The 288,358-nt window shown below is 39.7% G+C and overlaps 1 protein-coding gene across 3 annotated transcripts; it reads left to right on the forward strand.

Moving 5' to 3' along the window:
• The first annotated feature begins 26,861 nt into the window (after positions 1-26,861).
• On the forward strand, positions 26,862-228,773 carry LOC126248384 (uncharacterized protein DDB_G0271670-like). Of its 3 annotated transcripts, none has more exons than XM_049949325.1 (9): positions 26,862-27,388; positions 66,933-67,108; positions 67,186-67,358; positions 86,844-86,962; positions 101,889-102,033; positions 169,393-169,695; positions 182,213-182,661; positions 221,245-221,729; positions 227,545-228,773. In XM_049949325.1, exons 5-9 carry the CDS (start codon positions 102,022-102,024, stop codon positions 227,547-227,549), a joined length of 1,254 nt encoding a protein of 417 aa, XP_049805282.1. In that variant the 5' UTR covers positions 26,862-27,388; positions 66,933-67,108; positions 67,186-67,358; positions 86,844-86,962; positions 101,889-102,021; the 3' UTR covers positions 227,550-228,773. The 3 variants fall into 3 exon arrangements, 2 of the variants coding, with proteins under 2 accessions (XP_049805282.1, XP_049805281.1); XM_049949324.1 differs by having other exon boundaries at positions 67,200-67,358; XR_007545470.1 differs by lacking the exons at positions 169,393-169,695; positions 182,213-182,661; positions 221,245-221,729; positions 227,545-228,773 and adding an exon at positions 131,206-131,557 and having other exon boundaries at positions 26,873-27,388; positions 67,200-67,358.
• Positions 228,774-288,358: the final 59,585 nt, after the last annotated feature.

A 288,358-nucleotide genomic window follows, 5' to 3' on the forward strand; every position in this document is an offset into this window, starting at 1 on the left:
TACTTTCATCCACTTATGGTCTATGGAATAATATTCTGAGGAAATCAACTACTAGCATCCTAGGTACCCATGCAGAAATCTGTTTTGGGAGTTACAGATCTTTGCAACAACTGTTCAATATATTTTTACCTGATGTGCTTTGTTATTAAAAATTGGAATGACTTTCGCAACCAACGGTTGCTTCGTCAGGAAAGAGGGAAGGAGAGGGAAAGATGAAAGTTTGTGGGTTTTAAGGGAGAGGGTAAGGAGTCATTCCAATAGGGAAAAAAGGATAGGTATACACTCGCACACATACATGTGCGGATGGATAGCTAGAATTTTGTGTGTATGTTTGTGTTTGTTTGTGTGTCTGTCGACCTGCCAGCACTTTCATTTGATAAGTCACATCATCTTTGTTTTTAGATATATAAAATTGTTTAATAGATATACTGTGTTTGGTCAACATTCTCAGTCACAGGACATATCTATCTTCTACCTAGGAACAAATTGGAAACGAAGTCTACTTGACACTGGATATGTAGTACATACTCCATTTGTTTGTTCACAACTAACATTTCATCGTTACATGGTAAAAACCATGTCATCAGTAAACAGGCTATGGAAATCTCTCTACAATGTTATACAAAGAGATATTTTTTTACAAAACAATGTGTAACAGATCTTTTCAATGGTCGAAAACACAGTGGGAGAGTCCGCTGAATGGCGCTAGGTTAGATGAGGCAAACTGTATGTTAACAAACAATTCTTTTGACAACTTACAGTGTATAAATTACTAGCATCAGTAAAAGCTCACAGATACCGTTTCATAATAATTTACAAAGTAAAGAAGTACCAGTTGAGGATGTAGCACTCACCTATGAAGATCTTTTACCGATGCTGTTACTTTATACACTCTAAGTTGTAAAAAAAAAATATTTGTTAACAGACAGTTTACCTCATGTACCCCAGTATCACTCAGTGACCTCTTTCACTGTATTATTTGTGAACATTTAAAAGATCTGTTATGCATTGCTTTGTAAATATACTTTTTTATAAAACATTGTAAAGTGATTTTCAAGACTTATTTACTAATGATTTTTTTTACGATGTAATGATGAAACTGTGGTTGTGAACAAACGAATGTAGCAAGTACCACATATCCAGAGCTGACTTTACTGAGAATGTTGACAAGATACAATGTATCTGCTGAACAATTTTATATGATTGACATAACATTGTCAATTTTATATGATTGACATAACATAGTCAAGCTAGAAAATCACATTCTACTCGTTTCACCGTGTCTCTATCTAACTGTGAAATGTAATGTATTTTCCTATTGTTGATAGCAGATTTGTGTTGTGTTTAATAGCCTACGAAAATGCCAGAATGTCGAAACGTGTTGAGCGACTTTGGAAATAACTAAAAGTGTGGTCAAGACATCTGAAAGTTACTAAAGTGCATACAAACGACGACTTCATCCCATAGCATTTTCGTGTAAATTGCAGTTTATTCCAACTACTGAGTTTCTCTTTGTTGTTCTAAAACCACTGCTAAGATGTGACATCCAAGTGAAAATACATATTTGTTAAACATGTTATATCATCCCACAAGTTATGTTTGGCGACTTGGTCAAATCCTTTGAGCCATTTTGTTGCGGCCTCACCAGAGTCTCTGGCAAATACTGATGGCTGTCTGATGTGTACCAGGCTTACTGCTATATTTCAGTCCTTTGTCCTCCTGAATATATGGGTCATGGAAACGATTCTCTGCCCATATTCCAGTCCCTATCCATGTAGATGACGGCTTTTACATTGCCTAATTGAGACCATGTGATGCAGATGTTTGGAAGTACCTGGCATCTGCACTAAACAATGTTACATTGTAACTATAACTAAGTCTGAATCTGAAAGCTGGGACATCAGTGACGTACACTGAAAACAGGTTTAGTACTAACGCCAACGACAGCCGAAAAAGAACAGGATTGATCACATTGGTGGAGAATGCTGCTATTTGTACAAACACAGAACATTCCAGAAATTACAAACATAAGAAATTTCAAAAGCCTTCAGACACGCAGATACTAAGTAACTAGTAACTGCTGAGGATTGAATGTGAACTGACGACCTGCAGTATGTCAGCTAACGACACTAAATGCTACATTCCACACTGCATTGCTCATGGCAATATTTTAAACCAACATTATGTTGAAACAGTGGAAAAAGTTAGATATAGTGAGAATTAGTGAAGTTCGATGGCACGAGGAGCAAGACTTTTGGTCAGGTGAATACAGGGATATAAATACAAAGTCAAATAGGGGTAATGCAGGAGTAGGTTTAATAATGAATAAAAAGATAGGAGTTTGGGTAAGCTACCACAAACAGCATAGTGAATGCATTATTGTGGCCAAGATAGACACCAAGCCCACGCCTACTACAGTAGTACAAGTTTATATGCCAACTAGCTCTGCAGATGACGAATAAATTGATGAACTGTATGATGAGATAAAAGAAATTATTCAGATAGTGAAGGGAGAGGAAGATTTAATAGTCTTGGGTAACTGAAATTCGAGAGTAGCAAAAGGGAGAGAAGGAAACATAGTAGGTGAATATGGATTGGGGCTAAGAAATGAAAGAGGAAGCCACCTGGTAGAATTTTGCGCAGAGCATAACTTAATCATAGCTAACACTTGGTTCAAGAATCATGAAAGAAGGTTGTATACATGAAAAAACCCTGGAGATACTAGAAGATATCAGACAGATTATATAATGGTAAGACCGAGATTTAGGAACCAAGTTTTAAATTGTAAGACACTTCCAGGGGCAGATGTGGACTCTGGCCACAGTCTATTGGTTATGAACTGTAGATTAAAACTGAAGAAACTGCGAAAAGGTGGGAATTTAAGGAGATGGGACCTGGATAAACTGAATAAACCAGAGGTTGTAGAGAGTTTCAGTGAGAGCGTAAGGGAACAATTGACAGGAATGGGGGAAAGAAATACAGTAGAAGAAGAATGGGTTTGAGCGATGAAATGGTGAAGGCAGCAGAGGATCAAATAGGTAAAAAGACGAGGGCTAGTAGAAACCATTGGATAACAGAAGAAATATTGAATTTAATTGATGAAAGGAGAAAATATAAAAATGTAGTAAATGAAGCAGGCAAAAAGGAATACAAATGTCTCAAAAATGAGATCGACAGGAAGTGCCAAATGGCTAAGCAGGGATGGCTAGAGGACAAATATAAGGATGTAGAGGCTTATCTCATGAGGGGTAAGATAGATACTGCTTACAGGAAAATTAAAGAGACTTTTGGAGAAAGGAGAACCACTTGCATGAATATCAAGAGCTCAGATGGAAACCCAGTTCTAAGCAAAGAACGGAAAGCAGAAAGGTGGAAGGAGTATGTAGAGGGTCTATATAAGGGCGATGTTCTTGAGGACAATATTATGGAAATGGAAGAGGATGTAGATGAAGATGAAATGGGAGATATGATACTGCGTGAAGAGTTTTACAGAGCACTGAAAGATCTAAGTCGAAACAAGGCCCCCAGAGTAGACAACATTCCATTAGAACTACTGACAGCCTTTGGAGAGCCAGTCCTGACAAAACTCTACCATCTGTCGAGCAAGATGTATGAGACAGCCGAAATACCCTCAGACATCAAGAAAAATATAATAATTCCAATCCCAAAGGAAGCAGGTGTTTACAGATGTGAAAATTACCGAACTATCAGTTTAATAAGTCACAGCTGCAAAATACTTTACTGACGAATGGAAAAACTGATAGAAGCCGACCTCGGGGAACATTAGTTTGGATTCCGTAGAAATGTTGGAACACGTGAGACAATACTGACCTTACGACTTATCTTAGAAGAAAGATTAAGGAAAGGCAAACCTACGTTTCTAGCATTTGTAGACTTAGAGAAAGCTTTTGACAATGTTGATTGCCATACTCTCTTTCAAATTCTGAAGGTGGCAGGGGTAAAATACCGGGAGCGAGAGGCTATTTACAATTTGTACAGAAATCAGATGGCAGTTATAAGAGTCGAGGGATATGAAAGGGAAGCAGTGGTTGGGAAGGGAGTGAGACAGGGTTGTAGCCTATCCCAGATGTTATTCAATCTGTATATTGAGCAAGCAGTAAAGGAAACAAAAGAAAAGTTCGGAGTAGGTATTAAAATCCATGGAGAAGAAATAAAAACTTTGAGGTTCGCCGATGACATTGTAATTCTGTCAGAGACAGCTAAGGACTTGGAAGAGCAGTTGAACGGAATGGACAGTGTCTTCAAGGGAGGATATAAGATGAACATCAACAAAAGCAAAACGAGGATAATGGAAAGTAGTCGAATTAAGTCGGATGATGCTGAGGGACTTAGATTAGGAAATGAGACACTTAAAGTAGTAAAGGAGTTTTGCTATTTGGGGAGCAAAATAACTGATGATGGTCGAAGTAGAGAGGATATAAAATGTAGACTGGCAATGGCAAGGAAAGCGTTTCTGAAGAAGAGGAATTTGTTAACATTGAGTATAGATTTAAGTGTCAGGAAGTCATTTCTGAAAGTATTTGTATGGAGTGTAGCCATGTATGAAGTGAAACATGGACGATAAATAGTTTGGATATGAAGAGAATAGAAGCTTTTGAAATGTGGTGCTACAGAAGAATGCTGAAGATTAGATGGGTAGATCACATAACTAATGAGCAGGTATTGAATAGAACTGGGGAGGAGTTTGTGGCACAGCTTGACAAGAAGAAGGGATCGGTTGGTAGGACATCTTCTGTGACATCGAGGGATCACCAATTTAGTATTTGAGGGAAGCGTGGAGGGTAAAAATAGTAGAGGGAGGCCAAGACATGAATACACTAAGCAGATTCAGAAGGATGTAGGCTGCAGTAGGTACTGGTAGATGAAGAAGCTTGCACTGGATAGAGTAGCATGGAGAGCTGCATCAAGCCAGTCTCAGAACTGAAGACCACATCAACAACAACAGTAGACAAATTAATAAATCAATACTCTTCTGTCAAAAAATGCATATGTAGTATTCCTCATAAGACAAAATCTTTATTCCTTTCCCCAACAAGTAAATTTCAGTAAGTGCAAATAATGCTCAGTTTATAAACAAAAAATACTGAGGGCCTACATGGTACATCGACTAAAATAACTGAATGCTGCCTGCAGTGGGCACTAAGGCTTCTAACTCTTCTTATAAACTAGGTTTGGAAGAAGGAATGTTTACAAGGTGTTTAAAAAACGGTAAAGTGATCCCTATATACAGATGAGGCAGCAAGGAGTACCTAGGAAATTACAGACCAATAACTGTTTCATTAGTCTTATGTAAAATGGTAGGGAGTGTAATTAAAGACAATATTACATTTTAGTGGAAAATGCATAATTTCGAACAACGCAAAACATTGATTTAAAAATGAGCAATCTACCAAAACAGCAATAGTTTAGCTTTAGCGTTTGTAAGTAAGACACTAGATGAAAAGAAGTAAGTCTGTGGTACATTCCTTGACATTTTAATAGCCTTAGATTGTGTATGTCATAACATAACATTAGAAAAATTTCAGTGTTACAGTATAAGAGCAGAAGAACCTGATACCATGTAAACATTAATGGATAATTGACAACAGCGTGTAGAAATAAAACATAAAGCTAACAATATTATTACAAATGTCCATTTAAATTTTGAATTTGTTAAAATGGTGTACCTGGAGAAGCAGCATTTCATCCACTACTTTCCATTTATATACTTAAATGGTGTGCCCAAAATAGCAGGTCGAAATGCTGTCACATATGCAGATGGCATTACATTTGTAATCAGTAGTTCTTCAACAAGAGAGCCAAAAGAAAGCTTCTCAAAATGTAAAAAGATGGGAGGATTACTTTAGCGAAAATAATCGTTTTATGAACATCAACAAAAGCGCATATATGCAAATTATGCAAGAAAAAATGTAAATGTAACTTTGAACAAGATTACTGTCAAGCTTGAAGACTGATATAAAAGATGCAGAAAGTCTTAACTTCCTGCATGTGATGGTGGATAGATACTTGACATGTGAAACTCTTGTAAATAAAATTTGTCATAAAATAATACAAAAAAATCGAGAACAATAAATGCACAAAACCTACTTGACAATGTACTATGGGCTAATGCATTCACAAATATCATATAGTACCATGCTCTGGAGAAATGCTGCAAATGTACAGATACAGCAGAATTATCGCCTACAGATTTATGTAGAAACGAATTCAGAGAACTAAATATGTTAACAAAATCGTCACTATACGTATATGAAACACAAGGTTGGATGCTGGGGGTGGGGGAGGGGACGATTGAACTACTCCCCTGAGAGGTGAAACTAAATTAAAATTTTCTAATCTGTGTGAAAGTTAAATACACAAATTTAGGGCCCTGGTCAGTATACTTCCTGTATTCTATTGTATTTTACTGATCCAAGAAATCACAGTATTGTACAGTTTACACATATGATACTAAACAAGTCAACTGTACGTTTTACAAGCAATTTTTACAATTAATTTGTTACAGGTTTAATTTGTTACATGAAAGTCTGTGCAATATTACAAGTTGATAACAGACATCACATTGTATTATCACTTGTTAGGTGGGTTGCAACTTCTTTTTACAATCTTATTAAAAACAATGTTACATGGGGGGTGCAAAACAGGAATAAATACAGACCAATTCATTACATACTTTAAAGAAGTATGCACTATATATAAGTATTAGGCTAAGTGATCTTTTGTTACATTAGTTAGCATTTATAACCTTTTACCAAATTATGATTCACAATGTTAGAGTCTTTCTTCAAAAGATTTTTTTAAAATTTGTATGTGAACCACTTGGCATTTCTGTTCTTTTAATTTCATCTGGTAAATTATTTAACATCCATATCCCAACAAGTAGTACAGTCTCTTGTAACCAGTTGTTCTGGACTAAATCATGTATTGGTCAGATTGCTGTTGTTTCATAGCTATGAATGTGTTCATTTAATGTTATTATCTATTTTTGTTTAGTACATAGATCCTAACTAATGATATGATGCTATAAGTGGAAACAGATGGCAGTGTCATAATGGCAAATCACTTTACATGTTTTCTGCATGCTTCATTATGTGTTCGGATTGCAGTATTATATGCATTGTCTTTTTTTGCATTTTCAAGATATCTCTGCTGCAGGGTGATTTCAGCAAAAACATGATTCCATACAGTAATATGGAGTGAAACAATGAATAATATACCAGTAGAAGAATTAATTTTGTGACTGATTTGCTGAGTACCCTCAGAATATATCATACAGTTGACAGCTTATTTGAGATGTAACTGACATAAGTGTTCCATTTAAGACTTTTCTAGCCATATACCAGTAAACTTAACAGAGTTCACATTGGATGGATTTCAGCTGTTTGGTGCATGTCAGCGATTTCTAGCTTTTGAGATGAGAGGCTGAAAGTAATATAAGTTGTTTTTTGTACATTCATAATGAGATTGTTACCACTGAAGCATTTGCTCAGTGATGATGTAAGTGGTTCAATCTTTTGGTGATAGTAATCTTTGTCTATACTTGTTATCAGAATACTTGTGAAATCAGCAAATAGTGTTGTATGACCTGTAGTACGCTTCATGTGTATGTGATCAAGACATACCTAGTGAAAACAGCATGGGCCCCAGAATGGAGCCCTGTGGTTCACCACACCTAAGAGGCATCACCTCAGAGGAGTGCACAGTACACAGACGAGCATTATAATTTTTTTTCAAACTTCTTTTCAAGTTTTTGCTCTCTGACTAATGTGATTGTAACCACTGGTTTGCATTCCTTCTTGCATCTTGGATGGGGCCTACTGGCCAACAATGTCATACAATCGTTTCACTTCACTTCTGAATCCATGCTGATGCTTCGACATTAAAGATAATCTGTTAGGAAAACTTTCCAGTCTAGGGAAAAAGACTATGTCAAATATTTTTGAAAATGTGCTGTGTTGTACTACTGGCCTGTATTTAGCTACATCATTTTCAGGTCCCTTTCTATGGAGTGGAGTAACTTTAGCCATCTTAGGGGGGCAGGGAACTCTTCATTACTAAAGGATGCATTTATTGTATGAGTTAGTGGTTCTGCAATGTATTCTCCACACTTCTTTACAATTAGCACTGGAATGGAATGTTGTCATTGCCACTAAGGCATCTATTTTTCAGTCATGTCATAGCTGTGAGCACTTCAGTGTTTGAGGATTTGTGGAAAAACATTGATGCTTTTTGTGGTTTCTGCATGTGCTGGGTGTTAGTACCGGCTCTATGGCAGTTCTCCTTTAACAAATTTCCAGGTATTTTACTGACTTAGTCATTAAAGGCATTTACTATTTGATCTGGTTCTTCTGACAACTCATCATTTAGATTTAGTTTTAAAGTTTTGTTTATATCATGTTGTTTGTTGTTAGTTTCATTTTTCACAAGTTTCCAAATGTTTTTCATTTTATTATTAGATTCAATTTTTAATTCATTATTAAATAATTGTTTGCGTCTTGAATTACTTTTTATAGCTAGCACAGTAATACTACTAGTATGTTCTAAACTTAGATGTAATTCTTCAGGTAACCTTTTTTTTTGTTAGAGATTTTTATCCCTGTTATCACCAACGAATCTATGGATTTGTTTCCAATTCTCCTTGAATTCAGTGGAAATTCAGCATCGAAATAGTGGAGAACTGTTATATGAAAGTAATTAAACATGTTGTCAGTGTCATTGTCTTCTTGTAGCTCTGTCCACTTCTCAGTTAATTAATAATATTTAGCAACTCATCTTTGTTTTTTACAGGTTTATGGAAGCCAATATTAAACTCTCCACATATTAGCAAAGTTTTATTGAGTGCATAAAGTTTATTTAGTGGTGCATCAAGGGAATGAATGACAGTCTGGAGATTTCCAGTAGGAAATGTATACATGCAGTATCAGTATGTTAGAGTCCGTCAAGGCAGTTATAGCAAACTTTAAATCTTTTTCCATTAGCGTATCATTGTGTATTGTGACGGATTTGTAGTTCAGATTTTTTTACATAAATAGCTATAACATTTCCCTTACTTTGATTTCGACAACAATAACTTGCTAGATTATATTCTCCAACTGTTGTTTTTCAATTTTTCCTTTTGTTAGCCAGTGCTCAGTGATACAGGGAACAAGTAATTGCAAATTAGTTTTAAGGACTAGCTCTGTTTCTAATCATTTATTAAACATCACCTGTACATTACAGTGTTAATATTTTAAGAGGTACTAGTTTCTGTTTTCCATTAGTTCATATGGCTTTGTTATGTGCTTTAGACTGTAGATAAGTTTTGGGATGCTACTCACCAAGTTCTCCTCTCATTTTGGTTTAAGGAGTTTATTTTCTGCACCTGTTGTATTTTGGTGGGCTGCTATTTTGGAGCTGTTGTCGTTCCTGCCCACAGAAAATCCTGGTGATAGGCTGTAGGCCTGCATTTTCATGTGGAAGATCTTGTCACAGCGTCCAGTGATGCTGATCCAGATTTCAATTGCACATTTTTTATTGTTTTGTCTTGAGCATATCTTGACATAGAACCTGACTGAGTTTCTTTTGTTCGACTAGGTACTGGTATCTCTTCCTAGTTTAACTCTTGAGACTTTTGTTGTGCTTTGTCTTCTTTAAGTGCCGATGGTGTTCTATGGTTATTTCTCGTGGCTCCTCGTTTTTCTTTCATTACTGCCGACTTGGATAACTCTGTTTTCACGGTGAATTTTTCTTGTGTTTTCACTTTCATGTTTTCTGAATTGTATATTTGTAATGCTGGTATTTGCAAACTGGTCTCTACTGCTGTAAATGGCTACACAATTTCTTTTTGCCTTCCATTCGTATGTGAAATCCATACTTTGTATAACCGATTCTGCTGGGAAATGCATTGACGTCCATCACCGTTAGATGTTCGTAATTTTCGACAGTGCTGATTGAGAATTCGTTTGCAGCATGGATTTTATTGTTCAGTTTTTGTAATTCGTATCTGTGTGGAATTGTGCACAAGATTTCTTTTGTGTGGATGTCTTTTGAAGAGAATCTGTTAGGGAGCATTTGACATCCTTAAGTTTCTTGGTGATGTCGTTCGCCCGACCTAGAATGATGACACTGTCATTTTGCATATATTCTTGCGTCTTCCCGTCTATGTTACAGAAAACATCCTTTACCTCAGTGGTAGGTCTTATAGCATAAAGATGTAGTATTCTGAGTTATTAAAATTGTTCAGAATTTTAGCGTACTGACGTCTATGACTGTCAGAAAGAATTAATACATTCTGACTCTAGTTATGGCTGTGTATCTTTTTCGAGATTCTGGACATCCATTTTTTTTTTATAATTTCCACCTGTAGTAATACCGTTGTTTCTACCAGGGCACTTCATGACACAAACACTTGAGTCCATTGCTGTAGTATTTTTGCTTCTGACACCTATTATTCTCCGTTTCTTCCTCACTATTTAGGGTTTTTGTAGGTTTACATAACCGAACAGTTCAGCATTTTCATTTCGAAGTTTCATTGCATCACTCTTTGGAATACGAATCGCTGATTGTATAAGATACATTCTTTTGAATGTTCAGTATTAATTACACATTTAGTACCACATGTATTTTTACCTTCAATCGCTGTATTTTCATGCGGTAGAACATCGTGCACATCATACACATGAGTAATATCACCTCAGTTCATATACAGGGTTATTACAAATGAATGAAGCGATTTCACAGCTCTACAATAACTTTATTATTTGAGATATTTTCACAATGCTTTGCACACACATACAAAAACTCAAAAAGTTTTTTTAGGCATTCGCAAATGTTCGAATGTGCCCCTTTAGTGATTCGGCAGACATCAAGCCGATAATCAAGTTCCTCCCACACTCAGCGCAGCATGTCCCCATCAATGAGTTCGAAAGCATCGTTGATGCGAGCTCGCAGTTCTGGCATATTTCTTGGTAGAGGAGGTTTAAACACTGAATCTTTCACATAACCCCACAGAAAGAAATCGCATGGGGTTAAGTCGGGAGAGCGTGGAGGCCATGACATGAATTGCTGATCATGATCTCCACCACGACCAATCCATCGGTTTTCCAATCTCCTGTTTAAGAAATGCCGAACATCATGATGGAAGTGCGGTGGAGCACCATCCTGTTGAAAGATGAAGTCGGCGCTGTCGGTCTCCAGTTGCGGCATGAGCCAATTTTCCAGCATGTCCAGATACACGTGTCCTGTAACGTTTTTTTCGCAGAAGAAAAAGGGGCCATAAACTTTAAACTGTGAGATTGCACAAAACACATTAACTTTTGGTGAATTGCGAATTTGCTGCACGAATGCCTGAGGATTCTCTACCGCCCAGATTCGCAAATTGTATCTGTTCACTTCACCATTAAGAAAAAATGTTGCTTCATCACTGAAAACAAGTTTCGCACTGAACGCATCCTATTCCATGAGCTGTTGCAAGCGCGCCGAAAATTCAAAGCATTTGACTTTGTCATCGGGTGTCAGGGCTTGTAGCAATTGTAAACGGTAAGGCTTCTGCTTTAGCCTTTTCCGTAAGATGTTCCAAACCGTCGGCTGTGGTACGTTTAGCTCCCTGTTTGCTTCATTCGTCGACTTCCGCGGGCTACGCGTGAAACTTGCCCGCACGCGTTCAACCGTTTCTTCGCTCACTGCAGGCCGACCCGTTGATTTCCCCTTACAGAGGCATCCAGACGCTTTAAACTGCGCATACCATCGCCGAATGGAGTTAGCAGTTGGTGGATCTTTGTTGAACTTCGTCCTGTAGTGTCGTTGCACTGTTATGACTGACTGATGTGAGTGCATTTCAAGCACGACATACGCTTTCTCGGCTCCTGTCGCCATTTTGTCTCACTGCGCTCTCGAGCACTCTGGCGGCAGAAACCTGAAGTGCGGCTTCAGCCGAACAAAACTTTATGAGTTTTTCTACGTATCTGTAGTGTATCGTGACCATATGTCAATGAATGGAGCTACAGTGAATTTATGAAATCGCTTCAATCATTTGTAATAGCCCTGTACATACCAGTACTTCACTATTTCTGGACCTTTTTTTCCGACACTTGGGTTATAATGTTATACTCCCTGTGCCTAAAATCTCAATAAAAACTGATTTTTGCACATACACCACTGGCCATTAAAATTGCTACACCAAGAAGAAATGCAGATGATAAACGGGTATTCATTGGACAAATATATCATACTAGAACTGACATGTGATTACATTTTCACGCAATTTGGGTGCATAGATCCTGAGAAATCAGTACCCAGAACAACCACCTCTGGCCGTAATAACAGCCTTGATATGCCTGGGCATTGAGTCAAACAGAGCTTGGATGGCGTGTACAGGTACAGCTGCCCATGCACCTTCAACACGATACCACAGTTCATCAAGAGTAGTGACTGGCGAATTGTGACGAGCCAGTTGCTCGGCCACCACTGACCAGACGTTTTCAGTTGGTGAGAAATCTGGAGAATGTGCTGGCACGGGCAGCAGTCGTACATTATCTGTATCCAGAAAGGCCCCATACAGGACATGCTACATGCTGTTGTGCATTATCCTGCTGAAATGTAGGGTTTCGCAGGGATCAAATGAAGGGTAGAGCCACGGGTCGTAACACATCTGAAATGTAACGTCCACTGTTCAAAGTGCCATTAATGCGAACAAGAGGTGACCAAGATGTGTAACCAATGGCACCCCATACTATCATGCCGGGTGATACGCCAGTATGGCGATGACGAATACACGCTTCCAATGTGTGTTCACTACGATGTCGCCAAACACGGATGCGACCTTCATGATGCTGTAAACAGAAGCTGGATTCATCCGAAAAAATGACGTTTTGCCATTCGTGCACCCAGGTTCGTCGTTGAGTACACCATCACAGGAGCTCCTGTCTATGATGCAGCGTCAAGGGTAACCGCAACCATGGTCTCCGAGCTGATAGTCCATGCTGCTGCAAACGTCGTCGTACTGTTCGTGAAGATGGTTGTTGTCTTGCAAACGTCCCCATCTGTTGACTCAGGGATCGAAACGTGGCTGCGCGATCCGTTATAGCCATGTGGTTAAGATGCCTGTCATCTCGACTGCTAGTGATACGAGGCCGTTGGGATCCAGCACGGCGTTCCGAATTTCCCGAATGAACCCACCGATTCCATATTCTGCTAACAGTCATTGGATCTCGACCAACACGAGCAGCAATGTCGCGATACGATAAACTGCAATTGCGATAGGCTACAATCCGACCTTTATCAAAATCGCAAACGTGATAGTACGCATTTCTCCTCCTTACACGAGGCATCACAACGTTTCATCAGGCAACGCCTGTCAACTGCTCTTTGTGTATGAGAAATCGGTTGGAAACTTTTCTCATGTCAGCACGTTGTAGGTGTCGCCACCGGCGCCAACCTTGTGTGAGTGCTCTGAAAAGCTAATCATTTGCATATCACAGCATCTTCTTCCTGTCGGTTGAATTTCGCGTCTGTAGCACGTCATCTTCGTGGTGTAGCAATTTTTATGGCCAGTAATGTATAATAGATATTTTGCACAGTTTACGTCTATATTTGCTGAGCTAACACCCTCGAAATTTATACTGACGATTTAGTTATTTATTTCGGTATTCCCCAAGCCACCACACTTTGTGTGCCTGGGAGAATGTACTAACTGTACTGGTGTCATCTACTTCAATCAATTGTGTGTGCCAAAGTTCAGCAGCATTTCTCCATCTGTCATAGCAGTGCACTCTTAATGTCATCCTCACAGCTTTAACTGCTTTGCCCCACTATTGTCAGTGTTACTGTTGTTACAGAGCTCAACCAGAATTCAGTTCACTATCCAAACAGTTCGTCTTGATGGTATCGTGCTTTTCAGTTTTGTGCAACATGAAAAAGTTTCAAAAATAACAGTTTTCTTCTCTAAAAAACAGAAGACAACATCTAATTTTGTTACAACATAAGACTATTGTTCCTTACGTACTATGTGGACCAGTGTTTTTTGTTCCTGTTGTTGTTGTGGTCTTCAGTCCTGAGACTGGTTTGATGCAGCCCTCCATGCTACTCTATCCTGTGCAAGCTCCTTCATCTCCCAGTACCTACTGCAACCTACATCCTTCTGAATCTGCTTAGTGTATGCATCTATTGGTCTCCCCCTACGATTTTTACCCTCCACGCTGCCCTCCAATACTAAATTGGTGATCCCTTGATGCCTCAGAACATGTCCTACCAACCGATCCCTTCTTCTGGTAAAGTTCTGCCACAAACTCCTCTTCTCCCCAATCCTGTTCAGTACCTCCTCATTAGTTATGTGATCTACCCATCTAATCTTCTGCATTCTTCTGTAGCACCACATTTCGAAATCTTCTATTCTCTTCTTGTCCAAACTATTTATCGTCCATGTTTCACTTCCATACATGGCTACACTCCATACAAATACTTTCAGAAAAGACTTCCTGACACTTAAATCTATACTCGATGTTAACAAATTTCTCTTCTTCAGAAACGCTTTCCTTGCCATTGCCAGTCTACATTTTATATCCTCTCTACTTCGACCATCATCAGTTATTTTGCTCCCCAAATAGCAAAACTCCTTTACTACTTTAAGTGTCTCATTTCCTAATCTAATACCCTCTACATCACCCGACTTAATTCGACTACATTCCATTATCCTCGTTTTGCTTTTGTTGATGTTCATCTTATATCCTCCCTTCAAGACACCATCCATTCCATTCAACTGCTCTTCCAAGTCCTTTGCTGTCTCTGACAGAATTACAATGTCATCGGCGAACCTCAAAGTTTTTATTTCTTCTCCATGGATTTTAATACCTACTCCGAATTTTTCTTTTGTTTCCTTTACTGCTTGCTCAATATACAGATTGAATAACATCGGGGAGAGGCTACAACCCTGTCTTACTCCCTTCCCAACCACTGCTTCCCTTTCATGTCCCTCGACTCTTATAACTGCCATCTGGTTTCTGTACAAATTGTAAATAGCCTTTCGCTCCCTGTATTTTACCCCTGCCACCTTTAGAATTTGAAAGAGAGTACTCCAGTCAACATTGTCAAAAGCTTTCTCTAAGTCTACAAATGCTAGAAACGTAGGTTTGCCTTTCCTTAATCTTTCTTCTAAGATAAGTCGTAAGGTCAGTATTGCCTCACGTGTCCCAGTATTTCTACGGAATCCAAACTGATCTTCCCCGAGGTCTGCTTCTACTAGTTTTTCCATTCGTCTGTAAAGAATTCGTGTTAGTATTTTGCAGCTGTGGCTTATTAAACTGATTGTTCGGTAATTCTCACATCTGTCAACACCTGCTTTCTTTGGGATTGGAATTATTATATTCTTCTTGAAGTCTGAGGGTATTTCGCCTGTTTCATACATCTTGCTCACCAGATGGTAGAGTTTTGTCAGGACTGGCTCTCCCAAGGCCGTCAGTTGTTCCAATGGAATGTTGTCTACTCCGGGGGCCTTGTTTCGACTCAGGTCTTTCAGTGCCCTGTCAAACTCTTCACGCAGTATCGTATCCCCCATTTCATCTTCATCTACATCCTCTTTTTGTTCCTATATTGCTTAATTTCGGAAATTAGGTTGTTAAAGTAACATTATTTGAGATTACAAACCATTCTTAGATATTCTCATCCATAGTAGACTGTTTTTGACATGGCACCTGTAAAGCTAAATTAGAAACTAGAGAACATGTCTGCTTCAAGCACTTCACTTATAAAGCATAAAGTATTTTGATGGTCGTCATCTTTAGACAGTAAGTCGATCAGACTAACTGATGAAACTGAATTAATTTTATTTGCCTAGACAGCAAAATGTGAGCTTTCATTAGCAGACATACTTGTTCATGTAATGAGTCTTCTTGATCCAGTCACAGCATATCCTTCCTTCCATATTTCTGAACAAAGATTTGGCTGAGCATTGTTTAGTGTGCTGTGGGTATATGATTTTATTTAAGTAATCATCATAAATACAGCTGCATATAATTACTTAAAACAGGGGTATTTTTTAGATTTTTCTCTTTTTCTGATAATTTCCTTTTTTCCATATGTGTACAGAAGTTTTCTGGCACACTTGTATCAGATTCTCCTTACATCTAGGTATGTTCTGTCCATGTCACTCTATAACAGAGCAAGTCTCCCTTTACAATCATATTACTATTTTCTCTCTTTGTTTAATTCTGAGGTTTCATATACATAAGCACCATTTAAACAGTTAGCCTTGAGTAATCAGTCAAACCACAACTTTCATTCGAATTCAAAATGAAATTCTGTCCTCAAGCATTGGTATCTTAAACAGCAAAATTAAGTAGTCAACGACTTTTTTTGTACAGAAAGCATAATATTCTCAAAAGGTGGAAGGTGTAGAGTATAGTTTTTTAACCTTCTCCACATATTTGGTGTAGGATTGGTCATTCGTAGTAAACTGTGGGCATTCCTACAGGCCTGTGGGGCCTGAGGCTAACTGTTTATTTATGCCAATAGCTGTTTGGACATGCCAACTGCAATGTATACACTTCATAATCACTGGGACCCTCCTGCTGAATACAAATTACCGCATTCTACACACAACAAGGGAGGAATGCCTAAAAAACGATTTTTGTAAAAAGAGCATTTAGATAAAGACAAACCATAGTTAGCATTATCACCATTTAAACAAGGCCTATTTTACAACAGATATCCTTTTTTGTGCCTGCTCTTATGGGTGTTCATCACAGAGGAATGAAACTAAACCCATTAGTGATTGTACGACTAACAAAGTTCTGTAAGTTGCTAGGAAAAGATTTGACTTGGAATGCCACAAAAAACGATTTATTATCAGCAAGATTTAGAACATGCTAACTACTTTCTGATTTCTTACAAAAACCATGAGAAATACACTGGGAGTCAAGTGGATACATACAGAATGAAAACATCAAAAAGAAACTGAAAACATTTCTGCTTTTCTTTGCAAAACGTTAAATTTCCCGAGATGTGGAACATATATTTTGGAGGGCATTGTGATGATGGCTCTGTTCTCTCAAAAAGGTCCAAAGCATCAGTAAAAGTAACTTCAAAGAACTGATGAAATTTTGTGCTGCCAAAAGTGGGCAAACTGAATAAGTTGCAGAGTACAGCTCTAATAATAAAAGAGGTACATTACTTACTAAAACTGTGCAAAAGATTTGATTGAATGCTGTGCGAATGAAATAATTTCGCAAATATTACACAGAATCCAAGACAGTAGATTCTACGTTACTGGGTTTGATGAGGCTGCTAATACTGGTCAGAAAATTAATATGGCCAGTTATTTCAGATATATGTGCCAATAGATGGTCAGAGAAGATTTCATAGGTTTTATCAGTCCGTGGAATCCACAGAAAAATCTGTGGAAATAATCTCTCAAAATTCACTACAGATGTGAAATAAATGAATGTTTCTGATTCAGCTTCTGAAGGTGACAGTGATCAACAAGATTCTTTTGAAGATGACAGAGATACCAATATTGGCAACAGAAATAATGCAGATGAAGAGAATAAAAATCCATGAATCAATGGAAAAAATAGGTAAAATTGTGTTAAAGCTTGTGAGAAGTCTTATTCTCGATCTTAGTAAATACAATGGTATCGCAACAGATGCATGCTCTGTTACGAGTTCTAAGGCTGTGGGAGCTGGCACTAAAATAAGGAAAGAATGAACTAATTTTGAATGATCCCCTTGCTTTTATGATTTCTAAGTGCTCTTACATGCATTCAGTGTGTAATTCAGTTGGTATCATTCAAGAGGTTTTCTCTTTGTTACAGCTTCATGGAATAGAAAGCTGTACTTGTAAACATGTAGGGAATCAGCTAGTCTCCATATGTGGAACAAGTTGGGTAGAAAGACATCTGTCTCTGCCATCTTTTCTAAAAATAAAAATAAAAAGAAACACATTGAAAAAAGCTGTATCATTCCTTGAGGAAATTTCGCAATGGTCACATTTTTCAAAAGAACATACAGTGTAACAGCTTTTAGATGCACTCAGTAATGGAGAATTAATCATGACTCTTGTGGGCTTTGCTAGTGTATGCAGGCAAGCTAGACCTCTAAGTATGTTTTTCCAAAAAGGGACTATTAATATTATTAAATCAACTGAGATCTTGACTGATACTTTCTCAGTATTAAAAATAAAACGAGAAAATGTGGTTGCAGAATTCAGCCTGCTTTATAATCAAGCCAAAAAACACTGACATTTATTATAGAAAGCGCCATTCAAACATCCAGAATCACATCTCAACAAGTTAACATGACTATTGTGGTCAAAACTGCTTAACTGCACTTGCCTTGTTGTACGTCCATAGAGACATCATTATTAATGAAGAAAAAATTGTAGATAGCTATTTTGACAAGGAGAGAAAGAAAATGAAATATGTTATCTCGAGTACAAATAATATGAAGCTAGTTGTTCCTCTATGATGTGGAAAGAACCATTAATTAGGAGTCACACACTTAAATTACTCTTTACAATTTTATATAAAAACTGCAAAAAGTGCAAATCAGCTGCTAATATGCAGGATGCATGCAAAATATATACTGCATGAGTAGAGAACTAATATGAAAAATATAAACATGATAATTTTTTGTACAATGTCTTCTACACCTGATTTTAAGCTCTCTGCGCATTAAAAAATACAATATTATATTCAAAACTCAGTTTTTATGCATGATAAGTAAGTATATAAGTTGTTGTAATACTGTAATATCATTTTAATTGTTTACTTTACTAATATGAAAAATATAAACATGATAATTTTTTGTAAAATGTTTTCTACATCTGATTTTAAGCCCTCTGCGCATTAAAAAATACAATATTTTATTCAAAACTCAGTTTTTATGCATGTTAAGTAAGTATATAAGTTGTTGTAATACTGTAATATCATTTTAATTGTTTACTTTGTACTTCTTTGCAGATGTTTGTCTCAAATGCATTGTTTTTCCTAATAATATTTTCCTACTATATTTGTTTCAAAATTAGTATCATTGTAATTTCTAATGAAAGCAACTTAAAAAAAATATTTAAGAATCTTTTCAAGACTTAACAAATAGTATTTTACAAATATGTATGAACAAAACTGACAAAAATGTAACTTTCAACAAATTACAAATTGTTATTTTAAAAATATTATGTTCGAATCTCAGTTTAGTATCTTTTAATTTCCTTATCAGGACTGTTTTGACAAAAGTCTTTTAGAATTGGTGGTTTTCGTGTTAACGATTATATATATACGAAGATACTTGTGAATGGTATGTATTTCAATGTATTTGATTCATCTGTGTCAAAAATAAGGCACATTTTTGCACTTCTTTGTTATTGTAAAGTATCAGAACAGCTTAGAATAGCACTTTCTAGAGTTTTTTCTTTACCTTTTAAGGGAATGGCTTATAGTTTTTCTTCCTTTTCCATTAAAATGCACCCTCCCACAAAGTTTCATTAACCTGACACTTTAAACAAATATTTATATGAAAACAAACCATGCTGCATTGTTTAACAGACCTATACGATTATAGCACAAGGAGTAGAAATGCTTATCAAACTGAAGGAAATCACCTCAAATAAACTGACAAAGAGTTTGTAAATGTAGGATACTTTCTATTGAACAGTTTTTCTCATGATATGAAGATGATATGGAGTATGGTTGTTTTCAAAGCAAATTTAAATCTCACTTGGTTAAAATTTGGCCATGTAGTGTTCAAGAATATCTTCAAACGAAAATTAAAATAGTAGATTTAGATGTTACAGTAGATACATATGGAATTTTTTCACATTAAATGTGAGCTGTATGTATTGATTTTTAAGGTTGTTATTTTAAGATATATAAGCATTTCTTCTATTGATACGTAGTTGTGTAGCTCCATGCAACATACTAACAAAAATCTGTGCGTATATCAGTAATTTTAGATACTTACATTAAGATAATCAATCATTTTACTGAAATATTCAGGTAATTGTGTCATTTTTAAACTCCACATAAAGATGACACATCCAGTACTGTTGTACAGAATAGTTCACAAACATATTATATAGTCTACAGACGTGTTCACAATAGTAGCACTTAGTGAATCACTGAGTCTACACTTCGATTTTACATAGTGTAAATTATGACATTGCCAAAGTCGGTATATATAAGTTTTTTGCTATTAAGGTTCTCGAAATTCCAGAAGAATGCTTTTCAAATTTTATAATTTTTTGAATTACAGTTTCTTGATCTTATGCTAAAGTTAAGTACTAAGCATCGCTCTAAACAAAATATTATTATTATTATTATTATTATTATTATTTCTTTACTTTCTCAGACGTTAAGTCTGGTTGAGAATGGAAAGTGACGCGGACCTTGATCAAGCGTCACTTCCTATTAACTGTACGGTATGTGTTATATTGCATTTAGGAACTTTCGGGTAATTGAACATGTATCAATAATTACGGATTTCTGTAGGTGTATATATATGTTTGGATGTAGCTGTATTGCATTGATGTACTGGTGGATATTGTGTGGTATGACTCCTGTAGTTGATAGTATAATTGGTATGATGTCAACTTTATCCTGATGCCACATGTCTTTGACTTCCTCAGCCAGTTGGATGTATTTTTCAATTTTTTCTCCTGTTTTCTTTTGTATATTTGTTGTATTGGGTATGGATATTTCGATTAGTTGTGTTAATTTCTTCTTTTTATTGGTGAGTATGATGTCAGGTTTGTTATGTGGCGTTGTTTTATCTGTTATAATGGTTCTGTTCCAGTATAATTTGTATTCATCATTCTCCAGTACATTTTGTGGTGCATACTTGTATGTAGGAACTTGTTGTTTTAAAAGTTTATGTTGTAAGGCAAGCTGTTGATGTATTATTTTTGCGACATTGTCATGTCTTCTGGGGTATTCTGTATTTGCTAGTATTGTACATCCGCTTGTGATGTGATCTACTGTTTCTATTTGTTGTTTACAAAGTCTGCATTTATCTGTTGTGGTATTGGGATCTTTAATAATATACTTGCTGTAATACCTGGTGTTTATTGTTTGATCCTGTATTGCAATCATGAATCCTTCTGTCTCACTGTATATATTGCCTTTTCTTAGCCATGTGTTGGATGCGTCTTGATCGATGTGTGGCTGTGTTAGATGATACGGGTGCTTGCCATGAAGTGTTTTCTTTTTCCAATTTACTTTCTTCGTATCTGTTGATGTTATGTGGTCTAAAGGGTTGTAGAGGTGGTTATGAAATTGTAGTGGTGTAGCCGATGTATTTATATGAGTGATTGCTTTGTGTATTTTGCTAGTTTCTGCTCGTTCTATAAAGAATTTTCTTAAATTGTCTACCTGTCCATAATGTAGGTTTTTTATATCGATAAATCCCCTTCCTTTCTGCTTAATGTGAATCTTTCTGTTGCTGAATGTATGTGATGTATTCTATATTTGTGGCATTGTGAGCGTGTAAGTGTATTGAGTGCTTCTAGGTCTGTGTTACTCCATTTCACTACTCCAAATGAGTAGGTCAATATTGGTATGGCATAAGTATTTAGAGCTTTTGTCTTGTTTCTTGCTGTCAATTCTGTTTTCAGTATTTTTGTTAGTCTTTGTCTATATTTTTCTTTTAGTTCTTCTTTAATATTTGTATTATCTATTCCTATTTTTTGTCTGTATCCTAGATATTTATAGGCATCCGTTTTTTCCATCGCTTCTATGCAGTCGCTGTGGTTATCCAATATGTAATCTTCTTGTTTAGTGTGTTTTCCCTTGACTATGCTATTTTTCTTACATTTGTCTGTTCCAAAAGCCATACTTATATCATTGCTGAATACTTCTGTTATCTTTAGTAATTGGTTGAGTTGTTGATTTGTTGCTGCCAGTAGTTTTAGATCATCCATGTATAGCAAATGTGTGATTTTGTGTGGGTATGTTCCAGTAATATTGTATCCATAATTTGTATTATTTAGCATGTTGGATAGTGGGTTCAGAGCAAGGCAGAACCAGAAAGGACTTAATGAGTCTCCTTGGTATATTCCACGCTTAATCTGTATTGGCTGTGATGTGATATTATTTGAATTTATTTGGATATTAAGTGAGGTTTTCCAATTTTTCATTACTATGTTTAGGAACTGTCTCAATTTAGGATCTATTTTGTATATTTCCAATATTTGTAGTAACCATGAGTGGGGTACACTATCAAAAGCTTTTTGGTAATCAATGTATGCGTAGTGTAGCGACCTTTGTTTAGTTTTAGCTTGATATGTCACCTCTGCATCTATTATCAGTTGCTCTTTACATCCTCGTGCTCCTTTGCAACAGCCTTTTTGTTCTTCATTTATAATTTTGTTCTGTGTTGTATGTGTCATTAATTTCTGTTTAATGATTCAAGTTAATATTTTGTATATTGTTGGTAGGCATGTTATGGGGCGATATTTAGCTGGGTTCGCTGTGTCTGCTTGATCTTTAGGTTTCAGATAAGTTATTCCATGTGTAAGTGTATCAGGGAATGTGTATGGGTCTGCAATGTAACTGTTAAATAATTTAGTTAGATGTGAATGTGTTGAGGTGAACTTCTTTAACCAGAAATTTGCTATTTTATCATTTCCAGGGGCTTTCCAATTGTGAGTAGAATTAATTGCTTGGGTGACTTCATGTTGCAAAATTTTCACTTCAGGCATTTGTGGTATCATGTTGTATGTGTCTGTTTCTGCTTGTATCCACCGTGCATGCCTGTTATGTTGTACCGGGTTTGACCATATGTTGCTCCAGAAGTGTTCCATGTCTGTTATGTTTGGTGGATTGTTTATTTTAATGTGTGTGTTATCTATTGTCTGGTAAAATTTCTTTTGGTTTGTGTTGAATGTTTGGTTTTGTTTCCTTCTATTTTCACTTTTTTTGTATCTTCTGAGTCGTTTGGCTAATGCTCGTAATTTCTGCTTCTTTTCGTCTAATTGCTCTGTCGCTTCTTGTTGTGAGATTTTACCTAACCTTTTTCGTTTTTTTTCCGAGATTTCATTTCTTATAAATTGTGTTAGCTGTCCGATGTCTTTTCTCAGTTTTTCTATTCTGATCTGTAGCCTGTGTTGCCATGCTGGTTTTGTGGGTTTCTTCTGTGTCTTGGTTGGTTCTGATCTCTGTCTAGTGTGTATATTTAGTGTAGTGAGTGCTCCTATATAAACCAGTAGTTGTAACTCTTCCATAGTTGTGTTTTCATTTATTTTGTTGTGTATAATTGTGTTGATAGTTTTTATTTGATTATTATTATTATTATTATTATTATTATGTTAAAGTATTTAATATATTTCATTATTATTAAAATCGTAGGCTTATGGTGTATTCTAAAAGTGAGCATTGCAGCAAGTTATATTCTGTGAGGTCAGAGAGAAGAGAGAGAGAGAGAGAGGGAAAATGACATCCCATTCCTCCTACAGACCGCAGAACCAAACCCTGGATCCATATTTGCTGATGACTATTTAAATGGCGTCAGAAATCTCTGTTGTCCCCAGACATGGCACTGTCTCTCACTCTGCTTCTTGATTAAGTAGATTTTAGCAACTGCCTTGGAAGGGCAGTTAATATGAAGCATTCTGATAGCTCATCCACCCATCCTTTAGGAAATGTGGCTGTTACACTCCATTAATCATATAACGAAGTACATTAGTCATAAATTCTATTTGAAATATTGACAATTTTTTCATGACTAACTTAATCTGAGACCTGTACTTAGCAGTTTGACACATGGATTAATAGACTCATTCCATGAATAGCGTTAGTATTCATCCTATGGACAATGTTAGAACACCTGTGTTCTCAGCCAAGGTACACTGTTTCAACATCAGTAAGTCTGTAACATTTCAGCTTTGAGTTAGACATGACAATGGCGCTGATTTCGTCAGATTGAATCACAAATACTTCAGAAACAACAAGAACGGTGAACTAATTGGATAGTTTCATGTTTCATGGATCATTTTGCATGATACATCATAATAATGTAGAATGAGTCATTTTACTTTCACATGGCAAATTAATTTGTAAATATGCCTACATTCTGTACATTCATAAAGATTTTTTTCTTTTTTTCTTTTTTTAAACATATATGTGTGAGTTAGCAAGTCCTACCCACCACATTTTACACATTACAATAATAGAATTTCTTCTATGGAGTAGAAGGTGTTGCCATGAAGAAACTTTCACTGTTTTTTTTCAAATTTTATTTTGGTCTTTGTAAGAGATTTTATATCCTTGGATAAGTGATCAAAAATTTTAGTTGCAGCATTGCGCACCCATTTTTGTGCTTAATCCAATCTTAATGAAGATTAATGAATGTCATTTTTCCTTCTGATATTGTAATTATGGATATCATCGTTCCTTTTGAAGTACAGTACAGTGGATTATTTACAATAGACTTCATGAGTGAATAAATATAGTATGAAGCAGTAGTCCGAATGCCCAACTCCTCAAACAGATGTCTGCAAGATAATTGTGGGTGGGCACCACATATTATTCTTACAGCACGTTTTTGAACTATGGAGACATTCTTTCTTAAAGATGTGTTAGACCAAAACCTTATTCCACCATGACATTACTGAATGAAAATATGCAAAATATGTCACCTTACTGATTTGTCTATCCCCTAGATTTGCAATGATTCTAAAGCCAGGTTCACACACACAACTAATGTGGTGGCACAGCTTGTGACTTTCTATAGTGACATAGTGTGTTACCATTCACACAGGATGCCACAAATTCTATGTAGTTGCAGAGCTTTCAACACAGTGTCGGTTGAAATCATATGGATGAGTATGAATGTTATTGTGCAGGTTATGGCATTAAAGCTGTGACAAGAGTTAGATATAAGGAAGACAAAAACCAAATGTTTCATCTGAAAATAGATTTTGCATAGGGATAAATCAGGGGCCACAAAAACATTTATAAAAGAAATAACAGTTGGAGACGAAAATGCTGTCTGCAGTAGCAAGCCAACCAAGAGCTGGCATGTAAATATCATCTGAAGATATGTAACTCCTCCAAGATTTTAGAATCTTATTGTATTCGCCGATATAAGCATTTTGAATAACTAATTTTTAGTTTAACAGCTACCTCATCACACTTGAGGCGCTTCATGCATATAAGTAAATAATCCACAATTTATACAATGCTTGGACTTGCAAATCACGAAGTTTATGCAACTCGCTTTTTTGGTTACATATATTAAGTTTATTTGTTTATTCATCCAAAAATCTTTTGAGATTGTGGGATACGTCATTAGTTCGCAAACATTGCCGTCACACACACACACACATGCACACACTGCTTCAGGAAATCAAACATAAGATGCTGTTCTTGTGGTTCCAGATTCTGTGAAAGTGTAACTGCCAACCACTGTTTTCATTTTTTCGGTAATAAAATGAAAACGCATTGAAATCGAATGGAGTACAGCAGCAATTAATTCACAACTGTGACAGGATGCTCGTGTTTCGAAATATTGCCACCAGGGAGCAGTGGCGGAAGGGAAGTGCCGCAAGAAATTACAACCAAGCTGAACTTTTTGTGGCGTTGCGTCTATGAGGTTGCATCACTATAACCTGGGAGTTCACACAGGTAACTGCATCGCATGTTGTATGGCACTAGTTGTGGCGACACTTTTGTTGCGTGTGTGAACACGGCTTACGCGCAAATGCGGCAGGATTAAATTCTTTTAATCATTACTTCAGCATTCATGCTGACTGGGCCGCAATGGTAAATGTCAAACATCACGCAAAGAATGACTGTATTGCTCATATGGCGCATTTCGGACTTTATCGATCATGAGATTTCCAGGACAATTGTTGCACTTAGGTATAGCATTTCCAGTTGTGTGCGAAACAATCCTTCACAGACTCGTTTTTTAAAATTCAGAACCATGCACAGAAAACCAATCAATGATACGTTTAATAACATTGTTTACCATTTCCTCCGTTTCTGTGTGTGTGCTTCTGTGAATAGTTTGCAAATGTTTGTTTCACATACAACAGGAAACACTGTTTCTACATGAAGCAATCGCTCCTGGATATCTGATGATCGATAAATTCTCAAACTTGTCATATGAGGAATAAAGTTATTCCTTGCCTGATGTTTGACTTTTACCATTGTGACCCAGTCAACCTGAATGCAGAACCACTGATTAATATAATACTGGTTGTCTGCCGCGTGCATGGCACATTTACAATAAATTGTTTTAGAAGCTCCAAAGTGTGCATTTCCCAGTTTAAATTCTCATCTATGTGGACTCCTAAAAATTTGAAGTATCCGCCATATTTATTACTTCTACCATGTGTTACACTTAGCATCTGTATTACCCCAGACGGGCAGAACTGAATATATTGTATCTTTTCAAATTAAGAGGAAGACCATTCACAGGAAACCATTCAGTGATACTTATAAGAACATTGTTTAGCATTTCTTCTGCTTCTATGTGTGTGCTTGACTGCTTACTGCTAGTACCATCTGCAAAAAGAACTAGTTCTGTTTGTTGTATGTTAGAAAGAAGATCGTTTACATCCATGAGGAACAATAGTGGACATAAGATTGAGCCTTGGGGAACCGCATACATGATTTCTCTCCGGTCAGAGTAACGTCACCGGACTATATTGATTGAATTACTAAGTACAATTTCTATTACGTAGGTGGCTCTAAGAATGAAAATGATGTAGAAAGTGCATATTGGAACAGCTACAGAGAAATCAGCAAAAAATTAAATCTATCAAGGACAAAACGATTATGAGAGCTGAGTTCATCACATTACTAGATTGATATTCAAATATCGGATATAAATTGATCATCTGTCTACGCATTCTCTTTGCTACAGTATAACAGCCCTGATAAAATGAACCCGGAAACAGGATTAATGTGACTGTTCTATTCCGGCCTCCAACGGCATCAAATTTTTGATCGTCGAGCCTATGGAGGAGTTATTCCAATGTAATCTAAAAAGAAATCAATGTTGACCATACTGCGAAGGACAATTTTGGCAAGGCAGTCCGATCGCATAATATTGATCGCAAGTTTCATTGCGTGTAGTATCTTTCTTGCTTTGTTCGCTATGTGTTTTGTGTTTAGTCTTCCGGCGTAGAGTGGGATGTCATGGCCGGCGAATTTATTTGGTGTTTGAAGTATCGCGTTATATTTGTAATCGGTTTTTTCGGGTGCCCGTATGTGCCAACTTGAGATGCTTATGCATACTATGCAGGTCAGAAATATTGTGGACAGAAGAATTGGGCGACTTGTTTAGCGAGTGCACTTTTTCGCTACCACAGATCGTCAAGTGAATTTCGGATAAAGTGCTAAAAGCAGCTAAGCTCTTCAGTCAGTTGAAGTTTCATTAGTCCCTGGGGCCAAAATTTGAGGTAATTTCCATATATCCTTCTCGTAGGAACAGAATTACTATAAAAGTTTTCTAATTACCGGTTCAGCGGTGACATTTGTCATTAGACGAGAACTTTATTATTTGATTACGATCCATCACTCCCACCTTCGCTCTGACGATTTTGTTAATACTTTAAGAATGTTAATTTTTCGTTAGTGATTACCAGAACTTGTAAACGCATGTTTTGCCCCTCGATGACGTTTTAACATTTTCGTTCTGTGATGGCAGACATATGAACGCCTTGCAATTTTCCTTCCTTCCTTCGCTTACTTGGTCAACAAAATTTTACTCTCGGCTCATATGTCGTTGATAATGGTTATGTTTTCTTATGTGACGAAAGTAATAAGGAAGAAACGTAACTGTTCGTAGCTGTTACCGTTGTTAAATTACGTGTTTGCACTCAACCTTGTTTACATATAATTGGTGTGTTCCTCCGAATAGAGGAATGCACAGGCCTAGGAAACTAAATTAAACTGTCGATGGTAGAGATTGTGTCAATTATTCCAAATAGAAACAATAAATGAACAGACGTCATGTTTCCAGTTAATGTTGTTACGTATAATAGACAGTCGTCCGTGGAAGTTAAAGTAAATTGGACACTGCAACAAAGGTATTATTGAACAGGCCTGGTACATGCTTTGTGAGCAGTGGTTTGTAGTTGCACTCTTATGGCATGGTCACTGTACTTTTAGTTCCTCTCCTAACCCAACCATATTGTAGAAATTCGTTATATTAAAGTGAAGTTATACAAACAACTAGATCATCCCTGCAAAACAAGTCATATTAAATGGAGTCAGAAGTAAATCAGTGTTTTGAAAACTTGTGTATATGTTACTATCTGTGACAGTATTATATTGGAGAGAGTATGGAGAAACTGTTTTCCAAATAGTATGTTGGAAGTGACACGTGAGAGTAGACATCATAAACATTATCAGCCTCTTTAGTTCGGCAGAGAATGTATTCCTTACTGGAAAACTGGTTTAGTGAAACATTTTGTAATAGTTGAATTTATATGCAGTATTAAAATTCCACAAAAGCTCTAGTGTTATCACAATTTCTTAAAGACCCGTGTGATAGACTGATATGTAACATAGTTTTGAGTTCTAAGTTCGGTTGATAGGTGACAACTTGGTTGAGATTTAACAAATGCAGTGAATGCAAAATGAAGGTTGTAACAAAATAATCAGTGTCTCAATATTTAATGCAGTTTTTGTCAGAAAAACTAAAACTGCTTTTACCTTTGAATTATTTTGTAAATTAACATATTTGTAATATTCATTTTATTTAATGGTGGAGCATTAATTGGTACTTTCTCTAATTGTGGTCGATCACAAGCAGTTCTAAAAGAGAGATTCGGTTCCTATTCATGCTTTCTACTGTAAGACACATTCATGTGCTCTTTTCCATCCCTCTTCTTCTCACTACCTTGCAAATGGATAGGTGGATTGATTGACTAAGTTAAACAGATGGTGTCTAGGAAAAAGTTGTTGCAGGAGGGCACCAGATTGAAGATTAGTTTTTTTATGAAGACCTGCTAGAGAGATGTGAGCTGAAAATAGGGACTGGCTCTGCAGCAAACACCCAGGAGGGTCGGGGGCACATGCTGCCACACCCCCCCCCCCTCCCGAAATGTTTGGACTTATGCTAGATGCAGTGCAAATTTTCTAGTAACAAAATGCTTTCTTAATATTATTGATTCATGATTATGGCTGAAAGTAAAGTGAAAGAAGTTTCAGGTGTAAAGAGGTTGGTGAAAAACAGAGGAAGATTCACGAAACTATGAGAGGCTTCAACTGTTATAAAGCGGAGAAGGTGGTGAACATTTTCATAATGTCACAGTGTCTGTATTGTGTAAAAATTTCCATCTAGTTGAAAATAGATCATCCCAAGGACAAGATTGAGTTAATTAGCTTCCTTTGTCTCCTCAGCCATACAAGGAAAAAATTAAGTTCAACATGGCTGTGTCTGGGCTGTTTCTGGGCTGTTTCAGAACTAAACAGAATAGACTCAAGGTTAATATTTTTGTTCGAAACCTTGGGTAAAGCAAGTGGGTGCCTTTCATGGGGGGGGGGGGGGGGGGGAGATAGCGATTGATTTTGAAGTTATTTTTGTAACCTTCTGTTAGTTCATTTAAATTTTGCGAGGTATTTGCTTTTCTATATGAGATTGATACCTCAGTAACACTGCTGTAAATTAAATATTTATCTAGTGGTTTTGAGAAATTTGAGCTTTAACAAGTTTAAGGATCATTTAAGGTGAATGAAAACAGCAAATCAATTTTTGTCCACGTGTTTGGTGTATTAAAAGGTTTAATCAGAACTTTATTTAAAATTAGCTTTCCGATATCCCCCGCCCCCCCTCTGTCCAATAAATAGCCCTGTGTGTGGGCCTGTCAAGCACCAGCCCATTTATTTTGTAGCAGAGCATGTGTTTGACTCCAGAAAAATCATTGGTGTGTTGAATATTTATCAGGTTATTTCAGTTTTATGTCATGGTACCTATTGCTTTTGCCAAAACATTGTCAGATATGTAGATGAAAAGGTGGGAGTCTCAGTTTGACAGAAGCTCTGTAAGCGGTTGTGGGACTAAAATAGATACGTGAGATTAGTTTCACTCCACTGCCATTGTTAAAGATGGGTGCCATGAGAGAGCATAGACTGGTGGGTTAATGTGAGTTGACAGGGATGTTAGAGATTTGTATCTGGCTATCATCAGTATAATAATTGACACAAATTGATGTCTCTAATGTGTCATGACATTCTTACTGTTATTTCTAAAAATATAACTTGTTGTGTTAAACGTCTTTATCGTCAGAACAGTAGATTATATGTCAGAAAAAATTGCATACATAAGTTGAAGACTATGCATAAAATAAAAATTGTGACTACCCTCAAGCATTCGTCAACTATAAATTACACTTTGATTAATAATTATGTTTGTTGTCACATCTTTAGTGATGGTTCATTTACACTGTTGAAGGAATACTGAGGCTCAATCTGCCTTCCCTACAATGAGATTTATATTCGTTTTTATGCCCCCCTGAGACTGTGTCTTAGTGGTAAGTGCCAAACTATGAAGTCATCCGGTTTTATTTCTAGTCAATCCTAGGATTTTTCTGTCACTTATCACTTATTTCACTGCTGGCTTTATTTGTCAATGTGATAAATGCAGAGTTGCACCATGCTTATGAATTCACACTAAACTATAGGTTCCCTTATAGTGGCTGGGTAACTCAGTTTGGAGGCCAGGGGAAGGCAATGACATATGATATCTAACAGCATTGTGCATAGTAGAGCACTGTGTTGTTCAAACCAGCCTTTGGGTTGATGACAGCTTTACCTCCTTGTCACACCAAATGGATACTCCTAGGTAGTTGATACTATTGCTGATTGTACTTTAAAGTAGACTACAAACAACATTGCAGCTTAGTGTTTTTCACATCAACAAACACTGCCAAAGGTGAAAGAAGTAATAATTGATGGACAAAAGTCCTAGGACTGACCGGGAATTGAATCTGAGACTTTTGTATTTTAGCTTTAATGTTTAGATTGTTGTGTTGTAAATTACATGTTGTTGAGAAATGAATTAAGCAATAGTTTTAGTCTTGATATGTGGGCCATACAGTTTCTGTTCCTTAAAATAAATTAGCACCTAGAATGTGTATGGTTAATATTCTATCTGTTGACAATAATTAAAATTTGGATTTCCTAATACCTACAGTTTGACATGAATAGTTGTCATTTGATTAAGTTTAATCAAGGTACTTGAGAAACTATTATGTCTAGTGAAAAACATATTTGGTTTATTGTGAAGTATTAACAAAAAAGACTATTAAAATATCAGAATCTACTTCCAAGAGCCATTCCTCTGCTTCTTTCCCTGTGTACTGGTATTTTATGGTGCTGTTCACATTGCTTAAGAATGCATGCTCATTATTTGACATCAAAATTTGCTGGGTAAAGAGGTTTATTCGATACTAGTCGTCAGCTTTTGACCAGTGATGTATGGAACATGTGACAAATGTCTTAAACAACATAGTGATTGTAATGTAATATCAGCGGAGATTTTTTGATATGGCCGAAGTTATAGACCAGTGTCACCACAGCAAGGATTTTCGCTTTTACATTCATTGCCTTTGTCAACTAACAATCAGACAGTGAAAATATGCAACAAAATGCAATGTGACAGCTGCCATTAACGTTACATTACTTATCAAACCTGATGATGAGTATTGAATACTAATCCTTATCCTATTTGCTTAATGCTGACATATGTTCCTGCAGTGCATACTTATCATGTATGTGAAAGTTTAGGAGTGCTGATAGTTTTTACATTTGCTTATAAACTTTTCAGGAAATGGAAATTGTGGCAGCTCAAATACCGGATTTTGAATTAATCAGTCATATATAATGTATCACTTTTATAACATAAACAGGAATGACTGCAGACTGTTGTTTGGTAGCTGTTAGTGGGCAGTACTTGTTCAGCGAAAGGGCCATTATAGCACACTGCAAGGGAAGGAGTATGTGCTTAAAGATAACAACCATAATATAAGAGCTGAAAGTTGTTTCATAAATAGTATACTTTAGCCCACATATGCCTTTCCCGTGTTGCTAAAGGCCAAGAGTGGATGATGTATTAAATAAAGCAGACTGTATTCACATAGACATGACTGAGAAATTGCTTCCACACATAAGTACAAAGGCAGTTTTGCATCGAGTTTTATCTTATACAGAATACATAATTGTGAATGGTTCATCTGGAATTACAGACATTCAATTGTTTTGGCATTATCCAGGTGTGTTTTTCTCTGATTGGATGGTTTGTGTAATACCATATCTGTTCATAGTACCAAACTGGGCTCTCACACTGTTTTGAAAACTCAGTTGATCAGCTTGCCCTTTAGATGCAAAAGTTTGAGATCAGATCTCAACAGGAACTTTTCAAGAGTATATTGAATATTTCTACATGCCAAGTGTGTGTTTTTTTTGTCACCAGTTCCTGACTGGTTTGATGTACCCCACCACAATTTCCTTTTAGTTCACATTGTTTGTAAATTATGATTTTGATTGTTGATTCCTCAATTTTTGTTTCATCTTGTTGTGTAATATAACACAAGAAATCTTGTTTGCAAGTTGAAGAAGAAAAAGTATCGGGGTAAGAGTGTGTATATTTTCATGAAGAAAAATAAGACGTGTGTGTGTGTGTGTGTGTGTGTGTGTGTGTGTGTGTGTCAGTTGCCCTTCTCAGCTATCAGAAATTATTCATAAGATTAGTTCCATTTGCAAATGTGCGAGGAGGATACTATTGCAAGCTTTTGTCAGTAGATAAAAATATGTCTTGTTCAGGCTATAATTAAAACTAAATACTCTCCGTGTGACCTTCCAAAGAAAGGAGGACATTGCATCGGGTGGTGATAGGAAAAAAGAGTAGTCTGATCAAATCATCAAACCCTTTTGAAATCTGAGCACTGGTGATAGGGTGGATGTATGTGCCATAAAAATAGACATTTGGGTGAAGAAACTTGTACAATCCTCTTTTCTTCCCACACTTGCCTGGTTATTATGTAATCATGCGGAAAAATGTAGAATAAAGATTTCACTAACAAACTTTTTGTCTTCAGTGTAATCCAAGTGGGCCCAAGCAGCCATGTAGAACAATAGTTCAAAAGATAATATTAGTTTGCTACAGACTCTGCTGTTACTATGACCGCTGCACGTGCTTGCATATCCGTGGTATTGGATAAACCAAATGTGCCCACCTGAGTTGTGATGGGGTGAGCTCCTAAAGGAACTCAACTGTGTGTGTGTTTGGCAAATGTAGTGCTCTCAAGCTGCTTAGTGCTGTTATTTCTCTAAAACCATCACTGAACATGCTTCAGTGACCACCACTAGGTGGTGGACTGTTGAGTGTGATGGAGGAGGAATCTTGGCTTCACTGTCCTGATCAAGGGGACGCTACAAACCTCTGTTAAGGAAATTTCAATGTCAAGGTCTGCACGAGTTGAGTTGACGGGATTGATGATTGTTAAGCTGGATGGTATTTAGCTGTGCTTTTCCTGAAACTGTACTAATCTTAGAGAGAAGCTTACAGTTATTTCATAATATTTAAACATGCTCTAGGGCCCTGCAGCAAGTGAATGTTAGGGATATTGGTCTATAATTCTGCATTTTTTACCTTTTTATAAAGAGGAATAGCATTTGCTGTTTTCCCGTCCCCACAGGACTATTCTCTGCGCGATTAATAGTTCAACTTTGTCTTCATTGTTTAATTTCACAGTTTCCTCATCATGGCAGGAAGAGATGGATAAATACCAAATAAAACCTCATTTGTAAGGTGATTCCTATTTTAGAGTAGAGTGTAAATGGGTTCAGGTGGCATTTGGAGGAAGAGAGACATGTTTGTAACTGTGTGCTACAGGAGTGTTCCTTCATCAGGTGGGATTATCTTAGTGTGGTAACGGCTAAAGAATGGTTACGTCATTTTTTAATAGGTGTACAAACATCTTCCTCTCTCTTCCACCACTACCACATGCCACCAATCTGTGAACGGTTGTTGTAAAAATAAAGGTGCATTAGAAGATAGCAGTATATTCCCCTATCTAGCAATGCATGAAACAATTGACCAAGAAGTTCTCACTAAATACAACCTTTTTTATTCAGCCATGCACATTGTTGGCAAGTGTCAGCTTCAGATAAACAGTTCTATTAGTTTTATTAGCTGGCTTCAGCGGAAAAGCCCTGATGTAATGGTCTCACTTTTTACAAAAGTACCTTTGGTGGATTCTTCATCTCATCATGTACAGGTCTGAGGCTGACAAGCATTGTCTGAGCACACACTCTAGTATATGAGTTGTGTTTCTTCAAACGAGTGAGGTTTTTTTTATCTCCCCCCCCCCCCGCCTCTCTCTCTCTCTCTCTCTCTCTCTCTCTCTCTCTCTCTCTCTCTCTCTCTCTCTGTCTCTCTCTCTCTATCTATCTATCTCTATCTCCAACTTTTTGCGGGAGGATATTGAGGACTGGGCACTAGACTCAGCCATTTAAAACCTACAACAATCTGGCAGTACATTGAAGGTGCCTTTATACTTTGGTCTCATAATTTGGACAGCTCCTGCGAGTTTCTTTAACATCTTAACTCCACAAATCCTAACATTAGCTTACCATGGGATAGTGTAAAATGGGTGTTTGCCAGTTTTAGACATACGTAAATGAGGCGGTATTCCTGGACATTGAGTATATTGAAATCCCACCCATAATGATCTGTATTTGTAGCCAAGCATTTGCCACCACCTATTATGGACAGTGAGCATTATTAAGACCTGCAGATGGAATTGGAACATCTGCAAATTAGGTTTGTAGAAAATGGATGATCATCCTGTCAGATACACACAGTGCTACAGTTGTACAAATGCCAGCACAAAGCTCAGGATGAGGCGGTCAAGACATCTTACCTGCCATATGTCTGGAATGTTTGTGCAAAAATATGTAGTTTGCTGAGGAAACATCAGGTTAAATGGTATTTTGTCCACCAGCAAATATCTTACTACTTCTGTGATCAGTCAAAGGTGACTTAGTGCTAGGAAAAGTAGGGTTATACAGGATTCTTTGCTAGAGATGTAGAGCTTATATTGGGTCAACAACATAAACTATTCAGGATCAAACTGTAGAGCACTTCAAGCATACTCCTTTCGTACATGCCAGCCTGAAAATTACTTATTGCCAGATACTGTATTTCTGATTGTCATTTTAATGTACTATAATAGAATGAAAGTTTTCGCCTGTAAGTCAAATATGTGGGGTTCCATTAATAAAGAGTCAGTGAAAATATGACTGACTATGTGATCAGTTAGGATGGTTTGATTCTTGAGTTTCTCCCGGCGTATTTGATAATCAAAATATCCACGGGTGTACTGCCGGTCTACAGTGTCCAACGGGCACAATATTTCGGCGATAATACATGTCGCCATCATCAGGTGAACTGACGTCAGTTCACCTGATGATGGCGACATGTATGATCGCCGAAATATTGTGCCCGTTGGACACTGTAGACCGGCAGTACACCCGTGGATATTTTGAGTTAGGATGGTTGTTTTGAGCTTGACACTGCAAGGAATACTGCCACTGTGGAACTTTCTGCACTGTGTAACATAGTGATATACACAGCAGATAATTCTTTATTATAATTGAAAATATTTTAAAATGTCACGTGGCACCATGGGTTGAAATATTTGTGTAGATTGTGTACTGTTTTGTGTACACCACCACTTACTTCTGTTTGTTAGTTCGCAGGTGCGTCATCCTTGAGATAGAACAGGGTTCAGAATAATTGATTAAAGTTGTTGTCATATAGATTTTGTTTAATGTGACTTCTCCCTAAATATACTGCTTATCTGAATTTTGCACTCACATTCCAAGATAAGGTTCAACATGTTCCACTTTAACATACTTTGCAATTATTTTCAATTAAATGGACTAACTAGTTTTTATTCACATTCTTAGTAGTAGATTACTCAGTTCTGTAAAACAATTAATACTCAGTTTAAATATATTTCATCAGTCTGTTTCAAAACCAAAGATATCATTGTTTAGAACATTTTTCTCACTGCTTGGATGTCAAATTTGGTTTTGATGTCATTAGTTATTTGTAATCATAACTTACAATATATTACTTCAAAAAATATTGACAACTCTGAGAATTTGTTTTTTATTTTAGCAAACACTAAGCTGGTTTATTTATTACCACAGAGTACAAGTAATGGCGCACATTAAAAACCTTTTGGTACTTCTAAACATACAAGTGAACTGTACTGTGGCCACAACACACCAACATTAAAAATTTTTTAAGTACATTTTTGTTTCATTGCCAGTAATAATAGCTGCAAAAGATTTGACATGGCTTGAGGATTTTTGCGGTAGACAGCTGTCGACCCAGTGAAGATCCACTCCAGTGTCATGAAATTCCCGTGCTGCATTAAGAATAGCCCTCAGCACTTGTTGAATCTCTGTATCACTCATGCGACAAACAATGAAAAACAAAAACTTGGTCTCTACTATAAAAATCATTAACATTCATATGTAACACATTATATACCATACTTTACGCTTTATATCTAAAAACAAAGATGATGTGACTTACCAAACAAAAGTGCTGGCAGGTCGATAGACACACAAACATACACACAAAATTCAAGCTTTCGCAACCAACAGTTGCTTCATCAGGAAAGAGGGAAGGAGAGGCGAAGATGAAAGGATGTGGGTTTTAAGGGGGAGGGTAAGGAGTCATTCCAATCCCGGGAGCGGAAAGACTTACCTTAGGGGGGGAAAAAAGGACAGGTATGCGCGCGCGCGCGCACACACACACACACACACACACACACACACACACACACACACACATTTGTAAAGGCAAAGAGTTTGGGCAGAGATGTCAGTCGAGGCGGAAGTACAGAGGCAAAGATGTTGTTGAAAGACAGGTGAGGTATGAGCGGCGGCAAATTGAAATTAGCGGAGATTGAGGCCTGGCGGATAACGAGAAGAGAGGATATACTGAAGGGCAAGTTCCCATCTCCGGAGTTCTGACAGGTTGGTGTTAGTGGGAAGTATCCAGATAACCCGGACGGTGTAACACTGTGCCAAGATGTGCTGGCCGTGCACCAAGGCATGTTTAGCCACAGGGTGATCCTCATTACCAACAAACACTGTCTGCCTGTGTCCATTCATGCAAATGGACAGTTTGTTGCTGGTCATTCCCACATAGAAAGCTTCACAGTGTAGGCAGGTCAGTTGGTAAATCACGTTGGTGCTTTCACACGTGGCTCTGCCTTTGATCGTGTACACCTTCCGGGTTGCAGGACTGGAGTAGGTGGTGGTGGGAGGGTTGACGTTGACCTCCACCTGTCCAATGGCCAACTTCACACGTCCGTCCACATCAAACCCACCAACAAGCAACAGTACCTCCATTATGACAGCTGCCACCCATTCCACATCAAACGGTCCCTTCCCTACAGCCTAGGTCTTCGTGGCAAACGAACGTGCTCCAGTCCGGAATCCCTGAACCATTACACCAACAATCGGAAAACAGCTTTCACATCCCGCAACTACCCTCCCGACCTGGTACAGAAGCAAATAACCAGAGCCACTTCCTCATCTCCTCAAACATAGAACCTCCCACAGAAGAACCCCAAAAGTGCCCCACTTGTGACAGGATACTTTCCGGGACTGGATCAGACTCTGAATGTGGCTCTCCAGCAGGGATACGACTTCTGCATGAATGGACACAGGCAGACAGTGTTTGTTGGTAATGAGGATCACCCTGTGGCTAAACATGCCTTGGTGCATGGTCAGCACATCTTGGCACAGTGTTACACCGCCCGAGTTATCTGGATACTTCCCACTAACACCAACCTGTCAGAACTCCGGAGATGGGAACTTGCCCTTCAGTATATCCTCTCTTCTCGTTATCCGCCAGGCCTCAATCTCCGCTAATTTCAATTTGCCGCCGCTCATACCTCACCTGTCTTTCAACATCATCTTTGCCTCTGTACTTCCGCCTCGACTGACATCTCTGCCCAAACTCTTTGCCTTTACAAATGTCTGCTTGTGTCTGTGTATGTGCGGATGGATATTTGTGTGTGTGTGTGCGAGTGTATACCTGTCCTTTTTCCCCCCTAAGGTAAGTCTTTCCGCTCCCGGGATTGGAATGACTCCTTACCCTCTCCCTTAAAACCCACATCCTTTCATCTTCCCCTCTCCTTCCCTCTTTCCTGACGAAGCAATTGTTGGTTGCGAAAGCTTGAATTTTGTGTGTATGTTTGTGTTTGTGTGTCTATCGACCTGCCAGCACTTTCGTTTGGTAAGTCACATCATCTTTGTTTTTAGATATATTTTTCCTACGTGGAATGTTTCCCTCTATTATATTCATACTTTACTCTTTGTTGTAGAGGCGGAGTTCAGTCATACAATCCAAATTCCATATCACTACAGCAACCAACTTCCTTCTGTGATTTTACCAAATGAAGACAATATCATATCTATGGGCCAAGCATTTGCTGTTGAGTGTACTCAGATCCATGCACAGACTTGCAACAGAAGCACGTGCACTCAAGTATTGAATGCAAACTGACTGAAGAGTACACCATGCTTGTAATGGCTGGGTCTTAAATAGAGCAGCTTAATGTGTCTTTACAAATACATACCTAAACCTGACCAGAAAATGCTCCAAAATATCATGGCAGCGAGATATTGATGTCCGGCATTTCTCCCAGAATTACATAGAACAAAACAAAAATTCCTAGTCAAGATTGTAGCTGCAAGATATTATTGTACTTGCCTCCCATTTAAAAACGGAATTGAAGGGGGAATTAGGAAGAACTATGTTGTTGGACATATTCATTAGTGATAAGGAAACTAAAAAGTAAATTCCTCCCAAAGAGGCCATGAAGGCTCAATGGTACCGAACAGCCGCTGTGTCATCCTCAGCCCATAGGTGTCACTGGATGTGGATACGAAGGCGCATGTTGCAACACACCACTCTCCCAGCCATATATCAGTTTCTGAGACTGAAGTGCTAGCACAGCCTGACAGCGCTTAACTTTGGTGATCTGAAAGGAACCAGTGTTACCACTGTGGCAAGGCAATTGGCTTAGTAGTAAGAAGCTAACAGCTGAAACAAACTAGGAAGGCTAAATACAAAAAGTTCTGTAGCCGCCTGCATTGTACCACTGTGCAGTGTGACCTTTCGTGATGTTGAAGAGCGTGCCAGTGGAGGATGGGCTCTTGAATTTGAGAGACAGTGAATGCAAACTTGTGAAGTTGTTAATGTGACAAAGTGTATAATCACATGTCACTCAAAGTTGTTTTTGTCACAATGGTGTGCACTGGATGCGGATACAGAGGGGCATGTGGTCAGCACACTGCTCTCCCGTCCATATGTCAGTTACTGAGACTGGAGCTGCTACATCTTAATCCAGCACAGCTTTGACTGCTCCAGGAAAAGGCAGTACAGTCCTCATACCATTTTCAGTGTACCACCACCACCACCACCACCACCACCACCACCACCACATTTTATTAGTTTATTTTATGTAATGAACTTCACCACTCATTTTTGCCAATTCACATTCAACAGTTAGCATTTTAGCTGGCTTTGTACTGTCTTATTACTTCATCTCGGAATTTGATAAACACAGTATTTGGCTGAATTCTTCATACATCTGTTTAAGGACTGAGGAAGGTAAGAGACGATGAAAGTGCACAGATAGTGTAGAGGGATTTAACATGTGACAATGTGCTGTAAGAGGAAATGACACTGGATTCTGCATCTTGTGGGGCTTTTGCTACATATTCTGAAACTAGACAGAAGGTACTTTAGAAAGACATTGGAGTAAATGCACAGTTTCTGCTGATGAAATGAAGCTGCTAAAGAGAAGAAAAAAATTACAGGATGTGTGTGTGTGTGTGTGTGTGTGTGTGTGTGTGTGTGTGTGTGTGTGTGTGTGTGTGTGTGTGTGTGTGTGTGTGTACTTAGATTCAAGGGGAGCAGGGACTGAAAAAATACACACTATTAGACTAAAAAGGAACTTTACTGTGAAAAACAAAACTTAAACCAAAATAAAAGCAGTCTGCTCTTAAGCACAGACCTGTGAAATCAGAAGCTGCTGCTCAGTAACATCTAAGACTGAGCTGTTACTACACTGTGTGCATTGTAACACACTTGAATCCTTCTTAGAATGTTGTCTGAAAGGTAGAGATGTTGCTGCTCTAGCCTGTCCCACTCCACGACAACTGAGACCATTCTGTGTATGGGGTGGGTTTCTGTGAAGACACCTTTCTAATTTCAAGTGCTCCCAAACATACCAGTCATGTTGCTGTCAGTAGATACCACATGTTATTGTGCTCCTGCTTTCAGGAGGAAGATGTTAATGAGTCTCTTCATACTGCACAGCCTTCAGATTACCCTCGGTAGTGGTGAGAGGCGTCTGTCTCTGTGTGTGATACTGGCCCAAAACATTATAGACCCACATCCATGAAGAACCCATGGGTCTGCGTGCCTGAGATATCCATAGTTAGTTGGCAACGACGACACTCTTCTGTGCCAGTCATCAGCTGTCAGACAAATCCCACTCTTGTCAGTGAAGAGAACCCAACACCATTAATCCAGATTCCTTTTAAGACCATAACTTAGAGCACAATGTGGTAGTATGGTTTGTCCTGTGATAGATGTCTAGATCATGTGGAGATCATTGCAAGCATTCTGTCAGCAAAGACCTAATTGCCCCCAAATAGGCAGCAAGCACTCTGTCGACAAAGACCTGCTAGTTGCCCCCAAATAGGCAGCGAGCATACCCCTCGAGCTACCTGTAAGCCATAATTTGTAGGTAACGGTGGTGTGGTGTTGTTGACTGCAGGCCACCAACAATAGGCATGTCTTCATTGTTTAGTCCTTCATGATAGTAGTTGAATGTTCAAATGGTTAAACTGTGATGTATGCCATTTTGATGGGCAACATCTGGTGCTGACAACCCTTCTTGCTGTAAAGTGACATTATATGTATGTATGTAAATGAAGTGAGAATGTGCATTTAAACAGGGGCTGGCTCTGCTTAGCAATATGCTGTGGTCAAAAGCATATTTCGAAAGATGTTTCCAATATGGGGGGGGGAAAACTGCAAACTATGCAGGGGGTGGTGCAGAACTTTTATTAAGCAGTTTGTCTATAGTTATGTTACTTTGATTTTCATATTGAAGTCCATACCTTTAAGTTCCCATGAGTTTAGGAACTGTAACTGATTGTGGAACTATCTGAAGGTGTCTCTTTGTATCCTGGATGATTGTGGAACTAGCTGAAGGTGTCGTTTTTGTATCCTGGAGTTTTTAGCCTACAAAAATGTTTATTTTGGACAAATTATCTCTGTTTATTCCTTTGTACCCCCAGCAATGTTTCCAGTATTATGTGACTGCATTAAAAGAAAATCGTTTAAGTACTCATCACGTGGATTATGTTGACGGTACAGTACTGCTAATAATAATAATAATAATAATAATAATAATAATAATAATAATAATAATAATACCAGTATAATTGTAGTAGTAGTAGATCTGCATGAAGTGTTAGTACCTGAAGCACTGTGATACCATCCATCATGAGGGATGTAGGCTGACCAATGCTGCCTACAGGGCCAATCTCACTCACACCTAGCATCTGTGCTGAGGTCGGGGCACCACCTTTTGCAGTTTGACAGCAGCTCTTGTGTTTCATGAGATGTCCAGGTTCTTGACTGCTTACAAATCACGAGCATTCCAAACCTTGTGCATCGTACCGTGCAGTCGATTTTCATACATTGACTGAGATCCAGAAGGGCTTTTACTCTTGAATATGTTTTTGTCTTAATGTTTTGTGACATTTTAAATGAGCACCACCATTATATGATAGTCTTTGCACATGCTTCTCAGAAGGGGAAAACTCGTGGCCACTTGAGTTTTGCCTCTGACTCTGAGAGCCATTCCTAGTATAAAGTGCATGTACTCTAGATATGAACACATCCAAGACTTCCCTCTGTAACTACAAGGGCTGGACAGGTGTCATCTACTGGGTGCCAGAGTGCATATGGGAAATTGGGTAAACAAGCTGGCTGATGTGGGAACCAGTGAATCATGTATGGCAAATCAAGTAGGGTAAAAGACAAGACCTAGTAGAAAGCCTTAGGTAATACATGAGATATTGAATATAATAGAGAAAAAGAGAAAATATATAGATGCAGCAAATGAAGCAGAGAAAAGGGAACACAGATGTCTAAAAAATGTGATTGACAGGAAGAGCAAAATGGCAAAGGAGGAATGGCTAGATGTGAAATGCAAGGATGTAGAAGTATGCATAACAAGGGCAAAGATAAATACTGCCTACAGGAAAATTAGACACATCTTTGTGGAAAAGAGAAACACCTGTTTGAATATCAGGAATTTTATAGAATGAGAAGTATTTGAACGTGAGAGGGGAGATATGATGCTGTGAGAATTATTTTACAGAGCACTAAAAACCTAACTAGAAATTAGGACCCTGTAGTAGGTGACATTCTCTCAGAATTATGTACATCTGTACCTGTATGAGGATTACTGAACTATCAGTTTAATAAGTCATGTATGCAAAATACTTGCATGAATTACTTGCATAAAAATGGGAAAACTGGTAGAAACCAACCTCAGGAAGATCTGTTTGGGTTTCGGAGAAATGTAGAAACATGCAAGGCAATACTAACCCTATGAGAGAGGTTAATGTGTGTTTATTACATTTGCAGATTTAGAGAAAATTCTGAAGGGAGCAGGAAGAATGAAAGATTATTTACACCATGTACAGAAATCAGACTGCAGTTATGAGTTGAAGCACATGAAATGAAAAGGAAGCAATGGTTGTGAAAGGGGGGAGAGAGAGAGAGAGAGAGAGAGAGAGAGAGAGAGGGGTGGGGAGGGATTCGTAGCCTGTTCCTGATGATATTCTATCTGTACATTGAGTAAGGAATATATGAGAAATTTGGAGAGGGAATTAAAGTTCAGGGTGGAAAATAAAAACTCTGAGGTTTGCTAACAACATTGTAATTCTGTCAGAGACGGCAAAGGACTTTAAACAACAGTTGAACAGAGTGGATAATGTCTTGATAAGATGTAAATCAACAGAAATAAAACGAGTACTGAAATACAGTCAAATTAAAGCAGATGATACTAAGGGAATTTGATTAGGAAATGAGACACTGAAATTAGTAGAAGAGTATTGAAATAATCTGGCATTCCTCAAGGAAGTGTTATAGGCCCTCTGCTGGTCCTGATCTACATAAATGACTTGAGAGGCAAATCTGAGTAGCCCTCTTAGATTGTTTGCAGATGATGCTGTCATTTGCCCATCTTGTAAAGTCATCAGATGATCAAAACCAACTGCAAAATGATTTGGGCAAGATATCTGTGTGGTGTGGAAAGTGGCAGTTGTTCAAAACAGTGTAAAGTGTGAAGTTGTCCACATGAGTACTAAAAGGAATCCATTAAATTTTGGCAACACACTAAATCACACACATCTAAAGGCTGTAAATTCAACTAAATCCTTAGAGCCTATCATTACAAATAATTTAAATTGGAGTGACTACACAGATAATGTTGTGGAGAAGGCAAACCGAAGACTGTGATTTATTGTAAAACACTTAGAAAATGCAACAAGGCTACTAAAGAGACTGCCTACACTACGCTCATCTGCCGTCTTCTGGACTATGGTTGTGCAATGTGGAATCCGGATCAGATAGGATTGACAGATGCCATTGAAAAAGATCAGAGAAGGGCTGTTCATTTTCTATTATCACGAAATGGAGGAGATATGATACAAGAATCGGTGCAGCAATGATTAAGGCATTTTTTGGTGTGGCAGGAGCTTATGAAATTTCAGTCACCAACTTTTCCTCAGAGTGTGAAAGTATTTTGTTGGCGTCCACCTACATAGACAGAAATAAGAGAAATCAGAGCTCACATGGAAAGATTAAAGTGTTCATTTTACCTACACACCGGTAGTGTGTGGAACGGTAGAGAAAATAGCTTCAAGGTGTTTCGATGAACCCTGTGCCGTGCATTTAATTGTGAATTCCAGAATAATGTAGATGTAAATCATGACCAAAGTAGAGAGGGTATAAAATCAAGGCTGAGAATAGCAAGAAAATTGTTTATGAAAAATTCAAAATTTGTTAATATCCAGTATAAATTTTTTAATGTCTCTGTGTGGAGTGTATCCTTATATGACAGTAAAATGTGGCCGATAAGGAGTTCAAACAATAGGAGGATAGAAGCTCTTGAAAAATGGTGCTACAGGATAATTGTGAAGATTAGATTGGTAGATTGAATTACTGGTGAGGAGGTACTGAATCAATTTGGGGAAAAAAGATATGTATGGCAAAACTTGACTGAAAGAAGGGATCAGTTGATAGGACGCATCCTAAGGCATGGAGGAATCATCAGTTTTGTAGTAGAGGGAAGTGTGGAGTGTAAAAATTGTAGTGGGAGACCAAGGGATGAGTACAGTAACTAGGGTAAAATGGATGTAGGTTGCAGTAGTTTTTGAAGATGAGGCTTGCACAAGATAGAGTAGCATGAAGAGCTGCACCAAAATGTCTTCAGACTGAAGAAAACATCATCATATTTCCTTTGGGCTTAGTTACATTGCTTGTAAAGAAAGACATCTTTGTTCCGTTTGGAAAAATCATATTTACCAAGAGTGCTGATAATCTTGCCCTTGACTGTGCTGTAACCACCACCACCAACAACAACAACAACAACAACAACAACAACAACAAATGTAATTTTGACGTAGTTTGTATTTTTTGTGTAGTTTGTTTTGTGTGTTTCAACCACATTACAGATAAATTTTAACTTGGATACTAATACTTATCTCCCCCTCCCCCTCCTCTCTATCCCTCTCCCCCCTTCCCTCTCCCTCTTGTAATTCATGATAATAGACAGTGAATTTGGAAAGTTGAGCCTCACTGTATATTAAGCGTCATCCCACCACATGCAGACGACTGTGGAATAAGCAAATATAGACAGCTGGACCAAGTAATAGTCGTGAAGTTTCATTAAAAAGTTCTGAATTCCATTCCTTTTATGATGAATAAGATGCGAAATGAATGAGAATGTAAGGACAGTAGAAGAGAAGGTGAGTAGTTAACTTTGGCTTATTGGGATAATTTTAGGAAAGTGTTGCTCACCTGTAAATGAGACAGGGTACAGAACACTAGTATGATCCATTCTGGATTACCGCTGAAGTGTTTCGGAACCCAATCAGGACACATTAAAGGAAGACATTGAAGCATTTCAGAGTTGTGCTGCTAAATTTGGTAGATAGCTTCAGTCAGCTTCATGCACTTGAATGGGAATCCCTGGAGGGAAGACGATGTTCTTTTCATGAAACACTATTTGCAAAAATTTAGAGAACCTGCATTTACAGCTGCACACAGAAAAATTCTACTGCTGCCAACATACATTTCCTGTAAGGATCATGAAGATAAGAGAATTCAGGGACCATGCAGAGGTGTATAGGCAGTCATTTTTCCTTCACTCCTTTTGCGAGAGGAACAGGAAAGAAAATAACTTGTAGGGGTACAAGGTACTGTCCGCCATGCACCATATGGTGGCTTGTGAAGTATGAATGTAGATGTAAAAATCAACCTTGGATACACGCTCAAAGAGGAGGTTACCAAGAGAAAAGCGTTCAGTTTGTGCTCGAAAATGCATGGTTTGTCACTGACTGCCATCAATTCTCACAGAAGTCTGTTCAGGATGTATTCTGCAGACTAACACTACCCATTTTCTGAATGATAGATGAGGGAATGTTCCTTGTACACACGTCATCGCACTCTTATGTTCAGTGATTGGATACAGCTCTTCCTTTCAAGCAAACATATTTTATGAATAACAAATCAGATATACTTTGATGCCAGTGTGAAATTCCCAAGATTATTAAATAGTGTCCTACATAATATGCTTGTGAATTGACTTCACATTGTTTGATACTACACTTTGAAGCAAAAAGTTATTATATCTACACATATTTGCCTCTTAAACTTACCTCCAATACTGTCAAGTAATGAAAGTGTGCAAAGTGAACTTGAGTATACCACTGCTGTTCACTGTTGTGGACAATATGATGTCTTTAATTTCACGTGTCAAGTCAGTTTTATACAGGGCATAATATATCTTCCTAACAGAACTGCTTGAGAGAAAGTAAATGTATTAAGTTTTGTTAAGATTGATTCATTGTATCAGTTATGAACTGATTTCCTCCAATAAACTCTTTTATTATTTGGTTCCTGACATTAGCATTTCAACAGTTATACTTATATCAGTATGAAATAACAATGTTCAGTACTTCTACTGCAGTGTGTAGTAAATTATCAATAAAATAAGAAAAGACTGGTCCCAGAAAAGAATCTTTAGAAGCACCCCAAGTTACAATGCCACAGTCCAATGTTTCATTTCCTGTTTCGTGACATTGTAAAGAGACTTTGTGATTCCTTTTATACAAATAATTGAAAATAAAATGGTTTCAATAAAAAGCAGCTGTGCTGTCTACCCTGAACTATTTATGAAGTCAAACCATGGTTTTTCGTTAGTTCACTTTTTCAGCAAATTTTGAAAACGTTATTAACAATATTGGCATTTAGTTGCTACCATCAAATGTTTTCTTGTGGAAAGGCCTCACCACTGAATCTCTGGGAAACTGTTGTGCCTGCTGGGATGGTATGACACAAGTAAGAAGTGTTGCTCTTGCACAATGCATAAACCTTTATAGTCTACTTGATATCATGTCGTAACCATTACTGGCTGTATTTGATATTTCATCATTACGCAAGTCACTTAAATAGTTGACGTTCAAATTAATTAATTGGTGTTTTGCTTCTCATTGTGAACAGTTTTTTATGCTTCACTGCACTCCCCCCTTTTTCTCAATATGCTTCGGAAAGAAACATGAATTTCCACATCATTCTTCTCCTTATCATATAACTCTTTGTAGTTACTACCTTAATTTTTCCTGCTTAGACATCTGAGGTACCACCCTGTAGGGCATCACTTCTCTGTACATTCCAGCTTTTATATCCAAACATTTGACGTTTATGCATTCTGTGTTGATTAACTTGTCTTCATCTCTGCCATGATTATCACCTCATTGGTCTTGCACATAGTTGCAGATTGTATAATTGTGAATTAGCAGCACAGTCACAATTAGTATCCCACCGGAATTCAAAAGGGAATTCATGAATTTATAAAATAAAATTTCTTTCATATTCCCATGTATATTACCAGCTGGTCCAGCTTTTATGAATAATATGTATCTTAAATGTAATTTCTGTAGCTAGTGGGTTGTTGTTGATGAATTGATACTGCATTTTGTCACCAATGGGACTGGGCACCAGTATGAAATTGCTATGTGCACTGTGTGGTTTTATTATAATTACTTCCATGTTCTGTTTCTAAAACTTCTGTCCTTTGTGGTGCAGTATTTATTTAGTTGTATTAGATATAGGCATATAGTAATTTCATTTGTCTTGCAACGTGGTGAACAATTCTGTTGTCATTTTTAGGGTAGGTCTTGAATGGCTGTCAAAAGAATGTAATTCACCCAGAAAGGTCTCTTTTGATGAATGCTGTAGGTCAGCATTTCAGTTTAACACATCCCATCAAGCTTCCTCCTTAGGATCCAGGCCTTGGTTTATGGGTGGAAGTGTTGGTGTTTTGACAAAGATATGAGCAGCAGTTTTAAATTTTTTCATAGAATTATTAACTATTGCTTGATAGGCTTTCTAGTCATGGTGTGATGGTTGGATTAATGTCCTTGGGCAATTTTGAGACCATTGGAGATGGAGTTGTAGCTGGAATAAGAATTTAGAGGAAATGGTCTGTGGGCTTGTCTTAGATACAGTACTCAACTCATATGATTAAAGGAAACTGTAGAAACCTAAATCAGGATGGTTGGCTGGGGATTTGGGCATTACTTCTGAATAATAGTTTAATGTCTCAGTAGCCATGCCATTACACTCAGTTTTATGGCTTTTGAGACTAAAATAAGTATACTAAGACTAAACCTTGAAAAACTTGGTACCACCGTTTCTCATCTGCCACGTGTGATTGTGGGGACAGTGCATTCCACAATGTATGTGATTCAGCATTCCACATTACACTCTCCCAACTCTTCTAGAGTTCACTTGCAACTTGATTTGCGCCATTCTAATTGATAATGAGTTTCATTTCAGGATATACATATCATTTGTTGCAATGAACCCACTATAACAAATGCAAACTCCATGTAATCAGTGTTAAAAGTACACTAGTATCACATTCAGATGTCAGGGGTGTGCCTGCAGTTTGTAGCAACGCATCAGTATTTGATATGGCATTAATTATTATGGTCTGTCAATGGCCTTGGCTTTTCTAATTGGGGGCGTAATTTTGTAACACTCTGACATTTCTATTTCAGCACATTACTCAGTGTTGGATGTTCTGCCTAAATGTTTCCAGTGAAACCTAATAATAGAGTGAAAAAGTGTGTGGGCTGTCATTCACCTAAACTTAGATTTTATTGTGAATTGATCTTTAGGACTGTGGCTGACATGCATTATTCCAAACATATACATCATTATTGCTTGTGGTCACTGTATGCTTAGGAAATATATTGTAATTTTCGCATTCTTAACATATGTCACTAGTAATTTTTGAGAGCATATGTAAAACAGAGGCTCGAGCCTCAGTTTGCATTCTTCTCTGGTACACAATCTTAAGTGGCGACTAATATGAGTATCATATTAATGGATCTACAGCAACAAACCTCCTCTCCCCCCACCTTTTTTCCCACCATTACACATTTTGGAGGCTTAATTCACAAGGGAATATTCCCAGGAGTAAATAAAAGATCTTGATGAATTTTGGTGGATATTTGGAGGGTTCAGAATAATGCAATATGTATTCTTTTTTGCCCAGTTTCAATTTTAAGGAGTAAAATACACCCCTAAAGAGAATTTGAAATACTAGGTTTAGAGGGAATAACTTCAAAACCGTGATATATACAAAATGTGTTTCGTATGAAAGTTGAAATATACATGTAATTAATGTTCTTGAAATAACTTTTGTAATAATTTGAAATTTTTCAAAATAGCCCATCACAATTAATTATGAAAAATGAAAACTTTAGTTATAGTATTAATTGAAGCTGCTTTCATGGCTACATACATCCATGTGTAATGAAGTTGGTTTTTGGAGTAGTAGTAGAGGGGTTTTGGGTGGTTTTTGGAATACCATTTTTAGGAAATAAGCTGTAGGCCTACACAATGTGCTGTCAGAGTATTTTCAACATACCTAATTAAACTATCTGAATGTTAATGATGAGAAAAATTATTTATTTTACTATTTTTGTTTTGTGTTTTAACACTGTTACTGCTACAGACATGCTCTCTGCATTCCATGCTGAGAGTTGCTATACTGCTACCTTTGCTGAGAGATGGTGTTCAGATTGCTGTGAAATACATATCTTCTGGTTTTAGGAAAATTATTTGGTGAAAAAATTTGATTTTTGCTCATCACACAGTCTGATATCTTCACTCGATAAACTACTGAATTCCTTCTTCTCATTTGTCATAGTTAATGTGCTTCATCAAATTAAGTAAAGCATTGCACAAAATTGAGAGTTTACAGAGGTAAAAATACATTGCATAAACTTTGCATATGATTGATTTTAGCTCATATATTGCTGCATATGAAATGTAGCTAAGATATTTAAATTTTATTTAAAATTGAGAGCGGAACGATATCTCATTCTATTGTTGAGTTACGGGTTTTACCATCCCTGCGCATCGGGAATCATATTGTCATAGCAAATGTCATATTTCATAAACAGTTAAAGATACTGAAATGAGATTTTTTTGTGAATAACAGCAAGCAAAGAGGAATGTATGTTTTATGATAAATAGTTGCTAATTTTTTATTCACCAAGATATAGAAGTTACTCTTTCACAACAAGTGAGTTGGTTGCTGGAATGGGACACACAAACATGTCAATAGCACTTAAGGAAAACCCATTGGTTGCATTTAAACATGTCTTCGGTGCCTGGGGAACAGCAGAGTGTGAAGTGTTAACTCATCTACAGAAGCCAAAGTGTTATATTGCTATTTTACATTCATGTTTTTAGTTCACTGTTTCATATATGTATATTTTGTTAACTGGAAATAATAAGTAACTCATTATGATAATGATAATGACAATCTGTAAAGGAATACTTGAAACATAACTTTTTTTTACACCATGCACATAAAATGGACAAAACATCTTCACATAATACACATGACAGACAACACAATATAAAACAAAATTTAGCAGGATTCTCAAATTATGGTGGGTGATGCTCTAAATATCCTGGTTTGTTCCAGGCATATTTCAGTACATTGGAAGGCAAATAACATTTATTACATACTGGTGCCTGCAGCTTGATTATGTTGTTTTTCAAGTGAAGATTGACATCACAATGTTTCAGAAGAACTAGATTTAAAAGTCTGTTCAGAAAGTTCTTCCAATATCAAATGCCGTATAATGCCAATGGATGTACCTGTGCCATTGAGCCATTTGAAATCACTGGATGGACAAATGCCTTGTCCTTGGTTGCAATGCTCAAGATGGTTCTTTTACATTAAGCACCCCAGGAACCGAACAATAATACAGATTTTTCTCCCACACTGGAAAAAAAACTTCTTTCAGATGTCTTTTGTCCTGATCATATGTTAGTTTACCAGATTTTGATCCTGTCACAAGCATATAAAACAAAAATAAGTAAAATAAGTAATTAGAATAATAATGAACATTTAAATTTGAAAATACTCAGACAGTACATTGTGTAGGCCTGCAACTTATTTTCCAAAACTGGTGTTTCAGAAACTAACTTTTATCACATATGGATGTATGTGGTGTGAAAGTTTCATTATGTTGTAAGAAAGATTTAATTTTCAAAATTAATTGTGGTGGGGTATTATGCCAAATTGCCTTTCAGGGTAAAATCGAAGTTGGGCAAAAATGGGGGAAAAAATGTATTGTATTAATGTGACCCCTCTGCATACAGACCAAGTTTCATAAAGATACTTTATTTACAGTTGGAAATGTTCCCTTGTCAGTTGTGTTGCAGTTACTTTTTTTTTTACTTCACATTCAGGTTTTTGCTGTCTTTAGTCTTAAATCTGATGTTTGCTTTTCAAATTACAAGCACATTCTGTGCCTAATGACCTCATATTGTCCCCCCAGAAATGGGACTTTGCTGAGACCTCTTCCTCATACTAAGCAACATTACTTTGTAATGCCAAGTGTGTTGTGGAATGTGTAGGTGTGACCAAGCTGCACAGTATACTCATAATTAAAACAAAGGGACTGTGCCATGGAAGGATATTGTGGATATAGAATTATGTTAACAGGAGGAGGAATGTTGGAGAAATTGCAGACCTCAGGAACATTGTGAAGAGGGTTAATGGTGTGCTGCCGAAGACTCCAGCTTGTCCCTTCACTTTTAACATACTTGAGCTCCCAGAGTATATACGAGGGCAGTTCAATAAGTAATGCAACACATTTTTTTTCTGAAACAGGGGTTGTTTTATTCAGCATTGAAATACACCAGGTTATTCCCCAATCTTTTAGCTACACAACACTATTTTTCAACGTAATCTCCATTCAATGCTTCGGCCTTACGCCACCTTGAAATGAGGGCCTGTATGCCTGCACGGTACCATTCCACTGGTCGATGTCGGAGCCAACGTCGTACTGCATCAATAACTTCTTCTTCATCCGCGTAGTGCGTCCCACGGATTGCGTCCTTCATTGGGCCAAACATATGGAAATCCGACAGTGCGAGATCGGGGCTGTAGGGTGCATGAGGAAGAACAGTCCACTGAAGTTTTGTGAGCTCCTCTCGGGTGCGAAGACTTGTGTGAGGTCTTGCGTTGTCATGAAGAAGGAGAAGTTCGTTCTGATTTTTGTGCCTACGAACACGCTGAAGTCGTTTCTTCAATTTCTGAAGAGTAGCACAATACACTTCAGAGTTGATCGTTTGACCATGGGGAAGGACATTGAACAGAATAACCCCTTCAGCGTCCCAGAAGACTGTAACCATGACTTTACTGGCTGAGGGTATGGCTTTAAACTTTTTCTTGGTAGGGGAGTGGGTGTGGCGCCACTCCATTGATTGCCGTTTTGTTTCAGGTTCGAAGTGATGAACCCATGTTTCATCGCCTGTAACAATCTTTGACAAGAAATTGTCACCCTCAGCCACATGACGAGCAAGCAATTCCGCACAGATGGTTCTCCTTTGCTCTTTATGGTGTTCGGTTAGACAACGAGGGACCCAGCGGGAACAAACCTTTGAATATCCCAACTGGTGAACAATTGTGACAGCAGTACCAACAGAGATGTCAAGTTGAGCACTGAGTTGTTTGATGGTGGTCCGTCGATCATCTCGAACGAGTGTGTTCGCACGCTCCGCCATTGCAGGAGTCACAGCTGTGCATGGCCGGCCCGCACGCGTGAGATCAGACAGTCTTGCTTGACCTTGCGGCGATGATGACACACGCTTTGCCCAACGACTCACTGTGCTTTTGTCCACTGCCAGATCACCGTAGACATTCTGCAAGCGCCTATGAATATCTGAGATGCCCTGGTTTTCTGCCAAAAGAAACTCGATCACTGCCCGTTGTTTGCAACGCACATCCGTTACAGACGCCATTTTAACAGCTCTGTACAGCGCTGCCACCTGCCGGAAGTCAATGTAACTATACGAGACGAAGCGGGAATGTTTGAAAATATTCCACAAGAAATTTCCGGTTTTTTCAACCAAAATTGGCCGAGAAAAAAAATGTGTTGCATTACTTATTGAACTGCCCTTGTAGAAGCAGGTTTCGGATGTCTAAACACCCAATCCATTAATGTGCTTTAAGTGCCAGGAATTTGGACACCTCGTTCTGGCATGGAAGGCTCAGGTGAAGTGAAGTGTGGAAGTCGCGGTAAAGTAGTCCATGACAAAGGAGCCCATATATATTCATGCCATCCCGACTTAACCCTTGACATACCAACTATCTCCCAATTGTTCAGGCCATAGTAAGCAAGGAGGTCAGATGTGTATCGAGCTGTTGAGCTGTTTAGCCATGTGCTTGAACCTGCGCATAATGCATGCATTGTACAACATTTGTATTTTGGCACAAAATGAGGAATTGTGAAATAATAAACAATGTTTAAGCACAACGAATAATTATAAGATGTCCAGTGGCGTGCAGTCCGTATGTTAAGGATTGTTGGCTTATCTATGGTCGATAAAGGTCCTTTGTCTTTCATAAAGTAGTTATGGCACTGTTGTAATAATGCTTCTACTGTTTTAATTTTATGGTCAGTGTAATTCTGTTTCTTTTTCTTGTTTTTGTTGTAAAGAATGCATGAATATAAAGTGCCATATCAAATGTTTAAAAACAATTTTTTGGTACCCTTTCAATTATTTCCTCAGGGAAACCCACTAATATTTGATCTTGGTAGTCAATACCAATCATTCCCCTGTTGTAATCAATAAATTTTGGTCTGGAAGTAGAATTTCATTGACTTCCATTTTCTTCAGCCATTTTTACCATTTGTGCTTTGTAGAAATAATGTGGGTGTCCTGTTTATCCTTCCATTTCAATGCTATTATGCATTGCAACTTCTCATTATATACTCCCCCCCCCCCCCACATTTAAAAAAATGCCTTAACAAAATTTCCCAGCATGTTTTTTCTATTAAAATGTACTGTCCCTACATCATTTGTTCCATTTTCAACTCAAGTTACAAACAGTTTCGGCAAAGAATATCAGTTGCCCATATACAAAGTGTTTTCTTTATTTAGTATTAACTTGGTCACAATAGTTTTGGATGCATTCTAATCAAAATCTGTGTTGTTATTTCCTGAATATATTTTAAAATTGTAGCAATAGCCTGATGCTGACTCACACAGTTTATAAAATTTTATCCTATGCCATCCTCTTCAAGGTATTAAATTGTTTATAAGACATGCATCCCTTGAATTTCATTAATGATTTGTTGCAATACTATCTTAAATTACATATACTTCTTTTATTTTTTTATTAAAATAGTTCATCACAGTTGTGACTGTATGTATTGGTGTTTCTGTGATGGCTCTTTTAGATTGGTACATCTGCATTTTTTTTACTTGATCCATTATTATGCTCAGTGCAAAGTATATTTTTATTTAATTACAATGGGCAGAGATCCATGTTTCATTAGTTATTAGTTTTCTTTCGTGTATTTTGATAGATCATTGTTTTGCATACTGATTCATTTCCATGACAATATTGTCCCAAGACACATTGTCAAACATTGTATAAAAAATGTCTATATCTCTCTTGTTCTTCTACCTAACTGCTCCAAAATTGGTACTCTTATGCCAGGAGTCTGCATATATTCCCAGATTTTTTGCGTGTAATTTCCTTCTTTCCAAATCCATGGCTTCAGTGATTGATACTGTCTTCATCATATATGTCATCTTCAGATATTAATCTTCTTGGGCATTTTGTACAGGAAACACAGTATTGCTAGCATCACTATCATTATCAGCAGGATCTGCTAAATTGGTGTATGCAGTAATCACACACTTATCACTACTAGCGTCAATATTAGATATTCTTTTTATTGATACAATAGGTATATGGGTTGTTTCGTTCTTTTAGATAATTATAACCAACACGAGTGGACACAACAAAGGAGTTATCACAACTGAAGTAAGAGACTACAAGAACTGTTGAGCCATGAATTTGACTCTTGTCATTGTTCGTCCTGCATGATGTACCTCAAGCTAGGTTTGTGTTGTTTACATGTGGTCCACATAAAGTACTGCGAGACAGACTTGGGCTTATTGTTTATGGACCAACTTCCTTACCTCGAGTCTACTTTGGGGCTGTAGGCCAAGGGCTTAAATGTGGTGAAAATCATGCTGTCTGGAGTCAACACTGCCCTGGGTATTAGGAGGAAATAAAAATTCCAGTGATAAAGGGTAGCAAGTAGGTATTTTGTGCAAAAGCTTAGATGATGATCAAAGCAGAGCTTATACATGCACTTGCTACTTAGTTTGCATAAATAGTGAAGGAAGAAACAACCAATAAACATAACTGGAGTGACATAAATGCAGGCAACAGTTACTAACTTATTTACATGTTCATGTAAATGCAAATGTAGTTTCCAAAGCACTAGATAACTAAACAAAGAGATATCAGTGATGGACAGTCTTCCACCTCCTCTGAAAAGAAAGGCAGACAAAATAAAACTCCCAGTATACCCCAATCTATGAGGTAATCACAAATATGAATATTTGGAGTCCAGAAACTACAATAAAAGAGAGAAGGCACAAAACCTTAAAGCTTTTGTGAACTAGTCATGCTTGATGAATCAGATAAGGACATACAGTCTGAAGGTACAGAGGTTGAAGTTTGCCTGAAAGAACTCATGAGACCCTCTCCACCTCCACTTACTATCAAAAATTCCTCAGCCTTGCAAAGAGGGAAGAGGAAACACCAAGAAAAACCTCCTTGCTAACATGTTTTTCGTATGTGAATGGAACATCAGTATTTTCAGGACAACGGTGGAGGAGCTGACCCCTTGTTTGGGGAACACCTCATTCCCTGTGTCTAGAAGACTCACAATTTAAACATACTGATGATTCTGTATTTGTGGCTCTACCGTCCACAGAAAAGATGGGATTGCTGGTGACTGAACATAGGATGGAGTGGCAGTGTTTATCCAGAGCACACACCACTTTTCACTCTACACACTACAGCTATAATTCATCAGGCCACTGATGTGGTCCATCCTAAATTCAGCAGGAAAAGGCAGCTATACATAGTTTGATACATTGCCCTGTGGCCAAGAACCTGCTAACTTTTCAGATGACGAACTGAACTCTTATTTATAAATTGCTGGTGAACCTGGCAGTGCTTCAAGATTGCTAAATATGTATTGGAATTTTGGAGTTGGATATACACTCCTGGAAATTGAAATAAGAACACCGTGAATTCATTGTCCCAGGAAGGGGAAACTTTATTGACACATTCCTGGGGTCAGATACATCACATGATCACACTGACAGAACCACAGGCACATAGACACAGGCAACAGAGCATGCACAATGTCGGCACTAGTACAGTGTATATCCACCTTTCGCAGCAATGCAGGCTGCTATTCTCCCATGGAGACGATCGTAGAGATGCTGGATGTAGTCCTGTGGAACGGCTTGCCATGCCATTTCCACCTGGCGCCTCAGTTGGACCAGCGTTCGTGCTGGACGTGCAGACCGCGTGAGACGACACTTCTTCCAGTCCCAAACATGCTCAATGGGGGACAGATCCGGAGATCTTGCTGGCCAGGGTAGTTGACTTACACCTTCTAGAGCACATTGGGTGGCACGGGATACATGCGGACGTGCATTGTCCTGTTGGAACAGCAAGTTCCCTTGCCGGTCTAGGAATGGTAGAACGATGGGTTCGATGACGGTTTGGATGTACCGTGCACTATTCAGTGTCCCCTCGACGATCACCAGTGGTGTACGGCTAGTGTAGGAGATCGCTCCCCACACCATGATGCCGGGTGTTGGCCCTGTGTGCCTCGGTCGTATGCAGTCCTGATTGTGGCGCTCACCTGCACGGCGCCAAACAAGCATACGACCATCATTGGCACCAAGGCAGAAGCGACTCTCATCGCTGAAGACGACACGTCTCCATTCATCCCTCCATTCACGCCTGTCGCGACACCACTGGAGGCGGGCTGCACGATGTTGGGGCGTGAGCGGAAGACGGCCTAACGGTGTGCGGGACCGTAGTCCAGCTCCATGGAGACGGTTGCGAATGGTCCTCGCCGATACCCCAGGAGCAACAGTGTCCCTAATTTGCTGGGAAGTGGCGGTGCGGTCCCCTACGGCACTGCGTAGGATCCTACGGTCTTGGCGTGCATCCGTGCGTCGCTGCGGTCCGGTCCCAGGTCGACGGGCACGTGCACCTTCCGCCGACCACTGGCGACATCATCAATGTACTGTGGAGACCTCACGCCCCACGTGTTGAGCAATTCGGCGGTACGTCCACCCGGCCTCCCGCATGCCCACTATACGCCCTCGCTCAAAGTCCGTCAACTGCACATACGGGTCACGTCCACACTGTCGCGGCATGCTACCAGTGTTAAAGACTGCGATGGAGCTCCGTATGCCACGGCAAACTGGCTGACACTGACGGCGGCGGTGCACAAATGCTGCGCAGCTAGCGCCATTCGACGGCCAACACCGCGGTTCCTGGTGTGTCCGCTGTGCCGTGCGTGTGATCATTGCTTGTACAGCCCTCTCGCAGTGTCCGGAGCAAGTATGGTGGGTCTGACACACCAGTGTCAATGTGTTCTTTTTTCCATTTCCGGGAGTGTATATTCTAATCTCCTTTCACTCTCCCTCCTGTCCATCTCCTCCCCCCCCCCTCCCCTTTGTGTCTTGTCCTTCCCCTTCTATGTCCATTTCTTCTCCACCATCTCTGTCCATCCCCTCTTCCCACCTCTCTCAGGTTATGAGGCTTGTTTGTAATCATTTCAAACAAAATTTATTAAAAGAAGTGGGTATATTGCTTGGGATCATTGGTATAAATGGTATGAGGGAGATCTCTCAGCATGCTGGATCTGTGGTGATAGTTGCTTCTGTGGCACTATTTCACATAGTTTTAATCTGCAAATGGGTGGAATTACAAAGTTTTTGATGATTCAGATTCTGCAGTGGTATACTAATCATACACCGATAAGCCATAAGTGTGTGTGTGTGTTTTTACTGACGAAGGCTGTGACTGAAAGCTACAAGTGAGTGTCTTTTAATCTTGCTTGTCTGCAACTTGACGTGTGTTCTTTATGGTAAGTAGCAATCTGTCTTTCCCTATATTGTCGATATTCTTTAAAAAAAAGTGTCCACAGTATCAGTGGGTGATCAAAACACAAAATGATTAGTTTCTTCTCCATTTTAAGCCCTGTTAATAAATTAAATAGCTGATTTTTCAGTGTTTGTCTTCAGTTAATGTACCAAGTCATGTCTTCATTTAAAATTTTCCTTTTCTGATAAAAATACATGGTTCTTGACCCTTTGAAATAGTCCTACAGTAAGAGTCTGTCCTTTCATACAACAGTAATACAAGTTGGATTTTTGTGTGTCTGCACCCGTGCTCAGCAATACAAAATACTGTGCAGTTCAAAGATAGGAGCTCAATTTCAAATTGCTGTATTTTACATTATTTTGGTTGTGAAGACTGAAATGTCCCAGGTACTTTTTCCATTGATTTCTTTCTCTTTGACATGCAATGTGTGTGCCATTTGATGTATTAGAATCTACCTTGTGAGTAATTATTGCAAAACTCTTTAAACTGCTGGAGATACTCATTAGACAGGACGACTTGTTATCCGGGTTTACCTTAGAAAAGACTTACTTCTCCTATCAGTGACAAAGTGTTTGATCATTGTTGCCCGAGATCCAACCTCTATACTTTCGTGACTCAGCAGTACCAATCATCTCCTCCCAGTCATGTATAGGTGTAGTCCATGTCTAGTGAAATCCCACATATTGATGGTCATGCACAAAGTCAGCTGCCATCAGTGTCATTTCTAACCCAACATTAATCTGCCTCACAGTTCCATTAAGGCATGTTGAAATAATGTATGTTGATGTCACTCCTATACAGCATGGGAACAAACAGACAGAAATCTCTCCTACCTTCCAAGGAGAAGAGATAATGGAGGAAGTATAGCTATGAGGGCAGTTGTTAGATATGCTTGGATTACTTCGTTGGTAGAGTACTCGGTCATGTAAGGCAAATGTTCCAGTTTCAAGTTTCGGTCCATCTCACAATTTTAATCTGCCAGGAAGTTTGAAATTGGCACATACTGTGCTACAGAATGAAAATTCATTCTGGAAATAGTTTACTGGACTGTGGGCAAGCCATTTCTCAGCAATATCCTTTCTTCCATTAGTTCTAATCTGTCAGGTAGTTTCAAACCAGCACACATCCCACTGCAGAGTGAAAATTAATTAGCCGGCAGCTGTGGACGAGCGGTTCAAGGCGCTTCAGTCTGGAACCGCGCTGCTGCTATAGTCACAGGTTCGAATCCTGCCTTGGGCATGGATGTGTGTGATGTCCTTAGGTTAGTTAGGTAGTTCTAAGTCTAGGGGACTGATGACCTCAGATGTTAAGTCCCATAGGCCATTTGAACCATTTTTTTTGAAAATTAATTCTGGAATTGTTTGCTAGCATGAGGGCGCTTGAATAGTTGAGACAAGATCATAGCAAGAAATTCCTCATCTGCTCTTGATTCTTGAAGTACCCCTCTTGGTTTTGGAGAGAAATACCCAGCAGACGACAGGGTTCTGGATATCCAGGATGCTGTCCTACTCTTTGCAAATGCAGAAGGGTAGATAATTTGTTGCTAGGCACCAGCACACATGGAAATCCAGAATGAGAATGAACACACTGATGCAGCCACCAAGAAGTTTTGTTCTCTCTGATCTTCAATTTGCTCAGTCCTCCTTTGAGATGTCACCACATATGGGGCGAGGAGGGCTGTATGTTGGTAGGAGACTCAGTGGCTGGAAGTGAAGGGTAGTAAGTTATGGTCTGAAATCTATGGGGCAAGTGTGACTTACCTCCCTCTGGCCAAGAAAAGCTGAAGTAGTAGCCCTTACGTGATTAAGAGTGAGACATTGTTCCTTGACACATTGTTTCCTGCTACAATGAGAGAACCCATGAGTACGAGTATGCGAAATGTGTGGAACCCTCCTGTTAATACACCATATTTTAATGTGTGTGTGTGTGTGTGTGTGTGTGGTGTGTGTGTGTGTGTGTGTGTGTGTGTGTGTGTGTTATTTTCTGACCCGAGAGCTAATCTGTGTCTTCCACAGGACCTTCCCCCCCACCCTTATTTTAAATGACAGTGTGACTAGTGTAGTACAAGTTTTAATATTTTATTTGTTGTCTGTATGCTTTCCCAAAATATTGGAAGGGAAATAAAATCACATGACAAGAGTGGCCAGGTCACCCATTGCTTTTAATTGATCACCCAGTCACAATAATCTAGTCCTTTTCTAAATATATTTGTCCAGGATGTTCTACAGAGGCTTTTATCAAAAGTTTTTCTGTTATGTTTTTGTATGTATTTCATGTCATTGTGTTTGGTCAGCACCAGTAGACCAGTATTGTATTGTAAATCCTGCTTGATGTATTTGTGTTTTGTTTCTGTGTAGCTTTAGAGGTTTTTTAGCATCTTAGTACCTAAAAATCATAATCACCATTTTTATGTCCTTGCACGGCGGCAAGGATACAGCAAGTACACAGCATTCCCCAGTAACATGCGTGCAAGAGTTTATTGCACAGTAGTTAACAATATGTAACATCTAGTATGAAAATACCAGACGGCCTGGACCGAGTGTAGTGCTGTGTTGGGGGCACAGCTGGCACAGAGTGATGTGTGGCAGGCACTCAATGATTGACACTGTGGTGAGAGGGATACAGTGATGCCTGGTGAGACTGGCAGCATTAGTAGCCTTATGAGGGCAATGTTCCGATGGCAGTTGACAGACGTCGGGTGAATGATGCTGCGGCGGCAGAGGCGCAACTGGCACCCAGTGAGACTGGCAACATTTGTAGCCCAGTCGCCAGTGGCGGCAGGCATCTCCAGGCATCAGTGGTCTCAGAAAAGGAGCACTTAATTGGCAGCAATCAATTGGAATGCGGCGAGGCCAACACCCGCCAAGGGCATCTGTGGCAGCTGGGAGGAGATGCTCGACCAATGGGATCACCTGAATGCAAGGATGCCTATGGAATGAGAGAGCATGGAGCTGGTGAGCCAACGACAGTATCAGGAGGCATTGGGGACAGATGGGAGCGACTGCTCAAACAACACCAGCCCCCCCCCCCCCTCCCGAGTACCTGGGGACCTGGCAATATGGACGGGTTAGTGAGATGAGCGATGAGGCTCTGATCGGTTTGCCGCAAGCAGCCAGTGTACTGGACAATCGTCTCCCTACCAGTGGCCTCATCGTGGCAGGCGGATTTATGAGCATGTGATCAAATATCCCCTTCAATATTGACATATTACATATCTGACTAAATATTTGCATGTATGTGATGACTAGGATATTAGTAATTTACTTGAGATATTATCATTGTCTATTGAATTCTTCACATTACTTGATTGGGGGGCGCATAAATAAAGCTGAATACCTCCTCCTGTGCCACACTAATGCTAAGTGAAGGATAGTGTGACTCATATATCTCTTTAGTGTTGTATATATGAATGTTATTGTTGTTTTTGAGCTGAGGTTGATGGTTTACTGACAACTTAATAAGGGAGAAAATGTACTGTGAGGCTGTTGTCCGTATGCCCAGTTTTTAAAAAGAAAGAGCTATCTACAAGTGGATCTACGGTGGACTCGACATTTTATCTTCACTACATACTTCTCTGCAGCAACAAACACTTCATTACTCATTGCATAATACATTAGTGAATTAACATTGGAAATATAAGTGAACTTCATATATCATTTCACTCTCCAAACTACGATGGTATCTGTAACGTGACTTTCAGTTCAGCTTCTCATCAATATAAACAAATAAGAAATTTGAATATGGAGCACAGAGTCGTGTGTGTTATAATTATTATTATTATTATTATTATTTAAATACAGTAACAAATTCTTAACAGAAAATGTTTTTAATTTTCAAGAATAATTTTGTTGACATTTTCAAGAAAAATTTTGCTGACATTTTCAAGTGTGGAAGTTTTTCCATTAGGCTTGATTCTAATACTTACATGCCTTGTTGTGCGCACTCCCTTGTTTGTTGATGTCACACCTAACAGCCTTTTATTTAGACATGATGAAAACTAGTTACCAGCAAAAGGTCTGATATCAAAATCTTTTAGGTTCCTTAGGAGAATACTGTAAAGTAAGAAATCAGATGCTTTTGCAAGTCACAAAAAATACCAGTTGGCAATATTTTGTCATTTAAATTCAGTATACTCGTAATTTGTGAATTGAAAAATGTGATGTTTTATGAAGAGTCACTTCTGAAATCCTTATTTTGGGATAGATGTGTTATTGTTCTTGTGTTCATAATCCTTTTCCCAATAACTTCTGAAGGAGATAAGTAATAATATTAGATGGTAATAAATAATATCTATCTTACTACTTTTCTTGTAAGTGGCATATTTCAGGCTGTTGTAAAATATCCCCTGCAGTATTGATACACTATGCGATCAAAAGTATCCAGACACCACCAAAACATATGTTTTTTTTTATATTAGGTGGATTGTGCTGTCACCTACTGCTACGTACACCATATTTGCAACCTCAGTAGTCATTACACATTGTAAGAGAGCAGAAGGCGTGCTCCACAGAACTCACGGACTTCGAACGTGGTCAGGTGATTGGGTGTCACTTGTTTCATACCTCTGTACATGAGGTTTCCACACTCCTAAAAATCCCTAGGTTCACTGTTTCCGATGTGATAGTGAAGTAGAAACTTGAAGGGACACGTACAGCACAAAAGTGTACAGGCCTACCTCATGTGTTGACTGACAGAGACTGCCAACAGTTGAAGAGGGTCGTAATGTGTAATAGGCAGACATCTATCTAGACCATCACACAGGAATTCCAAACTGCATCAGGATCCACTGCAAGTACTATGACAGGCAGGCAGGAGGTGAGAAAGCTTGGATTTCATGGTCAAGCGGCTGCTCATAAGCCACACATTATGCCAGTAAATGCCAAACGACACCTCGCTTGGTGTAAGGAGCATAAACATTGGAGGATTGAACAGTGGAAAAACATTGTGTGGAGTGACGAATCACGGTACACAATGTGGTGATCCGATGGTAGGGTGTGGGTATGGCGAATGCCCGGTGAAAATCACGTTCCAGCATGTGTAGTGCCAACAGTGAAATTCGGAGGCGGTGGTGTTATGGTGTGGTTGTGTTTTTCATGGAAGGACTTGCACCCCTTGTTATTTTGCATGGCACTATCACAGCACAGGCCTAAATTGATGTTTTAAGCACCTTCTTGCTTCCCACTGTTAAAGAGCAATTTGGGTGTTTGCACTTGCATCTTTCAACACGATCAAGCACCTGCTCATAATGCACAGCCTGTGGCGGGGGGGGGGGGGGGGGGGGGGGGGTTACACGACAGTAACATCCCTGTAACGGACTGGCCTGTACGGAGTCCTGACTTGAATCCTATAGAACACCTTTGGGATGTTTTTGAATGCCGACTTCGTGCAAGGCCTCACCGACCGACATCGATACCTCTCCTCAATGCAGCACTCCATGAAGAATGGGATACCATTCCCCAAGAAACCTTCCAGTACCTAATTGAACATATGCCTGTGAGAGTGGAAGCTGTCATCAAGGCTAAGTATGTGGTGGGCCAACACCACATTGAATTCCAGCATTACTGATGGAGGGCACCACGAACTTGTAAGTCATTTTCAGCCAGGTGTCCAGATACTTTTGATCACATAGTGTATGCTGCATATCTGACTAAATATATTGCCTATAAGTGATGGACAGGATATTAGTAATTTACTTGAGATATTATCATTTTTGCGTCTGAGGCAGTTCATAATGTACTGAATAATCTCCTTGGAAGTCCATGAAGTAATTCTGATTCGCATATATGTACATTGTGTTTCTTCTTGCTTATATTCTATTGCTTTATCCGTTTAACTGTTCATGCTAATCTGCTGAGCTACTTCCAGGAAATAATTATTAAACGTATTGACTAATTTACTGCTATCGTTTGTTGTTAGGATTTTTTCCTTCACTATTTGTTGTAACCATTTCACACATTTTTCTTTCCATTTCTCTTGCACATAATATTTAGACTCGTCTTACAATCGAAGGAATTTTTTACATCGTATTAGTACAATACTTTGTTGTTTTCTTTGAAAGAACCTGTTAAGGATTCATGAAATCCATCTATAAATACATTAAATTAGGAATCTACATCTGTCACATTATACACATCCCCTCCACTCAGCTTCCTATGAGGCTGAGGCTGCCTTGAAAGTTACTATTGTGTGTTCATTAATTATGACAACTATGTGGGGAACTATACCATTTCCTTATTATCAAATAAGTTTGTAGATGTGGATAGGTACGATATTAACAGACCTTTTAAAAAAATTGCTAGACGACTTGAAGATGATCAGCATTGAGTATTAATCTTTTAACACCACTGATAGCTGCACAGTATGACCACATTTAGTCCAGAATCAACAATATGAGTGAGCTCTACTGTAGGCTACATGGTAATAATGTGTCAGTGAGCAGATGCATGATGTAAGAATACACAGTGGAATAATATATTATGTATTTCCCATAATTATTTTAGAGCTTTCCTTCAGTCTGGCTGTGATAATAGCAGTGGATGTTACAAATATGTATTTCTGTTGATTGTTTTTATTTATTTATTTGTAAATTATGTTTCTTCAATCCCCTTCTTGCCAGCTTCAGCTACAGTAATTCAGTTTTAAAGTAAAAAGGCAGTCTCACTTGCAGGTATTTATTACTTTCTGTATGAAATATAGAACTAATTTTATCTAACAAAAGCCGATGACATTTCTACGTGTGTGTTCTGAAAAGGAAAGTTCAGCTGCAAACAAAAAATGTTTTTCATATTATGTGATGGGTGGCTGAGTAACTACTTTTCCTGAGTTACCATTGACACTCAGTTTATTTTGTTACATTTCCTATTGACTGTGTAGAAATTGAGGAAAAATTAACAGAAGTATACCTAGAATTAATCATTCAATAAAAGTTTGGTTATTTATTACTTTGCTAAAAATGTATTTTTAGAAAATGAAGAAGAAAAGGAATAAAGATAGTAAGAGTATGGCTGTGTTACGTAACTTTGCATTGATAATACTGAATAGAATAAAAATTTGTGTGGTATTATTTCAAAGCAGGGCACAGTGCACAATCCTACGTTTTATATTTGCACATGATGCTAGCTAGTATCTTTATGTTCCTTCTGTTTCATATACACATTGCAGGATTAGGCATTGAACTGAGAAAGTGGTGCTGTGTTAACCAAAGAGGTGCTGCATGGTAGAAGGTTTATTGGATAGTTTTTGCAATATTTCTCTTAAGACTAAGGTGGAATTTAGCCATTGAATCATTTGCCCTGTTTCAAGTTTGTATATTCTATGTGTGTTTAAGATGGACATCTCCAAGCATGAAGAAATAGTTTCTTATACACTTAATGGTTTTCTGATAGATTTTGAACTTAGGAACATATCCAGGACATCCACTGCCCCCATTGACTCATTGTAGGCAAGCACACTTCAGTTTGTGGACCTTCTTGCCATTTTGTGGTCAGTTGTTTTTTTTTTTACCCACTCACTTTGTTATGCCAAAAGTTGACAGGATTCAAACTTCCCTCTCATCAAACATTTGACTGCTAGTAAAATTGTCAGGCGATCAGAACTGAACTACTCCTTTTTTCAGATATTCTTCCATATTTTGTCTACTGGGCCTGTTTTTGTGTACAATAGCGTGAGCACTTGTAATTATTTCATGCCACCACATAAATAATGCTGGACTTGAGTACTAATTGTCTACATAAATTGTATGCCCTTTTTCGGAGAGATATTTGTAGAAGTATTGACCACTATATCTTCTATTTTCTTCCGGCGATATTCTTGATGCCACTAGACTCTCCCATATGTACAGTGAAATGGACGAGGGCTGGCTGAAAAGTAATGCCTCCACCTTCGTAAACTCTTCAGCAGTTGGCAACATTGGTATGCGGCAGGTATTGACTTGTTCCATAGCCTCTTCTCTACAGCTCCAGTTGGCAGGAAACCGTAGTGTTGAATGGTTGTGTTGTTACAGTGCAAAGTATGGAACCCTGTGCAGAAGGTTGGTCAGTGCGATTTAAGGAACGTGCAGTGTTGAAAGTATACCAAATCATCTCTCTTAAGTTCCTTTTCAAATAAGATTGCATCCTGTCATCAAACAATTCATATGTAATGCCTATGTAAGTGAATTCTCTTTTACGATATGTTTTTTGTACTTCTTTCATTAGATTTTGTAATGAATATTTTGAGAGTTTTGCAATTTTAAGCGACTGTAACATATGGTTTTCAGTCACAAAGAAGTTTACAAGAGAAAATGTGATAAGTGTCCTAGAAATGTCAGAATGTGTGTGTGTGTGTGTGTGTGTGTGTGTGTGTGTGTGTGTGTGTGTGTGGTTCTCAGGTGTTATCCAACTTCTCTGTAAATATGGTGTCCCTTTTTAAAGACTTTACATTACATATACGAGGGCATGCTGAAAAGTTATGCCTCCGAATTTTTTATGTAAAAAGTTGGACAACTTGTTAAATAAAACAAATATTAACATTCTACATCTTTATTCTTCATGTCTACATACTAATTCCTTAAATTTTGGAAACAGAGTAAAATCGGATGGGACCAACTTGGTACTGTATTGAGGTTGATCAGTGACAGTGAGCCCAATTCGTCAGATTGTTGCAGATCTAGCAGCACTCGTATGTGTTCTGGAATTGTCATGCTAAAGGAGAGAGTGCTCCATGTTTGAATGAACTCTTTGAATTTGAAATTTGATTACAGCACACTGTTTCTCAAACATAGACATAGTTAAGTAAAAATTTGCGGGTATTACTTTTCTGCACAGCCTCGTACATTTGTGCTAAGTGGAAGTAAGTTGAATGAACTAACACAGCATTAATTCTGTACTTTGTGTTACTGCCAGTCACGGCTTCAGGCATGCTTTTGTCATAAGCAACTGGAAGCTCTTGGAAGTATTTAAATTGTGGAGTAGGTTGATTGTTCAAAGTTACGTAAAAAGTATAGATTTTAATGTGTGTGTGTTTTTTGAACTCACAGCTAAAATTTCGATTGTGTATTGTAGAAATTTTGTTTCAGGAGTTCATCAAATGGTTTTAACTACAAGATAATTGCTTTTCAACTGAATTGAGGAAATGTAAATTGTTGTCAATGTGGCTGGAGCACTGGCAATTACTGTTTCTCGAGGTAGATCTGTTCAAGAAAAAGTTACTCAAGTTAATTTTGTAATGGAAGTAACTGAGTGAATAATGTCGGTAAGTAATTTGATTAAATGTTTATTAGAAATTTGTTTTATTTTTAGTTGACAATCCATTCTGTGATTAGTTACTAGTAATCTTTTGACAGTGCACAATGGCTAACTGCAGTTTCTTAATAAATGGTAACATGAACATTGCTTAATTCGAATGTGTGACAAGATATTATTTGGGTACATGCCTGAAGAAGAATGTAATCTGATGACTGCCATTACCTGCATTGATGAAGCTCTTGCACCTGTCGTCTGCAGTGAGTATCAGTATTCACGATTCATCATGAGACATTAGTTTAATCAATGATAATTGTTAAAGTTATTAGATGTATTTGACAACTGGAAGTTTTTAAGGAGAAAGTTTTTTATTTTATAACCTCTGTAGTTGCATGGGTACAATCATGTGGACTTCGAGGTTTCATTTCATAAAATTAGAAAATGATTTTTACCAACTCAAGACCTTTAGTACACATTCATGTAGGTTGTGTAGATTCAATTTTAGCCACTAGATCACACTGTGAAATGGGTTCAAATGGTTCAAATGGCTCTGAGCACTATGGGACTCAACTGCTGAGGTCATTAGTCCCCTAGAACTTAGAACTAGTTAAACCTAACTAACCTAAGGACATCACAAACATCCATGCCCGAGGCAGGATTCGAACCTGCGACCGTAGCGGTCTTGCGGTTCCAGACTGCAGCGCCTTTAACCGCACGGCCACTTCGGCCGGCTGTGAAATGGGAAAGGATATTTATTAATGTTATGAAATGGAACCTTGAAGTCCACGTACATGTATCCATGGACTGAATAGGACAGATTATATGATTTTTTTAATGCCAGTCAAGAGTTTTGATTTGCTAAGAACATTAATGCAAAGGAGAATACTATTCCACTGAGATATTACAGAGCAGAGTCCATAAAATTTAACTGGAGATGAGGCACAGAGAGAATTCCTTTGCAGTCCAGCACATAGATGTAATTGATAATGAATATTTTGTTAATGCTAGTTTTTGTAGCTGCTGTGTGTTGTACAAATGACAAAATCATAAATACACTACAGAAAAATTGCAATGTATTTTGAGATAGTGCAGTCATAGTGTAACCCTGTGTTTGTGACAAGTACATATTGAGAAGTGACATTCATCAAGTGTCAAATTTCTTTGTGGAATAGTTTTCTGTATACAGCTTTCCAGAGTATTGGTTTTCTGTGTATTTTGTTCAAATAGTTATACTGGAATACCATATTACTACTACTACTCAGCTCTACAGCCCTTGAAGGGCCTTGACCTGCATCACAATATCCTGCCATTGTATCTGATCCATGGCTTTCCGTCTCCATCCTCTGACACCCAACTTTTTTGTGTCTTCTTCAACTGCATCCACCCATCTCTTTCTGGGGTGTCCCCTCTGCCGTCTGCCTCCAGCCTTGCCATCAAAAATCCTCTTACATGCTCTGTCTTCTTCCATTCTGACCATGTGCCCTGCCCACCGCAGTCTTATTATTTTAATGGTAGTGACAATATCAGGCTCTTCAAAAAGGTGTAGTAGTTATGCATGTGTGCAAATGTGCCAACCTTCTTGATCATATATTGGGCCATAAATTTTACGTAGCACCTTTCTCTCCCAAATGCTAAGGATCATTTCCTCATTTACAGTCATGGTCCACGTTTCAGCACCATACATAACAACTGGTTTTATAATTGTTTTGTAAATGAGGATTTTGGATTTTCTTGATAGAAGCAAACTCCTAAGCATGGGTAATGTGGCAAAGTAGCATACGTTACCTGCTGCTGTTCTGGCTTTCACCTCACTGCCAATGTCATTTGTCTCAGTGATAGTCGACCCACGGTACTTGAAGTCTCTCGCCCTTTCACACTCCCTGTAGGCTATTCTGAGATTTGGTAGGGTTTGTTGGTTGGTCATTGCCATATACTTGGTCTTTTCGACATTGACTGTCAGGCCAAGTTCCCTTGCACCTTTCTCCAGTTGTTGATAGGCTTCACCTAGCACAGCAGTGTTTCGTGTGAGTAAGCCACATTGTCGGCATAGGCTAGGTACTGCAGTGAACAATTTAAGAAGGTTCCTCCTTTATTTAACTGTATCTGACTTCTGACTTTTTCGAGGCAAAGGTTGAATAGCAATGAGGAGATATTGTCACCCTGTCTAAGTCCCTTCTTCACTTCCACTTCTCTGGAGATTTCGCCCTGTATTTTTACTTTACAGTTGGTTTCACTGAGGGTCATCTTAGAAAGTTTAATGAGCTGCTTAGGTATTCCAGCCTCTTCCATTACATTCCGTAATGCCACTCTTGAGATGCTATCATAGGCTTGTTTAAAGTCGAAATAAAGCTGGTGTATGTTAATTTGATGTTCATAACATTTTTCAAGTAGTATACGCAGTGTGAATATCTGGTCAGTTGTTGACCTATTTCTTCTAAAGCCACTCTGATAGTCTCCCACTCTCTCTTCCACATATGGAGTAAGCCTTTGGTTAGAATCTTGTAGAAAGCTTTATATGTAGTATTTAGTAGGGAGATTCCTCGATAGTTCTGTCAGTTTAATGTATCTCCATTTTTATGTATGGGGCACATTATAGCTGTTTTCCAATCCCTTGACATGCTCTCTTCTTGCCAGATATTCAATATTATTTTATGAATTGTTTTCCACAGCGTTTCCCACCCTATTTGAGAAGTTAGACCTGGATCTGATCTTCTCCAGGTGACTTATTGTTTTTTTAAGGTCTTAATGGCTTGCATCACTTCCCCCAGTGTAAGTTCCTGTGTTGAAACCTCTGGTCCATAGTTAGTTAGTTCCACCAGTTCCTCCCATTCTAATCCTTCTACTTTTGGGTTTAGTAACTGTTGGAAGTATTCTGCCCACCTGTGAAGTATTTTATTACTCTCCCCTATCAAATCCCCTTCTTTGTTCCTACACACATTTGTTCTGGCTTGGAACCTGGTCTTTCCTTCTTTAATCTTTTCGTACATTTCACGAATTCGCTTCTCTTCTGCTAGCTGTTCAATTTCTTCCAGTTTTTTCTTATCTAGTGCTCTTTTCTCCTGTCTGCAGACCCTCTTCGCTACACGGCACTTTTCATTATATTCATTCAGATTTTCTAGATTTCTTCTCTGCAATAACTTCATTCGTGCTATATTACGTTCCTCAATTCTTCTCATACATTCTTTGTCAAACCAATCTTCCTTCCTTTGAGCCCATTCATGACCCAAAACCTCTCCAGCTGCCTCAAGGATTGCAGTCTTACATTGTTTACACATTACTTCTATATGTTCATTTGACGCGTCGGTATCACTCTTAATCCCCTCTTCTAATTTCATCTGATATGCTCTCCATATTTCTTCTAACTTCAGTTTCTAAATGTCAAACCTCTTTTGTTTGTGGCCTTTTTGTTTACTCAATAGTTAGATGCTTTGTCTAAATTTAATTCCACATTGGCTCCTAACATCCATTATGTCCGATCCGTGTCTCCGATCAATCAATATATGGTCTATCTGATTTCTAGTTTGTCCATCTGGTGAAATCCGTGTTTCTTTGTGTATTTTTTGTGTGTGTGTGTGTGTGTGTGTGTGTGTGTGTGTGTGTGTGTGTGTGTGTGTGTTGGAAACGTGTACTGCCGACAGTCATGTTTTTGCTTATAGCAAAATCTACAGCCTCCTCTGTGGGTGCATGTACATTTATCATTGTAATGTTGAAAAATTTTCCCCTTAATCTTAATATAGACATCCATTCATTGATTGGTTGCAAGCACATCACCACATGTTTCAGTTCTTTAGCGACCATAAAACCTGTTCCAAAGGTATTCATCCTCCTGCCACTATAGAAGATAGTCTATTATGTCATTCCCCTTCCACCTAATTTCCTGGAGAGCCAATATTTTTATACTGTAGTTGTTAATTGCGTTAGCAGGTGACATAAGGCTCCAGCTTGGTATAGGCTCCGCACATTCCATGTTCCTATGTACATGTCTCTTATCCTTTTTTTGTTTGCTGGCGTCATCATCAAAATATCTGTCCGGCTTATTCCTTTGCTAGCATTCACAACAATTGATATTTTACAGGGGATGATTGTTAATCTTCCACCCAACCATTTGGGGGGGGGGGGGGCTGCCCCTTACAGCTCGCAGGGTAGCTGGCTCCATGTTCAGGGGAGCATCCTTAGCCTTTGTAGATACCTCTACTAACTGCAAGGCAGCAGGTGATTTGTATCGGGTTTACTCCCTTAGGGAGTCCAGTATGTGTGGCCCTGCTCGTAGCTACGCTACCGCCGGCATAGCCCTCTGGATCCAGAGCATGCAAACCTCCTCGCCCGCACGGACAGTGCTACGTTGAGGCGGTGTCTCCTGAGGAGGATACTGGAATACCATGCTGTCATTAAATTCTTCATTTTGACTGTTTTATTGACATTAGAAATGTATCCGAAGTTAGTGAAGGATTTTGACTGTTTTATTGACATTAGAAATGTATCCGAAGTTAGTGAAACAGTTTGTTCGTAATTTTCAACACTTAATATTTCTTCTTTTCTTGTATCATTTATTTGAGTTCACCACTAAATGCAACACAATATTCTATATTTGACATGTTTTTGAAATATTTCCATGGTTAGTACTTCTCGCTCACAACTTTTTTTTTTACCCTGGAGTTGTTATATTGTGGGTGTGTTGCCTTTATCGCTGTTAGATTAATTAATGCTTTGAAGCTTCCTGGCAGGTTAAAACTGCGCCGGACTGAGACTTGAACTCGGGACCTTTGCCTTTCGCAGGCAAGTGCTGTACTTACTGAGCTACCCAAGCACGACTCACAACCCGTCCTCACAATTTTACTTCCGCCAGTACCTCGTCTCCTACCTTCCAAACTTCACAGAAGTTCTCCTACAGAACTTGCATGACTAGCACTACTGGAAGAAAGGATATTGTGGAGTCATGGCTTAGCCACAGCCTGAGGGATGTTTCCAGAATGAAATTTTCACTCTACAGCAAAGTGTGCACTGATTTTGAAACTTCTTGGCAGATTAAAACTGTGTGCCAGACCGAGACTCAAACTTGGGACCTTTGCCTTTCGCGGGTAAGTGCACGTGCTCGTGAAAGGCTAAGGTCCCGAGTTCGAGTCTTGGTCCGGCACACAGTTTTAATCTGCAGGAAGTTTCAAAATTAGCACACACTCCTCTGCAGAGTGAAAATTTCATTCTAATTAATGCTTTGTTTTCCACAGCCCACTTGAAAACAGAAGATGTTCACTCTTTTCGAGTTCCATGGAACAATTCACTGCGTAAGAGATAAAAGATAAATACAATCTAGAAAAAGGGTTAATTCCACTATGTGAGATGTTATATTGGCATTCCATCAGAGCCAGATGCCTTGTTCACTGATTTTCAGTATTGCGGGAGCTAATATCAATACTTCTCATTGAATGGGCGTATGTCGCTGACTTCTGTTCCTTAAAAACAAAAAATCTGTTTGTAGTGCTGTGGACATCTGTTTCAGTCTTCTTCTTATTTCCTAACCTCTGATATGTGGATTTGGTTTAATTGCTGTGTAGTTCACAGTTAGTTCATATCAGAGAATAAAATCGGTGATGGTGTTTACCCAGACACATCACATAAAGGAAATGGTTGACAACCACCATTATGTAAAGTAAAAAAAGTAAAATCATCCTGACTTTCTACTCTTTCACAGGCACATGTTGATTTAAGAAAATACAACAATTATTCCCTGTGATAAGTCATAGTTTTTTTCTTGTGACCCTGGTTTTGGAATTGTCACCAAACATCTGAAACAAATTATGTAATCATTTCAGTCTATGAGATTACTCATCATATATTGAAAACAAATGATCGAATCTCTTCAGTCCATGAGGTTACTCATCATGTTATAAGAATGTTGTGTACCAGGAAAGATTCTACTGACAAAAGTGGCAAGGTAGTCTGGGATTTCAAAAGCTGGTGGAAACTGCACTACAAAGTAAGCTATCTCAGAAGAGACAAAAAGCAAATACAAAACCATAAATCTCCCCAAGAGGGCTTGCTGCTCTTTGACAGGTTCGTGCTTAGCTACAATGGAGCCCCAGCCTTTGCAGCGTCTTTTCCCTTCCATGCTGCAGGTCTGTCCTCTTGCTATTTTTTCCCCCTCCCTTGAGGAACATGTCCGTGATGTTTTCGAAAATGTATTCTGCATAATCAGTAGCTTATATCAGAACAGTCGCTCCACTGTTTTTCGTTCCTTTTTTGTTTCTTCATTCCCCTTCTCCTATCCTTCCTTCGCTTCGGCTTTTGAGGTTCCCCTTTTTCTTCTTCCTCTGTGTGCTCCTGAAGGCCAGCCCATGCATCTGACACGTAACAAGTGACTGAGGAATGCGTAATTCCCAGCCCAGTGTTGACAGGTAGGGTTCAGGGTTCATACGTACCCTCTGGTACAGGCTAACCCAGGAAGGGGTGATTTTCTGAGCTGTTACCTTCCCAAATTGCCGATTGGTTCCTCTGTCGGGTGTGACCTGAGGTGTGAACAATCACCTAAGGCAGGTGAGGCTTCTTCTGAGGGGGGGTTCCCCCGGTGAATGAACATGCCATCGGAGACACTGGCAATAATGGGGGATTTCTCGCAAGAGCCAATCGTCATCGTCACAGTCGACATCTACCAAATGTAAACGGAATGAGGCCAACAATTCAAAGACCATCCCAGTTGCATCACAGTTCCTCATTGTTCCATGTACTGAAGACGGTTAGGTCTTTACTACAGTAAATCTGTTTTTTATTCAGAAAAGTGTTGATGCAAGAGCTGGATCTGTGAAATCCTGCTCTTATTTACAAAATGGCACTTGGCTTTCGGTGACTACTTGCAACTTTGCTCCACCATGGCTATCCTGTTCATGCCGAGGCCCATCAAATGCTGAATTCTTTCCGTGTTGTTCTTTACACTAGGCTGCTTGATGGTCTGACTGAGGCAGAAATTCAAATGTGCGTCTCTGATCAGAATGTCATTGCAGTCCATTGGGTGACAAAAAAGGTAGATACATCCATAGTGCTTACATGCAGTATCTTTCTCACTTTTGATAGAGTGGTGCTTCCATCAAAGATCAGAGCAGGCTATGAAGTTATCACAGTCTGACCATACATTCCAAACCCAATGGGCTGCTAACAGTGTCATTGTTACAACCACACTAAAGAGTCCTGTTGACACCCAGCCAAATGTGTAACCTGTGATAGGGATGCTCATGAGGGGGATTGTCTGCCTTCTTCTCCCCACTGTATTGACTGCAATGGTGACCATGCTACCTCCTCCCAAGATTTTCCCATGTGTGTTGGTGAGTAGGCTGTCCAGGAGATCTGGGTGAAGGAAAAAGTGCCTTACCAGGTCCCTTGCAAGCTGTTGGCTAGTCAGAAACCCTGCGTTATACCATCCGGCACTTGCAGCACGGTCCTTGCTACATCTTGCTCCCCAAGGGACATGGCACGCAGACATGTGACCTCAAATTCAGTGCTGTGGTTGTGGAATTGCCCAGTGTCATGGTAGCATCCCCGTCTCCTCCTCCAGCTGTGCAACAAGCCACTAAACTTTTTACCTCACAGGGCAAAGTCACCTGCTACACAACTGGCAGGCCAGGAAGTACAGATGAAATACTCGCGTGAAGAGTTCCTACATCCCTCCTGCCAACAAATATCTTAGTCTTTCTCTGCCAACCGGAAAGGCTCCAAGAAGTCAAACAAAGTCAAACAGTCTTCTCCTTTGCCAACTCGGAGATCCTCTTTGACGTTGTCACCACATGATACCCTTACCTGGCCGACATCTGTGTCGCCGGTGTGCACCGCCAACTGTTTCTCCATACTGGACTTCGCAGATCGACAGAGGGAGAATGCCGATGCCTCTGTAGATCTTGTGGAGCAGGATTCTCCAGCCTCTGTGCTCTGTAGCAGAAGGTTGGCACTCGGCAGCTGCTTTGGTAACAGCCCTTCATTTTTTTCCTCTCCTCCCCTTTCCTCATCATGACTCTCGATCAGTGGAACATTCGAGGTCTTCAATCAAACAGAGAATTTATGGCTGCTCTTAGAATTGTAGCATCTGCTTGTTCTCTGCTTCCAGGAAACAAGATTGCGTCCTCACGACCACTTTGAGCTCTTGCATTTCTTCCCGGTCCGCTTCGACCTGACCTCTGAGGATGGCACTTCATCTCATGGGAGAGTCATGCTGCTCCTCTGGGATCACTTTCATTGTCAACACATGTCCCTGACTACCTGGCTTCAAGCTCTTGCAGTCTGCATTTTCCTTCCTCACTTGACCTTTTCCCTTTGTACTGTACACATCCCTCCGTCATTCGGTGTCACCAGGGCAGACTTCCTCCACCTCATTGGGCAACTCCCTCACCCCTTTTCTGCTACTCGGTGACTAATGCATACTATCCTCATTGGGGCTTGCTGAGAACCTGTAAGAGAGGTGCCCTCTTGGCTGACCTTTTCAATCACCTTAACCTCATCTGCCTAAACACAGGAGCACCCACATTCCTTTCAGACTCCACTCACATGTATTCCAATTTGTACGTCTTTTTCTGCAGTGCCCAGTTTTCCCATCATCTCGATTGGTCATTCTCTCTGACACCTACTCAAGCAACCATTTCCCATGTGCTATCCGTTTACTGACTCCTACCCCACCTACATGCACTCCCAAATGGCAGCTTTCTAAGGCCAACTGGAGACTTTACTCCTTCCTGGCAACCTTTGATGAACACCATTTTCCCAGTTGCGATGAACAGGTAGAATGTCTTTCAAACACTATCCTTAACACTGCAGAATGCTCCATTCCTTGCACTTCCTCTTTGCCGCACTGTATCCCGAACCCTTGGTGGACTGAGGCATCCCACGATGCAATTTGTGCACAGAAATGTCCTCTCTGCATTTTTAACCACCATCCTACGATGGCCAGCTGAATTTGTTACAAACAATTGCGTGCACAGTGTTGTCACATTCTTCAGGATAGCAGAAAAGCTAGCTGGATTTCCTTTACTAGTTCCTTTAACAGTTCCACACCATCTTCCTTTGTGTGGGCCAACCTCCGACGGCTGCCTGGGACCAAGGTCCATTCCCCAATTTCTGGCCTGATAGTAGCAGATTATGTCCTAATGAACCCTGCTGCTATCTCCAACACCTTGGGCTGCTAGTTTGCGGACATCTTGAGCTCCAGCCACAATCACCCTGCCTTCCTCCACTGGAAACGAGTGGAGGCGGCTCAGGTGATAACCTCCCCTTCTCAGAGTCGTGAGTGCTACAATGCCGCCTTTAGTATGAGGGAGCTAGATCATGCTCTAACTTCATCCTGATGCTCTGCCCCAGGACAGGATGATATTCACATTCAGTTGCTGCAGAACATTTCTCTTGCAGGCAAGCACTTTCTCCCTGGGAAGATGGCATGCTTCCTCGACACTGGTGTGAAGCGACTGTCATACCTGTACCTAAGCCCGACAAGGAAAAACACCTTCCATCTAGTTGCTATCGCCATTAATCCTATTATGGCCTGTCTCTTGCTGGGAATCTTCTCCTTGTTGCCATCTATTGCAGTTCTTCACAGACTTTTGTCTCTTTAACCAGTGTCATCAGCGATGTCTCAATCATCTTTACTCATGGAGCATCAACAATGGCTTTCGCTTTCCAACTGACGAAACCATTTGTATGAATTTCTGGCAGCATAATTGGTTTCTTCTGCTGTCTTTACATTGGGTCTGTTGCTCTTCCATTCATTGGAACTTTGAAATTCCTGGGGCTCATGCTAGATAGGAAACTTTCTTGGTCCTTCCACCTGGCTTACCTGGCTGCCTACTGTATGTGGTCCTCCAATGTCATATACCGAGCGAGGTGGCGCAGTGGTTAGACACTGGACTCGCATTCGTGAGGATGACGATTCAATCCCGCGTCCTGCCATCCTGATTTAGGTTTTCCGTGATTTCCGTAAATTACTCCAGGCAAATGCCGGGATGGTTCCTCTGAAAGGGCACGGCCGACTTCCTTCCCCATCCTTCCCTTATTCGATGAGACCGATGACCTCGCTGTCTGGTCTCCTTACCCCAAAGAACCCAACCCAACCCCCTCCAATGTCATACTTGTCCTCAGCAGTACTTCCTCGGGAGCATGTGGGACTACCCTTCTCTGTTTGTATCAGTCCCTTGTCTGTTCGAAACTAGACTGTGGGTGTTTAGTGCATTCCTCTTGCGCCATCTCAGTACTGTCTACCATCATGGCATCCATTTGGCCATTTGCACCTTTTACACTAGCACGGTTTAGAGAGTCTGTTTGCCAAAGCAGTGAAACTATCGCGGTCATACCACTGTGACTTTTTCCTGGTTAGATACGCATGCCGTTCGTCTGCCATGCTGGGCCACCCATCCTATGCCTCCTTCTTTGATGACTCCTTTGATCGTCTGTTACGTCCTGTAGTTTGCTTTAGGCTCTTGCTCCAGCAGCTTAACTTCATGCTATCTGCCACTTTCCTGATAGGTGTAAACCCTTCACAACTTTGGCTTTGTGTTCACCTTAGCCTTCATTCACTTCCTAAAGACACTACTCCAGCCTCGCTCTATTGCCTTAAGTTTCACAACCTTTGCACAGAAGTTCGCAGTAGTACCTTGTGTACACTGATGGCTCTCAGACTGACCGTGGTGTCAGGTGTGCCATCGTCATTGACATGAATGATTTTCAGTGTCAGCATCTGGAACAGTGCTCAGTATTTACAGCAGAGCTCTTCACCCTGTATCAGGCCACATGGTACATCTGGCAACATGGGCTTTTCAATTGCGTCATCTGCTCCGACTTTCTCATTGCCTTTCAGAGTTTGTGTGGTGTACACCATCCATCCCATAGTGAAATGGGTACAGGAAATCTGTCACTTGCTCACTCTTGATGCCGCTGCCTCTGCTGCCAAGGCTGCAGTCCTTGCACCTTGGCCAGCTAGTCCTTCCACTCCCTCCGATGATCTCTGTGTTGCCATCTGTCAGCAGGTGGTATCACTTTGGCATCACTATTGGTCCTCCCTTCAGGGGAACAAGCTCCGGGTAATTAATCCTCTCTCATCGGCTTGGATGACCTCCTCTCTGCACTCTAGTGCAAGGAGATCATTTTAGCTAGGTTGTATATTGGGCACTGTCTTTTTAGCATGTCTCCAATCACTATGTGCTCATTGTCCTCAACCTCTGACGGTTTGCCATTTCCTGACGGAATGCCCTTTTTTTTAACCACTTACATTCTGATTTATATTTGCCGTCTGAGTTATTGGCCATTTTAGCGAATGATGCACAGGCTGTTTATGGCATTTTACTTTTTATCCGTCGTAGCAATATGGTGAAGTACATTTAATTTTTAGTTCAGGAACTCATTTTCACTGTGGCATATTTTATGGACCATTCTCCGTATCCAGTTTTTTAGCTGTCTTTCCTTCTGTGGATTGGGCTTAACGTGTAGTCGTTTTTAACTATCTTTCTTTCTTTTTTAAGTATTCCACGATTCTGACATGGGCATGTATGACCCTCGTTGTTTTTGTGCCCTTAAAAAAACCAAACGACCATAATTGTAGACATGACTGAAAGTCATAGTGGAGGCGTGCGACCATTAAAATAACAATTATAAAAATGGCTTTAAAATAGCTTGTTGGTCACAAAGTATCAGTTGCATGATGTTTCAGGGCCCATTTATTATTATTTACATGTTTCAGGCCCTGCCCACCTTTATATGACATGCTGAAAAAATGGTAACAGATATAATTTTTTTTCTACAATCTTGCAAATTTACACAAGTGTCTTAAAAGAGGAACTCTGCTAAATCATGACTGAACAACAAAGACTATTAAAACTAAATATATACATTTTAGTACAGAATGAATACACAAATTTGACAAGCAAGTCAACAGAAACAAAGTTTACTTAGTCTACTTGGCAAATAACTTTATGACCAACATGTATGATGCTTACAGGCGAGTGATGCGGTTTACAGATAGTTCTCATATGTGAGCATGTTGATGGTAGGTGGAATAACTGCTGTGGCACTGCTATAAATGGCCAATAGATAATTGCAAGAGATAACAACATTATCTGCTACAAAATTTATACTTTTTGCGGCACAGTGTAACTACTTGCAGGTGGAAAAGGAGACACCATTTACTGTTGTTGCTTCGCCTCCCCCCCCCCCTTCCCCCCCAATATGGAGTGAAGTTCGTCCTCATTACTGACCACAGGCCCCAGGCTTCCTACTTTGGCCCTTGCTCTAAGCTACCAGATCAGACTGCCTGCTGTTTGCAGAGGTGGGCCCTCTTTCTCAGCAATTATTGCTATGCCATTTGTTAGCAGTTGGTGCTTCCCCCAGTATCCCCGCATATCCAAGAGAATGGGGTCCTGCAGGACTCTGTACACTCTCTCTCTCTCTCTCTCTCTCTCTCTCTCTGTCTCTCATAGCCATCAATGGTCTAGCAGCAGCTGTGGGGTCCTCAGTATCACCCTCCTTTTATAGTGAAGACTTTTGCTTCTACTATTGTGCCTCCAGTGTGTTTGTCTCTGAATGTCGATAGCAAGGCACCATACGAAAGGCGCAGGTATGGGCTGTTGTCCATGGCTTCTGTTTTCTGCCGCCAAGACTTGCATCATGCACTTTTGTTGATGACATACTGTTCACCCACAACCAGAAATTTACCTTGATGACCAACTACTCAGTGTAGTTTTAGGTTTTGGGACTGGTCTGTGATTCTCAGTTGACGTGGACTCCCCTTCTTCACCAACATAAATGAAAGTGCTGTCTGCACCGTAATACACTTCGCGGCCTGAGTGACATAAACTGGGGTGCAGATCGCTCTACCCTCCTGCAACTTTACAAAGCCCTGATGCAATCCCGTCTTGATTATGGGAGTCTGAGTTATGGTTCGGCATCGCCTTCAGCATGCAGATACTGGATCCAGTACATCACTGTGGGATTAAACTTGTGACAGGAGCCTTTCGAACTGGTTCTGTGAACAGCTTACTTGTGGAGGCTGGGGTTCCTCCATTGTGGATCAGGCACCAACAACAGCTAGTCAATTATGCTACCCATGTTCGCAGCTCACCTTAGCATCCAAACTACCATCTTCTCAATTATTTTATTTTTTTTTTTTCCTCCACCCCGTCAGTCTACTGACTGGTTTGATGTGGCCCGCCACGAATTCCTTTCCTGTGCTAACCTCTTCATCTCAGAGTAGTACTTTGCAACCTACGTCCTCAATTATTTGCTTGACGTATTCCAATCTCTGTCTTCCTCTACAGTTTTTGCCCTCTACAGCTCCCTCTAGTACCATGGAAGTCATTCCCTCATGTCTTAGCACATGTCCTATCATCCTGTCCCTTCTCCTTATCAGTGTTTTCCACATATTCCTTTCCTCTCCGATTCTGCGTAGAACCTCCTCATTCCTTACCTTATCAGTCCACCTAATTTTCAACATTCGTCTGTAGCACCACATCTCAAATGCTTCGATTCTCTTCTGTTCCGGTTTTCTCACAGTCCATGTTTCACTACCATACAATGCTGTACTCCAGACGTACATCCTCAGAAATTTCTTCCTCAAATTAAGGCCGGTATTTGATATTAGTAGACTTCTCTTGGCCAGAAATGCCTTTTTTGCCATAGCGAGTCTGCTTTTGATGTCCTCCTTGCTCCGTCCGTCATTGGTTATTTTACTGCCTAGGTAGCAGAATTCCTTAACGTCATTGACTTCGTGACCATCAATCCTGATGTTAAGTTTCTCGCTGTTCTCATTTCTACTACTTCTCATTACCTTCGTCTTTCTCCGATTTACTCTCAAACCATACTGTGTACTCATTAGACTGTTCATTCCGTTCAGCAGATCATTTAATTCTTCTTCACTTTCACTCAGGATAGCAATGTCATCAGCGAATCGTATTATTGATATCCTTTCACCTTGTATTTTAATTCCACTCCTGAACCTTTCTTTTATTTCCATCATTGCTTCCTCGATGAACAGATTGAAGAGTAGGGGGAAAGGCTACAGCCTTGTCTTACACCCTTCTTAATACGAGCACTTCGTTCTTGATCGTCCACTCTTATTATTCCCTCTTGGTTGTTGTACATATTGTATATGACCCGTCTCTCCCTATAGCTTACCCCTACTTTTTTCAGAATCTCGAACAGCTTGCACCATTTTATATTGTCGAACGCTTTTTCCAGGTCGACAAGTCCTATGAAAGTGTCTTGATTTTTCTTTAGCCTTGCTTCCATTATTAGCCGTAACGTCAGAATTGCCTCTCTCGTCCCTTTACTTTTCCTAAAGCCAAACTAACCGTCACCTAGCGCATTCTCAATTTTCTTTTCCATTCTTCTGTATATTATTCTTGTAAGCAGCTTCGATGCATGAGCTGTTAAGCTGATTGTGCGATAATTCTCGCACTTGTCAGCTCTTGCCGTCTTCGGAATTGTGTGGATGATGCTTTTCCGAAAGTCAGATGGTATGTCGCCAGACTCATATATTCTACACACCAACGTGAATAGTCGTTTTGTTGCCACTTCCCCCAATGATTTTAGAAATTCTGATGGAATGTTATCTATCCCTTCTGCCTTATTTGACCGTAAGTCCTCCAAAGCTCTTTTAAATTCCGATTCTAATACTGGATCCCCTATCTCTTCTAAATCGACTCCTGTTTCTTCTTCTATCACATCAGACAAATCTTCAGCCTCATAGAGGCTTTCAATGTATTCTTTCCACCTATCTGCTCTCTCCTCTGCATTTAACAGTGGAATTCCAGTTGCACTCTTAATGTTACCACCGTTGCTTTTAATGTCACCAAAGGTTGTTTTGACTTTCCTGTATGCTGAGTCTGTCCTTCCGACAATCATATCTTTTTCGATGTCTTCACATTTTTCCTGCAGCCATTTTGTCTTAGCTTCCCTGCACTTCCTATTTATTTCATTCCTCAGTGACTTGTATTTCTGTATTCCTGATTTTCCCGGAACATGTTTGTACTTCCTCCTTTCATCAATCAACTGAAGTATTTCTCCTGTTACCCATAGTTTCTTCGCAGCTACCTTCTTTGTACCTATGTTTGCCTTCCCAACTTCTGTGATGGCCCTTTTTAGAGATGTCCATTCCTCTTCAAGTGTACTCCCTACTGCGCTATTCCTTATTGCTGTATCTATAGCGTTAGAGAACTTCAAACGTATCTCGTCATTCCTTAGTACTTCTGTATCCCACTTCTTTGTGTATTGATTCTTCCTGACTAATGTCTTGAACTTCAGCCTACTCTTCATCACTACTATATTGTGATCTGAGTCTATATCTGCTCCTGGGTACGCCTTACAATCCAGTATCTGATTTCGGAATCTCTGTCTGACCATGATGTAATCTAATTGAAATCTTCCCGTATCTCCCGGCCTTTTCCAAGTGTACCTCCTCCTCTTGTGATTCTTGAACAGGGTATTCGCTATTACTAGCTGAAACTTGTTACAGAACTCAATTAATCTTTCTCCTCTTTCATTCCTTGTCCCAAGCCCATATTCTCCTGTAACCTTTTCTTCTTCTCTGTACAAACACAGAAATTCATCTCCCACACCGGTGGCCCAGGTCAGAGATTATGATCGCACTTTGTGTCTGGTCCCTCCTCTCTGAACTCCAGTTTTTTCCTCTTCCACCTCTCCTGTGGGCTAACTCACATACACCTCCGTGGTGTATCCCTGAGCTCCAGCTTAGTCGTGATCTGTCACAAGGTTTGAAAAACTTGGTCCCTCCCGAGGCCCTCTGCCACCAGTTTTTCTCCATCCTTGGCACATTCATGGGTTCAGAAGTAGTCTTTACTAATGGCTCCACGGTTGCCAGTGATGTGTGTTTTGCTTATACTCAGACGGGACGTACTGAACTGCATTCATTGCTGGATGGCTGTAGTGTTTACACTGCAGAGTTTGTAGCCCTCTCTCGTGGTCTTGAGCGTATCCGTTCCTGCACCAGTGGATCTTTCCTCATCTAAAGCAACTGCTTGAGCAGTTTGCAAGCTCTTGACCAGAGTTACCTTCACCATTCCTTGGTCATTGCTATCCAGCATTCCCTATATGCCCTCAATGCATGTGGACGCTCTGTGACCTTTGTCTGGACCCTGGGCCATGTCGGGATCCAGGGGAATGGACTTGCTGATAGGCTGGCCAAACTGGCTCTTAAGATCGGTATTCCGAAAGCAGACCTCCAATGGGTATTATGCTGTAAAGTTTTAGGAATCTGGAGTATGGAATGGGTCACTCTGACTTCATCAGAAACTATGAGTGATAAAGAAGACTACAAATCTGTGGAGGTTCTCCATGCAGGTCTCTCAAGGGGGACTGAATCATGGCCATCTCTTCTGTTGCGAGGACCTGCCCCACTGTCGTGCTTCCAGTTTGATGGTGGTCCACATTTTGCTGAACTGTCCCAACCTAGTCACCCTTTGGCGGACTCCTAATCTTCCTGACTTGCTGCCCCTAGTGTTAGGTGACAGTGCCTCAGTGGCTGACGTAGTTTTACATTTTGTTCATGAATGGGGCTTTTACAGCTCTCTTTAAGGGAGGGCCACTTCAACTTATCAGCCCATTGAGGTGTTGGCAGCCCACTCTGTTGCCTCCTCTGCCCAGAGACAGGGTTGCGGGCATCTGTTCTTGATGGTCCAGCCCGGTCCACACCCTATCTGCTCTTTTACTCTCCTCCCCCCTCTGGCATGATCTGTTAGACTTGTTCATCTTTTGTCTCTCTGTGCTTCTCTTGTCCTATCTGTGTTGCTAGTCTTTCCTTGGAAATCTCTGGATGATGTACCTCTGGTAAGTGGCAGGGGATGGGGGTTGTATGTCCCCTCATTGCACTCTGCTTTCAGGGGCTTATGGCCACCCCGTAGACATAGCACCTTACCTGCCTTTCTTCCTCTGTCTGCTTTTCTTCTTTTTATACCTTGTCTCTCATTTATTGACCTTTTGTAGACGGGGTTTTCTTCCACTGGGTTTTGCATAGTAGGCTACCTCTGTTGTACAGTCATGTAGACCTGATCACCTAGTAGTTTTGTCCCTTTTAACCCATAGTGTTTGGGAAGGTGAATGGAAGATTTAAATTTGGTAGAAGACTTCTGACAAAGTGCAGTACATCTTTAAAGGAAATCACATACAGAACACTAGAGCAACCAATTCTGTTATATTTCTCCAGTAATTGTGGTTCTCATCAAGTAGGCGTGACAGCATATATCAAACAAACCCAGAGATGTGCTTATCAGTATAACACATACTAAAATGTAAGGTAGAAGCTCAGGAAATTTAAATAGAAATGTGTGGAAGGAGGATAGTGTTGTTCTTGCAGTATCTTAGCAGTCAGGCTGCAGTGCTGGACAGTGTAACCACCCCACGCATGTCCTGTCAGCACTCCTACACATGCATCCCAATACACCTATATCCACTTATTTATCTACAATTACAGTGTCCCAGCACTACAGCCTGATTGGTCAGGGTTTTGAAAAAATAACATAGTTTTCTTCCAGATATTCCTGTTTAAGTTTCCTGAGCATATCCACTACATTTTAGTAGTACAGATTTACACAAGTAGCAGCACATCTCTGAATTTCTTTGATATCTATAGTCTTGCTTACTATACAAGAGTCCCAATCGCTGTAACAGTACTCTGGAAATTGTTACATCGCGCGCGCGCGCGTGTGTGTGTGTGTGTGTGTGTGTGTGTGTGTGTGTGTGTGTGTGTGTGTGTGTGTGTGTGTGTGTGTGAAATATGAGCACAAGCATGGCAAGCATAGGGCCCTCGGACATTATATCATATCTTATTATTTACCATTATACCATATCTTACCACCTCCATGCCACAGTCATTCCCCCCTCTGTCAGCCCTCCTCGTCTGACCCATAAACCATGATGAGTTCTTTGATGTAGACTTACCGTGCCCAGGGACTTTGACTTTGGTCATTCTTCCACTCCCTCATCCTGTATCTTAGTACTGTCTCTAGCTAACGAAGTACAACCACCGTTGTTGCAAGTTTGATCTTCCGGTTTTCAAATTTTTTTATTTGTAGTATTGGCTGTGTGGAGAGGTTGCACAACATGGCAGATGTCCTACCAGATAAGCAGTTATGCTGTATTTACATACTGTGTGTGATACATGCAACCTTTTGGGGGTGGGTGGGATGTCATAAAGTACCTGCATGGCTGTAGCCCCTTATCCATGCAGGGGTCGCACTGTTAATGCTTGTTCGTCAACTCCTTGTGAATCCCAAGGAGTGAGTGTTTCTCCTATCAGGGAAATCTGTGCAATATACCTGTTCTAGGTAGCTGTTGCTGCATAGGGTAACATCTATGTGAGGGACCCAGTTGGAGTGGATGACATAACATACACGCAAACAATACGCAATGAAGGAACGTACCTTAATTGTCAGAAAATTGTTGTCATAGAGCTCCATCACTCTCATGTGATATAGCAGCTCGATACAATATAGTGTGTTGCAATCCAAAGGCATTTTCTCCCTTAATTATGCCATGGCAGGAGAACTGATTTCAGAAACAGTTCCTAAACACAGGAAGACTGAGCGTATATTTCTGGACACCCAGCCTCATTGGAATTCCAGGAAAAAGACATGTAGCCAATATGGCCAAGGAGTTCCCAAAAGGATGCCTGAGAATTAAAGATACCAGGACCTGACTGACAGACAACCCTATACCAACAATTCCTAGTGTCCCAGAATAGTGATGTGTCAAGCTTGTTAGTGGCAGCTACATTTCACAACTCCACATTGGCCACAGTAGAATAATCCATGAATACAGTTTTAAACACTCCACTCTACCATATTGCAATTGCAGAGCTCCATTATTAGAGATATTCTACTTTTTCCATGATAAACTGAATTTGGAAGTTAGATGACTCATTATTCTTACATTTATCTGATTGCATATAAGCGGCAAACCTAGTTTTACATGTTATCTGGCAGTGCAGTTAATGTACGTTTAGGTCTGATAATGTTGCCTTGCATATCTTCTAGTGGTATCGATGGAGACAACTGGTTGCCTTCCAATGTAGGGTTAGCCCCGGAGGGTCTGTGGCCATTCGTAGCTGACCGGTAGGCCTGTCATCCTAACCTGTTAATTCATTTGTGTGTTTACATATCTTTATTATAATTAGTACAACTTCATTGACCTGACTATCTTCTGGTCTCTTACAGTGACTGGAGAGTTTGCCAGTCTGATCCCAAATGTGTGCCTCCTGCCGCATGGCAACGTCCAAAGGGTTTTCGACTGGCCTATCCCCCCCCCCCTTACCCTCCCCTCCCCTCTCACCGCGTATTATGGTACATAACTGTATTTTTTTTTTTTTTAAGCTAGGTTGAGTCCTTAAACCCATTAAACAATTAAGTTGATCAAATTTCTGTCTGTCAGCACCTCAAGGTGAGTGTTGGTGTTTTTTGAAGTGGTTTGCATTTCAGATTGTGCCGTATTTATGTTAGTTTCCTGCTATCGGAGAAGCCTGTGACCATTCATATATCTTTTTTTTCTGTAAAGTGTGTGTCTCCTGTCAATTGAACTGATAAGAATCGCACATACTAGAGGAGTATTCTAATATTTGGTGTAGAATGTTGGCATGTAGGATTTATAGTAATGCAAAAAGGATATAATGTACAGGAGTAATGTGTATTAGAATGCAGTAGTGTCCCTCTTAACTTTCAGAATACACATGCCTAATATAGAGATCATAAAAGTATGTATGTTTGTTTATTTTTCCCCAGGAATGGTGGAATTTTTTTCACAAAAATAACTGGTGGTGGAATATTGATGTACCATGATCCAAAGGAACTTCTAAGTAATTCCTAATATTGATACGGAGCAATGAAGGCAGTCATATCAAGTGAGTCCTTGTTCAAATTTTACTCCATCATGTCATAACTTGATTCTCTTCCTGTAACATCAGGTTAATACTAACTTTTCCTCTAAATTTAATGTGATGTTTATTTTTAAAATGTTATTTTTGAGAAAGTTTAAGTGGTTATTCATTTATTTCATTTTGTTAATAACATGCAAATTAATTAATTAATCGATCTTATTCGGTTGTTAGCTTATTGTTTCTCACAGGCACAAACTTGAGAGCCACGTTATGAAAACTTAGTCTGAAACATGCATCTGTTCATAGTAACAATTGCTTCTGGAAAAGGACTGGTAATTATTTAATATCAAGATGTTCTTGAAAGTAACCAGCTTCTTTTAACAATGTGTATGGGTATTGCTCTTATCACACATCCTTTGATCTTGCAGTCCTTACCTACTAGGTGCTGTTCCATACTTCACTCCTACACACACACACACACACACACACACACACACAATCCACCTCCTAATCCACTCCTCCATGTCTTTGAGTGCCACTTGCAGCTCTTTCTGCCTGCACCAAAGTTAGCTTACTTTTCTAACCATGCAGTTGGTGCCTCTTCCTCCCAGTCATCAGCAACGCTTCCCTCCCAACCTTCATCCCAATCCCCATCCCGTTGCTCCCCTCACCCACTCCACTTCGGTACAACTCTTCACCACAGTTGAGCTACAGTACTAGTGCAATGTACTCAGTTGGGACAATGTAGCTGTGCATGTGTGTGCGATTGTGTTTTGTCACTTGCAGCTTGACAGTTTGCACAAGGACATAAATTTTGCAATGTTGCTCTGTTTAGTGACATTGTATCAAGTGTTTGCTTTGACTTTTTTGGGTATATGGTTTGTATATCCATTAGTTTGTTATGTCTCTTTTATATAATTTCTACATCCTCCTTGATGGTTGAGTTACAGTAATTTGAAGTGTGTGAGTGAGTCCCTATCTACTCAAATGTGAAGACAACACTCCATAGAATGGAAGGTAAATAATGTTGTGTTAGTCATATGTTGGTTTTTCTGATAAGTCTTCATATAGCTTACTTTTGAGGTGTCATAGTCCTTTGCAAATATAGTTTTAGGACAGTTCAGCACAGCTGTCCTTATATTGGCATACACTGTATCTGTGATACACTGGCTGTGCCCAGGATCACAGTGCAAAAAAAGCACATCACATCTGATGTAGTGAATGATGTTTTATAATGATGAGCTTTGCAGTAGTGAAGAAGAGATGCAACACACAAGGTACAAATAAAATGTTAATGGCTACAGACCACATAATCCTAGGTTTTTGTAAAGGAAGTAGATCTTTCCTTACTACTCCCGTATTAGCTGTTCCTGCTGCTTCCAAAAGCAGGAAATTGTGCCCTACATTCTCTAGCAATTTCACCATTACATTCCTCATTAGGAAATAAAGTGTCAGATACACTGCATAGCGATCCACTATTTGTGAACTTATGGCAGCTCCCATAATTCTGACTTACTGAAGAATTAACAAAAATGAGAAACAAAAGAAATGTGAGGTGATTATGCCTATTTGATTTTACACAAAGATTGTACAATGAATTTGGAACTTGCATACAATGTGATCTACAAATATTTTTCAGGTTCATAAGTCGGATGCTACTGCACTTGGTACTAAATTATAATGGGAACTGGTTTACTGTCAACTCACCATTGTAAACACCACTGACAGATTACATTCAGTGCTTGAACCTTGGAACAAATGCTTGCACTAATAAACTTCTGACACACTGAACAGTTAACTAACTACAGAAAGTTTGTTCCTTCACATAGGAAACTGGATCTGGCAAACAAGTACAGTACTTATGACAAATTGTTGACAACTAAGAAGCTAGGATTGAATCTGAGTTTTAATGCAGTGCAGTGCGTAGGGGAGTTACGTAGGAATTTTATGGGGTAGGGTCAGATAGTGATAGTGGGTGGAGCAGGGAATAGTTTTGATAAGGATGGGGAATATGACATAGGTGGTGACCTGGTAAAGATAGCTACTCAAACTGGTGGCACTAATGTGCATTTCATGCAACTGTTTCAGCATCATGATCAGCCTCATCTTAATGTGGCTGTAAGGCGTGTTAACATGGGGCTGGAGAAGGCACTGATGGCAGAGGGCATGGGTCACATTGCTGTGGTGCCAGTTGAGTCCATCAGTAGATCGGGTTTGACTAGGTATGGATTGCACCTCAATAGGTATGGGAAGGGGAGACTGGTGAAGGTTATAGGTGACAGTGTAGTGGGTGGTGGTGGGATCACTCATGGAAAAATTCCTTTAGTAGTTGGTGTTTCAGCTGCACCTTTTTTAGATTGAAATCAGCTGATAGGTATACCTGCTTGAAGGAAGTCCCTCTAACTAATGAATCACCTTCATAGGATGTCATGTTCCCAAGTAGAGAAGGAATTAGCATATTTCATCAAAATATAAGAGGTATTAGAGATAAAGATAGTGAACTGCTAATACGTGCTGACTCAGAAATTATTGGTCTATTGGAGCACCACTTAAATAATTTGACAATTCAGAGACTTCTTTACAAGGATACAGATTAGCTGGCTGTTTTTCAAGGAGTTTCTTGCAGGGTGGGGCAGTGGCCATGTACGTAAAAAACAGTATTCCACTTGAGTCCATAGATGGCACTGCACTGAACAAATATTTGAATGTTCTGAAGGGACAGTTGAATTTAGTGAAGCTAAACTTCTAATGGTTGTTGTTTATTGGTCCCCTAACTCTGACTTCAGAGCATTTCTGCTCAAGCTAGAGAGGGTTCTTGATTCACTTTATAGGAAGTACCAAAAATTAGTTATATGTGGTGACTTCAATATTAATTTTGTATATGATCATGCAAGAAAGAGGATGTTGGTAGATAGCCTAGATTCATGTGATCTGATGCAGGCCATTTTTCTTCCAAATTGGGTGCAGGGGAACAGTAGCACAGCCACAGACAGTATTTTTATTCATTCTTCATTACTAGATGGGCATTCTGTTAGTAAAAGGGTGAAAGGCCTTTCAGATTATGATGCACAAATTATAATTACAAACTATGTAGGAAAGGTAATCCAATGGAAATAGAGTTTTTTAAACCTTGTAAAGGAACAAGAATAGCAGGATGTTTATAGTGCCGATAGCTTAGTGACAAATATAATGCTCTCCTTAACACATTTCTCATGCTCTTCGGGAGTTGCTTTCCATTAGAACATTCTAAATGGGGTACTAGCAGTAAACTCAGCTGTGCAGTCATCAGTGCCTGCCAGCAGTAAAAGGCAGCCTGGGTGGTTGACTAGTAGGATAAGGATATCATATAGAACAAAGCAGGAATAATATCCAAATGTTAGAAGTAGTCACAATCAAGCTACAGTAGCCCATTGCAAACAGTATTGTAAGGTGCTTAACAATGTTGTCAGGAAGGCAAAGACTATGTGGTACAGGAATAAAATAGCTAATTCACAGGATAAAACTAAAACCATGTGGTCAGTGTGAAGGAAGTGTCTGGTCAGCAACACGAGGTCGACGATATAGAGTCAGTTCGTAATAAAAATATTTCTGTTACTGATAAATCAGATATATGTGCAGTATTTAACAACCATTTTCTGAGCATTGCTGGTGAGTGAAATAGAAATTTAGTTTCAACAGGGAATTGCATAACTCTCTTGGAAAATGACTTTCCAAGATTGATGTCTGAAATACTCTGTCTGAAATACTCCTCTGTGATACAGACAAGGGGGAGATTGAATCAATAATTAAATCACTGAAGACTAAGGACTCTCATGGATATGATGGAGTGCCTAGCAGAATACTAAAGTACTGTGCTGCACATGTTAGCCCTGTAATTAGCCATATTTGTAATTTTTCCTTCAGTAATGGTCAGTTTCTTGAACGATTAAAGTACTCAGTAGTAAAGCCGCTTTATAAAAATGGAGAAAGGGATAATGTAGACAATTTTAGACCTATTTCTATGCCATCAGTGTTTGCTGAAGTCATCGAAAAGGCTGTGTATCTAAGGATAATTGGTCATTTTATATCACATTTGCTATCAAATGTACTGTTCGGCTTTAGAAGTCATTTAACAACTGAAAATGTTATATTCTCTTTTATGTGTTAGGTACTGGATGGGTCAAACAAAAGGTTTCGAATGCTAGGCATATTTTTTTGATTTAACTAAGGCGTTTGATTGTGTTGATCACAAAATATTGCTCCAGAATTTGGACCTTTACAGAACATGAGGAGTAGCTCACAATTGGTTCACCTCTTACTTTAACAACAGACAGCAAAAGTTCATTATTCACAGTGTTGAGAATGGCTGTGATGTGGGGTCTGAGTGGGGTACGATCAAATGGGGGTGCCCCAGGGATCAGTGTTGGGGCTACTCTAGTATTACGGTTAATTCTAAAATACTTCTGTTTGTTGATGACACTAGATTTGTGGTAAAGGATGTTGTGTGCAACATTGGCTCGGTTTCAAATAGTGCAGTTCATGACATAACTTCGTGACCTGTAGAAACTAAACTAACACTAAATCATAGTAAGACTCAGTTTTTGGGGATACGATTAGTGAAACTGAACAGTTCAGATTTCTAACTAATCAGATAGATATTAAACTGTTGTGGAAAGCCCACATTCAGGATCTTGTTCAAAGACTTATTGCTGTCATTTTGACTATTCGAGCAGTATCTGAAGTAAGGGATCATTAAAGAAACAGGCGGTTCAGGCAATAAGTGGTGGAAGTTAGCAAAACTCTTGTTGACTACTGTTCACTAGTCTGGGTATTTTGACATTAGCCTCTCAATATATATATTCTTTACTATCATCTTTTTATCAGTATCAGCTTATTCCCAAGAATTAGCAGCTTTCACTCAGTTAATAAGTGTCAGAAATCCAACCATTATTTGGATTGAACTTTGTGCAGAATGGAGTGCAGTATACTGCTGCATCCATTTTCAATAAGCTACCACAAGAATTCAAAAATCTGAGCAGTAATCCATGCACTTTCAAATCGTAACTGAAGAGTTTTCTCATGGGTCACTCCTTCTATTCTGTTGAGGAGGTGCTTGAAAAATTAAGCTGATTCTTATGTTATGTTGTTGATTGTGTTTACTTTAACTTATGCCTTGACTTTTTTTGGGTTCATAAACATTTTATTTTTATCTGTTCTTACTTTTATGTTGTAATTTCATGTACTGACACATTCCATGACCTTGGAAATTCGCTCCTCAATTTGGTCCTACAGAACATGACGTGTAAATAAAAAATAAAAAAGCACAGTAAGCCATGTATTGTACCACTTTGAAACCTAAAACTAATTACTATCAGTCAAAGATTTGGCATACAAAACTGATTATTAAATTATAAGACAATTACGAATAAAAATTCTCAATACAATGGAAAAACAGCCAAAGTTGCAAATTTCAATTTATTTTGTTGATGACAAGATTTGAATCAGGACCCATTTTCAAATCCTTCAGTTAGTCAAAATGGTATTTTCCAAACTGCAAGAACCATGTCAATATAACAGACATATACGTATAACAAAGTGCGAATGAGTAGTTAGAGCATACAGATAATTATACCAAAAAATGTATCTTAGGTAAGTGTGATAGTATGCAGAATCTCACTGAGTTCTTTTGAGCTGTTTGTTAGAAATTTAGCTATTTCTGATGTCAGCTCTAAAGAAACAGGTAATTGTTTTCAATGATAGGGATGTCAATTTCTTTAAGTGATTGGAATCAAAATGATTCAGAAGCATTATTGTGTTTCTACATTTTGATTGTGAAATTTTCCTGTTGTTTAGAGTAGGATTCTAATATCTTGACTGAAAACGCATCTACAGGGAATGCTAAAAGGTTTCTTATTCTTTCTCAGACATATACACTATGTGATCAAAAGTATCCGGACACCTGGCTGAAAATGACTTAAAAGTTTGGGTTGCCCTCCATCAGTAATGCTATAATTCAGTATGGTATTGGCTTGCCTTTAGCCTTGATGACAGCATCCACTCTTTTAGGCATATGTTTAATCAGGTGCTGGAAGGTGTTTTGGGGAATGGCAGCCTATTTGTCACGGAGTGCTGCACTGAGAAGAGGTATAGATGTAAGTCGGTGAGGCCTGACACAAAGTTGGTGTTTCAAAACATCCCAAAGGTGTTCTATAGGATTCAGGTCAGGACTCTGTGCAGGCCAGTCCATTACAGGGATGTTATTGTCGTGTAACCACTCCGCCACAGGCTGTGCATTATGAGCAGGTGCTTGATCATGTTGAAAGATGCAAGTGCAAACCCCCAAATTGCTCTTTAACAGTGGGAAGCAAGAAGGTGCTTAAAACATCAATTTAGGCCTGTGCTGTGATAGTGCCATGCAAAATAACAAGGGGTGCAAGTCCTTCCATGAAAAACATGACCACACCATAACACCACCGCCTCCGAATTTCACTGTTGGCACTACACATGCTGGCACGTGATGTTCACCGGGCATTCACCATACCCACACCCTACCATCGGATCACCACATTGTGTACCGTGATTCGTCACTCCACACAATGTTTTTCCACTGTTCAATCCTCCAATGTTTATGCTCCTTACACCAAGCGAGGTGTCGTTTGGCATTTACTGGCATAATGTGTGGCTTATGAGCAGCCGCTTGACCATGAAATCCAAGCTTTCTCACCTCCTGCCTGTCATAGTACTTGCAGTGGATCCTGATGCAGTTTGGAATTCCTGTGTGATGGTCTAGATAGATGTCTGCCTATTACACATTACGACCCTCTTCAACTGTCAGCTGTCTCTCTGTCAACAGATGAGGTCAGCCTGTACACTTTTGTGCTGTAAGTGTCCCTTGACGTTTCCACTTCACTATCACATTGGAAACAGTGGACCTAGTCATGTTTAGCAATCTGGAAATATTGCATACAGACATTATGACACAAGTGATGCCCAATCACCTTACCACGTTCGAAGTACGTGAGTTCCGCGGAGTGCCCCATTCTGCTCTCTCGTGATGTCTAATGACTACTGAGGTCGCTGATATGGAGTACCTGGCAGTAGGTGGCAGCACAATGCACCTAATATGAAAAATGTATGTTTCTAAGGGTGTCCAGATACTTCTGATCGCATAGCGTATGTCTAACTGGAACAGTGTGTATAATGAACCAAGTTTGTATCCATATTCATATCTGTATAAAATGAATAAGGAGTGCTATGTGAAATCAACACTATGTCACCTAAGGTACCACATTAAAACTTCTAGTAGCTAAACCTTATTAACTACAGATAACCCCTTTTGGACCAACATGTTTTGTCCTTTAGAAATTAATCTTCTTTTAGGTTCCTCGTCTTTGTGAACCAAAGACATTGTAGATAGTGCCATTTTCACCTACACCTTGATTCCCCAAGAAATCAAACCTGACTTTCTTTTCAGTTTTGGATATTTATACCTATAGTGTACAGTAAAAATACACACATGGCATTTAAGTTACTTTTTTGTCATTCGTACATGAAAGATTGACTAATAATTTATTAAAATGTCATAAGTAAAACTTTGTAGAAAGTAAAATTATTATTATTATTATTTTTATTTATTTTTTTTTCTCTTCTCCTCCCCCCCCCCCCTCCCCCCATCGATGTCAACATTATCCTTAAGACATTTCAAAGTTGATTTCTTTTTGTGTTGTCCACATCATGTCTGCCCCTCTGCTTTCGTCAAATAGTGTCTATGATTATGATGTGATATGGTATGATATCTTGCTTCTTATGGCATTTCCTTCTCTGAGGATCGGAGAGAGTTTGCAAGAGACCTTCTCATAAAATGTTTTTGCCAATACTTAGTAAGTTCGGCATAGTTACCCATTGTGTGAGTGCATCAGGATGTTGGCATTCTTTCATGGTTTTTGTATTTCACATAAAGAGTTGCCAAGCATTTACTGCTGATACATTTAAAGGGAATATTATGAGTTACCAGTACAATGTTTAACTTTTAATTTGTTTTCTATATTTGACAGCATTTTCTTCATATAAGTCTATTCCTTCCATAGGTTAGGTTATTTTTTATTCTGGGTAACATAGTACAATTGATTTTGATTTTTTTCTTAGCTGCTTGATCTATTGTTTGGTTTTCCCAACAGGCCTGTGTGAGTCAACAGTGAAATTGTCATTAACATTTTGCATAGACTAAAGTAATTATTGGATTCTGATCAGCTGAATGGCAAAAATAATCTCTCCCACTCTTAGGTATTTTCTTGTTGTCTCCCAAAGGAGTGGTCCCAACTCTTCGATCTTACAATCTTATTGTTATTATACCATGATCTCTTCATAGATCTGCCAGCACCTAGTATTGGGATAGTGTTACCTATTCTCTCTCGTTGATATGTAGCAGATTGCACCAAATTGTGAGGATGAGAGAAAAGGCATGAGGCCTTATAAACTGTATCTAATTGGATTACCATATGTATATTGTTTTGCTCCCTGTCTCCCATAAAATGGTATCATTGTCTTGATCAGCAACAAATTTGCATCCTCATGATAAAATTACATCAGTTTTTAATCAGTATTTCCACAGAGGCCATTCCGTAGAAAAATTTTGTTTTCTGAATTATGTTTGTCATGATTTTCATAAGTATGTTCCATGCCATAACAGAAATAGCCTTCTTCTGAAAGTAGTTAATTATTTCCCAGTATAACATTGACCTAACCTACAAAGCTGACAATAACCAGATACAAGTGAAATTGGGGGAAAAATACTTTCAGCCCATTAGCAAGTAACATCTAGCTGCATATTTGTAGCTATTTTTGGCATACTAGCTTGTGTTAGCAGCAGTCATGGAAAAGAAGGTCCTCACCAAAGAAAAGTTTAAACAATTTAACAGAATCGATACTTTTTCTGAAATTAAGAGAATTAGTTGGGAGTCCACTCCTTCCCTGTTAGATAATATCAATAAACCCCCGATTCTTTAAGAAACAAATTCCCATGTATAAAACATCTTCAAACAAATGGGTACTTTGCAAATGAATTAATTTTTTAAATATATACCTTTAAGCATGTAAGTGAGGAAAGGTCAAGGAAAAATTTGAAATTATGCTAATAGTTCATTGGAAATCACTGAGCGTGCTCATTATGAAATGCTGGGTGAATATAAATGGAGTAATTGGCTCAGCATTTTGGGCAAAATGTAGTTTTTCATGCATCTCAATGTTTATAACATTGTATCTCCTGAACTAGTATGTCATACAATGATAAGATTTTTCGGGTACATTAAGTGATACTTTGAGGATATTGTATGCAAAACGTGTTGTGAATAGGATTAGTAGTAAAGAAGTAATAAATTAAATTTTTGTGCCTAATGGATTCAAACTGTAATATTTGCCTCATTGTGTTAAACTGCTCACATAATATTGTAAGTCTTAATGAGTAGATTATGACAGCATTTTAAATTCAGCAATAATTACATGAAATATTGAAAATCAATTTTTCCCCCCTCACACTGCAACTGATACTGCATTCTGAGCTAGCTTTTTAGTAATATAGATAATTAAATGGTCCGTAGATCATTTGCACAATTTCTATCAAAACAGTGTGGAAAAAGTCACTTTACAGGCTATGTATACTTAATTGGTTTGCGAGTGTCATCACATCATCCTTTTTCTTTGGCCTTTGTCCCACGTCTATGTTGGGTAATTTAAAGGGTGGCAGGGTGCCCTTCCTGTCACCTGTCTCCTCACTGCTGTCAACTTCGGGTTTTAATCAGCTTTCTGTGGCTAGTATTATGTGAGCTGCACTGTTTGTAGGAGTTGTTCAAACTGTGGCACTTTCTTGCAAATGCTTAAACAGTTAATCACTAGGATTTTAATACTCTTACTTGCAGTGGTTATTTCTTTGTATCTTGTACTGACACTTCTGGGCCTCTTACAGCTATCGTTACCTGAACTGGCTGAAGACACACTTAATGTAAAAAGACTCACACAGTCAGCCACCTTGGTAGCAGCCTCTGGTGTGTAGTGCACATCTGACTCATTTAGTGGAACTCTACAGTTCTCTACCTTATGGCACAATTCTAAAAAGTTGCTACCATGCTTGTCCTAGAATCATCAGTCTCTGGTTAAAGTCTTCACTTGTCTCAGAATAAGGGGCCACAATCAGTTCTGGGGACAATGCCACAAATTGTCAGCTTCATTGCAACTCTGTGGTCAGAGCTGGTCTTCTTAATCTTCTTCTGCTAATCACTGGAATGATCAAAGTATTACTTCAGAACTCAGATGACAGGGATCATTTGTTCCAGTGTGCACCACAATTTGCAGTTAGTTCCACCCTGTTTCACTGGAATAACCTCTTCAACATGTTGAATGAGATCTTTAGGCATATGCACTGAGTGTATATGATGATCTTTCCCATCCCTTGCTGCCATTTTGTTAGGGGTACCATTATTTGTCATATGTTTGAATTGCCAATGATTAATAGGCTCTGACCCTTTTGCATTTGCTGCTTCTTGATACAGGACACAGCAGGTGAACTGAGTCTCACTAGTTCAATTTTGGTGTCATTAGAAGACAGGACCTTGAACTTGTTAGGAGGATGGGTATAACATCCTGAGTTTTCTTTGGTCCCTGTCTCCCCTGTACAAGGCACCTAGCCCTACCACTGCCACACTACTCACAGTCAAGTGGACAAATAGTGATAGATCCCGTATTTCTTGCAGAGGACAGTGCTGAGGTACCTTTGGTATCTGCTACACTGCTCTCAAGAGTCTTCCCAACACATTCATTTGCAGCAGCTTCCAGTCACTTGTCAGTAGTTTGAGCAATTTCCAGCTATGTACAAAAGTTAAAAAACTTGCTCTGTGTTTAAGAAGAGCATTTGCAGTGGGGCTGCATTGTGTCTGGTACTATGTTTTACAGAACACTGAACAAATAACCTTAAAATAAGCTTGCTGATTCTCTTTTAATTTCTGGATCCGTCAAGCTAAAAGTATTACTAATTCCCTTTAAATTAATGCACAAATGAAATTTCTGTTACAGCAATAGAAAAACGTAGGACAAAAGTTTACTTATTTCCCGAAACTTTTTTGGATTATACTCACTATTCAACCCGAAAATAGTGTTAATTTTTGATAAAAGCAGCCAGTATATACTCGTATTGAAAGAAAAAACTAAATGTGACATGATATGTCAATTATATGATGTGCTGCGCTAACTAAATCACAAATACTGATTTAGTATCAGATAATATGCATGATACAAGTGAGTGTTGTTATGAACAACCCAGATGTGTTTAAAAAACTATAAAAACAGAATATAGAACAAATATTACTGCAAATTTTGTGGAATAAAGTAATGATACTTGAGTGAAGGTAGTGAAGCCTAACGTGGGAGCCCAGTATGAAATTGCACAAAAGGTGGGACAAGTGAAATAACGTGGCTTGTTTCCAACTGTGGTGGGCTTTTTATCTATTTTTATTGGTTACAAGGCTGTGACATGGGTCAGCTTAAGTTGGGGCCAGTCTGGTGTCTTTACAGAAGTGACTGCACACTGCGGTATACTTACTCTCTAGATCAGGGTCGTCACAGTGTGCAAAACTGCACAAATACACAATGTGCAGACTGTGTGCGGTTGAAGGCTCAGTCTCTCAGCACTACTGTTTATGAAGGCTCAGTCTCTCAGCACTACTCTGTATGTCTCGGCTTTACTCGGTCCTTCTCGGTATACTATGACATTTCATTTAGCAGTGTGATGCAACACTTTTTTCCAGAATTTGGTGAAGCTTATTTTGGTCAACGTGACTTTGCTCAATTAGGCAGTCTAGTGATCTGTTGAATTCCTTTCAAAATGAATGGGAATCACAGAGGGGAAGGATGAGAATTCTCTATATCTATTTTGTAGTCCCATAATCGGTGGGTACTGCAAATTTGCTATGATACAGAAATTCAACAGCACAGAAAGAATTTAAATAATTGGTCGATGATGAAAGAGCTAAAAATTGTAACGATTGACAGATATGGGATTCATTGTTCCGTATATCAAGAAGCATTTTGTGTTAAATATGCAGGCATGGAACACATGATGGAATTGGTAATGAGAAAAGTAAATTTTGAGCAGTCGTATGCCTTAGTAAATCGTCAGTTGCAACAGTTTTTGATGGAATTGAACAGACAGTATGGAGACATGATATATTACTGCAAAGTATTTTGGTTAAGTCTAAGGACATGCCGGGAATGAGTTTGTAATTTAAGCCCTGCTGTTGTTGAATTGCTGAAGTAAAAAAGGAAAGCAAGAATGAAAGTTGGAGGTTACAGGATGGATTGCAGGCCTCAAATTTTAATCGGAGTAGACTGCAGACTGCTCTCAGTATGACACTGTTGGGAGAGAAGCAACTTATTTTTGATTAAGTTCAGTGGCTTAAAGAAAACATGAAATTTGAGCAAGCCATTGTGGCATTGAAAGAATTACAGCAATAGCTTTCTAAACATTTGAGGGCAGTGCCAATCTTATGTTTGTTTTTGAGCGGCTTTCAAGACAGTTTTCAATTTCAGTTGAAAGCACCCCTGTTTATCTACAGATGAAACTGGTCAATATGCATTGTAATTCCAGTTAAAAAGACAAATTATTTTACATTAAAGCTTTTGAGAAGTTCTACATTGTTTTCCTTAGGAAGAGTTTTCATGTCTCCATAACGAGGTCGCAAACACAATATTAGTGTTTTGGTCATCATAAGTCTGTGCATGTGCTGATCAAGTTTTGTGCCACATATAAATTTTGGTTATGTCTTCAGCACACTAAAAACATTTTGTTCGGAAAGCAGTGGAGAGTAATTGCATTTCTTTTGATCACATGACATTTAAAATTGTGATGGAGTGAATTTTTTACTTTTTACTAGCAGCAGCCTTTGGTGTAACATGGAAAATTTTTGACTGGCTTCATCTTTGTCTCAGTCGAATACCGTGGTCATGTGTTTCATACATAATGCACTACTTGTCTTGTGGCCTCAGCTAAGTGTTTGAATTTTCTTTTGTAGATTTGGATACACAACTAGAATAATCTTTTTATAAGAGAACACATTTCCTGCATAGGCTATATACTTTCATTGTATGTCTTGCACTTAGCTTATTTAAATGTCATTGGTAATTGTGCATCTCTCACCACCCAAACCTAATTATACAGCCTTTACTTGTAAAGCAATATCCAAGATCGTTTTACAGTGTGTGCTTCATAATACCAATGAGGTTGAAAGTAGTTAATTTCAGACTGTAATTACAGTTAAAGAATAAAGCCTAAAGCCTATGGAGAAAGAATGTTCTCTTTCAAATGTATGTTGATGATTACTAATTCACAGCTGCATTTTTTTTTCTTGGCTGCTTTAAATTATTTGTTTGCTCTCATGTTCATTCAAAGGGGACACTCTTTCATTGCAGAATTATTTAAAGTGTGTGTGATGTCTGCTGTTTGTAAATACAAACAATGTGAAGGATTCATATTTTCATGTGGTGATAACTTTGTGCATTTTGCCAGGGTACAGAACTTAATACTGTCAACTCCTATGACTGTTTAAACTGTTTATCTGCTGCTGGCAATATTTCAAATTCCTGAATAATAGCCAGGACTTCCCCCTCATGAGTGGACTAGGTGATGATATCATGTAGTAGGTAGAAAGTCAACATATGACTAACAGTGTAAAATGCCTGTGTATTTATAAGTTGGCACAAATGCCCAGGATAAATACCTGAGCAAATGCCCAGAATTCATAAATGACGGGTATTTATGCATTGTAAAGATTGATTAATAGGTGGCACTTACAAAAAAAATTTTAAGCTGATATTTTGTATTGGAAAAGGCAGTTTTTCAAAACTGCTTCTTTAGTGGTTGGGTAACAAAGTTAAAAAAGCTGCTTGAGAGTTGAGGAGAGTTGTCAGGGGAAATAGACTGGACTGTAAACATAACTTTTTACATCTCCAGTGAGGTCAACATGTTGTTGAGTTATGTGGAGGGCAGACATTACAGTTGAATGCTACCAAATATTACTGTTTACTGAGCAGTTTCATTTACTATTTCTTAACCACCTGTGATATTTGCAGTTTTAACTGGTGTTTCCGAATAAATTGCAGTACTTCGGACGCCATGCTGATTTACTGCTCAAACTAAAATGTAGTAACCACTTTGCCGACTTACTTTCTTTGTGTTTATCTAAATTAGACATGTTTCGTAGTAAGAATAAAAGTGAAAATTGTCTTGAGCAAGCCAAGCACAATTGAAAAATCACAGAATTTGGGAATATTAAACAAATATTAGTTCTTAATAAATGCAGCTATGTAATGAGAGAAATGCCACAAGTCCTGTAGAATTAAATGACGATATATACTTGCAGAGCATTTTAAAGTTCATAATTGTGGAACTTAAAAATGGAGTCTGATATGAGAGCATAGTTTCATGATGACAGTCAGTTCTCGGAGTAGTTCCCGAGACAAGACATGCAAAGTAACACAGCTGGTTTTAGCTACAATTGGCCTTTAATTAGCATTCCTCCATCATAAAGCTGTGATGTGGAATGGCAGAAGATGAAGGGTGGAGTTGGAGATTGTAGAGCAGATATGGCACACTCTGGTAGGCCCTCGGTGAGGTGAAGCTGGCTGGAACTTCCGTCATTATGTTGTTGTATTACTTGTGCTCCCAGATTTTAACTTGTTCCAGTTAGGTGTACTTTATGTTTGGATACTGATTTTACTTTATAGAAATAAAATAGGTGCAATATGTACTTTTTACATTGTAACAGAGTAATTGTGAAATTCTATATAAAGAAATGCATGAGAAAGAACCATGTATTAATGAAGTCCCCCTCACTGTGTAAAAGAGAAGGAAATGTTTGCAGGTGAATATTTGATGCAGCTATATCTGGCAATGTAGTAAAAAACTTAACACTTTGCTTGCTTGCAGGTATGAAGCAGAGACAACATAGTATGATGAAATAAGTGGTTTTTATTCAGAAAGCTGTATAATTTGAAGACTATCTGTATTTGCTAATTGCATTAATTACCGAAAGCACAAACTGCTCTGTAGCCCTGCATTCATGATGATGGCGGTATGTACCAGTGTTTTACAATTCAAGGAAACGTTATTTTTGTTGTTGTTTACTTTTTCTGTCATAAATGTTAACAAAAAACAGCTGATAAGGAAGGTCATAGCACTGTAGATAACTGTGGATGTGTGTCATGTTTGTGATAATGCTAGTAGTTTCAGATAGTAAAATAATAGTTGAAACTTTATCACTGGGAATAATAATAATAATAATAATAAGCATCTCATTTGTAGCAGTTTTCAGCTTCAAATTGAGGTTGTTGGTGTTTTTTTTTTTTTTTTTTTTTTTTTAAATCACAGATAACTGGAATTTTCAAAGACGGCTAAAAGTTGTTGTTACATATTTACTACTCTTGGGTGTGTAGAGTTGCTGAAATATGGACTTTTGTTACAGGGACATTACATAAGTTCTCAGATGAAATTTCTTGTTAGCACAACACAGAAACGTGAGAATAATTGATGAGCATGTGTGCCTGCAATGAAGTTATCGTATTTGTTTCTACATAATTTTGAGATTTTTTTTCATTTTCCAATCTATTACTCATATTTTTTTGTTTTGAATATCTGGCCTCTTGTTGTGTCCCATGTGTACTCTTTTTACTGTATGCTATCTGCCTGCAGTGATATATATATATATATATATATATATAGGGTCATTCTGTAGAAAAAGAATCTCTTCTGAGACTGTATCTTTCCAGAGTATAGTCTTCACAACATTCTCCTTCCTTCTTGACTGATCCTGGTTATAGACAGATAATTCGTAATGATGTATTTCAAGTTGATTTGTTCAGTGATTTCAAAGGACAGTCAGAAACTGATGTCATAAGTGCAGTTCTGTCTTGTTTATTCCCTGAGATATTAGTCAGTGCACATTTCAAGTATAACCTATTGTTAGTTTATCCTATAGATGAAACAGTGTGATTGAGAGTTGGATAGTTTGTTGCTCAAAGTAGGGGCAGTGTGCAGTTATCAAATGACTGCACACAAAAACTCCTCTAGTAGCAAAGATAAAAAATAAATGGCTTTTGTCCATTACTTGAATGAAAACCATCATCTCAATTGATTAAGTTGCCTAATCAATTTTTTTCCATAAGGTGGTCAGTGTAGTGCAGATGTTTGATGCACCATTTCTATACTGTGCATGTAGTTAGCCTTGTGGTACACTTATCACGTTACTGTGGAATTTTGTAATAGTGTGAAAGCAGATAATTCTTCACTGTGCTTAGAAGAGCTACAATTTTGATTGGTGGTTGGAAGATCACTCTTTGTTCATGATTCTGTCTATTTTGGAAGATAAAAACATTGATTTGATCACATTTTCATCTTCTTCCTGGGATTGATATTGGGTTCTCTTCTTTAGAGCCTCATTGATTTTATAAGGAAAATACCTATTCATTCTGAATAAAGGCTGTAAGTTACCATTTAATCATGGAGGCAACCATATTGTGGTACATGATCGTGGTAAAATAAGTTTCCAAGGGATCCTACACATGTACAGTATTTGAAAAATTGTGGCATCTCTGAAAACCTAAAGTTAAAATCTGTATGGGTGAGCATGTGGTAAATAAAATCCCATAGATTCCCCACATTTCTCCTGTCAATCTAGAACATCAATAAATGGTAGACATCTGTGTCTCTTCTTTTATGGTGATATTAATTACATGAATAGAATTGAAACACACACACACACACACACACACACACACACACACACACACACACAAACAGAACACTGAATTCTACTGTTTTGAAACAGTGAACAGTGTCTGCTGATGGGGACACAGTGACAACACTTTAATAGGATGGCCTCATAATGAAAGGTCCAACTACACTTGTCAAAATGTACTGGATATCTGCCACATGAAAACTATAATTTTATGCAGTATGACTTACAGCAAAAACCCGTGTCAATGAACCTACTTGTAAGGAACACCTGTTTTTAATAATTATTTTTGTTGGTCCTGGTGAAATTGTTATAAGAATGATGTGTTTGAAATTTGGTTTTTAACTTACCCCACTTAGAGAAAAGGTCCACTTTTAAAAAATAAATATTAAGCAATTTCCAAACTGAAACCTAGCTGTGATGAAATTCCTAAATATTTTTATCCCTACCATCGCTAGGTGGCTTACCACCATTTCTTGGATTCCTACCAAAATGAATTAGGTAGGTAGGTAGGTACGTAGGTAGGTAGTTCAAAAACGGTTCAAATGGCTCTAAGCACTATGGGACTTAACATCTGAGGTCATCAGTCCCCTAGACTTACAACTACTTAAACCTAACTAACCTAAGGACATCACATGCCCAAGGCAGGATTTGAACCTGCGACCGTAGCAACAGCGCGGTTCTAGACTGAAGCGCCTAGAACTGCTCGGCCACAGCGGCCGGCCAGTTAGTTAGTTAATTAGGTTCATATTCCATAGAGCATTTGAACAATTCTTTTATTGAAATGATGTGGAATGAGTCTGTTTACAGGCTATGGATACATGATTAGAGTTAACATTAATTAACGCTTTTCTTTGTCCTTCTCATGCAGCTACACTTAAAAACTAGATATTAAAACAGGAGTTGGTCTGTGGAATAGGAGGACTTGCCCAGGAGAAATGATTTTAGGTTAGATTTAAAACTTGCTTTGCTACCTGTCAAACATTCGATGTTATTGGGTAAATGGTCAAAAATTTTTGTTGCTGCATGTTGAACTCATTTCTCAGCCACTGACATCTTTATTAATGGGCAATAAATATATTTTTTTCCCTCTGGTGTTGTAGGTATAGACATCACTATTCTTCTCAAATTGTGATGGATTATTTATTGAAGAGGTACCTACTGCTGGTGAGCTCCACATATTATTCCCACACTGCTTACCTTTGTGCAATCAATACTTTCTTTCTGTGTGATGAGTTAGCACAGAAAATTGTTTCATAAGGCATTATTGAGTGGAAATATGGAAAAAAGTCAGGAGGTTGGTTATTTATTTCGCAAATTAGCAATTACACGAAGAGCGAAAGTGGCTGACCTTAACTGTTTGAGAAGCTCAGCAATATGCTTCTTCCAGTTCAAGTTTTCATCAGTATTGTACCCAAAAATTTGGAGAGCTATAAACTCCAGTCTGGTCACAAGCATCACCTATTCTATTAAAAGCAGGACTACCTGTGAAAGACACTGGACTCGCATTCGGGAGGACGACGGTTCAATCCCGCGTCCGGCCATCCTGATTTAGGTTTTCCGTGATTTCCCTAAATCACTCCAGGTAAATGCCGGGATGGTTCCTCTGAAAGGGCACGGCCGACTTCCTTCCCAATCCTTCCCTAATCCGATGAGACCGATGACCACGCTGTCTGGTCTCCTTCCCCAAACCAACCAACCAACCAACCTGTGAAAGCAGTTAAGTGATCTACAAACTAAGCTGCAACTGCTGTGCTGCATTCTATGTGGGCATGACAGCCAACAAGCTGTCTGTCCACGTGAATGGCCACTGACAAACTGTGGAAAAGAGGCAGCTCAGCCACTCAGTTGCTAGACAAGCTGCCCAATACAATGTGCTTCACTTCAATACTGCTTCACAGCCCATGCCATCTGGATCCTTCCTGCCAACACCAACATTTCTAAATTGTGCAGGTGGGAACTTCCCTGCAGTATATCCTATGTTCCCATAACTCTGTGGCCTCAGCTTTTACTAGACCCTTCCCTTCCCCCCACATATTCTCTTCTGTGCTCCCACTTCAGCAACACACCAACAACTAGCCCCCCCCTCACTTTCTCTCTCCCCCTCCCCCTCCAATTCTCTCCTTTTCACTCCCCTTCCTCTCTCCTCCTCAAACCTCTCGACTGCATCTACCAGCCCTACCCTGTTCCCAGTCCCCACTACATCCCTACATGCTTCCACATGCGACACTACACCCTCCCACACCCCAACCTGCTGTCTTTTTCCCCTCTCTGCCCCAGCTACCACCTTGCCCCTACCACTCAGGTTGTTACTCGCATCAGGCACACTTGCTCGTGTTCCAGCCCCTGTGGCCAGAGACTGTGTGTGTGTGTGTGTGTGTGTGTGTGTGTGTGTGTGTGTGTTTTTCTACATTAAAAGAAGGCCTTTCGACCTAAAGCGTACATGTATAGTAGTCTTTTTGATGTGCCTGTCTGCAACTCAACATCTACTCTATAGTGAGTAGCAATACTGTTGTGATTAAACTGATACAGATATGGCATTAAAAAAATTCCAAGTTCTGGTAATGTATCACTTTGTTAGCGTACTGGAGCTAAATTCTTGGTTAAGGAAAATTACCTTTTAAAGGAAACTTATTTTGATTCCCAGAGATTCTTTAAAAAGGTGTTTTACTGTATTCCTTATGAGCCACCATGAACAGTAATCCATAGGTGGTTTTTTTTCTTTTTCTGCAAGGCTACAATTTTTTTTCACCAATGTTCTGAAATAGTGTTCTTCCTATGTGATGTTATCCCAGTAATATTTGCTGTACATTTGTTTATAAAAGTTTTTATTTCTGTCACTTTGTATCCCCTGCAGGCTCCCTTCTGCTGTGTAGTCCCCCCCCCCCCCCTCATCCTATTCAAACTAGTTTCCTCTGAAACAGCCCTGTAGTAGATATAATATTCATGTTTTTTGCACTCAGTTTCTGTTATGAATCTGTCACATATATTGTAACTTCAAACGTTTTTTATAAACTTCATAAGTATGTTACCAGGCAGAATTGCTCAGTTTTGTCCAATAGCGGTAAGAAGTGTGTCCTTTTCAAGATTTTCCTGACATATACACCATTTGAATAATGTTTGGAAACACATCTGCAGAATTGTCCATATCATCTTATATTTTTGTGGGAACCTCCCCATCACTACAAGTGATAAAGATCGGAAGATAACTTGTCAAAATATTGGTGGATTGGACAATACTGCTTGACCACATTTTCGTAAGCTAGTTCAGTATATACGCTCAGGAAAGCTCAATTGAAATATTGATGTGCAAAAATAATTGGAAATGAATTGTGCTACTGTCACTGCAGTTTTCAGGGTTGTGAGGCTGATGACCAGTCACAACATTTTTCCTTAGTGTGAGGGTAGAGGTAAGGAGGAGTGACATGTGAAATGTGACACTGGAATGCTGGGATCAGTTTCAGCTAAATTTGGTACACAAAATACTGTGAGACTAGGACACCTGTGGGGGGGGGGGGGGGGCGAAAAGGTGTCACATGTAAGGATAACTCTGGAGTGCAGAGAAATTTCAACCAAACACCAAGAGTTGCTGATGGTGTTCATAGCATCGTTAGAAGGCCTTAACAGCCAAAAGCTAAAATTGTAAGAGTCTTTTTGTTGTGCCTATCTGCGACTCAGCATCTCCGCTATATGAGTAGCAACTTTCCTTCTCATAATACTGTTACTCTTCAAATGAGGTGGTTGTGGCCAGTCCTTGGTTGTAGGTATTTTGATGGAAAAATGATTTTTCCCCCTTTATATCGTCATCCAGGATTGACTGAAGAAGAAGATAAATCACTGGAAGAAACAGTTTGCATCAAGTAAAGAAAAAATAAAAAAAGTGTTGTGAATAATTTCTAGTGGCAAGTATAAGGAGCAAGTCAGAGTGTTTTGTTTCTGAATGGTGTCCTCATCAGTTTTTAATGGAAGATGGAAATTTTACTGAGGAATTAATTTCTCAAACTCTAAATAAGATTAATAATTATTGCAAACACATCTTCCAGTGTGTTCTTGTTATAAAGAATAGCAAATTATTTTTGAAGTACATATGGGCAGAAACTTATTACCCTGTTCCACATGATTCTCATTTTAAGGAGGTATCACCATATAAGAAAAAAAAGCAAAAATATTGTTAATACTGTGAGAAATGCAGTTTCCTTGTACTGTTCATTCATCTTGAAAGTGAAACCTTTTTGTTGGGATAAAAGGTTTTTTCCAGTAAGAAAAGGGGAGGGGGGGAACAACATTAAAAAAAAAAATAGACTGTGCCACTATGATTAGTGAATTTGGGAGACATACTGTACAGAATGGCAGATCAGTCAACCATAGCTACTGTGCACACAATGTACAAAAATGTTTCGCATTTCAGAAGTACAAATGTATTGTGGTAATAATATCACACATAGAATTGTTGACTTGCTTATAATATGGTAATGTCCACTCTAGTAGATTAGAAGTGTAACAAGAAATACTTAATCTTTGGATGCCTTAAATACCAATGTTCTTGACTTTCTTTTCTTGTTTGATATATTATGTATTAGCATCATATTCTTGGCTTTACATGGGATGACACTCTTACTTTCTTGCGTGCTTCTGAATAAAGGGAAATTGCATACCCAATAGTTATGAAGGTACATGTATGTGTAAGACTGTGTTTTCTAACCTATGTGGCATGGGTAGAAACTGTTTGTCACTTGCTCCGGTGGATACACCAAACCACAAGGAAATGAATATGCATTCCTATAAGTCTGCAATAGACAGTACACATATTGAGCAAAGCACTTAAAAGTCCGGGACATAATGAAGTCAGTATACTAATGCAACAGTTCCAAATCAGTAACCATTTGAAACTGGAAACAAACTTAGTCAACTTCACTGTGCAGTGGCACGATTTGAACACCTACAAAGTACAGCAAGGAATGAGCTGCGCCACGAGCCCTGGCCACAGGCTACGGCTGAGAAGCAAACAGTTGCCACGGTGTGGTGCCACGTGACATGCATATCTTTGCAGTGGCTCCCTTTATGACGACAGCACGCAGCAGCCGCTTGCAGTCTTAGTACCATTGACATATCCAGATCTGTGCTTGCCATGCAATCTAAATCACTGGTTGGATACAAATTGGCATGTAGGGACAGAAATGGCCTCACCTGCACAGACTGCATTGAGGACAAGGAGAAGGAAAATCGGGAATCCCCACCACTGGCTCGAGTAGCATACCCTCCATGGTCAGAGTGGGAGGTGGGACCATCTGCATGGATTGAAGCAAAGTAACGACCTCTGGGAAACAACTAGGGTCAGCCCACATGATCTGACAATCGTACAGAGTGGGCGGCACTGGTGTTAGGAACAGGAGTCGTGCACAGTGTGGTGTGAGGGAGAGGGTCAACCTCATTGGCTCCCATTGCTTGTCATTATGTAATTCCCATCAGTAGCGCCTTGCTCTGGAGTAGGGGCTGGAGAGGGAAGGAACAGACTCGGAGGCTGTTACAGATTTGCAAATAGTCCAGCAGTGCTTCCTTATCAGTGCCTGAGGAGGAGTCAGGGGTGTCACACCATGCTGTGGGCAGAGTTGATTGCAGTGACGGACCAGCCGCTCCTGGAGGACCGCCACCTCTAGCATCTATCACCCCCTATTATTAACCATGCCGCCATGGATCCACCTGAAATTTCTGCCAAACATGTGAGCCCACACATGAGAGCAGGTGCAGTAGTACAGCAAGGTATGGGAGTGTGGAGCTCATGCCGCCGAATACAGGTCAAAGAGGGTATGTGGTCAGCACCTGTGCAAAATCTCAGCTAGGCTACCCCTATTGACAGGCTTCGACTGGCATATGGCCAGAAGCTGGTGAGTGGATCGCTTGACTTTGCCAACATAAAGATTTTCTTCATCTGTGATGTGAATGTCCTGACCAAGTGCTCAGCTTCCGAATTGAATGCCGGGTGAAATGGGGTGATGGTCAGGTGCTCGACACCATTACGTCTACAAAAATCCTGAAATGCCGAAGCCGTAAATTGTGGGCTGTTATTGGAAACAAATCTAGCTTGGGCCCTTTCTGTAGCAAAGATAGTAGGTAAGGCCAGACCTTGGCCTCAGATGATGATGTAGAATTTTGCACTACATGCGGGAAATATGAAAGGGTGCCAGAGACCAAGATCCACACCACTCCCTGGAAAGGGCCAGCAAAATCTCAGTGTACTCTTTGCCATGGGTGGTCGGGGCGGGACCACAAATTAAAACATTGTGCTGGAGCCGATTGGTTATGCACACAGGCATAGCATTTGCAGACAGTATGTTCATCAGTGGCATTTATTGCCCAGCCAATACTCATGGCACTGTGTCATTACGTTTGTTCAGCACATTCCCCAATGTGCAATATGTAGGTGATGCAAAATGTGGAAGCGGGGTGCAGGAGGGACAACCACCTGTCATTCTGCATCATCCTTGGCTAACAAAATGACTCCTTCCATAACATTGTCTGTGCCTGATGGGTAAATAAATATGCCACTCTGAGTCCATGTCTTTAGGCAAATGTTCAGGTCAGGCCTGTCACACTGTGGACAACACCCTGAAAAGGAGTGGGTCCTGGCTCCTCTCTGCCCATATGTCACCCACCGTAATGGGAAACTCAAGAGTGTGCTGCTGGTTTGCGTCCATTGCAAAACACACCAATCAGTGTCTATCAGTACTGGCAAAAGGGCCACACGGCAAAGAAGACAGGGTATAAGTGTGGTCACTAAGAAGCAACGCCTACCTTTACAGTCATTGCGCTGTTTTGTCTGGAAGTTTTGCATAGGGTCCAAACAACAGCAGGGTCTTGTGGTTCATAATCAGACGAAACTCTGTACCAGAGACGTGGAACTCCCCAACACTTTAATGATGGCCAACATCTCTTTTTCAATCTGCAGATAATTTTACTGTGCTGAATTCAGTGTCTTAGATGCAGATGCAATAGGTTTTTCAGTGCTGTTGGCAAATTCATGTGACAGAAAGGCACTCATATGAGTTGCACGCCTCTGTGGCCATTGTTAACCATTAGCCCAGCTACAATGTCACCAAACAAGGGGCTGTCTAAGACACTTCTTAAGTTGCACAAACACCCCCTACATGCCTCTGACCCCACAAATGGAGCACCCCTTTTATGTAACTCGCTAAACAGAAGGAAATACGAGCAGCATTTGGAATGAATTTGGCATAGTAATTGATTTTGCCCAGAAAAGATTGCAATTCTTTCAGATTCTTAGGCACTGGTAAATTAATAATGGCAGTCACATGGTCTTGTGTTGGTGCAAGCCCATCTTTACTTAATACTTGACTCTCGGCTGGAAGAAACTGCACTTCATGAAACAACAATGCAGGACATTGGCTTACAACCACTCAAATAACAGTCATTGCACAAGTGCTACTCCCACGTGCCCCCCCCCCCCCTAACTAAGAAATAATCCAAGTAATTGACACAATTAGGAATTTCTTGGATGAGGTGTTCTAGATGCTGTTGAAAAACTGCAGAACCACTAGCAACCCCAAATATCAATCTGTTATGTGTGTACACATGGAATGGCATATAAATCACTAAAAACTGTTTTGTAGGCTCATTAACAGGTTACTGAAAATATTCATCAGCAAGATCAACTTTTGAAAAATACTGACCTGCAGCCAATTTAGCAAATAATTCCTCTTGCCTAGGGGTTGGGTACAAACATTTGCCTGGGCATTAACGGTAATCAGAAAATCACCACAGATCTGAAGTGACCCATCAGGCTTTTGTGCAATAACAGTAGATGTCGCCCACTGACTAGACAAGACTGAGATCCAGAGTCTGCAAACCGTCTAGTTCTGCCTTAACTTGTCCATGCATGGTGAACGGTATTGGACGAGTTCTAGAGATCTTTTGGCACTGCTGAGTGTCTCAAAGAGATGTGTGCCTGAAAATTTGTAGCACAACATAAAGTAGGTTCAAAAAACTGTTTGAAATTTTCACACTACACATCCAGTTCCGTGAATGAAATTGCAGTAGAAATTAAATTCACCTGATCTTGGATTTGGAACCCAAAAAGCGCAACAGTGTTGAGACCAAAAATGTTATTAGTCATTCAAGAATTAACTACAAGTGAGGTTAGTTGCCAAGCTATGTTTTTGTACTTAGCTTGCATCGTGATTTGATCCTGCAGCAGGATCTACTGGCCATTGTACAGCACTACTTTGCACTACAATGCATCCAGCAATGGGGAACCATTGTGCAAGTAACTATACCCATTAATAAGGGGCATGGCCATGTCTGTGTCCAACTGGAATTCCACCATCACCCCATCAATGTCCAGTTGCAGTATCACGTCTGCTGCTGTCCCTGGCAAATGCAGGATAACATGCAGCATGCTAGCAGCCGAAGTTGATGCCCACCAGCTGAGCCAGACATTCACAAGGTGTCCTGGCTTGCAGCAAGCAAAACAGACAATGCTGCGGCACATCAAGTGATGCATGTGATGATGAGGGCCGCATTCTGGACCTGATTTGATTGCACGACTTGTGCTGGGGTTCTCATATGACGACAGGGAGGAGAACTCTTCAGGAGCCACAGCTCCCTTTGGGACAAGTTGACGGCAAACTAACCACTTTCGTCAGTGCATATCTACTAATGTGGAGGATGAGGAAGCACTAACTGCTGAATCCCATAGCACTGGGCTACTGGAAGCATGAGTTGGTGAACCAGATTATGACCTTAACTGAGAGTCATCAGTTGATTTAAGAGTACAGAAATGACTAATACCACTATCAATGTTGAAACCGGAAGAATCATCGAACAGAGCTTGTAGTGAGGCAATCACTTCATAAGTCTTAGCAGTTTTTAATACGTCACCCAAAGTAGGATCTGAAATTTCTAAAGCCTTTGCACTAACCTCATGATGTGGAGCCAGGTGATTTATATTGTCTTGAGTTAAAAAATCTGGGTAAGTTGTGCCACACTTTTGACAGGCAAAATCACACTTTTGAGCTAAGCCTTGTAAATCAGCAGCTCCTGCTGCATATGATCATTTACTTTGTTTAACTTGCTGATTGAACTTGAGCCTAACTGCAATGACGTGTGTTTGGTGACCATAATGTTCTGTCATCAAACTGCAAACTTCAGAAAACTTCAAACTATTGGGGTACGGGAGTAGGCATAATTTTTGCACCACTTCGTTCAATTTACTACTAGGATGACATTAACAGTGTTCAACTGCATCCAGGATCGTCACTTTGACTTGCCATTCAGTGCAGATCGATATGTCATAAATAGACCTCCCAAATCTCTCTTGCCTTGTTGAAGGAAGCAACATAGAGGGGAGGATGGAAACGGCAACTGCCACCTGCTGTTGGTTTTGAAGAAACTTGCACAGCAATGTGTGCTGCTGCTGCTACTACTGCTGCTGCTGCAACTGCTGCTGCTGCAACTGCTGCTGCCACAAGTTGACAGACTCAGGATCCATGCTTCATTAAACTAAACGGCACAGTGAGAAAGTTCCTCATCACCAGTTTTCTATCTTGTGTGACATTAGTAAACTGTTTATCTTCATTAGCTCTGGTGGGCGCACTGAACCACAAGGAAATGAACACACATTTCTACAAGTCCACAAAAGACTTACTTCACATATTGAATGATGCACTAACAAGTCCAGGATGTAGTGAAGTCAGCATAGTAATAGAATAATTCCAAAACAGTAACCACTCAAGACTGGAAACAAACTAAATCAACTTGACTGTGCAATGGAGCAATACAAACACCTATGGAGTACAGCAAGGAATTAGCCATGCTGTGCAAGCCCAGGCCACAGGTTCAGTGGCAAACAATAACCACAGGGTGGCCTACGTGCTGCGCATATCTTGGTGTTGGCTCTCCTTACAATGATGGCCCGCAGCTGTCACTCACAGCCTTAGTACCTCTGACATGTCCATGTCTGTGCTAGGTGGGGAATCAGAATCACTGTCAGATACAAATTTTTGGGTATAGGCCAGTGTGATAAAAAGTGCTCTGCTCTCTCTGTGGTGTATGCAATGTCAGTCATAATTTGTTAGACCTGAGAAATAAATGTTACGTAACTGTCTCATGATGAACTATTACTGTAGACTGAAGACACAGAATTTTTTTAATTATGAAGAGAGACCACAGGCTGTTTTGGTGGAAAGAGATCATCAAAAGATATTTCAATTGAAAAGGCAGCTTATGTTGTATACAGTTGCATAGCCTCAAACAGTGGAAAGGCTGGGTTGAAATATCAACAATAGTGTGAAAAGGATAGATCTACTCACTGTATAAAGATCACACTCATTTGCAGAGAGGCCCAATGAAAAGACTTTCCACAAGCAGGCACACTTCATTTATACATGACCACTATTGCTAGTTGCTGCGGCCACAAGTTCAGCATTCTGGTTGCAGTGGCCTGAGATAGTGGTCATGTGTCCATGGGGTGTGCCCAGGGTTGTGTGTGTGTGTGTGTGTGTGTGTGTGTGTTTTCTTGTCTGAAGAATGCTTTGGTTGAAAGCTCAATATGTAACAGTCTTTTCGTTGTTGTGCCTGTCTGCAACCCAATGTGTGATCTTTACAGTGTGTAACAATTTATCCTTTTCATTACATAGCCTCACTTTGACACTGGATATTTTCTTAAATTGTTCCTATACCATGTGAACTAGCTGCTGGTTGTTGCTGAAGTTGTTCTTAATTTCCACTCATGTCATACAGTCTGGTGTATTTAGTAAATCAATCAAATCCCCTTGTTTACCGTATTTACTCGAATCTAAGCCGCACTTTTTTCCCGGTTTTTGTAATCCAAAAAACCGCCTGCGGCTTAGAATCGAGTGCAACGCAAGAAGAAGTTCTGAAAAATGTTTGTAGGTGCCGCCACAACTAACTTCTGCTGTAGAATATATGTAGCGCTACACAGGCATGCTTTGTAGTCACAAAGATAAATACTGGCGCCAAAACCTCTGCGTCAGTAAATAAATTAAAAAAAAAAAGATGGAAGACGAGCTTTTTTTCTCCGCCCCGAGTTTCGACCACTGCATTTTCATACATTATTCAACGAATTAAATACAAATTCCGTATTTTTCATCTTCGAATGTGGCAGAATTTCAATGTACTACGAAAATCTGACTGGCAAGACTGGGATGTTTGTCAATATGGCCAACTCTACATTCTGAATTTTTTCCTACCTGTGGGAAGAGATGGTTGCTAATAGGAACCTGATGAAATGTGAATCACATGCAGTATTCTCTTCACCATAAGAATAATACGAATGTAAACATTATGTCATGTATTCTTTCATGTTTGCTGCTATCTCATTTAAGTCCTGTCTGCCTAATAAACTACGAAACCAGAGTGAGACAACAGCAAACGCGGAAGAATATACGTATCGTGTCATGTTTATGTTCGTATTATTCTTATACCTAATAGTGATACAGTCAGAAATGAAGCACGGCAACTGACTAGATTTTTAAATCTAAGATGACTAATTTCTGTGCAGAATTTGATGTACTAAAGAAGCGGCCGCAAGGATTTTCAAACGGAGAAAAATTTTCGCCTAATTCTCATTCAGAACATGTTCTATCATACGCAGTCTATTATATGGTTCTTGTTGATCATTATCAAAGAAAGCAGCAGTGTAAGTAACAACAAATAGCAGTCTCTTGCCATTGTTTCGCTAATGAGACGATTCCCCCCCCCCCTCTCTCTCTCTGTTTTTTTTTAAAAAAAGTGGCGGTAGCGCGCACAAAAGCAAGGCGTGCCGTGATCGGCGACAGGCCGTAAACACGCACTATCAGAATGCGACAAACAATGCATGACACAGTACAGTAATGCATTTTCAGCTTAGAGTGACGTAAACACATATAACAAAGAAAATGGCACTTATCAGATCAAAGCAAAATAAGCAATCGATTCAAACTAGACGAAGCACGTGAAAAAGGAAGGGTACCCATATAAATACGGACGGAGCGCCTGATGCATAGCAATGGCTACCTGGTAAAGCTTAACTGCTAAGCTTACAACTCGAACCAAACTACTGTAGCTGTATCGTCATTCATTCGACCTAAATTGTGTCTCATATTACGATGGACCAACTTTGTTTAGATTTGGAGGTGCGGCCTAAACCTTTTCTCTCCCCTTGAATTTTGAGTCTCAAATTTCAGGTGCGGTTTAGATTTGGGAAATTTTTTTTTCCTTTATTTCGAGTCTCATTTTTCAGGTGTGGCTTACATTCGAGTGCGGCTTAGATTCGGGTAAATATGGTAGTTAAATACTGGCCAACTTATCTCAAAGAACAGTGATGGTTGTTTTACGTGCATCTGGGTTACCAATATTTTTGCATCCATATGTCTCTTTCGTAGGCATTTTGAGGAGCAATGTACAAATCGTGTTAGGGTTTCTGGTTGTGTAGGTGCTTGTTATTCCGTACTGTAACTGTAACCATTGTAGTATCAATTTTCTGTGGTATACAATGTGTACACCAAAATGTGGCAACTAGTTACTTGAATCTTGTAGCAAATGCTAGAGCAGGGATGTCATTGAAATTCAGCGTACAGTGTAAGAACACGTTAACTGTTGAATTTCACTAGATGGCACATTGATTGTGGCAATATTTTTGTATTACACATAATGTCTATTTTGTTCTGGCTGAAACTTATGAGTCAGTGTTTAGGGAGTTCACATTTGGCTAGACCTAGATTATTTAGAATTGTTTTCTGGGAGATTCTTATACATCATAACTGAGACAGTAAGTATTTTATGGAAACATTATTTGAGTTAGAGTTGCATGAACATATTTTTACATTGTAACTATTGTAGGCTGCAGTACTTGTGTTTAGAATGTCTTTAATTATGAACTTTGCAGTTTCTAGGTCACCTATGTTATCTACAGCAACAACCGCTACCACTACCACAATTTGACCTTCACTGCTGATTCCCTTTTGGAATCGAGCAAAGTAATTTCTTGAACCATCTACCACCACTCGATTGGCGATAAGTACTGCCCACCTCCATTTCACTGCAGTCATAATTAAGTGATATACTTAATTCTTCCTGTCTGTCTAGTGAATCCCAACTCATGTCTCTTGTTTTCTTGCTGGGAAACCCTCAGTTTTTGAATGGATTTTGCCTTTTAAGTCCATATGCCACTACTGTACATCAAAATAGCTAATACACATTCATTGTAAACTTTCCTGTTGAGACACGTTGAAAAGTTGGCTTTGAAAACTTATTTTCTTTTACCAGGCCATTTTAAATTTTCTATTTTCCTGTCTATCCATCCAGGTGTTATCTTTAGTTGCCCTAAATATGAAAATCTTGTCCAGTGGTTCTATGATTTCATTGTTGAGTTGCACAGTTTCCTTTTTGATGAGGTAATAATGTAAATTACTAACTGAATAATTATAAATAAATGTTTAAAAATTAAATGTAATAAGATTAATGCTTAAAAAACTGGTGATATAAGAGGGAGAATCTACTGAAGAGTTTGTGAAATTGGGAAAAGTGGAGTAGTGCTGGCAGAAAAACACATTCAGAAATGCAGTTTAATCTTGAGCTTCAGAGTTAATTTGAGAAACAAGGAATGGGCTGCTATTCCATAGTTAGTTACTTCCAATTTATTTCCTGTACCCTATGTCTTTGTTGATCTATGTTCAGAAGTGCCCCACTTCACATCAGTATCTGTGTTTACTTTTATACCATTAATTTTTTTATGCTCTGTTTCATAATTCTGCCACAGGAATTTTATATAGACTGTAGTTTCAAGTTTTGTTCCTATCTGCACTGCACCAGTCATTCTAAATTGACGCTTCTCTTCCACCACAAATATTTTAAAGCAATGTTTATAAAAGTTTGACATTTTATCCAGTGGGGAAACTTGTGACAACTGATTTTCTGTAATGCATTTTATTGCAGTTTAATGTTGCACAGTGAATCACTGAGAAAGAGAGAGGTGAACTTCAACATTTTGTGGTGCACATTTTCATAGCCAAATTTTCATGACATCAAAAAGGTTAGAGTTCTGTAACTCAATGATGAATGATAATTCTAATTATTTTGTTTTATCACCCCTGTATTTCTTTTCAGACACTAGGTACTATTATTATTATTGTTGTTATTATTATTATTATTATTATTATTATTATTATTAATTTTTTTTAAAGTGTTATCCAGCCAATTTCTAAAAGTGGTTGGTTGTGAGTCACTTTGCAGAAAAAGAGTACTCGCAACTGCTGTTTGTATTATCAGGGAGTGTTATGATTATAAATGCATAAAAACAGTTGTGTTGTGATTATTTAATTTTTTATCCAATTGCTGAATTGTTATCTTAGGTAGGAATGCCTCTAAATGTGGCTGTGTGTACACTTGCAGCCTTTGTATGAGATATATTATACAGATTTTCTAAAATTTGTATATTACCTCACTTGAATGCACAATTTTCAGCTGTGTGTGATTTTATTAAGAATACATTTACTTTTCACTGTCAAACTGTTGAGGTTGAATAGTTGTCTGATAAGTGCAGTGGGATTTTATTGATTCCATCAAATTGTCTAGTTCAATTTTTCTACTGGTTAGAGGTGTAATAATCTGCATAAATCATTGGGTACTATTACTAGTATTGTTAAAGAGATAAGAATGTCTTAATGTCAGTTTAAATAATGCAAGAAAACGAAGAAAAAAGTATTTCTCAGTGGTTGGATAGTTGTTTGGTCTGATTGTTCGCCAGATTAGGACCCGAAAGTGTCATTCATTGATAGGATGCAGTGCAACATCAGCAAATGAAGGCTAAGAAATCAGGCTCGTAAAGCAAGAGTTGCACCAAACCATCATCAAATGTACTGTGGTAATGTGTAATCATGTTACAGTGAAAATAATAAATTACTTAAACTATATTGATCAGTTAGTCATGTCAGAGACTGATCTGTCAAGAAGCTGTGTGAAGTCCTGTATACAGAGCTTTTTAAATTTTATCTTCAGATAAGTGTTCTGTATTTTTATGGTTGATAGTATTGACCAAAACTAAATAAACCTGTGTCTACAAACAAAATTCGTTGGTACATTGATCACTATGTTCAGTATTAGCCAACTGTATGTGAACACTACTAGAAGTTTTCTACCAATTCTGAACATTCCCTTTAGCCATTAAAAAGTAGTTGAGTCTCTCAAACAGGCTTAAATGCCCTCCAATTTATTCACATATTTGATTAATACACTTCTGTAGTGTATTGTGTAAATCTTGTGTGGATATGGCATAAACATTTTTAATATCCAGCGAGTTTAGATATCCAAAACCTGAAGATAAGGTGAACAGGAAGATGATGTTTCTGATGTCCCTATCAACTCATCACTAATTAAATGCTTGGATTGGGTGATGTAATAGAAGGTGTATAAAATGTGAAAGAGGCTCATTGAGCAAAAGTTACTTCCATTGTCTTTCAACACTCCTTTGTCTGCAGCGATACTTTCTCATGTTAATTTTTTGATTAATAAGTGCTATTAATGTGTCCAGTATAAAGAGCTCAGCCCTCCAAGTCTACATGTCATAGTTGCTGTGTGCACCTTTTTCAGCGCGGTAATTGAGTGCTTTACACCTGTTGGCATGTTGTAGCAATTTATTATTCCAATCTGAGTCAGTTCCACACCATCAGCAAGCAACTAGACTCGACAGGACTGTAAACTGGTGTATTGTTTCCCAATAGCTTGCACACACTGCAAGTGATACGGATAAAATGTTGCAACTGCTCATGCAGAGTTGACCACTTACATGGTTTATGTCTGGAGCACATGCTGTCCTTTGTACACTTTTGTTTGTTGCGATGTTCCATCTTCCACAGCCCCTGTGCAAAGTAGTAGGGCTTAATTTTGAGGTGATGTTTCTGTATGAAAGCTCTCTATTTCCATCTGTGTTTGATTTAACAATGAATATGTTTTTGAACTATTGCCTTGAATAAAACACAGTTTGCTGTTTTCTTCCTTACCCGTGCATACTTCATTAATATTTCAAACAATAAGTAAATATTAAATGAGGATACATAAAATTTGAATTCTGTTCATCATATTTGAAAGGCTTCAACAAACTATGTTCCTTAATACCACATGATGTTCATTTTGTTGCTGTCTGTTCTCCAGTACAGTCGATAATCAACACAACTTGGCATCAATAACTAATAAGGATTCCCCCAAATTACTATACCAGAAAGAAAATTGAAGCTTAGAATGAAACTACTGTTGTGTGGATTATTTTGCATGATGTTAATGTTATTTATCTTATTACTATTATTTATTTGTTGCCCCCCTGTTGTGATTAATTTCAGAATATCTGTCATTTTTTCCACGTGTGGTTCAGGAATGTCAATCTGTTCCCTTATGTGCTGTTTGTTGATGTTGACAGTTTGTGTTGTGGGGATATTGGTATCCATGTATGTTACATTTTCGATGCCATAGTGGCATTTGCGATATTTTAATGTGTGTAATCTTTTGTATCAGCTATTCAGTATTCTCTAAACTTCTGTTGCCTGTGAATATGTAATGTTTGTCTAATTATGTGTTTGTGTCTAGTTAGGAGTTGTGTATGTGCACTTTTAAAATTTATCACTGACTTGATGTTTATGTCATGTTTATGCGCAGAGAACTAAAGACAAAGAAAAGGGGGGAGGCAGTTAATGCTAACAAAGACAAGCATGCCTATTTATGTTGTCCAGAAATGAAGAAATTTTGCTGTTAGATACACCGAGCACATAAGGCCACTAAAAATTGCGGTTGACACTCCACTTTCACCAAATGTTCTACAGTTCTGGATCACAGATCAAGAGATATCAACACCGACTTAAAAATTCTCACTGCATTTACATCCCTCCACAGAAACTGGTAACTGTAGAAAGTTGTCATATTTCTAAAAAGTTGTATATCTAAAAAGAAATCTCTCTCTCTCTCTCTCTCTCTCTCTCTCTCTCTCTCTCTCTCTCTCTGACACGCACACGCAGCCCCAGGGGGCTAGCTGCAATTTGATGGGTTCGTGCTTGGCTGCCATAGAGCCCTAGCCTTTGCAGCATCTTTTACCTTCTATGTTGCATGTCTATCCTCTTGCTGTTCTACTTCCCTTCCCTTGGGGAACATGTCTGGGCTGTTTTCGGGAATGTGTTCTGAATTTTCGGTAACCACTACCAAAATACTCTCCACTATTTTTCGTTCCTTTTTTCTTTCTTCATTCACCGTCTCCTATCCTTCCACCACTTTGGCATTTGACGTTCCTCTTTTTCTTCTTCTTCCTCTCTGTGTACTCCTGAAGGCTGACCCATACGTCTGACATGTAACAGGTGACTGGGTAACATGTAATTCCCAGCTCCGTGTCGACAGGTAGGGTTTGCAAGTACCCCTGGTACAGCCTAGGTGCGGGGAGGGGTGATGGCCTGAGCTGCTAACTTCACAAATTTCCGATTGGTCCCTCTGTCAGGTGTTAGGGAGGTGTGGCCTATCACCTAAGGTGGGTGTGCCCCCTTCTGAAAAGGACCACAGTCGGAAGGAACACACCGTCGGAGACACTGGCAATTGAGGGGGATTTTCTCCCAATGAGACAATCATCTTCACAGTCAGCAGCTATGAAACATAAACGGAATGAGGCTAACAGTTCAATGACCCTACCAGCTGCACCACGGTTCCTTGTGGTTTCACATACTGAAGATGGTCAGTCCTTCGCTATGGTAAATCTATTTATTATTCAGAATGGTGTTGATGCAGTGGCTGTCCCTGTGAAATTCTGCTCTCATTTACGCAATGGCACATGGCTTTTGGAGACTACTTCCAATTCTCAAGCACAACTACTGCTTGCAGCTTTGCTCCTCCATTGCTATCCTGTTCGTGTCGAGGCTCGTTGAACACTGAATTCTTCCTGTGGTGTTATTTACACTAGGCTGCTCAGTGGTCTGACCGAAGCAGAAATCAAAATGTATGTCTCTGATCAGGCTGTCATTAGAGTCCATCGGGTGCTGAAAAAAGTAGATACCTCCTTACTGCTCACTCTTGCTCACTTTTGATAGAGTGGTTCTTCCATCAAAGATCAAAGCAGGTGTGAAGTTCTCACAGTCAGACCATATATTCTGAACCTAATGCACTGCTACCAGTGTCATTGTTACAAGCACACTCGAGTCCTGTTGACACCCAGCTAAATGTGTAACCTGTGTTAGGGGTGTTCACAAGGGCAATTGTTCACCATCTTCTCCCCGCTGCATCAACTGCAATGGTGACCATGCTGCCTCCTCCCATTATTTTCACACGTATCTTGATGAGCGAGCTGTCTAAGAGATCTGGGTGAAGAAGAAAGGCCGGCCGAAGTGGCCGTGCGGTTAAAGGCGCTGCAGTCTGGAACCGCAAGACCGCTACGGTCGCAGGTTCGAATCCTGCCTCGGGCTTGGATGTTTGTGATGTCCTTAGGTTAGTTAGGTTTAACTAGTTCTAAGTTCTAGGGGACTAATAACCTCAGCAGTTGAGTCCCATAGTGCTCAGAGCCATTTGAACCATTTGAAGAAGAAAGTGTCTTACCCGGTCACTCGCAACTTGTTGGCTACTCAGCAACCCTGTGTTCTACCACCTACAGTACTGTTATTGCTACATCTTGCTCCACGAAGGACATAGCCATGCAGACATGTGACCTGAAATTTAGCACCACAGTTGTGAAGTCTCACAGCATCATGGTAGCATCTCCATTTCCCCCTCCAGCTGTGCAACACACCACCAAACTTTTGCCTCATGGGACGAAGTCACCAGCTACACGAACGGCAGGCCAAATGGACAGAAGGAATACTCCCATGAAGACTTCCTATGTCCTTCCAGTCAGCCAACATCTGAGCCTTCCTCTGCAACCCGGAAAGGCTCCAAAAAGGCAAATGGTCTTCTCCTATGCCAACTCAAAGATCCTCTTCGACGGTGTTGCCACGTGACACCCTCACCTGGCTGATCTCCATGTCGCCGGTGCGGTGCACACCATCAACCATTTTTCCACCCTGGACTTCACAGGCTGAGAGGAAGAATACCTACTCTTCTGTATACCTCATGGAGCAGGATCCTACTGCATCTGTGCCCTGTAGCAGCAAGTCTTTGAAGGCTAGCACTCGGCAACCGCCGAGGTGTCACCCTTCATTTTTTCCTCGTCATGACTCTCCTCCAATGGAACATTCATGGCTTCGATCCAACAAAGATGATTTACAGATGCTCTTAGAATCTCAGCGTCCACTTGTTATCTCCTTCAGGAAACTAAATTACATCATCATGGCTGCTTTGAGTTCTCTCATTTCTTCTCAGTTCGTTTTGACCTTCCCCCTGAGGACAGCATTCCATCTCATGGGGGGAGTCGTCCTGCTCCTTCAAACTGTTGCAATTCACTTGTTCCTTCCTCAGTTGACCTTTTCCCTTTGTACTGTGTACATCCCTCCGTCATTTGATGTCACCAGGTCAGAATTCATCCAGCTTATTGGGCAGCTAACTCACCCCTTTCTGCTGCTTGATGATTTAATGTGCATCATCCCCTTTGAGGTTCTCCCAGAACATGTCTGAGAGGTACCCTCTTGGCTGACTTCTTCAGTCAACTTAACCTCCTCTGCCGTAACAGAGGAGCAACCACATTTCCTTTCAGACTCCATGCACACCTATTCCCATTTGGACCTATCCTTCTGCATTGCCCAGCTTGCCCATCATCTCAAGTGGTCATTCTCTCTGACACATACTTGAGTGACCATTTCCCATGCGCTATCTGTTTGCTGGCTCCCACCCCCCATACATGCACACCCAAATGGCAGCTTACTAAGGCCGACTGTAGGCTTTACTCCTCCCTGGCTACCTTCGACGAACATTTCCCCAGATATGATGATTAGTTAGAGTATCTTACAAACGTTATCCTTACCATCGCAGAATGTTCCATTCTTCACATTTCCTCTTACCACACCGTGTCCCGGTCCCTTGGCGTGCCATGACACAATTCGCACATGGAGACATGCTCTCCGCATTATTAACCATCATCCTACGGAGGCCAGCTGCATTCGTTACAGACAATTGCATGCACAGTGTTGTTATGCTCTTCGGGATAGCAGAAAAGCTAGCTGAATTTCCTATACTAGTTTCGTTAACAGTTCCACACAGGCTTCCTTCGTGTGGGCAATCCTCCGACATCTGCCTGGGACCAAGGTCCATTCCCCAATTTCTGGCCTGACAGTAGCAGATGATGTCATAATGGACCCAGTTGCTATCCCTAACACCTTGGACTATTTTTGGAGATTTTGATCTCCACTCCCTATCACCCTGCCTTCCTCCATTGTAAACAAGTGGAGGCGGCTCGGGTGATACTCTTCTCTTCTCAGAATCATGAGTGCTACAGTGCCACCTTTAGTATAAGGCAACTGGATCATGCTCTCTGTCAGACACCTTTATCCAGGAAAACCGTGTGCCTCAGGGTTCTGTCCTGAGCATCGTCCTCTTTGCTATTGCCATTAACCCTGTTACGGCCTGTTTCCCGCCAGGTGTCTCTGGCTCCCTTTTCGTTGACGATTTTGCCATCTATTGCAGTACTCCATGGACCAGTGCCACTGAGCGGCGTCTTCAGTGATGTCTCGATCATCTTTACTCATGGAGCATCAACAATGGCTTTCATTTTTCCACTTTCAAAATCGTTTGTATGAATTTCTGGCAGCACAATTGGTTTCTTCCACCATCTTTACATCTCAGGCATGTTGCTGTTCTGTTCATTGAAACTACAAAATTCCTGGGGCTCATGCTCGATAGGAAACTTTCTTGATCCTCCCACGTGTCATATCTTGGAGCCTGCTGCACATGGTCCCTCAATATCCTGTGTGTCCTCAGTGGTACTTCCTGGGGAGCAGATCGAGCCACCCTTCTCCATTTGTACCAGTCCCTTGTCTGTTCGACACTAGCATATAGGTATTTCGTTTATGCATCTTACGCCGTCTCAATACCATCCATTTGGCCACTGGCACCTTTTAAAGTATCCTTGCTCAGAGTCTGTATGCAGAAGCTGCCGAACTACCACTGTCCTACCACCATGACTTTCTCCTCAGCAGATATGCATGCCATTTGTGTGCCACATGTGGCCACCCATCCTATGTCGCCACCTTCGATGACTCCTTTGATCGCCAGTATGGGGAGCGTCCCTCTTCTGTTACCTCTTGGAGTTTGTTTTCGACTCTTGCTTTGGCAGCTTAACTACATGCTACCCCACAACTTTTCCAGGAGTGTAAACCCTTCACCACCTTGGCTTCTTGCAGTGGTGCATGTTCACCTTGGCCTTCACTCGCTTCCTAAGGACACTACTCCAGCCTCGCTCTATCGCCTTCAATTTCAAGACTGTCACATGGAACTTCGTGATAATACCTTTTTTGTACACTGATGGCTCTTGGACTGACTGTGGTGTCAGGTGTGCCTTCGTCATTGGCACAGACATTTTCCAGTATCGGCTTCCAGAAAACTGCTCAGTATTTACAGCAGAGATCTTCGCCCTGTATCAGGCCACACAGTGCATCCAATGACTCAGGCTCTTCAATTGTGTCATCTGCTCCCACTCTTTAAGTGCCCTTCAAATCCTCTTTGTGCTGTACACCATCCATCCCATAATGCAATGGCGCCAAGAAAGCTGTCACTTGCTCACTCTTGATGGAGCCTCTGTTGTTTATGTGGGTTCCTGGTCATGTCAGTCTGACATGAAACAAAGCTTCTGACGCTGCTGCCATGGCTGCCATCCTTGTACCTCAGCCCTCTAATTCTTACATTCCCTCCAATGATCTCTGTGTTACTGTCTGTCAGCAGGTGGTGTCACTTTGACATCACCACTGGCCCTACCTTCATGGGAAAAAGGTCCAGGTTATTAAGCCTCTCCCAGTGGCTTGGATGACCACCACGCTGCCCTCTTACTGCGAGGAAATCATTTTAGCTATGTTGCATATTGGCTACTGTCTTTTTTAGCCATCGCCATTTGTTAAGTGGTGCTGCCCCACCACGTTCTACTCATTGCGCTCAACCTTTGATGGTCTACCATTTCCTGACAGAAAGCCCTTTTTTTAACCACTTACATTCTCATTTTTGTTTGCCGTGTGTGTTATCAGCCGTTTTGGCGAACGACACGTGGGCTGTCAACCACGTTGTACATTGTATCTGTCGTAGCAATATGGTGAAGGCCATTTAAATTTTAGTTTGAGACCTCCATTTGTCTGTGGCATATTATATAGACCTTTCTTTATGTCCTTGTTTTTAGCTGTCTTCACTTCCGTCATTTGGGATTAACATGTAGTCATTTTTAACTCCCCTCATTGTCTTTGTGTTCTACAGTTCTGACGTAGACGCGTATGAGCCTAGTTGTTTTTGCATTGTAAAGCAAATCAGAGAGAGAGAGAGAGAGAGAGAGAGAAAGTTGAGAATACCTGTCCGGAACACACAAATCAGGATCTCGGATGACTTGTAGAGGGCATGCTGAAAATCTAAATCTACATGGTTACTCTGCAATTCACACTTAAGTGCGTGGCAGAGGATTCATCGAACCATTTTCGTACTACTTCTCTACCATTCCACTCTCGAATGGTGCGTGGGAAAAAGGAACACCTAAATCTTTCCATTCAAACTCTGATTTCTCTTATTTTATTATGATGATCATTTCTCCCTATGTAGGTGTGTGTCAACAAAAGGCCGGCCGAAGTGGCCGCGCGGTTCTGGCGCTGCAGTCTGGAGCCGCGAGACCGCTACGGTCGCAGGTTCGAATCCTGCCTCGGGCATGGATGTGTGTGATGTCCTTAGGTTAGTTAGGTTTAACTAGTTCTAAGTTCTAGGGGACTAATGACCTCAGCAGTTGAGTCCCATAGTGCTCAGAGCCATTTGAACCATTTTTTGTCAACAAAATATTTTTGCATTCGGAACAGAAAGTTGGTGATTGAAATTTCGTAAATAGATCTCACCACAAAGAAAAGCGCCTTTGTTTCAGTGACTGTCACCCCCAACTCACATATCATATCAGTGACACTCTCACTCCTATTGCATGATAACAAGAAACAGGCTGCCCTTCTTTGCACTTTGTTGATGTCCTCCGTCAATCCTACCTTGTAAGGATCCAATACCACGCAGCAATATTCCAGCAGAGGACGACAAGTGTAATGTAGGCTGTCTCTTTAGTGGGTTTGTCGCATCTTCTAAGTGTTCTGCCAACAAAGCGCAGTCTTTGTTTCGCCTTCCCCACAATATTATCTATGTGGTCTTTCCAATTTAAGTTGCTCGTAATTGTAATTCCTTGGTATTTAGTCAAATTGACAGCCCATAGATTTGTGCGATTTATCGTATACCCAAAATTTATCGGATTTCTTTTAGTACCTATGCGGATGACCTCACACTTTTCTTTGTTTAGTGCCAACTGCCACTTTTCGCACCATACAGACATTCTCTTTAGATCATTTTGTAATTGGAATTGATTGTCTGATGATTTTCCTAGACAGTAAATTACAGCGTCATCTGCAAACAATCTAAGGAGGCTGCTCAGATTATCACCTAGATCATTTATGTAAATCAGGAACAGCAGAGGGCCTATGACACTACCTTGCGGAATGCCAGATATCACTTCTGTTCTACTCAATGATTCACCGTCTTATCACTATGAACTGTGACCTCTCTGAGAGGAAATCACGAATCCAGTCACACAACTGAGACGATATTCCATATGCACGCAATTTGATTAATAGTCGCTTCTGAGGAAAGGTATCAAAAGCCTTCTGGAAATCTAGGAATATGGAATCGATCCGAGATCCCTTGTCAACAGCACTTCTTACTTCACAGGAATAAAGAGCTAGCTGTGTTGCACAAGAATGATATTTTCTGAATCCGTGTTGGTTATGTATCAATAAGTCATTTTCTTCAAGGTGATTCGTAACTTTGGAGTACAGTATATGCTCCAAAATCCAACTGCAAATTGAGGTGAGTGATATGGGCCTGTAATTCAGTGGGTTACCCCTATTTCCTTTCTTGAATATTGATGTGACCAGTGCTACTTTCCAGTCTTTAGGAGCAGACCTTTCGTCAAGTGAGCAGCTGTATATGATTGCTAAGAAAGGTGCTATTGTGTCTGCATACTCTGAAAGGAACCTGATAGGTATACCTTTCTTAAGTGATTTGAGTTGTTTCGCAACACCTAAGATATCTACTTTTATGTCACTCATGCTAACAGCTGTTCTGGTTTCGATTTCTGAAATATTTTCTCCGTCTTCTTTCATGAAGGAAGCACAGAAAACTGTATTTAATAACTCCGCATTAGTGGCACCATCATCGGTAACATTTCCATCCCTATCGCGCAGTGATGGTATGACTGTTTTTTTGCCACTGGTGTACTTTATATATGACCAGACTCTCTTTGGGTTTTCTACCATATTTTGAGACAATGTTTCATTGTGGAAACTATTAAAAGCATCTCACATTGATATCCGCACTAAATTTTGAGCTTCCATGAAACATAGCCAGTCTTGGGGATTATGCGTTTTTCTGAATTTGGCATGCTTTTTTTCATTGCTTCTGCAACAGGGTTCTGACGTGTTTTGTGTACCATGGTGGATCAGTCCCGTCTCTTAATAACTTATGCGGTATGAATCTATATATTGCTGTCGATACTGTATCTTTGAATTTGAGCCATATCTGGTCTACAGTTACATAATTAGCTGGGAAGGAATGGAGACTCTCTCTCTCTTAGGAAGGCATCAAGCGAATTTTTATCTGCTGTTTTAAATAGATATATATTGCGTTTATTTTTAGTGGTTTTGGTTGATATGGTTTTGAGCCTCACTACAATAACCTTGTGTTCACTAATCCCTGTATCCGTTATGACACTCTCTATTAGATCAGAATTATTTGTGGCTAAGAGGTCAAGTGTGTTTTCGCAACTATTTACAATTCGTGTAGGCTCATGAACTAATTGTTCAAAATAATTCTCAGAGAAAGCATTTAGTACAATTTTAGATGATGTTTTCTGTCTACTACCGGCTTTGAACATGTATTTTTGGCAGCAAATCGAGGGTAGATTGAAGTCTCCACCAATTATAACTGTATGCATCGGAATTTTTTGTGTGAAAACACTTAAAGCTTTTTAGATAAAACAATGTTGTTAAGATTTTACATCTGTATTCTTCACGTCTATGTGTTTGCAGCCCTCTGTCGCTATACCCCTGTATTACATGGCATTTTACAATGTTACTGTGTTGGTGCATAGGAAACAGCGTGCTGTAATAGAGCTTCGAATTTGAAGAGTTTGCCCACATATAGAGCACCTTCTTCAATATGACAATGCCAGACCACACACAGGTGCTGTGACATGTGCCGCCATCTAAAGCCTGGGGGGTCACTGTTATCAATCATACTCCATACAGTCCTGACTTGGCCCCATCTTGTTTTCATCTGTTTCCAAATCTTAAAGATCACAGAGTACTTCACTGTGATTCTGATGAAGTGGTGCAAGCAGAGGTGAGTTTGTGGCTGTGTCAACGAAGTCAAACATTCTACAGTAATCATATTGACAAGCTGGTCTCTTGTAGAAGTTTGTCCATCACCAGGGTGATGCTGTTGAGAAATAAATATGTAGACCTGAAGATTAAAGATGCAGAATGTTAATGTTTATTTTATTTAAAAGCTGTAGGAGTTTTCACATAAAAAAAATGCAGGCATTACTTTTCAGCATGCCCTCAGATGCATCACAGACAGAAAAATGTTGCATGTTATGAATAAAATTCATGAAATTTTGAAATATGGAAACTACAGCCACACCAAAATTAAGCTAAAACAAATTACAAACACCTCTCATTCTCACAAACATTACCAACTCCTATGCAAGTAAAATGCTTTCTCAACTAACTAGCTAGCAAAGATTTTTTTGTTCCCTGTGAACAGTTCCAGTAGCCTAGAAAACAAATTGTAAACATAATTAACACAGCAGTGTTTGACCGTAGCTGTAACAAATAAATAGTAGCAATAACATATGCAATAATACCAAAGTGCAGAATAGCCCTAACACCAGTAGTTTCATTTTAGGATATTTTTAAAATTTATTCCAAGCACTTTGTCAGAAAAATCCCTAGGAGCTGCTTCTGACAATCTTCTGACACAGCAATGTGAAGAACAACATGCACAATTAATATTTTTGTTGAAAAATTCTGAATATGATGACTGCAATTTTGAATTACATTTATTCCCATCTAACATTTACTTATTGTTTGACAGTAATAGAAAGGAAAACTCTCAGACGATAGTGAAACACATGTTGCAAAATTTGTATGGTTGAGGAAAAGAGAGAATCTGTTTCATTGAAGTTGGGTTCTTCAAAACGTGTATTGTGTTAAGACTACTGGAATCCCATGTCAGTGGTGCAAAGTGTCTGAATGTTTCTTAAGTAACGTAGATTTTTTTATTTATTTATATCTTCGTGTGTTGTGAGGCTTGCGGGTGTTGTTCAGTATACATGGCAAGGGCTTGTCGATTAATACCATTGACTGAGCCATAGCAGAATATGAGGCCTGCCATTTCCCATGTGGAGTAATAGAACTCCATTTCCATATTTATGTCATTCACATGGTACGGAATCTCTAATCTTATTTTGAAACCACCACAATCTCAATACGTAAATAAGGAATGTCTAATGCAGGAGACAGTTGTAACTTCTATGAGCCACATTAGCACAACAGTCAATAGAATAAATACAGAGACAAACACAACCAATAATAACTGAGCAACAAACTTTAACAGGATGATGGGCTACACTGTTGAATACTGAACATTTATAGCACATGTGAAAAGTATTCTGTCTCTACAGTGGCATTTGTTTCTGCACATATTTTGATAGGAACTTTTTTTTCTAATTTTGACCAATACAATCTTGGAAAAGAATATGTATTTCTTTTAAACTGCCTGAATGCACTATATCTAAAATAACAGGGAAACATGGAATACTATCATTTGCTAGTTCATAGATTTGTGTGTCCCAGTTTAATTGCTCCTCCTGATGGGGAGGGGAAGTGAGTGAATCTATATTGAAAATGTAAAGCATTTTTGACCAGTGACATGCAGTCTTAAGTTATAGTTCCTTCCACAGTTTTGAGTACTATTTGTCCAAAAAATCTTATACTTTTCTTCTCAACATTTATTCGACATAATCTGTTTTAATTTTGTCATGTAATCTACTTTAGTAACAACAATAGGTAGCAGGCTGTTCTTAGACTTGTAGTGAAGTACTTGAATTTATTTATTTTTTTCTATAGTTCAGTTCACTTTGTTAGTAGTTTCATTTTTACGTTATACATTTGGAGTAATCTTTCTGAATTCTGAATTCATTATTTTAGTTCATTCCTGTATCTTTTTCTTGTTGGCTACTGTTGTTCTTGATATTATTTTTTAATTTATATTTTTCTCTTTCTATCTCACCTAATTCTCTTTTATGGCTGAGGATATTTATTTCGCTTGCAGGAACTCTTTAAACATGCTTTATGAAAAAGAAAAACTGAAAAGTGATTGCTACAAAAGTGACATTTCATCAGTTAACCAAACGTAATAGAGGATGATGCTGTAGTGAAAGTTAGAATTTCACAGGACATGAAAATTAATAAATGTACAGATATATATATATAAAATTTTGACATTAGTATTTTATTTTGTAAAAAGCTATTTGAAGTGAGGGCTTTATTCAAGAGGGGTAAAATTATATGACATTTCCACCCCAGATTGATTTTTTTAAATTGTAATAGTTTGTCTTCAAATATTGTGTAAATTTAGTGAAGATTAGTGTTTGATGAAACTTCATCAAATCTGTTTTCATATTTGGCACAGAGCATTTTCTCAAACTGTTGATGTGTATACATTTAATTTGGTACACACATTGTGAGAAATTGTAAATGATACATATAGATTACAATGAATAAAGAATGAAAAAACTGAATAAAGACATTTTTATTAAAGTATTGAATATGTAAAAGCCCGAACTCTGCTAAACAATTTATAAGTTTTATTGTTTTCAGTCATTTTAATGAAAGACAGACATGGTGATTCTTCACATAATATTTTTTTTTTTTTTTTAATATTTTGAAACTTTTATGACTGCTTATATAATTTCAAATCTCTTTGTGTTGATGGAACTGCAGTATGTCAGTTCAGTTATAATGTTGTACACCTTGCTACACATGAAATGTTTTAGTGCTTTGACATGTGTAGTCACAGTCCATGTACATCTCTGCAGTTCGGTGTGTGATTGACATGAGCAGCATGTTTTGATCACTTTTGTTTCTAAGTAACAGGAAATAAAGATTTGATGATGTTATCATATTGTTTGTCAATGTTACAGGTATAGAAACTTATGCATGGAGGAGGAGATTAATTCTTGTAGTGTTGATCATCTTAAGATTCATATAAGCAATCAGCAATTTCTGTCAGGTGTAGGAAAAAAAGATGGAATACCTAACAGTAGAACGCATGATCAAAACACAGCTAACATTTTTGGGAAACACTGGCATGTTTGTATAATGTTTCAGTTTTACGTTTCCTTTTGATTTTGAACATTGTCATGCCTACTGAGTAAGCATTATGAACTATATAAGTAGCTATCTGTTTTGTTTTGTGTATCCTGATACAGTACTAATTTAAAGAAGTGAATAATGTTTAAAGTGTGTCGGAGATTTTCCCCTTTCGCTAGTGGCTTCAGTGCCACTGAGGAAGTGCTCTACTCTTTTAACAGTATAAATGAGTTAACATCTGCTAGTATGCTACTGATTTTAATATGTTAATAATATGATGCTCGAAAGGCAAACCACAGGAAACTTCACCTGTAAATGTAGCATCCTCACAGAAGGCAGGGAAAGACAGACAAAATATTGTATTATGTTGTGGCCATTGACATCTGCCTGAGGGAACTGGCAAGTCCCTCAAGTAACATCAGCATACCCCACACATTTTCCCTCCACAGCAAACTCGTCACCGCCAAGGAACAAGAGAACAAAAGAAAGAGGAAAAATGTACTGATAAGATTGCTGCTATACTTAAATGGAAGTTCAGTGGGTTCAGGGCATGTGGAGGAAATAAGGCTTCTAGGTCAGGGAAGACAGGTGTGTGTAATTTTGCTGGTGTCAGTTTGAACTCTCTGATGCCCTCACACTACATACATGGCTAAAGCCTCTGCAAAAACAATGAGCATAGTGGGGAGATAGCTAAAGTAAGAGTCTTTTCACACCACTTAGTGTTTTCCCCATCACCAACAGCCTACAAGCAGTCAATGTATCCGTGCATGTGCATCATAGATTAACAGTATGTTCCCTCTACTGGCCGCCACTTAAGACTTAGATGAATGAGCTATCATTAGATCATCAAGCAGATTGCCTTGTACACACACACACACACACACACACACACACACACACACACACACTCACTCACTCCTACTACTACTACTACTACTACTACTACTCAATGGGAAGTGGTTGTTGACTTTTACTCCAGTAACTGTGTCCATATCTTGATTCACCAGCCAGAAAACAGTGTCTGAAAGAAAGCCACAATAGTGGGTGTTCAGTAAGCCAAACTGGATGCTGTGCAGCCTATTCTAAGAGGCTGCTGTAATGTGAATCACTCTCCAGACCAATGTCCAAGGCATAGCCTAGACAATTACACTAGTATTACCACTAGTATCAGTCTGGGTCCATCTTATTATCTTTTTCATGCCACAGAATGTCCACTGCGAGAGGCAACTGGGACTTCATTTCCACCAATTGAGAAGAATATGGCTGTCCCTTCTTCATATGAAAGCTGGATTCTCTATTGTCTACAACTTGTGATTCATCTCTTGCTCATGATTTTTTTCTTCAACTTGCAACAAAAACAACATTTCAGTTACAGCTGAAAGCTAGCTTGAGGAATGAGCGAAAAAAAGTTTTAATTTTTCATTTGAATGGTTTGTGTGTGTCCTCTTTAACCATTCATGTTCTGTTTATTTCTTTGGTGAACTGAAGATGAGAGACCTATTGATATTTTTAAGGAATGAGTGAGGTTTCTGGTTCTCACCTTTGATTTTAAGCTTACCTGGTTTCCATACCTTGTGGGCCTGAAAACACTGTTTGTGAAAGCTCTAAATATTTTGGAATGCATTGATAACAGTTCATGGGGAACAAACGAAATCTGTTTACTCCAGGTTTATGAAGTCGCCGTACTGTCATGTCTCAGTTTTGTGTACACAGTGTATGAGTCTGCAAGAGCCTCTAATTTAAAAATGTTCGAAATGGTGCATAATGAGAGAATTCCCTTGTCCATAATGAGCCTTTAGGACCAGTCTTATTTGTAGCCTTCGTGCTGAGACTGGTTAGTAAACGCTTAGCTTGGCATTGCAACCTTATGAAATAATATCCACGCTACAGGCACCTGAATATCCCATTGCTACTTGACCACCAATGAAAAGACTTTTCAGTTATTGACTTCAAGCAACAATGACAAGTGGGATCTGCACAAAGCACTGCGTTTTAGAAAAGGATGTGCCTCATATTTAAGTTTTATGCCCAGGGTGGAGCAGATATCTATCTTGACTTTTAAAGACACCCAAAATTATTTTAGTTGGGACCAACTGTGTGAAGAAGTGCACTCAAGGTTAAATTTTTTATGTCCTCGTCTTACAACATTTTAAATGAGCTTCACAATTTTAATAATATAGACTGATGGCTGTTGTTTTACCTTCGCACCATGTGGTCAGGATCTTTCCTACCCAGTGATTATGCCCTATATTTAATGCAGAACCACATGCAATCCTGAAGTCATTGGATTGAGAGAGGCATAATCAAAGCAAAAAAGTTTCTCAAGTACTCCACTTACATATATTTTTGGATAGGGTCTGCCTTTAGCAAAACACAATTTTGTTTTTTAACCCATACATGTTTCACTGCAGTTGCAGCATCTTCGGTGGGCTTTTATTTTGTGGCTGTTAAAGATAATGAATGTTCTTTACTGTTTGTATACATGTAAATATTAGTTTTTAAAAATCATAATTACAGATATTTGAAGAAACACACAAAATTATGAGTTCATACCTTTTTACCTCATGGTATGGTTTTCCTGATGTGTAATGTTTCTACAGTGACTGTTATGTTTCACAGTTTATCATCTGCAATCACTTACACCTTAAAGTAGACAAATTATTTAAACAAAACTGTCACTGTAGAAACATAATATATCAGGAAAACCACACCATGTGGTAAAAAGGTATGAATTTATAATTTTGTGTGTTTCTTCAAATATCTGTAATTATGATTTTTAAAAACTAATATTTACATGTATGCAAACAGTAAAGAATATTCTTTATCTTTAACAGCCATAAAACAAAAGCCTACTGAAGATGCTGCAACTGCAGTGAAACATGTTTGGATTAAAAAAACAAAATTGTGTTTCGGTAAAGGCGGACCCTACCCAAAAACATACATACTGTTAAAGCAAACATGAGAAAAAAGAGATTCAACCCAAAGATGATTACTCCAACTACCTTAGTGATCTACAGGCATTGCAGTAAATTTAGCCAGCATAGAAAATGGGACAAAAAATAAAGGACAAAATGCTTCTCCTTCAGCAAAAGGGGAAATGCTTACCAAGCTACATGGAAGCTTGGGAAAATGAGCAAGCAGCAAAGAAGACCTGTAGGGACCACAATGTGCCATTCCCTTGAGGCTGTTATCTCATTGTTGAGTCAGTGTCATGCAGCTGTGACTGGCAGTGAGGGACAATAAGTTGCACTCGGTGACACCAAACATCTGACCTTCACATACCTCATATCAGTCACTCCAGTATAACCTTTACCCACCTCCAAATAGTGCACTATTCGTGTAACTCATGGTTTTATACTTACTGCAAGACTGCTACCCCCCACAGTATGTGATTGCTGTGGCACACAAATTGTGGTATGCCACATTCTAACTGAGCACATATTGTATTTCAGTGAGAGGGTGGAATCAAATTTAAGTGGGGATCTGCCCTCTATTTTAGCTAACAATGAGCAAGTATAGTAAAGCTTTTAAAAATTTGTGTTTTGAGGACTCAAACCTAAGCTTTTGGGCTGCATGTTTTAGTGTGTTGCAAAGTGACTGATACATCCTCTTTTTTTTAGCCCAGCTTTATTTTAATTCTCCTTGAAGTTTTTCTGTTTTACCACAGTTAAACAAAAAAAAATTGTTAGTTTTCTGAAGACCTAGCTGTCATGCACCCAAACATATTATCATTAGTCGGTCATCAGCTATGATAGTCAATGGTTATTGTAGATTGCAACAGTGGATTGAAAAGCGACAGTGTAGCAAATCACTTTCCTGGTCAGTATTGTATAACAACACTGGGTATACAGTCCTACTGTCGATGGTCATCACCTCACTATGAGTTACAGAAACCACTGCCCCACACATGTAGTTCTGCTCATCACATGTTGCAGGACACAGACAGAAACTCAGGAAGAGTAAAACATCCGTTGTGTACTCAAAGCTTGCAGACAGCTTCCCTGGCCTCTTAATAAGTTTGGTACACTTTAGGGTTAGGTTGTTTGGGGAAGGAGACCAGACAGCGAGGTCATCGGTCTCATCGGAGTAGGGAAGGACGGGGAAAGAAGTCGGCTGTGCCCTTTGAAGGGAACCATCCCAGCATTTGCCTGGAGCGATTTAGGGAAATCATGGAAAACCTAAATCAGGATGGCCGGACGCAGGATTGAACCGTCGTCCTCCTGAATGCGAGTCCAGTGTCTAACCACTGCGCCACCTCGCTCGGTGGTACACTTTAGTACATGCCAGTGTCGGAGTATGAGTGTACTGAAATCCATATGAGGCAGTGCAACCTGCTTTCCAACAGGACATCGTTAGGCAAATAGGAGAGGTGTTCTGGTATAGGATGTTGACATGGGGCTGTTGATGTGCTTTTCACTGTATGTCAGTGGCAAATGATGTAGAAAGCTATTTTCCAGTCATGTGAATCCAGTGGTTTGCCTGCTGCACCTCGCAGTTGACATTAATCTTGAACGTAACAATGCGCTGTCCTGTACATCATGAACTGTTTTGGACCGGTTAGAGAAACATAATTGATGTTTATTGCAAATGCTCTACAAACATTATGTTGCTGTGTGGTCTGGTCAAGTCATTTTGTGTGTCATTGTGTTGAACACATATGGAACACCATTAAGTGACAGGATACACCTTCAACCCTGCTCCAATCAATCTCCTTGTTTAATTACTGTTTACTTGGGTCCACAGCCTTACAGTATTTCGTAGTGTATAAACATGTTAAATGTTACAGGATTTAAGTTAACTTGTTACTTCTGTAGAGAAAATGTGGAGAAAGGAAATTGTTTTAATTTCAAGACTATTGACATCATTAAATTTTGCTGAGAGCAGCACTTAGAAGCTTATGCAACAGAAATAGTATTTCATAATAAGTCCTTTATAATAAGTATATGCAGAGCACCTTCAGGAAACTTTAACCTCTTCATAAATATCTGGAAGTTCTTTTGTCCCATCTCACAGGAAGGAAAAAAAAAAGAAAAAAACATGGTTGCTGGTGATTTTAATGTGGATTTTGAAAAGCTCTATAAGTGAACAATTATTGCAATCAGTAACATTGTCATTCAATTTAATTCCTTCTGTGAACTTAGCAACCAGGTTATGTAAATGCTCTGAGACTGCTAATGATGATATCTTTGTAGACAAATCTAGCGAAAAAAGTAATATCACAAAACCAATAGTAAATGGGATATCTGATCATGACATGCAGCGCCTTGTGTTAAAGGTTGTAGTTTGTCAGGATAAAAAAGTATTAAATGTGAGTACAGCAGGGTAAGAAATCAGTCAAAAATTGAGAATTTTAGGGAATTGCTCAGAGACATGAACTGGATAGGTGTTTACAATTCTTCTGACTCAAATGGAAAATACGAAGTATTTATTAATATAGTTACTTCCTCTTTTGAAAATTGTTTTCCCCTAAGGTAACTCAAATCAAACATAAGTTTAAAAATAAACCATGGATTACAAAAGGAATAAGGATATCATGTGGGACAAAAAGGTTGTTGTATCTGCTATCTAGGAACAGCTCTTGTGTTGGCATTGTAATGCATTACAAGGAATAGTGACCACAGTCTCCGGCAGCTGAAGCCAGACTACGAACAGCAGCACATGATGGGAGTGGCAACCGAGTTGGGGGTAAGGAAAAGGCCAGGGCGGGGGAGCAGGTATTGTTTAGGGATGGACTAATATATTGTGTGGGTTCAGTGGGTGGCGGAATACCACTGTTCGGGGGGGGGGGGGGGGTTGGAGGATAGTGGGTAGAGAATCTCATTTCAGGGCACGGCGAGAGGTAGCGGAAACCCTGGCAGAAAATGTAATTCAGTTGCTCCAGTCTAGGATGGTACTGCGTAAATAGGGGAATGCTCCTCTGTGGCCAGACTGTGGGATTTTGGGAGGTGGCAGGTGACAGGAAAGATAAGGCATGGGATACCTGATTTTGTACAAGGTTGGAAGAGTAATTATGGTCTGTGAAGGCCTCAATGAGACCCTTGGTGTATTTTGAGAGGGACCACTCACCACTGCAGATGCAACAACCACTTGTGGCTAAGCTGTATGGGAGGGACTTCTTGGTATAGAATGGATGGCAGCTGTCGAAGTGGAGGCATTGCTGGTGCTTGGTAGGTTTGATATGGACAGAGGTACTGATTTAGCCATCTTTGAGATGGAGGTCAACATCAAGGAAAGTAGCTTGTTGAGTAGAGTAGGACCAGGTGAAGCAAACAGGGGAGAGGGTGCTGATGTTCTGGAGGAATGTGGATAGCATGTCCTCACCCTCAATCCAGATCACAAAGATGTCACCAGTGAATCTGAACCAGGTGATTTGTTTAATATTCTGTTTAGTACAGATTCCCTAGATGGCCGATGAATAGGTAGGCATAGGATGGTGCCATGCGGGTGCACATAGCTGTACTCCAGATTTATTTGTAGGTAATGCCTTCAAAAGAGAAGTAATTGTGGGTGAGAATATAGTTGGTCATGGCACCTACGAGGGAGGTTGTTGGTTTGGAATCAATCGGGCGTTGGGAAAGGTAGTGTTAAATAGCGGTAAGGCCATGGGCATTAGGGATGCTAGTGTAAAGGGAGGTGGCATCAATAGTGATGAGCAGAGCACTGTGTGGTAAAGTAACAGGAACTGTGGAGAGTTGGTGGATGAAATTGTTGGTATCCTATATATAGGAGAGTAGGCTACAGATAATAGGCTGCTCTATGAGAGCAGAGATTCTCTCAGTGGGGGCACAGTAACCTGCCCAAATGGTGTAGCCTGGGTATTTGTGTTTATGGAATTTGGAAAGCATGCGAAGGTAGGTGTGGAGGGAGTAGTAGGGGTCAGGAGGAAGATTGACTCCAGGAAGAGGTTCTGGGATGGGCCTAAGGATCTGAAGAGAGACTGGAGACCCTGCTGGATTTCTGGAACAGCGTCACTGTGGGAGGGTTTGTTAGTGGATGAATCTGATAGCTGGCAGAGTCCTTCAGCCAGATAATCCTTGTGGTTCAAGACAACAGTGGTGGAGCCTTTGTCAGCACATAGGATTATAAGGTTGGAATCAGTTTTTAGGTGATGGATTTTGGTTCTTTCTGGAGATGTGAGATTAGGTTGCAAGTTGCGGGATTTGGGGAATGATGACGAGGCAAGGTTTGAGGTTAAGAAATTCTGGAAAGGTAACGGGGTGATTTGGGGGCAGTGGGGGTGGATCATGGTTGGATGGGGAGGAGTGAACTGAGTCAGGCAGGGTTCAACATTGGTGTTCGGTTGAGTCTAATTGGTTGAGTTGGTGGCGAGGAAGTGTTTCCACTGTAGGGGCCGAGAGAAGGAGAGAAGATCTTTAACAAGTTCTGCATGATTGAATTTGGGAGTGGGGCAAAAGATGAGGTATTTGAAAAGGATTGATAGTTCTGTTGGGCTAAGTATTTTGGACGAAAGGTTCAGGAATGTGTTTCGGGTCTGTTTAGGTTCTGCCTCTCTCGTCATGTGCTGCTGCTGTTTGTAGTCTGGCTTCAGCTACCAGAGACTGTGCATGTAAGTGTGTGTGTGTGTGTGTGTGTGTGTGTGTGTGTGTTTGACAAAACCTTGTTGGCCGAATGCTTGTTTTGTGGCAGTCTTTTTAATGTGCCTATTTGGGACTCAGTATCTCCGCCATATGGTGAGTAGCAAAAAACGGAAGTGTTATTTATTGTTAGGGATACAAAGGAATAGAAAAGGAAAATTGAAAAACACAAAATGAAAATTCAGACAATGTCATTATTTTTATGTTATGGTTTCATAAAATTGTTCCTCAGTATTTGAAATGTTGCCATGCCCGCATTGTAAACTGAGAAAGAAATTATGCTGACAAGGAGGTATAAAGTTCAATAGGTCCACCATATTCTTTTGATTGCTTCTATGTTGATTTTTTCATGAGGGAAGCTGTTTGAAATTGAAGCTGAGCAACGCTCATTGACATGCATCCACCCCTGTTCACAGAAGCATGCCCTTTCCTCAAATCAAGCTCCTGGATTTCATTGTTGACATTATGTTCTGGTTTATAAAAAACAGATGTTCCATGAGATTTGTCATGGTTGATGTGACATATTTTGAGCAATATGCTTTCATTTCCAGCAACTTTATTTTTCTTTTTACCCCCCTTGGTGACACGCCCTTGAAAGTCTTGGTCAGAAAATCTGAATGTTGCATTTTATTAATCACAAACTTACTCATTATGACACAGTGGTGGCAGACCTGATTCCCACAAGTGTTTGGACATTTGGACATACACCACTAGACTACCAGGGTGCTCAGCAGTTTCGTTCAGTGCAAGTGAACCATTGAACTAAGACCCATGTCACTTGTCTGATACTAAGATCTGTGTGTCTAGTAATGGTAAATGGTGTCAGCCCATTTTTCAATTTTTGTGACATACACCACTTGACAACCAACCTGCCCATAAGGGAATATGGTTTGACAAGAGAAGCATGTCCTCTTAATTGGATTGAATATGTATTGATGCATTTATTGTTGAGTTATCACTTGGAAATGGCAATACTCCAAAATCACAGTTGTGAGATACATAAACTGTGTAGGCAGGGCATGTAGTTCCTCCAAATTTCTTAAGCTGGAGGGACATAAAGGTTGAGTGGTTATGGATCAGGATGACTTCCAAACGTATATGATGTCTTGTGGAATCCATGTCGTGACCTTTTGCCACCGTCATGTGAGGAAATAAGGTAGGTGTGTGTAATTAAGTTGCCCATGAGGGAAATTTTTAGGATACGACATTGTGTGGATAGAAATTTCCATTGTCTTTCAATTGGATTCAATGACTGGTCCATAATTGCTCACGCTCTTAGTTAATCACCAGTTTTACTCATGTCAGGAAACTGAATTTGTCCTTCTTGCCAATCATACGTAGCAATGGGTGTAGAAGCATCAACAACAAACATTTTTATGCAGATGATTAATTTTATGGATGTGTAGTGACGTGCAGCATACTTACCAACTAGGATGGTTAAGTTTTCAGTTATTCACAGTTTGGAAGTGGTCATTGGTTTAGACAGGCAAATGGCTAGCTATCACACCCACACTATACACTGTACAGTAACTGCCCACACCTTGTTAAACATTTCAGTTACTTATTATGCGTTCTCTGTGTCACTGCCGTATAATGTAATAAGCTACTTGTTTTCCATTTGCATGAACTAGGTTCCCATATTTTGAAATACCTTTATTTTACATCCTTGCAGTAGATCTGACAAATGTAAAGTGGAAACAGGCTACATGTTCAAATAAAATTATGACAAAGACTGTGAAGTCTATAATTTAATTAAAAGACGGTTTCAAATGTATGAGTGTGTGTGAATATACATAGCTGATTTTGCCATTAAAACATAACTCATAATGCTTTCAAAAATAGTTTGTTATTTTTATCAATTTACAAGAAGTTTAGTGAGCTGCAAACTTACCAGTTTTGTAGGACAATCCCTTTAGCACTAACAATAAGTTCTTGATTTTTAAGTACAGTTTTTCATAGCTTTGGCTAAGTCAACCAGTGCTTCAAAAATTGATAATTTCGGCAAATGTTTAAAGATTTGGCTGTATTTTAAAAACGTAATTGAACACTATTATAACTTGAAGCATTATAGCTTAAGGTAATGTATATGAATTGTGTGATTTATCAAAATTACCTTAGGAAGATGTCCTTATAAGCCCAGTAGCAACATGTTCTCTTCTTTTTTACATACTGTCAAAAGAATTATGTCACATCATTGAAAGAATTAATTAAATCTAAGTTTGGTACCACAAAATATGTAACCGTGCAGGGTGAAATTAAACGTATGGTAAGCCCTTTCAGTTTCAGACAAGTAGTGTTTGCTATCACTAGTGTGTTAACAAATGGATCCGCTGATGGGTACATAGGAATAGTAAGAGATCCTTTGCATAGGTCTGTTGTAAAGCCTGTAGAATTGCATGATGTTTCTTTATAAAACAGAACTATTTCCAAAACGTTACTTATAGTCAGTCAAACGCTTAGTTATGGATTTGCAACTCAGTCCTTAACTGTCAAGGACAATTTTGAGTTCCTCAGTTACAAAATTAAAGATTGTACTGAAGTAGATATGGAAATGATCTGCTGTGTTTGTGAACTGGGAACTGGCAACATTCATCATTTAAATACATTTTTGATCACTTAGATTTTCTGTACAATAAAATTAAATCCACAGTATATATGTGAAGCTCTTTTGTCAATTTTTTTAATGTTACTTAGACATCCACACATGAAAACTTATATTTACCATTTACAGGAAACAAAAGCTACTGGTACTGTAATCCTTCCAACTTCCTACCACCCACTAAGTCACAAACCTGCACCTTTTAACCTTTATGGTGCAATTCCTCATTTCTATTTCCTTATTTGAATCACTTTTTCAGACAGATGTATGGATGGACAAGCACATTAATTTCAGCAGCGCCTACAACTCTAATCTGAATCATATGGGAAAACAAAAATTATTAGTATGTCTCTACACTGGTCAAAAGAAACCAGTCAGTAATGACAAAATAGTGCTCAACTTTAATTTTTCTGACACCCTGGTCTGTGCCATGTTGTTCCTCTAGTGGTTCTTGAAAAATTCATTTTGTTAGTTAGGTCAGTCAGTTTCATCTTCTCTCCAAAATTAGAATAGGAGCCAATAATCTCTCTGCTACACCCCATTTCTCTTCCAATGAAACCATTCACCTATTGCTCACAAACCGATCTCGGCTCTTGTGTGTGACATGTTACCAGAATTACCTAGAAATAATATGCAAAAGAGATTGGGAAGTGGCTGGGTACCAGACTTGTAGAAACAAGGTGCACTGAATTCACATTTCTTAAACTAAACAGTCTACAACAAGTGAAATAAAAATTGTAAAGTTTTGTGAGACACGTTGTACCGTACTGATAGTTAAAGTTCAGTGGGAGAAAAAACAAACCGGCCCTGGTTTATCAACAGTCACTACAGCTTTAAACTCCACTGATGCAGTACATTCACAGCTTTTTTTTTCAGCTCCCCGACTGTTTCATGGGTATTGGAAGGTTTCTTCTTTTCACTTAGTACACAGGCATTTCCAGACAGATACAGCTTTTACACAACTAGCTGTTTAAAGTGAAGCAGCTGGTCTGACACTAGAGTTGTAAACATGGTACATAATAAGTTATGATAGACCACACTTCAAAAGCACAAACTACTGACAAGAAAAAAGAAGAAAGAAAAAGGTTTGGGCTACAGAACTGATTACAAGATTGTAAGCTTTAAATTAAATGGAAAAATCTGTTTACTGAAACAAAATCTCGGACCTACTCAAGTTTGCTCCAGTTGCCAGCCCTTTTGTTACATCAAACACACGATTTATATGTTGTGCATTTGCCTTCATTTCTATTCCCTTGATGAACTGTTTTATTCAGTTCACTTGATAAAATGAATAAGGCGGTATGTTATACCGCAGGTCTAGTAAACCAATAATAAATAACGGTAGCAACTTTTGAAAGCGTTAAAATTACAGATTTATTTGCAAACAGTCAGCTGCATATGTTCACACACTCTTCTACATCTGAAACCATCTTAAAACTGTTTCAGATTAAATACTGTAGGAATTTTATGAGTTGGAAAAATTGTGACACCTCATCTCTGTATGTCAATAACCACTCAAAACCAATAATGTGCTTCCCTTCAAGGTTAATACAAAACATTTTTCTTCTGAAATACAGAGGATGATGAAGCTCTCTCACACACAATCTGCGAATCCATCCTTTTAAATGGAAGGAAGCTATTGACATGGCTGTTTGATTGGTAAACTATCACTTATTAATACTGTTGCTTCTAGCTGAGAATGAGAATGATTTATTATTGGTTGTGGAACAAAGTGAATGGTCATTTATCACATTTGTAGGACTGTTTTAGTTATGTATGGATGACACTGCTCACTAAAAACAAAATTATTGCCGTCTCAAATGTGTTGCATTTGCATTGCAAAGCAAATTACATTCCTAATATTTTATAAAATACTGCACAGTGGGCTTAGAGTATTCAAAATTGTACTCAATATATTTTCCCACTCTAAAGAGCAGTTTTGAAGGTACCGTACAGTGAATAGGCCTGAGCACTTCAAAATAAAGAAAAAAACTAAGTAATTGTAAGAGATCTTTACTATCAGTGATTCCTTTTGTTGGAAGTTTGTTAAATGTTTTCAGAGTTGGTTGAATTCTCGAGAGATGGTTTTCATGCTAGTGTTCATATTGTGAGGGCTGACAGTTTATTATGGTACTTGTCCTGGATGACAGTAATGTAATATATCTATGTCTGTTAGTGGAACATTTTTAATTTCACATGTTTCTATATCAACTTATTGTGAGCATCAGAAATAATGACTGTCCTCAAACACGGAGCATGTCCGTGCATTAATAGATGCTGGGTGCAAACTGCTGAAATACATGGTATGTATAAGGGGAAATCAAAAGGTCTCTTTTGGAGGCATTGAGCCAGCATTATACAGGGCTATTACAAATGATTGAAGCAATTTCATAAATTCACTGTAGCTCCATTCATTGACATATGGTCACGACACACTACAGATACGTAGAAAAACTCATAAAGTTTTGTTCGGCTGAAGCAGCACTTCAGGTTTCTGCCACCAGAGCGCTCGAGAGCGCAGTGAGACAAAATGGCGACAGGAGCCGAGAAAACGTATGTCGTGCTTGAAATGCACTCAAATCAATAAGTCATAACAGTCCAACGACACTTCAGGACGAAGTTCAACAAAGATCCACCAACTGCTAACTCCATTTGGCGATTGTATGCGCAGTTTAAAGCTTCTGGATGCCTCTGTAAGGGGAAATCAACGGGTCGGCCTGCAGTGAGCGAAGAAACGGTTGAACGCGTGCGGGCAAGTTTCACGCGTAGCCCGCGGAAGTCGACGAATAAAGCAAGCATGGAGCTAAACGTACCACAGCTGACGGTTTGGAAAATCTTACGGAAAAGGCTAAAGCAGAAGCCTTACTGTTTACAATTGCTACAAGCCCTGACACCCGATGACAAAGTCAAACGCTTTCAGCTCATGGAAGAGGATGCGTTCAGTGCGAAACTTGTTTTCAGTGATGAAGCAACATTTTTTCTTAATGGTGAAGTGAACAGACACAATGTGCGAATCTGGGCGGTAGAGAATCCTCACGCATTCGTGCAGCAAATTCGCAATTCACCAAAAGTTAACGTGTTTTGTGCAATCTCACGGTTTAAAGTTTACGGCCCCTTTTTCTTCTGCGAAAAAAACGTTACAGGACACGTGTATCTGGACATGCTGGAAAATTGGCTCATGCCACAACTGGAGACCGACAGCGCCGACTTCATCTTTCAACAGAATGGTGTTCCACCGCACCTCCATCATGATGTTCGGCATTTCTTAAACAGGAGATTGGAAAACCGATGGATCGGTCGTGGTGGAGATCATGATCAGCAATTCATGTCATGGCCTCCACGCTCTCCCGACTTAACCCCATGTGATTTCTTTCTGTGGGGTTATGTGAAAGATTCAGTGTTTAAACCTCCTCTACCAAGAAACGTGCCAGAACTGCGAGCTCGCATCAACGATGCTTTCGAACTCATTGATGGGGACATGCTGTGCCGAGTGTGGGAGGAACTTGATTATCAGCTTGATGTCTGCCGAATCACTAAAGGGGCATATATCGAACATTTGTGAATGCCTAAAAAAACTTTTTGAGTTTTTGTATGTGTGTGCAAAGCATTGTTAAAATATCTCAAATAATAAAGTTATTGTAGAGCTGTGAAATCGCTTCAATCATTTGTAATAACCCTGTATGTGATGCGACTTGACTGTGATGCAGGTATATAAGCACCAGCATATTGGCAAAGGAACAGTGTAGTATTCGTGTCTTTCCAACATGCGTTTGGTAAATGCGGAAACATGATGTATAACAATGTTATTACCAAATTTGTCCAAGCAGGATGAGTGTGCTGTTATTCTTTCTTTGGCTTCCAGATGACACACTGTTAGGTATCCATTAGAGAATGAAGAATGTGTATCGGGCAGCATGTCTGTGAAAAACCACAGTTGTGAAATGGTATGCCAAGTTTTGTGGTGGTTGGGATTAGACACAAGATGCTACTCGATCTGGAAAGTTATGCCAACTCAAGTGGGAGACACTGGAGCACGCAACCTGTAATCCTGGTCTCTCCCCATATGATTGTTACACCTACAGTCCCTTTAAAACGGCCTCGAAGAGTCAAAAATTGCTGTCGGACGAGAATTTGCAGCAGGTAGTTACGGACTTCTTCACACAGCAAGACACAGTGTTTTACGTAATCATTATCTTCAACCTGGTACATTGGTGTAATAATTGCGTAAATGTTCATGGCTGTTTTGCCTGATTGGCATACTGATACTGGACTGTATGGCCTTCAAACAGAAACTTTTTGATCGCTGCTCATGTCACTCATTCACCTCAGTATTTTCTAACTAATCGCAGAAGTTAATTACTGAAAGAAGTTGTATAGTGGTTAGCACACTGGGATTCATATATGTGCAAGCTACACTTCCCTGTCCAGCAATCCAGAGTTTAGGTTTTTTGTAAATTGCTTGAGGCAGATTTCAGGATGGTTCTTTCAAAAAAGACATAACTGAATTCCTTTCCTATCCTTCCTTCAGTCAGAGCTTGTGCTCCATCTCTGATCAGCTTGTAATTTATGGGACATTAAATTCTGATCTTCCTTCTTTCATGGAGGCTATGTAGAAAATGGAGATGCTCTCTAGATTCAAAACTTTGGTGACATTCTTGACAAACAATAGCTCTAACTGTAGTTGGATTCAGTGAATTTGAAAGTGAAATAGGTTTTGATTACCAAAATATAACAAATAACCCATTCTTAAGTATTGTTCTTATGACTGGGATTCGTAGCAGACAAATTTATCGGAAGAGAGTAAGTTCAAGGAAGAGCTGCACGATTCCTTGCCAGTTACTTAAGCATATATATGATGTTGATGTTGTGGCACTTATATTATAAACTGCATTTAGAGACAGTAGAAAATGAGCTCATTATGAAAACAATTTCTCTCAAAATTGCAAGGTACAGAGTTCTGAAAGATGTTAAAATATATGATGTAATATTCCACTCTCCATGTGCATATCAGGTTTCTCAGTGACATTTCACATTATTTCTGTGTGGATGTTGTTATGTACTCTATTTTGTGTGTTAAGTCCCATAGTGCTCAGAGCCATTTGAACAATCTATTTTGTGGGATTACTGCTTTCAAAAGTGTTTTAGAAGAAGTTGTTATATTGAAAAGAATAGTAATGAATGTATTGTAGTATAATTGAATGAAGTTAGGTTATGCTGTTTGAATTAAGTCAGAAAAAAATACTCAAAAAGTAGTAGGTGAGTTTTGCTATTTGAGCAGAAATATTTATATATTTATTTATTGTGTGTTCCATTGGTCCATACAGCTATGAGTTTGCCATGGATGTGAAATGTGTCAAGATTACATATATTTATGTGTATATTAAATTAAAATTTACTACTGAACAGATATTACAGTATTACAAGCAAAACAATAAATGTTAATCATCTCCACAAGCACCATGTTTGTAACCCCTTTAACTGCTCTGGACATGTTAACGTGTGCACCTTTGCACCTGTCCCTGTGTGCTCTGAACATGTTTACACGCACCACCAGCCCTTCTACCTGGTACTCTGAAAGTGTCTATGTGTAGACATGTTTCGAGTTCCAGGTAGGAGGACTGGTGGTGCACGTAAACATGTACAGAACACACAGGGACAGGTACAAAGGTGCGCACGTTAACACGTCCAGAGCAGTTAAAGGGTTAACAGACATAGTTGTTGTTGTACTATTGGCCAATCAAAATCATACACACAAAACACAGTATCTGAATGAAAATAACAAGATCTATATAAAAAACTTACATTAACATTTTGCAAGTTATCGTCGTCATTCTTCAATAGTTGTATGTTCAGAACAGTTTCAGGTAAGTTATTATCATACTATTAGGACAGTTAGTTGAGCAACATATATGCAATGAAACTACCTACCCATGCTATACAGTGACAGAATGAAATTATGTAATCTATGTGAAATTCTTGTTTTATAATTTGTCAGTTATGAAACAGTTTAGCTCTATCTTATCTTACTACTCGTCATCACCAATATCATCAAAGTTCATTATGTATGCAGGGCTTTACCAGAAATGAACGTAACAGTGCTAGGAGCTCCAGATGGTTGAACATTTAGAAAAAAATAGCATAGTTTGGTTGAGGCATGAGCCATTTATGCTAGCATGGTTTCCAGGCAGTAGTCGGTGCAGCAGAACGACTACAGAACAGCAATCTGGTCATGGGGTCCGATATCTCTGTGGATAGTTTTTTTTATTTTCAGTCTTTATATTACTTGTGGTACAAATAAAATGAAATAATACTCAATATGCTGTTACTGTGTTATCCCTAGGTATTTATCTGAATTAGACGTGATTTATTGTGTAACTGAAATTTAACAAATTTCATTTAGAACTCGTGTGAATGACATAACACTTTTCATTATTTAGAATCAATTGCCACTTTTCACACCATACGTACATCTTGTTCAAATCACTTTGCAATTTGTTTCTATTATCTGATGACTTTACTAGATAATAAATTACAGCATTGTCTGCAAACAATCCAAGAGGGCTGCTCAGATAGTCTAATAAATCATTTATATACACTGATGAGCCAAAACATTATGGCAACACGCTTAATTGCTTGTTTATCCCTCTTTGGAACAAAATACATTACAGATTCTGCATATCATGGATCCAACAGTTTGTAGGTAGTTTTGTGGAGGTATGTGGCATTAGATGTCAATGCACAGGTCATGTAATTCGTGTAAATAATGGGCCGCTGATTTGTGTAAGCGGTAATGGCGCCCAACGGTGACCCAGATGTGTTCTGTAGGATTTACATCGGGCGAATTTGGTCACAGAGACATTAACGTCAGTTGACTATAATACTCCTCAAACCACTGTAGCACGGTTCCGGCTCCGAGATACGGACAGTTACACTGCTGAAAGGTGACATCACCATCGAGGAAAACATCAGGCATGAAGAGATGCAGGTGGTTCACAGCTGTTGGTGTGTCTTCGATTACTGCCACACGTCCCATGCAAGTCCAAGAGAATGTCTCCCATAGCATAATACTGCTACAACCAGCCTGCGTCCATGACATGCTGCACATATCAAGCTGCCATTCACCTTGATGATGGCATTTGTGGAGATGACTATTGACCTAGTGTAGCAAAAATGTGATTCAGTCAGAGCCGAAATATTTCCTTTGACTCATGGTTAAATTCAAATGATCTCATGCCCACTCTAGTCATAATTGATGATGTCATTGGTTCAATATGTGAACACATACGGGTGGTCTGTTGCGATGCTACATGTTCAACAATGTATGATTAACAGTGTGCTCAGAAACATTTGTGTGTGCACCAGCAGCATTGTCCCCTTTTGGGAGAAATGCCACAGATCACCATCTATCCTACTTTACAGAGCAGACAAGCCTCCAAACACCATGTTCTGGGAAGAGTCGTTGATGTCCAACCATTTAGTGCATAGTGATAGTTTCTCTCTTCTTCTACCTGTTTCCATAGATCATCATGACAGCAGCATGTGAACTTTCAACTAGCTTCACCATTTTCAAGATCCTGATTCACAACTTTGCGTAATAGTAATCTGTCCTTTGACAAAGTCACTATCTCAGTGGATTTCCACATTTGCAGCCCATATCTTAGCTACGGTAACCCCCATCCATCTCTGCTGTGCTTGCTTACTTTTCATAGTGTGTCATGTGCTCACAACGTCACCAGACGACATGCAACCTTTTGGTAGGCAGTGGGCATAATGTTTTGGCTTATCAATTGAGCTCCTATAACATTTCTTTGCAGAACACTAGATATCACTTTTGTTTTACTCAGTGCCTTTCCATCTATTGCTACAAACTGTGATCTTTATGAAAGGACAGCACAAATCCAGTTGTACAACTGAGATGATACTCCATAGGTAAGGAATTTGATAATTGAGTGATTTAAGCTGCTTCACTACACCAAGGATATTTACTTCTAAATTATTCATATTGGCAGATTTTCTTGATTCGAATTCTGGAATATTTACTTGATCTTCTTAAGTGAAGGCTTTTCAGAAAACCATGTTTAGTAACCCTGCATCAGTGGCCCTGTCATCTGTTACAGTAACATTACTGCCAAACAGTTCAGGTATTGATTGTCACTTGCTGCTGGTTTAATTTACATAGAACCAGAATCTCATAGGATTTTCTGCCAGATGTGCACAGAGTTTTCTTGTGGAAACTATTGGAAGCATGTTTGCATTAAAGTGTGCACTGGAATTCTAAATTTGCGTTTCTGTAAAACATCATAAATCTTGCAGATTTTGTGTTTTTCAGATTTGGCATGTTTTCCCCCCTTCTTGTACAACAGTGTTCTTGACCTGTTTTGTATACCACAGGGGGGCGGGGGGTCAGTTATGTGTCTTAGTAATTTATATGGTACAAGTCTCTTAAATTGCTATTAATACTATTTCTTTAAATGTAAGCCACATTTGTTATATGCTTACAAAGTTAGTGTGGAAGGTGTGGAGACTCTTTTTTAGGAAAGTTTGAAGCGAATTTTTACCTTCTTTTTTAAATAGATGTATTTTTCATTAAGTTTTGGTGAGTTTGGATGTTTTGTTGTTCAGTCTCGCTATAATGAGCGTGTGATCACTAATCCCTGCATCCATCATGATGCTCCTTATTTGCTCTTGGTTATTTGTTACTAAGAGCTCAAGTATGTTTTCACAACCATTTACACTTTGTGTGGGTTCACAAACAAACTGCTCATAATAGGTTTTGGAGAAAGCATTTAGTACAATAGTGGACAGTGTTTTATACCTATGAGCAACTTTAATCATACATTTTCGTCAACACAACAAGAGTAGATTGGAGAAGATTGAAGTTACCTCCAAATTCACAGGAACTATCTATTTCAGTTTCACTGCAAGATAAACTATTTCTAACAACAACAAACATGCCACTACTGACTGTGTTTAATTTATTCTTTCTGACCACCATGACATTCTTTTTTAAAATCTCATTGTTTCTCTGTGAATAGAAAAATAAACAGGTAGAATTACAGATACTGCTGGGATGTCAGCTCTCACTGCATGGATTAACCAATGTGGCTGACACATCAAAATTGCTGGTATGATGTGGAATATGGTGTTCTCAAATCACTGGTCCAGTCTTCATTCAGTGTACATTAACATTAGCCCGTTATCTGCAGTTACTAGAAAAAGATATGCTATCGTTGGTGTGCTGCCATCAATGCTGTCTGTAGATAGGAAGTTTTCATCCTTCTTTCAGCATGATGGTGCGCCATCTTATTATGGTGTAGCTGTTATCCAGGTATGCATACCTTGTAGAAATCTGATAGACTGGTTGCCACGTTCGCCACATTTAAGTCCATTACACATCTATGAGGATGTGTGAAGGCAGTTGTCTCTGCATTGAAGATCCCAAACCTTACACGCTTCAGGGAGTACATTATTGATGGTTGTGCTCAGATTGTGGTACATCTGTTGGTTAAAGTTCATGAAGAATGGGTGAAGCTGATAACAGCCACTTCAGAATGTGCTGCACAACACATCGAGCACATCTATGATATACTTTATTTATTATCAACAGCATTTGCCTTGGTATGTAAAAAAGGTGACATAACTCAAGAAGGAATAAAGCTATGCTCAATGCTCAAATGAAAGACACCAATGTTCAGACATGTCCGAAAGTACAGACACCATATCCATTATAGGTATATTGTTCTGGCAATACTGGCCACGATCTCCTCCTCCTGTGCAGATGCACACACATCCCCAAACTCTTACAGGACTTGGTAAGAATTTCTTGGACTTGGTTAGAATGGGACACTAAGAATGTAGTGTGTGGACATAGAAGGTGAGAATGTTGGTCTCACGGGAGGCATGCACGAGATAGTACCTGCAGTTGCACTATCATCTGTGCCCTCGTTGGCTCATATGGGTAGAGTGTCTACCATGTAAGCAGGAGGTCCTGGGTTCGAGTCCCAGTCGGGGCACACATTTTCACCTGTCCCCGTTGATATATATCAACACCCATCAGCAGCTGAAGGTATTAAATTAATTCTAATTTCGTTCTAGACAGCTGCAGGTAATCAGTGGTGTCTGTTCTTTCAGACATGTCCGAAGGAACAGACACCATATCCATACCTGTAGATCATCCTATACACCAGATTAGATATATGTAAAATTTCAACACTAAAGGGGGAAACTAGGTTGAGCTACTGTTGCATGTCATTCTTACTGTTAAAATTGTCTACTATTACACTGGTCATATCACTGTAAGTGTTTTCCATCAGTCACTACGCACGAAAGTCAACTTGGTTAATTCCCCCCCCCCCCCCCCCTCCCCCCAAATTGTGAGAGTGGATTTTTATTGGTAAGGGAATGTACCCCTAAATTTTAGTTTTAGTCATAAGATGAGCTTGATAAAAACTGAAATGTTAGGAACTATTTTTGCATCTGTTAGTATGCTCAAACTTTTCTTTTTTGAAATGACTCGAACTTGATGACTGATTTTTCACTGAAGAAAGAGTAACAGCATTGTTTACGTACTTCATTGCAGGAACAGATTTTTGATGTTTGGTTTATGATTCAACTGTGTCTCTCTTTCATATAAGCATACCTATAGTTGACACTTTCCCAGTGATTCCATACATATTTTGAAAGGTTATATAAAGGCAAGACATTCTATTACCAAAACCATTTGCTATTCCTATTTCCTCATGGGAAAGTAAATCGATATGTGGTAAACAGTAATCATTATTAATATATGCTAATTCTGAGGAGTGACCGAAGACACATTGAAAGTCTAACTTTATTAACAAAACCAATACTCAGTTATAGTGTCTACATGCAACAGAAATATCTCTCCTATGACATTGTCTGTGGTGTGCCTACATGATGAACCCTTGAGTTGTTGTAGGTGGCAGCATGAAGACAAGGGACATTACTGGGCCAGTAGTGCACAGTTCATGAAGAATGGGTCTCTTGTTGAACAATCTGGTGTGACAGTTAATGACAACAAAACTGAAGCCGAAGTTTTAAATTTCACATGCAAGAAATCATTCACACAGGAGAATCATGCAAACATACCATCATTTGATCATCAGACTGATTCCCATATGGACAACATAGTAATAAGCATTACTTTCATAGAGAAACAACTGAAAGATTTGAAAGAAAATAGATCACCAAGTCTGTATGGAATCCAGTACTTTATGGCATTGGCCCCTTACCTAGCCTGCATGAATCTCTCGCCCAGCGCAGAGTCTCAAGTGGAAAAAAGTGTAAGTAACTTCAGTTGTCTTGTATCTTCCAACAATCACTCAACTTCGACATCTTACTGTACACTACAGCATTATCAGCAAACAATCGCAGATTGCTGCCCACCCTATCCAACAAGGTAAAGGGTAAAAGAACAGACCCCCAAAACTATAAACCAATGTCCCTAACTTTAATTTGTGGCAGACTCCATGAATATCACCTCAGTTCGAATATATTAAACTTTCTTGAGACTAAGAAGTTCACGTCCACTAAATGACATGGTTTTAGAAAGTATTTCTTGTGCGAATCTCAGCTTGCCCTTTCCTCACATGATATACTGTGAACTATGGACGAAGGGTAACAGGTGGATTCCACATTTCTACCTTTCCAGAAAGCACTTGACACAGTGCCCCATTGGTGGCTGTGGGCGCTGATGACCTCGATGTTGAGCGCCCATAAACCCCAACACACACACATTGGTGGCTGTTAATGAAGGTATGAGCATATGGAATAAGTTCACAGATATGTGTGTGGCTCGAAGACTTCATAAGTGATAGAACCCAGTATGTTGTCCTTGACAAGGTTATCATCAGGAATGCTCTAGTGAAGTGTGATAGGACTGCTGTTCTCCATATACGTGAATGATTTGTTGGATAGGGTGGGCAGCAATCTGCGGTTGTTTGCTGATAATGCTGTAGTGTACGGTAAGATGTCGAAGTTGAGTGATTGTTGGAAGATACAAGACAACTTAGACAAAATTTCTAGTTGATGTGATGAATGGCAGCTAGCACCGAATGTGGAAAAATGTAAGTTAATGTGGATGGGTGGGAAGAACAAACCTGTAATGGTCAGATACAGTATTACTAGTGTCCTGCTTGACAAAGTCAGGTCCTATAATAACTGGGCGTATCATTCCAAACTGATATGAAGTGGAATGAGCACATAAGAACTGTGGCAGGGAAGGCGAATGGTGAACTTTGGTTTATTGGGAGAATTGAAGGAAAGTGTGGTTCATCTGTAAAGGAGACCGCATATAAGACACTGGTGCGACCTATTCCTGAGTATTGCTACAGTGTTTGGGATGCGTACCAGATTGGAGTGAAGGAAGACATCAGAGCAATTCAGAAGTGGGCTGCTAGATTTGTAGCCGGTAGGTTCAAATAACATGTTAGTGTTACGGAGATGCTTTGTGAACTCAAATGGGAACCCCTGGAGGGAAGGAGATGTTCTTTTCGAGAAACACTATTGGAAAAATTTAGAGGACTAGCTTTTGAAGCTGAGTACCACATGATTCTTTGACCGCCACAATATATTGCACATAAGGGCTACAAAGATAAAATACGAGAAATTGGGGCTCATATGGAGGCATGTAGACACCCGTTTTCCCCTTACTCTATTTGCTAGTGGAACAGGAAAGGAAATGACTAGTACTGGTACAGATTGCCCTTCACTACACACTATACAGTGGCTGGTGGCTGGCAGAGTGTCTGTCTAGAGGTAGATGTAGATATGACAGTTGATGTGCTGCTGGTGAAGACCAGAATGAACTGGACCAGGTCTGCCAGTACAGAGCACTGAGATGAAACTACTGATACTGCCAGACCTTGCACAGTCTGTCGGTGGCTTAAATAGTCAGGAGCGGATGAATATCCGTGTGGCGCTGCAAGGGCATGTGATCTGGTGTAGCAAAATAGTGACCTGCCGACAGCACACTCTGCAGTGACAGGCCTCACTGCCTGTCGGTGAGGTTAGTGCATGTAGATGTTGTGGAGGCACCGTGTAAGTTCGAGAAACAGCCCAGGCCACACAAGGAAAACATCTCTGTTTTGATGAAAGCCGTTTGCCCGCATTCTCCTAGCTGGGTGGATGCCTGCATGGCATGGTTTGCTGAGTAAACTACTGCCAGGGGGATTCAACATCCCTCCCCCCTTAAAAAGAGATGGTACTGCCAACTGGGAGCCGCACTGTTAGGGGGAGGCAACTCACTGCCAGTAATATCTGTCCAGGAAACTGAAACAACCAACAGTATAGTCAGCAAAAGAAAAATCTTTGCCCAGGAATTGAACAGAAAAATAAAATTACGGAACCATGCATTTATAAGAATATTGGAAAGTATATATTCACTGAATAAGAATGCAAGACACAACTAACAAGACTGCTGAGCATGGGGTGCAGGAACCGTGACTTTTGATACACAAGAATAATACTGAAACTTCAGAAAAGCTCAGCACCAGGCACATGAAAATACAGAAGTGAACTACTAATTAACACAAGAAATGATCCCCCACATGGACCAGTGTGCTTGTTTTCTTGGGAACAGTGACTGGACTCCATTGCAGGCGGTGACAGTGAAGGGCCTGGTGTGGTGGGGCCTGCAGTGAAACTTCCAAGAAGGCACAACACAGGGCTAGCCAGAACACAACAGGAACAGCGGTGCCAGTGTGAATGGTGAATCTGATGGCTGGGCCAGTAACAACATCAGGAGTGGCTACATGGATGGCCACAACAGTACTAGGGGGGAACAAGCAGGAAAACACCGCCCCAGCAAAACTAACAACCACACAATGAGCAACATGAAAACAAAACCTGTTTTGGCAAACAAACCAGTACACAGAAGAACTCTAAAACCACACTGAAAGAATGCAGAAACATGAATCCTGTGAGAGACGACAACATCAAAATACTCTTTTACCTTGTCACCATTGAAGTGTAATTGGTGACAGAAGAGAAAGCAACAACAGCATACATTAACACACATGGACACTCTCATTGCCAATAATGTATGGCGTACAAGAGCAGGAGAAATTAACAACAGTAGTCCTGTAGACACTAAAGCACTATAACACTGTGCTAAAACCTTTTCCTTGTCACCATTAATGTACACTCATTCTGAGGAGTGATTGAAGACACTTTAAAAGAATGACTTTATTAAAAACAAAAAACAAAAAAACAAAAAAAAAACAATGGTTCTTTGGTGAATATCCACACAACTACATAGAACATAAATATCTCTCCTGTCATTTTGTCTGTGATGTGCTTACAGGACAAACCCTAGACTCATAGTAAGCAGCAGCATGAAGACCTGGGATGTTACTGGGCCCTTACTGCCAGCATATGATGGCTGAAATGATGCTGGTGAAGACTAGGATGAAATGGACCGGGGCTGTTGACCTTGAGCACTGAGATGAAACTGCTGACACTGCCAACATGTAGTGCTGACACTGAACTGCAGACATGGCCAGACGGAATTGCTGGTACTACTGACTTGAGGCATTGGGCGTAACTGATTTTCCATGGTCTGGCAGTGACGTAAATAGTCTGGAGTGGATGGATATCAGCGTGGCAGTGTGAGGGCACATGATCTGCCATAGCAAAATAGTTGGTTGGTTGATTTGGTGGAGGAGATCAAACAGCGAGGTCATTGGTCACATCTGAGGAGGGAAGGACGGGGATGAAATCGGTCTTGCCCTTTCAATGGAACCATCCTGGCATTTGTCTGAAGTGATTTAGGGAAATCATGGAAAACTTAAATCAAGATGGCCGGACTTGTGTTTGAACCGTCTTCCTCCCGAACGCGAGTCCAGTATGCTAACCACTGTGCCACCTCACTCAGTAGCAAAATAGTGCCCTGCTGATAGTGCTCTCTACTACTACATACATGCTGCCTGTCAGTAAGGTTGGCACCGTCTGATCCTGTGGAGATAAAGTGTAACTTTGTGGTAAACAGCCCAAGCCATGCAAGGAAAATACCTTTTTTTAAATTATGAAAGCCGTTTACCCATGTCCTGGCAGGGCAGCTGCCCACTTGGCCTGCCTGGTGTGCAGAAGAAACAACTTCCGGGCACATACAATACTAGCAGTCATCATTTTGTGTATTATTTTCAACAAAAATACAGGTGTAAAAAATTTACATAGTACAAAAATTATCTTTCGAAATTTATTATAAATGCGTGGTAGTGTCCCATCCTTGACACATTTATTAATCTCACATTGGCACTCATTAACTGCTGCATTTGCTAATGCAGTAGATGAAACGAAAGTATCCTTAAATTCTCAACAGATGTACGTGTTGAGTGTACGTAGAGAATGCTCATAAAGTGTACTGCCAGCCCCCCCCCCCCCCCCCATCATGCAAGTAATGGGTGACACTGGAGACTTCAAACGTTGATTTTCCACATCAGCCAGCATCATTGTCATCTGAGAGTTGCACATAAAGATCAGTCTTGACATGATACTTTTTTTCCTGCTGTTACATTTTTCCACAGTTGGTACTCTACTAGCTACCTCGTACCCCCAGTCCCCATCATCAGCGATTCATGAACTCAGTTATTCTATACATTTTCCTTGTGTGATTATGTTTGTCTCCAACTCTGTGTGCGGAATGGACTGAGGTTCTCAAGAATTTGGGTCTCAGCACTATTGTAGAACACTGTTCGTCACCTGATTGAAAACACACACACATTATTAGATCAGCACATTGTATATATTCGTACTAAAATTACAGAGTGGATTACAGTACTGTGTTAATGACTAGTTGATTTAAAGAAAGAATCATACTGGTGGATGCTGAAATTTATGGTCTTATTTTTTTATGGACATGTGTTATTTTACTTGAAATTTGTAGAGTTCATGCAGTATGAAAATCTAAATTTACCGAAACCAGCTTCATTCTTGAATATAACTCATGGTATTTCCTTTATTGTCTCTGATATTATGAGGAGCTTCCCACTCCAGTGACATGATTAACTTCCTGTTAATATCTTAGAGTTTGTCTAAAAGTTGATCCATGCTGAAAGGGATACTATACAAATGCCAAAATAACACATATTGAGGTACATGATCAGGGAGTAGAATGAAATTATGCAAAAGACCTTGCTCGCCTTCTAGCAGTAGTTTATTGTAGTTTGCTGAAGCAATGAAGGGTCCATAGCAACCATTTTCAAGAAGGGTTGTAGGACAGATGCACATACTTACAGGCATATATCGTTAATGCCAATCTGTTATAGAATTTTGGTACAGGAATTATGGTGTTTTTTGGTGAATAAAAATTTTGTCTATAAACATCACCAGGGATTCCACAAACTGAAATTATGTGAAACTCGGCTTGCTCTGTTCATCCGTGAGATCCAGAGCAATAAAGAAATCCACTACTATACCTTTACACTACTGACTACCTAGAAGGTAGTCAGTGTGAGAGCAGTACAAAGATGTTCAACCAACACCAGTGGCAGGTAGTACAAGAGTTTTGCTATTGAAGTGCTATTGGGGAGAGTTGGGCAACATATTACTTCCCTCAGCGTAACGTCTCACAAAATGACCGCAATGAGAAAATCTGAAATTTTAGCTAATACAGCAGTTTAATGACACTCATCCTTGTCGCGTGCCATTTGAAATTGGAACGGGGAGGGGGAGAAGAGAGAATGGTACAAGAAGTCTCCACTATTGCACGCCATAAGGTGACTTAAGAGTGTGTGTGTGTGTGTGTGTGTGTGTGTGTGTGTGTACACATGCATCCACCCTCCGTCGCATGGAATCGCTGATGCAGCTCTGGAGAATGGCATATTGTATCACAGCTGTCCACAATACGAGCACGAAAAGTCTCTACATTTGGTACCGGGGTTGCATAGACAAGAGCTTTCAAACGCCCCCATAAATGAAAGTCAAGAGGGTTGAGGTCAGGAGAGCGTGGAGGCCATGGAATTGGTCCGCCTTTACCAATCCATTGGTCACCGAATCTGTTGTTGAGAAGCGTACGAACACTTCGACTGAAATGTGCAGGAGCTTCATCGTGCATGAACCACATGTTATGTTGTACTTGTAAAGGCACATGTTCTAGCAGCACAGGTAGAGTATCCCGTATGAAATCATGATAACGTGCTCCATTGAGCGTAGGTGGAAGAACATGGGGCCCAATCAAGACATCACCAACAATGCCTGCCCAAATATTCACAGAAAATCTGCGTTGATGACGTGATTGCACAATTGTGTGTGGATTCTCGTCAGCCCACACATGTTGATTGTGAAAATTTTCAATTTGATCACGTTGGAATGAAGCCTCATCTGTAAAGAGAACATTTGCACTGAAATGAGGATTGACACATTGTTGGATGAACCATTCGCAGAAGTGTACCCGTGGAGGCCAATCAGCTGTTGATAGTGGCTGCACACACTGTACATGGTTTGGAAACAACTGGTTCTCCCGTAGCACTCTCCATACGGTGACGTGGTCAATGTTACCTTTTACAGCAGCAACTTCTCTGCTGCTGACATTAGGGTTATCGTCAACTGCACGAAGAATTGCCTCATCCATTGAAGGTGTCCCGTCGTTCTAGGTCTTCCCCAGCTGCGAGTCATAAGCTGGAATGTTCCGTGCTCCCTAAGATGCCGATCAATTGCTTCGAACGTCTTCCTGTCGGGACACCTTCGTTCTGGAAATCTGTCTCGATACAAACGTACCACGCCACGGCTATTGCCCCGTGCTAATCCATACATCAAATGGGCATCTTCCAACTCCGCATTTGTAAACATTGCACTGACTGCAAAACCACGTTCGTGGTGAACACTAACCTGTTGATGCTACGTACTGATGTGCTTGATGCTAGTACTGTAGAGCAATGAGTCGCATGTCAACACAAGCACCGAAGTCAACATTACCTTCCTTCAATTGGGCCAACTGGCGGTGAATCGAGGAAGTACAGTACATACTGACGAAACTAAAATGAGCTCTAACATGGAAATTAAGCGTTTCCGGACACATGTCCACATAATATCTTTTCTTTATTTGTGTGTGAGGAATGTTTCCTGAAAGTTTGGCCGTACCTTTTTGTAACACCCTGTATATATAGATTTCTAATTTTATTCTGTTTGTACCATGAATGAAATTAAAGATTAATAAATAAGTGGATTTCTAAGCAAGTACTTCCTTATATTGCCAAAAAAATTTAAGCTTTCAACCATTTTACTTTTTTTGTCCTATATAAAAACATGAAAAGTGTATGGTGTTACCTGACACATTTCCTTTAAAATCTAATACTAAGAATCTTTGTAGACTTTGCACAAAGCTGTGAGCACATACGTCAAACCAGTTTCAGTGACCATTGAAGTTAAAAAATTGCTACGTGAAAGAGTTTTGTAGCTGAGTTTGATCTTACGGTATTAATGCATTCAAAATGAACCGTAGTTTACAGAGGAAAGCTTTCTCGTTCTCCTTCTTTGGTTGCTTAAAGTGTTCCAGGGATCAGTGTGTGTCAAACACTATGGAGGTCAGTGTGTATGTGTCATTTACTTTATTTCTGTAATTGTAGTATTACTCGTTTTGTTAGAAAACTCTTGGGAAGTTTGAGTAGTTATCACTAATTTAATTTCTTGGGTGGCCCTATTTTCCCTTTCATTGTGGCATTGTAAGATGCCCTAGCTAGCAGTTAACTGTCAAGTGCTCCCCAGGAACAAACTGTACATATGGTACAAATGTTCATTAGATGTGGCAGTTAAAATTGATGTGTTATGGTATATGAGAGATGAGTTTAGCTGGATGTGGTATGAATACTGTATCCCACCTATATGCTCACCCATTCCACAAAATTACAGTCAGTATTGGGATGTGTTCAATTGTCAGTGATTCAGTAGTGAAATGGAAACATAGGAAAGTAGTACAAAACTTCATTGATTGTCGTGGAAACTAAGAAATTGGCCCATGATACTTTTTTGAGAGTGACATAAAACTTAATTAAAAACATAGCACTTGTCTAGATGTGTTTACATTTATTCCTGGAATACATAAACCAGGAATTCTAAGATGATATTCCAGGAACTCGTGCATAGCAGACATTACCTACAGAAATTTTGCATTTACTTTATGTACTATCTACAAAAGATTGTATCCTTTTCACTTACAATATGTGCAACATGCACACATTGAAGACATTGCTGCACATTTAGGACTTTTCCACTGCTAAATGCTAATGATGATTTATAGAGGCTAGAGGACCTTCCTTTGGCCACATGGAATGGAATTATTTTCAGCTTCTTGTAGCCACTCCTGAATCTACTATTCCCAAGAGGAAACACCTGTACCACACTTTTTTCCCATCTGACTGAGGTAATATCATTATCTGGCCAGTGAGATCTCTTGGCCCAACACTGTTTGTGGTTTAGATGAAATGTACAAAAGAATGCTTACATGCAATATGAATTGTTGGGTTACATCATGAATACTGGTGCTCTTAAGAATATAAAGATGCACTAAGACAGGCAACTCAAGATACTCACTTGAGACTACAAGAATATGTTGAAATTGATGGTGGAGCTTATGAAACACTGTTGTGGGTTGTTTGAAATTGGCTGAAGACAGTTGTAAACTTATTGTGCACTGCTGAAAATACAGTATGAGATGTTAGTTTGTGACCTGTCAAACAACCAGTAAGTCATGAAAATGAGCGAACATTAGCTTCTCATAATTATATTAAACAGTTACCAGCATTCATGTCTGAAACCGTTCAAAATATAGCATATGTTTATACGAACATGTAGCTTAAAATGACAGTTTCTGTCACCTTCTGCAATATTTTCCTTTCCTCCTGCCACACTCCATAAATATTGCCCTTTCCCCATGCCACACACCATACAGTATACAAGCTATTATCGAGGTAGGTTCCATAGTGGTAATACACTGAACTCTGACTGTGGAGAAGGGAATTCAGATATCTGTCTGACCATACAGACTTAGGGTTTCCATGGCTTTCTCAAGTTACATGAGACAAATGCTAGGATGGTTCCTTTGAAAATGTTACAAGTGCATGCTGAAAAGTAATGCTTCTGATGTTTTGTGTGTGTGTGTGTGTGTGTGTGTGTGTGTGTGTGTGTGTGTGTGTGTGTGTGTGTGCGAAAACCCATAAAGATTTTTAAATAAAAGAAATGTTACTAACATTCTACATCTTTAGTCTTCATGTCTACATATTTAGTCTTCATGTCTACATATTTAGTCTTCATGTCTACATATTTATTTCTCAACATAGTCATCCTGGTGAAGAACATGCTTCTCCCAATGAAAGGCCAGTTTGTTGATGTCATTACTGTAGAATGTTTGACTTTGTTGACAGAGCCAGAACCTCACCTCTGCTTGGACCATTTCATCATTAGCAAAGTAAGTCCTCAAAGGTGTTCTTTAAGTTTGAGAAACAGATGAAAATCAGATGGGGCCAAATAGGGACTGTATGGAGGATGATTGATGGCTGTGAACCCAAGGTGTCGGATTGTTGCAGATGTCATAGCACTCTAGTGTGGTCTGGCTTTGCCTGCGAAAGGCAAAGGTCCCGAGTTCGAGTCTTGGTCCAGCACACAGTTTTAATCTGCCAGGAAGTTTTTTACAAATATCTTTATTAAACTGAGTTTAATGTGCAAATTCACGAGTGGTTCATGTTGTGTGTTTCTAGTGCCACAAACAGAGCTTTGCCTTGAGGCCACTGTTTACAAATGTAGTGATTTCTTTTTTCTCTGTCACAGTTGTCCCATTCACGGAGGAAGCAGCAGAATGCAGTGTATCCATGTTGCATGCCTGTCAGTATCCCAGTGACTTTCAAATATGCACAGATGTGCCATTTGAATGTTCTGTACTCAATTAACTTCAGTATAGCACTCATCACTGCATATTTTCCTTTGTATTTGTAGGATACGCTATAGTAAGGGGTGGACAAACATTGTCTATGTGGAGGAGCACTGCTTGGGGACTGCATTTGGATGAGTCAATAAACAAGCACCCATTTGTTGGATTATGTTCATGCCCCAATATCTGAAATAGGCCATTCACATCAAAGCATTATGTGATGTCTTCTTTCTCCACAAAATAGTCTACAAAATGGGTTTGTTGTCTTCTAAAAGAGCAAATTTTTGCACCTTTATTTTACAGATTCTAACCTTGAAGCCTAGAATACGGTAATTCTGATTCCGTTTGAGAGAGTATTAAGTCCCCCATACATGATTGTTAAGCTGTGCCTGTGTGATTTCATGATGTGATGTGAACATGTCGTAGATGTAGATGTTTGAAAGTCAAGATCTTGATGGTTTGGGGCATTGGAGACATCTTCCTCTGAATCAACAGTATATTTATCTGGAGCTGTAAGCATAGGAAGGTCTTCAGAATGAGGAACTGGTTGCATTGCAGAGTGTAAGTTTGAATACTGAATACAATGTTTGTATTTCGAAGAAAACCCCTCGACATCTGTCGGACAAAAGTGACAATCTGTTACGTGATTTGTCAGCTCATACCAAACCATAGGACTGCAAAATTCATTCTACTACATTTTCCTTGTAACCAATTTCTCAGATTCCTGAAACATGAATTGCAGCATATATATATATAGTACAGGATTTATCATGGTCCCCAACTCTATGTCCAAGGTACAGTTCCTTAGTCTTTCTAACCAACGGTGATGAGCTACATTCTTGAGTCTTCAGTGTAAGTTCACCACAGAAGCAATGAAATAAGTCTGGCTGATTTTTACATGGAAGAGACTTTATGGTGATGCAATGAACTTAATTTGATCTTGTCCTAAAATCACTCCTCCACTCCACCCTTATTGTCACTAGAATTTTCCAACTAGCAACACTTCAGTCAGCAACAGAGGAAACATCTGGGGAAAAAAAAAAAATTAGTTAAAATGCTGACATAGTTGAAAGGTCAGTTTGGCAGTGAATGTTTGTAACAGATTTCCATTGGTAAATGTGTGTAAATCTATACCTTCAGTGGAAAAGTTGAATAGAATCATCCGGTTATTAACAAATTAAATTAAGAAAACATGCAAAGTTATTGATAAAATGGGTAAAACACTAAAAGTGAATTTTTGGGAAAAGGGTGCATAGTAGAAAAAAAAAATTAGAGATTCATTATTTTCAGCTATACGTATAAGATACACATATTTTCATCTAAAAGACATTTTTTGCATTTTTCAGTGTAATTTTTCTGATGGTAAAAAAATGTGATAAATGAAACAGATTTGTTACGGTACTGTTAGTGAGTTTTGTTTTTTCATAATCATTCCCTAATGTGCCTATCTTACCTTTCATCCTTAGAATTCCCTCACAGTGTGTTACTGTAACACTGTGTAATGTAGCAGATGCAGTATACTGTCTTTTAAGACTGCAGCACATTATCATGAGGGGAGCAAGTTAATGTCAACAGTATAAGAAAATGCCTACTTTTTGTTCATGGAAATTTTATTGCAGGAACAATCAGGTCTTATACCATGGACTGTTTGCATGAAGTAAGAAGAGAAAAAAATGCTGTATCTGTAAATATTATCCTGTGATAGTACTTGGTACTCGATCTCACCTATGCTTTTTATACAACTTATCTACCAGATGTTGACTTGTAAGATGGACCATCTGGCATATTTGTGTTCGAATCGCACAGTTTGGGACTGTGATTGCTGTGTTCTGAAACCGACTGAATTGTTGACCCCTCACTCACAGCTCCAGGTGTTGGTGGCTTCAGTCACGCAGCTTGAGGCTGTTGCCAGAGGGCATCACTGCGGGGGGAGAAACATGTGGATCCAAGGGACATCCAGCAAATCTCACATGTCCCTCTCCCATTGGTCTGTTGCTGTGGCTGCCCCAGTTACTGCTCACACTGAGGTTGAACTCCTCACCTGGTTGAGTGCGAGTTCATTTCAAGGTGTAACAGCAAGCGAAAGACTTTACAGGTGGCTGATCACAAGGCCTACCTGGTTCCTCTGACAGACAGGTTTCAGGTGCTATCTGTGACTGTGTGACTGATAAATATCTTGAGCCAGATGCAGTAGCTTGTCTAGTTTAAGAGAGAGCTTCCCAGCCTTCAAGATCTGGGTAATCTCAGAGTGTGGGATTATTGATAGTTGGGAGCTCCAGTGTTAGACGTGCAGTAAGAGTATGGCTGCAAAAGAGGGGAAGAAGTCCAGTGGGCAGTCTGTGTGCATACTGGGGGAGATATCCCAGATGTGAGAAATGGGTGATTCCTGTGCCACAAAGAACACAGCGTGCAGCAAACTGCAAGTGGTGGCACATGTTGGTACTAATGATCTGTGTCACTTCAGATAGGAAGAGATTCTCTCTGGTTTTGGATGGCTATTTGAAGTGGTAAAGACAGCCAGTCTTGCTTGAAAGATGAAGGCAGAGCTCACCATCTGTAGCATCATCAACAGGACCGTTTTTGGATTTTTGATACATAGGTGAGTGGAGGGTCTGAATAAGAGGCTCAGAAGGTTCTGCAACCATGTAGGCTGCAGATTCCATAGGGTGGTGGGGTATTGGGTTCCACTCAATAGGTAAGGGGTCAATTACACACAGTAGGTGACTACACAGGTAATGGGGGCTGTGTGGAGTGGACTGGATCGGTTTTTAGATTAGAGGACATCGAGAAAAGGAGCAGATGAAACATGGAATGAGGGTAGACCTAGGAACCAATCATAGTTGTGTTGGGAAAGAGCCAGACCTCCAAACCCTAATGGAAAGCACTGAAGCTCAAATCATTATGAGTACTGAAAGCTTGCTACAGCTTTTATATAACTTCAGCCCAAATTTTACTAAGGAGTTAATGGTGCTTGGAAAGGATAGATTAAATATAGTTGATGGTGGCATGTTTGTTGCTGTTAAAAGTAATTTATCTTGTAACTCAATTTTAATTTATAATTGATTCTTTATACCAACATCACCCCCACCCCCTCCCCTCTGCAAGACTCAGATGATACAGTTGCTGAAAAGTTCAAAGAAAACTTTAGTCTGATTTCAAATAAATATCTCACTCATACAATTGTAGTTGGTGCTGACATCAATTTGCCCTTTGTGTGTGGGCTGGTGGTAGCTATAAAATGTTATCCAAAACCGTACTAAATACTTTTACTGAAAATTATTTTGACCAGTCAGTTCAGGAGATCATTCTTAAGTGTAAATGGTCATGAAAACATACTTGACCTCTTAGCAACAAATAATCCCAAGAAAATAGGAAGCATTATGATGGATTCAGGGACTAGTGACCACAAGGACATTTAAGCAACACTGAGGACAGTAACATCCAAATCCACCCAAAATTGATGCTAAATATATCTGCGTAAAAAATCAGAGAAAAATTTGGTTGATGCCTTCCTAAGAGATAGTCTGCATTCATTCCAAACTAACTATGTAAGAGTAGACCAGATGTGGCGTAGATTCAAAGAAATATTATTGACAGCAGTTGAAAGGTTTATACCAAATAAATGAACAAGAGACAGAACTGATCCCCCATGGTACACAAAGCAGGTCAGAAATGAAAAAGACATGCCAAATTTAAAACAAAGCAAAATGTGTAAGATTGGTGAAATTTTATGCAAGCTCAAAATTGAACCCAGATTTCAATGCAAGATGCCTTTAATAGTTTCCATAGCAGAACTGTCTCAAAATCTGGCAGAAAATTCAGAGAGATTCTGCTCGGATGTGAAGTACACCAACGGCAAGACACAATCAATATCTTCACAGCGTGATAGCAATGGTAATGTTCCCAAAGACAGTGCCACTAAAACGGAGTTACTAAATACACTTTTCTGACATTCCTTCACCAAAGAAGACAAAGTAAGTATTTCAGAATTCACATCAAGAACTGGTGCCAACATGAGTAACTTCGTAGTAAATAGCCTCATTGTAACGAAGCGACTCAGATCACGTAATAAAGGCAACTCTTCTGGTCCAGATTGTATACCTGTTAGATTTCTTTCACAGTTTGCTAATATGATAGCTCCGTAGCTAGCAGTAATGTACATCTGCTCGTTTGACAAAAGATCCATATCCAAAGACTAGAAAGATGTGCGAGTCATACCAATACCCAACAAACAAAATAGGTGTAATCTACTGACTTATGGACCCTATCACTAAAGTCAATCTGCTGTAGGGTTTTAGAATGTATACTAAATTCAGACATTATGAATTACCTTGAAGAAAATGATTATTGACTGATAACCTCAGAAGTTAAGTCCCATAGTGCTCAGAGCCAAAATGATTTATTGACACATAGCCAGCATGGACTGAGAAAATACCGTTCTTGTGAAACACAACTAGCTCTTTATTCTCATTACTGTGCTATAGACAGGGTATCTTAAATTCATTCTAGATATCTGGGTTTCCAGAAGGCTTCTGATACTGTTCCTCACAAGTGACTTTTAATCAGATTGTGTACCTATAGAGTATTGTCTTAGTTGTGTAACCTAATTCGTGGTTTCCTATCAGAAAGGTTACAGTTTATAGTAATTGATGGAAAGTCATAGAGTATAATGGAAGTGATATCTGACATTCCCCAGGAAAGTGTTACTGTCCCTCTGCTGTTCCTAATCTATGTAAATGATTTATCAGACTATCTGAGCAGCCCTCTTAGATTCTTTGCAAATGATGCTGTCATTTACTGTCAAGTAAAGGTATTAGAAGATAAAAAAAAATGGAAAATAATTTTGGTAAAATATCCACCATCCATGTGAGTTCCAAACTAATCCAATAAATTTTTGTTACATGACAGATCACACAAATCTGAAGTCTGTCAAGTCAACTAAATACCTAGGGATAACAATTATGAGCAACTTAAACTGGAATGAGCACATAGATAACATTGTGGGGAAGGCAAACTATGTTTTATTCGCAGAACACTTAGAACATGCAACAAATCCACTAAAGAGGCTGCCTACACTGCACTTGCCCATCCTGTTCTAGAGTAGTGCTGTGTGGTATGGAAACATTATCTGATAAGATTGATTGAGGACATTGAAAAAGTTCAAAGAAGACCAGTCTGTTTTTTACTATCACAAAATAGGGGAGAGAGTGTCACGAGTATGTTACATGAGTTGGAGTGGCAGTCATTAAAACCAGGGCATTTTTTGGTACAGCGAGATGTTTTCGGGAAATTTCACTCTCCATCTTTCTCCTCCGAATGTGAAAAATATTTTGTGATGCACATGTGCATAGCGAGAGATGATCATTGTAATAAAATATGAAAAATCAGACCATGCTTGGAGATATTTAAGTGTTCATTTTTTTGCACACACTCTTAGAGAGTGGAGTGGTAGAGAAATAGTGTTAAAGTGGTTTGATGAACCTTCCGACAGCAGTTAAGTGTGTGTTGCAGCATACTCTGTAGATATAGATGGTAATGTTTGTTGTTTGTGGATTTAGAATGCACAACACTGCACTTATTTATGCCCTTCTACCATTTAAATGTTGATCTACATCTCATAATGTTCTGCTTTTGGATCATTTTGAGTTTCATATCCAGTCCTTTGAAAATTGAAAGCCTTTTTTCCTCCATACCCTTCATGAGGCACCTCACATTCTGAGAAGTTGAGAGTATGTCTGTACGTGACTGTCATTGTTTCACTCTGTCTGATATTAAAGAACTCAATGTCAGCTGTTAAAACCTTGAAGAAAGTGTACTTACAATGTTAATTTGAATTTGTAAGTTATTATTATGAATTATCAGAATAAACCACTTGGAAAACCTACCACTAAAATAGGGACATCTCGTAGCTGCCCTCCCCACTTTTGCAGAGTAAGTTTTGCACTGTATTGAGTAACTGTATGTTAATACAATTCTTTTGTATTTTGTTATTTAACTTTGAAATGATAGAATATATATATATATATATATATATATATATATATATATATATATTTTTTCTTTTTGTTGCAGGATGAGAGCACCGGTCGCGGCACAGTGTACTTTGAGGTACACGTTGCTATCAATTTTGTCACATCTTTCATGAACAAGGTTGTCCCACAAGGCCGAGTAAAAATTTTTGGTGAGGCTCTTGCAAGGGCATTAATGAACAAATATGAAGGGCATTGGTTCCCAGAGAGCCCTCTAAAGGGCTCAGCATATCGTTGTTTTGAATTTGGGGCCTATATTGAGCCTGAGCTGAAATTTGCTGCTAGGCAGGCAGGACTACGTTGTCGAGAAGTATTGATGTGTGTTCCCTCAGAAATGTCAATTTGGGTAAGTCTTTTGCAGTATTATTAATTTTAATATTAGCTTATGGTGTCTGACTCTTGGTCCAGCACAGTGTTTTAATCTGCCAAGAAACTTTTATTATTAGTTACGTCTGAAAACTATAGTGTATACATACCATCGGAGATGATGAAAATTGTGAAGACATTAAGTATGAGTAAGGGCATTTTAAAAGGTAATTCAGATGTTATTATAGCAGGCCAAGCAACTTTTATTGAATGCTGCAGTGCCCTTTAAAGTGACACAGATACATGATGCTGTTTTTTAGTGTAGTCACAAAGTTTCTGTAAGCAACAGTCGGAACTTCCTGACAGGTTAAAACTGTGTGCCAGACCGGGATTTTAACCTGAGACCTTTCACTTCATTGGCAAGTGCTTTACTAACTGAGCTACCCAATCATTATTCGTGACCCATCCTCACAGCTTTACTTCTGGCAGTACCTCATCTCCTGCATTTCAAACTTTTCACAGAAAGTTGTCAGGCTGGGTCGTGACTCGTGCTCCAGTAGATCAATTGGTAGGGCACTTGCATGTGAAACACAAAGGTCCCATGTTTCAATCTGCCAGGGAGTTTCATATCGGCACACACTCCAGTTTTGAGTGAAAATTGATTTTGGAAACAGACAGAAAATTTTATCAGTCATTCAATTCTTCAGTGATAAAAATCCATTCCTTGGTTACGGAGCCATTCACATTCTTTCAGCTTGTCAAAAAGATGGAAATCACATGCTGCAAGATCTGGACTGTGTGGCAAACCACCATCACTTATGTCTGTGCAGCCTTGGTCAAATTTTTGCCATTTCAGTACAGCTGAACATGTCGTAGCATTTGGTCCACATACTGCCAGAATTTCATGATGAGTCTCTGTGCAGTTTAGACGTTTTGCCCACAAGAATCGTACTGTCCACACTGTGCTGCACCTGTTATCCATGCCTCAACAGGAAACTTGGAACATGTAATCTTCCCTGACAATATACCACCCTTGATGCGCAATGGTCTTAGTGTGGAATGACATGTGTAACTTACTTTGCAAAGTCCCTTGGTAATTAGTTGTGAGAAGAAATAAAGTTGCCTATAAATGGTTTTGATCATTATTTATATATCGTATTTTGGAAATGTTACTTTATTCTAGCTTTTGTCTATGATTACCAGGTTATTTGAAAATTTAAAGCCATGAAGGAATTGTCATAGGTTGATCATAAAATGACAGTAGATGGCTGTATTGTTTTGTTGGTGTACAAATGCAGACAGACAGTGTAGGTGCATATAGTGTCAAAGACAGCCAGCCTATGCAGTAGTGCTAAAGTATGATAATGTTTTGTAAAGAACTGTTAAACATGGAATAGTTAGAATGACATGGTGAGAATTTCATGTAGTTACAGTATTAGTATTAAGAGGAACTTATGCTGTAATATTTTTCTTTGTACCATCTCATGACTATCCACCTGTAAGTGGCACATTTTATGTAACATGCAGTTCGTAAAGATTTTTGGTTGCTATTATGTATCTATAAATTTTTGGGCTGTTGCTATGGAATCACCTGCTTAATATGTATCCAAATTTTCCGGGGGGGGGGGGGGGGGGGGGCACTCAAATAAGAAAGCTAATTTTACCTATAGTGACTTTTTATATTATTATAGAAACAGAGATTCAGTAAAATCTCTTAATTGATTAGACTGATCAGACAAGCAGAGAAGAAATGTTTTACTGTTTTCATTCAACTTAAATGATCCAGAAATGTGTTAATAGATCAAATTTCTGCAAAACTGCTGGATAACTATTTAATTTATAGAAGTATTACAGAAATATCAATGTCACATAGTACCCAGTAGAAAAACAGATACCTTGAAAAATTGAAAGTTAGGCATTCCAACTTAAAGTGGACCTAATGAGTGATTTCTTAAATCTGTCTTACATAATTGCAAAAGCTATGTGTAAACAGCTTAAGATTCAGATTCCTTCCAAGTAAGCTTTGTTTTAATAAATATTATGTAGTAGCTTAATTTATATAAAAAATTCTTTTGGTCAGGCTTCAACAAAATATAGAACAGCAAATTTATCATCATAATGTAGTCTGCCTTGTACTCAAATTAGCTATAACAACCCTTATTTTATTGCAACATACTACAGTTACTGTGAATAAGGAAATAAAGGACTTAATTATAATCGGTTTACAAGTATGGTGTGACCGTAATGCTCATTACAAAAACATGATAAAAGTTTCTATAAATTCCTAATTTAAAATAACAGGATAATGCATTTTAGGGAAGTTAGACTGAACATGTGGTATTAAAGAAATTAAACCACAATTATAAAAATATTTAATAATTACTGGGTAATTTGCTGTAATATTCTTTTTTGTACTTAGTGTTAAATGATTTTGTTCTGATAATTACGTGGCATCTGTGTGTGCCTTCCAGGTAAAATATTACATAACCTGAAAATATTACACTGAATTACATAAAAATAATAATTTAAGTAGTTTACTTTAAAAAAATCCAAGCTGCATATTTTCAGAGACATAAGGAAGACGTGATTGAAAAATGTGCAGTGTCTCAGGTTGACTTTGCAGAAAATTATTCAGTGGTGCCACAAGATGAAATCCAACGTGCTAATTTTGGTCATAATAAAATTTCAATCTTCACTTGTGATTTATGGTTACATAAAGTTATTTTATGTTACTGTTCGTAAGACCTGTCTCACAATAAGTATTCTGTATGTGCTTTTCTTGATGAACTCGTCACAGCTGTAAAGAGGGAAGTTTACGGTCAATCGTCTCAAAATTTTTAGTGACAAGTGTGCAGGACAGTTCAAAAATAAATTTGTTCTGTCAAATATTTGCCACTTGAAATGTGATTATGGTGTTGAAGTGGTGTGGAATTTTTTTGCCAGCAGCCATGGAAATGAGCTGCAGATGAAATTAGTGGCAGTGTAAAGTAAAGTGTTTCCACGGCTGTGAAATTTAGAAGAATTATTGTTTCATTAGCAGAAGATTTCCATACTAGCATTAATAAGCATGTTGAGGGTACAGCATCAAAAGTATATACGTTGACAAAGAGAAAGTTCGTCAAAAATCGTGTGCTGTATACCACAAATACAGGTGTACCATCTCTTCAGGCAGGATAACTAGAAGCCTTTGTAGTTATCTAAAGTATCTCAGTCGGGAATAAAAAAATTTTTTTTTTAAATATGGTATTTATGATCTGGAAGTTAAGCAACTAACTGCAAGTAATATAATTGTTGGTGTATGCCAAACCACGGATAAAGAAAATAATGTGAAAATAATGTTTTTGCAACCTTGTGAAAGTAGTAAAAAATTACTTAAACCAAAACAAAAAAAATTAAGTGATATAATGAGTAAATTACCTATGCCAAATATTAAAATGAAAGGAGGAAGAATTTTTTATGACTGTGACAAAAACATTGATTTTTCAGAAAAATAGCTTTCATAAAACTGTATTGCTCTCAAAACCTTGAAAATGGTATCTTTGTTTCTTCTAGAGCATTGAATTAATAACATTAATGTAAAAAATCCTCGGTAGCAGTGTACAATGAAAAAGAGTCAAGCGTTCTGAAGAATGATGTATGTAACACCCGTTACAATCTGCATAACACCTGACACATCAGATTTTTTTAAATATTAAAATTACTTGCTCTGCAATAAATAGTAAACCTGTTTGTTCTTTACTTGCACCTCAGAATTTTATCATCAAGACTGAAAATCTCACAGAACTTTTTAACTTCTTTATCCTGATGTGGTTTTAGAAGTCCATTTTTAGTAACACCAGTTACACAACTTTCTACAGAGAAAAAGACATTATTTTTGCAAAATTATGCACTTCTCACATCAAAACTCAATTACAAACAGCGGTTCTACTGTCTCATACAATTCTTATCAATCATCATCTTTTAAATTTGCTCACAAATGTAACACCCATTGTAATGGAATGTCTAAGGTACTAACAGAAGATTACAGAGTAAAGTCAAGAAATCGTGAGGATCCAGCGAAAGTGTCAATTATGTTGTCAGGGTTCACATTAATATATCGATTAATGGACAGGTGTGCCAGTCCATTCAGCCCATCTTCTTTCATTGTCAAGCGCAAGAAAGTTTTCAGTCGACGCAGATAGCTAAAACTTCACTCACAACTGTAAGTTGATACAGAAAGGACAGTAAACATCTGAAGCAGTATTTGAAATTTTTGGGAAGAAAGTCTCCGAGCACATTTCTAATGCTTTGATTGCGTCCTTCGGCTTGTCACTCTGGTCAACATTTTCCCATTTCTTCTTCCATCACTGGAATTCACTTTTTACAATGCTTTCCAAACTTGGGAGATCACTTCAATAGATGCAAATAGTGGACAGTGTATCTGAAAAGTTGACTTAAGAAATGAATTTCACAAGGTGTTGCAAGTGTAAGATGTTCATTTTGATGTCTCGAAGAAAGTTCTGTTCATCTACGTCTACATGGATAATCTGCAAATCATATTTAAGTGCCAGGCAGAGAGTTCATCGAACCACTGTCTTAATTCTCTGTTATTCCAATCTCGTATAGCGCACGGAAAGAATGAACACCTATATCTTTCTGTACGAGCTCTGATTTCACTTATTTTGTCATGATGACCGTTTCTCCCTATGTAGGCCAGTGTCAACAAAATATTTTCTCGTTCGGAGGAGAAAGTTGGTGATTGGAATTTCATGAGAAGATTCCATCGCAATGAAAAACGCCTTTGTTTTAATGATGTCCAGCCTAAATCCTGTATCATTTCAGTGACATAGTCCCATATTTCGCGGTAATACCAAATGTGCTGCCCTTCTTTGAACTTTCTCGATGTACACCATCAATCCTACCTGGTAAGGATCCCATATCACGCAGCAGTATTCTAAAAGAGGATGGACAAGCATAGTGTAGGCAGTCTGCTTAGTAGATCTGTTACATTTTGTAAGTACCCTGCCAATAAAACACAGTCTTTGGTTAGCCTTCCCCACAACATTGTCTATGTGTTCCTTCCAATTTAAGTTGTTCGTAGTTGTAATTCCTAGGTATTTAGTTGAATTTACGGCCTTTAGATTTGACTGATTTATCATGTAACTGAAGTTTAATGGATCCCTTTTAGCACTCATGTGGATGACCTCACACTTCTCGTTATTTAGGGTCAGCTGCCAATTTTCGCACCATTCAGATACCTTTTCTAAATCGTTTTGCAATTTGTTTTGATCTTGTGATGACTTTATTAGTTGATAAATGACAGTGTCATCTGCAAAAAACCTAAAACGGCTGCTCAGATTGTCTCCCAAATTGTTTCTATGTATAAGGAACAGCAAAGGGCCTATAACACTACCTTGGGGAACACCAGAAGTCACTTCTGTTTTACTCGATAACTTTCCATCAATTACTATGAAATGTGAACTCTTTGATGGAAAATCTTGAATCCAGTCACATAACAGAGACGATATTCCATAAGCACGCAATTTCACTACATGCTGCTTGTGTGGTACGGTGTCAAAAGCCTTCCGGAAATCAAGAAATACATAATCAATTTGAGATTCCTTGTCAACAGCACTCTACACTTCATGCAAGTAAAGAGCTAGTTGTGTTTCACAAAAATGATGTTTTCTAAATCCATGTTGACTGTGTGTCAATAGACCGTTTTCTTCGAGGTAATTCATAATGTTCGAACATAATATATGTTCCAAACTCCTGCTGCATATCAACGGATGATATGGGCCTGTAATTTAGTGGATTACTCCTACTACCTTTCTTGAATATTGGTGTGACCTGTGCAACTTTCCAGTCTTTGGGTATGGATCTTTCGTCGAGTGAACGGTTGTATATGATGGTTAAGTATGTAGCTAGTGCTTCAGCATACTCTGAAAGGAACCTAATTGGTATACAGTCTGGACCAGAAGACTTGCTTTTATTAAGTTATTTAAGTTGCTTCACTACTCCAAGGATATTTACTTCTACATTACTCATGTTGGCAGCTGTTCTTGGTTCAAATTCTGGAATATTTACTTCGTCTCTTAGTTCACTGTGTAACAGCTCAATGTAAGGGATGTAAAGACGAATATTGAAGTATTCCTCAGGTGTTGAGTGGGAAGTGTTCTCGCAGGGTCGTTGTCTCCCAACCAGACGTGGGAATCGGGTTATTAATGTGTTCAAATTGGAGCTGTATGTCAGTGTAGAGAATGCATACGGTGTTATTCAAATTATATAAAAAGTTTCGTTTGGGTTTAATCATTAAATTAAATACGCTACAATTGTATTATATGAAAAATATATGTACTGGGAATCGTTATAAAAAATTTCCTTAAGCAGTTTTTATGGAAACTTGTCATTATGGAAGCCGTTCTCAGGTTGACGAGCTCTTAATAGTTACATGGTGTTCTTATATTTGCGCAATGGTGTTCTGACAGATGTCTGTAATTTTTGATGTACACCTTTACCAGCAGCTTCTTTTGCAACAGAATACACTTCACACAGAAGGCACCCTCTTTAACAGTGCTGTACACAAGCCATGGAAACAAATCCAAGCATGAAAGTTGGAAATGCCTGCAGGCTGACGACATTTACTTTGGAACATTCGTAATAGGCCATATGATTTTGAAATAAGTGATCTTTAATAAAAATACAACTGATATTAAATTTGTTGACTTCTTATCTTTTCTTTCTTTATTTGGTTACAGCTGGAAAATTATATGTCTCGATAGGTTTACAACAGTTTATCAGGAGCTCAGTCTTTACACTGTCGGGGATATTTTGTTTTTCAATGTAGTGGCCTAAATTACTGATGTCCAGGTGTTCCTTTTGTAAAACTCTATACTAGTGGTTGAAGATGGTAATGCTATATTAATCCCTACATTTGGACCTTCAGACTGGAGTTCCATGCCCGTTGCACTTGGTTGGTAGATATAGGGACAGTTAATGCTGTTTGTGGATGATGCTGGAGTTGTTGTGCAATGATGTCCCATATGTGCTCGATTGGAGACAGATCTGTTGATCAAGCAGGCCAGGGAAACTTGCTGACACTCTGTAGATCCTCTGACGTGTGAATTTCAATTTCAACTGCAACAGCTTGCAGGTCAGTAGCCATGGGGAAAACAGAGGAGTGGTGTGCATTTTTTTACAGACACAGAAACCCCTCTTTTGGTCCTTTCTCCAATCACGTTATCCTCTCGATAGACTGTATAGCCCTGTAACACAGGGGCATCAGATACTTTGACATTCGTTTGCTATGGTTTTCGGTTGCTCCACTTGTGTCCTGAACCCATTAACCTTCCACTGGAGGATGGGAGCCATTTATCAACTTTCACCCTGTCTTTCCACCTGGCTAGGGGAGCCTACCACATGAGAAGGCTCAGTTTTGGGGTGAGTTTTGAGACTGACATCAAGATCCATTAGCTCTGATGAAGAATCAAGAGAGATGAAGAATCAAGAGAGATGAAGAATCAAGAGAGATGAAGAATCAAGAGAGAGATAAAGAATCAAGAGAGACATCACAAAGTCTGAGTTTGATATCGTCAGACAGTCGATTTCCCGGCTTTGTCAGTGGTTGACGCTTTGTTTTGGATTACTTGCCCTCTGAGGGCTTTGGGACCACAACCGTGGTTGTGGTGGTAGTTGCACTGGATGGTGGACCAGGCTGAACCTTTGGAGGGGCAGGGAGCTGTGCAACATAAGCAACCACAGCCTTGTCTGAAGTCCTGGGTGGAGGTATGGGCCTCGAAATTACTGCTGCAGAACAAGTGCACTAGCAGATACAGGTATTAGTGCTAACAATGGCAACCTCTGTTTGTTTAGCAGCATCGTTTTTAGGGACTGGCTGATTAAGAACAAAAGCAAGGAGGTAGTGAAAGTCGGGGGCCGCATGGCCTCATAGATCTTTTTTTGCCTCTCCATACAAGATACGTTTAGTTGTTTTTATTTCCTTTCTTCAAGGAAGACACTGCAGTCCCCACTCCAAACAGGGTGATACCAGAGCAGTTGCATACTTTATAGGAGATGAAGAACCAACTCTTTATGGGTGGCCTTCCCACATTTGCCACAAGTGGCTTCTCCCTTACATCTGACAGTAGTGTGCCCAAGTGCTGGCATTTAAAACAGTGCACTGGGTCCGGGAAATAAGGTTGCATGCTGAGGTGAAAGAAACCTGCCTTGACATTCTCTGAAAGTTTCATGCTGTTGAATGTAAGTATAAAAGAGTCAGATTTCATTAGATTTCCATCCGTCCTTTTCATTATATTTTGTACATAAGAATTGCTTCTTGAGCCCACTCATTTTTCATTTCTTCTCTGGGAATTTCAGCTCCCAATACTTTTACTGTAGTTTAAGCTGTTATGCAATTCTGTCTCTCTTGCATAATCCCCAAGACATCTAGCTTTGGAACGTAACTGCTTCGTGGGAACTAGAAGTTTAAGTGCTTGACTGACTTCAAAGAGCCACAAATTCCCTCTAAGCCCTTTTGGATATAGAGGGGTGGAACCTTTTCAAAACTACCCTCTTTCCGCTTGCTGATCAAAAACACATTCTGGCCAGCAGCATATGTTTTCTTCCTATAAATACCACCACTCTGAATAAGTCCAGTATCAGGAGGACTGGGTACATTAGCCCTCTTGTTCAATTGGGTGTTGGTACCTACCAGCAGTCCACTCTTTCTGCCGGGGGGAGGAAGAGAAAACTGCTAAGGATCCATCCCGGTCCCACAAGTAGCTAAGAAAATAAAAGTCCACCTGGACAGAGCTCCACATGCCTAAGTAAGCCTTATACAGCTGAGGTGCAGCAGGTTCCTCAGAGGTTGCCCGCTAACAACTGTTCCACCTCAACAGCTACGCATCTCATCAGTCTGCAACACACCTTAAGATTGAGGTTTTTCTGAGGTTTGTACCAACCTGAAAACTTTGTTATAGAATAAATTAGAGAAGCTTTCACGCCACATCCATCCATGTGTGATAAAGCTGATTTCTGAAATACCGTTTTTGGAAAATAGGCTGTACACTATGTGCTGTTAAGAGTATTTTCAACACACGTAATTAAAATATCTGATTGTTCATTATTATTCTAATTGTCTGTTTTACTTATTTTTGTTTTATGTTATAAATTATTATCCTACATTTTAAATTAAGGTTTTATGTTTTTTACACTTTCACATGTTCATTTTGTTAGTTGTAAATAATAAGTAACTCATTATTATGATAAAAAATCATTACAATAATAATTGTCTATAGAAAAATGCTTAAAACACAACTTCTTTTTACACCATGCACATAAAGTGAATGAAATTTCTTCACATAATGTACACAAAGGACAACTCAGAATAAAACAAATTTCAGTAGGACTCTCAAATTGTGCTGGGCGATCCTCAAAATATCCTAATTTGTACAAGTCACATTTCAGGACATTGGTAAAGAAAATTGATTATGTGCTAGTGATTGCAGCTTGATTATATTGTTTCTCAAGTGAAGATGACATGGCTGTATGTGTCCCATCGAGCCTTTTGGGACCACCAGATGAACAGCTTCCTTGTCCTCAGGTGTGACACTAAAAACAATTCTTTCACACTGACCATCCGAAGAATCTAACAATAATACAGATTTATCTTCTGCACTGGGAAAGAAAACCTCTCTCAAATATCTTTTGATGTGGTCAGACATCATTTTACCAGATTTTGATGCTATCACAAAAACATTTGGAGCTTAAAAAAGAGAGTTTTGAATTCACAGTCCAAACATTCCATTAGTTTCTTTTAAAGCTGTTGAAAGAGGCTGATCAGTGTGAAAAAGACGTTTTGAGCTTTGTTCACCTAGTCTTCCCAAAAGGCTTGGCAGGGCAGGTACAGCCACTGGATGCATATAGCTTTCGATGTTGGAAGAACTTTGGAGATTTTTCAGCTATTGTTCTGTTGAATATGATGATGTCAATCTCAACTTGAGAAATAATGTAACGAAGCTGTACTCACTTTGACAAGGTATTCCACGTTCTAAAATATGCCTGGTAGAAATAAAGATATTTAAAGGGACACCCAGCACAATTTGAGAATTCTGCTGCATTTTGTTTTATACTGTGTAATCCATCATGTGTGTTATGTGCAGAAATTTTGTTCATTTTATGTGCATTGTGTAAAAAACATTATGTTTTAAGCATTTATTTACAAGTAATCATTACTGTAATGATGTACTAAAAAAATTTGAATAATAATGAAAGTTTATATATTTTAATTAGGTGTGTTGAAAAATACTCCTTCAGTGCACTGTGTACAGCTTATTTTCCAAAAGTTGCATTTCAGAACCCAGCTTTATTACACATGGATGGATGTGGTGCGACAGCTTCTTTATATTGTAACAAAGTTTTCATTTTCCGAAATTAATTGATGATGGTGGAGTATTTTGCAAAAATTCAAATTATTACAAAATTTCAAATTATTGTAGAAGTTGATTAAACAGATTTCAAGAACGTTTGTAGCCTTTCAACTTTTATATGAACACACTTTTTTTATATGTGTCAAGATCTTCCCTCTACAGCTAATATGCCAAATCACCTTCTGGGATATGTTACCCCTTAAAAGTGAAATTGAGCAGAAATGAAAAAGTACATCCTGCATTATTTTGACCCCTCTACGTATGCACCAAGTTTCATCCAAATCGTTTATTTACACCTGAGCCTGTTCACTTGTTAGTCACAAAATCTGTTTTGTAGGCACATACTTTCCAACAAAAAATAGTAGTCAGAGTATCAAATGGAATACAGGAGCAGCAGTCTTCTTTCTTACACTTACAGTCTGTTTCACTTCATATACATTTCACTGTAAAAGCACACTGTTTGTGAAATGTTTGGGCTTATACTACATACAATGGAAATTTTCTGATATTAGAATGTTTCCTTAATATTATTTAGTCTTGATTATGACTGAAAGTCAAGTGAAAGGAGATTCAGGTGCAAAGAAATAGATAAAACTGTATGAGGCTTCAACTCTTGTGAAGCAGATAAATGGTGAGCAGTCACTGTGGGCACTAGGGGTTGCTGAGGCTTTGCAGAGGAATGGAGTTTCTGCATGTCAGTGCATACTGCCCTCAGCAAAGACGGCAGAGCTCTTGACTGGCTGACCACAGCGTGGTGTGGACTGCAGACAGGGATTGGATTAGAGGTAATGGCTAACAGGTCCCAAGGGTCGACACAAGTGGGCACAGGTAGAGGGAAACTGCTGCTCAGACAGAGGGCTGGCCCAGGACTGTACTGACCTGTGCCTCAACTGCGTGCAGTGTGTGGTCCCTCAGTTATTACCGTTAGACCAGATTTTGGCAATGGTGCGGCACCCACAGGTGCTAAGGAGACAAAGAACGGCCGAAGTGCAAAGTAGCCATCAGTATTCTGTGGACATTCACGCTGGTCTCCGATTCCACCAGCCGCAGACCACGTGGATTAAGCACCACGCGTGCTCCTCACTGTTGTGTATGTCAATTGAATGGGCGCCGCTCGTTCACTCTGTTCTGTCACATCCGCGAATTAGACTGCATCCCACGTGACGAAAGGTAATTTGCACATTCGACTGGACACTCGTCTGAACACAAGACCATACTGCAAGCCCAATCACTGAGGAGTGTACACCCTCCAGGGTCAGTGGTCAAGCCACTTAACCAGGTCAAACACCTTGCTGCCCGCTTCAAAATCATGATACTAGTGCTACAAAACACGTTGCAGGCACATCATTTGACTGTGTGTGGTAGTTCAAATAACCCAGACTTTCTCTATCAACTACTAAAGTAAAGGCAGTAATTACATAAGTTTATGCAATTTTCAATATGAGTGAAAAGGGGAAAGGGAAGAAAAGACAGTTCTCTTTGACTGAGCTGTTTGCTAAAAACATAAAGGGACAGACAGTGTATGAACAAGCAGAAGTTCTAAGACAGACTTTGTTGTTTGGGACTGCGTTCTAAAGGTGGTTTCTGAAATATGAGTGGCTGATGGTCTGATTGATAGAGACAGCGGCTTCACTCTCAGTAAAGCATGGGATCCATCCCTTAGCCAACTGAAGTCACAGAGTCACCTGAAAGTGACTTCTGCACCCAACTTGGGCAGCAGAAACACTGAGGGGCTGGAGTGGGTTCTGATGATTCAGTGATCACGTCCCACCCAGCACTCCATCCAGTGCATTGTGCACCAGTGCGGAAACTGTATAGAGGTGGGGTGTGGTGAGAGTATAAAGGAGGCACAATGTAGTGAAGGTGCTCATTCTACACCTACCTTCTGAAGAAGGCGACAAGGTACTCGGCCAAAATATTTTGTTACGTAAATGACTGCACACGGCTGGACACCGAAGAGTAATACGAACAGTTGATTTGTCAGGAAAGCTTAAGATCACACATGTATGTTTTATTGGCATGTCAATCTGGAAAAAATATCCATCCAATTTACCACTGCAATATACATGTAAGAGATTTCACTATTGCATCCTATGTTGCATGTATATTTTGTAAGTTGTGTGTACAACATAGTTTGTCTGTTATCCACAGGTGGATCCAGGGACAGTAAGCTACCGTATAGGTATTGAGGGCCCTGTGAAACCCGTGCTCAATGAATCTGGATGTGTTGTTACATGTTTCTTTGATCCTGATGTGGAAGATCCTGAACCTGACCCACCTGGTAACTCAAAAGCTGTAAGCTCTTGTGAGGAAACAGAAACTGTGGAAAAGAGCAGACCACGAAAATTTACTCCAAAGCGTGGAAAGGCCAAGCTGTCAGTAGCATATGAAGATGACTTAAAATTTGTTGCTAAGAATGGCGGTCTTGACTCAGCGACAGACTATGATGACCTTGAGCCCCTTGAGCCATATTTCACTGCTGAAGACATGAAGTCTGGAATTTTATGTGAAGATGAAGAACTTACCAGTAATCAGTTGAAATCTTCTGATGAACCTGCATACGGCAACAGTCGCCGCAGACGTTCTAGGAGGTCAAAAAAGTATGTACTTTAGATTAAACATAGAAAATATGAGGAGACTCTAAAATGACTATAAGACTTGTGGAAATTTGGCAGTTGTGTAGGAATATAGGTTATCCTTGTTTGGTCATTACAAATTTGATTTAAAAGTAATGCTGATGAGTAACAGTTAAGGCTGTTAACTGTTGTCAGTACACTCCTGTATTAATCATATATTCCTTGTGCTGCCATTTGTAAACTAAAATTTATAGCTAAGAAAGTAAGTTTCCTTGTGGGTCTCATGGTGTGGTATTATTATTATTATTATTTTGTTGTTGTTACAAAGGGTATCTATTTTAAGCATTTGAAATACAGCAGTAGCATGTAGATTTATTCTTTATTCACATCTCTTTATAGCAACAGTTCAGTATTACAGTAAATATTCATTTAATATTTTAAGAAACCATAAAAACTTCTTATGTTGTAAAGATGATAGACTACTGCATTACTTCTAAGTTACAGTTCCACACTGCCGCCTAGTGAAGAAAATAACAACTTATGGACCATGTGAGATGGCATTTTTTCGGTCTTGGCTCTTCAGGCATTTCCATTGGCACAGTTGGGCCTTAGTTTTGACATCATACCCATATACCCATGTTTTGTTAGCTGTCATAACCTTCTTTAGAAGTTCTGGATCATTGTCAAATTCATTCAGTAATTCCTGAGCAATGTCTATGTGGTTTTTAGAACAGATAAAACAGTCTTGGTTGCACAAGATAGGCTTAGTAAAACTTCGCAGGTGACATGTCTCACCCGATCTAGGCATCATCAGGCAATCGATAAAAATTCTTGCTAATCGTAACCAAGAGGTAGAATATAATGAAGAGTCCCAAAGAAGTGGGAGATAACAACCAGGTAGCCACTGTCAATGCTTCATTACATCACCCATGAAGAAACTGCCCCTAGAACACAAATATGGTCTCTTTAAAATACTGTCTTCATGGTTGGTGTAATGAAGCATTGAGAGTGGCTATCTGGCTGTTACTTCCCAGTTCTTTGGGACTCTAAATTGTGTTCAACACCTTGGTTATGATTAGCAAGAATTTTTATCGATTGTCTGATGATGCCTAGAACAGGCAAAATGCATCACATGTGAAGATTTAATAAACCTATCTTGTGCAACCAAGACTGATTTTTTTCTGTTCTAAAGATCTATTATGGTTACAGCACTAGTGCCATTACAGTAGTCACAGAATGGATTGAGTTTAATTTATGTGTATGTGATGTCATTCTTCATTGAAATTCAACAATTTCAGAACAGACTTCACTGCTACACATTTCATGCCCAAAACACTTGTAAATTCTTGTCGTACTGTTAGTAGATCACCAAAAGCCACAGTCAACATTTTGAATGTGGTGCTGCACTGTTTTCCATTTTTTCAAGCAAAATTTAATGCAGATTCTTTGATCCCACTTTTTCAAAAGTAAAAATTCATCAAGCACTTATAAAAAAAGTACAACATTGTTGACTTTCAACAGTAAACTAAATATTCAAAACAGCTGAAAATGAAAACTTACATCAGGAACATGTGTACCCACAAGATAAAAAAAATTGAAAATTGGATATAAAAGCTTGAAAAATTAAAAAAGTCATGTTACTTTTTGATCACATCTTGTATAAGAACAGCATTCTGAAAGTAAGTTGTTTCTTATTCGAAGTGAAACGGTGTGAAAACAGAAGATTTTATTCAGTGATGTTGATGTAGTTGCATGACCAAATTTCCCAGTCATATTTGTCAATATGACATCCATGATTATCAGTGAGATCACAACCATGACAGTTTTTCTGTTACTGTACTTGCCCTGGCTACATTTGTGAGAAACATAGATTGGTGTGTGGTTGGGGGGGGTGTTGCACGCATGTGTACGTAGCTTGCATGTAACTATGGAACTAGTTTGAGACTTTCTTGCTAAATTGTGTAATCTAAAGAACAATTCAAAAGTTTCTTTTATGCCGATGTGGTCAACATTGTCTCTGAATCTGTTACATGAAATTCATATTATATTGTGTGCAGTGAATGATTTTGTATAGGAATATACTGCTTCACACTTTTCTTTGCCTTGTAATTTTAAGTAAATGATTTTAATCAGTGCTGTGTCCTATTAATGGAGTGAATCATATCCTTGCTTGGATTGACATGAGTCAATTTCTACCTTTCCCTTATGATCAGGAAAATAGCATGTACCCTTCATCGCTCTGCCATGCACTTCAGTGTGGTTTGCAGAATATAGATGTAGATGTAGATATAGATATAGATATCCATTCTTTTGTTGTGTAACTGAATAATGCTAGTTACCCTAGTGTACTTGTTCTGTCTCTTGCTTTTGCACCTTGGGTGGTATCTGATGGTTATGTCAGTTATGTGAATTCGCATAATGACAAATATTGAGTCCACGCTTGTGGTCTCAAAGGTGTCAGTGAGCTTTGTGAATATACCCCTCAGCACATGTTGCAATAGCAGAATTTTTGTGCCCATTCACCAGTTGCAAAGCTGGTTATTCTGCCGAGGGTGACATTGTGCATTGTTAATTACTTTTGTGTGTGTAATCAGTATGCCATGGAACCAAATCTGATAATTTTGTACACCAGCTTGCTTACTCTTTTTGTGCATTTGCATTGATTTGTTCAGTATAATACTGTTTTTTGCCTCAGTATTCAACTAGGTGTCTACAGATGAAGCGTTGTTTTATAAATGTGTACCCTAATTTCACAGTTGGGTTTCTCAGAAATTTCTACTTCAGTACAAAATACGGTTTTTGGTGTGTCATAATGAACACTATCTTATCTGTTCCAGCACACCACAGGCCTCCCCCCAAAGAACATTTCTGGAGATCCCTGAATACACCACCACTGGGTCATTTGAAATGTGATGATTCATGATATTTCTGTGTTTGTCTAATGTCCTGTCACTCTAGTGATATGCAAACCAACTTGGAGAGTGGTGGTAATAGTATCTGCATGGAAAATAGTTCCATTGCTGGCAACCATAACCCCAGAGGCCGCAGACATCGCGTCATGTGGGAATGGTGCTTGGCTTGCTATAGGAAATAAACACCTGGATCACCATACAAAGTGGCGGTTCATGTACCACCATTGAAGCCTTTGTTCATCCACTGTTTGAATACAACTACTACCTTGCTTCTATGGACCTAGACTTTATTTTGATGCTCTATGTTATCACGTATTGTTGTGTCAGACGAGGCTAGCATTGTTCATTGGTATTGGATTTGAGCTCACATTACTAGCAGTGGTAATGTGTGCTTTCCCCTGTGTTTTTGGCATTTGACTTTGTGTTGACCTGAGTTGTCATATGGTACATGGTTCATGACAGTTCCCTACTTAGTTTGTGTTGGGCAACTACACAAAAGTGGTAATGAGGAACTAAAAACCTTTCATTTTATTAATGCAACATGAACACAAAGTTTATGGAAATGTGGCAGCAGCAGTAGCAGCACTTGATGCTGCAGTAACAACTATGACAACAGGACAACAGCAGCAAATTCAGAGACAATTTTAGATGCCATAGAAAAACAGAATGGCCTGCTGAAGTGCGTACCAGAGTGAGAATATGACATTACTGCATGATTTCGTTTATGTTGCAATCCTTTGATGCAAAAAAATTCCAAACTAGTTCATCATACTTTTATTTTTCTGGCTTTTCAAAGCAATAATTACACTGGTGTCAAAAATTAAAGCAATAAATGGAAATTTTGCAGGATGCATTTATTTTGCCAGAAAACAGTATAAACAGGTGATAGTAAAGTAGAAACAATTTAAAGAAACAGAAAGTAATCAACTGCAACAAGCCTAACAGTAGATAAAATTATTCGTTTTTTCCCAACTAATGGATTGGCACACACATTCCTGCTACTGGTTAATGTGTTCAGTATGGGATGTGACCACCTCTGGCACCAGTAAAGGCCTGACAACGATGGGATATGCCGTGAATGATGTCATCAATCTCATGTTGAGGCAATAATGCCCATTCTTCCTGCAGAGCTGCTCACAAGTTTTGGAGAGTGATTGGTAGATGGTGATGTGGTGCAACCTGTCTCCCTAGTGCACCTCAGCGAGCAGGCCGTACCATGTGTGCAGTATCTTCCATTAAAAAAAAAAAAAAAAAAAGAAGAAGAAGAAGTCAACCACCAATGCTCTATGAGGTCGAGCATTATCATCCATCAGTATGAAGTCTGGGCCCACAGCACCTCGCAACAACTGTGCATGAGATCCCAAGATCTCTTCACTGTACCTGACTTCAGTTAAATCTTGCTGATTCGTCCATACAATTTCATGAAGAGGCATTTGAGTGGTCAACATAATCCCTGCCTACACCATTAGGGGTCCTCCTTGATATCGATCTCTTTCCACAATGTTTGGGTCCCAAAATCATGTCCCACATGCCCTCCAGATGCGAATCCATTAAGAATCACTCTCCAGACCAAATCGGGTCTCATCTGCGAAAAGCACATTGGCCCACAGTTTGACCATCCAGGTGGCATGTTGACGGTTCCACTCTAGACGTTCCCTTGTGTAAAAGCACACCAGAGGTAAACAAACAACAGGTCTCCAACAATAAAGGCCACTCTGCTGAAGGCTTCTGTACACCGTTTGCTTCAATACAACATGTTAAGGAGATACTGCGAGGTCAGATGCCAGTTGCAGTGTAGTACTAAGGCGATACCGTCATGCCCTTACTGCTAAATAATGATCCACTCTTTCTGGTGTCACACGTGATCGGCCCTTTCCTGGTCTCTATAAACTGTCGCCTCTTCTGAGAAACAACAGAATGATTCACATTAAGCTGTAGGGCAACATCAGTTTTTGGCTCTCCTGCTTCCATTCTTCCTGTGGCTGTCAACAGCAGAGAGTCTGTAGGTGTCTTCTCTGTGCTGTACTGCACTGTCTGTGACTGTGTACACAGCGATTGTGGATGTTGGACTACTCTCATTGCTGACGTGGTTGTGCATTGGTCGGAATGCCATCTTCCATGCATAACATGATCGTAACAACAACTGTTCACAGTTTGTATGATTATATCATGAATTAGACACATGACGAGGAAATAGCAGTGTTTTGCTTTAATTTTGGACACCAGTGTACTTGATAGCTGACGTCTGTCACTTGCCATTATGGTAATGCCTCATCAGCCATGAACAACCTCTTGGTTGTAGGTAACACGCAAACATGGCAAGTCACTTCACAAATCCTGTTAATGTGTAATGCAGAGCTGTGTTGGAAGTGGCCACTGCAACATACGTCAGAAATCCAAGATGCTCTGTCAACAGCAGATTTTAAGTGACCAGTGACTGGAGTGCGCCAGGAGATGAGATGAACCTTGTAGCCCTGAATTTAAACTTGTGTCTTGAGCTAACCACAACCTGGTGACGTGTAATGTGTCCAGGAAACCAGTGGTCAGTAATCTACAGCAAAACAAAAATCACATTTGCTTTGTTTACGTTGATTAAAGCTACTTCTATGAGGAAACTAGAGACAAAAATTTCAGTTTCAGTGCTAAAAAATAAACTGTAATGTCTTGTTCACATTCATTGGTTATCTGAAACTATCCTCACACTGGCTACACGAACTGCTGCTTTACCAATGGATATGCAGTCCTGGATGGCACTTGGTTGTATGTTATAGATGATGCAGGCAGATTTCAGATGAAAAAAGAATGATAGGAAGAAAAGAAAGAGCAAATAAAAATGGCATGGCAAGGAATGAGCAATAAAAAATTACATTAAAACCACTTAGTTGAATTGAAAATGATGGTAAAACTCTTTTGATTGATTTAGATATAAATTTTCACAACAGTTGACGAGATTCGAACCGATGACCTTCAGCATAGCAGGTTAATATGCTAACCATTGCACACTGAGTTAACTCATTTTATTTTTGACTGTGTTCACCCATTTGCAACGATGAATTGCAGCCTTCAAAAACTTGGTTCCATGCAATGTTGTGCAAAGCTTATCTATTGTAAGCCAATCTCTGTGATTATGATAACTGCATATGCGATGCTGAATCATGTCTTGGTCAGAAGTGTCCAACAGTGTTTAATTAATGCTATGTATGAAATGTGTGTATTTCATGAGCATTGTTATGTGTGTTGTTTGTGATGTGGTTATGATGTATGATGAAATGTCACAATCAACATGTGCCTACTCACCAAGTCAGAATCAAACTAACTTGCTGAGTAGACACATGTTCATTGTGGAACGCATCTACAATTACTTTATAAAGCATGTATTCCCATTTTCACATTCATTATCAAGATCAGGCAATTTCAGTGCTGCATCAATAGGTCAGGCTCGAGAATGAACCATTTGGCTCTAAACTAATCATCAAACATGTTTACTGAAACTGTGGCAGATTTGTTAATAAACACTTCATGAAATAAAAAAAAGTTTCAGTGTCCAATAGTTCTTACAGTATATTGTGTAATTAAAGTGATAGGGTTAATTTAGTAAGAACAACATATGGCAGCCAATAATGTAATTATTTACTTTCCTAGCTGGTCACAGTCTTGAAGAGAAGCTTTAACCATTTACTTTTTGACCTCTTTTGGCAAGTTGACTCGTAATGGAGTGGAATTTGTGAAGCTAGAATTGACATTGGGGAATATGTCAGTAATTTAATGTTCCATGCGTTTTGAGTAGACAAACATAAGGTTTTTAAATGGAACTCTGAACCATTTCTACAGTACTTTGAGTGCTCCCACAAAATCTTTTAATTTACTCAGACAGTTTTTCAAGATGGCTTCTGTCTTTTATGGGGCATAGAAAAGGACATCCTCCTTTATCTCCAAGACTAACACCCATCTAATTGTTATCGCCCCATGTGCTATGAGCTGAGCTGGAATAACTCACAGTTTGAGTTGGAATCTCAGAGAAGACAGCCTGATGAGTACATTATGTATGTGACTTTCCTCAGCTGATGTGTGTGGCCTTTCTCAGCTTCTCCAGCAAGTCAGCGCCCTGATAATAGCTAATGTAGCTCACTATTGCATTTCGCCCTCTCCCTAAACTGTCAGCCTTCTTCTGACAAAGAAACATTCTCCAGCACCTTTTTCCACAACTCTGCCACCATGAATTCATCTTCATAATTTAAAATGAGCTTGTGGGGCCATAATATGTACCATTGAATACAGCTGTCAAAAGTGAACACAGTTTAGCAAAAAAAAAAAAAAAAAAACAACTGTAATTTGCATTGGTTTGGCATCCAAAAAAACTGTGAATTTCATTGTCTTCATAATCTTCTCCATTTCTCAGAAATAATATGTGAGCAGAAAAACTTCAGAGAATAAAAGCTCCGCCGCTAAACCTAAACTTCTTTGTTAACTTAACTTCCTAATCCAAAGCTTATTATGAAATGCTTCCATACAAAATATGCCATAGGAGTGGATCTCAGTTTATAAACTGTTTATGTTATTATTTATGGTAACATAAAATGAAATTTTCGATCACTTAATGACTCACATCCTATAAGGGGCAGTTAAATGAAAATGAAACAGATGGAAAGTAAGTAAACTGTTTATTATTTCAACAGTAATTACCGTAACTGTTGGTACATGTATCCCACTGTGAGGCGAGATGGTCATTGTCTTCATGGAAAAATATGTGCTGTTGACCATGGAACCATGATTGTAGCCAGTTGTGCACATCTTTGTCCAAATGAAATTGATGGCCACGAATGTCTATCTTCCGGTCTCCAAAGTTATGGAAATCTCATGGAAGAGATTGGGTTTCAATGGAGAATGTGTAAGGGCTTTCTAGTTAAACTTCCGCAGTTTAGTCAAAAAAAAAAAAAAAAAAAACCTTTGCTCTCCCCATGCCTTCTCCATATTTTTGGACCCCTGAAGGAGGACATATGTGGCCATCGATTTGCTTAAGGCGCAGAGATGCATGCCGGGGTACAATCGTGGTTCCACAGGCAACCACGAACATTTTTCCATGAAGGCTCGACAAGACACCTCCTGAGATGCGGCGAGGTAGGAGTAGGGAAAATGCAACAGGGAATAACAATATTAATGTGCTAATAGTAAACTGCAGGAGCGTCTATAGAAAGGTCCCAGAACTGCTCTCATTAATAAACGGTCACAATACCCATATAGTACTAGGGACAGAAAGTTGGTTGAAACCAGACGTAAACAGTAATGAAATCCTAAACTCAGATTGGAATGTATACCACAGAGACAGGCTGGACAGTGAAGGGGGAGGCGTGTTTATAGCGATAAGAAGTGCAATAGTATTGAAGGAAATTGACGGAGATCCGAAATGTGAAATAATTTGGGTGAAGGTCACGGTTAAAGCAGGCTCAGGCATGATAATTGGATGTCTCTATAGGCCCCCTGGCTCAGCAGCTGTTGTGGCTGAGCACCTGAAGGATAATTTGGAAAATATTTTGAGTAGATTTCCCCACCATGTTATAGTTCTGGGTGGAGATTTTAATTTGCCGGATATAGACTGGGAGATTCAAACGTTCATAACGGGTGGCAGGGACAAAGAATCCAGTGAAATTTTTTTAAGTGCTTTATCTGAAAACTACCTTGAGCAGTTAAACAGAGAACCAACTCGTGGCGATAACATATTAGACCTCCTGGTGACAAACAGACCCGAACTATTTGAAACAGTTAACGCAGAACAGGGAATCAGCGATCATAAAGCGGTTACTGCATCGATGATTTCAGCTGTAAATAGAGATATTAAGAAAGGTAGGAAGATTTTTCTGTTTAGCAAAAATGACAAAAAGCAGATTACAGAGTACCTGATGGCTCAACACAAAAGCTTTGTCTCAAGTACAGATAGTGTTGAGGATCAGTGGACAAAGTTCAAAACCATCGTACAAGATGCGTTAGATGAGTATGTGCCAAGCAAGATCGTAAGAGATGGAAAAGAGCCACTGTGGTACAACCACCGAGTTAGAAAACTGCTGCGGAAGCAAAGGGAACTTCACAGCAAACATAAACATAGCCAAAGCTTTGCAGACAAACAAACATTACGCGAAGCGAAATGTAGTGTTAGGAGCGCTATGCGAGAGACGTTCAATGAATTCGAAAGTAAAGTTCTATGTACTGACTTGGCAGAAAATCCTAAGAAATTTTGGTCTTGTGTCAAAGTGGTAGGTGGATCAAAACAAAATGTCCAGACACTCTGTGACCAAAATGGTACTGAAACAGAGGATGACAGAGTAAAGGACGAAATACTAAATGTATTTTTCCAAAGCTGTTTCACAGAGGAAGACTGCACTGTAGTTCCTTCTCTAGATTGTCACACGGATGACAAAATGGTAGATATCAAAATAGACGACAGAGGGATAGAGAAACAATTTAAATTGCTCAAAAGAGGAAAGGCCGCTGGACGTGATGGGATAACAGTTCGATTTTACACAGAGTACGCGAAGGAACTTGCCCCCCTTCTTGCAGCGGTGTACCGTAGGTCTCTAGAAGAGCGTAGCGTTTCAAAGGATTGGAAAAGGGCACAGGTCATCCCCGTTTTCAAGAAGGGACGTCAAACAGATATGCAAAACTATAGACCTATATCTCTAACGTCGATCAGTTGCAGAATTTTGGAACACGTATTATGTTACAGTATAATGACTTTTCTGGAGACTAGAAATCTACTCTGTAGGAATCAGCATGGGTTTTGAAAAAGACGGTCGTGTGAAACCCAGCTCGCGCCATTCGTCCACGAAACTCAGAGGGCCATAGACACGGGTTCACAGGTAGATGCCGTGTTTCTTGACTTCCGCAAGGCGTTCGATACAGTTCCCCGCAGTCGTTTAATGAACAAAGTAAGAGCATATGGACTATCGGATCAATTGTGTGATTGGATTGAAGAGTTCCTAGATAACAGAACACAGCATGTCATTCTCGATGGAGAGAAGTCTTCCAAAGTAAGAGTGATTTCAGGTGTGCCGCAGGGGAGTGTCGTAGGACCGTTGCTATTCACAGTATACATAAATGACCTTGTGGAAGACATCGGAAGTTCACTGAGGCTTTTTGCGGATGATGCTGTGGTATATCGAGAGGTTGTAACAATGGAAAATTGTACTGAAATGCAGGAGGATCTGCAGCGAATTGACGCATGGTGCAGGGAATGGCAATTGAATCTCAATGTAGACAAGTGTAATGTGCTGCGAATACATACAAAGATAGATCCCTTATCATTTAGCTACAAAATAGCAGGTCAGCAACTGGAAGCAGTTAATTCCATAAATTATCTGGGAGTACGCATTAGGAGTGATTTAAAATGGAATGATCATATAAAATTGATCGTTTGTAAAGCAGATGCCAGACAGAGATTCATCGGAAGAATCCTAAGGAAATGCAATCTGAAAACAAAGGAAGTAGGGTACAGTACGCTTGTTCGCCTACTGCTTGAGTACTGCTCAGCAGTGTGGGATCCGTACCAGATAGGGTTGATAGAAGAGATAGAGAAGATCCAGCGGAGAGCAGCGCGCTTCGTTACTGGATCATTTAGTAATTGCGAAACCGTTACGGAGATGATAGATAAACTGCAGTGGAAGATTCTGCAGGAGAGACGCTCAGTAGCTCGGTACGGGCTTTTGTTGAAGTTTCGAGAACATACCTTCACCGAAGAGTCAAGCAGTATATTGCTCCCTCCTACGTATATCTCGCGAAGAGACCATGAGGATAAAATCAGAGAGATTAGAGCCCACACAGAAGCATACCGACAATCCTTCTTTCCACGAACAATACGAGACTGGAATAGAAGGGAGAACCGATACAGGTACTCAAGATACCCTCCGCCACACACCGTCAGGTGGCTTGCGGAGTATGGATGTAGATGTAGATGTAGAAGGCATTGACCATCTTGTCTCACAATGGGATAAGTGTCTTAAGAGTTCTGGCAATTACTTTTGTAATATAAACAGTTTTCTTACTTTTCCCCCATCTGTCTCATTTCCACTTGATTGCCCCTTATACATCTATGTCTATACTCTGCAAGTTACTTTATGGTATGATAATTGATTTTTATTTGTCATCCATTTATTGGCAATCGAGTTCTGGATATGTTTCTTGTATTATTTGTTGTAGCCAAATATGAAATGCCCTGAATGCAGTTACACTCATATTAGTCACTCTAGTAACCAAGTAACACACTAAATCAATCCAAGTTACGCTAATATGGCTTTATTCATAAACCTCTGAACAATAACCAAAATAAGCCTATCATGCCTCCACACATAACAAGTCAAAAGAATCATACAGAATACGCAACATAAGCGATACACAGAACAAATGATGTGAGTGATGCAAATTAAAAGAACACAGTGAGAGCGAGTCAGCACTGCTCCACTTGTCTGTAGGCACAAGTTGCTGGTCAATGCCGTGACGGGGACCATGCTGTGTGCACACCACCTACAAGTGGCCCACCCACACTGAACAAACTGAGCATTGTGCTGTTGGAACAATTTACAGCATCTGCCTCTTACAAGTTAGTGGTTCATTCTATTACATTTTTGATGGTTGTAGATGCCAGTGTTGTTGACGATGGATGCATTTCAGATATTATGATTTTCTATCACTGATGCAATTCACCTTGTATCTGATCAGGTACCATATTATCAATTAGAAACACTGTGTGAGGAGTTTCCAGACTTGTTTTCGAAGATATATGGTGTGATATGAATTTTTCTCCTCATGTTTTGTTGAAATCCATGGTTCAGCTTTGTTTTTGTCATGCGCACCCTATGCCTGTCACCCTGAAAGATCAAGTGAAAGCAGAATTGGACAGACTTCTTTCTATCTCTAGGGGCGGTGCAACCTGGATGGTCGAGTGGCTGTAGTCTGGAAGCGGTTGGGGAAACTTCGCCTCTGTGGCGACTTGAGTACTACTGCCAATGCGCAGTTGATTGTGGATATGTATCCTCTCCCATGCCAGGAGGAACTGTTGGTGAAAATATGGGATGGCCAAGACTTTTTTAACATTGATTTGTCTGATGTACATCTGCAGGTTTCAGTGGATGAAGAGTTTCAGCGAGTTCTGGTTTTGAATACTCATTTTGGTCTCTAACAATATTTGGGTTGTCTTATTCATGTGACTAGCTCCCCAGCTATTTTCCAACTATTTTTAGAGCCAATTGACTAATCCTGTCCTCAGTTGCATTAATTATCTGGACGATATTGTTGTCATGGGCTCCTCCACGGCCAATCACTTGAAAAATTTGTGCACTTTGTTTTCTGTCTTGCAGTCCACATGCTTATGGTGTAACCTCATGAAATCTGTTTTTCAACTTTCTATTGCCTATCTGTTGTTTGAGGTCTCGCATGATGGAGTTTGCCCTCTGCCAGACCAGATCTCCACTGATACATCTATGCCTCGCCCCTTGTCCATGAAGAAGCTTCAGGCCTTCCTGTGGAAGATAGCCTACTGCCATAAGATCATGCTGGGGATGGGCACACTGGCCCCACGTATTGCATGGATTGTTACACAAGAATGTACCTTCGTGTTGGAGCCCGGAATGCATACGTGCTTTTCAAATGTTGAAATCCAAACTGTTCTTGCCCCCTTGGCTACATTCTCTCCAGACCAGCACATAGTTTTGGTGACTGATGCCTCACAATATGGCTCGGCACAGTCCTAGTGCACGGATATGATGATGGCTCTTAAATATCAGTTGCTTTCGCCTCTAAATCTCTCACTCTGGTCCAGCAGCTTTACTCTCAAATGGAAAAAGAGGCTCTCGTCATAGTTTATGCTCTCCAGAAATTTTGTGTTTTTTTTTGTATGGCTCGAAGTATCACAGGCTCTCGTCATAGTCTATGCTCTCCAGAAATTTCGTGTTTTTTTATATGGCTTGAAGTATCACCTTATTACTGACCATAAACACTTGGTTTCCTTGTTTAACCCCCACACTTCCTTGCCTGACACGGCAGCACACTGGTTACAATGTTGGGCACTGGTCTTGTCTCACTACAATTACAAAATCCATTTTTGAACTACATCGAAACATGTCAACGTGGATGCCTTATGCCACTTTCCTGATGGTCCTGATCCTGACTTTGATCACAAATAATTGTTTTGCTTCCATCTTGATAGTGAAACACAGGTCATGGTTGAGGTTTCCCAGTTGTGAACTTGCACATAGCAGCTGCTGTTGCCACAGACACGGTTCTCCACCAGGTGATTCGGTTGTCCAACAGGCCAGATAAACTGCCAGGCTGGGCTTCAGAACCCCTGCACAACTATTTTTCCTTATGGTATTGCCTCTCTGTTTTGACGGTGTTTTGCTGTTAGCCATGGAAGACTCCTCTCCCAGAATAGTCATTCCCATCCCCTTACGGCACGAGACTCTATGCCTTCTCCACCAGGGCCATTGCGGAGTTTCATGCACTAAACTGTTAGCTAGAGGACATGTTTTTTGGTCAGGGATTGATGGTGAAATTGTCCATTTTGTCATGGCTTGTGAGCAATGTGCTGACAACAGGCAGCTCCCAGGACACCTCTGTCCCCCTGGCCTGCTCCATGCCAGCCATGGGAACTCATCCATGTAGACTTTGCAGGTCCCTTCTTGACTTCCTATTGGCCATTCACTGTGGATGCATTTTCCCAGTTCCCTTACATTCTCCATCATGTGTCAATGTTAGCTGAGATCACAGTTCATATGCTTTTAAGGATTTTTTTCTATTGAGGGGCTGCCTTGTACCTTAGTTTCTGATAATGGGGGCCAGTTTGTTTCTTACACCGCTCAACTGATTTGTTCCTGTCACGTTATGGCTCTGCCATTACACCCTCAGTCAAATGGTGAGGCAGAATGACTAGTGTGTATGCTCAAGTCCCAAATGAAAAAGTTAGTTGTGGATTCTATGCTGGACAATGCCCTTCTCCATTTTATGAGCACTTATTGCTTCACACTTACGGGATAGCTGAGCCTGGTCGAGTTGCTTCACGGCCAGCAGGCATGCACGCTCCTCCACCTTCTGCAGCCTGCACTGCACCTGCCGTGGTCAGGTTCATCAGGCCGTTTTGTGTTGGGATCACTGGTGTGGCCTGAGGGTTTGGTCGCCGGTCCGAGTGGATACCGGCCATTGTTGTCTGCCTCAACGGATGCCATCTTTGTGTTTGATCAGTTGTGCCTTCACTTGCCACTGGAAGCTACTGGTTCACAGGTGTGTCTCCTGTCATCACAGCCTGCCCTGCATCCCTCCGCCTCGAGCCTGTTGTCTTCTGCTGTGGAGACACCCCTGTCCCATTGGCTGCCTCCTTCACATGTGGTGCCAGGTGCCTGTCTGTCTCTGGCCTTGGGTCTGTTGTCACAGCCTGCTGTTCCAGTTGAGCCACCTCCACTGCCCCCTCACCATTATCGTCTCAGCCATCATTGCCGGTGGGTCCTCCCCTGTCTCCTCCACACTGGGACCTGCCTGTTGATGATGACGTAGAGATGGCGATGGCACCCTCCTTCCCTGAGTTGTCATCAGGCGCTGCACCGGCCCATCGCTCTTGGGAATGCCAGTGTCTCAACATGTTCCCACCCTATGCTGCCTGGCACATTGTCCCGTCCCTGCTGTCAGCACCAGCCACCACTACTCCGGATCCAATGGATGTGTCTCTCATTGGGCTGCCGGCATCTTCTCAATCGCCTGGGCACCCTCTTCACACAAGGGAGAGGTATGCTGTATACTGCTATTAGTACATGTAGTGAGTGTGATTGCACCAAGCGTAGTGTCACCACACGTGTGTCCTTAAACCAACCACCACATTTTTATTCCATACTTGTTAAGTTTGTTCTTTATGGCAACACAGGCAGGAGGCCTTGCCTGCAGCTATTGAGTGTGCAGGTTGCGGTCGTCTGCAAGTTGTGGCTTACTTTGGCTCCTTTGATGCTTGTCACATGGGTTCTGAGGCCATTCTCAGTTCATACAGGCAGCTGTCGGAAGTGGTGAATGCTGCTGCCTCACACGTGGGGTGCAACCAGAGCTCACAATGTGCAGCTTTGTTGCCAGAGTTAATTGGGATCCTTTGGTTTGGAACCAAGAGCAGGGTCTCAACCAAAGGCTTCGTCAACTCTGTGATGGTCTTAGCTGCAGATTTCTGGACCTGTGTTATCAGGTGGGGAATTCTAAGACTCCGCTTGAGAGGTGAGGAATGCACTACACAAAGGAAGCAGCTACTAGGGTAGCAGAGTTATTGTGGAGTGCACATGGGGTTTTCTAGACTATGTAATAGACTGAGATACTCCGATGAGTGCTCGCCAGGCGACACGCAGATAGCAAAATCAGGCTGCATTCAGAGCAAAGAAACTTCAATTCTCAAAATTTTATCAATAAATTGTAGAAGTATTTGTAATGAAGTTCCTGAATTTACTGCCCTCCAAGAAATTTGTGTCACTCAAATTATTCTTGAGACCGAGCGCTGGCTGAAGCCCAACGTAGAAAGCTCTGAAATATTTAGCAATTCATGGAATATGTATAGGAAAGACAGATTAGATGGCATAGGAGGGGAGTGTTCATTGTATTTGACAAAAACATTATCTCTATTGATGTTGAAATTGAGTGTGACAGTCAAGTTACCTGGTCACATATAACATGTCTAGGTGAAATCATCGTCATTGTTCGATGTTTTTACCAGCCATCCGATTCTGCTATGACAGCTTTGGAGTCACTCAAAGACAGTGTACCGTGAGTAGCATGGAAATATCTAGCTCATGCAATATTAGTCCGAGGCGACTTTTACATATTGAGTATAGACTGGGATGTCTAAGATTCCCTGTACAGACAGGCAGTCTTGTGAGGTACTTTTGAATATGTCTTCCGAAAATTTTCCTGAGCAGCTAGTTCAGCAGCTCACACACAATGGAAATATATTAGGCCTTGTAGCTGCAAGCGTTCCTAACCTTATGGACATGATTAGTATGAGAAACAGGGAAGAGTGACTGTAATGTCGTCACAGCTACTATGGTAACTAAAGGTAATAAATCAGTTAAGAAGATTAGGAGAGTATTTCTGCTGGAAAGAGCAGATAAGCAGTTGTTAACATCCCACTTAGAAAATGAATTGACATCATTTAGTTCCAGTATGATGAACAGAGAGGAATTATGAGCACAGTTGAAATGGATTGTAAATTGAGCTGTTGAGAAATATATCCTGAGTAAGTTGATTAAAGATGGAAAAGACCCACCATAGTTTAACAGTTCAAAACAGAACGCACAAATGACAACAGGCTAAAGTTTGTAGAGATTTGTGCATTTGTAAAAAGATTGATGCACAAAGCGTACAATTACCACCACCGTCATACGTTAGCAAAAGATCTTCTCGAGAACCTGAGAAAATTATGATCCTATTTAAAATCACTAAGCAACTCTAACACTTCTATCCAGTCACTTGTTGACCAATCTGGTGAGGCAGTAGAAGATAGCAAAAGGAAAGCTCAAGTTTTAAATTTCACATTTAAGAAATCATTCCTGCAGAAGAATCGTACAGGCATACCATTGTTTGACCATCACACAGACTCCCATTGGGATAGTAATAGACATAGAGGAAAAACTGAAAGAATTGGGGGGGGGGCAAAAAAAAGTTTCCAGATTCGGATGGAGTCCCAATTTTGTTTTGCTCTACATCATTGGCCCATGACTTAGCTTGCATTTATCGCTAGTCTCTCATCCAGTGGGAAGTCCCAAGTGACTAGAAAAAAAGTGCAGCTGACTCCTGTATATAAGAAAGATAAAAGAAAGGACCAAAAAATTACAGGCCAGTATCCTTAACATTGGTTTGCTGCAGAATTCTTGAACGTATTCCGAGTTGAAATATAATAAATTTCCTTGAGGCCGAAAAACTTCTGTCCACAAATAAGCATGGTTTTAGAAAGGATTGCTCGTGTGAAACTCATCTTGCCCGTTTCTCATATGATATACTGTGAACTATGGATGAAAGACAACAGGCAGATTCCATATTCCTAGATTTCCAAAAACCATTTGATACCATGCACCACTGCTGATGTTAATGAAGGTACGAGCGTACGGAATATGTTCCCAGATATGCGAGTTGCTCAAAGGCTTCTTAAGCAACAGATTCCAGTACGCTGTCCTTGAAGGCGAGTTTTCATCAGAGACAAGGACATTGTCAGGAGAGTCCCAGAGAAGTATGATAGGACTGCTGTTGTTTTCTGTAAACATAAATGATCTGGTGGACAGGGTGAGCAGCAAGCTGCAGATGTTTGCTGATGATGATGTGGTGTACAGGAAGGTTTCATCGTTGAGTGTCTGTAGGAGGATACAAGATGACTTAGACCAAATTTCTGGTTGGTGTGATAAATGGCAGCTAATTCTAAATGTAGAAAATTGTAAGTTGAAACAGATGAATAGGAAAAACAAACCCTTAATATTCGAATAAAGCATTAGCAGTGTGCTTCTTGACAAGAGTCACATTGATTAAATATCTATCATTAAAGTTTCAAAGTGATATGAATTGGAACGAACATGTAAAGACTAGTAGGGAAGGTGAACGGTTGATGCTGGTTTATTGGGAGAATTTTGGGAAAGTTTGATTCATCTGTAAAGGAGACCACATATAGGCATTTAGGACACCAGTACTACCCATTATTGAGTTCTGCTAGAGTCTTTGGGGTCTGCACCAAGTCAGATTAAAGGAAGACATTGAAACAATTTGGAGGTGGGCTCCTAGATTTATTACCATTAGATTTGAACAGAATGCAGAGATACTTCAGTAACTCAAATGGGAATCCTTGGAGGAAAGGCAATGTACTTTTCGAGGAACACTATTGGAAAAATTTAGAGAACAGGTATTTGAAGCTGACAGCAGAATGATTCTACTGCTGCCAACACAAATTTCACGCAAGGACCACGAAGATAAGATATGAGATATTAGGGCTCAAATGGAGGCATATAAATAGTCATTTTTCCCTTGCTCTATTTGTGAGTGAAACAGGAAAGGAAATGACTAGTAGTGGTACAGGGTACACTCCACAGTGCACCATATGGTGGCTTGCAGAGTATGTATGTGTAGAAAATACTACTTATCCATGAAATCCACACATGCCTTTGTCGGTGGTAAAGTTTTCATTTGAGTAAAATGACTTTTTAAATTCATCTAATGAGTGATAAAAAGGCTTGATTTTATGGTTGGCATCATGCTGAGGCTAATCCCTGGGAGTATAGGTAGAATTATCATTCAAATGTAAATTTGAAGATATTGGGCTTGAACCAGTTTCAGCTATTTTCAGACCCTGGGAAAGGGATGGAGATAAAACTTTCGGAGTGTTTTGGTTTCTTCGTGAAATATATGTAAATAATTATGATGAAAAACAAATACGTTTCATGAAGTTTTGCACCTACCCACAAATGCCAGATACTGTGTGACTTCAGTTTGGATCCTGTGTTTCTCCCTCTGATCTAGAATCATTCAGTTTGCCCTCAAGAGTTCCCAAAATTTCACTCAACAAACATAACATATTTGCAGCAGAATTACAGCCATTGTAAGGAAACAATTACTCAGTTCCAACAACAGCTCTTATATTCCCAACTGATTCTAGAGACTGACAGCAGAGGACAGCACCTGTCAAGAGTCAGGTAGTTAGACATTCATACCTTGTTATCCTACAAAAGCAGCCTAGTTTTCAAGAGATAGGCAACCTGCACATCATGAAACATTGTGGCTCAAGTATACTCTGGTACGATCGTTTGAACACCAATTTTGTGGCCGAAGTTGTGCTTGGGGTTGGTCGCCAAAGTGTATACAACTTTGTATCTTGATGTTAAACAGAGATTTCCTCTTTATGTATTTTATATACAAGAGCATTTGATAATGAGGCTTTAGTCTCAATACTAGTCATGACAAAATAAGTAAATAATCAAAAAAAAGTAAGGATTCAGTTTTTAATGTTGCAATAAATAAAGAACTTTTCTACACTTCTGACTACTAATAAGCCTTATTAACCATTTGAACAATTACAGTTTTTTTAGAAAATAATGAAGTTTCCTGTTTTGTTTAGCAATAGTTCGAATTGCTTTTGTCCATGTTCTAAACACAATTGTACCTGTCTTTGTGGAGTTTGAGTTCTCTAAAGTATTTTGGGATGATCAGCATGTATCACATATTGTCTCTCACTGTAGGATACTACTAATATAAAATTTCTGTGGTATGTTACTAAATGAAATGTGGTGGCCTGATGGCCACATCAATCGCCTGATGGCCATCATCAGTGGCCCTCCTCTGTCGAGACATCATTTGGGAAAATAGCACACTAATAAAAAAAAAGTTAGGAAAAATTTAATCTAAGATATGCCTGACCACTACTGGACATCACTCTTGTTGGTACTGCATCAACAACTGTGTTATTTGTGGAACATCTTCTAGCAACTTTGTCAGTGCATGTTAAAATGCTGTCCTTTGGTGATGCCATAAGATTAAGTTATGAACTGAGTATGAACAGTTACTTTTATGTATATCATAGAGAGAAGCCTCAATAAGCTACAGACTACTGATGAGAATGTAACAGACAGATTAGAAAGTGAGTTGAGTAGAAAAAGAAAATTCTTGCTGCTAGGCAGCAGTTATGAGAGGGATATAGGCAATAGCTGCAGGAGAAACTAAGATCAAGTTACAAGGTCATGAGTATCATAAGCCCATGTGCCTTGTCCAGGTAGCAGAGGATAATGAGGCACTGGTTAGGGATTTGAGTAAAGAGAACCCAGTATTAACAGTAGGGGGAGGAGACAACATCCTGCCCAGTAGTACAGAATATAGTATTGTGAGTGACCTGGATAAGTTACAGGACGCAATCTAACACAAATTGCAGCTTTGTTGCAGTTCTGCAGTGATATGATCAACCCTGGATTAGCGGGCCATCGGGCATATGATCCCTGGATGTTTTTATTATTATTATTATTATTATTATTATTTATTTTATGGCCTTCATTGGACCACTCTAGTCAAAAATACAAAGTTGTAAACAAGTTGTTACACAGGGATACAATTTGTCTAAACAATAACTTAATATGATATTTAGGTAATACAATTATTAGAATCTGTTCTTATATGAAAGGTGTTTTGCTCTTCTGTCTGCCCAATATTTCTTCATTCTTTCAAATATTTTCTTTCTTTCTTCATCTGAGACCACTCTTCCTGTACTCCTTTTATTGGTTTTCATTTGTAGTCTGGTTTGTGGGTCTTGCAGTATTCTGGTTTTCTCTGTCTTGTTTTTTAGACCATCTACTGTAATTTAGAGTTCTTTTATATCTTCCTTAATTTCTGTGATCCATTTAATGTCGCTCTTGCTATTCCACAATTTTTGTATTATTTTTTTACTAATTCTGTTTTCTGGAGTTCTCATCAGATGTCCAAAGAATGAGATGTGTTTCTTCCTGATCGTGCTCATGACTGGTTCTATTTTCTTATATACTGTTTCATTTGATGCTATTCTCCAATGTCCATTTATTTTATACTGTTTATTTATACATGTCCTAATTATTCTTCTTTCTATTTTTAGTATTCTGTCAATTGCTGCTGTATTAGTTGTTTTGAAGATAGTTTCAGCTGCGTACGTTATTTCTGGTTGTGTAACTGTTTTATAGTGTTTTAATTTTGCATCTATAGATAGGCTTTTTTTGTTGTATGTAGTTTTGGTAATGTAATTTGCGTAGTTCAGTTTTTTTTATTCTATTCTGCCATGATGGCTTCTCATTTAGATTGTATGTTATTATTTCGCCTAAATATTTAAATTTATCAACAATTTTGATTTCCTGTTCTCCTATTGTAATTTTGTTTGCAAGTGGTGGATCAGTTAGCATAATCTCCGTTTTTTCAAATGATATTCTAAGGCCTACTTTCTCTGCTATTTCTTGTAGTGATTTCACTTGTTGCCTGGCTTCTTGAATGGTGTTGGCTAGGAGAGCAAGATCATCAGCGAATCCCAAGCAGTTTAAGCTAATATCATCTTTTGCACTTCTAATTCTTATCATCTTTGGATTGTCCTTGTACCATTCTCTCATAATGTATTCTAGTGCACAGTTGAACAGTAATGGTGACAGGCAGTCACCTTGTTTTAATCCTGTTTTTATGAGGAATGGTTCCAAAATTTCTCCTCTAAACTTCACTTTTGATTTGGTGTTGGTTAGAGTGAGTTGTATTATTTTAATTAGTTTTGGATGTAGTCCTAGATTTCTTAAAATTTTTAATACTGAAGGTCTGTGGAGACAGTCATATGCCTTCTTAAAATCTAAAAATGTTATTCCCAGAGGTTTGTTCCATTTCTTGCAGTATGCCATAATCAATTTTAAACTAATTATCTGCTCTGCACAGCTTCTCCATGGTGTGAAACCTCCCTGATATTCCCCTAACTCCTGTTCTAATTGCTCCTTGCTCGATGAATTTGAACCAAAACTAGGAACTGATCAGGTTGCTGCTGACTTTGAGTTGCCTCACATTGATGCTGTGCCATTTGCTGCAATTTGGATGTTGGGATACACCGGAGTGGGAAAGTTAGATTACATGAAAATATAAATGGTTCATAATGGGGAGAGGGGCAGCAGTATCATTACAAATGGTAGAATTCTTGTGATAACAGGTGAGAGAGATTAGCTCTTTAAATCTAAATAATGTAGCAGGCTATTTCTGAAGTGAAAATTTGTAGAAATGAGGAGTTGCAGTGTATGTTAAAAATAGCATCAAGTCATATCCTTTGTAACCAGTAAGTAGTCTGTGCATATAACAACAGTTGAATACCTGTGTTTGCGAATTGTCGCTACTGGGAAAGTAATTTCTAATAGTTACAGCATATAGATCTCTATTGGGCAAGTTCAAAATATTTTTAGAAAGAAATTAGTAATTATTGTGTCACCTAGCAAGCAAAAGAAAGCAATTGACAGTCTGGTGGAGATTTTATTACTAATTTTCTAAAAGATTTTGATAAAAGAAATGATTTGGAACTGTTGCTTATTGCGTATAACCTGCATTACATTGTTCATTCTCCCACAAGAATTACACAGGGAAGTTGTGTACTAACACTCAGTGTATCTGTATGTGGACATGTATTCAATTGCATAAATGTTTAGCCAGTAGTTGATGACCTCTCTTGTCATTATGCTCAGCTAGCCATACTTACTAACTTACATGTTTACAAGGAAGTGGTATCATGGGAAAGAGCTAGAGTAATTACTGAACTAAGATTACAAGAAGCTGACTGGAGGGATGTGTATCATCATGGTCACGAATTCCAAATTAAATGTATGTGTAGATAGAGTTCTATCAATTTTTAACAGTTGCTTTCGCGTGAAAACAATAAAGTATGGTACTGATAAGACACAGCAAATGCCTTTAATAACAAGAGCAGGTAAGATTATATGTGCAAGGAAAAGGAAATTATATGAAATGGTTAGGACAAACAGAAGTGAGACTGATTTCATATTACGAGAAATACTGTGATGTCTTAAAGAAAGGCTTAAAAATCAAAATACCTCTGCATAATGTCTAAAATGTAAACAGTAAAGGAATGTGAGGACTTCGTTACTGAAGAAAAAGACACAATAATAATGTATGGAATTCTGGTAGCCAAAGTATTTAATAACCATTTCCTTGAAATGACTCAGAAGATTGGCATGGAGAGTTAAATGGATAAAGCAGTAGAACACATGCAAGAAGCAATGCCATATGCATATAAGCAAATCACAATTACACCATGCTCTGCCAAAGTAATTAAGAATATAATGAATTCCCTCAAAAGCAAAAACTCTTGCAAGCTTGATAATATCTCAAATAATTTACTAATATCCCAATATTATCCATATTAAGGATTGAAGATAATAGTTGTGAAGATTATCATTATTGATTTTTTCATACAACACATAAATGTGAGGAATGTTATTCATAGCTATGTGCTTCAAGCATCGTGCTTCCGTCATCTGGCTATCTATGTTCAGCCCTTCATACACACAATGTATAAAGCTGTTTAAAGTGTGTGTGTGTGTGTGTGTGTGTGTGTGTGTGTGTGTGTGTGTGTGTGTGTGTGTGTGAGAGAGAGAGAGAGAGAGAGAGAGAGAGAGAGAGGGGGGGGGGGGGTTGAAGGCACATGCCATATGGTAAGAGCTTGACTCTCAAAATGAATAGCTGTGGTAACAGTCGTCACATTTGTGTGTTGTATACTCAATAATGAAACTACTAATATCCTATTCTCCGCATATATGCAACATATTCAGGCAAATATGCAACACATTATTAATAGATATTAAGTCACAAACTGTCTGTGATTGTACTTCTAGGGTAGATGTGCATTTCATTAATAATATTCCATCTTCGATCAAAATATTTTTATTTTCTAAACTGTGCACTACATTTTGGAGCTGTAACTTCATTTTCAGGGGCTGTATAGAAAAATGGACGTTGCATCAGATTCAGTTTTTCACCCAACAGTGACAGGATGATACAGTTCACAGTTTTGTGAGGAAACTGGCCCAGGCTGGATTAATGAGAGAAATGAAAGTTTTGTAACATAAAATCTATATCTGACCACATAAAATTCTTCTTCTGCATTGGAGAAAAACTTTCACATTTTCACTTACATTTTGAACACCTTAGCATGTTTGTGACAGTATTATACGACTTACATAGATTAGCAAAATAACATTAAAAATTACTTAAAGGAATGAAAGTTAACATTTTTTGTTTTAATATAGTGGGAAAGTTTTGGTAGAATGTAAATAATTTAGGATTAAAGGAGACCACTGACCAAGTAGTAGACACATAGAGTCATCGACAGGCATCTACATCTACATCTCTACTCTGCAATTCACATTTAAGTGCTTGGCAGAGGGTTCGTCGAACCACAATCATACTATCTGTCTACCATTCCCCTCCCGAACAGCGCGCGGGAAAAACGAACACCTAAATGTCTCTGTTTGAGCTCTGATTTCTCTTATTTTGTTTTGATCATCATTCCTACCTTTGTAGGTTGGGCTCAACAAAATATTTTCGCATTCGGAAGATAAAGTTGGTGACTGAAATTTCGTAAATAGATCTCGCCGCAACGAAAAACGTCTTTGCTTTAATGACTTCCATCCCAATTCGCGTATCGTATCTGCCACACTCTCCCCCCTACTACGTGATAATACAAAACGAGCTGCCCTTTTTTGCACCCTTTCGATGTCCTCCGTCAATCCCACCTGGTAAGGGTCCCACACCGCGCAGCAATATTCTAACAGAGGTCGAACGAGTGTAGTGTAAGCTGTCTCTTTAGTGGACTTGTTGCATCTTCTAAGTGTCCTGCCAATGAAACGCAACCTTTGGCTCGCCTTCCCCACAATATTATCTATGTGGTCTTTCCAACTGAAGTTGTTCGTAATTTTAACACCCAGGTACTTAGTTGAATTGACAGCCTTGAGAATTGTACTATTTATCGAGTAATCGAATTCCAACGGATTTCTTTTGGAACTCATGTGGATCACCTCACACTTTTCGTTATTTAGCGTCAACTGCCACCTGCCACACCATACAGCAATATTTTCTAAATCGCTTTGCAACTGATACTGGTCTTCGGATGACCTTACTACACGGTAAATTACAGCATCATCTGCGAACAACCTAAGAGAACTGATCAGATTGTCACCCAGGTCATTTATATAGATCAGGAACAGCAGAGGTCCCAGGACGCTTCCCTGGGGAACACCCGATATCACTTCAGTTTTACTTGATGATTTGCCGTATATTACTACGAACTGCGACCTTCCTGACAGGAAATCACGAATCCAGTCGCACAACTGAGACGATACCCCATAGGCCCGCAGCTTGATTAGAAGTCGCTTGTGAGGAACGGTGTCAAAAGCTTTCCGGAAATCTAGAAATACGGAATCAACTTGAGATCCCCTGTCGATAGCGGCCATTACTTTGTGCGAATAAAGAGCTAGCTGCGTTGCACAAGAACGGTGTTTTCTGAAACCGTGCTGATTACGTATCAATAGATCGTTCCCTTCAAGGTGATTCATAATGTTTGAATACAGTATATGCTCCAAAACCCTACTGCAAACTGACGTCAATGATATAGGTCTGTAGTTAGATGGATTACTCCTACTACCCTTCTTAAACACTGGTGTGACCTGCGCAATTTTCCAATCTGTAGGTACAGATCTATCGGTGAGCGAGCGGTTGTATATGAGTGCTAAGTAGGGAGCTATTGTATCAGCGTAATCTGAAAGGAACCTAATCGGTATACAATCTGGACCTGAAGACTTGCCTGTATCAAGCGATTTGAGTTGCTTCGCAACCCCTAAGGTATCTGCTTCTAAGAAACTCATGCTAGCAGCTGTTCGTGTTTCAAATTCTGGAATATTCCGTTCATCTTCCCTGGTGAAGGAATTTCGGAAAACTGCGTTCAATAACTCTGCTTTAGCGGCACATTCATAGGTAACAGTACCATCGGAACTGCGCAGCGAAGGTATTGACTGCATCTTGCCGCCTGTGTACTTTACATACGACCAGAATTTCTTCGGATTTTCTACCAAATTTCGAGACAATGTTTCGTTGTGGAACCTATTAAAGGCATCTCGCATTGAAGTCCGTGCCAAATTTCGCGTGTCTGTAAATTTTAGCCAATCATCGGGATTTCGCGTTCTTCTGAACTTTGCATGCTTTTTCCGTTGCCTCTGCAACAGAGTTCGCACCTGTTTTGTGTACCACGGGGGATCAGTTCCATCTCTTACCAATTTACGAGGGCAGTTCAATAAGTAATGCAACACATTTTTTTTCTGAAACAGGGGTTGTTTTATTCAGCATTGAAATACACCAGGTTATTCCCCAATCTTTTAGCTACACAACACTATTTTTCAACGTAATCTCCATTCAATGCTACGGCCTTACGCCACCTTGAAATGAGGGCCTGTATGCCTGCATGGTACCATTCCATTGGTCGATGTCGGAGCCAACGTCGTACTGCATCAATAACTTCTTCATCATCCGCGTAGTGCCTCCCACGGATTGCGTCCTCATTGGGCCAAACATATGGAAATCCGACGGTGCGAGATCGGGGCTGTAGGGTGCATGAGGAAGAACAGTCCATTGAAGTTTTGTGAGCTCCTCTCGGGTGTGAAGACTTGTGTGAGGTCTTGCGTTGTCATGAAGAAGGAGAAGTTCGTTCAGTTTTTTGTGCCTACGAACACACTGAAGTCGTTTCTTCAATTTCTGAAGAGTAGCACAATACACTTCAGAGTTGATCGTTTGACCATGGGGAAGGACATTGAACAGAATAACCCCTTCAGCGTCCCAGAAGACTGTAACCATGACTTTACCGGCTGAGGGTATGGCTTTAAACTTTTTCTTGGTAGGGGAGTGGGTGTGGCGCCACTCCATTGATTGCCGTTTTGTTTCAGGTTCGAAGTAATGAACCCATGTTTCATCGCCTGTAACAATCTTTGACAAGAAATTGTCACCCTCAGCCACATGACGAGCAAGCAATTCCGCACAAATGGTTCTCCTTTGCTCTTTATGGTGTTCGGTTAGACAACGAGGGACCCAGTGGGAACAAACCTTTGAATATCCCAACTGGTGAACAATTGTGACAGCACTACCAACAGAGATGTCAAGTTGAGCACTGAGTTGTTTGATGGTGATCCGTCGATCATCTCGAACGAGTGTGTTCGCACGCTCCGCCATTGCAGGAGTCACAGCTGTGCACGGCCGGCCCGCACGCGTGAGATCAGTCAGTCTTGCTTGACCTTGCGGCGATGATGACACACGCTTTGCCCAACGACTCACCGTGCTTTTGTCCACTGCCAGATCACCGTAGATATTCTGCAAGCGCCTATGAATATCTGAGATGCCCTGGTTTTCCGCCAAAAGAAACTCGATCACTGCCCGTTGTTTGCAACGCACATCCGTTACAGACGCCATTTTAACAGCTCCGTACAGCGCTGCCACCTGTCGGAAGTCAATGAAACTATACGAGACGAAGCGGGAATGTTTGAAAATATTCCACAAGAAATTTCCGGTTTTTTCAACCAAAATTGGCCGAGAAAAAAAATGTGTTGCATTACTTACTGAACTGCCCTCGTATGAGGTATCAATCTCTCAATTGCTGTTGCTACTATACCTTTGAATTTGAGCCACATCTCGTCTACATTTGCATAGTCAGTTCGGAAGGAATGGAGATTGTCTCTTAGGAAGGCTTCTAGTGACACTTTATCCGCTTTTTTAAATAAAATTATTTTGCGTTTGTTTCTGGTGGATTTGGAAGAAACGGTATTGAACCTAGCTACAACGACCTTGTGATCACTAATCCCTGTATCAGTCATGATGCTCTCTATCAGCTCTGGATTGTTTGTGGCTAAGAGGTCAAGTGTGTTTTCGCAACCATTTACAATTCGCGTGGGTTCGTGGACTAACTGCTCGAAATAATTTTCGGAGAAAGCATTTAGGACAATCTCAGAAGATGTTTTCTGCCTACCACCGGTTTTGAACAAGTATTTTTTGCCAACATATCGACGGAAGGTTGAAGTCCCCACCAACTATAACCGTATGAGTGGGGTGTTTATTTGTTACGAGATTCAAATTTTCTCTGAACTGTTCCACAACTATATCATTGGAGTCTGGGGGTCGGTAGAAGGCGCCAATTATTAACTTAGTTCGGCTGTTAAGTATAACCTCCACCCATACCAATTCGCACGGAGTATCTACTTCGACTTCACTACAAGATAAACCACTACTGACAGACACAAACACTCCACCACCAATTCTGCCTACTCTATGTTTCCTGAACACCGTCTGAGACTTCGTAAAAATTTCTGCAGAACTTATTTCAGGCTTTAGCCAGCTTTCTGTACCTATAACGATTTCAGCTTCTGTGCTTTCTATTAGCACTTGAAGCTCAGGGACTTTCCCAGCACAACTACAACAATTTACAACTACAATTCCGACTGTTGCTTGATCCAAGCACGTCCTGTATTTGCCATGCACCCTTTGAGATTGCAGCCCACCCCGTACTTTCCCGAGGCCTTCTAACCTAAAAAACCGCCCAGTCCACGCCACACAGCCTCCGCTACCGGTGTAGCCGCCAGCTGAGTGTAGTGAACTCCTGACCTATTCAGCGGAACCCGAAACCCCACCACCCTATGGCGCAAGTCAAGGAATCTGCAGCCAACACGGTCGCAAAACTGTCTGAGCCTCTGATTCAGACCCTCCACCCGGCTCTGCACCAAAGGTCCGCAGTCGGTTCTGACAACGATGCTGCAGATGGTGAGCTCTGCCTTCATCTCGTAAGCAAGACCGGCAGCCTTCACCAAATCAGATAGCTGCTGGAATCTGGAGAGAATTTCCTCAGATCCAGAGCGACACACGGCATTAGTGCCGACATGTGCCACCACATGCAGCTGGCTGCACCCTGTGCTCTTCATGGCATCCGGAAGGACCCTTTCCACATCAGGAATGACTCCACCCGGAATGCACACGGAGTGCACACTGGATTTCTTCCCCTCCTTAGCCGCCATATCCCTAAGGGGCCCCATTACGCGCCTAACATTGGAGCTCCCAACTACCAATAAGCCCACCCTCTGTGATTGCCTGGACCTTGAAGACTGAGAATCATCCTCTGAAACAGGGCAGGCAGCTGCATCTGGCTCAGCCAGAGACAGTGCCTGAAACCTGTTTTTCAGACGCACAGGGGAGGCTTTCTGATCAGCCTCCGGGGACGTCTTTCGCTGCCTGCCACGCCTTGGAACGACCCACTGCGGGCAGCAACCAGGGCAACCACAGCGGCAGACCGATCTGGGGACAGACAGGACGAGGTTGATGTCCCCGTGATACCCAAGTCTGGCTCCCCACAGTGGTGCTCATTGGTGACAGCCTCAAGCTGCGCGACCGAAGTCAGCGCCGCTTGCAGCTGTGAGCGAATGGATGCCAACTCAGCCCTCATCCGAACACAGCAATCACAGTCCCTGTCCATTCTAATCGATGTTGAACAACAGTTACTGAAACACGAGTCAGTGCCTAGATAACGCAAGGGAAACATGCAAAGAATGTATTAACTAACCTGTACAAATGCCTAACGACTGCGCTACAATCTGCCTGAATTTACGATTACAGTAACTAAAACTCGAAATTACACCTCCTATACGAAACTCACACGCAATTTAAGTAAGAATCTACGAAGTAAACTTTAAAGCGTGATGCTGCAACTCTCAAATACTATAATACGCCCGAAATTTATGAATTAAACAATGCAAGTACCCAAAAACACGCAAAGAAATTGAGAATTAAACTATGTAACAAATAAGTAAGCTAGGGGTATACGACTTGCTGCTGCAGCTGCTATCCAACGGCGGCAGGGAGCACACACAAAAGAGAAAGGAAACTTGGCAGCTCCCAGAATAAATCCTGTATTGAGGTGTTGTACAAATACACACATGCCTACTTATACTGTAATTCAACAAAGGATTTATTCAGAAAGCTAGCAAGTTTTCTTTCTCTTTCATTTGTTCCTGTCAATGACTCAATGCTTCTCGTTTTCAGTGAGTGATCTTCTTTACTCCTAAATTATTTACGTTGTCTTTTTTCTTCTTCTACATTCCTGGAAATTGAAATAAGAACACCGTGAATTCATTGTCCCAGGAAGGGGAAACTTTATTGACACATTCCTGGGGTCAGATACATCACATGATCACACTGACAGAACCACAGGCACATAGACACAGGCAACAGAGCATGCACAATGTCGGCACTAGTACAGTGTATATCCACCTTTCGCAGCAATGCAGGCTGCTATTCTCCCATGGAGATGATCGTAGAGATGCTGGATGTAGTCCTGTGGAACGGCTTGCCATGCCATTTCCACCTGGCGCCTCAGTTGGACCAGCGTTCGTGCTGGACGTGCAGACCGCGTGAGACGACGCTTCATCCAGTCCCAAACATGCTCAATGGGGGACAGATCCGGAGATCTTGCTGGCCAGGGTAGTTGACTTACACCTTCTAGAGCACGTTGGGTGGCACGGGATACATGCGGACATGCATTGTCCTGTTGGAACAGCAAGTTCCCTTGCCGGTCTAGGAATGGTAGAACGATGGGTTCGATGACGGTTTGGATGTACCGTGCACTATTCAGTGTCCCCTCGACGATCACCAGTGGTGTACGGCCAGTGTAGGAGATCGCTCCCCACACCATGATGCCGGGTGTTGGCCCTGTGTGCCTCGGTCGTATGCAGTCCTGATTGTGGTGCTCACCTGCACGGCGCCAAACACGCATACGACCATCATTGGCACCAAGGCAGAAGCGACTCTCATCGCTGAAGACGACACGTCTCCATTCGTCCCTCCATTCACGCCTGTCGCGACACCACTGGAGGCGGGCTGCACGATGTTGGGGCGTGAGCGGAAGACGGCCTAACGGTGTGCGGGACCGTAGCCCAGCTTCATGGAGACGGTTGCGAATGGTCCTCGCCGATACCCCAGGAGCAACAGTGTCCCTAATTTGCTGGGAAGTGGCGGTGCGGTCCCCTACGGCACTGCGTAGGATCCTACGGTCTTGGCGTGCATCCGTGCGTCGCTGCGGTCCGGTCCCAGGTCGACGGGCACGTGCACCTTCCGCCGACCACTGGCGACAACATCGATGTACTGAGGAGACCTCACGCCCCACGTGTTGAGCAATTCGGCGGTACGTCCACCTGGCCTCCCGCATGCCCACTATATGCCCTCGCTCAAAGTCCGTCAACTGCACATACGGTTCACGTCCACACTGTCGCAGCATGCTACCAGTGTTAAAGACTGCGATGGAGCTCCGTATGCCACGGCAAACTGGCTGACACTGACGGCGGCGGTGCACAAATGCTGCGCAGCTAGCGCCATTCGACGGCCAACACCGCAGTTCCTGGTGTGTCCGCTGTGCCGTGCGTGTGATCATTGCTTGTACAGCCCTCTCGCAGTGTCCGGAGCAAGTATGGTGGGTCTGACACACCGGTGTCAATGTGTTCTTTTTTCCATTTCCAGGAGTGTACATTCTTACATATTCAGCACAAGACTTGACGTGCTTATTTATATACAGTGTGACTCAAAATATTAGTTTCAACTTAGTGCTTCTGTTACTAATTTTACTTTTGAGATTGTAACAAGATTTCTTCATAAAAATTGGATGAAAAAAACCTACTGCAAAATGTTAGCGAGTATAGTAAAGTATAGTATATTATAGTATAATATGGGAGGCAATGGAGGGGAGGGGGGGGGGGGAAGGGAGAGAGAGAGAGAGAGAGAGAGAGAGAGAGAGAGAGAGAGAGAGAGGGGGGGGGGGGGGGGAGAGACTAGGGTAAGTGGAACGAGATGGAGGTGAGAGAGTTTATTTACACTATCTGATCAAAATCATCCAGAAACGCGCTAGTGGACAATACTGTGGCATGTGGCTACCATTTGCTTTTATGATGCCTTGAACTCTGCTGGGTACACATTCAGTTATGTGTCTCAATGTCTTTGGATGTATTGCAGCCCATTCCCCCTCAAGAGCCAAAACCAGAGAAGGTAGTGATGTTGAATGCTGGTATCTGAAGAAAAGTAGACATTCTAATTTATCCCAAAGGTGTTTCATTCTGTTCAGGTCAGGGCCCTGGGCAGGCCAGTCCATTTCAGTAACATTAGTGTCAACAAAAAAATGCTGCTTTATGACAGGGTGCATTGTCATACCAACACAATCAGTCATTGTCTCCGAACTCTTCCTCTTCTGTACACAGTACACAAATTCACAATGCTGTAAAATGTGTTCGTAACCTACCACTGTTAGCATTTTCTTAAACGCAATGAGGGAACCACATCTTAACCATGAAAAGCACCACCTCCTCCGTACTTCACTGCAGGTGAACTGTTGCAAGCTTTCCCTAAAATTTTCAATTTTTAAATCATTAATTGAATGCACTACTTTAGAGGACTGTTTTGCATTACTGTATAGAGCTATGTCATATACTATAATTAGCTGTGCTCCATGAACAGACAGATGATTCTTAACAAGAAAAGTTTTTATTTGATTAAATTTATCTTGGTCTATAATAACATTATCGATCAGTGTGCTGCTTTCCTGTACCACCTGAGTAGGAAAATCAATAACTGACATCAAATTGAAAGGACCAAGTAATACTTCAAGGGCAAGCTTTCTGTCAGACTCTTTCAGAAAAGCTACATTGAAATCCCTACAAACAATAATTAGCTTCCCTCTGACAGATAGCACAACAAAGAATCCAGGTTTTTCAAAAGTAGCTGAAAATTTCCCAATGTGGACTTACACACAGCTACAATTGTGAAAGTAACATTATTTAGTTTTAAGTTCAGATGCACATGCTTGTACATGTTGCTCTGCACAACATTTTTTAGTTCCTAACTTTTTCACAGTATGAAAGATTTTAACATATTTGGCAACTCCTCCTCTCTCCATAGTGTGTCTACTTGCATGTGCTGAAAGCTTATACCCACCTACATTTACCTTTTCCATATCTGTGACAGCCGGGATGTGGTTTTTAAGCAGCTTCTCACATACCAGTGTGTGAATATTTTGCTGGTAGTCAATTCACACTGCAGTTACACAATTCACAAACATTTAGAAAAATGTTTGCTCACGTAGGATGGACCTGATCAGCCAAAATGGTCACATAATCCTTGGCAGTAATACAACCTTGCAGAGTAACGAATGCATCCATAGAAAACCATGATAAGGGTGCCCAAATCATCACTGAACCCCTGCCATGTTTCACTCTTGGAAATTCCCTGCTTATGGAGCTCCTTTCATGTTTTGGTGCTGACTGGGTTCACGGGCACGACATTCACTTCTGAAGCAACGTTTGCAGCTGTCGTATGCTTATTTTTCATCACAATTATCTTCAGTGACCATCTGTCTGCACTCACAATTGTCCATGTTGTGACTTAGCAGATGTTTTTCTGCTTTCCCTGTGTGTGGTATAAATCTTTGATAATGTGCCTCTTGAAACACCAAACACTTCGCCTCCCTTGGTTATGAAAGCACATACCATTTGAGCACCAACACTTGGTTCAAATGGTTCAGAGCACTATGGGACTCAACTGCTGTGGTCATAAGTCACCAACACTTGGCACACGTTCAAATTCACGTAGCACCATCATAATGCACTCATAGCTACACAGAACACTGTTCTTCTGACATAATGAGTACATTGCATAGGTGCCATTTGTGGTCAAATACATCAGTTCAACCTGCAGGCTTGGCTAGCATTTGCATTTATGTTCAAGTGTGTTTCTCATGGTGTTGCCATATGTTTGTCCAACTCCTGTATAGTACCATCCCTGATACATTTGTTGAGATATGTGACCAGAGAGGGCCTTTCATCAGTTTTGCCCCATTTCTGATGTCTCTGTTTATTTGGAGATCAAAGTAGTTTAGCCACATGTAGAGTCATAATATTTCAGCACCAGAGATGTTTGACAATTGACGATATTGATATATATCTGTTGTTCAGCTACTGTCCTTAATAATGGAAGTTACTGATAGTGTCTTTCAGCCTTGTGTGCAACCCATAAAAAATACAACAGTGGCAAATTTGAGTGAATACTCAGTACAGAATCTAATTGAAATGTTTTGAGGGCAGTGACTTTTCATCTGTTTCAAGTCAAAGTCAGTCCCACTATAATCACCCATCCAGTCTTTCTAATATTACAATAATTTTAACTGGTTGATATTTGTGCAAGGACCAGATCTAGTTGAAATCAGCTCCACTTTACGACTATCCAGTACTGTGTGTGTGTGTGTGTGCAATTTCAAACAAATGTAATTAATAGTTGGAAATAATACAGTCTTGCCATTAAAATACGCACACAAGATTATGTGACTTACCAAACGATTGCCTCGTCAGGAAAGAGGGAAGGAGAGGGATATATATAATAGAGGGAAACATTCCACATCTGCTTGTGTCTGTATATGTGTGGATGGATATGTCTTTGTGTGCGAGTGTATACCTGTCCTTTTTTCCCCCTAAGGTAAGTCTTTCCGCTCCCGGGATTGGAATGACTCCTTACCCTCTCCCTTAAAACCCACATCCTTTCGTCTTTCCCTCTCCTTCCCTCTTTCCTGATGAAGCAACCGTTGGTTGCGAAAGCTTGAATTTTGTGTGTATGTTTGTGTGTCTATCGACCTGCCAGCACTTTCGTTTGGTAAGTCACATCATCTTTGTTTTTAGATATATTTTTCCCACGTGGAATTTTTCCCTCTATTATAGTGTATACCTGTCCCTTTTTCCCCCTAAGGTAAGTCTTTCCGCTCCCGGGATTGGAATGACTCCTTACCCTCTCCCTTAAAACCCACATCCTTTCGTCTTTCCCTCTCCTTCCCTCTTTCCTGATGAAGCAACTGTGGGTTGTGAAAGCTTGAATTTTGTGTGTGTTTTTGTGTTTGTTAGTGTGTCTATCAACATACCAATGCTTTCGTTTGGTAAGTTACATCATCTTTGTTTTTAGATATATTTTTCCCACGTGGAATGTTTCCCTCTATTATAGTGTATACCTGTCCCTTTTTCCCCCTAAGGTAAGTCTTTCCGCTCCCGGCATTGGAATGACTCCTTACCCTCTCCCTTAAAACCCACATCCTTTCGTCTTTCCCTCTCCTTCCCTCTTTCCTGATGAAGCAACCGTGGGTTGCGAAAGCTTGAATTTTGTGTGTGTTTTTGTGTTTGTTAGTGTCTCTATCAACATACCAATGCTGTCGTTTGGTAAGTTACATCATCTTTGTATATATATATATGTTTGGTAAGTTACATCATCTTTGTATATATATATATATATATATATATATATATATATATATATATATATATGCCTGGTGTAAGTATTACTTTGCTGTATATAACTCCAGTAACAGCAGAAATTATATTTGTCATAATCTTTTTAACCTAAGTAATTTATGGTAATGTACAACCCTAATAATATCTTTTTTACACTTCACAATATCCAAAGCTAATGTCCAAGTACCTCTTTTGCTTGCAAAGCTGTCTGCAGTATGTAACATTTACTAATACTTAACTTAAAAATTACTATGGTTAGTTCCAAGTCTCTCTCGAAATTAACAATCACTCATTGTTTCCTTAATACTGCAGGCATGTAATATAGCATAATGAGGATGCAAAGAAGCATGCCTAAATAATATGAAGATCAAATGTTTTATCTACTGAACAAAACATAAAACATTAATAACTCTTCTTTTCTGATCACTTCTGAGTTCATTCAATATCTGCTTCATAACAACCTGCAACAGTTTTACATTTTGCAAAGTGAGTGATAGAAGTATATTTTGTATTCAGAAACAGTATCTCTACATTTGAAGTTAACCAAAAACTTTTACTCATGCCATGCACACAAGAACAAGTTCTGAAATGCAGAATTGTCTAACAACTAATTTGTATTGTCGTAATGACAGAAGCACTCCTCATTTTAAGCTTCCACATATTTGTCACAAATGTTCACTCTATACATTTCACACAATAACTAAAATTACGTGGCACAATACCTGAACTTGTAATGTGAGCCCATTCTAGTCTCTCTCTCTGCCCCTCCCTCCCTCCCCTCCTTCCCCCCTCTCTCCCTCTCCCCTCCTTCCCCCCACCCTCCCCCTCTCCCCTCCTTCCCCCCTCTCTCCCTCCTTCCCCCCCACCCTCCCCCTCACCCCTCCTTCCCCCCTCTCCCCTCCTTCCCCCCTCTCTCCCTCCTACCCCCCCAACCTCCCCCTCTCCCCTCCTTCCCCTCTCTCTCACTCTCCCGCTCTCTCCCTCCCTTCCCTTCTCCTTTTCAGTATAGCTATTACTTTTCTTCCGTGAATCACATTTAGTAGAAACACTTTAATGTTGGCAGGTGAACTGGAAATATTTTCAGTTATTTCTTGACAGATAATGTAACATAGTTGTATGCACTTTAACAGTATTTAGCACTTTTACTTTTGTTAACAAACTTTAAAGTGAGAGTATAAAATATATACAAAAATCGTAATATGAAAAAAGTCCTTTTGCCAATTAGTCCACGACAGGTGATTTCTTCCACTTGGGAATGTAGTAGTAGTAGTAGTAGTAGTAGTAGCAGCAGCAGCAGCAGCAGCAGCAGATTTATGGATATGGGACATGTCAAAGTATTTACAAATTTAGATCAATTTAAAATAAGCTAATTTGTATACACATATATTTACAGACTTCTAGTTAGAGACAATCATTAGATTTATTCCTGGTATACAATACATTTTTAACAAATACTTATTAAATAATGTAATGCCACACTGTTCACTCATATCTCACTATCAGTCACTGCATAATTTGCTATCCTGAAAAACTGAGTCAGCATCCCTCCATAATGAGTGAGATGTTGAGCTCAGAAAGAGGAAGAGGTGTTGGTATTGTGCTATGCATAGCATGGGGGTAAGTATTTCTAGAAAGGGAAAAAGAAGGGAAAAAAAACATAAAGTGAAGGTGTTACGTGGAATGTTGGATGTTTTGTAATCATTATTATTATTATTATTATTATTATTATTATTATTATTATTATTATTATTTATTCGTATAACATTTTTTATCAAATAATTGTACCTCACATATCATTGTTCTTCCAAGACTGTAGGCAACTTTTTTACCATTACTTTTGCAAACTCCTGTTACTTTAATTAGATTGATTGGTTGGATTCTTCACGTATAACTCCTTTCAATTTATTTTCAATAAAGATATTCACGTCTAGTATTCTATTTTCCATTTTTTTGCCCATTCATGTCATCTAATAAAACTTATTCTTCATGCAATTATATGGTAGACTATCTGGAATAATCTCACATCAAATCCAAAGTTCTTACTTCTCTCATAGTGTTGCTAATTCCCACCAGTAAAACTGCGTGTTTGTGGCTATTTATGCCTGTTATTAACTTTATGTAGAATGATGATAATGTCTTGGCCCAGGGTCCAGATACAGAAGATACCATCAACAAACCTGAACCAGACAAAAGGTTTAGGATTTTAGTTGGCACCCAAGATACTAAACCCTTCATCTGGTTCAGGTTCATTGATGATACCATCTTGATCTGAACCCTGGGTAAAGAAACAGTCCTCCTTCCACCACAGCCTCAACACATTATCTTCCATCTGCTTCACCTGCTCTTCCTCAGATCTCTGCGCCCCCTTCCTTAATGTCTAGCTCCACCTCCGGAACGGCTCCATAAAACCTCTGCTGCTCCCATCAAGTCCATCACCCATCGACAGTACCTCCGTTTTGAGAGTTGCCATTCCTTCCACACAAAAAAGTTTCTTCCATACAGTCTTGCCAACCATGGAGGGTGAGTATGCAGTGATGAAAAACTCCTTACTCAGTACACTAAGGTATTCAGTTGAATTCTAATGAGATGGAATGGTAAAACATTTGTGTTTTCAATATAAAGAATGCCCTTTTTGTTGCAAACATTCAAAATCCTTCAAAATTTGTGTTTCAAATTTACAGAGTCTCAGAAACTGTAAAATTCATTAATGCCTCATAGGATCAGCACTGGACTTTCCAGTTACAGTTATCACTGTAAATCCACAGTTTGCCTGATTAATACCAAATCCAAGTGAATTCAGTTTATAAAAAACACATTTATATTTTGTGTTCTTTTTTTCTGCAGCATTGTAAGGGGCAGTCAAATGAAAACAAGACAGATGGAAGAAAGTAAGTAAACTGTTTATTATTTCAAAAGTAATTGCCATAATTATTAAAACATATATTCCAGTGGTAGACAAGATGCTCAATGCCTTCATGGAAAAGTGTTCATAGTTGCCTACAGAACCAAGAGGTACTCGGGCATTAACCTTGTCATCCGAAACAAATCGACAGCCACAAATATCTCTCTTCAGTGCTCCAAAACTATGGAAATCACATGGGGAAAGATCAGGACTGTATGGGGGATGTATAAGGACTTCCCAATGAAACCTTTGCAGAGTAATCGAAACAACATGCCAACAAAATGACCGCCCCCATGTTGCCAAAGTTGTTTTTAGTATGCTGCAGATATTTCACTGTGAATCCCTTACACATCCCCATCTATTTGCTTCGGAATGTGCATACCTGGGCACAATCATGGTTGTGTAGGCAACTGTAATCATTTTTCCATGAAGGCATTGGCCAGCCTGTTCCATTTTGAAATAATAAACAGTTAAATTACTTTTTTCTTCATATGTCTCACTTTTATTTGACTGCCCCTTATATTACAGGGAGTTTGCAAAACCCCTACAATGCACAAAGCACCATGTTGTCAGTTTCCTTTTAATGGAGATTGTGGAATGTAATGTGCTAAAATAGGAACGGAACTCGCATTGTGAATTGCAACAACAGTAACAATCAAAATTTATATTTCAGAAATTTAACTACTTTTAAATCCTACCTTGGCCATCCTGGTTTAGTTTTTCAGTACTTCAGAGAGGAGCAATTATAAACAAACTTTTAAAACTGAAGGGTGAAGATGAGAGAAGACAGGGTAAAAATTGCTTCTGTAAACAATTTTAGTCACTTGGTTACATATAACAACAATTTTCTCCAGTAATTCCAGTAATTAATTGTTTCATTGTTATGAAATTACTAAACTGCTTTTTGTGACATTAGTTTTTTACTTTCCAGAAAATCACCAAATAAACCCGGTAACAGTAATGGGAATAGAGGCCGAAACAGTGGTAAGAGGAGACAGAGCAATGACAGTAATAATAATAGTAAAATCTGCAGTAATAATTATCAAAACAGCAGTGGTTCGGCCAGTGGCAGTGGTAGCAGCAGTGGTGCAAGTAGCAGTGGTACGAGCATTGGTGGCAGTACTACCAGTACCAGCGCTAGCAGCAGTGGCACCAGCACAAGTGGCACCAGCTGCAGCAGCAGCAGCAGCAGCAGCAGCAGTGGCGGTAGCAGCAGTGGCGGTAGCAGCAGTGGCAGCAGTGGCGGTGCCAGCAGCAGCAGTAGCAGCAGCATCACCAGCAGCAGCAGCCTCACCAGCAGTAGCAGCAGCAGCTGTGGTGCCAACAGTGGCAGCAACGTAAATAGGAGTACTGCCGTGAGCAGTGGAAGAAACAACAGGGGCAGAAACAACAGGGGCGGAAGCAGTAACAGCAACGGTAACAGCAATCCACATAACACTAACACCAGCTCCAACAGCAGTCGCAGCAGTAACCATCACCGCAATAGGAATGTTTTGCAGCACCAGTCCATTGTCATCAGCAACTCGTCTTATTCGTCAAGAGTTTGAGGCAGTTGAACTTCTTTATCAAAATTATCAGTATTTCTATTGGATATCTTCCAGTCAGTCACACTCACGGTCAGAAAACTGTAATCTACAAAGATTGAAACTGAGGAATGGTCTCGTGTAATATCAGTGACTACAGCCACTTTATCTGCACACATGATTTTACAAAGGATTTCAGGACTGCGATCAGGTAAATTTGATGAAATGCCTGTTTTGCAACTGAAGAAACACAAATAATACCAACTGCTGAAATATAGTGACAGTCTATTCGGCCCAGCGTGCTGAAATTTCAAGAGCCATTCCTGTGGCTACAGACCTGCTGAAACAAAAATGTTTATCGAGATCTGAGCATTCGCTACAAAAGTAACACATGATACGTATTAATCCTGAACTAGTTTTTCAAATAAATGTGCTGACTGTTGAAATACATTTGCTGTAATTATTAGCAATGTTTAAACAGCACAGTACAGATTTTTCCATTGGTTCCATTGTTTGGGGGGACTCTTCAGAGGACTTGCCGCAACTGATGAAAGTTGGTGATAGTTGTGGCTTGTTGAACTGTTACAGAACCTTTTGGATTTTAATCCACTACATCCACTGTATCATACTACAGTGCATAATCACAGTTTTGTTTAATTTTACTGTTACAGTGATACTCATTGTTCCGAAGTGTCAGGGATTAATTTCCTTGGCTAGTACCTCATGCTAGAAGTTCCTATTTGCAGTGCACCTGCCCTGTGAATGCAACTCAAGCAGCCTTTTCCTTGACATGTCTCTTTACTGTGCTCATTCCTTTTGCACATTTTTTGCATTGCCTAATCTTGGGATAATTCAGCTTTTTTTAACCTTTGAATTTGAGTTTTTCCCTTATATATATATGCTGCTGTTCACATCAAAACAAGTAGCGGTTACGTAACCATAAACAGAATATGTCCATCTAAAGTTGGAAGATAACTTATATATTGAAAGAAAAATTACATGGAGACAATGGTTGGCCAGTGCTTACCTTCAAAAGACGAAAATTTCAAATACTTATTGGGAGTCTGAGTGGCCTGTCCCTTCTGTTCAACACCAAGCAAAAGAACACAGTGATAAGAAACTGATACCACATTCAGGAGGACAATGGTTCAAATCTCTGTTTAGCTGTCCTGATTTAAGATTTCTGTGGTGCCCCTAAACTGCTTAAGGTAAGTGTTTGGATGGCTCCTTTGGAAATGATGTGTCTGATTCCCTTCCCTAACATTTCCCAATCTGAGCTTATGCTCCATCTCTAATGACCTTTCCATGGATCGGAAGTTAAACCACCTAATCTTCCTTCTTCTTTTCCAGCCTTTCCCAAACTATCCCTCTGTCATACCTGAGGAAGGAACTACAGGTTCCAAAAGCTGGGTGTAATTTTTCCTACTTTTAAGTGGTGTGTGTGGGAATTTTGCTTCCTGAAGGTAAGTACCGGCAATCCATCTCAGCTCCTTATAAGCTAACCTATGAGACATCATTCATCTGTGTTTTATTTCTAGAAAGTTTTCTTCATAATTATTCTGTGACCTGACTGATTTTCAACATTAATGGGGGCTATAAATACAGACTTTAATACAAACATTAATGCATATCACTGAACAAGAAATAAGTAATGCATTGTTTGTTCATGTCAGAAAAAATTCATTATATAGAAAGCAGTAAAAATATTGTTACTATAGAGTAATTGGATCTTCAGTTTTCAAATATTTGGAGTGCCATACTTTTAGGTCTGGCAGTAATTGCATTCTTATAACATTTAGTTATTTATGAATAAAAATTTCAGAGAATCTTAGTTTGTTATTACATATTGTCTCATGATACTGAGATAACAAGAGTATTGCTTTTGTTGTTCAGTGCTCATTGAAAAAAGGTAATCCTCCACTCCTACCTAGCTCAGGATCAGATTGATGATGAAAAATTGATACTGCTTTTAAGACATTTTAAAAGTATGTTATAAAATGAGTTACTATAGGTCATCTTATGCACAGAAGACAAGAATACTTGAAAGAGAATTCATAAGCAATACCAGAACATTGCTCTGTTTTTGATTCTCTTTCAGGTTTCATCAGACTTGCTTGTAGTCAGTCATGTTAAACATGTCCCCATATGTTCTCTACAGTTACTGTTTTATTAATTCAAGCAGTTCGTAAAAATTTCTTCTTCCTTCTGCCTGATCATTATTTATATTTTTGCATGTTAACCCCAAATCAAAAAAATATTTCCGGGTTAAAGTATTCAAAATAGGTTTATATGTTTTGCTTGCAAGAGTGTCATAGATCACATTTTTCCATATTTCTAGACTTTTACCTTTCTGCCTTGAGAAAAGCAAATTACTGTAGCCTGCTGGAGGGGCTATTATGGTTACCTTACTTTATACATGCCTCTTCTGTTTAGTTCCCTACTTTTTTGTGAAGCAGTCAGTAATAGATGATTTAAGCACACAAGCATTTTTCTCTGTTTGATCCTGCACCCCCGCCTCTCCATCCCACCTAGGTGCTTCTGTTTTGTTCCTGTGTATTTATTTCCTTCAGTATTTATTTTTAAAGAAGCCCAAGAATATTTCATTATAATGTCTTCTGGGAATCAGAGTTTTTTCAAGTACAGGTTTAAGCTCTGAATTTAATGTCTTAAATTTTTTTGAAAAACTAATAGGATTTTTGGATTGACATTTGATATTGTAAAAGTTGTATAATTTTTGGCTGCTTATTAAATGTGTATTCTTCCAATTTTGATATCAGCAGTTGATACATTAGATAATTTGTAGCACAAAATGTAACATGCACTTCACACAATTTGACACAGACTTGAAAGCCATACATTTGTATATCATTAAAGTTATTTTACTACAAATACGAGGTGTGGCTAGAAAAAAACCGGACTAGTACTGGTGAAACAATAAAACGAATGCAATAAGGCTGAAAGTCGCGTGGCCTGTCACGTGACTCTCGCTCCGCCTACTGCTTGAGTTTCATCTGCCTCTTGCACTCAGTCTGCCCGTGGCGTCTGTTTTAAGTAGTTGACGTTTTGTCTGTGTGTCGGAAAATGTTGAGTGTACAGAAAGAACAGCGTGTTAACATCAAATTTTGTTTCAAACTAGGAAAATCTGCAAGTGAAACGTTTGTAATGTTACAACAAGTGTACGGCGATTATTGTTTATCGCGAACACAAGTGTTTGAGTGGTTTAAACGATTTAAAGATGGCCGCGAAGACACCAGTGATGACACTCGCACTGGCAGACCATTGTCAGCAAAAACTGATGCAAACATTGAAAAAATCGGTAAACTTGTTCGACACTTTCCTTGTCAACTCCTGTTAACCCAGACACTGCTCTGATTGTTAAACGGCGATCTTGTCGAACAAGTTTACCGATTTTTTCAATGTTTGCATCAGTTTTTGCTGACAATGGTCTGCCAGTGCGAGTGTCATCACTGGTGTCTTCGCGGCCATCTTTAAATCGTTTAAACCACTCAAACACTTGTGTTCGCGATAAACAATAATCGCCGTACACTTGTTGTAACATTACAAATGTTTCACTTGCAGATTTTCCTAGTTTGAAACAAAATTTGATGTTAACACGCTGTTCTTTCTGTACACTCAACATTTTCCGGCGCACAGACAAAACGTCAACTACTTAAAACAGACGCCACGGGCAGACTGAGTGCAGGAGGCAGATGAAACTCGAGCAGTAGGCGGAGCGAGAGTCACGTGACAGGCCACGCGACTTTCAGCCTTATTGCATTCGTTTTATTGTTTCACCAGTACTAGTCCGGTTTTTTTCTAGCCACACCTCGTATAAGAATTCTTTTGGATATATTATGGAAAACATCTAAATATCCTAGAATAGGCTACATCGAAAAATCAGTAACAGCTAATTCAAATGGTTTCTAATAATTTTGATACAATTTCCTAATCTTTCTTTCCACTTGACACATCCTGTACTTCATAATCGTTTCTCTTATTCCATTCTGTACTCTTTTTTTTTCCGATCTTGCACTGATAGTGTGCCAATTTTTAACACTTTCAAACTCAAGTTTTCACAACTGTTACTTTCTGGCATCTCTTTTCTAAGAAGTCTTCTGAATCCAAGAATGTATTTGCTAGTGGCACTCTCAGGTGTTGTGTCAGTATGTGTCACTAAAACTTTGCCATTTTTGTTGGGAAACCTGAATGTGATCTTGAGGTAATGATATGAGGGGAAAAAGTGTGTTAATTGACATAGTGAAATATGATTGTGCATGTGCCAAGCAATGACTTGTGGCTGTGGCATTCTGAGAACAAAACATTATTGACTGGAAATGAAAATTAAACCATCTGCTGAAACTGGAAGGGTGCTGAGCAGAAGTTTCATCAGATGTTGAAGAGTATAGTGATGACATCCAACACAATTCTTGAGGGCCTGAGCAAAATTTATAATGCCCAGAAAGTCTTAAAGACCATGTGAGGTATGTATTGGGACAGGAGAAAAATGAAGCAAAAATGACTTGTGTACTACTTACTTTCTAGCAATAAGCCAGATTTTCTCTGTCAAATGTTCTGCATTTGTGGCAGAATTGTGAAAGAGCTTCATTTGAAGCCTGTTCTACAGTATTCACTATTTCCATTGGTTGCATCAGTAGACATTCATTTTTGTTAAAGGTGCTGACTTAATTACTTTCCTCATATCTGACAGCTTCATAGAAGATGAAAAAGATACTATTATCGAAAAAAATTGCAGTGTGTTGTATCTTTACATTTCTTCTTCTTCTTCTTCTTCTTCTTCTTCTTCTTCTTCTCTTTTTTAAAGAATTTATGTATCTGAAGTAGTCTGTTCTTAATCAGTACTCTCATTAGTTGACCAAAATGTTCATCTGTTCAGCCTTGCACTATATAAATTCAAGAATTTTTTTTTAAATCCCTACTGCATGCACACCTATAACGCTTCAGCGTGAACTACCATATCTTACTGTAAGTCATGCTGTAAGCTCATATTCCAATGAACTGTTGTTATCCGTGAATGTGTATTCCATCTCATTTATTTGTCTCACATGTTGCTTCATTTTGTAAATCCGACAAGTCACTTAGTTATTAAACCTTAAAAAACATTTTAACACTATACAATGGTTTCTGCCCACAATTCAAATGTTAATGGCCATACAAAAAATAAATTTTGTTTAAATGTATACTGTCTCATGATTGTGCCAGTTTCTGCTATCAAATTATTGTGGAAAACCATATTGAAGTGAACTAAAGTTGTCCATGCTACACATTTCATCAACTAATTGGATAAGATCAGGTCACATAGTTTTGGCTAATAGCAAACTAGTTGATTTTTACTTACTGATCTCATATTGTCCTTGGTTTCCTGAAAATCCAACGTCTGTAATTTTTGTCCTGTTCTCCCTCTAGCATTCACTTCTCCATAGTGTAGGATTTCTGCACACCATTGTTAATCCAAGGAACAAAGAACACTTTCTTAACTACTATTCAGACACTTTCTTGTACACAAACTAGCTTAGCTGTGAATGAACCTGAATGGTTAGGCTTAATAAAGACGTCTCAACTGGGAATGATTTGTCTCTTTATGAATGATGATGTTACTATTATTTTGATGTTGTCTTCATTTTACATGTCAGCAATTGTTAAAAGTTATTTCATTTCTTATGTTCATATTTTTTGTTTCTTTTAAAAAGGGTGATGTTGATTAAAGGCAGCAACAGATGAGTGATGGATGATTTTAGAACACTGGATTTGACCTGTTCACTATATGTGCATTGTCAGTATTGCAGCTGTGTGTATGGGACACCAAACAACCTACAGCAAGTAGTGTCTTGTCCCCCACAGCCACCTTTCACAGCTAGAGCAAGTTGCTTAGTGTGTCCTCAAGTCAGTGGAACAAATATTAAAATGAACATAATGTGTCCCTTGTGTCCTATACATGACATAATCACGTAATGGGAAATCAAATGAGGTATGTGCGGTGTGCAACCTGACACCTTGTAAGTCAGTTGCAGTGGGAGTATCATTGTCAGTGCCATTGACATGCATAACTTTGTTTGTAGAAGTACATCCAGTACACCATACAGTGCAACTGTGAACATTGTTTGCTAGTTTACATGTGATTAAAATGATATATACAAAAATGTGTCTATTGAGACTGATACCATTAAATGTTTCCCATAAGTGTTATGTAGCTAAATTATTTTTTCCAGTAACTGAAACTGTGTTGTATTCAACAGTTCATTTTATTTCATACATCCAGTTTTTTTTTTTTTTTTAGTTCTGAGGGCAACAGCTTAGTTGGTTCTAAGCAATTATAAATTCTTTTACATTAAGAAGAGCCCATTCATTTTCTTTTGAATATACAGCAAAAGTATTTTTTAAAAAGTATACTTTGAGCTGCATATGTTGTTGTTACATTTGTGAATACACGTGTTTAGCTTTGTGGCCAATGTATGATGTTTATTCGGAACTACTGCTAATAAATATTTAATGCATGTAGATAAATGTGTTTTCGCAGTTGTTGTGGCTAAACATACAACAGTTTCAATGAATCAGTGGGTCTGTACTCAGAAACTTCTATGTTATCAGTTACCATTCCATATCCTCTAAAATGTTGAAATTTGTGTCTTTTACTGTATTGATGTTCATTGATGTGTCTCTTACATGTAATTGGTGTTAGTTCCATACTATGCTATGCAGAATGTTGATGATTGTTAACACAAAAGTCATTGGCAGCACAGATTCTGTGAGAATTAACAGTTTATAGTTATAAGTACCACTAACAGTTTGACATAGCTGTTTTTTTTTCAATGATCTTGTGCTGTCTGCCTTTTGTTGAAGAACAGAACTTGATGGCAGACTGTGGAATTATTCTGATTTGCTTGTGATGGAATACTGTCTATTTCTGCTGTTAAAAGGAAGTGAAATATACAGACTTTTCTGAAATGTAATTGTGTTTTATTTAGGACCTAAAATAACAGGTGTTGATGGGTAAAGGAAACCTACTTAGGAATTTTAACACTAGAAAGAAAGTAAAGGGTGTGATACCTGAACTTCCTTATTTTGGAGGGAAAAAAGAGAAACAGATGGTATTAGAAGTATCAGTTTAATTCTCTTCCCATTATATTGAAGTAAATTTAAAGATTTATTCCATTAGGTTTTGAAAATGATATATTGAAGGTGGCCTCAGCTCTGCTCAATGAATTTGGTTAGTTGAATTTGGAAGATTTGGTCCACTTTGTTCAGCATGTGTCTATCTTATGTCGGCAATAGCAGCACAAATATTGTTCTGCAGCTGACCCAAGGTCTGTGGACAATTGGTATACACCAAGGAAGACAGACCAATCAGAAAAAGTCACATTGGGCTAAATCTGGCACTGAAAATCGCCCCTCAAAGAGATCAGACGGTTGGGGAAGTGTTCGCACAAGAGTGCCATTGACATTCATGCTGTTTGAGCTCTGGTGCCATCTTGATGGAACCAGATATCCCCCACATCAATTTCTTCAAGTCTGGGGGGAAAAATCCTTAATCACCTGGACATAACATTCAGAAATGATCATAACTACCGTATCGTTCTCTTCAAATAACTGTGGCCAAAACACCAATTTTTTATAGTGCACACCAAACAGTCTCACATTCTGTATGCAGGGACTTCTCATTAAGTTCTTGGAGGGTTCGTGCCACTCCAATACCACCTTTTTTAATTTTTTATTCACGCATCCACACAAATAAAAATGAGCCTCGATGCTGAAGAAGAACGTGAGGCATGTTTTTGTTCAAGACTCCACATGCATTTTTTGGGGAACAAAAATCATGTGGATTAAGTTTGTGCACCACTGCCAGTTTGTATGGATTCAATTTCACATCTTTGTGAAGAATTCTTCTCAGTGTATGATCAGAAATAGCAGCAGCAGCAGCAGCTGCATCGCTTGGGGAATTCCAAAATTACCAGCCTGACTTCCTCGACATTTTCTGGTGTCCTGGTGATTCTTGAAGGCCCTGGTTTCTTTTTCTGTGCACTACCAGTATCCGTAAACATGTCCACGCACATTGCAATCTATTTTTGATCAGGAAAACAATCCGCAGGTTCAATAATAAACGGTTCCCTGAATGCATGCTGGGTTGCGATGACAGCACGACCATCAGAAAAGTGAGTTGCCATGGCAAAAGCACGCTCCTCTCTCATCCACTACAGGATTGCTACTTAACTAACCTGGAAAAAAGGTTAGGTCCTGCCCTTTCCAATGCGCTAAACCCCACACAGCAATGGGTAATGGCCACCGTGTGACATGAATTTCAAATAAAGAAGTTCCTGTGCTGCACTCTGTACTTCTTTCACTCTTGCCAAGGTTCAGTGGTTACCCCACTCCTGTTCTTGATGTACATAAATAACTTGTTCAGAACATTGAAAGACTCTTCAAAAAGCATGATGTTTACTGATGACACAATTATACTGGTAGAGGCCACGAACACATTTATAGCATTCCCAGTCAGGGGAATGGTAGAAAATGTTTACAGCACACAGCTTAACACTTAATCATAGAAAGAGTTGTATTATGCAATTCCTAACAAATAACAACTGCTTATAGGTTCCTAAAATAGGTGTCTTAGAGCACACACTGGAATAGGACCTTATGTGTGAAATTCCTAGGCATTCAGGTGAATGTCATAGGCCATCAAAACATATTTTATTACTTTTTTTGGAAACTGGCTTAATTCCATAGGTTTTTGGCACTGAATCCATAACTGACCTAAGTTTTATCTATAACATAAAATTTGTAGCAATGTGATTTTGTGAGAAACTCAAATATTATCAAAACACATTTAACTGGAATCAAAAGTAATTTAATTTTTCAATATGAACAAAGGTTTTATGGAAGTATAAATTTGAAAGTGCCTACTGACTGCATAGGAATTGTATGTGCATTCAATTATATTTCTTTTTTCTCTTCTCCTTCAAGCACCTAATATAGTATTTTCTGTAATAAATTGCCTGTTTTGTGTCTCAGCGAAGTGACTGACAGTCTCCCATCATACTGGTATTCTAGCAACCCTGATGTCATTTTTTGTCACTTTGTTGTCTTCGTGAAAGTGCTCACAATGTTCGTCACTGACATCACTCTAATTTTCATGGAAAAAAAGTAACCATTCCAAAAGTGAATCTTGATGTTTATCAAACTGCCTAACTTCTTGAACTTTTCAAATATAATGTGAGTTCTTTCAATTGACTAATGTATTTTACAGACTATAAGAAACTACGGACTATAAGATGCATCTTAATTTGTAAGCATTTTTATTTAAAAAAATCAACATTTTTACCATTTTTGTTATTAGATTTCACTACTAGATTGCAAAGCCAGACAAAAAAAAATTCTCAATTTATAAAATCAAACTGACCTTTAAAATCCCTGAAAATCGTCATCTTAACTTCCACCTTCTTCTTTCTCTTCTTCATCCTCCTCTTTGCCATCATCGTTGTCCTCTTCATATATAAGATGGTCTACACTGCCATTGAGAGTGTTATTTATGCCGCACTTCTTGAATGATTTAACCATAATGTCTTCTGCCACTCTAAACCATGACTGTTTTATCCACTGACACACTTGTTTGATTGTAGATCATTTTAAAGCTCCCTTCAGTTTTAATTCATGTTGGGTTTCATCCATCATCTATATGTTCCATTCCTCTGTCAAATACTTTTTAAATGGTGTATTTATCAAGACATCAAGAGGTTGCAATTGTGAAGTAAGTCCTCCCGGAATAACAGCAAACTCTGCATTTCCCTGTCTCAGTTTCTATTTCACAGAATTTTTCAAATGACTGCTAAACTGATCTAGCACAAGAAGAAAACTCTTCTTCAATAAAACACCTTTCCTTCTCTCCCACACTCTTCTAATCCATAATTTCATACCAGCTGCATCCATCCAATCCCTGTCATGTACGGGGACACCACCACCTGTCAGTATTTCAGGTTTTGGCACTATTTTGCAACTGAAAATCATCATTGGATTAAGTTTAGTGTCATCACAAAATTAGAGGACAACAGTGTAGTGCATTTTTTCATGTCCACTTGTTTTTATAGTTACAGTTTTAGCACCTTTCTTGGCAACATTTCTGTTACTCGGCACATTGACTGTCATAAGAGTTCCATCCATATTCACTGTTTGTCTTAGTTCCACACTGATTTTCTTTCAATGTTGAATAATAAAGTGATGGAAAGATAATATTTTCTCTTCATACTCTTGTAGTATTTTCTGAGAAATTTTGATTTTGGCACACACAACACTACATAAACTTGTAGTACGAACCACCTCCACCCTTAAAGTCTGTTAAGTCCCACTGCAGCACTAACTTACAAGCATGTATTTCAGTCATTTTTGTATTAATTCCAGTGCTATTTTGATGGTGTCCTTGAATCCATTTCAATACATTATCTTCTAGTGTTGGCCATTATGCATCCAGTGCTCTATTTGTACATTTAGTCTTCCTCACTTTTTTCAGTTCTTTATTACTATCCCATCAATCACAAATGGTTTTTTTCTGTTGGTGGAGGGCCAAATGCCACCCAACTGCTCTGTTTCCATGTTCTTCTGTATATGCTATTACTTTCAATTTATAGCCCACATCATATGAATACCTTGTGTTTTTTGCCATTACGAAACTAGCTACTAACAAAAATAGTTCTGCAAGGTTCGCAGGAGAGCTTCTGTAAGGTTTGGAAGGTAGGAGACGAGATACTGGCAGAAGTAAAGCTGTGAGGACCGGGCGTGAGTCGTGCGTTGGTAGCTCAGATGGTAGAGCACTTGCCTGCGAAAGGCAAAGGTTCCGAGTTCGAGTCTCGGTCGGGCACACAGTTTTAATCTGCCAGGAAGTTTCATATCGGCACACACTCTGCTGCAGAGCAAAAATCTCACTCTGGAAACAAAAATATTGTACTGTTACCAGTAACACAAATCACTTTCAGTTCAAGTTCACTAGCACTGTAGACTACAATGACACATCATAGACTAGACATTGTTCTGGGTTTGTGGTGGCGGGAAAGAAGGAAGACAGTGTTAGCAAGCTTTTTGAATCCCCGCAACTCATGTTCGTCGCATCAGTGCACTATTACTGCCAGTCGAATCCATTGTTGCCAGATAAAAAGAGGTTTCCTGCAGCCTCGAATATATGGCTATATAAGGGAGTTTTAAATATAAGATGCACCTGGATTTTGGAGGAAACTTTTTGAAGAAAAAAGTATGTCTTATAGTCCATAAAATATGGTGAGGACTTCTTAAATGACAGCTGAACCACCTCCTTGCACACAGTCATTTTTAATTCAGAGTTAGGACTGAACATCATTTTTTGAATGTCATGTCCAACAAACGAGCCTTTTTCCAATTTTGATTCTGATAGTTGAGTAGATTTCTTGCAGTGATATTTGAATCATTCTCCACCTTTGTGTAGAGCTTTTTTCTTCTGCAGTATGTTTTTCTCTCCAGACCTCAAAGATTTTCTTGCAGCCATTTTATTGATGATGATGATGGTCCTTTGCCCTACTATCCCATTCACATGAAGACCTGGGGTATTTAGAAAAGTCATCACATATATTCCAACCATGTGGAATACTTTGCTTTATTTAAAACATTAATATTTTGCTTTATATGTGGCGAATGAACAACAGGCACTGATGCATAGGTGTTACCATTATGTAGACCAGTTTTAGACGGAGTCTCCATTCCTCCTTTTTGTACTCAGTCCCAAATTCGTTCATCAGACTCTCAGTATCTGAACAATGCACTAAATTACCTTCTTCTATGAAACATTGAGAAACTGCCTGTCAACAAGTTCTTTTCTTAGAGCCTGGAACCAAGCAGTTCAGCTTTTCCCTTACTGGGCCCAGACCCCTAACAAGATCAATTAGCGTAGTTTGTGTAACAAAATTTGGTTTTACATTGCCCAATGTAAAATGATACTTGTCATGAGCTTGTTCATCTGCATCACTCCAGTAATTATTTCAAATATCCAGGCTAATATCATTAAAACATTCTAGTGGTTTGGAAACAGGAAGATGGGGGCCAGGAACCACTGACTGAATGGCAGACAGCAGGTTAGTCTGTCTTACTACTTTTTGATTTTTCTTTAGTTGGAAGAAGTAACATCACTGCTACAATAGTAACAATCACTAGACTGGTTTATTCACTGCGCCCATATCATTTGTATGTTTTGAAATAGTGTCATATATCTATGTGGTAGTAAAGTTCTTGTAGAAAGTAAATACTTAAGTATTGAAGGAGACCACTCTCCGAAAAGCAGAAGCATTGAGTTATCGATGGAACGTACAAAAGAAGGAAAACTTGCTAGTTTTCATACTTATATTCTGATGAGCTAGAGTGAAACGCACGCGCGCGCGCGCACACACACACACACACACACACACACACACACACAGTGTGAATGCTATTTTGCAGCAAGTGAACTGGTTATGGTACGGGTGGAGGGAGGGGACTGGAGGTGGGTGGCTAGTGGCTTGGAGGGTCGCAGCCAGTTTGCCAGTTAGGAATGCAGGTGTATGAGCTGCCACAGTTGTAGTGGCTGGTGGGAAGTAGTGCATGCTGAAGGCACTGGGGACATGAATTGGTAAGGGGTGACAAGATGGAGGAAGGGTAAACTGTTGGATGGAGGGTGCGGGGAGAGTGGATTACCCGAGATTGAGAACAGAATGATTACAGGAGTGGAGAATGCGTTGTAAGGATGGCTCTCATGTGTGCAGTTTAGTGCCCTCCACTATAAATCATCATGTTCTTCTTCAGAGAAACTGGTGGTGGAAGGAAGGATCCAGCTGGTTCGGGTTGGGAAGCAGCCATTGAATCTGAGCATGTTACGCTTTCTTCTTGACAACAATTTGGCTGTGGCCATTCATCCTGGTGGACAGCTTGTTAGTAGTCATACAAACATAAAAGACTGCAGTGTTTGCATATGACATGGCTGCTTTTACAGGTGGTCCGGCCTCTGATGGCATAGGATAAGCCTGTGACAGTACTGGAATAAGAACAACTGTCTGAAAGCCTCCGTGCGTGCTCGAATCTCTCTAATTTTACATTCGTGATCTCCGCGGGAGGTATAAGTAGGGGGAAGCAATATATTTGATACCTCATCCAGAAACGCACCATCTTGAAACTTGGCGAGCAAGCTACACCGCGATGCAGAGCGCCTCTCTTGCAGAGTCTGCCACTTGAGTTTGCTAAACATCTCCGTAACGCTATCACGGTTACCAAATAACCCTATGACGAAATGCGCCGCTCTTCTTTGGATCTTCTCTATCTCCTCCGTCAACGCGATCTGGTACGGATCCCACACTGATGAGCAATACTCAAGTATAGGTCAAACGAGTGTTTTGTAAGCCACCTCCTTTGTTGATGGACTACATTTTCTAAGGACTCTCCCAATGAATCTCAACCTGGTACCCGCTTTACCAACAATTAATTTTATATGATCATTCCACTTCAAATCATTCCGCACGCATACTCCCAGTATTTTACAGAAGTAACTGCTACCAGTGTTTGTTCCGCTATCATATAATCATACAATAAAGTATCCTTCTTTCTATGTATTCACAATACATTACATTTGTCTATGTTAAGGGTCAGTTGCCACTCCCTGCACCAAGTGCCTATCTGCTGCAGATCTTCCTGCATTTCGCTACAATTTTCTAATGCTGCAACTTCTCTGTATACTACAGCATCATCCGCGAAAAGCCGCATGGAACTTGCGACACTATCTACTAGGTCATTTATATATATAGTGAAAAGCAATGGTCCCATAACACTCCCCTGTGGCAAGCCAGAGGTTACTTTAACGTCTGTAGATGTCTCTCCATTGAGAACAACATGCTGTGTTCTGTTTGCTAAAAACTCTTCAATCCAGCCACACAGCTGGTCTGATATTCCGTAGGCTCTTACTTTGTTTATCAGGTGACAGTGCGGAACTGTATCGAACGCCTTCCGGAAGTCAAGGAAAATAGCATCTACCTGGGAGCCTGTATCTAATATTTTGTGGGTCTCATGAACAAATAAAGCGAGTTGGGTATCACACGATCGCTGTTTCTGGAATCCATGTTGATTCCTACAGAGTAGATTCTGGGTTTCCAAAAACATGATACTCGAGCAAAAAACATGTTCTAAAATTCTACAACAGATCGACGTCAGAGATATAGGTCTATAGTTTTGCGCATCTGCTCGACGACCCTTCTTGAAGACTGGGACTACCTGTGCTCTTTTCCAATCATTTGGAACCTTCCGTTCCTCTAGAGACTTGCGGTACACAGCTGTTAGAAGGGGGGCAAGTTCTTTCGTGTACTCTGTGTAGAATCGAATTGGTATCCCGTCAGGTCCAGTGGACTTTCCTCTGTTGAGTGATTCCAGTTGCTTTTCTATTCCTTGGACACTTATTTCGATGTCAGCCATTTTTTCGTTTGTGCGAGGGTTTAGAGAAGGAACTGCAGTGCGGTCTTCCTCTGTGAAACAGCTTTGGAAAAAGGTGCTTAGTATTTCAGCTTTACGCGTGTCATCCTCTGTTTCAATGCCATCATCATTACGGAGTGTCTGGATATGCTGTTTCGATCCACTTACTGATTTAACATGAGACCAGAACTTCCTAGGATTTTCTGTCAAGTCGGTACATAGAATTTTATTTTCGAATTCACTGAACACTTCACGCATTGCCCTCCTTACGCTAACTTTGACATCGTTTAGCTTCTTTTTGGCTGCATTTAAATTTGTAGTTAAGCTCTCTTTGCTTTCACAGTAGTTTCCTAACTTTGTTGTTGAACCACGGTGGGTTTTTCCCGTCCCTCACAATTTTACTCGGCACATACCTGTCTAAAACACATTTTACGATTGAACTTTTTCCATAAACACTCAACATTGTCAGTGTCGGAAGAGAAATTTAGTTTTGATCTGTTAGGTAGCCTGAAATCTGCCTTCTATTACTCTTGCTAAACAGATAAACCTTCCTCCCTCTTTTTTAATATTCCTATTAACTTCCATATTCAGGGATGCTGCAACGGCCTTATGATCACTGATTCCCTGTTCTGCACTTACAGAGTCGAAAAGTTCGGGTCTGTTTGTTATCAGTAGGTCCAAGATACACCAGCTACAGGTGGCTAGGCTGTGTGGGAGGGACTTTTTGATTTGGGAAGGGATGTGGGCAGAGGTGTAGATGGAGACAATGAGGTGGAAGTCAACATCCAGGAAGGTGGTGTGTTGAGTAAGAGGAGGACCAGGTGAAGCAGATGAGAGGAAAAGTGTTGAGGTTGATAACAAAGGTGGATAGGGTGTGTTGGCCCTGAGTCCAGATCATGAAGATACCATCAATGAAAGTGCTCCGGACTAGGGGTTAGGAGTTTTGCGAGACTAGGAAGGTTTCTTCTGGATGGTCTATAAACAGGTTGGCATAGGAGGGTGCCATGTGGGTGCCCATCACCGTGCCATGGAGTTGTTTGTAAATTTTCCCTTCGTCTGTATATACACTGAAGACCCAAAGAAACTGGTACACCTGCCTGATATCGTGTAGGACTGCAGGGCTATCCATAAATCCATAATAGTATGACGGGGTGGAGATCCCTTCTGAACAGCACGTTGCAAGGCATCCCAGATATGCTCAATAATGTTCATGTCTGAGGAGTCTGGTGACCATCGAAACTGTTTAAACTCAAAAGAGTGTTCCTGGAGCCACTCTGTAGCACTTATGGACATGCAGGGTGTCATATTGTCCTGCTCGAATTGCCAAAGTCCATCAGAATGTGCAATGGACATGAATGGATGCAGGTGATCAGAGAGGAAGCTTACGTACACATCACCTATCAGAGAGGAAGCTTACGTACATGTCACCTATCAGAGTCATATCCAGACACATCATGGGTCCCATATCACTCCAACTGCACATGCCCAACAACATACAGAGCCTCCATCAGCTTGAACACTCCACTGCTAACATGCAGGGTCCATAGATTCATGAAGTTGTCTCCATCCCCTTACACATCCATCCACTTGATACATTTTCAAACGAGACTTGTTCAAGCTGGCAACATGTTTCCAATCGTCACAGTCCAATGTCGGTATTGACAGGCCCAGTCAAGGCGTAAAGCTTTGTGTTGTGTAGTCATCAAGGGTACACAACTGGGCCTTCGGCTCCAAAAGCCCATATCAATTATGTTGTAGGAGAGTTGATGTTTTACCGGATTCCTGATATTCACTATATGCTCGTGAAATGGTCATAAGGGAAAATCCCCACTTCATTGCTACCTTGGAGATGCTGTGTCCCATTGTTCATGCACTGGTTATAACACCATGTTCAATCTCACTTAAATCTTGATAAACTGCTATTGCAGCAGCAGTAACTGATCTAACAACTGCGCCAGACACGTGTTGTGCTGTATAGTCGTTGCCGACCGCAGTTCTGTATTCTGCCTGTTTACATATCTCTGTATTTGAAAACACATGCCTATTCCAGTTTCTTTGGTGCTTCAGAGTAAATGGTAAGGTGTATAAGGAATGAGGTGGTGGATTTGTAATCTGAAGGACACTTTAAGGGATAGCATTCAGTAGCAGCAAGCCCATGGGTGTGAGGGATGTTGGTGTAAAGGAAAGTGGCTTCAACAGTAACAAGTAGGGATCCAGAAGGTAAAGGTTTGGGGTGGTGAAAAGTGGGTGAAGGAAGTGGTTTTAATATGGGAGGCTAGGTTTTGTGCAGTTGGTTGGTGGTGGTGGTCAACAAGAGTGGAAATCCTTTCAGTGGGAGCATAGTAGCCAGCCAGCTACAATGGGGTGTCCAGGATTGTTGGGTTTGTGGGTTTTGGGAAGTATGTAGAAGGTGGGTGTATGGAGTGTTGTTGGGGTGAGAACGGAGATTGACTGAGGTGAAGGGTCTATGGATTTCAGTAGGAACAATAGGTTATGTTGGACCTATGGGATGGGATCACTCTGGCTGAGCTTGTATGTGGAGAAGTCAGGCAGCTGGTGGAGGTCTTCCCTCATGTAGACATTTTGACTGATCACAACAGCAGTGGAGCCTTTGTCTGCAAGGAGGTTGATTAGAGCTGGATATGTTTTTAGGTTGTGTATGGCTGTAGTTTCCTCTGCAGAAATGTTAGAGTTCCAGAGTAAGGATGGTGAGACCAAGTTGGAGGTAAGGCATTCCTGGAAGCTGAGTTGGGGGTGGCTAGGTGGGTGGAAAGGGGGGGGGGGTTGAAGCTCACAGTTGGATTGTGGTATGAACTGGGAGAGGCAAGGTTCAGTGCTGGGATTATATTGGCATTGGTTGGAGGGATTGGTGGCAAAGAAGTGTTTCCACCATACGGATTGAAAGGAGAGTAGGTCTTTGGGGAAGTCCAACACGGTTAAATTGCGGGTAGGGGAGAAGGTTACTCCTTTGCATAGGACTGAAAATTCTGTGGGACTGAGGTTTTTGGTGGAGAGGATAACAGCAGTGTTTTGGGTTTTCTTGAGGTTTGTGAGAAGAATGGGTGGTGATGGATAGTGGTGACCTGTGGTGGGAATAAGATGTCAACAGGTTTGAAAGTTCATGGAGGTGATGTCTGGAATGCTGCTTCAGGTGTTAGAGTGGAGGGGTTTCTATTTCGGAGATGTTGTGTATGTAGTGAGGGTTGCAGGGTAACAGTATCTTTTGGAGGGAATAGAGGCAGTTCTGGAATGTCTGTGCCATGGAGAGGAGGTTCTGCAGTACCAGGTTTGTCAAGGATAGTGACTGGTGGAATATGAAAAGGTGAAGGTCTTTGTGAAAGGAGGGAGTGGGCTCCAGAGAAGGGAATTTTTGTGGTTATGCCATTCATTGAAGGGGAGGGATGGGGATTCATTGTTTAGGCAGCATTTAAGGAACAGCATATGGGGCTGGATTTTAGGCAGGGGAAGAGATAATTCTTTGAATTGATGCGGAAAGATGGAGCAGGGGTCCACTGGGTTAGGGATGATGGTAGGAAATGAAAAATAGATGGCTGAAAGTGTTAGGTGGTTATAAGGGGAACTGAATAATATAGCCTCAGTTCGTTAAATAAAAAGGATGGAATAAATTGTGCTGTGAGCAATATGATGGTTTTGTGGCTGGACGATACTTAAATCGTGTGTAAGTTGATCATCACATGCAGGAAAAAAAGAGTAAAGTTCTGATGGGAGGAATGTGTGAAGAGCGATGTGTCAATTTGGAGGTTAAATGCAGTGGTTGGATGCTGGTAGGTGTTACAACTGTGATCTGGTGGGCAGTGCAATCTCAATGGCCAGAACAAGTGCTGCAGGGTGTCACAAATGTCTCGTACGACCCCAAGGGTCGTCATGGGCGAAGTGCGTGTATAACAAAGGCGGGTGGGAAAACATAGCAAAAGATATGGACAGACAATACTGGAGAGGAAGAAAGGATGTAGATTATGAATAGTGGAGATGAAGTGAGGTTTGGAAGAAAGAGAGCCACTAGCCACTATAAATGATGTAGGAAAGTTCTTGTAGAATGTAAATACTTTGGGATTAATTTGTCGGTAGGCACACACAAAAGCAGGAAAATCAACTAGCTTTCAGAGTCTCACACACACACACACACACACACACACACACAATCTACCTATACTCTTACATGATGCAGGCTAGACTGACAATGCCAGTGGTATTTTGTGGCAGGTGCTAGTTGGTGTGACAGGTGCTGTAGTTTTTTTCATGTGGGTGACTGTAGTGGTTTGGTAATAGGGGAAGTAAATGAGACTCATCAATGGTTTTGTAGGATATGTAGTAGGGATAGGACGATACTAGAACAGGAGGGGAAAATTGCCGCCCTTCAGGCTGAGTTAGACAAGGAAAGGGGAGATCTTGACAGGTTAAGGAGGGAGAAGGGTAAAGAGAGGTGGGAAGTGGCAACAGGAGGAACAGGCCTAGAACTTTGTCTGACAGCTTTGTGGTGAATGTGGAAAATAGATTTGACCTGTTGCTTCAGTTAGAAGCTGGTGAGCCTCAAGCAGTTGCAGGTGTAGACAAGACACAACGAACTTTCAGCAGCAAATTGAAAAGTAAGAATGTAGGGAAATCGGTAAAGAGAAAGAAAGTGTTGTTGTTGGGTAGTTCCCATGGAAGAGGTGTTGGCCAACTTTTGCAGGATGAACTAGGATCAGAATACCAGGTCACCAATTTTTTTAAACCTAGTGCTGGTCTGGAGCAGGTGACAGAGTATTTAGGAAACACTTTACAAATATTTCACTAAGGAAGACACCGTGGTTATAGTGGGTGGGACAGGTAATAGTATCGACAGAGATCCTGGGTACAATATAGAATCTGACCTGGAAAAGATTGCATCAGCATCGAAGCATACTAGTGTTGAGTTTGTATCTGTTCTTGGGCGCCATGACCGACCTCATTTGAACTCTTCTGTCAAGGGAGTTGATTTGGAGTTGGAACAGCTGCTTATGTCGGGTGCAGGGTCACACATTGGTGTGGTTCCTGTTGATTTTCTCAATAGGTGGGATTATACTAGGCATGGCCTTCACCTCAACAGGAAAGGGAAGGGTAAACTGGCTGGGAAAAAAGCAGGAAAGTTAAAGGGGGGACGCACTGTCATGAGTGATAAAATACCAGTGGTTATAGGGTTCAGAAAAGACCCTTTTTTAGGGTGGGGAGGACAGAAAGAAACCAAATTTTAAGAGAGGTTAGGACTGAGACAAACCCTCAGTTTGAGAAAGAAACCAAAAAACATAATTCTAGCTTCTAACATTAGCATAAACAGCTATTGGTTAAGAATTTTTAACAATCGGCAGTTGTTTCAACTCTAACCAATTTTAACTCAGTCAATGTGAAATGTCAGCTATCTTTATTGCATCAAAATATTCAAGGACTGAGAAATAAAATTAATGAATTAATTATCTGCATAGATGAATTAGAGTCCTCAAACCGAGCTGACATAATCTGCCTCTCTGAACATCATGTGACCACTGGTATAGAACTTTCAAGTGTTACAGGGTTTGGGTTAGCATCTCACTTTTGTAGAGCAGAAATGGAGAAAGGAGGAGTTGCCACATTCATCAGAAACTGTCAAAAATGTAAGAACATAGACATTCATAAATTTTGTTTAGAACAGCATATGGAAGCATGTGCAACAGAATTAGAATTTCATAAAAAATCCTTCATAATATTAAGTGTATATCGAGCATCTGCAGGTAACTTTAATCTGTTCATAAACCACCTTGAAGCTGTACTGGCCCATTTAACAACCAAAACCAAAGAAATAGTGGTTGCTGGTGATTTCAATGTAGATTTCCTTAAAGACTCTCCCAATAACACTATCATTCAACTTAATTCCCACTGTAAGGTTCTCCACTAGGGTAGCCAATTGCTCACAAACAGCCATTGATAATATCTTTATAGAAAAGTCCAATGAACAAAATTATATTACAAAACCAATAGTCAATGGCCTCTCAGACCACGACATGCAGTTCCTTCTGTTAAATGTTAATACTGAACAGGATATAAAATCTGTTAAATCTGAGCTCAAGAGGGTAATCAATAAGCCAAAAATTGACTATTTTAGGACACTCCTGAAAGACTTTCACTGGACTGATGTTTACAGTGCTCATGGCATGAATGAGAAATATATCACTTTTGCTAATAAAGTGCTTACCTTATTTGAACACTGTTTTCCCCCAAAACTAACCAAGGTTAGAGCAAAGTCTACAAAGAAGCCATGGATTACTCAAGGAATAGGGTATCTTCTAAAACAAAAAGAAAACTGTATCTGTTAATCCGAAACAGTTCTGATGTTGATGCTATAGCACATTACAAGAAATACTGCAAAATATTAAAGACAGTAATACGAACATCGAAACAAATATATTACAAGGGAAAGATAGTAATATCAGATAACAAAATAAAGACAATATGGGATATAGTGAAGGAAGAGATGGATAGAACCAGACATGAAGAGGGACAAATAGCATTAAGAGTAAATGATACATTGGTGACAGATGTGTATAGTGTTGCAGAACTTTTCAACAAACATTTTATAATTGTTACTGAAAAGATGGGGTTGTCAGGTTATGTAGATGCTGCTATGGAATACCTCAGACCAGACATTTCAAGTAACTTCCATAATGTGAATTTAACCCTCACTACCCCAACAAGAAATAATGTCCATCATAAAATCTTTAAAATCAAAAACTTCTAGTGGGTATGATGAAATATCAACAAAGTTCATTAAAGAATGTGATTCTGAGTTAAGTAACATATTAAGCTATCTCTGTAACCAGTCATTTATCACTGGAGTATTTCCTGAATGGTTGAAATATGCTGAAGTTAGGCCACTGTTTAAAAGGGGGGATAAAGAAATAGCATCAAATTTCCATCCAGTTTCACTTTTGCCAGCATTCTCAAAAATTTTAGAAAAAGTAATATACAGTCGGCTTTATAACCACCTTATCTCGAATAACTTTCCAAATAGGATCACTAAATCCTCAAGGACAGCCATTGATAACATTTTTATAGACAATTGGATATCATGCAGGATGTACCACAAGGCTCTCTGTTTGGACCTTTACTTTTTATAATATATGTAAATGACTTGCCCAGCACCATGTTATGTAAATCCACACTCTGTGCAGATGATACAACTTTTGTTACAGCAGGGAAAGATTTAGGAAAATTAAACGACGAAAGTGAGGCTCATCTCAGAGCAGCCATCAAGTAGTTCCAACTCAATGTCTTGCATATAAATCATGATAAAACTGTAGATATTCTCTTTAGCTTGTGTGTTAAGAGTGATAAGATTGATTGTGTCTCAGCTAAACTACTTGGGATCCATCTTGACTCAAAATTAATGTGGAAGAGTCATACCGATTATATTTGTACTAAGTTAGCACGTGTGACATATTTGTTAGGTAAACTAAGGTCATGTGTTAGTGATAAGTTATTACTCAATGCGCTGGCCGGGATGGCCGTGCGGTTCTAGGCGCTACAGTCTGGAACCGCGAGACCGCTACGGTCGCAGGTTCGAATCCTGCCTCGGGCATGGATGTGTGTGATGTCCTTAGGTTAGTTAGGTTTAAGTAGTTCTAAGTTCTAGGGGACTGATGACCTCAGAAGTTAAGTCCCATAGTGCTCAGAGCCATTTGAACCATTACTCAATGCATACTATGCCTTTTTCCACACCCATTTACCATATGCCACTTTGTTATGGGGAAACTCACCCGGAGCAAAACAAGTTTTCATTTGGCAAAAGAAGGCAGTCAGATGCATCCATGGAGTCAGAAATAACGAGTCTTGTAGAGCATATTTCAAAAATCTAAAAATACTAGCAGTTGCAGCCCTCTTTATACTAAGTTGTCTGATACACACAAAAGAAAACCAACACTATGACAACCTATCCATCACCATGACACACGTATAAAACAGCAAATTGACATCCCAGTTGCTAGACTAAAGAAAACTCAAGATAGCTACAGGTACATGGGAGTAAAACTATTTAACATGTTGCCAATAGAGGCACATAATGTGTCACTGAATGAGTTTAAAAGTGTCACAAAGAAATGGCTTAGAGAAAAAGCTTTTTATACAATAGAAGAGTTTATAATGTGCACTAAAGATGATCTTAAGTACTGGTACTAATATAGTTTCACTTAGATTAAACTTATACATGTAAATATAATGCAAATACCTTGTGCAGCATCAAGGACAAATTTTTGTATCTTATTAGACAATAATTATCTACAATATATTACATCATTTCTGTTAGTTATGTAAACTGTATATGTACACAAATGATGACATCAATTGCATTTTTTAATGCCTCAAGATGGATAATAAAATTAAAAAAAAAAATCATATAAAACCTGTAATAAATGGACTATCAGATCATGACATGCAGCTCCTTGTTTTAGATGTAAATTCTAAGCAGATTATCAAGACTGCTAAATCTGAGTACAGGAGAGTAGTCAATCAACCAAAATTTGTTTTAGAAAAGATGTTTATAGTGCTCATGACATGAATGAAAAATATAACACATTCATGAACAATGTCAGTACCATGTTTGAAAACTGTTTTCCTCTAAGAGTTACTCAAATTAAACAGAAGTCTATAATAAAACCATGGATTACACAAGGAATAAAGATTTCCTGTAAGAAAAAAGGAAAATGTATCTGTCAACCAAGAATACCTCCAATGCTGATGATTTAGCTAAATACAGGGAATACTGTAAAATATTTAAAAAAAAGTAATTCAGACATCCAAACAAATGCACTACGAGAAGAAGATAGCAATGTCAGAGAACGAAATAAAAACAATATGGGATATAGTGAAAGAGGAGACTGGTAGAACCAGAAAGGAACAGGAGCAAATAGCATTAAGGGTAGATGACACATTAGTAACCGATGGGCATAGTGTGGCAAATCTATTTAACAAGTACTTTATATCCATTACTGATAGAATGGGATTGTCAGGATCAGTAAATAGTGCCCTTGAATATTTGAAACTAGCCTTCACAAATAGCTTCAGGTAGATGAATATGTCACTCACTTCACCAAAAGAAATAACTTCCATAATAAAATCTTTAAAAACAAAGCATTCTAGTGGTTACGATGAAATATCAACAAAGTTAACTAAGGCATGTTCTTGTGAGTTTAGTACAATTCTAAGTTACTTGTGTAACCAGTCAATTATAACTGGGACATTTCCTGACTGGCTAAAATATGCAGATGTTAAGCGTCTACTCAAGAAAGGGGATAAAGAGATACCATCAAACTACATACCGATTTCACTTTTGCCAGCATTCTCAAAAATTTTAGAAAAAGCAGCTTCTCAACCATCTGACCACAAATAACAAATTATCAAGAACACAGTTTGGATTTCTGAATGGTTCTGATATCGAGAAGGCTATTTACACCTACAGTGAAAATGTACTTAATTCATTAAATAACAGATTACAAGCAGCAGGTATTTTCTGTGATTTGTCAAAGGCATTTGATTGTGTGAACCACAACATCCTTTTAAATAAATTAGAATTCTATGGTGTCACGGGCAGTGCTGCAAAATGGTTCGAGTCATACCTCACTAACGGGAAACAAAAGGTGTCAGTGCAAGGGACTAGTGAATTAAGTCATCAGTCATCATCAGAATGGGAATAAATTACATGTGGTGTCCCACAATGATCCATCTTAGGGCCATTGCTTTTTCTTGTGTACATTAATGATCTCTCATCAGTTACACTGCCAGAACCAGAGTTCGTTTTGTTTGCAGATGACACAAGTATTGCAATAAATAGTATGTCGAGTGTAGTTCTAGAAAGATCTGCTAATGATATTTTCATGGATATAAATAAATGGTTTAAAGCCAACTCACTGACATTAAACTTCGAAAAGACTCACTATATGCAATTCAGAACCTGTAAGAGGTTTCCACCCAGCATATGCATAAAGCATGAAGAAGAGCAGATAGAAGAGGTTGACAGTCTTAAATTCCTGGGATTACAACTTGATAATAAATTCAGTTGGGAGGAGCACACCACAGAACTGCAGAAACGCCTTAACAAATCTGTATTTGCAATTCGAGTGTTAGCAGACATAGGCGACATAAAAATAAAAAAGCTTGCATACTTTGCCTACTTTCATTCCTTAATGTCATATGGTATAATATTTTGGGGTAACTCTTCAAGTCAAACAAAAGTTTTCTGAGTCCAAAAGTGTGTAATACGTATTATTTGTGGAGTAAATTCACAGACGTCATGTATAAACCTCCTCAAAGAACTGGGTATACTAACTACTGCCTCTCAGTATATTTAATCCTTAATGAAATTTGTCCTAAATAATATATCTCTTTTTTTCCAACAAACAGCTCAGTTCATACATACAATACCAGGAACAAAAATGATCTGCACAAGGGCTTAAAAGCACATACTTTAGTTCAAAAAGGGGTCCACTACTCATGAACACTCATCTTCAATAATTTGCCAGCAAACATAAAAAATTTAGTTACAAATAGATATCAGTTTAAAAGGAGCCTGAAAGACTTACTAGTGGCCAACTCCTTCTACTCCATTGATGAATTTTTTAATAGAAACAAATGATGTATTGTATATACTCATACTATTAGTATTGTTATTTCAGCTTAAAAAAATGATGTATTGTATATACTCATACTGTTAGTACTGTTATTCAGCTAAAAAAAAAAATTGACATGTTCCACATCCACGAGGATCTCCTCAGCATGGATCTATGGAACGAAAAACTAATCTAATCTAATCTAAACATTCTGTCAAAGTCGTGTGCATTTCTAAAGGGTTCTGATTTTGAGATGGCTATCTACACTTACAGTGAAAATGTGCTTAATTCATTAGACAAAAAATTGCAGGCAACTGGTATATTCTGTGATCTGTCAAAGGCATTTGACTGTGTAAATGACAATATCCTTTTAAGTAAATTAGAATATTATGGTGTAACAGGAAATGCTGCAAATTGGTTCAAATCTTATACCTCTGGCAGGAAACAAAGGGTATTATTAGGAAAGAGACATGTATTAAGCTATCAGGCATCATCCAATTGGGAACTAATTACATGTGGGGTCCCACAAGGTTCCATTTTAGGGCCCTTACCTTTTCTCGTGGGGTATCAGTGACCTTTCATCAATAACATTATCAGATGCCAAGTTTGTTTTGTTTGCCAATGATACAAACATTGCAATAAATAGCAAATCAAGTGTAGTCTTAGAAAGATCGTCTAGTAAAATATTTGTGGACATTAATTACTGGTTCCTAGCCAATTCTTTATCACTAAACTTTGACAAAACACGCTACATGCAGTTCAGAATTTGTAAGGGGTGTCCCACGAGTATATGCCTAACATATGATGACAAGCAAATAGAAGAGATGGACAGTGTTAAATTCTTGGGATTACACCTTGATAATAAATTCAACTGGGAGGGGCACACCACAGAACTGCGTCTTAACAAATCTCTATTTGCAATGCAAATTGTGTCAGACATAGAGAATATAAAAATGAAAAAGCTTGCATACTACGCTTACTTTCATTCCATAATGTCACATAGGATTATTTTTTGGGGTAATTCATCATGCCAAGCTAAAGTTTTTGGGGCACAAAAATGTGCAGTAAGAGTTATATGTGGTGTGAACTCAAGAACATCCTGCAGAAGACTGTTTAGGGAACTAGGGATACTAACTACTGCTTCCCAATATATTTATTCCTTAATTAAATTTGTCATTAAAAATATATCACTTTTTCAAACCAACAGCTCAATTCATGGAATCAATGCTAGAAATAAGAATAAACTTCATAAGGATTTAAAGTCACTTACTCTTGTACAAAAAGGCGTGCATTATTCAGGAACACACATTTTGAATAACTTGCCAGCAGCCATAAAAAATTTAACAACCAAACCTTTTTTTTATTTTAAATTCAGTACATTAGTGTTTGTAAAATGATTCTTTCATATGGTGTTCATTAAAAAATTAATGTCATTCTACTTGGGACCTGTGGAAGGTACATTAGCTTATTTGTTTCAGTTGTAAATATTTGTCATGTATTATTGTTTTTCTGACATGTTCCACATCCTGGAGGACCTCCTCACTATGGATCAATTGGCATGAAAGTAAGTCTAATCTGTAGTGCAGTGTGGAGAAGGTGGGTGAAGTGTAATGCAGCTTTCAATAAATGTTACTTGGATTGCCATATTAATGTGTTAATCACTGCGGCAAAAATTTCGAATTCATGTTATTAACTGAAAATAATACATGAAAAGGAAATCATTAAAACTGTTAAAACTGTGGCTAAAAATGGTGTTTTACATGCTGGTGTAACCATCCAACCAACACCCACCACATTATATGCCTACCAGCTCCACAGATGAAGATATTGGAATAACATATTGTGAAATAAAATAAATTATTCATATCTTTAGGACGAACAAGAATTTAGTTGTGATGGTGGATTCGAACTTGGTAGTAAGAACAGTAGGAGAAATGTATGAAGAAAGAGAAGCTGCCTGGAAGAATTTTGCACAGCACACAATTTAATCATTGCTGACACTTGGTTTAAGAATCATAAAAGGAGATTGTTTATATGGAAGAGACCTGGCAACACTGGAATATTAGACAGATTATGTAATGGTGAGACAGCAGTTTTGCAACCAGAGTTTAAACAAAAAAAACCTTTACAGAGGCATATGTGGACCGTGACCATAATTTGTTGATTATAAACCGCAGGTTAAAACTGTGGAAATTGCAGAAATATAGGAAATTGTGCACATGGGACATGGATAAATTGACAGAATCAGACATTACCAAGAGTTATATAGGGAGAATTAGGTCAAAATTAATTGAAACAGTGGAAAGAAATATAGCATAAGACAAGTGGATAGCTACTAGATTTTAAGAGATTAGGTAGTAAAGGCAGCAAAAAATCAAATAGGTAAAAAGAAAAAGCTCAGTAGAAATCCTTGGATAACACATTTGGTATTGAATTTAATTAACAAAAGGGGAAAATATTAAAATATTGCAAATAGAATAGTAAGAAAAGAACACAGATTTCAAAAATTGAGAGTGACACAAAGTGCAAATTGGTTATCAGGAAATGGTAGAGAAGAAACTAAAAGCAAGCCAGTAGTAAGCAGAGAATGGAAGGCTGAATGGAAGAAGGAATGTATGGAAGGGCTATGCAAAAGAAATAAATTTGAAGATGATGATATGGAATGGTGAGAGGAAGTAGATGAGGGAAGAGGAAAGATACCGTGAGAAGATTTTGACAGAGCAACTAAAGACTTAATTTGGAACAAGCGTATAATAAGAGTAATGAGTAGTGTAAATCCAAGAACATCATGACGAAACCTATTCAAAGAATGGGGCATATTAACCACAGCTTCTCAGTATATTTATTCCTTAATGAAGTTTGTTGTAAATAATACATCTCTTTTTCAAACTAACTGCTTAGTACACAGTATCAATACTAGGAATAAGAACTATATGCATAAAGATTTAAAATCACTTACTCTTGCCCAGAAAGGAGTCCAGTATTCAGCAACGCATATTTTCAATAAGTTACCAGCAACCATTAAGAGTTTAGTTTCAGACAAGGCACAATTTAAACATAATTTAAAAGAATTTTTGGTGGCCAACTCCTTCTATTCCATTCATTAGTTTCTCAACAAGTGCAGTAGACCATTTTAATGAAAATTCATTATACTTTAGTTTTTACAATACTTGGTTGTAACAGCTAAGTAACTACCTACTGTGTGAATGATGTATGTATGGAAAGCAAATGTAGGTCTTAAGTCTGTAAATAGTGGAAGTTTAATTTTAAATCTTGTACATAATCTGACTGTTCTTAACTGAGGATCACTGGAATGAATAATTTACTTTAATTTTTGACAATACTTGGTTGAAATAGCCAAGAAACTAGCAAATGTCTGAATGATGAATTTAATGAAAGCATATGTAAGTATTAAACCTGTAAATATTAGAAGTTAAATTTAATTCATGTACATAATTTTACTGTTTATTGACTGAGGATCATTAAAATTAATGAAACTCAAGTTTTTCTAATTACATTTTTGTAATGTGTTTATCTGACGTGTTCCACATCACACCCAGGAGGATTCCCTCTTTTATGGGTCTAAGGAATGAATAATTAATCTAATCTAATCCAATCTAATCTAATCACACAAGAATATCACAGAAATTTTTGAAGTGTGGTGCTACTGAAGATTGATGATGATTATAAGGATAGATCTGAGAAGTATTAAAGGGAAATAGGATTGCATTAGTGAGAAAAAGAAATTTATGGCACAATTCAGTTAGTAAAAAGGTTTTACAGGACACATCCAGGAATAGTCAGTTTGGTAATGTAGAAAAGTTTGGGGAGTAAAAGTTGTAGAGGGAGATCAAGGCTTGACTATAGTAAGCAGGGTCAAATAGATGTATGTTGAAGCAGTTTTGCATACATGAAGAGATTTGCACAGTATAGACAAGCCTGGTGAACCTCATAAAACCATACTTTGGACTGAAGACCACAATAACATCAAGATATTGTGGTAAAAATGTCTGTAAGTCTCTCGTGTGTCACTGAGAAAGGAACTAACAGTTTGGAAAGCTAGAATAGTTGTGCACTTTTATATGTTTGTGCATTGGCAGTATTTGGAATTTCACCTACTGAAGGTAGGACTCGCCAGTCATTCTGTCCCTTATTAATTTTAAAGTTTTCTGAAGGAAATTTTCCTCTTGACAGAATTAGAGAATAATCTCCTTTATTACTGTTGCATAAGCATGAATAGAACTTTCACTTGTTATTTGTTTTCTCTGAAGAATTCATCAAAAAATTGGAGAGGCACAGCCTGAAGGCACTTTCTTCAGTAATTTTCAAATGAACATTGTCATTCATTTAATACTGCTTGATAGAGGACTTTAACTCAATCCAAAAACATTCTTCCATCAAGAAGTGCTGTATAAAAAAAGTTACGGATCATGATGACTGAAGAGTTACTTTTGTGAGGCTGGAAAAACCAGTGGATATCTCACAGTGTAAAGTTAATTCTAGGGATGAATGGCTAAACCTCTGTGGTGCACGCAATGCAATTTACTTGGCATCCTGCCCCTTGTGCCAAACCTGTGGCAGTTCATTGTTTCAGGTATCACTGTTTTAGTCTTATGGCCTGGCAATGTAGAGAGCCTGTGTGGCTCATTTTTAGACAGACGGAGCGAACAGGGTGGTGTTACTAGCTGACAAGTGTGCTGCCTGTATTATTTTCTAGTTGTTATTTCTGAGTCGTAAATATTAGTAAGAATGATACAATGGGGAAATCAGAGACACAAAGTGTCACAGGAGAGGATGTGATGCGATCGCTAATTACTCAGGTAGTGCATTTGAGGGCAAAAAATATGTCTGTGAAGAATAAATTACCATAGAAGGATGAAGAATTAGGATTTCTGAAATCACAGAGTCCATGGATAGTTTCAGCTGTTGTGAACCTAATTTCCCCCTTTTCCAGCAGGTTGTCTGTGGTTGTGTTATCATTTGTAGGGGATCTTGTGGCATTGGCTGACATAGGGGGTTGGTCGGATAAATGTTTGTTACAGATAGCATGATTGCACCTCTCAGATGAAGCAATGTCATTCATGTGTTGCACAGAGGCAATGGACAAAGCAGAAACTTTTGAGCAACTGAAACAGGGAGTGGTATAAAGATGCAGGAAGCAAAATAGTGTGCTGTTTTTCTGTGAACAATTGAATAGTATTTTGAAGAGGCCTAACAAAGCCACAGAGGACTTTGTGGATAGATTGGAAAGTTTGATGTATATATGGATGAATTAACACACAGTGATGAGGTAAATAAGGTGTTACTGCAGGAATGTGAGTGAAGGGCATTCAATGCTTTCCTGAGGGGCTCGGCACTTGAGATGTTTAGGAGGGTGCACATATGGATCTCAACGCAGTAGTTAGGTTGGTGATGGAATTTGAGGAGACTGGTGTTGTGACAAGGGTAAGAGATGGTTGAAGTATATTCACAGCAAAATAAGATGTTTTCATTATTGACATATGGGACATGTGCAGAAACATTGCTGCCAGCCATGTAATAATAGGGGAGGCATGAACTATCAACAATTTGGTGGGAATAACAGCAGTGGTGGTACAGACTAGCAAGAGTATTATACAGGTAATGGTAGGGGTGATCTGGGTAGTAATAAGGATCCACTAAACTTCAGCGTTAACCACAAACCCACTGAAATTTATTCACACTAAAAGTAAATTCAGTAAAAATGTATGCAGATGCAGAATGTGCTGTTGTGGGTGTGATAGGTGGTAAAGAGTATAGGTTTTTGGTAGACACATGGCCTCACATGTTAATATCCTTGAGAGAGTTAGTGGATAAGAGGCAGTGGAAATGACCACCTTATAAGTTTCATGGCATAGGGGATAGTGATATGCGAGCACTAGGGTTGATAATGATGAATTTTCAGTTGGAGATAACCAAGCTTAGGCAGTGTGTGGAAGTGGTGTCTCATGTATACAATGTCTGTAGCATGATTATTCAGTTAGACTTTCTGTATCAGCATCATGCCATAATTGACCTTTGATGATATATGGCAGGGCTTAGTGGGAAAAGATGCCAGCTATGAGAAGCTGCCATCAGTTTTGATCTGTTGTGAGGAGCATCTGTTATACAAGGCAATCTAGTGACATTAAGACTTAAATTGCAGGATTGTGTGTCGACTGGCACCAGGATATCAGTATGAGTGAATGTGGAGCCTGAGTTACCAGTACATATGTTGTGTGTAGAGGAACCACTGGAGGATACTGATATATTAGGTGCAGTGGATTATTTGGTAAACAAAGAATTGTATGTGTACAGAAGGATGCAGGTAAGGTAGTACCCATCAATGTGGATAGTTTTGAAATTTATTCCTGAAATCTAACTTAACTATAATAGGTATAGATGTGCTACCTAAAGTGACATAAAATTTCTGCTGGCCCAGGACTCAAACCTGGATTTCCCACTTACTGCAATTTCCCACTTACCACAAGCAGGGAAATCTGGGCTTCAGTCCTGATTTGGCGCAAATTTTCATATGTTGATTTAGATAGTACATCTATATCTATTACAGTTGAGTTGAATTTCAGGAATAAATTTCAGTATTTGAAACTGTAGTTCATCATCAAATACAAAAATGGATAATTTTGGCACTGAGGAGGTCAAGTTGTTAAAGGGAACATTATTGGTGATGTTAGAAATTCCAGAGGAGGACAATAGCTGCACAGAAGATATAGGCTATAAGTGGGTGCAGTACGCTGCTAAGACTGCATTTCATGAAAAGGTGAAGCATCTGAAAGGAGTAGAGGGAGCACAGGTGTAAGAGCTCTTGTTGGAGTTCAAGGACCTGTTTTTTCTGCAAGGGCTGTTGCCTGTAACACCCATGATGCAACACAGCATCCTGACAGGGAATGAACCACTGGTGTACTGGAGGCCATACAGAATACCATGCAGCAGATTTTGGAAGAGTTTACTAATCAACAGTTGGCCAATGGCATAATAGAATAGTATAGTAGCCCCTGGGGGTTGCGAATTGTAATTAAAGCAAAGAAGTCTGCAGGCAGTTCGAGGAAATATCAATATTGTTGTGATTGCAATCATTAGAATAGTAAGAGTATATGACAAATGGCTACCAAGTTTGAAACATGAGAGAGACAACTGTTAATCTTGAGCAGTGCTGGTACTTCTCAGCAACTGACTTGAAGAATAGGTGCCTTCAGTTAGAACTGGCTCCAGAGGATAGAGCAAAGACTGTGTTTTCAGCTGCTTGGGGACATTATCAGCATAAAAGAATGCTGTTTGGTTGAAAGGATGCATCAGCAACATGCCAGAATTTGTTGGGCAAGGTGTTGAAAGGACTGAAGCTTCGTAAATGTCTAGTGTATCTAGATGATATAATTGTTTTTTCAAAGGATATACAGGAACACAGAAAAAACTGAGGAAGGTGTTCAAGAGCTTCCAACCTGCACATCTAACACTGAGTATGGAAAAATGTCTCTCTGCATGAAATAAAGTATTTAGATCACATAATTAGTAAGGATGGTTTGAGGACTGATCCAAGATTGATACAGATGATGCAAGATTTTCCAGTACCAGAAATGACCAAGGAGTTGCATTCTTTTCTGGGCCTCACACATTATTACAGAAAGTTCATGAGATGATTTTCAGATACAGCACAGCCACTAACACAGTTATTAAAGAAAGGTATTAAGTTTAAGTGAAAAAGGCATGATACTGCTTTTATTATTCACTGTTGCTTACACAGTTTGTTCAGTATGAGAACTGGAGATGTGACAACATGCTCCATAGCATTAGATTTGCACCTGGTGGCCAAAATTGGAGCTATTTTTTTCCAGTATAAACTGGTTCACCATTAATGCATTCACATATCTACCAATTTCACAGCAGCCAGTGACCGCATCTTGACATTGTGGCACCCAACAGCTCCTCCAGTGGCAGCGTCCTCATGCTACTCAATCCCTGGACATCAGCAGCACTTTTGGGTTTGCCGGCCGGTGTGGCCGTGCAGTTCTGGCGCTTCAGTCTGGAACCGCGTGTCCGCTACGGTCGCAGGTTCGAATCCTGCCTCGGGCATGGATGTGTGTCATGTCCTTAGGTTAGTTAGGTTAAAGTAGTTCTAAGTTCTAGGGGACTGATGACCACAGATGTTTAGTCCCATAGTGCTCAGAGCCATTTGAACCACTTTTGGGTTTACTTTCGACTGGCCTAGGCTGTAGCTACAAGCGTGGCTTGTCAGCATCCTACCGAGGATACAGTTGATTCTGATGGCAGGAGAGGGTCATCTCACCAGTGTCCATGGTGAACATCCACTGGCAATGCATCACTTGTACCATCACCAGCACCCATCCAGGTGGCCAAGCTAAAGTACATGCCCAGACAGTGTGCATGGAGCATATCGGTCCGATCATGACAGTGGGCAGGGCAGTTGCAAAAAAGTCCAGGACTGCCAGCTGTGAAGGGTCTCCACCAGGCTTTTGCCTTGCAGTAGTGTGGTCCTGCAGGGGCTGAGAAACAGAGAAAATCCTGAGTCTGCTGCTGAGCCCACTAAGAACTTTTTAACTGTTTCTCAAAGATGTACGCCATACAGTCCACCTTCCCATTCATTTGTGGGTGAATTGGAGGACACGAGGTAGATAACAGCATTGCAGATGCAGAAATACTGAAACAATGCCAATGTGGACGGCACGCCATTATCAAAGACAATCGTCCTGGGCAACCCTGGTGAGAGACTTAATGGTAGCTTATATGATGGTGGAGTATATGCACTGGACATATGAATAATTGGACAGGTTGTTGACCACTACCGACAACGTAAAATTAAGTTGTCTGTCATGCCATGTGCTGCTCAGCACAGTGTTTGTGGTTACAAACAATCTTCACAATTGCCAAATCAATGCCAGGCCAGCAGATAAAATGCCAGTTATGAGGATCTTCATGTGAGTCATACCCCAATGGTCACAGTGTATGAGAACAAGGAGAAAAGTGCTCAGAACTGGAAAGACAATGATGCAGGAGTCATCCAAGTTGGTGCTGAGCAGGAGAACTGCTGATTGCCACCATCTGATAGCAGAGGAGGAAATAGGTGCGCAGTGGAACAGACTCCTTGGTGGACAGTTGCTCGGGCTGACTGTTGCACACAAAATCAACTACCTGTCAGAGCATAGTACCTTGGTGGGTGGCCTGCACTGCATGGTGGGCTGTTACCAAAACTCCATCCACTGTATGCTGCAGGTGATCATTGATCTGAAAACAGACATCAGCAGCTTTGTCAAAGGCTAGGTTGGGTCAAATGGGCAAGCACAATACCCTGTCTACATTAGCATGATGTGCTATGGATTCATAATGAGTCTCTCATGCACTCAAAAACAAAGCCCAAAACTGGAGTCATTCCACAGTTCTGTTGGGAAGTTAGCGAATGGGGGCCAAAGAGTGCCACAAATGGCTTATGGTCTGTGATGATGTGGAATTTGTTGCCATAGAGGAATATGTGGAACTTCCAGATTGCATACACAATGAGTGAAACTTACTTTTCTATTTTAGAATGATTGTGATAAGTCTGTCAACATTTTGGAGGCATATGTGATACGCTGTTCAGAGCTGTTAGCATTTCTGTCAGCCAAAGTTGCCACAGCCCTATGTTGGAAAGCATCAACTGCAAGGACAAGTGGTTTGCGTGGTGTGAAAGTACCAAGGCACAGCAGTGTCTTTTATTGGGCAAACACTGTTGCAGTCTCCAGATCAAAGAAATGGAACAGCTTGTTTATGCAGCTTATTCAATGGATAAATGATGTACCCTGCATTAGGCAGAAATTTCGAATAATGATTGACTTTGCCCAGAAACAACTGGAGTTCCTTCAGGTTCTGTTGTTTAGGTAGGTTATCTATAATCTTGATGCATCGTAAGTTTGATGCCTTCATGTAGAAGGAGGTAGCCAAAAATTTTTGATTTCTGTTTGAAAAACTTTGATTTCTGCAGATTGCACTTAAAACTCACCCACTGTAATTTAGTGAACAGAGTCTGAAGGTTAGCATGATGATCCTGCTGTGGGGAAACCATGACAATAATGTCATCAAGGTAGTTGCACAGCATGGGAGACCTTGTGTTAACTGCTCTAAATCTCTGGAAAATGGTGGCAGCATTTGCAACACCAAGTGGCAGGTGCATATAACAGTACAATGCAAAGGAAGTGTTGATGGCCATAATCTGTTGAGAGGCACCAAATCAATTTTTGAAAAACGCTTACTACCTGCCAGATTCAGGAGCTTTTTTCCAGGTTGGTAATATAGTAGCAATCCACTACTGTTGGGTATTAATGTTGGACTTAAAAAACCATACAAAAGAAGTGCACCCATAGGTTTTCACATAACAACCAGAGGTGTAGCCCACTGGCTGTAATGAATGGAATCAATGATGCCCAAGTCATGCAACCTGTCCAGTTCATGTAAAAGCTGGCTGCAGAACAAATGGAATAGGCTGAGCATGACAAAATTTGGAAATGGCCTATGGCTTAAGAGTGGAGTGGGTCTCGTAATCTTCTGCAACACCCAGTCCTGGCAAAAACAGAGACACCATCTCATGGTAAAAGTCATCCAATGCCTCGAATGAGATGGAGCCAGGAACAAGATGCACAGCATCCTGAATTTGAAACCCAACAACAGTGAATGTATCAAGACTAAAACTGTTTGGAGATGACACACTTCAGCAGCTAGAAAATGACTGCCCTCAACGTCAGTTGTGAAGTGGTCATGAACAGGAATCAGCTCATCACTGTAATGAAACAAGCTATGAAAGTTAGCTGATTCTTCTGTCAGTTCTTAGTAGAACAACATTATAATAAATTAAAAATATTACACTGCTTATGTTCTACAGAATTCATTTATTGAGTTAACCAGTTTTTGGCTTACAAGGCCATCATCAGGCTTTCACTGACTGTTGTCACCAAAGAAATTCTAGTGTTCATAAACAACATTGGAAAAGATGTTACACATGTAGAATGAGTAACAAACATGCAGTAAATTTCATCTGTGACAGTGTGGTGGTAACACAATTTAAAATGTAAAAAAACTGAACAATGAATAAATATAAAGGGAGCAAATAGGAAAAACATAAACACTAAACTCGAAAACTGTGTCTTCATAACAGTTTACATTAGTAACAGCCCAAATGAAATTAGTGCTTGACAAGACTACTTCAAGATGTATTAAACAAGGAAAGTGATATACAAACCAATTAAAAGAAAGAATTAACCCTTGTAACAACAGAATATATGGAGCACATAGGCAATCTCAATAAGATATAAAATGAATAAATACAGGAAAACAGAGGAATATGAAGGAACAGACAATGTGGGAAGTATTGGAAAATTGCAAGGATTATGTGAAGCTTAGAAGAGGGGAAGTATTATGCTGTTTCTGTTCATTTAAGATCACATCAGGACTGTGGGCTAGATGTTTGTTGAGTTCCAAGTCTTCTCACAGGCTGAATATTTTACCTTTGGTTGTTAATGGAGGACATGAGGCCTTTGGCTGGTAGTTGTTGCCCTCACTCAGTACTTCAATATGAAGGAACAGACAATGTGGGAAGTATTGGAAAATTGCAAGGATTATGTGAAGCTTAAAAGAGGGAAGTATTAAGCTGTGTCTGTTCATTTAAGATCACATCAGGACTGTGGGCTAGATGTTTGTTGAGTTCCAGGTCTTCTCACAGGCTGAATATTTTACCTTTGGTTGTTAATAGAGGACATGAGGCCTTTGGCTGGTAGTTGTTGCCCTCACTCAGTACATGCTCAGCAAATGTGGAGGCATAATTCTGCAACCTCCAGCCCCACTCATGTTCAGCTAGCCTAGTTGCTATGTCTCTGCTTGGTTGACCAATATAAATCTTCCCACTATGAGGGCAAGTAATTTTGTATATCCCACTGTTGGCTAGTAATTGGGTCCTCTCTTTGTTACTGAAAATAGAATGAGTTGTGGTGATCTTCACATAATAGGAAATCCTATAGTCGCAGTATTTCAGTGTTTTTGTACAATCTGTGATACCTATCCTAGGTATAGTACTGTACACCACTAACTGCAGACAGTGCAAGGGACAGTGGATGGAGTGTAGAGGAGGGGTATAATTTCCAGTTTTTGTCTCCAATGCAAGATATGGTCAATCAGGACAGGATTGTGGCCATTGGTTGAGGCAATAAACTTTATTATATCTAAGTCTCCTTTGAAACCTTCATTGGACATGGGGAACAGATATGAAATTGTGTACCATTGTGTGGAAAACTACATGTCCGTGTGCTACTGGGTGTCATGAACATGCAGGTATTACTGTGTCTGTAGCTACAGTTTTTCTATAAATTTTGGAGCAATGTGTCTACATACTAATGTCAATGATGACATCTAGGAATCTCATGTATTTGTTGACAATCTCTATTATGAACTGAATATTTTTATGTTGAGTGTTTAAGTTATGCAGAAATATGTAGAGCTGTCTTGAAGTGCCAGTCCACATACATGGCACACCATCTACATATTTGAACCAGTGTTTAATCGTCGCAATTCCATAGCTTAGCTATGACGTATCTCCTTAGTTCACTTTTGGCTGAAATATTCATGTACCATATTGAACAATATTTTCTGAAATAAGAATCTTTGAGAGCTGTATGTTTGTGCATCAATCTAGATAGACAACATCTTTTCCAGTGACATTTACAAACATTGTAGCTTCTTTGGTTATAATAGTCAGTTAAAGTCTGATGATGACCTTTTAAGCAGAAAAATGAGTAAATCAATAAATTAATCCTGTAGAACATAAGAACATTAGTGCTTTTAATTTATGAAACTATGAGTGGTGGAGGAAAGAGAAGGGTGACCCAAGTGATGATATGTTTCAAGAGACACAGACGCCCCAGTATTGACCTGGCAATGGAATGGCTGTTGCTGACTTTGCAGTGTAATGTGAATCTTGCTGGGGATACAGAACTTCCAACTTTACACTGGTGTGTGACAGGCAGCCACAACAAACAGCTGCCACATGGCGATGTTTACAGCAAGCCACGCACTGTGCCCGTCGGTGTGGGCAGTGACTATGGGCGTGAACTTGGAAACAATCATGACATGAAGAAAACCTGCATCATGAAGAGCCACAGTCCCATTGCCAACAGTGCAAACAATCAGAGTGTCAGTGAATGACACCTTTGCGGGTGGGGGGGGGGGGGGGGGGGGGGAGGTGCACCAAGTGCACCACTGCTCCATCCATTACACCCTCAAACTGTTCATTCTCTGCCTGTGACATGTATAATGTCTGAATGATCTCCTTGACTGTAGGAGCTTATAAAACAGAACTCCTCTCTATCCTAAACAGAACAGACAGTGACATTATATATCAGACAGTTTGTGTGGGGCTGTTTACAATGAGCACAAACAAATCTACACTTCTGACTTAAATCTCAGAGGTCGGCTACCCATGTTTGATAGGACTGGCCTGGTTTGTTTTGTCACTGGTGAAACGTAATACGAGAATCCATAACAGAGGGGTTACATAAGATAATGAGCACTGGGCAACTACAGATTTGAGAAAACAACAATGTTGCTGGGTATGTTAATGGAGCAAGTTCTCTAAAAAAAAAAATTAAACATTTCCAGCTCAGACAAAGACAAGAAAAAGGATTTTTGTGAAGTTGGATCCTCTACTTGAAACACTATGAAATGATGCATGCACAAGTCCCAATCTTCCTTCATCTTTCAGAATGGTGGAAAATCTGGGACACAGGTGTGTATGCTGTGGGTGGTTATGAAAGGATCATGGCACCATGCAAAGCTGTAACCAACTGACAAAGCAAGTCTATCTGCTGTTGCTGATGTTGCAACAAGTGAACTAACAATGGATCCATTGTGTTCACAGAATGCACAAGGATACAAAACAACCCCATCGTGAAAACCTGTAGCATCTACAGTTTTATTCCAGTGAGCAAGTACACAGGACACACAAGAGGAATGACTTAGCACCTGACTTACACATGCACATCAACACTGAAATGGAGGAAAGAACAGTCCAGTCTGAGTCCAGTAACAGGTGAAAGTTCGTAATAGTGAAAATCATTGGGTGCTGGTGGCACTGGTTGCAGGTGAATCAGGCTCTCTTGTTTTCATCTCTCACCAGGATTGCCAAATATTATCTTTGCAGTTGTGGTGCCATGTATGGGTGCCAAGCCACACACAGATATCAGAATGACATGGTCAGTGGAGGTAAATAAAAAATGTGGTCCAAAGTCTGTAATCACAAAACAAGTTCTTTTACAGCATCCAAGTAAGTGGTCTGATCCAGAGTCACAACACTCAATCATCCCAGTAGTTCTCTAAGCAAAAATACAGATGTTTTTATATAATTTCTGATCCTGTACCACTGAATCACCCCACATAATATGAGTAGTGGTGTTATTGTGGACCAATCTCTCTGCAGTATTGGTAAGTGTTCCACTGTAGTGATGGAATCTGACTGGACACCTCATACCAGAAATTCTGTGATCTTCCATCATTTCGCATCCAGCATCTGAGTTATTGTTATATTCACAGGAATTGACAGAAGCTTTGCCATTTGGTGGGGGAGGGGATCAACAGTGATGTAGGTGAGTCCATTTTGACATCTTTAGGTGTCAGGAACCACATCTCAACATTGGGTGGTGGAGTTATCACTGTTTGATACCAGAAGCCCATCTGATCTGGCAGGTTTTTGTGCACTGAACTGTAATGCTGGACAGATAAGAAGATACTTGGTTTCCTTGGTTTCCTAGTGGTGTGTCTGAGGCACTGGATGTTATCTTCTGTTGGCAGTTGCAGCTAAAAAATAAACTCTGCCCGAACAGGCCATGAAAGCCCAATTATATCGAGTTGCTGCCATGCCACCCTCAGCCCACAGTCATCACCGGATGCGGATACTGAGGGGCATGTGGTCAGCACACCACTCTCCTGGCTGTATGTCAGTTTATGACACCAGAGCCACTACTTCTCAATCAAGTAGCACCTCAGTTTTCCTCACAAGGGCTGAATGCAACCTGCTTACCAACAGTGCTCGGCAGACCAGACAGTCACCCATCCAAGTACTATCTCAGCCTGACAGTGCTTAACTTTGGTGATCTGATGGGAACCAGTGTTACCACTGTGGAAAGGCTGTTACAGGCAGTTGCATCTGTAGCCAGTGGTATTCGGGCATGTGTGGCTGGAGTTGATTGATATGGTGCATGAAGCAGATCCTATTGCTGTCTACCTCGTATCTCATACTGCTGCATACTGCCCTGATAATGTTGGGAAACCATGCCAATGATCTCCTGAAAGTGTATGTCTAGATCAGTGGTCAAATTCCATAGTGGAAACATTGGGTAGATGTGTTGTTCTGGTGCTGGAAGAACCATATCCGGTAATTCGTAGTGCCATCAGCCATGGAGAAGCTTCACCAGTGATGAGCCTTTGATTGACATAGTCCTGTAAGATGCTTGGAAGTGGGTAAAAGCATATTCTTTGTTTTTAGGTGGCAACACTTTTTTATCTGTGTTTTAAGTATCCATGTAAACCACTTAGGTGTACCTTTTGAGGCGATATGGAATCGTGCTGTGGCAAGGTTGAAGATACCATTTCTTTCCCATAAGTCTGGAAATGGGCAAAGTGAAAATTAAGGACCATTATATGATATGACAGTGTGTGTGGCACCCTCAGTGTCAATAATTTTCTCCAAGGCTCTGACAGCACTGCTGATGTTGTACTGTTAGTACACATTACATATGAAAAGTATGGGTATGCATCTACTACCACAAGGCACATCACCAAGAAATGATGTATGATGTAGCATAATCAATGTTGAGGCATTTCTGTGGGCATTGTCGAGGCAGCCAAGATGATAACCTTTGCAGTGGTGCCACTCACTTCACTGCACAGGTGTGTGATACTCAATTTCTTTGGAAATACCTGGCCAGTTGACATTGCAGTGGCAATTGCCTTCACTCTCATGAAGCCCCAGTGGCTGATGTAGAGCATTTGTAGGATACAGGGGCCCAGAACTGCTGGTACCATTGTCTAGCATGTACCATTGTCTGTTGTGTGGATTGTGCTACCATCTTGAGACCTGCAATAAGATGCTGTTGCCATCACTGTTATGTAAAATACATGACCTGGTGGAGAACAGATTCCACTTTCATAGCCATTTTCATGCATGTGGCTGTAAATGAAAAACATGTTGGTTCTGTGGAATCAAATTCAGGATCCGGAGCAATGGGCCTTCAGTGGGCATATGCATATGCGTACTGGACTGTTTGGTGATAGTAAATAGAATACTGATACTTGCTGAGGAATAGCACCCAGTGTGAGTGCACTGTGCAGCATGTTTTAGGACTAAATAAAAGTGACAAGCAGGTTTTGATTCCTTATAAGATGGGATTTCATTCCACAGAAAAGGACTGGAATGTCTGGACACCAAAAATGAGGGTAAGAGCTTCCTGATTAATTTGTAATTAATCTGAGCTTAGGTTAATGATTTCAAAGTGAAAACAATAGTCTGTTCAGATCCATCTTTAGTTCCTTGCAACAGGACTGTACCAACACCATGTTGTTAGGTAAGTGTTGTTAGTATCAGGGGTCATGCCATGTCAGACATGGGAGAAGCTTACTCATGTTATATTATTAGTTCAAATTTTCTATAATTTTTCTGGAGATAATTTAATGGTCAAGATATGTTTGGGTGCTGAAGGACAAATTTTCTGTAGTGATTTATTTGACCTAAAAAAAACTCTAGTTTCTTGATATTTGTATGTGGAAATAGTCAGATAATTTTTTCCACAGGTTTCTGAGTTGGATAGAGACCTTTCTTACTAATGGTGTGACCAGGTTTGTGGAATTCACATATTTGAAGGTTGTAAACACAGACCATTGGTTTGCAATGCCTGAAACAATTTGCAAAGATTATGAAGATGTCCTGCTTTAGATGTGTTAGTGATAATGATATTGTCCAAGTAGTTTGCAAAACAAGGAGTATTCCATATTAGTTGTTCTAGGTATCATTTAAAAATTGCTGAATTGTAGCTGATTATAATGATAGAAATCAAATGGCATGTTGATTAATACAAATGCTTTAGTCTGATCACCTAACTGTAGCTGACGATATTCTTGTGATAAGTCTGTTTTGGAAAAATATTGTCCAGTTGAGAGCTTCACCATGAGCTGTTCAAGTAGTGGAATTGGGTACATATTTATGACTGATTGAGGAGCCCAGCTGGTTTTCTTAAAAACAGTATAGGAGTCCCACTGTCTTCACTTAGCCGCTGCAGCTCCAATAGGCGGGTGACCTTGAACGAGCTTCGCCTGGCTGCCACCAGAGCTGGAGGATCGCGCTCTAGTTCTAACTAAGCGCGATCCGCTGCTAAAAACAACTTCCGGTCGGCCAACACCCATCCGGCCTGGCGCTGATTGGCTGCCGCGCGTTCTTATCAGCAGCGGCGTCAGCCACTACGTCACAGCCCGCATGGAGGGGGCCCAGACCCACTGCTGAGGCAGCTGCATACTCATTCGACTCAAGGCAGCCGCACAGTACAGACAGCCCTGCCGCCGTTGGATAAGCAGCTGCAGCAGCAAGTCGTATACTCCTAGCTCACTCATTTGTTATATAGTTTAATTCTTAATTTCTTTGCATGTTTTTGGTACTTGCATTATTTAATTCATACATTTTGGGCGTATTATAGTGTTTGAGAGTTGTAGCCATCGCGTTTTAGTACCTGAATAGTGTAAAATCGCGTAGTCTCCTTCCGCCGCCGAGCAGTGTGTCAGCAGTGCGCAAGTAGCAGCATTACTGCATTTACTAGGCAATCTTGTATTTTAATAACCGTTTCAATTTTGTGTTGATTTGTTTGCGCTCTCTGTAGATTAGTTCAGACGTTCTTTGCACAACAGTTTTTAGCATGGATAGGGTCTGCAACTGCTCTGTTCGGATGCAGGCTGAGTTGGCATCCCTTCGCTCCCAGCTTCAGGCAGTGTTGGCTTCGGTCACACAGCTTGAGGCTGTTGCCAATGGGCATCACTATGGGGGTTCAGATGGGGGTTTGTCGGGGACGGCCAGCTCGTCCCACGCATCCCCCGATCGGACTATGACTGTGGTTGCCCAGGATACTGCCCGCATTGAGGCTGATCCCTCACCTGTGGTAGAGTGGGAGGTCGTCTCAAGGTGTGGCAGGGGGCAAAAGACATTCCGGAGGGCTGAACGGAAGGCCTCTCCAGTTTGTCTGACAAACCGGTTTCAGGCTCTGTCTCAGGCTGATATTGATATTCAGCCTGACATGGCTGTTTGTCCTGTTCCAGAGGTTGCCCCTCAGTCTGCAAGATCCGGGCGGTCGCAGAGGGTGGGCTTACTGGTAGTTGGGAGCTCCAACGTCAGGTGCGTAATGGGGCCCCTTAGGGAAATGGCAGCAAGAGAGGGGAAGAAAACCAATGTGCACTCCGTGTGCATACCAGGGGGAGTCATTCCAGATGTGGAAAGAGTCCTTCCGGATGCCATGAAAGGTACAGGGTGCACCCATCTGCAGGTGGCCGCTCATGTCGGCACCAATGATGTGTGTCGCTATGGATTGGAGGAAATCCTCTCTGGCTTCCGTCGGCTATCTGATTTGGTGAAGACTGCCAGTCTCACTAGTGGGATGAAAGCAGAGCTCACCATCTGCAGCATCGTCGACAGGACTGACTGCAGACCTTTGGTACAGAGCTGAGTGGAGGGCCTGAATCAGAGGCTGAGACGGTTCTGCGACCGTGTGGGCTGCAGATTCCTCGACTTGCGCCATAGGGTGGTGGGGTTTCGGGTTCCGCTGGATAGGTCAGGAGTCCACTAAACGCAACAAGTGGCTACACGGGTATCAGGGGTTGTGTGGCGTGGGCTGGGCGGTTTTTTAGGTTAGATGGCCTCGGGCAAGTACAGAAAGGGCAACAGCCTCAACGGGTGCGGGGCAAAGTCAGGACATGTGGGGACCAAGCAGCAATCGGTAGTGTAATTGTCAACTGTCGAAGCTGTGTTGGTAAAGTACCGGAACTTCAAGGGCTGATAGAAAGCACCGAAGCTGAAATCGTTATAGGTACAGAAAGCTGGCTGAAGCCAGAGATAAATGCTGCCGAAATTTTTACAAAGGTACAGACGGTGTTTAGAAAGGATAGATTGCATGCAACCGGTGGTGGAGTGTTCGTCGCTGTTAGTAGTAGTTTACCCTGTAGTGAAGTAGAAGTGGATAGTTCCTGTGAATTATTATGGGTGGAGGTTATACTCAACAACCGAGCTAGGTTAATAATTGGCTCCTTTTACCGACCTCCCGACTCAGCAGCATTAGTGGCAGAACAACTGAGAGAAAATTTGGAATACATTTCACATAAATTTTCTCAGCATGTTATAGTCTTATGTGGAGATTTCTATTTACCAGATATAGACTGGGACACTCAGATGTTTAGGACGGGTGGTAGGGACAGAGCATCAAGTGACATTATACTGAGTGCACTATCCGAAAATTACCTCGAGCAATTAAACAGAGAACCGACTCGTGGAGATAACATCTTGGACCTACTGATAACAAACAGACCAGAACTTTTCGACTCTGTATGTGCAGAACAGGGAATCAGTGATCATAAGGCCATTGCAGCATCCCTGAATATGGAAGTTAATAGGAATATAAAAAAAGGGAGCAAGGTTTATCTGTTTAGCAAGAGTAATAGAAGGCAGATTTCAGACTAGCTAACAGATCAAAATGAAAATTTCTGTTCCGACACTGACAATGTTGAGTGTTTATGGAAAAAGTTCAAGGCAATCGTAAAATGCATTTTAGACAGGTATGTGCCGAGTAAAACTGTGAGGGACGGGAAAAACCCACCGTGGTACAACAACAAAGTTAGGAAACGACTGCGAAAGCAAAGAGAGCTTCACTCCAAGTTTAAACGCAGCCAAAACCTCTCAGACAAACAGAAGCTAAACGATGTCAACATTAGCGTAAGGAGGGCTATGCGTGAACCGTTCAGTGAATTCGAAAGTAAAATTCTATGTACCGACTTGACAGAAAATCCAAGGAAGTTCTGGTCTTACGTTAAATCAGTAAGTGGCTCGAAACAGCATATCCAGACACTCCGGGATAATGATGGCATTGAAACAGAGGATGACACGCGTAAAGCTGAAATACTAAACACCTTCTTCCAAAGCTGTTTCACAGAGGAAGACCGCACTGCAGTTCCTTCTCTAAATCCTCGCACAAACGAAAAAATGGCTGACATTGAAATAAGTGTCCAAGGAATAGAAAAGCAACTGGAATCACTCAACAGAGGAAAGTCCACTGGACCTGATGGGATACCAATTCGATTCTACACAGAGTACGCGAAAGAACTTGCCCCCCTTCTAACAGCTGTGTACCGCAAGTCTCTAGAGGAACGGAAGGTTCCAAATGATTGGAAAAGAGCACAGGTAGTCCCAGTCTTCAAGAAGGGTCGTCGAGCAGATGCGCAAAACTATAGACCTATATCTCTGACGTCGATCTGTTGTAGAATTTTAGAACATGTTTTTTGCTCGAGTATCATGTTTTTGGAAACCCAGAATCTACTCTGTAGGAATCAACATGGATTCCAGAAACAGCGATCGTGTGATACCCAACTCGCCTTATTTGTTCATGAGACCCACAAAATATTAGATACAGGCTCCCAGGTAGATGCTATTTTCCTTGACTTCCGGAAGGCGTTCGATACAGTTCCGCTCTGTCGCCTGATAAACAAAGTAAGAGCCTACGGAATATCAGGCCAGCTGTGTGGCTGGATTTAAGAGTTTTTAGCAAACAGAACACAGCATGTTGTTATCAATGGAGAGACGTCTACAGACGTTAAAGTAACCTCTGGCGTGCCACAGGGGAGTGTTATGGGACCATTGCTTTTCACTATATATATAAATGACCTAGTAGATAGTGTCGGAAGTTCCATGCGGCTTTTTGCGGATGATGCTGTAGTATACAGAGAAGTTGCAGCATTAGAAAATTGTAGCGAAATGCAGGAAGATCTGCAGCGGATAGGCACTTGGTGCAGGGAGTGGCAACTGTCCCTTAACATAGACAAATGTAATGTATTGCGAATACATAGAAAGAAGGATCCTTTATTGTATGATTATATGATAGCGGAACAAACACTGGTAGCAGTTACTTCTGTAAAATATCTGGGAGTATGCATGCGGAACGATTTGAAGTGGAATGATCATATAAAACTAATTGTTGGTAAGGTGGGTAACAGGTTGAGATTCATTGGGGGAGTGCTTAGAAAATGTAGTCCATCAACAAAGGAGGTGGCTTACAAAACACTCGTTCGACCTATACTTGAGTATAGCTCATCAGTGTGGGATCCGTACCAGATCGGGTTGACAGAGGAGATAGAGAAGATCCAAAGAAGAGCGGCGCGTTTCACCACAGGGTTATTTGGTAACCGTGATAGCGTTACAGAGATGTTTAATAAACTCAAGTGGCAGACTCTGCAAGAGAGGCGCTCTGCATTGCGGTGTAGCTTGCTCGCCAGGTTTCGAGAGGGTGCGTTTCTGGATGAGGTATCGAATATATTGCTTCCCCCTACTTATACCTACCGAGGAGATCACGAATGTAAAATTAGAGAGATTCGAGCACGCACGGAGGCTTTCAGACAGTCATTCTTCCCGCGAACCATACGTGACTGGAACAGAAAAATGAGGTAATGACAGTGGCACGTAAAGTGCCCTCCGCCATACACCGTTGGGTGGCTTGCGGAGTATAAATGTAGATGTAGATGTAGATATTTAAAAGCATATGCCTCAAATGTGTCTAGGCCAACAAAAAAATGGTTCAAATGGCTCTGAGCACTATGGGACTTAACATCTGTGGTCATCAGTCCCCTGGAACTTAGAACTACTTAAACCTAACTAACCTAATGACATCACACACATCCATGCCCAAGGGAGGATTCGAACCTGCGACCGTAGCAGCCGCGCGGTTCCGGACTGCGCGCCTAGAACCGCTAGACCACCGCGGCCGGCCTAGGACAATAATATTTATATGTGTGTCAGAAGGATCAATGTAGAAATTTAGGTGGCATATTACTTGTGTGTATATGGTATTTAGAACACAATGATCACATAAAGGAATTTGGTGATGGCTGTAATTTATAAATTGTTGATCAGACAATTTTGTTTTGGTGAAGAGCCAAGATTTAGGATGTAATTTCTTTGATTAAGGATGCAGAAGCTTCATTGTCTGCTTGCAGGTCAAAAAAGAAAGTAATGAACACTTTTTGAGGATACTGACCCTTCGACTTCTTGTAGAAGATAGGTTAAGGAAAGGCAAACCTACACTTATAGCATCTGTTGCCTTGGAGAAAGCTTTTGAGAATGTTGAGTGGAATAACCTCTTTCATATTCTAAAGGAGGCAGGGGCAAAATACATGGAGAAAAAGGCTGTTTACAATTTGTACAGAAACCAGATGGCAATTATAAGAGTTGAGGAGCATGAAAGAGAAGCTATGGTTGAGAAGGGAGTGAGACAGGGTTGTAGTGTATCCCTGATGTTAATAAATCTGTACATTGAATAAAAAGTAAAGGAAGCAAAAGAAAAATTTGGAGTAAGAATTAAAGTCCACAGAAAAGAAATAAAAAATTTGAAGTTTGCCAATGGCATTGTAATTCTCTCAGAGACAGCAAGGAACTTGTAATGGCAGTTGAATGGAATGAACAGTATCTTGAAAGGAAGATATAAGATGAACATCAACAAAAGCGATATGAGGATAATGGAATCTACACTCCTGGAAATGGAAAAAAGAACACATTGACACCGGTGTGTCAGACCCACCATACTTGCTCCGGACACTGCGAGAGGGCTGTACAAGCAATGATCACACGCACGGCACAGCGGACACACCAGGAACTGCGGTGTTGGCCGTCGAATGGCGCTAGCTGCGCAGCATTTGTGCACCGCCGCCGTCAGTGTCAGCCAGTTTGCCGTGGCATACGGAGCTCCATCGCAGTCTTTAACACTGGTAGCATGCCGCGACAGCGTGGACGTGAACCGTATGTGCAGTTGACGGACTTTGAGCGAGGGCATATAGTGGGCATGCGGGAGGCCGGGTGGACGTACCGCCGAATTGCTCAACACGTGGGGCGTGAGGTCTCCACAGTACATCGATGTTGTCGCCAGTGGTCGGCGGAAGGTGCACGTGCCCGTCGACCTGGGACCGGACTGCAGCGACGCACGGATGCACGCCAAGACCGTAGGATCCTACGCAGTGCCGTAGGGGACTGCACCGCCACTTCCCAGCAAATTAGGGACACTGTTGCTCCTGGGGTATCGGCGAGGACCATTCGCAACCGTCTCCATGAAGCTGGGCTACGGTCCCGCACACCGTTAGGCCGTCTTCCGCTCACGCCCCAACATCGTGCAGCCCGCCTCCAGTGGTGTCGCGACAGGCGTGAATGGAGGGATGAATGGAGACGTGTCGTCTTCAGCGATGAGAGTGGCTTCTGCCTTGGTGCCAATGATGGTCGTATGCGTGTTTGGCGCCGTGCAGGTGAGCGCCACAATCAGGACTGCATACGACCGAGGCACACAGGGCCAACACCCGGCATCATGGTGTGGGGAGCGATCTCCTACACTGGCCGTACACCACTGGTGATCGTCGAGGGGACACTGAATAGTGCACGGTACATCCAAACCGTCATCGAACCCATCGTTCTACCATTCCTAGACCGGCAAGGGAACTTGCTGTTCCAACAGGACAATGCACGTCTGCATGTATCCCGTGCCACCCAACGTGCTCTAGAAGGTGTAAGTCAACTACCCTGGCCAGCAAGATCTCCGGATCTGTCCCCCATTGAGCATGTTTGGGACTGGATGAAGCGTCGTCTCATGCGGTCTGCACGTCCAGCACGAACGCTGGTCCAACTGAGGCGCCAGGTGGAAATGGCATGGCAAGCCGTTCCACAGGACTACATCCAGCATCTCTACGATCGTCTCCATGGGAGAATAGCAGCCTGCATTGCTGCGAAAGGTGGATATACACTGTACTAGTGCCGACATTGTGCATGCTCTGTTGCCTGTGTCTATGTGCCTGTGGTTCTGTCAGTGTGATCATGTGATGTATCTGACCCCAGGAATGTGTCAATAAAGTTTCCCCTTCCTGGGACAATGAATTCACGGTGTTCTTATTTCAATTTCCAGGAGTGTAGTTACATTAAATCAGGTGATGCTGAGGGAATTAAATTAAGAAATGAGACACTTAAAGTCATAAATGAGTTTTGTTGTTTGCGAAGCAAAATACCTGATGATGATCAAAGTAGGGAGGACATAAATGTAGATAGGCAATGGTAAGAAAAGTGATTATGGAGAAGAGAAATTTGTTGCAATTGAGTGTAGATTTAAATTTCAGGAAGCACTTTCTGAAAGTATTTGTATGGAGTGTAGCCATATAGGGTAGCAAAACATGGACGATAAACATTTTAGATAAGAAGAGAATTGAGGATTATGAAATGTGGTGCTACAGAAGAACGCTGAAGATTAGATGGGTAGATCATGTAATTAATAAGAATTAGGGAGAAGAGAAATTTGTGGTACAACCTGACTAAAAAGAAGGGATCAGTGGGTAGGACACATTCTGAGGTATCAAGGGCTCACCAATTTAGTACTGGAGGGAAGTGCATGGGGTAAAAACCATAGAGAGAGACCAAGTGATGAATACAGTTGGCAGACTGGGAGGGATGTAGGTTGCAGTAGTTACTCATAGATGAAGAGGCTTGCACAGGATAGGCCAACATGGAGGGCTGCATCAAACAAGTTGTTGGACTGAGGACCACAGCAGCAACAAGACAAAAAAGTAGTACAAATTTCAGACAATTCAAGCGTTTTTGGACCTACTAGTGGCCGTAATTAGTGAAACAAGGACATGATTTTTGGGTTTGTAGATAGAAACTATACACTGTGCAGTGATGTTGGCAATTGAAATGCAGAAGCAATCATCTGTGGTACATGTCTAATCCTTCGTAGTTTTCCTGGAAAGTCAGAAATGTGGCAACCAATGAGACCTTCCTCTCCTGCATTAGCTATTCAAGGATCTACTGCTGGAACTGTTGCTCATGTTCTTGTTGTATGTGTATTTGCCTTTGTTGCTCAACCATTTATTATTGGTAAATCACAAAAACTACTCCATGGTGAGATTGAGTTTGAGACCTATGTTAGTGCAAGTGATTTTGTTTTCTTGTCACCACAGATAAATCCATATATTTTCTTTCTTATTATGGCAGTGTGCAGCGTTTATGGACACAAAACATGGACAGTTCAAAGATTCAAATGAACGCGAAGTCAGTGGAGTGGTCAGGTTGGCACAGCCTAGCACAAAACGTGGTCAAAAAAGAAGATGTATTCCTATTGAGGTCCAAGTACTCATATGTTGTCACAACACTCCAAGTTCCTAGTAGCCGAAGTTATGTGAGTTTCTATCCAGCTACAAAACTGTCTGTTCTACTCAGCACTTCCACTTATATCATTTTCTCCTATATTGTGAGATTAGCCCATGTGATGTGACTGGTTTGCTGGCTAGTAGTGCCTTCACAGACCAATATCTCCACAGCATCAATAAGTGTTCCACTGCAGTTATAACCTTTGTCTGGATACCTCCTGTTGGAAATCCTGTGAACTTCCACCATTTTGCAACTGACATCTGAGCAGCTAATATCTCTTTGAGGTATATGAAACACCATTATATGAATTGCCTAAATATTTCAGCTACATACTCATACTGTTTTCCCACATATTTTGCTTTTGTGCTCTTGAGAATGTTGCCTCTTTGTTTGTTTTTCCCTGCCATCCATCTGTTCAGTTTGGTGTGTACACCATGTTTCTTTTTATTTGACTTTACTTCTTGTTATGGGGGCCCAGGGGAAACAGTCTACCGTAACCCCTTGAGCCCTGACAATATGAAAAAATATAGTTTTAAGGTTTTTCACATAATTAATCTTTATTAATATAGTAAGCAATGAAAAAAAGAAAAAAATTGGCAAAAAGTAAACATTCCATTGTTTTAAGGAGGTGGTTTCACTTTAGAATCACTAGGACATGCAGTTTTCAGTCACCCATCATGTCATGTGATATATCTGAAAGAAAATTCTCATTTTTCCTAGACTCAATCCCACATCTCAAAACTTTCATCAGCACTAATTGTAGTCCTAAATAACAAGCAGGAATGGACTTAAAATTTAATAAATTTTGTATCAAAACTACATAGTTTCATTTTAAAACCACTTATAAAGGCAACAGTACAAACAATTTACATTACAATAACTTTAGCTATACTTACATTCACTGGCAATTATCTCCTCAACATGGCTACAAATAAATAAAAATAAAACATGTCACAATCTCATAGTCACATAGCACAATCGTCGTGTGAGTGTTGCTTTGGATGCTGTGACTGCTACCTAGGAGTATCTCAGTGTGCTACTAGATGTCCCTGTCTTGCAACAGTTTCAGTAGTTTCATGCTAAAGGCTCTGGTACTTGAAAACAAAAGTAATAAAATGGCAGTTTGAGGCAGAAACTTCTGGTAATCAAAGGGTTAGGGAGAAGCAATTTTTAATTCACATCAGAATTTCAGTTCAATAAATATAAATATAATTTAAATACATTTTACTGTCTATCTTGATAGCTGTGAGGTAAGCATGACTGATTGCTAACTGAAGAAGCCCAGATTCGATTCCTGGCCTGAGCAGATATTTTCTCTGCTCGGGGCTTACTGACATAAAGACACCTTCAAAGCACTGTTGTATAATCTTTGCACTACTGAGATGATTAGATGGGCATGAACTGAAAGCCAATAAACTGAAATTTAAAAAAGGAACAAAAATGTATTGATGTTTGGTTTTTCACTGATTTTTTGGCATAATGACACTACCTGCAATAAGAGAAAAGGAATAAAGAGATAAGCAACAAAAGAAAACATTTTAGGAAAACTTTATTGAATGGGCATATTATGCTTTAATAAAATATTGTTTACAACAGTTAATTCACTAAGAAAAAGGTTAAACTTTAGTCTTATGCCATCTGGCAAAAATCACAAACACAATTATCTGGAGAATCAGCTCCTCTATATTCAGTGTGTGCCTATATAACATATTGTTTAAAGGTGAATCGAAGTTCATTGAAGCCATATTCTCCACAAAGAGGACAGAGTTCAATATATTTGTATCTTATGTTGAAATCATAATCTGTCTCCACTTGAAGGATCATAAAATTTGAGTCTATGGCTGTTTTTCTTCGATAGGACAACACCTTTTGTTTGGCACATTTTTCTCATTAGTAGAGGACATTTTTATTTGTTTTAGTAGTTCCTTCTAAACATTTGGTTGCTGCTTGTTTGGCAGTAATTCTTTCAAGACAATGAGCTACTATGAACAGTTCAGTGATAGGGTTGTTTTCATCAGATTCAATGGAAAACCAACACTGACAACTTTAATTCAGTTATAGATGTCAGTGTCAGAAGCAGGAGATGAAGAGATAGAGAAAGGATATAAGGATACTGACTAGGTAATTCAGTATGTAAAGGGAGATGAAAATCTACATCTACATCTACATACATACTCCGCAATCCACCATACGGTGCATGGTGGAGGGTACCTTGTACCACAACTAGCATCTTCTCTCCCTGTTCCACTACCAAACAGAACGAGGGAAAAATGACTGCCTATATGCCTCTGTATAAGCCCTAATCTCTCTTATCTTATCTTTGTGGTCTTTCCGCGAAATGCAAGTTGGCGGCAGTAAAATTGTACTGCAGTCAGCCTCAAATTATGGTTCTCTAAATTTCCTCAGTAGCGATTCATGAAAAGAACGCCTCCTTTCCTCTAAGGACTCCCACCCGAGTTCCTGAAGCATTTCTGTAACACTCGCGTGATGATCAAACCCACCAGTAACAAATCTAGCAGCCCACATCTGAATTGCTTCTATGTCCTCCCTCAATCTGACCTGATAGGGATCCCAAACGCTTGAACAGTACTCAAGAATAGGTCGTATTAGTGTTTTATAAGCGGTCTCCTTTACAGATGAACCACATCTTCCCAAAATTCTACCAATGAACCGAAGATGACTATCCGCCTTCCCCACAACTGCCATTACATGCTTGTCCCACTTCATATTGCTCTGCAATGTTACACCCAAATATTTAATCGACGTGACTGTGTCAAGTGCTACACTACTAATGGAGCATTCAAACATTACAGGATTCTTTTTCCTATTCATCTGCAATAATTTACATTTATCTATATTTAGAGTTAGCTGCCATTCTTTATACCAATCACAAATCCTGTCCAAGTCATCTTGTATCCTCCTACAGTCACTCAACGACGACGCCTTCTCGTACACCACAGCATCGTCACCAAACAGCCACACATTGCTATCCACCGTATCCAAAAGATCATTTATATAGATAGAAAACAACAGCGGACCTACCACACTTCCCTGGGGCACTCCAGATGATACCCTCACCTCCGATGAACACTCGCCATCGAGGACAACGTACTGGGTTCTATTACTTAAGAAGTCTTTGAGCCACTCACATATTTGGGAACCAATCCCATACGCTCGTACCTTAGTTAGGAGTCTGCAGTGGGGCACCGAGTCAAACGCTTTCCGGAAGTCAAGGAATATGGCATCCGTCTGATACCCTTCATCCATGGTTCGCAAGATATCATGTGAAAAAAGGGCGAGTTACGTTTCGCAGGAGTGATGCTTTCTAAAGCTGTGCTGATGCATGGACAGCAACTCCTCTGTCTAAAGGAAATTAATTATATTCGAACTGAGAATATGTCCAAGAACCCTGCAACAAACCAATGTTACGGATATTGGTCTGTAATTTTGAGGATCCGTCCTTCTACCCTTCTTATATACAGGTGTCACTTGCGCTTTTTCCAGTCGCTCGGGACTTTACCTTGGGCAAGAGATTCGCGATAAATGCAAGCTAAGTAAGAAGCCAATGCAGTAGAGTACTCTCTGTAAAACCGAATTCGAATCCCATCAAGACCAGGTGATTTATTTATTTTCAACCCATTCAGCTGCTTCACAACCCCAGGGATGTCTATCACTATGTCCTCCATACGGGAATCTGTACGAGACTCAAACAGCAGTATGTTTGTACGATCCTCCTGCATGAAAGATTTCTCAAATGCTAAATTTAAAATTTCAGCTTTCGTTTTGCTGTCTTCCGTTGCCAGGCCAGACTGATCAGTGAGTGACTGGATGGAAGCCTTCAACCCGCTTACCAATTTTATGAAAGACCAGAATTTCCTTGGGTTTTCAGCAAGATCTTTTGCTAAGGTATGACGGTGGTAGTGGTTGAATGCTTCGCGCATCACTCTTTTTACAGCAGCACGAATCTCTACTAACTTTTGCCTGTCCTCATTCTCCTGATCTTTCTTGTACCGTGAATGCAACTGCCTTTTCTTCCTGAGCATTCTCCGAATTGCGCTGTTAAACCACAGTGGGTCTTTTCCGCCCATAACCCACTTTTTCGGCACGTACTTGTCCAATGCGTGATTTACAATGTGTTTAAAATTTGCCCATAATTCTTCCATGTCCATCGTACCGGAAGTAAATGAAGTCGATTCATTTACTAAGTGGGATGCTAACAACTGCTTATCTGCTCTTTCTAGTAAGAATACTCTCCTAGCCTTCTTGACTGACTTTTTAACCTTTGTAACCATAGTCGTAATGACAACATCATGATCACTAATCCCTGTCTCAACACTGACACCGTCAATGAGGTCTGGTCTGTTCGTGGCTACCAGATCTAAAATATTTCCATTACGTGTTGGCTGTCAATTTAGCTGCTTAAGACAGTTTTTGGATAATGTTTTCAAAAGTAATTCACACGACGGCTTGTCTGTACCACCTGTAATGAATCCATAGACATCCCAGTCTATACTAGGTAGGTTTAAGTCGCCTCTGACTAATATAGCATGATCCGGGTACTTCTGCGATACAGAATGTAAACTCCCTTTGAATGTTTCTAGAACTGTCACAGTGGAACCTGGTGGCTGGTAATAACACCACACAATTAACTTTATTTCCCCTAGCCCTGTTAAACATGTCCAGATAACTTCACAATCACCCTCTACTTTGACCTCAGTAGACACAATATTTTTGTCAACTGCAATGAAGACACCACCTCCTATGGTGTCTAATCTGTCTTTCCGATACACGTTCCAACCCTCACTAAATATTTCAGAACTTCCTGTCTCAGGGTTCAGCGAGGTCTCTGTCCTGAGAATAATTTGTGCGCCACACACTTCCTGGAGGTCAGTAAATTCAGGACTTCGTGGAGGGCAGTAAATTCAGGAACTTTATTCCGAACACTCTGAAAATTTACTGCTAATATCTTGATAGCTGAAGTGTCTTTACACTGAGGGCGTCCTGATTTCCCTGCCTGCACGTCGACTGGTGAGTGTTCATCAGGACACCTCTCACTACTGCCTAGCCTAAAAAAAAACCATATGCACGGCACAAGTACTCTGCTACCCAAGTAGCCACTTCCTTTGTGTAGTGCACCCCTGACCTATCTACGGGTGTCCTACAATTCCCCACCCAATAGCACAAGTCTAGAAATCTGCAGCCAAGACTGTCACAGAGTCGACGAAGCCTCTGGTTGAGACCCTCCACTCGGCTCCAAACCAAAGGACCCCGATCCACTCTGGGAATGATGCTGCAAATAGAGAGCTCTGCTTGCACTCCGCGTGTGAGGCTAGCGGTCTTCACCAAATCCACCAGCCTCCTATATAAACTGAGGATCACCTCAGAACCCAAGCAACAGGCATCATTGGTGCCGACGTGAGCAACTACTTGCAGATGACTGCACCCTGTATGCTCGACAGCTGCAGGCAAGGCTGCCTCCACATCTTGGATGAGGCCCTCCGGCAGACAAACCGAGTGAACATTGGATTTCTTTCCAGCCCTGTACGCTATTTCTCTAAGTGGCTCCATCACCCGCCTAATGTTAAATCTAATAGTCAAGGGAGATTGAAACAGGGTTGTGGGGGAAGGAATAGAAAAAAGGGTTGCAGGAGAACATAGGCTTGTCAGTAGAAATGAGAGAGGAAAAGCCTAATTGAGTTGTGCAATAAATGTCAGATGGTAATAGCAAATATTCTATTCAAGACTTACAAGAGGAGAAGGTATACTTGGAAAAGATCCAGAAACATGGGAAGGTTCCAACTGGATTGCAGCATGGTCAGACAGAGTTTCCAAAATCAGATATTGGAATGTTAGACACACCCAGGTGCAGATACAGATGCAGATTACAATTGAGTAATGATGAAGAGTACTCTGAAGTCTAAGAGAATCATCTGAAACTATCAAGTCATCACTGAAGAGTGACAAGATGCACTTTTAGTTTGCTAAGAATGTGTATGCTGCAGTAACAAACACAAGAATAGGCAATTCTGGTGAAGAGGAGTGGACATCTCCAAAAAGTTAATCACAGATGTTGGATAGATAAACTACAAAGAAACCTCGGATGGCTGAAGAAATACTTCAATTGGCCAATGAGAGGAGAAAATACAAAAATGTTCAGGGTAAGACAGTGACACATCAACAAATATCCCTTAGGAATGAAATAAATAGGAAATTCAGGGCAGGCCAAGGCAAAAAGGCTACAGAAAAATGTGAAGAAATCGAAAAGGAAATGATTGTTGGGAGAACTGACTCAGGACATGGAAATTCAAACCTATATTCAATGAAATTAAAAGCAATAGTGGTAACATTAAAAGTGCAGTGGGAACTTCACTGTTGAACTCAGAAGATTGAACCAATACATGAAATACTACATTTAATGCCTCAATGAGAGGGGCAACACATGTGATGACATGACACAAGAAGAAATTGGAGTCGATATGGATCTGAGTTTCTAATATCATTGGGGAAAGAGGCAACTGAACAACTTTTCAAGTTGGTGAGACTGGCAGTGTCCATCAAACTATCAGAAAAATATCATCCACACAATTCTGAAGATAGCAAGGGCAGAGAAGTTCAAGAAGTATAGCACAGTCAGCTTAATAGCTCATGCATCCAAGCTACTGACAAGAATAATATACAGAAGAATGGAAAAGAAAATAGGGGATCTGTTACATAAAGATGAGTTTGGCTGTAGGAAAGATAAAGGCACAGATAGGCAATTGTCATGTTGTGCTTGGTAATGGATGCAAGGCTGAAGCAAAGTCGACATATCCATTAGATTCATCAACCTGGAAAATGCATTCAACAATGTAAAATGGTGCAAGATGTTTGAAATTCTGAGAAGAATGGGAGTAAGCTGTACGGGAGGTCAGTAATATACAGCATGTACAAGAACCAAGTGGGAACAATAAGACTGGATGAGTAAGAACAAAGTGTTGGGAATTAAAAGGATGTAAGACAGGAATGCAGTCCTTTGCCCCTACTGTTCAATCTACACATTGAAGAAACAGTGACAGAAATAAAAGAAAGTTTCAAGAGTGGGACTGAAAATCAGGGTGGAAGGATATCAATGATATGATTCCCTGTTGACATTGCTATCCTCAGTAAATATAAAGGAGAATTACAAGATCTATAAGATTGGACGAACAGTCTAATGAGTACAGGATATTGACTGAGAGCAAATTAGAAAAATACAAAGGTAATGAGATGTAGTAGAAATGAGAATAACGAGAAACCACACATCAAAATTGGATGTTGTGAAGTAGCTGGTGTTATGGAATTTTGCTACCTTGGAAGATACATCAGCCATGATAGATGAAGCAAGGGGAACATAAAAAGCATACTAGCACAGGAAAAGAGAGAATTCCTGGCCAGGAGAACTCTGCTGGTATCAAACGTAGGTATCAAACGTGGGCCATATATGGCAACAGTGTGTATATTCACGCAGCTGCTGCCTACACAACTCACATGTGTCCAAAAATGGAGTTATTGCAGCTACTTCAGTAAGATATTAGGTTGGCAAGTGTTATCAGAAGCAAATACGCTCCTTGAGTGAAGACTTCTGATTTTTGTCCATTTCTGCCAACTGGTTAGTGGGTTAGTTAGTTATTTTTTCCATAGATCAGATTCCTGATAGCCATTGTGATGTGTATCATGTCAACAGAACAAACAGAACACTTGTATGCAACTAAAAACATAAAACATTGTATTTATAAGGCTACACGTTGGCCATTTAAATTTTTTTTTTAATAGGACTAATTGTATCTAGTCAAGAATTCCTTTGTGGTATAAAGGAGTTCTTAAGGAGAAACATATTTAATCTACATTTTGTTCCCATGGGTAGATTGAAAAGGGTTTTATAGCTGCATATTTTACTCCTTTTTGTTCCAAAGTTAGATTTATTAAGGGGAAATTCAGATCATTTTTGCCTCTAGAGCTGAATTTGTGAATATCTGTCTTACTTTCAAACTTACACGGGTTATTGATAATAAGTTTCATAAGTCAATAAATGAACTGCGAGGCTGTGGTTAATATTCACAGCTGCTTAAAGAGATACCTGCAAAATGTATGTTGTGAACATCAAAACTAATTCTAATTACTTTCTTTTGTGCAATGAATACTAAGTGAGGAGTTACTCCAGAATATTATCCCATAAGACATCAGTGAATGAAAATATGCAAAATATATTGACTTACTGACTTCAATATCCCCAAGACAGTAATTATTCTTATGGCAAAAGCTACTGAATCCAAATATTTTAGCAGGTCTGCTATATGGTTTTCCCAGTTGAAGTTTCTGCCAACACACACACACATAAGACCGTACAATTTTCATCCCTGTTTGTTATTCCTTGTTGGTATACTGGGTTAACAGGAGGTTGGATTGTTTTGGCTCTACATACTGGTTGAACATCTACATTTAAAGCTACATGATTACTCTAAAATTCACACTGAAGTGCTCGGCAGAGGATTCCTTGAACCACTTTCAGACTATTTCTCTACCTTTCCACTCTCAAACAGCATGTGGGAAAAATGAACACTTAAATCTTTCTGTACTAGCTCTGATTTCTTTTATTTTATTACAATGATCATTTCTCCCTACGTATGCTGTTGACAATAAAATATTGTCACATTCAAAGGAGAAAGCTGGTGATTGAAATTTCATGTAAAGCTCTCACCACAATGAAAAGCGCCTTTGTTTCAGTGATTGGCATCCCAATTTGCTTATCATATCCATTGCAAAGCAGTATGTATGTAAGGATGATAGTTGGCAAGGTGAATGGTCGACTTCGTTTATTGGAGAATTTTAGGAAAGTGTGATTCAACTGTAAAGGAGAGCACTGTTACATGACAAAGTTAGGAAGGAGACATGAGAGTAAAATTTTTTCTAATTTCAAACAGCTGGCATCACTCAGTCACATGGAAGTATCACTGGTCACCAGTGGGGAAGAGTTAACATTTTAACACTGTTATTAGATCAGAAAGACAGCTACCTAGACACTCTTAAGAGAGCAGTACAGACTGAACTGCCTTTGTTACTCCCATAACATTACATAAGAAAGAAACATTAGGAGTAGTAAGGCAAAGGGCATGTGGGTGTATTTTGTTTGTGTGGGTTACATACATTCAAGGGCAAGAATACGTTCAGGGGAAAACTTGATTGATTTATAAACATCTCCCCCTCCCCTTAACCTATTCTTATGCTAATGACTTATGACCACCTAGGGGTAATCCATCCATTTATTTATAAAATTCATTTCTCAAGGTCAGATCTCTCTTTTATTTGGCTGGGAAAGCTCATCATTCCCTGCTGTTTATTTAATTTTGGAAGATGCAGGGCTTGTAAAATACATCCAAAAGAAGTAATTAAATAAATCATTCTTCCAGATCACTCAAGGAATACCACCATAAAATTGACATCAACATACTTCACCACAAGTAATTACACTGACACAGGGCTGACCCACAGTGTAGAAGACAATTTCATCCCGTTCCACTATCCCAGACAGAATGAACCAGAGGTGTTGACCTTTACGCACAAGTCTTGACTGAGCTAGTTCACAAAACTGCTACATAGGCACTTGAAACGGTTTTTTTTTCACCCCTTCCACTTCTCTCAGGAACCAATAGTAACACAGCATTTACCCCTCCCCCCCACCTGAAAATTGGTGTGAGCCAATAGGAATGTGGAAATACTACATCTGGTCACACGATAGTGATGTTGGCGGATATAAGACGGATGTGCTGCCAGCCACAGCCAGTCATTTGAAGAATGATGAAGAGTCAACAGCAGCCAACATCCTGATATGCCCCTGTATTGTAGAAGAGCTGTAAATGTAATTACTCATTACAGGTCTTTGCTACTGTTACCACACATGGTGGTTCTTTCTCTTCGTTGTCAAGTTCCCTTTCTTGGTTCAACTCCATGTCATTGTCTGTGGATGCTTATTTTTTTTTTTTTTTTTTCTTTATTTTTTTTATTTTTTTTTTATTTTTTTTTCTTTCAGTGGCCTCTAGTGCATCTGGATCGGCAGTGACATCCAGCGTGTCTGGACCAGCAGCAGCCGCCACCTTCGGCTTATCAGGACCTGCAACAAACTCCAGCTTGTCAAGACCAGCAGCAGTAGCAGCACCATGGGATACTATAGAGCACCTGACCAGTATGTTCAAAGGACAACGAGCTGTTATTATCCATCCCACTCATCAATTTGTGTAACAGAGACACCCATCCAGTCCACGACTCTCAGAAGAACTCTGCAGGGGGCCCTACACTACACGGTGCAGGTCAGTGCTGGTCTCCAACCTAAGCACCATCCCAGAGCATTCTGCTGTTACTGCAAGGACGGAGTGTTGATGTGGTGTGTGAGAAGCTGCCAATTCCTCCCATTGCTCTACTCCTTTTCACTTTAACTTATAACATAACAGCTAGCAGTTCAAAGCACTTAAATATTGGTATAGAAGCATGAGTGGATAGTGATTGATGTGGAGAGATAGAGATTGAAAATGCATCAAGAAGTGTTAAAGTGTGGTTTATGGAGTTGTAATGGGATGAATGCTACATTAACCAACAGATGACCTCTGAGTATTCTCCATCTGCGGTCATTTACTGTGCTGGCCTGATGCTATCTATAACATCATTGTACAATGACATGATATTCATTGTAAGACCCGGAGGTCGATCCATTTATCAGCAACATTCCACCATTACAAACTTGTTTGGTCTATGGAACTTGAATCTAAAAGATTCAATCATAGACCTCACAAGCCTGTCTGTTGAAGGACTATTCGAAGCATCTGCCTTGGTTATACACACTCAGAAACTCATAATTGCAACAGTTTACCAACCACTGGCTTCTGATGAGGAGATATTCACAGAAAAACTCTCTGAATTAATCTTACTGACTACCAAATACAAGCAGTGTAAAACATTTATCACAGGAGACATTAATATAGACGTAAGAGTAAGGAGAAAAACTGTGGTATGCATCCTAAACATCTTAATATCAATGAATTACTACTGCTTAAATTAAAAACTGACCAGAATGGAGGCATGCCTTGACAATATAATTAGCAATGTGTGTAGGAATCAAGTAGAATGGGATACCATCAAATCAGTATTATCTGACCATGATGGCATATGGCTCAAAATTGGAAATCTGACACTTGATGATACCAGGATACATACATATAGAGCTCTCAAGGAAGAGAACATGGAAGTAATGAGAAATGAACTGGGTAGAATAGAATGGGCTAGAATAATAACCATTGACAAAGATATAAATGAAAGCTTTTCTGCATTCATATCCAATATAAAAAATACATTAGACAGTAACTGCCCTTTTATTACTAAGAGATGTAACCATAGAAATATGCATAAACCACAGTACACAAAATAGTGGTACACCCTGCACCTCAATAAAATTAGAATCCTTCTACTCATGCTGAAGGACAAAATTTAAGCCAATCAAGAAAACAAGAATGGTTTAATAAACTTAAGAAAAATATACAAATCTAAAATTAAAGCAGCAAAAATGAAAGCAAATGAGGAGTATATTTTAAAATCTAAAAGCAAATGTAAAGCTGCCTGGAACATAGTTAAAAGTGAGATAAACATGGGGAAGGAAGAAATCAGTAACCCAATTAATTGCAACACTCTCAACAAACACTTCATAAATTCAGTTAATGCCCAGGTACCAAAAAGTGATGATTTAACTGATGCAGATGCTTTTCTTTTGCAATCACAGAATAAAACAGATAAAAGATTTAACTGGAGTAGAATAACTGCTACAGATATAAATAACTCTGCAAACAAGTTGAACAACCCTAGAACAGAAGACTACTATGGCTTCAGTAACTTTGTAATAAAGGCTATAATTAAGGAAATTAGAACTCCTCTACTCTACCTTGCAAATAAAATCCTTGATGATGGCATTTTCCCTGATTGCCTTAAAATTACAGTTACACTCCCCATATACAAAAAGGGTGACAGAGAAATGCCAGATAACTATAGACCAATATCAATTGCCCCTATACTCGCCAAAACCATAGAGAGCTGCTCTCACGCACAGATTTACATGTATTTTGAGAGCAATAAATTACTTTATGACAGCAAGTTTGGATTTAGAGCTAATCAATCAACCATAAAAGCTACTGAAAACCCGATAACTGAAATCCACAACGCTTTTGAAAGGAAACCGACCACCTGTGCAACACTCATAGACTTAAGCAATGCATTTGATTCAGTATCACATGAGATAATTGTTAAAAAATTAGAATATTATGGTGTTGCAGACAAACCACTTAATTTGATTAAGTCATACCTAAATAACAGCCAACAGTCAGTGTATGTGAACTATGAAAGGTCAGATTTAATGAAAATTAAGAGAGGAATTCCACAGGACTCCGTTCTTGGACCCTTCCTCTTTATTATCTATGTTAATGACTTCTCAAACTATGTAGCCTGCAAAAATGTTTTATATACTGATTATATGACCATGATATCCACAGGTGAGAGTATGCAAGAGGTGGTAAACAAAAATAATGAGCTTTTTGAAAAATGTAGAGTGTGGTGTCTTGCTATCGAATTATGTATAAACAACACAAAAACAGAGGAAATTTATTTTAGTCTGAAGGTGCGGAAAGCAGAGAATCGAAGTGTCAAACTACTGGGACTAAAAATAGACCAAAGGCTCTCATGGGATGACCATGTAAGCTATCTGACAGGCAAATTTGCACGTGTAATATTCCTGCTGTATAAACTAAGAAATTATGTCAGTAAAAGTTTATTGATGCTTTGCTACTATGCATTCTTTCAGTCACAGCTACAATATGGGATTCTGTTATCGGGTAATTCACCAGGCACAAGCTGTGTATTCAAATGGCAAAAAAAAGCAGTTAGATGTTTACAAGGATTGGGTCCAAGAGAAAGCTGTAAAGAGCACTCCAGTATATTAAACATAATGACACTCCCAAGCCTCTATGAGTATAACTGCTTAATATACATAAAAGAAAATATACAACAATTTACACAGAGAAAGAATTTACATCTGCACAGTACTTGAAACAACTGCATGCTTGATATACCGTATTCTGGGCTGTCACTGACACACAACAGTCACAAACACCTAAGTCTAAAGTTATATAATAAACTGCCACAATCCGTCACAACCCTCGCCCACTTTAAATGTAAGGAGGTATTAGACACATGGCTCAAAAATAAAGCATATTACTCAATTGAAGAATATCTTGGAAGTAAGTTGAAAGGAATGTATAAACAATGAAATAATGTAACTATCATTAACTAAATGCGTAAAACTGTATAATTAATTCTTGAACATAAACTATATAGTGATTATTGCCGAAATTGTCTGATTAGTAAAAAGTTTATGTATTTATATGTATTTTTGTGTATGTAAAATGATAATGTGAGTAACATGTACAAATTTCTAACTACTCAAAAGATGTATGTATATGTATGCATAATGTATAATGTAAAAATTAGTAACAACTATACTCATATGAAGTATGTAAAATGTATTTTGACAAAGCCAATTGCATGGTAAACATGCTGAACGGCTAATAAATAAATATATGAAACATATGGATGGTGCTGTGCATTATTTCAGAAAGACTGAACTGTGGACTGCCATGTGTTCAACCTGTGTATAAAGATATTGTGAACTATCTCTGTAGGTATAGTGTGCATACAGGCTATATGGTGTCAAAAGAAGAAGCTAAAGGAACACCCATCAGTTTGAGAGAAATACACATGGAATTTAGGGCATACAAGAAACACTTATTTGGGAAATACTGTAAAAAATGAATCAGTTGTTTTTGTCGTTGACGTAATGCAACCTATGTATCATTGCTGAAATGTGAATAATAATATGTTTATATATCCTGTGTGTTATTTCTTACTTTATAACCCTCTCATTATAATGAAGCTGTGGTAGCTCACTCAGTAAGATGATGTGCTATAGTAGCTACACATATTATTATTACAAGTGTTCATTTTTCTATAAAAGCCCATTGCACACCAAAACCTGATGTAGTTGTTGTCATGGCAGTGTGGGTGAAGCATCAGAACTTTGTTGTAAGTGACTGGTGCTATGATGGTGCAGAAAAAGACTGAAAGAAGTGTGCTCCCTGCCTCCATTGGATAAGCAGCTGCCAGCAGCAAGTCGTATACTCTTAGCTCACTTATTTGTTACATAGTTTAATTCTTAACTTCTTTGCATGTTTTTGGGCACTTTCATTGTTTAATTCACAAATTTCAGGCATATTATAGTATTTGAGAGTTGTAGCATCGCGTTTTAGTACCTGAATAGTGTAAAATCGCGTAGTCTCCTTCTGCCGCCGAGCAGTGTGTCAGCTGTGTGCAAGTAGCAACAAGGGGCTTATTTAGCATTCATATAAGTGTAGTAGTCAAGTTGCATTTTAAAATCTGTGATGTGTAAAGTTGCGTAGTCATCTGTCATTTGTTTATTTCTTTCAAATAGTCTTTCTACGTTACTGACAGTACAGTTAGCCTTCTGCCGCCGAGCAGTGTGTCAGCAGTGTGCAAGTAGCAGCATTACTGCATTTACTAGGCAACCTTGTATCTAAATAACCATTTAAATTTTGTGTTGAATTGTTTGTGCTCTCTGTAGATTAGTTCAGACGTTCTTTGCTCAACACCGAGCAAGGTGGTGCAGTGGTTAGACACTGGACTCGCATTTGGGAGGACGACGGTTCAATCCCGCATCTGCCCATCCTGATTTAGGTTTTCCGTGATTTCCCTAAATCGCTCCAGGCAAATGCCGGGATGGTTCCTTTCAAAGGGCACAGCCGACTTCCTTCCCCGTCCTTCCCTAATCCGATGAGACCGATGACCTCGCTGTCTGGTCTCTTTCCCCAAACCAACCAACCAACCTTTGCTCAACAGTATTTAGCATGGATAGGGACTGTGACTGCTATGTTTGGATGTGGGCTGAGTTGGCATCCCTTCACTCCCAGCTTCAGGCAGTGTTGGCTTTGGTCACACAGCTTGAGGCTGTAGCCAATGGGCATCACTGTGGGGGTCCGGACGGGGGTTTGTCGGGGACAGCCAGCTTGTCCCATGCATCCCCCGATCAGACTACGGCTGTGGCTCCCCGGGATACTGCCCACATTGAGACTGACCCCTCACCTGTGGTATAGTGGGAGGTCGTCTCGAGGTGTGGCAGGGGGCGAAAGACGTTCCAGAGGGCTGAACAGAAGGCCTCTCCAGTTTGTTTGTCTCTGGCTGATACTGATCTTCGGCCGGACATGGCTGCTTGTCCTGTTCCAGAGGTTGCCCCTCAGTCTGCAAGATCCAGGCGGTCGCAGAGGGTGGGCTTACTGGTAGTTGGGTTCTCCAACGTCAGGCACATAATGGGGCCCCTTAGGGATATGGCTGCAAGGGAGGGGAAGGAAACCAATGTGCACTCCGTGTGCATACCGGGGAGAGTCATTCCAGATGTGGAAAGGGTCCTTCCGGATGCCATTAAGGGTACAGGGTGCACCCATCTGCAGATGGTCACTCATGTAGGCACCAATGATGTGTGTCACTATGGATCTGTTTATCTGTTTAGCAAGAGTAATAGGAGGCAGATTTCAGACTACCTAACAGATCAAAACGAAAATTTCTTTTCCGACACTGACAATGTTGAGTGTTTATGGAAAAAGTTCAAGGCAATCGTAAAATGCATTTTAGACAGGTATGTGCCGAGTAAAACTCTGAGGTATGGGAAAAAACCAACCATGGTTCAACAATAAAGTTAGGAAACTACTGTGAAAGCAAAGAGAGCTTCACTGCAAGTTTAAATGCATCAAAACCTCTCAGACAAACAGAAGCTAAACGATGTCAAAGTTAGCATAAGGAGGGCTATGTGTGAAGCGTTCAGTGAATTCGAAAGTAAAATTCTATGTGGACCGAAACAGCATATCCAGAAAC

The sequence above is a fragment of the Schistocerca nitens genome, chromosome 3 (assembly GCF_023898315.1).
Source record: "Schistocerca nitens isolate TAMUIC-IGC-003100 chromosome 3, iqSchNite1.1, whole genome shotgun sequence".
NCBI classification, from domain to species: Eukaryota; Metazoa; Arthropoda; class Insecta; order Orthoptera; family Acrididae; genus Schistocerca; species Schistocerca nitens.

Excerpts from the sequence above, each read along its gene's own strand:
- LOC126248384 (XM_049949325.1), top strand. Across the intron at positions 169,696-182,212 it reads CCTCAGAAATGTCAATTTGG|GTGGATCCAGGGACAGTAAG; the intron begins GTAAGTCTTTTG and ends TGTTATCCACAG. Across the intron at positions 182,662-221,244 it reads CGTTCTAGGAGGTCAAAAAA|AAAATCACCAAATAAACCCG; the intron begins GTATGTACTTTA and ends TTTACTTTCCAG.